This window comes from Mesoplodon bidens, assembly GCF_964165515.1.
Source record: "Mesoplodon bidens genome assembly, chromosome: 7".
Classification (NCBI taxonomy): domain Eukaryota; kingdom Metazoa; phylum Chordata; class Mammalia; order Artiodactyla; family Ziphiidae; genus Mesoplodon; species Mesoplodon bidens.
Window position 1 is genome coordinate 89,947,190 of NC_138164.1, and position 269,686 is coordinate 90,216,875.

Sequence of the window (269,686 nt, forward strand, 5' to 3'; positions counted from 1 at the left end):
GCTTTCTGAACCATCAGCCAGAATTGAAGGCGCTATACAGAACTCTTTTCCTTGACGATTTCCATTTTGTGACTGCAAGGAAGAAGAAAAAACTCTAAACAATAAATCAGCAATGCTGAAGTGGATTCTGGGCTGCAAAGCTGAGAAGACTTGGACAAATTCTTTTTTTTTTATTTATTTATTTGGTTGCACCGGGTCTTAGTTGCAGCAGGCAGCCTCCTTAGTTGCAGCTCGCCAGGTCCTTACTTGCGGCCTGCGAACTCTTGGTTGCGGCATGCACGTGGGATCTAGTTCCCTGACTGGGGATCGAATCCCGGCCCCCTGCATTGGGAGTATGAAGTCTTAACCACTGTGCCACCAGGGAGATCCCCAAATTCTTAAATCACTCCCTGATCCTCAATTTCTTTTTCTGTAAAATGTAACCAACACTCCCTCCCCACCCCTGCCACCCAGGTTCTCGCAAATTCATCCATCCCCATTTGTTGAATACTTACTAAGCACCTTTTATGTGTCAGGAGGGTGCTGGGTGAAGAGGAAGATGCAGCCCCTGAAAGATGCCTCTTGAAGCTCATATGCCAAGGAGAGAACTGCCAGTGACAGTGTGTTATGATACGCTCTAGGACAGCAATAGAAACAGTTCTTTGAAAGTACCCAGGAGGTACCTGTGGGCCAGAAAGAGCTGGAAGGAAGGGATGACTAAATGTATTCTGAAGAATGAGTCAGAGGGGAGGGGTAGAATGGAGGATATTATCACCACAAGGGAGAAGAGAGAACATGACCTCTTAGGATTACTGACAGCATTTTTTTCTTTTTTTTCTTTTTTTTTTTTTTGCGGTACGCGGGCCTCTCACCGTTGTGGCCTCTCCTGTTGCGGAGCACAGGCTCCGGACGTGCAGGCTCAGCAGCCATGGCTCAGGGGCCCAGCCGCTCCGCGGCATGTGGGATCTTCCCGGACCGGGGCACAAACCCACATCCCCTGCATCGGCAGGCGGACTCTCAACCACTGCGCCACCAGGGAAGCCCTACTGACAGCATTTTTGCTTGGCCATATCCTGAGCCTCAAGGTGGGAGAGGCAAGAGCCCTGGGGAGGAGGGTGAACTAAGCAAGACCAACATACCAAGGGCCTCCTGGCACTACTGAAGAGTTTGGACTTTTCCCTTGAAGGCAATGGGGGAGCCCACTGCAGGGTTTCTGCTGGGGGACGTGGCCTGATTCAATATGTTTCAGGAAGGCCATCCTCACTGCCAGCAGCAGCCAGGTAGAGAAGGAGTCAGAGGGGAGACTGGAGACAGGGAGGCCGTTCATCAGGGAGAGACGGCAGTGGCTGAAGTGGGATAGAGGGAGTGGGGATGAGGGAGAAGAGGAGGATGCGACAGGCGTGGAGCTGATGGGCAACTTGACCGACGGGGGAGAAAAGGCAAGGAAGGTGTCAAGGACACCTTTTGTCCAGGTTCCTACTTGGACAAAAGGGCAGGTGCTCGTTCTATGAACCGAGAGAGAGAGCACACTTGAAGGTGATCCTGGCACCAGGCAAGGTACACAGTAGATGCTCAGTAAGTGTTGACTCAAAGCAGAAACTTTCCTCTCCTAGCTTCATTCTCCCCTCTCTTCCGTCACCCCTCCCACCCCCCATGCACACACACTCTGCTCCCACCCACTCTACCTCACCCTGCGCATCACTGCCTGGTAAATCTTCTTAAAACACCAATTTGTCTGTCAGATGTAAATGGCTCATTTAAATGGCTCAGGATTTCCCCAGGCACCATTCAAACCATCTCCCCTTGCTCAGCTTCCTTAATCCAACTCCCCACGCCAAGCCAGCCCTGCTTCAATCCGGCTGTCCAGAGAGCCGCCCCCGTGATGTGCTGGCCTCCAGGGCTTTATTCATGCCACGCTCCCCTCCGGGAGCATTCACCTTTCCTTCGCTCTGCCACTGCGAATTCAAATCAGAGAGTCACAGTGGAGACCAGGAAAAAAGAAAGCACTTCTCTCTGTACCCCTGTTCTGTTCATTCAAGACAGGCTTAATTCTTTGACATCCAGGCAACACATAAGAGTCCGCGGCTGAGGAAGTTTCGAGAGAAGAGGAACAAGAGGTAAGGTTATCTAGATTATAGATAAACCAGCTAATAAAATAGGTCTTATCACATCCTTCTAGCACATTCCAGACTCTCAGAGTCCTTTTGATTTTGAAATGCATTTTGAAAGCATGAGTGGATTATGATTGTCAGGAAAAAAAGCAATTTTCTTTCAAGGCCTTAAGCTATAAAACCTGCTATTCCTGTTCTCTCTCCAAATGAGCCCACTTTAGTATGTCCCACTGGGAAATGAAGGCAATTGCTTGATGCCTAGGAATTACCAAAGATTTACTTGAAAACGCTACCTCACACTCGGTAGGAAGTAAGTCTAAATGAAAAGGAAAACAATTAGACCAAATGTGCCAACTTCAACAGTGTTGATTCGTTGGCCGGTTGATTTTGAAAGCCCATTTTTATTTCTGGAATCAAAAGTTGCAAAAACAAACAAACAACAAAACCTCCAGTCTTGACAGTCCCTGGATGAGAAGCCCCTGGGGCAAGCACAGACAAGGTTACTTCGAAGGCCACCCACCTTTGGGTTTGAGCCCTTCCCAGGACTCTGGGAAGGGTGTCCTACTGGACACACTGGGCCGTCAAATTGTAATCCCTCAGGCCAAGGAAGCTACAGAGACACCTGGAACAACAGAGACACTCCTGTCCAGCAGGCTTCCCCATTGGAACATGACAGGCTTCCTGCCCCAAGCCAGCTTCGCTCCCTTTCCAGACCCTAGGGCAGCGTTTCTCAAACAGTGGCCCTAGAACCACCTGCACCTGCATCAGATCACCTGGACTCTTTAAACATGCAGGTGCAGGCTCCCTATTCTGCACTTCCTGAGACCACATCCTTGGAGGTAGGTTCATTCATCAACACCACCAGTATAGCCAGATTAGCAAGACTTCTCTTTCCTCCCAACCCATTAGAATTTTCCTTCCATTGTTCTCCTTATCCAGCTAAAGGTCCCTGGTCTATTGTTTTATTCTAAACTTCCTTGCAATTCCACTCTGTTCCCCCCACTAAATTCACTCCCCACCCACCTGAATAACTTTGTCATATCTCTTCCAACTACTAGTTCACTTCCAACTACAATTTCCTGATTACCAATCCCATCATCTTGTAGCATTTGACCTTGCTCCTAATCTCTGAAGATTTAGAGGCTGCCCAATGAGAATCCCCTCCTCCTCTAGGTTCCAACCCCCCTCCGCCCACCCACACACATCTGTCTCCACTGGACCCATCCCTCGCCTTGACCCGGATCCCGGATCCCACCTCACCCTCCTTCTCAGAACTTTGCACTATCAATATACCTCCTCCCTCCTGTGTGTTCAGTCATGTCCTTTCAACTCAATCCTTCCCTCTGGCTCTTTTTTTTTTTTTTTTCCCATGTAGATATCACTGGAGTAACAAATTAGAATGGGGATTCTCTCCAATGTCCTAGGAGGAGAAGCATACATCAATAGGACATATTCTAGACTCAGCTACCACAACTTAGTGTTAACCTGATTGTTATCTATAAATACTTACTAGAATGAAGAATATGTTTCAGAACAGTTTTTAAACCTTTTGATTGTAGAAAATTTCAAATATATTCAAAAATAGAGAAACTGGTATAATGAACCCCTCTTACCCATCACCCAGTCTCAACAATTATTACCATTTTACCAATGTATTTTTTAAAGAAAATCTCATATACCATAATATGCATCTCTAACCAATATAGACTTTTTTGGGGGGGTGGGGGTTGCATTGGTTCTTCGTTGCTGTGCATGGGCTTTCTCTAGTTGCTGACAGCGGGGGCTACTCTTCATTGCGGTGCGCGGGCTTCTCATTGCCGTGGCTTCTCTTGTTGCGGAGCACCAGCTCCAGGCGTGCGGGCTTCAGTAGTTGTGGTGCACGGGCTTAGTTGCTCCGCGGCATGTGGGATCTTCCCGGACCAGGGCTTGAACCCGTGTCCCCTGCATTAGCAGGTGGATTCTTAACCACTGTGCCACCAGGAAAGTCCCCAGACACATTTTCAAAGAGCATAATCCCCATGCCATTATTGTAGCTAAATAATTCGTAGAGATTCCTTAACATCATCCAATACCCAGTCCATATTCCATTTCCCCAGTTGTCTCAAGGAGGTCTTTTTATAGTTGTGTTGTTCAAATCAGGATTTAAACAAGATCCTAATATTGTATCACACTGTTATGTCTCTTAAGTTGTTTTTATCCTATAAAAGTCTCCTTGCCATTTTTTTTAAAGTCATTTATTTCTTGGGCCATTTGTTACAAAGACTATCCCAGATTCTTGATTTGGCTGATCACATTGTTACAGGGCTGACAACCTGTGTCTCTATCCCCTGCATTTCTGGTAAACTGGTAATTACATCGGGGCTTGATTAGATTTGGGTTCAGTCTTCTTTTTTAGTAAGAGTACTTGATAGGCAGTACTTTATATATATGTATGTTTCAGGTGTACAACATTATAATTTGACATCTATACACATGAAGTGTGACATGTATACACTGCAAAGTGATCACCACCGCAAGTCTATCTGCCATCTATCACCATACAATTGGCCCCCCTCACCCATTTCACCCCCCCTCAACCCCCTTCCCCTCTGGTATCCACCAATCTGTTCTCTGTGGCTGAGTTTGTTTTTGTTTTTATTTTGTTTATTCATTTTTTTTTAGCTTACACACCTGAGTGAAAACATACAGTATTTGTCTTTGTCTGATTTATTTCACTTAGCATAATGCCTTTGAGGTCTATCCATGCTGATATACATATATCCCATCTTCTTTATCCATTCATCCATCAATGGACACTAGATTGTTTCCGTATCTTGGCTATTGTAAATAATGCTGCAATGAATGTAAGGGTGTATATATCTTTTTGAATTCGTGTTTTTCACATTCTTTGGATAAATACCCAGAAGCAGAATAGCTGAATCATGTGGTAGTTATATTTTTAATTTTCTGAAGAATCCCCATACTGTTTTCCATAGTGACTGCACCAATTTATAGTCCCACCAACAGTGTACGAAGGTTCCCTTTTGTCCACATCCTCTCCAATATTTTTGATTTCTTGCCTTTTCGGTAATAGCCATTCCAGGTGGTATCTCATGGTTTTGATTTGCATTTCCCTAATAATTATAATGCTGAATTTCTTTTCATGTGTTGGTTGGTCATCTATATGTCTTCTTTGGAAAATGTATATTCAAATCCTCTGCCCATTTTATAATTGGGTTGTTTGGGTTTTTGTTATTGAGTTGCATGAGTTCTTAATATATTTTGGATGTTAACCCCTTATCAAATATATGATTTGCAAATATCTCCTCCAATTAAGTAGCTTCTCTTTTCATTTTGATGATGGTTTCCTTCTCTGTACAGAAGCTTTTTAGTTTGACGTAGTCCCATTTGTTTACTTTTGCTTCTGTTTCCCTTGACTTTGGAGTCAGATTCACAAAAACATCACTAAGACCAATGTCAATGAGGTCACCACCTATGTTTTCTTCTAGGAATTTTATGGTTTCAGGTCTTACATTCAAATTTTTAATCTATTTAGGGTTAATTTTTCTATATGGTATAAGATAGTGGTCTAGTTTACTCTTTTCCACGTGGCTGTCCAGTTTTCCCAACACCATTTATTGAAGAGACTATCCTTTCTCCATTGTATGTTTTTCCTTTGTTGTAAATTAACAGTTCATATATAGGCGGGTTTATTTCTGGCCTCTCAATTCTCTTCCATTGATATATTTGCCAGGTTTTGTGCTAGTAGCATACTGTTTGTTTGTTTGTTTTTTAAGAACGTGTTGTTTTTTAAATTTATTTTTTATTGAAGTATAATTGATTTACAATTTGTGTTAGTTTCTGGTGTATAGCAAAATGATTCAGTTATACATATATATATTCTTTTTCATATTCTTTTCCATTATGGCTTATAACAGGATATTGAGCATAGTTCCCTGTGCTATACAGTAGGACCTTGTTGTTTATCCATTCTTTATGTAATAGTTTGCATCTGCTAATACCGACCTCCCAGTGCATCCCTCCCCCACCCAGCCCTCCCCTATGGCAACCACAAGTCTGTTCTCTATGTCTGTGAGTCTGTTTCTGTTTCGTAGATAAATTCATTTGTGTCATATTTTAGATTCCACATGTAAGTGCCATCATATGGTACTTGTTTTTCTCTTTCTGACTTACTTCACTTAGTCTGATAATCTCCAAGTCCAACCATGTTGCTGCAAATGACACTATTTCATTCTTTTTTATGTCTGAGTAGTATTTCATTGTATATATGTACCACACCTTCTTTATCCATTCATCTGTCATTGGACATTTAGGTTGTTTCCATGTCTTGGCTATTGTAAATAGTGCTGCTATGAACATGGGGGTGTGTGTATCTTTTTGAATTTTTTTAATGACTTATTTTAAACATTTTATCAAGAAGGAATTTTGTGTGTGTGTGTGTGGTATGCGGGCCTCTCACTGTTGTGGCCTCTCCCGTTGCAGAGCACAGGCTCCGGACACGCAGGCTCAGCAGCCATGGCTCACGGGCCCAGCCGCTCCGCGGCATGTGGGATCCTCCCGGACCGGGGCACGAACCCGTGTCCCCTGCATCGGCAGACGGACTCTCAACCACTGCGCCACCAGGGAAGCCCCAAAGTTATCCAATTTAGCTTGTCTAATCTGAAGTCGAAATGGACCGCTGCCCACAACTGGGGCCTCTTCCAGAATTCTCCAGCTTCCTGGAGGATAACTCACTTGGCACTTAGTGGAATTGCCCTAGTTTTCCCAGTTGTGACCGTCCTAAAGGAGCTGTTAACCAGTCAGTCCCAGACATATGAGCAAGTCAGAATGGGCTCAGCCAACCACAGCTGACTGCAGGGGCAGAAGCGAGCCCAGCAGAGAACAGCCAAGCTGGCCCAGATCAGCTGAACCCCTGCAAACGTTTATTTTTGTATGCCACTGACATTTTGTGGTTTTCTCACTACATAGCATTATTTTGTCAATGGATATCCGATACGCTGCAGTTTAAACACTCAACAATTGAAGAATGGTGCAATGCCATGCAGCCTTTAAGAACTCTGTGTAGATATACAGTCATCCCTCAGTATCGGTAGGGGGATTGGTTCCCAAACCCGCCTGGAGATATCAAAACCCGATAATGCTCAAGTTTTTTATATAATATAGAGTAGTATTTGCATATAACCTACACATGCCCTCCTGTGTACTTTAAATCATCTCTAGGTTACTTATAATAACTATACAATGTAAATGCTATGTAAATAGTTGCTGGCACATGGCAAATTCAAGTTTTGCTTTTTGGAATTTTCTGAAAAAAATGTTTTGAAGTATTTTTCAGTCCCCAGTTGGTTGAATCCGTAGACACAGATACGAAGGGCTGACTGTAAACTGACCTGAAATGTTCACAATAAACTGATAAATTGCAGAAGGGAGAGAAGATTGAAAAAAATGTGTATAATATGACTCCATTTTCATAAAACATACATTTCTACATTGGCATATGGAAGTGTCAGGTCTAATATACAACAAGATGCTGACATGGTTATCTCTGGGTGATAGGACTTGGAGTAATTTTCATTTTATGTCACTACTATAATTGTTCAAAAGGGAGAAAAACTCTTTGCCATAGAGTACATTTTGTTTGATTATCCTTTGGCTTATCAGTAACCACCTGAATGTTTTTCAAGTACCCTTTGCAGAGAAGGGCACTGGTGGTTATTCCTGCAGCATCCTATGCAGGCAACATGGAAACATCACATCTTCCAAGACTCACTAAGGACTGCAGGTAGCTGAACACACCTGTCGAATCCTACCAGCAAACCTGAAAAGAAAAGCTCTATGGGTGGAGGTGGCTTCACACCAGACCAGTCTTCCCAGCCCACCATTAGAGCCAGGGAAGCCTTAGAGGTCCCTCCTAGTTGGGGAAACTGGGAGCAGAGTAGGGCACCTCCAGAACCTTCCTGCCTACAGGGTTTAGTTACATGCCGTGGGCAAAGAAAAGAGATCTTTTTCTAAGTTCCTTCTAACAGGGTGTCAAATTTCATATATTCAGAATAAGAAATCCAATGCCCCAGGGCAGGCCAAGGATATCTAATGTTCTAATCCTTCCAAAGGCTAAAAGGACTTTCTTTGTTTCTTTATTTTTCTTCCTTCCTTCCTTCCTTCCTTCCTCCCTCCCCTGCCCCCTCTCCTTTCCCTCCCAATCACTCACAGAGTCCCCTCTCTCTCTCTCCTTCCTTCTTTCTTTCTTTGTTTCCTTCCTTATCTAACATTTGGCAGGTAGGCCTTCATTTTAAATAATTCCTAGTTTATAGCAAATCTATGCCTGTACTTTCCTGGTCAATCCTCAATTTGCAGTAAACACCAAATCCTTTTTTTTTTCTGCCACTACTGCTGCTGTTGCTAAAATCCTCCAGATAAAGCTGGTGAAAATGATACACCAGGCTGATGGACTGTACAGCAATCGTATATGATCTGATCCCAGCTGGCTGTGCTTAAGACACAGGATTTCCTTTCCTCATTCCTACTTATGTCCTCATCCTTTTCCCTAATGTGAGTTCCATCTTAACCTTTTCCATCCTTTTCATTCCTCAGCACCTCACACTCCATGGAGACCCTGACTCCTAACATGTGACGTCCAACAACTGCCCTTCCTCCTCCTCCAAATGTCTCCGCCCTCCTGGTTTCCTGTTATCACACCCTCACCCCCACCCCACCCAGCAACAGCAGCTCCCTTCAAAGCTCTTGGTCTCAGCCCACCCTAGGACTCCCCTAGGACAGAGGTTCTGTAAATGAGGGTCCAGGGGATCATGTGGAGTCCACGAGGCACTCCACGTGATCCGTGAATCTTTTGAAATTAATGAGGAATTTGGTCTTTTTGTCAGTTTCTAGGTGAGAGTCTCTAGATTTCCTCTAATTTCCAAAGGGCCCTGCCAATCTAAGACTTTTCTTCATCAGTTACCTGCTCTTTCCTGTATTTTTAGGCTCTCTGTTTTTCGACTGGTACCCTCTTCATCTACACACAACCTAGGTGTACCATGAAATATAATTACCAGATGTATTAGTCTGCTCTGGCTGCCATGGCAGACTACCACAAGCTGGGTGCCTTCAATAACAGAAATTAATTTTCTCATGGTTCTGGATACAGGAAGGTCCAGGATCAGAGGGCCAGGATAGTTGGTTTTTGGTGAGAACTCTCTTCTTGGCTTGCAGATCGCCACTTTCTCACTATATCCTAGTATGGCCTTTCCAGGGCGGGTGCATGCAGGAGTGGGGGTGGAGGAGGTCTCTTCTTATTATGATGCCACCAATCCTATTGAATTAGGGCCCCACCGTTAAAACCTTACTTAATCTTAATGACCTCCTAAAGACCCTATCCTATTACCCTATTCCAATATAGTCACACTGGAAGTCAGGACTTCAGCATATGAATTTCAGGGATGTTGAGGAGGTGGCACACAGTTCAGTCCATAGCACCAGGATAAAATAATTTGATTTAAGATGTCAAAGTTGTGATCTTTGTTACAGTGGCAAGAGTTTCCTAACTCATCTTCCTGCCTTTTAAAATACCCTTCGCGCTGAAGCCAATCATACCTTTCAAAATCACGATGTTAGGAGAAACTTCTTCACTCTGATGTGTTCTGCTATGTGGAGAAGCAGCCACTAGGTAGCACTCCGGGCCTCTCACTATCTACTGACGCCCAAGGAGCCCCACATCAGTGGTCCAGTACCTTCCTCTCCCCTGCTTCTTGGGAATGAGCTGCCCACATAGAGCATCCTTTTTTCTCTGATCCTGTGTGCCCAGAGTCTTACAGGAACTCCCCAGTATTTTAGCATTTCCTTTTGGAGGTTTCCATCTCTCTGCCATTATTACCCACTCTTCTTGCATGTTGTCTACTTTTTCAACTAGAGCCTTTAACATATTAGTCATAGTTATTTTAAATGCCCTGCATCATATCTAAACCCTGTTCTCATCCTTGCTTTGCCTCTTCAGACTGTGTTTTTTCTTCCCTTTTGTCATGTCTTGTAATTTTTTCGTTGAAAGGCAGACATGACCTATTAGGTAATAATAACTAAGGTAAATAAACATTTAGTGAACTTTTATGTAAATCTGGCCAGCAGTTGAGTTGTGTTTCATGCTTGCTGTAACTGTAGGTGCCAAGGGCCTCAAATTTCTCTAGGGTCCTTGTTTTTATCTCCTGTGTTGTCTTTGGGTTCCCCTAAGAACTCCTTCTTAAATAGAGTCTGAGTCTTACAGTTCTTTCAGCTACAATCCACTTATTATACAGGAGCCCTGTTAATATGGTGGTAAAGAGTGGGGGAAGGGAAGTGTTGTATAAACTTATGATTAAATTTCAGTCTTCCTGTGGGTTTGCATCCTTTTACAAATGTTTCTTTGCCACCCCTTCTCCCTTAGTTGTTACAAGAAAGCTAGAGGAGGCTGGAGACAGGAAACTGCTCTTCTCCCAGGTGAGATAAGGCTCTGAAAAGTCTTTTCCACTAGAGAGTAGTCCTGTGTAATGGAGAACATTCTGGGCATATTTCAAAATGGTTACTTTCCTTGTTTACCTGCCAGAGACATAGGTGATTTTTTTCTTGGCACTTACCATGAGAACCTGGTGGGGTTCTTGGAGGTAAAACCATGAAACGTCTGACCCCCTGCTCTCAAGACTACAGCCCCCAGGGGCGTCCCCGTCTCCCTTTAGTCCACACACAGCCTCAGCAATTCATCAAGGTTTGGGTTCCAGCAGCTTCCCCCCCAGGTCAGCTGACCTTGACCCTTGTTTCTCTGCACTTACTTCTCTCTCCGGATTTCATGGTGGTGGTTCGCCCTGCAACTTCAGTTTTCTGGCGGGTCCAAGAAAAGTCCCTGCTTTTCAGCTGTTTTCTTGTTGTGCGGTCAGGAGTGACAACCTCTAAGCTCTCTTCTTGTTGGAGCTGAAACTGGGAGTCCCAAGGCAGGCTAGTTTGTTTTTGTTTTTGTTTTTTGTGGTACACGGGCCTCTCACTGTTGTGGCCTCTCCCGTTGCAGAGCACAGGCTCTGGACGTGCAGGCCCAGCGGCCATGGCTCACGGGCTCAGCCGCTCCATGGCATGTGGGATCTTCCCCGGCCGGGGCACGAATCCGCGTCCCCTGCATCGGCAGGCGGACTCTCAACCACTGCGCCACCAGGGAAGCCCCAGAAGATGTTCTATCTTGGCAAATTTTGTGCACTTGAGAATAATGTGTATTCTGCTGTCATTGTGTAGAATTTTCTAAAAAGTCAATCAGCTCAAGCATAGTTAGTGCTATTCAAGTCTACTATTTGCTGATTTTCTGCCTACTTGTTCCATCAGTTATTAAGGGACCATTTTTAAAAATCTCTGACTCTAATGGTGTATTTGTCTATTTTTCTTTGTAATGCTTTTTATGCTTCATTTATTTTGCAGCTCTGCCATTAGGTGTATCAACATTTAGGACTGTGGTGCTCTCTTGATTAATTGACCCTTATGTGATTATGAAATGATTTTCTTTTTCTTGGCAATATTCTTTGTTCTGAAATGTACTTTGTCTGATACAAATATAGTCATTCCAACTTTCCTTTGATTAATGTCGGCATGTTATTTTTTCCCATCCTTTTACTATTAAGCTCATTTGTGTCTTTATATTTAAGATACATTTTCTGTAGGCAGCATATAGCTGTGTATTGCTTTTTTACACAATCTGACAATCTCTGCCTTTTAAACTGGGGTGTTTATATGACTACCTTTAATGTGATCATTAACATGGTTAAGTTTGAGTCTTATCATCTTGCTCTTTGTTTTCTATTTGTCTCATCTGTTGTGGGTTCCCCTGTTTCTCTTTTGTCTGCCTGCTTTGGGATTAATTGAGTACTTTTTATGATTCCATTCTGTGGCCATTGTTGGCTCATTAACTCTAACTCTTTGATTTGATATTTTTGTGTTGCTTTAGGGTTTAGGGTTTAAAGCACACTTTTTCACACTACTAATGAAAGTTAAAGAGTTGATTGCTAAAGACTCACAGGACCCAAAATAACAATGTTTACAAACCTACAGGGAAAGGATACAATATACAACATTAAAGTAAAGACATGTATCAAAACTAAGGCTATCTCACAGTCCTGGGTCTGGAAAAGTCAGAAGGAATCTCCTGTTGTACCCCTTTCCGTAAAAGCCATAGCCAAATGCACTTAATCTTTTGGGTCAGGAGCCACTGTTGTGTATACAGAACACCTCAGAACTAATGAGCCCCAAAGGGCACGCTGCCTGGTCCTATAAGCATATTCTTGCTACATAACAGCAGAGTCCTCCAGGAATCTCAAAAAACAGTGCTGACAACTGGTAAAAATCCGCCCCTCCCACCACCACCCCCGCCCAGATTCCTCAGACCCTTGGTTTCAAGACAACACAATGAATGGATATGTTTCATGGTTTCATTAGGAGTCAGTGCTATGCAGAAACTTTAGCAAAACGACTCAGCCTAACCTTACCACACAATCTTTAATATATCACAGTTTGTCATCAAGTGATATTACACCCTTCATATATAATATAAGAACCTTAAAACAGCAGTCTTCCATTTCTGTCCCCATGGCCTTCATACTATTGTTAGTATGCATTTTACTTATGCATATGTTATAAACCCCACAATACATTGTCATTCATTTTGTTTGAGCAGTCAATTATATTTTTTAAGGTTTTAAATAGTAAGAAAATATTATATAAGAAAGGTATCTTGGGACTTCCCTGGTGGCACAGTGGTTAAGAATCTGCCTGCCAACGTAGGGGACATGGGTTCAAGCCCTTGTCCAGGAAAATCCCACATGCCGCAGAGCAACTAAGCCCGAGGGACACAACTACTGAAGCCCACACACCTAGAGCCTGTGCTCCGCAACAAGAGAAGCCACTGCAATGAGAAGCCTGCGCTACTTGCCACAACTAGAGAAACTCCCCCACCCAGCAGCAAAGACCCAACGCAGCCAAAAATAAATAAATTAATTAAAAAAAAAGAAAGAAAGAAGAAAGAAAAGTATCATATATTCATCCTTTCAGTTACCATTTCTGGTGACTTTCATTTTTACATTAGAACCAAATTCTATCTGGTAATGTTTTCCTTCTGCCTTTTTTGTTTCTCTAGTCCTCCTTTACAGCTTTCTTTTGTATTAAGTGAATGTTTTCTAGTGTAACATTTTCATTCCTTTAATGATTTTTTAATGATTTTTTTCCACTATTCATTTTTTAGTTTCTTCCTTAGTCCTTGCCCTAGGGCTTACATTATACATTTTAATTCATCAGGATCTACTTTAGATATACTAACTAAAGATATAAAGGTATACTATGTTATGGCTGAGTAGAGGCTCTACCTTATGAGTAGGGGTGCATGGAAGAAGAGACCCAACCTTTCAGCTGCAGTTGCCTAGATTTAGCTTCCATAATGTATAGTTAGGAGAGATGAGAAATGCTGATGGCCTGTTTCTCCTGAAAAATACCATACCCCTCTACTGGGAGCTGTGGGAGAGCCTGTGTTCTTGGCTGTGCCTACCTGGAGTGGAGTTTCTGCCATACTGAGCTGGAAGAGGAGCGAGAGGGAGTGGTTCATGGTTCAAATGCTACAGACTCTCCCTGTTTTTACCTTGATCCTTATCACATGTTTTTAAGTTTAAGTTTAAAAGTTTAAGATGACTTTTTTTCTCTGGCTGCTTTTAAGATTTTCTCTTCATCACTGGTTTTAAACAACTTGATTATGATGTGCCTCAATGGAGTTTTCTTCATGCTTCTTGTGCTTGGGGTTTGTTGAGCTTCTTGGATTTGCAGGTTATAGTTTTCATCAAGTTTGAAAACTTTTGGCCATTATTTCTTCCAATTTTTTTTTCTGTTTCCCCTTCACAGACTCAAATTACTCATATCATAGGCCACTTAAAGTTGTCCCAAATATCACTGATTCTCTTTTTATTTTTTAAAATTTATTTATTTATTTTTGGCTGAGTTGGGTCTTCGTTGCTGCGCGCCGGCTTTCTCTAGTTGTGGCGAGCGGAGGTTACTCTTTGTTGCGGTGTGTGGGCTTCTCATTGTGGTGGCTTCTCTTGTTGCAGAGCACAGGCTCTAGGCACGCAGGCTTCAGTACTTGTGGCACGTGGGCTTCAGTAGTTGTGGCACGCGGGTTCTAGACCGCAGTCTCAGTAGTTGTGGCGCACAGGCTTAGTTGCTCCGCGGCATGTGGGATCTTCCCAGAGGGCTCGAACCTATGTCCCCTACATTGGCAGGCAGATTCTTAACCACTGCACCACCAGGGAAGTCCCCTTCTTTTTATTTCTTAAATTCATTTTTCTCTGTATATTTCCTTTAGGATAGTTTCTATTGCTGTGCTTCAAGTTCATTAATATTTTCTAATGCCATTGTGATATTGTGATTTATTTTGTGAAATATATATTTGGCCTTTGTCTCCTTCTTGACACAGAGCTAAGTGATAAGAATGATAAAGGTGTCCTTTGTTATTCATAACAAGCCCCTTTCAACTACCTATGAGTTTATGTTAATAAAGTGACCTTTGGAAAGCACCTAAGGATGAGGGCTGATTGCCAGGGCAACTAACCATGCGATTATAGGATTGGAACTTTCAGCCTATCCTCCAACTTCTAGCCTCCAAGGAGGAGAGAGGGGCTGGAGCTTGAATTAATCACTCATGGCCAATGATTTAATCAAGCATACCTATGTAGTGAAGCCTCCATAAGTCCCAAAAGGACAGGGTTTGGTGAGCTGCTGGGTTGGTAAAGACATGGAGGTCCTGGGAGAATGGCAAGCCCAGGAAAAGCATGGAAACTCCAAGTCCCTTCCCACATACCTTGCTCTATGCATCTCTTCCATCTGGCTGTCCCTGAGCTACATCCTTTTATAATCCAGTAAATAAAATGTTCTCCTTGAGTTCTATGAACTGCTCTAGCAAATTAATTGGACCAAGGAGGGGGTTCAACCTATAGATGGTCAGTCAGAAGCACAGGTAACAACCTGGACTTGTAATTGTCATCTGAAGTTGGGGGTGAGACAGTCTTGTGGGACCGAACCCTTAATCTGTGGGATCTGACACTATCTCCAGGTAGATATGTCAGAATTGAGTTAAATTGTAGGACTCAGGTGGTGCTGCAGAATTGCTTGGTGGTGTGGGGAAAACCCCAGACACATTTGGTGGTCAGAAGTGTCAAAAGTGAAATACGGTAGTGGTATTCAGAGAATATTGTATGTGATGTAAATGAAAACAATAGTTTTTCTTTATGTCCATGCAGTGTATTTTTCATCTCAGGTAACATTTTTTAATCTCTGGACTTTCAATTTGTTTTTTTGTGTGTCTTCCTTGTCTCCTCTGAACCTTTTAGATATACTGAATACAATTATAACGGTTTCAATCTTCTTCTCTGTTCATTCTAACATCTTGATGCCAAAATCTTGGATCTCTGTGCACCGATGTCGAACTGAAATACGGAGACAGAGTTTTGGAGGAAGAGAAAGGATAGCTTTATTCTTTGCCAGGCAAAGAGGGAACACAGTAGGTTAGCACCTCAAGAACTGTGACCACCCCCTCCCTGGGGAATAGGAAGAGGTCTTATAGTTGGGGCTCATGGTCAGGAGTATGTGATAAGGATCAAGGCAGTAACAGTCTTGCATTCTTCTTCCTTCTGCAAAGTTTCAACACAACACTGGGTCTGGTCATCTCCAAGGGTGGGGTTGCTGACAAGATTAAGGTGTGTGCAGCTTCTCAGGTGGTTGATGAGCTTCTCTGGTCCCTTTAATCTTGCCTCAGGTGGTTTTGTGGCTGCTCCTCCCTTGATTAGCAACTGTTCCAATCTTCCCTTTGGAACTCAGGAGAGGTCATGGAGGCTGGAGTCTTGCCTCCAAGAAATGGGGAGCAAAAAGGCCTCCATGCCTGGGAGCCCCACAGGGCCCCACTTGGTTTCAATCTGTGTCAGTTCTGGGCCAGTTTTTATTGACTGATTATTCTCTTCATTATGAGTCATGCTTTCATGTCTTGCTGTATCTGATTGGATGCTAGTAATTGTGAGTTTTACCTTGTTGGGTGCTGGATAGTTTTTGCATTCCCGTAAGTTTTTCTTGAACTTTTTTCCTGGGATGAAGTTCAGTTACTTGGAAATGGTTTGATTTTTTTCAAGTCTTGCTTTTGTTCTCATTAGACATTTTCTGGAGTAGTGCTCAGCTTAGGACTAATTATTCCCCATCACTGAGGCAAGACCCTACTGAGTACACACTTTACCCAGTGCCCCATGAACTAAATTTCCAGTCTGGCTGCTGGGAACAGGCATTGTTCCTGGTACTCATTGTTCCTTCTAAACCCCCTTTCAGATGGTTCATTCCTCAGGCTCATGGATGCACTGATCAGCACTCTACTGAATACTCAAGGGGACCCTCTGCTGATCTTTGGGGTTCTCTCTTTGTGCAGCTATGTGTTCTCTGGTTCTCTCTCCTAAGAAATGTGGCTGATTTGGTCTCTGGACCCTCACCTTTCTCTTTTCAACTCAGGGAATCTGCCAGGCTTCATCTTAGTTTCCCCTCTCTGAACCATACCCTGGAAAATACGTGAAGGCAAGTAAACTGGGGTAATTGTAGAACTCACCTTACTTATTTCCAATGTCCTTCATTGCTGGTGTCCAGCGCATTGAAAGTTGTTGTTTCATATATTTTGTCTGTTTTTTTTTGTTTGTTTGTTTATTTGTTTCAAATGGAAAGGTAAATCCAGCCCCTTCCTTCACCCACCTTGACCAGAAGCAGAGATTGGTAGTTATTATTATTCTACTATTTATTCAAAATATCTGTTGGGTACCTACTTGCATGAGGCACTGCACTTGGTGCTGGGTATACAGTGATGAATCAACAATAACAGTCTCTGGCCTCAAGGCTAATCTGTCTTATGGGGATCAACTTGTGTGGAAAGGCAATAAATGTGCTGGTCCCTGGACTTATGCGCATACACACGAATCATATGTGGTCCTTCCTTTCAATGAATTCAGAATTAAGGGAGACGGAGACAGATTTGTTAATCCAAAGCAAACTGTGAAAGGTGTTATGTGTGAGATACAAAGCTCTGGGCATATTTAGGGAGAAGTAATAAGTTCTGACTGGAGATGTAAGGGAAAACCTCATGGGGAAGGTGACATCTGAGTTGAGCCTTGAAGACTGTGTGCAATTTTGAATGGAGGAGTAGAAAAAGGTAGAATGCTCAAGGTGCTTTTAAACCTGAAAGCAGTTAACCATGATTGCTCCTAGCAGACACAGTCAATGGCTTGCTCTTCCTTGCCAACAGAACACTAATCACGTGCTTCAGAGGAAGCTACATATCTTCCAGCTCCAGGAAGTGAATCTTGATTTGCCTAAATCAGCACTGGAAATTCCATTCCCCTTCCCTGTCACTGGATCAGGCATAGCCCTGTGACACAATTCTGGCCAGTGAGATGTGAAGGAATGTCTGCTGGGAGAATTTTCTTCTTAATAAAGAGAGGAAACACTCCTTTTTTTCCCCCTGCTTCTGAGAGAAAAAACACAAAACAGAAAATCTGGTTTCTTGATGATGACATCAACCCACTTGGAAGAAAAAAAAAAAAAAAAGCACCACTTGAATTAACCACTCTGAAATGGATCAAACACGAGACTTCTTGTTCCATGAGACGACAAAGTTTTCTTATTGTTTTAGTAACTTCTGGTTGGACTTTGTTATCTTTGATGATGTTACTTGCAGCCAGAAATAATAGATCAGCATACCCCAACCGATCAGCCCATCTTCTTGAAATTTGCTTTTCCTTTCCACTGGTACAAACTGCTGCTAAATGTCACTCCTCTTGCCTCTGGTTCCTTTGCCTCATCAATAATAAAGATTAAAAAAAAAGAATAAAGATTAAAAATGACAATATACTTAGCGATACATGCCCATAGGAAGAAATAAAAGGCAATTTTTAAAATGAAAGAAAGCAATTACACAATGAAATACCTTGACTATTTAATATCATCACTTATTCCTGATCCTTTGGTTGAGAGGACTTGTTTAACTCTCATAGGACAGTAGAGGAATGAAAATATAAAAGAATAGAATGTAGGCAAGCCCAGGGGAAATGATATAAACTTCCACATTCACAGCAGTGCTGGAATTCTCTGGTAATTCCCATGGGAGCCAAGACTACCTCTGGAACAATCTAACTGTTGGAAATCACTAGTGTCTGGCAGGAAACCAACTAGGACAGGGTCAAAGGATGTGCCATTCTCATTCCTGAGAGTCTGTATCAATCCCGGGGGCCCAGGCCTGCCGCTAGCAACATTGCAAATAAGCAAAGACTGGCTCCAAACTCCACCCACTTTCTCATTCCCTTCCTTATCCTCCTCCTCTTTTTCTAGCTTTGATCTTCTTGGCTCTGTGCCTCCTCTCACTCCTCCCCCTCACCCCCCACTCGACAAATCACATCCTGCTTGCCAGATGAGCACAGAAGGTACTAAGCCACCTGCCTCGGGGCCCTTGCGTTTCAATCCGGAGCTCTTACACACCCAAAGAAATGCTTCGTATTGCTTGAAATCCAAGCCTCTGGACAGGCAGTGGGGACAAGCCGCTCAAGCATAGCACTTCCTGTCTCATGCAAAGGCAGTGCAGGTGGGGTGAGGCACCAAGGAATACATCCAGGTCTCGCTGCCAACCAGTGGGGATGCACAGGATCACAAGGACTTTACCTCAAACTCTAATGCTCTCTGCCCATTCACACAGAATTTATCCTCCTCTCATATATTCAAACCCCTGCTGTCTGGCTTATCCCTTTCACCTTCTGTCTCAGTTTAGATGTCCCTTCCTCCAGGAAGCCTTCCCAGATCGATCCCCTCTGACATAACCCATGACACTGAATGCCTACCTCCCCAACAACTTGTCATGCTGATTTGCCATCTGTGGCTACTCAGTAAACCAGTGCCCAGCGTAGCCCTGACATTTAGCAGGTGCTCAGTATATTGAATGAATGAATGAGTGAGTCAATGAATGAATTAATATTTGTTCACATATACTATAATTCTCCAAAAAACATGACTGTCATGTTCCCCAGTGTACCCTCAACACCCAGTCCAGTGCTTAGGCCATGGAAGGCACACAATCATTATTCACTAATTGACTGAAAGAAGTCTTCAAAAGACAGGTACTTGGACCTATACTGCTGTTGATAATGTCCTGTTATCCTTTTTTTTTTTTACTTTTTATTTTGAGTTAATTATAGATTCACATGGGTTGTAAGAAATAATAGAGGTTTCCCCCTAACTGGAACACAATATCTAGCCAAACTGTAGTACAATATCTTTTTGTTTTTCTTTTCTTTCTTTTTTTATTATTAGTTTCTGCTTTATAACTGTCCTGTTATCCTTATTGCAGGAGCAAGAAGCACAGCCCAGTGACCTTTTCTAGAGGATCAGGGATGGGGGACGGAGCAAGATGAAGGAAAAGCTCTGGGAGTTCAGCTGCCCAGGGCTATAGGGGAGGGCTCCTCTTCAACCATAATTTTAGATTACTAGAGGTTCATAACCTGGGGCACACAGTGGGGCTTCAGAAGATCCGTGCACCCTCTGACACTTTAATCAAACATCCAAGCCTGTAGCTGTATGTACATTTTTCTGTAAGAGGGTCCATGGCTTTCAGTGAGCCTCAAAAGGCTGTAACACACAAAGAATCATTGCTCTACCTGAACTGTCCAATATGACAGCCAGTAGCCACATGTGGCTATTTAAGTTTAAATCTAAGTTAAATTTTCAATGCCTCAGTTACACTAGCTACCTGTCAAGTGTGCTCACTAGCCCCTCCCTATTGGACAGCCCAGATATAGAACGTTTTCATCACTGCATAACGTTCTACAGAGCTTTTCTATAGCGGTAGCATTACTCCGGATTCAACGTACAGACAAGATTTGTTTAAGACATGTAGTCCTTTTGTACAGTGAGTTGCCATCCTTTAGCAATGAAAGCAGACATCCGAGATCCTGACTTCTTTTGAGACCATCTGCCAGCTTGGGGCCAGCACTCCTGGCAGCCGGAGTGCACAGGGCTGCTCTGTTTAGATGGTCCCTCGTCATGTTGACGTCATCTGCTTGGCCCTCCACATTTGAGTTTGCGACCCTTGTTTCTAGGAGACCTCGCCCACCTGGGTCTCATTCCAGTCTCTTTGCGTTTCTAATCACACTCCAAGCTTGGGTAAGTGGGGTTGAATTTGTCTTAAGAGCACTTCTTGGGGCGGTGTCTGGGGCTGAGATTCGGGCTCCCAGCTGGAAGTTGGGGAGAGCCAGTGCCTCCCTCCGTTCAGTTCTCTGGAACCGAAAGGGGAAAGGGAATTTTACCCCGAACATCTGTTGCTTGACAAAGAACTTCCCGGTCTTCTTACCAGCCCGCCAGTCCCCGGCCAAGTCCGCCTGGGCCCGCCCCTCGCGACGAGATCGCGGGGAGGGGCCGAGTCGAAACCCGAGCCCTGCGCCCACCACCCGGGCGGGCGACGTGGCTCCGCGGCCCCGGCTTCCCCCCGCAGCCCGGCGGCCAATGGGCGCGTGAGCAGGGCCGCCCGGCGCTCCCCTGCCCGCCGCCTGGGGCGCGCCCCTCCGCTCTGGCACGGGGGAGGCGCTGGCCGAGGGGCTGGCCCGTCCCCTCCCTCTTCGCGCTGGCCCCAGCCCCGCCGCCGCCGCCGCCGCCGCCGCCGCCGAGCACGCATTCCCGAGCCGCCGCCGCTCTCGTCGCTCGCTCGGTCCCTCCCCGCGGGCCGCTCTCCGCTCCCGACGATGGCGCGCGGCGGCCGCGGTCGCCACCTGGGGCTGGCCCTGGGGCTGCTGCTAGCGCTGGTGCTGGCGCCCCCGGCGCTGCGGGCCAAGCCCACGGTGCGCAAGGAGCGCGTGGTGCGGCCCGACTCGGAGCTGGGCGAGCGGCCGCCCGAGGACAACCAGAGCTTCCAGTACGACCACGAGGCCTTCCTGGGCAAGGAGGACTCCAAGACCTTCGACCAGCTCACCTCGGAGGAGAGCAAGGAGAGGCTGGGGTGAGGCCGTGCTCGGGGGCTCCGCAGGTGCCCGCGGGGCCACTCGCGCGGGAGCCGCGCGGACCGCCCTCCGCAAAGCGAAAGAGAAATCGGGCGCCGGGACCCAAGGGCGGGGGCCCGGCGGGCCCGGCGGCTGGGCTGGGGCAAAGTTGCCCGCGGGCGCCGGGACCCTGCGTGCTGATCGCCGCCGGGGCCGGGGTGGCTTCCCGCGGGGAGGCGAGAACGTGGCAGCGGTCGCGGGAGCCAGGACGGCCAGGGCCCGCCCCCTCCCCTGGGTTGCATCAGAAGGGAGGGGGGAGAGCGTACAAAAGAAAAATTTGTCCACGGTGGCCTTTTAGTGACATGAGTTCTTCCCCACCCTCCCGGTTTCTCTCTTCCCCCCGCATTCCAAGAGAGGAGGGCATGAGACACTGCTAAGGTCTCAAGGATTATCATTAAAGGGTAAAAGATGAGGGGGCAGCCGAAGGAGAGGGTTGATTCCTGACCTATGTCCCTGGGCCGGGACTGGGGTGTTCTTACCTTCTGCTTAATCGCCCCAATATCGGAAGTAAGGGGTATAAAAATCCTGTTGTTAAGAAGGGAGGGGCATTTGGGGATGGGGGGGTGGAAATGGAAACTGGTCCCCTCCTTTCTGTTTCCAGCAGTTTCTGATGGCAGCAGAGGCACCCAGTCTTTTGGCAGCTGAGGGCAAAAAGCTGGAGGGTGGTGTGGTGACAGGTTGTGAATTTCACTGTTGAAGGCAGTTGAGTCAGGAACCAAACCTGGGAAACATAACTTGGGTACATCTCAGTGCACCCTCTCCGCAGCCCCTGGGGAGACACTTGAGCTTTGTGCAAAGGTATCTGGGAGCCCTTCCACAGAGGAATCAGCAGTCAGCCTTATCCCAGATGGAGTAGGGATGGTCCCAAGAGCCCTGCCTACTGGGCACCAGGCCTCCAGGAATCTGGTTCCTGGGGGTGGAGGGTCTTTCTGGCCTGCCACACAAAAAAAGAACACAGCCATCCTTGTGCTGATGGGGGCTACCAAAGGCCAATGTGGTTGGTCAGAATATGAGGCTAAATTATACCTATTGTGTAGGTGCACCATCTGCCTGCTCTGATAAAAACATCTTTGAACTTCAAAGTCATCTCCCAACAGTCACCTTTTATTTTGCAGAGAAGTACTTTCTCTTCTAGTTTGGGCTTTAACAAAGGGAGCCATTGATGAGTTCAGTCTGTTGTATTGCCTTGAGGCACTTGGAAGCTGATTTATTCTGGGGCCCTGGGTGGCAGCCGTTTGTCACCAGGGAGAAGGAGGAGAGGTTTGAGGGATTGGAGTAGGGAACTCCACTTTTCAGTTGTAAGGCTTCCAGTTTAATGCCTTCCTCATGATGAGTAAGAGAGCAAGTGGTGATGAGCAAGTGGTAATGGAGTTGGTCTGCATTTGACCCTTGTATGAACACCTTAGCTGCATTCGTTTATTTTTTTAAATTTAATTTCATTTTTTATACAGCAGGTTCTTATAAGTTATATATTTTATACATAATAGTGTATATATGTCAATCTGCATTCATTTATTCATGCAACAAACATTTGAATGGCTACTGTATTCCAGGTACCGTGTTAGATACCTGACAACTACAAAAATAAAACCTTACGTTCTAGGCCGTAAAGTACTTATAATCATATGCAGAGGAGAGAGATTCAAGCAGATGCTATGCATAATTGCTGTGATGGTGGCATGTAAAAGCCACAATGACCGCATCGAGGAGAAGGAGCTCCCTAAGGCTTCGGGTTGGAGAAAGTAACTTGGGGGTTTGGGAAGTCACCTGACCAGAGCTTGTGGCACGACTCAAAGGTTACCAGACGCATGAGCAGGGGAAGGCATACTGAAGAGAGAACAGCCTGCTTATACAGGTTTTGAAATCTGTTCTTGTGGATTCGGGGTGTTGGGACAGTAAAGGGACAGGGCGGGAAGGACCTCTGTGAGGTGGAGATCAGACGTCATTCTGTACATGGTAGAAATGTCATCATCCCCAAAGTTTATTAGGAAAGTTGGACTGGCAGTAGGGCAGAGAACATAACTGAGGCACAGATGGCAAGACCAGGGGCACAGGGTGGCCGGGAGCGCCTAAATCAGGCACAGCGGGAGAGGGTAAACCCAGAGCTATGTTGGAGGTGGAACTGGCAGCGCTTGCTTTTGGCTCAACGTCGGGGTGGGGGAGAGGAGGGGGCAACAAAGGGTGGCATCCGTTCTCTGGCCTTGAGCCACTGGATGGGTAGTGGACACACCGCTCACCTGTAAGGTAAATCTGGGCTAAATGCAGAGGAGGCCGGAGCGTTGGAAATGATGGGTGCGGTATGGGACTGGCAGAGCATGAGAAGCCATTTCTCTGTCCACAGCTCCTGGTGCAACAGTCCCCTCCAAGTCCGGACTGCAGAGGCAGGAGCATGACTGGATCCAGGCAGCTTTGTCACCACCATCTGCCCATAGATTCTGAAAACGTGACAGCTCTAAGGCCCCTGAAGACAAAAAAAAAAAAGTGGGGACCCAGAGGCTTCATGCAGTCACCAATGTGCTGCACAGTCTGAGAAAAAAATGTAAATTACTTGCCAACATTTAACATCAAAGCGATTTTACATACAGCCCCCGATTTCCGGCTTCTCTTGACACCCGTGGCCCATTTTTCCATGAGGCAGTCATTGTCTAGAGCAGAGCTGGGCAGCCTTGTTGGCAGCTGTTAGGGGATCCCCGGGCTCCCTGGACGCTTTGCTTACTTCCATTACCTGTTACCTGTTTGTTGAGTTCTCCATCCACCTGTGGTGGGGACCGTCATCCTTAGTGAGGAAAGGCACACATTCTCTCCTCTATTCCTCACAACATTCCTTGTAAAGTAGGTGTTCCATTCACAGATGGGGAAACTGAGACTCAGAGAGTCAAGTCAGTTGCCCAAGATCACACAGGACTACGGTCCAGGTGTTCTAATTATAGCGTTTGGTCTATTTACATCATAGCCTCCTTTCCCTAGAGCTCATGTTTGATATTTTTAAAGAGAGAGGTTAAGATTATATATGCTTCCAACAGATATTTATTGAGCTCCCACTACGTGTCAGGCTGAGCTATGTCCTGGATATTTCTTTGGCATAGATTAGATGCTGTCCTTTCCAGAAAAACAGGTTGTATACTGTCTGACGTCGTTTGGTCTTTGCTGGTTTGAGGTTCTCCTTCTCAGTTGGCTTTGGATAACCGATGGGCATGTCACCACTGTGTCCCCAGGACTGGAGCAGTGTCTGGCGCACAGTAGGTAGGCTGAACACTGCACTGTGTGGAAAGAATTCTGCTGTGTCTAGCTGTGATTTCCTGGAAGGAAGATACTTGAGGTTTAGTCTTTCGGTCTTGAGACCTGTTAAAATTGAAAATGAAGGGACAAGTCAAAGCTGTTAGTAAAGTTTACACCTTCCTGAGAAAGGAGCTTGGGCTACCCAGGTTCGGGTAGGAGATGGAGATTTAAGTGCTAATGAATTCATTTCCATTTCTAATTGATCAAAGAGTAACTGCCGATTTGAACTTCTGTTTACAGTAAGAAGGATAAAATTCCAGCCCAAAGCAAAGAAACAAATCCCTAATTAGCCTGTATGACATCACCCCAGGTAAATGGACTACTAGGGTAAAACCTTCTTCAACATTGGAAGTAGCTCGCAGGTGTCTTGGAAGTTTCCTTCAGGGATGGCATCCCTAGCTTGGGGCCCTTTGGCCTACAGATGGACACTGGTGAGTTCCCAGCCTGAAGTTTGCTCTGGACAGGGGTTTGGGGTGCCTTAGTGGAGTCCAGTGGGGAATTGCTGGAACCTGGGCCAGCTGTGGAGCAGGAGATGCCAGTGGGCATAGGGGTCTTCAACCTAAGAGCAAGGGGCTGAGGCTCCTGCAGCTGCTTAGCTGGTCAAGTTTCTTGAATAGGTTCTAAAATGTCAAGGCTCTTTCATCCGTGACTTTTTTTTTTTTTTTTTTTTTTTTGGCTGTGTTGGGTCTTTGTTGCTGTGTGCGGGCTTTCCCTAGTTGTGGTGAGCAGGGGCTACTGTTCGTTGCAGTGCACAGGCTTCTCATTGCAGTGGCTTCTCTTGTCGCAGAGCACGGGCTCTAGGCGCGAGGGCTTAGTAGTTGTGGCTCGCAGGCTCTAGAGCGCAGGCTTAGTAGTTGTGACACATGGGCTTAGTTGCTCTGTGGCATGTGGGATCTTCCCGGACCAGGGCTCGAACCCGTGTCCCCTGCATTGGCAGGCAGATTCTTAACCACTGCACCACCAGGGAAGCCCCTCATCCCTGACATTTTCTGCTTTGTCCAAGATCTGGTCTCCTCCTGCTTTAAGTTTCAAGTCTTCGAATCCAAAGTGGTGAGCTAAAAAAAAAAAAAAAAAAAAAAAAAAAAACCCACTTATTTTTTGGTTGGTTTAGTTAGAATCTTCCATCTTTTTCATTGGGCTTAGAGCCAGAGGACATGGATTCTTACCCCAGTGGTACCAAATACTCCCTCATTACTCTAAAATGAGGGAGTTAGACTATATCAGGGAAGACTGCTAGGTTTCATCTTACAAATCAACTCACTCAGTTTCTGCAGAGAAGGTTTTCTGTTGAAAAGGATTCTGAGGCCACATCAAGGTTCTTTATCCAGACAGAAGGGCCTGATCCACTAGTAATGTCTGCCATGGGCATTGGGTGGTTGTGGGGAAGGCATATCATCCTTGGAAAAGATAAACTTCAAGACCCTTTCCAGCACCGTCAGATCATTGATTTTATTTTAGCATTTATGCATCTTAGATTCTGCAGGTGTTTGATCTCTTTCTGGAACAGGATCACACAAGCCTTGATAATAGCCTTTGTGGGTTTTTTTTTTTTTAACTACAGGAAGATTGTCGATCGAATTGACAGTGATGGGGATGGCTTCGTCACCACCGAGGAGCTGAAAACCTGGATCAAACGGGTGCAGAAAAGGTACATCTACGATAATGTCGCCAAAGTCTGGAAGGATTATGATCGGGACAAAGACGATAAAATTTCCTGGGAAGAATACAAACAAGCCACCTACGGTTACTACCTAGGTAAGAGGTGCTGCAAGAGCGATCACACAGCTGGGGCCTGTGTACCAAGCTTCTTGCGGGAAACTGTACTGTCTCACCATATCTACCCCCTCTGGGGAGACGTCTCAACCTCCTAAGTAAAAACTGCTGTGTAACATCCTGCTCTGCTTACTAAGAATACACCAAGTTGCTTACTGTGAGTGAACTTGTAGGTGGAAGGGGGCAAGGGTCTAATAAAAAATAAACTGCTGCCTAACCTGAGCTTACAATCTCAGAGGTGCACCCAGAGAACAAAGCAGAGAGGAAGCATGTTTTGTGTTACAGTTTCAGAATGCTGCCGAGTTTCAGGTAGCAAGGACCGAGTAAGCTGGAACAGTCCAGGAAGGCTTCCTGGTGGAGGGTGGCTTGGGAACTGGGCCTTAAAGAATGGATTTGTACCTGGAGAGGTAGAGACGGGTGGGGAAGGTGGGTCAGCTGGAGGGGCAAAAGTGCAGCAATGCATTCAGCAGTGGGCAGGGTTTGGACATAAGTCATGCTTGTTTTGGGGGAATGATGGAGGGGGGGGTGTGCCCAGCACTGGGTGCAGACCCGCTGGGTGCCTGGCGGAGCCAAGAGGGGACAGGCCTGAGGAGAACCAAAGACACATACACTCCCAGCCAGATTAAGAGAGGTCTTGAAAAGAGTCGAAGGAACATTTAGAATAGATGTCCTGGGTACTAGGGAGCCTCTGTATGTTCTGGGTCAAAGAATATGATGAAAGTAGGGGTCTGCAGAGAGAAGTATGGCCTTAATATGGTCTCAAGCCTATGCTTTTCACCGCTTGCCGTAATGCCCCTAACAAGTCTTTAGGTCATGGACTGTAGGGTGGTATGGAGGGACAGACACTAGAGGCATTCTGAAAGAAAATGTTTCAGAGAACTCGATAGGTCAGGACCTTTTGTCTTCTTTTGTACCATTTGGCGTGAAGGAGGAGTGATCTGGAAGAAAATGCCTTAGGAGCCCGGTTTTCATGTTTCTGTGTACATCCTGCAGGAAACCCCACAGAGTTTCATGATACTTCAGATCATCACACCTTTAAAAAAATGCTGCCACGTGATGAGAGAAGGTTCAAGGCTGCAGACCTCAATGGTGACCAGACAGCCACCCGGGAGGAGTTCACCGCCTTTCTGCACCCTGAGGAGTTTGAGCATATGAAGGAAATTGTGGTTTTGGTAAGATATAGAAAGAGCCTGCGCTGGCAAAAGACCAGGACAAAAGCTGCATGGAAACCTTGTCCCTTCTTGCAAAGTGAGAACGTTCTTCAGCCTGAAGGGAATGGGACAAGGACCCTGAAGTGGAATACACCGGAATACCTGTGTACCCAGGAGATGAGTCAGGGCAGGGTAGCTGCCGTTGCAAGTAGCCCCCAATCCCAGCCATTTAACACAATCGAAGGTTATATCCGGTCCTGGGCAGATGGTCCCAGTCAGGTAGATCTCCTGGGCAGTCCTTCTCCAGTGTTGTCAGGCTCCCAGTCTACTTCCATCTTGTCCTCCACCATCCTGTGGCTTTGAGGTCATCCTGGCCACTACCAGCTGGTAGATAGAAGAAGAGAAGGACTGAGGAGGAGGCATGGCCTGCCTTTACTGTTCCGAGGGCTCCTGCTACATATAACAAGGCAGGGGAATGCGGTCTAGATGTGTGCCCAGAAAGAACAAATGCATTTAGTGAGCAACTAGCTAGCCTCTGTCCTATCTGTCAGCTCTGAGGGAACAACAAAAAGACTCAGAAATGGAATGCATTGTACTGTTAAATCATATGGAAACTTAAAGTCGGACCATGCTTGGAAAGGATGCTCCCCTTGGAGTGTATTTGCTTTCCAGTGTCTTTCTGGGTCCCACCTGTCTTCATTTTCCACGACAGTAAAATAAATGCCATCACCTGTTTTCAGGGCAGATATCCCAAGGCAGTTCCAATTGTTTTGATGCTGGGGGACAACCAGCTCTGGACTATTTTAGTTACAGAGTCATGGATGGGTTCACTCTTGCCTCATGCTTCATCCTTATGACCACAGTGACCCCAAAGACTGGGCAGTGGCTTTAAGAATCATTCCTTTTTACCACCCAACATCTACTTAATGATAGCTAATCTGCCAGAAGACAATGAAGATGGGGGAGTGGATTAGGGGCTTCTGGATTGGCTCTGTTCTCAGGTTGGCCATTTTCTTCAGGATGCCTTTGAGTTTCTGTGACTCATTTAATTACTCACCTTAGCAAAAAACCTAGTTAAGAAGTCAAATGTATTGATAGTAAATACACAACATAATACATTCGAAAGTCAGATATACTTTTATTTTCTAATTGCCCACAGTTCCATATTTTTCTGACACCAACTCGGTGTTCATGGTCCCGTTAGCACTGGAATCTGTCTTTGTGATCATTTTAGTCCAGCGGTTCTCAGGCTGGGTTCCTCACAGTACACAGAGATGATCTGGCCGGAGGGTGGAGACGGTTGACCTGGCAGGGCTTCCTGATATAATTAGAGTGCCTCTGGGCTTGTAGGTACATTTTGAGTTGCAGAGAGGGTGCTGCTTTTAAAATCCCCCCCTTTGCTTCCTAGGAGACTCTGGAGGACATCGACAAGAATGGGGATGGCTTTGTAGATCAGGATGAGTATATTGGTAAGTGCTGGCCTGGAGTCTTGCTCCAGTGTCCTAACTGGGCAGCGTCCTCCACCCACACGTCTGGTTACTTTCCTCAGATGACTTTTCAGCAGCAGCTGCAAGTCTGTAGGTGTCACTCCTGTGACTTCCCAGTGAGAGGGGCTTGTCACACCAGCCCCTAGCGGTGCAGATTCAGGGAGGCATTCCTAGTGGAAAAGAGCCCAAAAGGCTGGCCGCACCCCAGGGCTGGCCAGCAGTTGATCCCACGGCTCTGAGAGGTGCCCTTCATCACACCGTGTAGTTCTACCTTTGCGAAATGGGACTGCGAGATCCCAGAGATGTACAGTGAAGCCAGAGCGGACAGTCTCAGGGGACAGACTTTACAACAGACTATTAGCCAGCGGGGCCTAGAAACTGGGCGGACGGAGCTGTGGTCAACAGAACTGTTTACATGCCCGAGTTCTCTGCAGAAAGGCATTCCTTCTTAGGTAAATCCTTTTACAAAGTGCACGATTGCCCCATAATATAGCCCTCTTACGCCTCTGGTTTTTGGTCTTTCATTGGGAGTACTGTTCCTAGTTTTTTGTTCTGAAGGGCTCCACTTAAGCAGCATCAAGAAGTGTGTTTGGGGCTTCCCTGGTGGCGCGGTGGTTGAGAGTCCGCCTGCCGATGCAGGGGACACGGGTTCGTGCCCCGGTCCGGGAGGATCCCACATGCCGCGGAGCGGCTGGGCCCGTGAGCCGTGGCCGCTGGGCCTGCGCGTCCGGAGCCTGTGCTCCACAACAGGAGAGGCCACAACGGTGAGAGGCCCGCATACTGCAAAAAAAAAAAAAAAAAAAAAACAACAACAACAACAAGAAGTGTGTTTGCAGGTAACTGAGCCCTGGCTGAATGAGGCTCCAATTAGTGCCCCGGATCACGCCGCCCAGGGGCCCTCCCAGCATGAAGGACTAGAGGAGGCGGCAGGGATATTTCCGTTTGATCCTCAGTGGCTGCCACTTCAGTGCTTTGGCGTGTGGCCCCAGCTGCAGGCCACCTTCTCGTGATAGCTCTTCTTTTCCCAAGTCTCAGTAAAGTAAAAGCTGGAAAATCATTTGAAGGATGGGATGGACATAATCTTTGTGCAGATATTTAACAGAGGCAGTTAATTACCTTTCAACATAGAAGAAGAGCCCATGTTGCCATCGGTCTCTGGTGTGTGGTTGTACTACTTTGCCCCCCCCATACAGAAGAATAAGTGCCTTCTGTAATGCAGAGCAACGTTTCTTCTAATCATTTGGAATTATATTTGGTCTGAAGAACCAAACGCTGTCCCCCTCTGTCTGTGGTAACAGACGGGCAGCTCTCGCCACAGTAATTAAAGCCATCTCGGTGGCACTACCTTTCTTTGTAGAATAACCAAGGCTGACAGCCCCGTCATCGATGCAAGCAGCAGAGCCTGCCTCAGGCCTGGTACACGTGCGTGTGCGGGAAGGTTCAGAGCCCCGGACACCTTGACAGTGGTGGCAGAATTAGACTGACAGGGTAGGCTGACTGATTAAACGATGTAGCACTTTTGATTAAAACTAGGTGCTCTCCCCACCCTCCTCCTGATCTGCATTGAAAGGGTGCAAAGTCGGGGGCAAACTCTTTGAGTGGCTTTGTCTAAAAGAAACATTCCATTCTTTACACTGGCAGAGAGGGAGGTCGGCTCATTTTTCTTGCAAACTGAATTCTAGGGGCTTCCCTGGTGGCGCAGTGGTTGAGAGTCCGCCTGCCGATGCAGGGGACATGGGTTCGTGCCCCGGTCCGGGAGGATCCCACATGCCGCGGAGCGGCTGGGCCCGTGAGCCATGGCCGCTGAGCCTGCGCCTCCGGAGCCCGTGCTCCGCAACGGGAGAGGCCACAACAGTGAGAGGCCCGTGTACTGCAAAAAGAAAAAAAAAAAAAAAAAACTGAATTCTGAGTGACTAGCAGTCAGAGAGACCGGACGTCCAGACTTGTCTAGCAAGTGACTTCAATTTATGGAGGAGCCTTCTTGGCAGGTGATGTAGCGTAGTGGGAAGAACACTGGAATTAACAGTCCTGGCTTCTCCGCTTACTAGCTGTGAGACCCGTTGGGAGTCGTGTAATCACTCAGTATAAGCCTCAGTTTCCTCATCTGTAAAACAGAAAGACACAGCACCCATGTTTCCAGGATGGTGTGGGTCTACTTGTAGCTGAACGCAGGGTCTTGCCTCTCTTTTTCCTTCATTCACTACCTACTGTCTCTACCACCTGACATTTCCAACCTGTTTCCATCAAAAGAGAAATTGCCCTCGGGGTATTTCTCTTTTCCAAGAAGGTCTAGTGGCTCAGCAAACAATGGATAAACATTGCCTTCTTTTTCCTTTCCCTGCCATTTTCTAAAATGAGGATATTTATCTACCTTATAAAATTGCTATACGGATGAAATGAAATATATATGAAAGCCCCCTGGAAATGATATAAACAACAATTGTAGTAAACACAGTGGTTAAGACTATGGGTTGGAAGCAGAGTGCCCATGTTCCTGTGTAGCCTACTACATTCTCATACTAGCTGTGGGTCCTTGGGTTAAGGCTGTGCCTCGGTGTTTTCATCTATAAAGTGGGAATAACGACACCTAACTTCATAGGATTGTAATGAAAAATCAAATTTAAAAAAGTATGTGCTTTACATAGCATCTGGACCATAGAAAGGGCTGATATTGGTCATTGTTATTAGTTTTCACCTGTATAGTTCCAGGCTGGGTTGTAGAGGGCTTTCACATTTGACCTTCATAATAACCTTCTGAGTAATAAGTTATTGTCCCCACTTTACAGATGAGGCACTGAACTAAGTCAAAAGCCAGGATTCATCTTCTGGCTCCCAAGCACAGTTCTTTCTCGCCCACTAAGCGGCCTTCATAGTGGATAAATCATTGCATTATTTACCCAAGAGACTGCCCCCAGGTATCTGGTTAGGTCTCTTGATTGCTAGAGGTCAGGTTTTCTTGGACTTACCTTCCCACTTGTCTTTATAACCAAGAACAGCCTTTCCTTCCAGCTGATATGTTTTCCCACGAGGAGAATGGCCCTGAGCCAGACTGGGTGCTGTCAGAACGGGAGCAGTTTAATGAATTCCGAGATCTGAACAAGGACGGGAAGCTGGACAAAGATGAGATTCGCCACTGGATCCTCCCGCAAGACTATGACCACGCACAGGCTGAGGCCAGGCACCTGGTGTACGAGTCGGACAAAAACAAGGTATTTCACCATCCTCTGGAATCATTCCTTGAAGGGAGACAGTTTACGTAAGATTGGTTCTGTTTGCTTCTTTGATGTTTGCCTTGCCCATGTGGCCGTGTCCTTATTGACTTCTCTCATTCCTGCCCTACATCAGAGACCTGTGAACTTGAGCCAACACCGTGATAACCCACGGTGAGCTCATTAGGCCCAGATGTTCCTGTTCCTGGAAAGTCTGCTGTGGGTCACACTTACGTTCACTGCCATCTCCTAGGATCGCAGAACCGGTCACTTTGTTGGCTGTGGGCAGGCATGGATTTAAGGGGTGTGCCCTGTGTTGCCCTAGGACGAGCTTGTTCATCCATTCATTCAGTCAGCAGACACTCATCAGACATCTGCAGCATGTGAGGCAGGAGGAAGACCATCACATTAAAAGTCTCGGCATCCTCAGGCCAGCTCACCGTGCTGGCTCCGAGCCAATATCTCTTGGTCAGTATCCAAAGAAATAAAGAAATAAGATGTAGAAAGAAGTCCTGCCTCTTCCCATTTTGATCACAGCTGCAAATTCTCGGGAGACAGTCAAGTTTTGCAGTCAAGCCATAAAAGGGAAGTAGAATTCTTCGGGGCCTGTCTTGGGAATGCCAGCATTGTGTGTAGACATAACAAGACTCTGGCTTCTCAATTCCTTGAGGACTTTTCTGATATATTTTAGCACAGCTTTTGTAGCAGGAGGCTGTTCCAATTTGGGGTTTTGCAGGGCAGTGATGGTAGATGAAGGAGGTACCTCGTAGCTTACTATGAAATGTAATATTTTAAATGTTGCAGATCAATGAAATAACATGAGCTTCATGCTGTGATGACTCAGAGTGACCAGAGTTTCTGTGACAGAGCTCTTTTCTCTCTCCTACAGGATGAAAAGCTCACTAAAGAGGAGATCTTGGACAACTGGAACATGTTTGTTGGAAGTCAGGCTACTAATTATGGGGAAGATCTCACCAAAAACCATGATGAGCTTTGATGCACATTCACCATAATATGACAGACTGTCATAGGCTTTCTTTTATTGTCCTGGATAATTGCTACAATTATCTCATTTACAGCAGTTGTGTCCCCCAAAAAAGCAAGTTTATCACCTCAGATTGGGGTTAAAATTATTTTTTACTCAATATTTGCTGGAAAATAGTCATCACTGATCTTTGAGTAAGGTTTCTGTCCAAACACATTAAAATCTTGGTAAATTGCAGTGCTTTATGGGGATACATTGCTAAAACATGACTTTTTAGCTTTTTCCATGAAATTTGAACTGAAGGGGAATAAAATTTGAAAAAGCCCTATTATTCAGAAGTTGGGTGAGCGGGGAGAGGGCAGTATATGGAGTGACTGCTATGTATTTTAACTGCAGAGTTGTTACATTTGCCACTGTTAAATAATTGGTGAGGGAAAATTCTCATTAAGCTTCGGTGGTATCTCATCCTACACAGGCTTCTTTCAGAACAAGGCTGATATTTCAGATTCTTCTTCTTGACTTTGTACTCTGAGCTGTTACTGTAAATGGCATATAAATTTCTGTGCATTCTTCTATATGGACCTGCTAATGTGCACGACAGATCCACCCATCTTTGTGTTTTGTTTTTTGTCTGTTTTTTACAATAAGAAGCAGTTAAGAAAGGTTATGTGAAAAAGAAAGGAATATTAAAGGTAGGGAGAAAAGATGAATGTCAGGCATTTGAAGAACTATAGGAAAATGGTAAACACTTTATCATACTTGAGAAATTTTTCTTGACATGTAAATGAAGCAGTTCTGATCTTTGAAAAAGTGAATAGAAACCCAATCCATTTCCTTGCTGATCTCTGATAGGAATAGGGAGTAGGGTCCTAGGAAAGCCTGCTTAGTGGAGCTCTGGAACCCATCTCATCCAGTCCTGATGAATCCACAACCCTCGAACCTGCCCCGGGACCACTTACACCATGTAATTGACAAAGCAGTGTTCCAAGCCACTGGCTGAACTGGAAGAAATAACTTTTACAGGTTGAACTTCCACCTTTTAAGGAGAAAGTGAATGAAATAAAGGATCCCTCTGAAGATTTTCTACTGTGTCCTGTGGTGTTTGACTTCATATGTACCATTTGTGACATTATTCACTGTTGATATAGAATTTAACAGTGGGATGAGATGACATGAGTAAGATTATAAAAGTTCTGCATTTTAAAAATCCAACTATTAGAATGTTCAGAACATATTCATATTTACTTATTTAATACATATATACTTCTCCATGCTAATTAGAGAACCTGCAGGTCATTTTAATGGTAAGACCTTTCAGAGACAGGTTTCAGTTGGAGGAGAATCTGGACTTCTTATCAAGGCCTAGGAGGCCCTATAACAACTGGTCCCTTCCCAACTCATCAGCCCCACTCCCTTTCACCTCCCATAGCAGCCCTACTGACTTTCTGGTCCTCAAACACACCAAGTTCATTTCCAGGTTGGGCCCTTTGCACTTGCTATCCTTCTGATTTGGAACCCCCATCTCACACATACTGGGGTAACTCAAAACATACTTCCTCAGCAGGACCTTCCCGACTCCATTATTTGTAGCAGTCCCATTTGAGTCCCTGTCTTATTTCCCTGTTTTATTTTCTCCTTGGTATGTACCTATTGCCATTTATATTTGTTTCCTAGGGCTGCCATACAAATGACCACAAAAGAGGGTGGCTTTCAACAGCAGGAACTCACAGTGCAGGCTGGAGTCTGAAATCAAGGTGTTGGCAGGACTGGGCTCCTGAATGCTCTAGGGGAGAATCCTTCCTTCCTTGCTTCTTCCTGCTTCTGCTGGCTCCAGGCGTTCCTTGGCTGTGGCGCATTACTCCACTCTGCCTCCATCTTACGGCCTTTTCTTCCTCTCTCTGTGTCTGTCCTCTGTGTGTCTCTTATAAGGACACTTGTCATTGGCTTTAGGGCCCACCTGGATAATCAAGGGTGATCTAATCCTAGATCCTAAATTACATCTGCAAAAAGCCATTTTTCCAAGTAAGCTCACATTCACAGGTTCCAGGAGTTAGGAGGTAGACATATCTTTTGCGGGGGGTGCCCCATTCAACCAAACGTACCATTTGACATTATCGTGTTTGTATGTTGTCCACCTTCCCCGAGCTAGAACATAAGCTCTATGACAACAGTAGCCTGATTTGTCTAATTTACTGCTACTTCCCAGGACCTAGAACTGTAGAGCCTAACCTACAGTAACTACTCTGTAATTATTTGCTGAATGAATGAGAGGTTGTAGCTTTAATCAAAGAGAATACTCCTGGGGGGATACTACAAAAAAGTTTTACAAAATAGCTAATATTTGCTGAATGAAAAGTAATTTGCCCAAGATTACAGAGTGATTATATGGCAGGACCAGAACTCGAATCCAGGTGTTCCTTGCTCCAAAATCTCTGCAGTTCAACACTAAATTTTACTGCTCCAAATCTCTGAATCTATGTTCCCTTTATTTCTTTGCTCACCCACAGTATATGTGGTCAGGAAATGAGAATAACTCCTCTTAACCTAGAAATAGGCTGACACATTTTTTTCAAGCAATGAGAACCTGTCTTTTAAAAAATGAGAAAATAATATAGTGTAACCCAATTATAAGCATAACACTTTTAAAAGGTGCTAACGTTATTTTTCCCCCAAAAGGGAATACTGGTTGGTTTATTAAGTTATACATAGTAAGACATTAAATATATTTTGAGCACTAAGTTTTTCCTTTCAAGTCAGTGCACATAAGAAGAGAACCCTCAAAGAGACTAGTGCTTCTGGGGCTGAATTTAACACTATTTAAGGAAAGAAAACCTTAGCTAGGGGACATAGCTGTTAACATGGTGATTTGTAAAGCCTTAGATTTCTAATAGGGTCTGACTGTTTCAAGGAAAACGTATTTTGTTTCTAGGTAACATTTCAAGTCTGATTATGAACAAATGCTACAAAATTGATCTGTAATGGGAAATACTGTTATGTCACAAAGCATTATTTGTATGCTTAATGTGACTGAAAGCATTAATTGCTAGGAGCCACAATCTGTCCAAGCAAAACATGAACACATATTTTGTACCTCTTGTCTCTTACTGTAGAATTTTGAACGAATTCGAGTGTAACGAAGATGTAGTTAGAAAATCTGCACACCTGAAGGTTTTCTTTACCCGCTTGGATTACTACTGTACTTGTTCCTCGTTAGCAAACGCAGGAGTCATATCTGCTCAGAAGTGCCCAGCAAACAACAGCTACATGCCTACTTGTTAGCAGCTCAGCAAAAACATCGTGTGGCGTAAAGTGGTGAACCGCTGACTGGATTTTTAAAAAGTCTAGATTTATTTTGCCACCTTTGTAGTAAAATCTAGCTTCCTCCAAGTACATGCAACTAAAGATTTGGCTCTCTCAGTAATTTTTTTTATTATTATTCTTTCTGTATTCTTTTTTAAAAGATTTTTTTGATGTAGACGATTTTTAAAGTCTTTATTGAATCTGTTACAATATTGCTTCTGTTTTATGTTTTGGTTTTTGGGCCCCGAGGCATGTGGGATCTTAGCTCCAGGACCAGGGATCAAACCCGCCCCTCCCACATTGGAAGGCAAAGTCTCAACCGCTGGACGGTCAGGGAAGTCCCTCTTTCTGTATTCTTAAAACAAGTTCATAGTGCTAGAACTTCCCACTAAAAACCAATGAGTGCCATAACACCCACCACTTTGGCTCACATTCAAGTTTTAAAATTTTGAACAGTGGAAAGATTGTGTCATCAGCACTTTAACTCATGAGATTTACATGAACTTGGAGCTATTTCCAAGAATCCATCTGCACTCTCAATTCTGGTCAGTTCCAGGGTCTGGGTCTGGGGAAACACTCAAACTGGATTTGAGGTAGTTATAAAGATGAGGTAAGTAATGCACATGCAAGAACTGCAAGGACTGAGTTTTCCCTGATGACCTTCCTCAGGTGGTCAAATGCCAGAGGTCAGATAGATCAATGCCTGCAAACACCAGGCTGCTGGTTAGTGGTCTTGCCAAGATTTAGAATTCTTGTGGGAAGTGTTTTAAAACCTGAAAACTGATCTATTACTGGGTGAAACTGAATGGATTAAATGACAAAGGAATAGCTTTTATTTTTTTATAAATTTATTTATTTATTTTTGGCTGTGTTGGGTCTTCGTTGCTACGTGTGGGCTTTTCTCTAGTTGCGGAGAACGGGGGTTACTCTTCGTTGTGGTGCGCAGTCTTCTCATTGTGGTGGCTTCTCTGTTGAGGAGCACAGGCTCTAGGCACACGGGCTCTAGGTGCACGGGCTTCAGTAGTTGTGGCTCGCGGGCTCTAGAGCGCAGGCTCAGTAGTTGTGGTGCACGGTCTTAGTTGCTCCGTGGCATGTGGGATCTTCCTGGACCAGGGCTCAAACCCGTGTCCCCTGCATTGGCAGGCGGATTCTTAACCACTGCACGACCAGAGAAGCCCAGGAATAGCTTTTAATGTTGTTTTTGTCACGGTCAGGGTATTCCAAAGCTAGTTATATGTGGTAGGGATTTGGAATGTAATTCAAAAGCAGATCAAAGACTCTCTGCACATTCAAAAACATTCAGAGACCCAGCTGGGAAAGGTTATATTTTATGAGGAGGAAACTGAGGCCCAGAGAAATTAAGCCTGTGCTTTTCCCTTTCTCAGGACTGAGGCAGAGGTTGGACTAGAACACCTTCGCCAACTCCAGATGTTCCCTTTAAAGCTTTAATGTTCTCATCTGAAAAATGGTGACAATAACTCTTACCTTGTAGAAGAGAAATAGGATGAATTAAGGTAACGAACATAAAGCATTTTGTGTGGTCAGTGCTCAGGAAATGGTAACCATTTTTATTATTACACCAAAATAAGGTCCTTACGTATTTCAGCATCAAAGATTTTGTTTATTTGTGGTTAATTTTAGATTTCCACGTGTGGCATTAGTGACTGATGGAGGTTGTGGATTTATCAGAAAATTCTCAAAGGTGTTTGCTGTTTTAAATATATGAAAGAAAGTTTTTGTTTTTTTTTTAAAGTTCACAACTTAAAAATGAAAGAGTTCACATGGTTATTAAGTATAAGAAGCTGAGGACATTTAATGACTCACATCAGATTAGCGGTCCTAAACTACAGCAAGTATGTGGCCGTGCTGCTAAGATACTTGAGACGAAGAAAGATGCCCGTAGAGAGCACGCCCAGGTGACTTGAGAGTCAGACCCACTCACTAGCTGAACGACTTTAGGCCAATTACTTCCACTCTGCAAGCCTCCTTTCCCTCTTCTGTAAAAGGAGGCAAGAGCAGCACCAGCCCGGCTGGGTGGTTGTGGGGGGCTCAGTGAGGCCCTGAGTGTGAAGCGCTTTGCCCAGGCCTGACGCAAGGAGATGCTTGATCGGTGGAGCTAGGTGACTCTCATAAAGGGTAAAAAATACCCTCTCCTAAGGGTGAAAAAACATGCTAAGGAATAAAAAGGAACCGTCTGGAGAATGAAATATTGCCATTTGTGGCAACATGGATGGACCTAGAGAATATTATACTTAGCGAAGTAAGGCAGACAGAGAAAGACAAATATTATTTGGTATCACTTAATAGTGGAATCTAAAAAATAATACAAATGAATCTGTATACAAAACAGAAACAGACTCACAGACATAGAAGACAAACTTTTGGTTACCAAAGGGGAAAGGGAGGGGGTAGGGATAAATTAGGAGTATAGGATTAACAGATACAAACTACTCTACGTAAAATAGATAAGCAACAAGGATTTACTGTGTAGCACCAGGAATTATATTCAGTATCTTGTACTAACCTAAATGGAAAATAATCTGAAAAAATATGTATATGTATAACTGAATCACTTTGCTGTACACCTAAAACTAACACAACATTGTAAATCAACTATACTTAAATTTTTAAAAAAAGAAATTGTTTAGAGGATATCTACACTTTATTTTTCTGGCAGGCGCGATTCCCATCCAAACCTTCACACTGGAGCCGGGCTCATCAGCCACAGGAGGCCCCGCCGGAAGTCTTCAGGAAGGCCCACCAGCTTGCTGATGGCTGGATTCACAAAGACATGGACTGAAGACCCAGTGGTACAGGCCAAAGCGGCAAACTGCGCCAGCTTGAGGTGGCCAAAGAAAAAGCCATCACTGAGGTGCCGGAGATTGACGGAAGGTGGCTCCTTGGTGGGCTTGTGAGGAAACAGAGCAAGGCGGTAATGCATGCTGGAATGACCAACTTTCTCCATGACCAACACAGCCACTGGAATCTGAGGAAAGCCGACCGGTGAGTGGAAGGTGCACTGATTGGTCACTATGAACCCCACCATGGGGGACATCAGCAAGCCCGTTTTCAGGCCGCAATACCTGGAAAGTTACATCACAATGCTTATTCTGTATATAACATTGTATATATTGTATACATTTAATATACTAACAGTTGTTATACATTGTATAACATTGTGTAACATTTGTTATACAATTGTATATACATTGTGTGTGTGTGTGTATATATATATATATATATATATATATATATATTTATTTTTTTTTTTTTTTTGCGGTACGTGGGCCTCTCACTGTTTTGGCCTCTCCCGTTGCAGAGCACAGGCTCCGGACGCACAGGCTCAGCAGCCATGGCTCACGGGCCCAGCGGCTCTGCGGCACATGGGATCTTCCCGGACTGGGGCACGAACCTGTGTCCCCTGCATCAGCAGGCGGACTCTCAACCACTGCGCCACCAGGGAAGCCCAACATTGTATAACATTTAATATACTAACAGTTCACAGATATGGTAAGTTCTCATTAAACATTGGCTATTATTATTATTGCATCCATCTTGTCCTTGCTTCTCATGGTAAAAAATCACGTACTTTTGTGTAAATGAAAGAGAATTATTGTGTCTCTTATATCTGCTACTAGATTGTAATCTCTTTAAGGACAAGGACTTTGTCTTGTTTCTGAAGTTTGTTGATGAGAAATAAGGCTGTGCTTGAGATAAATGTGGAGGTTGAGCAGAATCGGAAATAAAAGCATCAGGCTGAGTTACAGTTTCTTCCCTCCTCTCCAAAGAGGCCTCCTTGTGATTTAAAATTTTTAATCACATTGTCTTATTGTCTTCTTTTTTTTTTTGAGAAAATTAAGACTGAATGTGAGAATTCACTGTAAGGAAACAATTGTGGGTTGTATTAAGTTCGACTACAAAGCTGCTCACTGAATCATGGTTCACAGAAACAAGCTAAAAGTCTCCATCCAGGGAGGGCACCATGGGTGCCTGTGGCTGGCTACCTGAGCATCCACTGATGTCACCCATCATGACATTAGATACATTCATTTACTGACATGGAAATCTGTCCAGTGAAAAAGATCACATTACGGAACAGTATGTACCATTCGATCTCGTTTGTTATTATGAGAATATACAGGTTTATGTCCTTATTGCTTAGAAAAAACTTTGAAAGGATAGCCTCCCAAATGGTTTCAGTAGTTATCTAGCAGTAGAATTTGGATAATTTTTTTCTTCTTTTTGCCTCTATGAATTTTCCAGAATGAACATGATTTGCCTTTGAAATTAAAAAACCAAAGTGTTATTTTTTTTAAATGTCTGAATATGAATTTCATTAAAGCACTGGAGAGAGAAGCAGACTGGAGAAGCAAGGCTCCTTCTTCTGCCCGTTGGGATCCTGCCTCTGGCTGCCCTCCCTGAGAAGCCTCCCTCCTGAGCAAGTGAGAAGGAAAAAGGAACAGGAAAAGAAATCGCTGCTCTTCAGTATGACTCCGAGATCCAGTGAGAACCAAATTCTCCCATCTTCATTTCCCATCGTTCTTTGCAGCAATTGCTTTCCTAGTGCTCTGCCAGCTTTTCCTCATTCTCTTAAGGCACTGACAGGAAAGACATAGTGCCTCTTCCCACCGGGAGTACAGTACGTCCTGAGCTCCCTGTAACTCTGAGCCAGGCCACGAGACCTTTAAATAATTAAAATGCAGGAGGACTCTTAAACAATGCCATCGATGAGCACCTGGTCACCAGGGCTGTGCTGGGTCCTTTACATTTTGTATTCAGTCTTCAAAGCCATCCTGCAAGGTAGGTCTCATTTCCCCCATTTTACAAGAAAGAAAGTAAAGCAGGGAGGCTGAATAAATTTTCCAAAGGCATGCATGCAGTAAGTGGTGGTCTAGGCCCAAACCTCAGGCTGTCTACAGACAAAGTTCACATTTTCTCCTTCATTCTGGCTTACTAGTAGGTAAAGCCAATATCTACATTTTAGTCCAGTGAAGGAACTGCATTTTCTTTAATTGTTCCTGTGACTTTAAGAATTACATTTTCTTGGAGTTCCCTGGAGGCGCAGTGGTTAAGAATCCACCTGCCAATGCAGGGGACACGGGTTCGAGCCCTGGCCCGGGAAGATCCCACATGCCGCGGAGCAACTAAGCCGGTGTGCCACAACTACTGAGCCTGCCCTCTAGAGACCGGAGCCACAATTACTGAAGCCCGTGCGCCTAGAGACCGTGTGCCTAGAGCCTGTGCTCCGCAACAAGAGAAGCCACCATAATGAGAAGCCTGCACACCGCAACGAAGATTAGTCCCCGCTCGCCACAACCAGAGAAAGCCTGTGCACAGCAACAAAGACCCAATGCAGCCAATAAATAAATAAATATTTTTTAAAAAGCAAAGGTTAAAGTCAAAGAAACAGATCCAGGGTGGAGTCTGATTTAGCTCTTCCCTGTGACAATCCAAGAGACAACACAAATCCCAGATGGCTGGAATGCAGACTGCCGGGGGAGGCTGGGGAGGAAGCAGGAGCCAGACTGGGGAGGGTCTTGGTAAGGAATTTGGGTTTTATCCTGGGGCCCTGGGAAGCCACTGCAGGCAGGGGAGAGGCAAGATCAAATTTATTTAGTAAAACTGTTGCAGGAAAGGGGACCCCTTCCAGGCCCCAAGAGTGGTCTCTTGCCTAACACTTGGAAATGAACTGTCTGGGGAGACACACATGCTGACAAAGCAAGAGACTTTATTGGAAAGGGGGCCCCCAAGGTGGAGAGCAGGAGTACAAGGGAACCCAGGAGAACTGCTCTGCCACGTGGCCTGCAGTCTCAGGTTCTGTGGTGATGGGGTTAGTTTCCAGGTTGTCTCTGGCGAAGCACTCGGACTCAGGGTGCTTCCTGGTGGCGTGCACATCACTCAGCCAAGATGGATTCCAGCGAGCAGGATTCTGGGAGGTTGGCAGGACATATGGACTGGACTCTCCTCTCTCCTTTTGACCTTTCCCAAATTCTTCCATTTGGTGGTAGTTGTTGACCTCCTGTTGTAAGATAACTCATGCAAGTGGTTACTATAGTGCCTGGCCAGGACAGGCAGTTTCAGTCAGTGGTTCCCCTAACGAAACTGTGGCTTCGGGGCTTTCCTGGTGGCGCAGTGGTTGCAAGTCCGCCTGCCGATGTAGGGGACACGGGTTCATGCCCCGGTCCGGGAGGATCCCACATGCCGCGGAGCGGCTAGGCCCGTGAGCCATGGCCACTGAGCCTGCGCATCCGGAGCCTGTGCTCCGCAACGGGAGAGGCCACAACAGTGAGAGGCCCGCGTACCGAAAAAAAAAAACAAAAACAAAAAACTGTGGCTTCGAACTGAACAATGGGTTAGATGGAAACAATAATGTGTGCAGGAAAATAATTAGGTAACTACATAGTTCTGGCAAAAATGATGCTGTCTGGGACTAGAATGGTGACAGCAGAGATGGAGAAAACTAGATGGAATCAAGAGAGATTTTTCATAAGCTGTGATGATGAAGCAGAATGAAGGAGACAAAAGAGCCCGGGGCCACTCCCAGTTTAGATGACTTAATGATGAGATCATTTGTGGAAAGAGGAAACAGGGAGAAGAGGCTTGGGGTGAAGGTGAGGAAAGTGATGAGTGCTGCTTTGAACAGGTTGAGCTGAGGTGCCTGTGAGACCCTAAGAAGAGGTGCACAGCAGGGATAATAACACCCCTAGCTAAGATTTATTTAGCCCTGTACTACACGCGAGGCCTTCTGTTAAGTACACAAACTGGATTATCTATCAAGAGACATCTGGATCTATGGGGCTAACGTTAAGAAAGAGGTTCGGGCTAGACACAGGAGTTGAGCTCAGATCTGACGTCAGGGTCTAGGCAGGGAGGGCGAAGAGCTGAAGCCACTGGTGTAACACACTCGGGGTGGCAGGCCCAGGGTGAGCTGGAAAGCAAATGCCCAGTCTCACCCCGCACAAATTCAGACTTTTAAAAAAATATTGGCATGAAAAAGAAAGCTCAAGCCCCAAATGGTGTCATTTGCCCCCTCAGACAGCAAACCAAGGCTTAATTGCAGTTTCAATCCCTCCTAGAAATGCGACCTTTGAAACAGTCAATCTGAAACAGTCACTCTATGGGAACAAGGTTATCTGCCTGATAAAGACCCCTGCCATTCCCCTCCCCCCCAAAGAAGACAGTCTGGCCTGAAACAGTCCTTTCTTTTCTCCTGCTAATACCTTCCTGACCCACCCTCCTTTCACCTATAAAAACCTTTCACTTTGTACAACTCCTCAGAGCACCCTTCTCTTTAACTAGATGGGATGAATAAAGCCAATTCGATCTTCAAATTCACTCAGTTGAATTTTGTTTGTTTAACACTGGGCGGACTAAGTAAAACTCATGGGTGGCCTGCCTGGATTTGTCTTTCTGGTCCCCGGTTTGTCACCCCTCGTAATTAAACCGGGGGACAGGGAGGGATGGCCTAAAGGGATGTGGGAACAAATGTATATGTATGACTGATTCACTTTGTTATAAAGCAGAAACTAATAAAAAAATAAAATAAAAAATAAATAAAAAGAAGAGGGTGAAATCAAGCCCAGAGTTTCAGCCTAACATGCAAAAAGCTGGCTTTGAATAAGCTCCCAGCTGATATTTCTCAGGATGCAACAAGCGACTGATAAAGTGTCTGATTCTAATGCTGCCTAATAATTGAGGTGAATGCCTATCTTCTATGCTTTCTTCCACCTGGTTTAGTAAACTTTAGCATAAAGGGACGTTTGAGCTGGAAGACCCCTTGGGGCTCACTTCGTACAGGGGCTCTCCAACACTGGTGTGCGGATCAGAATCTCCTGGGGAACCTGCAAAATGTCCAGACCCCCAGGATCCTCCCAGACCTTCTGAATCAGTGTACAAGGAGGGCCCCAGGCACCCTGATTTTAACAAGGTCCCAGGTGATTCTGATGCACACACCTAGCATGGGAGTTGTTCCTCTAGGTCTACCCGCTCAGATAAGGAAACAGCCCAGAGAGATGAAGTAAGTTGCTCACCTGCATGCGGCTAGAGAGGGGCAGGCTCTGTCCACACTCTGCCGGTCACTCCAGCCCTTTCCATTAACCTCCCCATCCCCAAACTCAGGCCCAGGCCAGGCTTGGAGATCAGTGGGTCTCTGGGGCATTCACAACTCAGAATCAGATCTGCAGTGTTCATGATCTCACCCTGATTTTGCACCCAACTCCAACAACTGGGTTTGGTCTTATCTTACTCCCACTCCCCAAGCTCCTTCCTTGGGTCTGTTACTATGTTCTGCCTTGACCCCAGGGCTGAGGCCCTGCCTTGGTGCCTCCCTACCCCTGGCTGCCTCTGGAGCAGGAGGCGTGCACACAAGAGGGACACAGTGCCTCTGGGTCAGTGTGAAGAGACAGTCCTGTTGCATCCTGAGGTCTGGAGAGACGTGCCTGTCAGATGGTAGGAGGCCAGGGGGCATATGGCACAAATACACCTTTCAGAGGGGTGAGGTTATTTTTGTCACTTGCTATAAATAGCATACGATGGGCCATGGCTTGTGGTCAGTTACATGGCATGCCAAGGCAGGATTCTGGCAGGAAATCCATCCCCACACTACCTGAAACTAAGAATAAGCACAAGCTGGGTAGCATGACCCCATGACTGTGCTGAGTCCCCAAGGAGCATCACATGAGCAGCTGAAGGGAAATTCAGGCCTTGAGAGTCTGCACAGGAGGCCCCTGCCTGGGTGGTGTTAGGAGGTTATGTGGTTACAAGGAGAAATACATAAACATTTAGAAATACAGACCTGGGGAGAAAATGCCTTAAATGTGAGCACATATAAAGTTAAAAGATTAAGATGATGAAACTAACACTTAGGAATATACTCTGTGTATCTTTATATAAACAATTTATCTTCAGTCAAGCCTCTTTGGATATTGCCTTTACAGAATGATTTTGGTCTACAGGGGCTAATTGAAATTAATTGTATGCAAGTCCCCATGTCAGCCATTTCTGTTGACCTTGGCCTGCAGTATAAAATACTGGTTAAGAGCTAAAGTCATTAGACCTGGGTTTGAATCATGGCCCTGATGCTGTTGGACTTCAGTGAGTCACTCAACATCCTAGAGCCTCAGTTTTTCTCATCTCTAAAATGAAGACAGTAGCACAGACATGATAGGATTTTTGTGACAATTAAATAAGGCAATGCATATCTCATATGTCTTGGCTGATTAGGGCAACTTAAAGATTTTTGTTGTTATTTTTGTTTTTTAAGCTTTTTGAACAGTTTTGGTCTCTAGCGGTAGAAACTTACATTTGTCTTTGGGCCAAACATTTCCTTTATTTGGGGAAGACCCCTTGTGTCAAAACCCTGGTAGCCAACCGGGGTGTGGATATGGTGATCTCACAGGGGGACTACTGACAAGGCCACTCTGTTGTTCCTTCAAGTGGTTTCGAGAACATGTCCACTGGGACATGAGAATCAGGTGAGTAGAGCAAGAGGGAAAGGACAGGATGGATGAGGCGTGGCAACGGTTACAGTTTAGGAACTTCCAGGAAGAGCTGAGAGATGCTTTGAAGGGGAGAGAGGACGGGTGCAGCAGTTGAGCCAGAGTAAGTTTGAGCCAATGTAATTTGCATAGTAAATTATTACAGAATTTAATGATTGCCGCATTGTCACAACAGACAGGAATTTACTCAAGAGGTACAATGGAAGTTGTTTGGTCCCTTTGTGGCAATGATGCAATCATACCAATCTGTGGAGCTAATCCTTCTCAACAGAAAATGGTAAATCAACCTAGACCTCACCTTAAGTTTTACTGACTTAACCAATCACTGGGTTTGGTGCCGGTGATACGGCAGTGATGGATTCTCTTCCTTGGCAGAGCTTACACTTAATCAAAGAGAGACCATGAGGAATACATCAATACACACTGAGGGGAAGTGCTCTGCAGGAGATGGACATGGTTGTGTGAGATGCTATAACAAAGGAGCCTGACCCAGATGGAGGCAGGTGGGAGGATAGAGCTTCTGAGGAACTGAAGGGAGGCCAGTGAGGCCCCGTGGCTGGACCACAGAACAGGAGGGGAGAATGGTAGTGGATGAGACAGGATAGAAAGACTGGACCCATTCCTGTACAAATTGGATTTTAGCCTAACAGAATGGGAAGCTGCTGTGGAGGTTTAAAGAGCAGAGAGAGTCATGATCATGTTTGCATTAGCCCTGTAGGGAATGGACTGGTGAAGGCAAGAGTGGATGTAGAGAAAGGAAACTACTGAGTTAGGAAACTACTGAGAACTGGATTTGGTGGCAGTAGTGGGATGAAAGCTCGTGGCTCCAGAGGTGTTTAAGGAGGGGCTCAAAGGACTGATACCTGGGCCTTTCCTGGCTGACTCGCTTCCACCTCTTAACAGAGGTCAGTGTTTGACAGTAACAGTACCTATAGCAAAAACAGGGGCCTCCACCATCCTTCTAGTCTTTGAGGCTATGATGAAATGGGTTCCTCACTGTAACACCACACTCTCCAGGTTGATTTCTACCTCAGTTACCTATTGTAAGTACCATTTGCATCTCCCCCACCTAAATGTAAGCAGCTCAAGAAAAGGCACTGTTGCTTTATCCATTTTTATTTCTTGACATCCAGCATAGAGCCTGGCCCAGAGCAGAACCAAGAGTTGTTTGAAGAACTAAACATGATACTAGGAAAGGGATGACTATTTTTGTAAAGAATTATAGCAGTTCAGTGCAGAAATGGCTCTTGGAAATCATCCAAGTCAGTATCTCCCTATCCAGATTCCAAGCCAGTCAGCCAGTAAAGGCACAGGTATCAGTCCTTTGAGCCCCTCCTTAAACATCTCTCTGGAGCCATGAGCTTTCATCCCACTACTGCCACCAAACCCAGTTCTCAGTAGTTTCCTAAAGGGTACCTCTGCATCCTCAGTTACCTATCACTTGGCATGGCTATACCTGTGGTCTTGTCTGACTTTCTCTCTGAGTATAACCTTAGGTCTAGGTTTTTCACGTAGTTAAGGAAGATTATTCCAAACCCAAGGGAAATGACTACATAGACAAATGAATTTATTTGCAAACTTTTAAGCTGTTTTGCTCCTGAAAGGGATCGGAGGTAGTTAAGATAAAAATAGGAAAAAATATTTTCTGACCACTTCACATTTTGAACAACCATGACCCAAAGAATACTGAATTTTTCCTTTGGTTAGTTTCATGTTGCTTTTAAGCACATTTTGGCTTTATTTTATAGGACAAATGATATCATAAGTAATAAGAAAGATTTCTAAGAACTAAAGTTGAGTAAGATACGAGATTGAATAAATAAACAAGGCTTTACCACATGCTATGTTTACTTGCCACTTGGCAATATTTTTTAAAAAAATGAAATCTATATATAAACTCGGTTGCCGATCTCCAAACATAAGAAGCTAATATAATGAGCTGGTAATAGGTCACATTAGGAAAATGCCCAGACCCAGCTGCCTGCAGATCATCGCTACTGCAATTTTCAAAGTGCCCGCATTGGGTCTCTAAACTCAGCAAAACTAATGAAAATCATCTGCTGTCAGAGTGGAACAATTTCTTCATAACACTGTTCTCCCAGGAAGTTCATTCTGGTAAATCAATGTCAAGATGACAAGAAAGTCCAATATATCTCAAGAGGCACAATATATAATAAGCAAAAATCTTTAAATTCGTGCTCAGAGACTGAATATTAAAGGGTCTGATGAAGAACTCAAGACCCAGAAATGAAGGATGTGAAACAAATTCATTAAAACATTTTGAATAAAAATAAGAAGACCATGACATGATGCTCAATTCACAGGAAAACACCATCTTAAAGGGTAAATGTGGTAGATGATGATCTGATGTTTTTGGACATCCAGAAGTAGAGTCAACCATGAGTGACGGCCCTGAGAGAGTGGGTTAGAGGGACACATTAATGATATGACAACTGCTGTGCTTTTTGTCTTTGTTGTAGTTGCTCTCTGAGTGAGAGAGTTCAAAGAAAGCGTCTTTGAAAAGTGACTATTAGATCTTTCAGGCCCTCCCCTGAAATTCCTCGCCAGGAATGTGGCCATCGTTCCTGAGCCTGCTGAGAGAAAGGGAGAACGGAAGTTAAGGAAGGTGCTTATTCATTCCATGAGGTCCTTAAAATCCAACATCTTCCAATTAGTTATGGAAAAGTCCAGGAGCCTGTGAGGAGCAGCAGTTAAAAACCTATTTTAAATTGACCAGGGAGCAGAAAACACTTAAAACACGTGGAGAACAGTTTAGAATACCAAATACACCAGCAACAACTCTCTGAGAGCTTTCCACCTAGAGAAAGCCAAGTTGGAGAAGACAGAGGATGGAAGATAAGGAGTTTTTTCTTTTTCTTTAATTCACCACAGTGTGATTTTGGAAGCTGAAAGGACTTGGAGCTTCTGCCGCAGAAAGAGGCTACTAAAGCATGCAGGTACCCAGCTCAGAGGGTTCCCAATCAGTCCACACACTTGGGTGGCTTTAAGTCTTTTTTGTCACTTGTTTCTTCACGATTTTTAAATAATTTTTATTACATAATTAATGCATGCACATTGTAGAAAAAATAGAAAATATAGATAAACAAAAATAAAAAAATTTTAATTTCCCTTTATTCCGTAACTCAGAGATAACCAAAATTAACATTTTGGTATACATCTTTTCAAACTGTTTTTCAGAAAAGGAGATTTTTGTTTTGTTCTGAATAAAACAGATCATACTGCAATTTGCTTGCTTCAATCAATTATATATTATGAATTTGTTTCTATGTCAATAAATATATTTTTAATGACTGTCAAATATACCCTTGTATGGATATAACAACATTTATTGAATCAACCCCAAGGCAATTTAAAAACTTTTTTGTTTAGAAACACTTTCAAACTTACAGAAAAGTTTGCAAGAACAGTACATAGGACTCCTCATGTCTTTTATACAGAGTCATCCATTCTTAACATTTTGCCACATGTGCTTTACCATTAATGTTTATTACTTCTGAACTAGTTGAGAGTAGGTTGTACATATCATGCCACTTTTCCCTAAACATTTCAGTGTGTGTTTCCTAAAAACAAGGATAGTCTCGTCCATAACCACAGTACAGTTATCAAATTCAGGAAATTTAACAATGGTCTTAGCAATCTACAGTTTATATTCCAACTTTACCAGTTGTTCTAATAAGGTGCTTTACTTAATAAAAAGAAGAAACTTCTTTTTCCTGGTGCAGGATCTAATTCAGGATCATGTATTACACTTAGTTGTCATAGCTTTTCAGTCACCTTTTAATCTGGAACAGTCCGTCAGTCTGTCTTTATCTTTTATGACATTGATATTTTTCTGATGAATACAGGTCAGTTATTGTATATCAAGACCCTTAATTTGGGTCTGTCTGATGACTCCTCATGGTTGGATTGATGTTGTTTTATGCTGAATGAATTATGCAGAATGCTGCATAAATGCTTTTCAGGCATCACATCCAGAGGCACAAGATGTCCATTTGTCCTTATTGGTGATGTTAATTTTGGTCACTTCATTAAAGTATTTATTGCCTAATTTTTCTATTATATAGTTTACCCCTTTGTCTACTTTTTAAATTGTGGTAAAATACACACAGCACAAAATTTACCATTTTAGCCATTTTTAAAAGTGTATAGTTCAGTAAGTACAGTAAGTACATTCATATTCTTGTGCATCTGCCCTATAGTGTTTATTTTTCCTTTTAACAAGTAATTTGTGGAGAGACACTAAGATGATCTTAGTCCTTAATAACCTTTCCTCCCACCTCCTACTTCTCGATCTAGGACTTGCGGATGATTCATGCTAAGACAAAAGATTAAGGCCTTACATCAACTCCTGCCCTTTCCCCCTTGCCCGCCCCTCATTCCAGAGAAAAAGGTACAAAGTGTTCATAGTCACTGGCTCTGGATCTGGATAGGGAAATGCTGACCTGGATAATTTCCAAGAGCCATTTCTGCATTGAACTGCTATAATTCTTTACAAAAATAGTCATCCCTTTCGTAATATCATGTTTAGTTCTTCAAACAACTCTCTTTTTTTTTTTTTTTTTTTTTTTTTTTTCTTTTTGCGGTATGTGGGCCTCTCACTGCTGTGGCCTCTCCCGTTGCGGAGCACAGGCTCTGGACGCGCAGGCCCAGCGGCCATGGCTCACGGGCCCAGCCGCTCCGCGGCATGTGGGATCCTCCCAGACCGGGGCACGAACCCGCGTCCCCTGCATCGGCAGGCGGACTCTCAACCACTGCGCCACCAGGGAGGCCCTTCAAACAACTCTTGGTTCTGCTCTGGGACAGGCTCTATGTTGGATGTCAAGAAATAAAAATGGATAAAGCAACAGTGCCTTTTCTTGAACTGCTTACACTTAGATGAGGGAGACGCAAATGGTACTTACAATGCAATGTGGCAAAGCAACGTGACACTCTGGGCATGGAGGTGGCCCAGAGTGCGATGGAAATGCAGGGAAGGAGCAAATCTCACAGCCAGAGTCAAGAGTCATGGAGGTGAACAATGGCAAGGATGTGTGTGTACATGTGCATGTGCGTGTGTGTGTGTGTGTGCGTGCGTGCGCAGGTGGACTAGAGGGGAGCCAGGGCCAGAGCATGAGGGCCTGACCTAAAGCTTGGACTTGATCCTGCAGATGAGACAGTGTCCGCAGGAGATAACATGACTGACAAGGTTTGATGGATCAGACGGGAGGCAGCAGAGAGGCTGGGTCTGAGGGCAGCAAGCCTGGAGGCAGCCGATCAGTTGGTAGGATCACTGCAATGAGCCTGATGAGAAAGGAAGAGTCTGGCCTGACCAGGACAGTGGGAGTCGGAGTTGTGAGGAGACAACAGATTTGAGAAATACCTAAGAGGTGCCTGAGTGTGATGATGATGATGAAGGAGGGATTCAGGTTGACTTCCAAGTTTTCAACTTTCCAGAGAAGGAAAAATTATGAACGATATTACTTATCTCAAGTTGATCTCTTTAACAACCCTGTCAGAGAGATAGGGCCAATCACTATTATTCCCATTGTACAGATTAGTAAACTGAGATTTAGAAAGTCAAAGTGACACAACTATGCAATGACACAGCAGAGATACCAAGTTCATCCTAGCGCATGTACTAATGGATGATATAAAATTATTCATAATGCTGGAAGTGGAGAACCATATGCAAAAAATGAACTTGGATTCATACCTCATATCCATATCATATCCATATCCATACATCATATACAAAAATTAACTAAAAACTAATTATAAATCAAAACGTAAGAGCTAAAACTTAAAAACCATAACAGAAGAAAACATAGGAGAAAATCTTACTGGTTTGCAGTTTAGCAGATTTTCTTAAATAGGACACAAAAAGTACAAGCTATCAAGAAAAAAAGTCAATAAACTGTACTTCACCAAAATTAATAACTTTTGCACTTGAAAACCCACTATTACAAAAATGAAAAGGCAAGCAACAGACTGGGAGAAAATATTAGACAAACCTATCCAAAAAAGGACTTGGATCTAGAATATATAAAGTACACTTACGAGTCAATAATAAGAAGACACAAAACAAAATTTTAAATGTGCAAAATATCTGAATAGATACTTCACCAAAGAAGACATATAAGTGGCATAAGAATAAGAAAAGATGTGCAATATCATTAGTCATTAGGGAAATGATAATTAAGACCACAGTAAGATACCCATTGCACACCACCTTGAATGGCTAAAATGAAAAAGATGGACTATATCAAGTGTTGACAGTAATATGGAGGATGGATTGGAGTTCTCATACACTGCTGATGGGAATGGAAAACGTTATAGCTGCTTGGAAAAATACTTTGCCAGTTTCCTGATGAAAAGGCAAAAATAAACCTACCATATGACACAGCCACTCCATTCTTAGGTAATTACCCAAGAGGAATAAAAGCATGTCTACACAAAGGCCCATACATGAATATTCACAGCAGTTTTATTTGCAGTAGCTGGAAACAGCCCAAATGTTGGTCCACAAGTCCACAAAGTGTGGTACATTCATACTACAGAATACTACTCATCAATAAAAAGAAATGAATACACAACAACATGGATGAAACTCAAAGTAATTATGCTGAGTGAAAGAAGTTAGACCAAAACAAAAGTACATACTGTATGATTCCACTTACATACATTTCCAGAAAATGCAAACTAATCTAGTGAAAGAAAGTAGATAAATGGTTACCTAGGGATGGGGGGTGGAGAGGATTGGGAGGAGGGATTGCAAAGGGAGCGCCAGGGAACTTTGGGTGATGTTCCTTTTCTTGATTGAAGTGATGATTTCACAAGTGTGCAAATATGCCAAAACTCATCAAATTGTGCGCTTTAAATATGTGCAGCTTATTTTATGTCAGTTATACCTCAGTAAAGCTGCTTGAAAAAAATCATATAATGGAGAGAAATATGCCAATATCTTAGCAATAGCAAATATACTAATATCTAAATAAAATCAGTCTCTGATTATGGGATGGTGGGCTTATTAACAATGATCATTTTCTTCTTATCCTTTTCAGAATTTTCCAAATTGTCCAAAATGAGCAGGTTATACTACTTAAATCAAAAAAAGCTACTTTGGGGACTTCCCTGGTGGCACAGTGGTTAAAAATCCACCTGCCGGGCTTCCCTGGTGGCGCAGTGGTTGAGAGTCTGCCTGCCAATGCAGGGGACATGGGTTCGAGCCCTGGTCTGAGAAGATCCCACATGCCGTGGAGCAACTAGGCCCATGAGCCACAACTACTGAGCCTGCACTCTGGAGCCTGTGAGCCACAACTACTGAGCCTGCACGTCTGGAGCCTGTGCTCCACAACAAGAGAGGCCGCGATAGTGAGAGGCCCGTGCACCACAATGAAGAGTGGTCCCCGGTTGCCGCAACTAGAGAAAGCCCTCGCACAGAAACGAAGACCCAACACAGCCAAAAATAAAAATAAATAAATAAATAATTAAAAAAAAAAAAAAGAATCCACCTGCAGGGGACACAGGTTCAATCCCTGGACCAGGAAGATCCCACATGCCACAGAGCAACTAAGCCCGTGTGCCACAACTACTGAAGCCCGCGTGCCTAGAGCCCATGCTCCGCAACAAGAGAAGCCACCGCAATGAGGAGGCCGCACACCGCAATGGAGAGTAGAACCGGCTCGTTGCAACTAAACAAAGCCCACACGCAGCAACGAAGACCCAACACAGCCAAAAAAATTTTCTAAAACAAGGCTCTACTTTTGCAGAAAAAGAAAAAGTTAGAGGTACAGAGAAATTTGGAGAAAACAGCCTGTACTTATGAAGTTTAAGACTATTGGGTAAAATAAAATCAAAGACATGACACTTTTCAAGTGACAAAAGATCCTCTATTCTTTCAGAAGATATGGTAGGCCAGAGGGGACCATGAGAAGGTTTATATGTAGCACAAGAATAAAAATATCTAAGTCTAAAGCCACCTATGGAAAAGGTACCATATTAACAGAATGGATCATTTAGCTGGACTGTCCAGCTCAAATGTCTTTCAAATACATCAGTAGGAGGCAGACGCAGGGAACCAGGAAAGGAAGAGAGAATGCCAGACAGCAAGGAAAGGTGAATTTTTACATGATGTCATGACCCATCATTTCTTGAGTTCACTCAGGAGTATAAGGATTAAGGAACAATCCAACATAATTAGCAAGTAACCTGAATTGTATATCCTTAAAAAGAATACATACTGCAAAGGACAAGTTAGGCCATGGAAAATGCTATTCCACATCTGACCAAATACAGTCAAGAATCATTAATCTGGGTTTCCACTCTTGGAAATGCTTGCGAAATCTGTCTGTACTGGGCTAAGGATTCACTCTGAATTTTTATTAATAGTGAAAATAATAACTTTACAAGCTTTCAAGGAACATATCTAACCTACTTAGATGATAAATAATTTTGTAAAGCCCTCAGTGCATTAATTATTTGAATATCAAGGACTGAGGCTTATCAAGTAATTTTTTATGTTCATTTATTCAACAGAAGTCACTGTCAGCAACTATGCTAGGTCTTAGGTTATAAAGAAACAAAAACAACCCATGCACTCTTAGAGCTCTTAATCTAGGGACTAAGAAATCTGTAAACAGTTGCAATACAAAGTGTCCATGGCTTGGGAGAGTGAAAAAGTTAGAGAAGCTTACAGAGAGGAGGTAACACTTGAGGAGGGTTTTGAAGGCTATGTAGGAGTTCTCTGCTTAGGAAAAGAGGGACTTCCTTGGCAGAGGATAGCATGAGACAGAGAGGCATGAGACAGCTGGACTGTTTGGTAAATGGTGAGAGCTTCAGTGAGGATTATGAATAGGATTCACCTGGAGGGGAGAGGCCCTGAGGATGGAGGCCCTTTACCCCATCTAGAGGAAATGAGGAGGTGTGTTGGTTACAACTCTTTCATTTTAACAGAAATGAATTTGTTAGAGAGAGAGCACGCAAGCATTGTTCCTCTATCTTTAGAGCCCTCTAGGACTTCCTGCAGTCAGGCCTAGAAAGGGGCTGGACTTGGGGAACTGGAAAGTTAGAGTAGTCTCCTCTACCTTTTGTCTTTTTTCTTTCTCTTTTTTGGTCATAAGTGACAAAAATAACCCAAGTAATTCAAGCCAAAAAGGGAATTTATTTACTCTGTAAAGTGAGAAGTCTAGGCACATGCTACAACATAGATGAATCTTTTTTTTTAAGCTTTTATCCCCTTCACCCATTTCTCCTACCCCCCACTTCCTGCCTCTGGCAACTGCCAATCTGTTCACTGTATCTAGGAGTTTGGGCTTTTTGTTGTTGTTTGTTTGCATTCCACATATAGGAGAAATAGTATGGTATTTGTATTTCTCTGTCTGACTCATTTAACTTAGCATAATGCCCTCGAGGTCCATCCATGTTGCGAAAATGGCAAGATTTCCTTCATTTTTTTTTTTTTTTTTTTTTTTGTGGTATGCGGGCCTCTCACTGTTGTGGCCTCTCCCATTGCGGAGCACAGGCACTGGACGCGCAGGCTAAGTGGCCATGGCTCACGGGCCTAGCCGCTCCGCGGCCTGTGGGATCTTCCCAGACCGGGGCACAAACCAGTGTCCCCTGCATCGGCAGGCGGACTCTCAACCACTGCACCACCAGGGAAGCCCTTCCTTCATTTTTTCTGGCTGAATTATATATATATATCACAGCTTCTTTATCTATTCATCCATTGATGGATACTTAGGTTGCTTCCATATCTTGGCTACCGTAAATAGTGCTGCAATGAACATGGGGGTGCACATATCTTTTCGAGTTAGTGTTTTTGTTTTCAGATAAATACCTGGAAGTGGAATTGCTGGGTCATGTGGTAGTTCTATTTTTAATTTTTTGAGGAACCTCCACACTGTTTTCCACAGTGGCTGAACCAATTTACCTTCCCACCAACAATGCACAAGGGTTCCCTTTTCTCCACATCCTCACCAACACTTGTTATTTCTTATCTTTTTGATAATGACTGTTCTAAAAGGCGTGAGGTGATATCTCATTGTAGTTTTGATTTGCATTACCCTGATAATAATGTTGAACACCTTTTCATGTACCTGTTGGCCATCTGTATATCTTCTTTGGAAAAATGTCTATTCAGATCTTCTGTCCATTTTATAATCAGATTGTTTGTGGGGTTTTTTTTCTATTGAGTTGTATGAGTTCTTTATATATCTTGGATATTAACCCCTTATGAGATATATGATTTGCAAATACTTTCTCCCATTCAGTAGGTTGATTTTTTATTTTGCTCATGGTTTCCTTTGCTGTGCAGAAGCTTTTCACTTTGATGTAGTCCCACTTGTTTATTTTTGCTTTTGTTGCTTTTACTTTTGATGGCAGGTTTTAAAAAATCATCACAAAGACCTATGTCAAGGAGCTTACCACTTACGCTTTTTTTTTTTTTTTTAAGTTTTGGCTGTGTTGGGTCTTCATTGCTGCACGAGGGCTTTCTCTAGTTGTGGTGAGTGGGGGCTACTCTTCGTTGTGGTGCGTGGGCATCTCATTGAGGTGGCTTCTCTTGTTGGGGAGCATGGGCTCTAGGTGCGCAGGCTTCTGTGGTTGTGGCACACAGGCTCTAGAGTGCAGGCTCAGTAGTTGTGGCACACGGGCTTAGTTGCTCCACGGCATGTGGTATCTTCCCCAACCAGGGCTCGAACCCGTGTCCCCCGCATCGGCAGGTGGATTCTTAACCACTGTGCCACCAGGGAAGTCCCACCACTTATGTTTTCTTTTAGAAGCTTTATGCTTTCAAGTCTTATATTCAAGTCTTTATTTTGAGTTGATTTTTTTGTTTGGTGTAAGATAACTGTCCAGCTTCATCCTTTCAAATGTGGCTGTCCAATTTTCCTTACATATTTATTGAAGAGACTGTCCTTTCCCCATTGTATATTCTTGGCTCCTCGGGCATAAATTAACTGACCACATATGCATGGGTTTATTTCTGGGCTCTGTTCTGTTCCATTGATCTATGTGTCTGTTTTTATGCCAGAATCATACTGTTTTGATTACTGTAGCTTTATAATAGGGTTTGAAATAAAAAAGCATGATGCCTCTAGCATTGTTCTTCTTTCTCAAGACTGCTTTGGCTATTCAGAGTCTTCTGTGGTTCCATACAAACTTTAGTATTGTTGTAATATTTTGGTGAAAAATGCCATTGGAATTTTGTTAGGGATTGCACTGAATCTGTAGATTGCTTTTCTATTTCTATTTCTTCATGATTCAGTCTTGGTAGGTTGTATGTTTCTCAAAATTTATCCATTTCTTCTAGGTTTTCTAATTTGTTGATGTATAACTGTTCGTTGTCATCTCCTACATAGTAGTCCTTTGTACTTCTGTGGTATCAGTTGTAATAGCTCCTCTTTCATTTCTGATTTTATTTGAGTCCTCTTTTTTTAATAGTAAGTCTAGCTAAAGGTTTATTAATTTTGTTTATTCAAAGTACTAGTTCTTACTGGTTTGAAGACATTTTGCTATGTCAAATAAGCTACTCACAAATGAAAAATATTGTATGATTCCATTTACATGAGGTACATAGAGTTGTCAAATTTATAGAGACAGAAAGTAGAATGGTGGTTTCCAGGGGCTGGGGGAAAGAAAAATGGGGAGTTATTGCTTAATAGCTTCAGTTTGGGAAGATAAAATGTTCTGGAGAGGGGCTTCCCTGGTGGCGCAGTGGTTGGGAGTCCACCTGCCGATGCAGGGATGCGGGTGCGTGCCCCGGTCCGGGAGGATCCCACATGCCACGGAGCGGCTGGGCCCGTGAGCCATGGCCGCTGAGCCTGTGCGTCCGGAGCCTGTGCTCCGCAGTAGGAGAGGCCACAGCAGTGAGAGGACTGCGTACCGCAAAAAAAAAAAAAAAAAAAAAGTTCTGGAGATGTATGGTGGTGATGGCTGCACAACAATGTAAATACACTTAATGCCACAGGACTGTATACTTAAAAGTGGTTTAAATGGTAAATTTTATGTTATGTATATTTTTTTAATACATTTATTTATTTATGGCTGCGTTGGGTTTTCGTTGTGTTGAGGCTTTCTCTAGTTGCGGCGAGCAGGGGCTACTCTTCATTGCAGTGCACGGGCTTCTCATTGCGGTGGCTTCTCTTGTTGCAGAGCATGGGCTCTAGGCACGTGGGCTTCAGAAGTTGTGGCACACAGGCTCAGTAGTTGTGGCTCATGGGCTCTAGAGCGCAGGCTCAGTAGTTGTGGCGCACGGGCTTGGTTTCTCCGCGGCATGTGGGGTCTTCCCGGACCAGGGATCAAACCCGTGTCTCCTGCACTGGCAGGTGGATTCTTTTTTTTTTTTTTTTTCTTTTTAATATTTTTAATTAGTTTCTGCTTTATAACAAAGTGAATCAGTCATACATATACATCTGTTCCCACATCCCTTCCCTCATGCATCTCCCTCCCTCCCACCCTCCCCATCCCACCCCTCCAGGCGGTCACAGAGCACCGAGCTGATCTCCCTGTGCTCTGTGGCTGCTTCCCACTATCTATCTACCTTACGTTTGGTAGTGTATATATGTCCATGCCTCTCTTTCGCTTTGTCACAGCTTACCCTTCCCCCTCCCCATATCCTCAAGTCCATTCTCAAGTAGGTCTGTGTCTTTATTCCCGTTTTGCCCCTAGGTCCTTCATGACTTTTTTTTTTTTTAAATTCCGTATATATGTGTTAGCATACGGTATTTGTCTTTCTCTTTCTGACTTACTTCACTCTGTATGACAGACTCTAGGTCTATCCACCTCATTACAAATAGCTCAGTTTCGTTTCTTTTTATGGCTGAGTAATATTCCATTGTATATATGTGCCACATCTTCTTTATCCATTCATCCGATGATGGACACTTAGGTTGTTTCCAGCTCCGGGCTATTGTGAATAGAGCTGCAATGAACATTTTGGTACATGTCTCTTTTTGAATTATGGTTTTCTCAGGGTATATGCCTAGTAGTGGGATTGCTGGGTCATATGGTAGTTCTATTTTTAGTTTTTTAAGGAACCTCCATACTGTTCTCCATAGTGGCTGTACCAATTCACATTCCCACCAGCAGTGCAAGAGTGTTCCCTTTTTTCCACACCCTCTCCAGCATTTATTGTTTCTAGATTTCTTGATGATGGCCATTCTGACTGGTGTGAGATGATATCTCATTGTAGTTTTGATTTGCATTTCTCTAATGATTAATGATGTTGAGCATTCTTTCATGTGTTTGTTGGCAGTCTGTATATCTTCTTTGGAGAAATGCCTATTTAAGTCTTCTGCCCATTTTTGGATTGGGTTGTTTGGTTTTTTGCTATTGAGCTGCATGAGCTGTTTATAAATTTTGGAGATTAATCCTTTGTCAGTTGCTTCATTTGCAAATATTTTCTCCCATTCTGAGGGTTGTCTTTTGGTCTTGTTTATGGTTTCCTTTGCTGTGCAAAAGCTTTGAAGTTTCATTAGGTCCCATTTGTTTATCTTTGTTTTTATTTCCATTTCTCTAGGAGGTGGGTCCAAAAGGATCTTGCTGTGATTTATGTCATAGAGTGTTCTACCTATGTTTTCCTCTAAGAGTTTGATAGTTTCTGGCCTTACATTTAAGTCTTTAATCCATTTTGAGCTTATTTTTGTGTATGGTGTTAGGGAATGATCTAATCTCAAACTTTTACATGTCCCTGTCCAGTTTTCCCAGCACCACTTATTGAAGAGGCTGTCCTTTCTCCACTGTACATTCCTGCCTCCTTTATCAAAGATAAGTTGGCCATATGTGCGTGGGTTTATCTCTGGGCTTTCTATCCTGATCCACTGATCTATCTTTCTGTTTTTATGCCAGTACCACACTGTCTTGATTACTGTAGCTTTGTAGTATAGTCTGAAGTCAGGGAGCCTGATTCCTCCAGCTCCGTTTTTCGTTCTCAAGATTGCTTTGGCTATTCGGGGTCTTTTGTTTTTCCAAACAAATTTTGAAATTTTTTGTTCTAGTTCTGTGAAAAATGCCAGTGGTAGTTTGATAGGGATTGCATTGAATCTGTAGATTGCTTTGGGTAGTAGAGTCATTTTCACAATATTGATTCTTCCAATCCAGGAGCATGGTATATCTCTCCATCTATTTGTATCATCATTAATTTCTTTCATCAGTGTCTTATAATTTTCTGCATACAGGTCTTTTGTCTCCTTAGGTAGGTTTATTCCTAGATATTTTATTCTTTTTGTTGCAATGGTAAATGGGAGTGTTTTCTTGATTTCATTTTCAGATTTTTCATCATTAGTGTACAGGAATGCCAGAGATTTCTGTACATTAATTTTGTATCCTGCTACTTTACCAAATTCATTGATTAGTTCTGGTAGTTTTTTGGTAGCATCTTTAGGATTCTCTATGTATAGTATCATGTCATCTGCAAACAGTGACAGCTTTACTTCTTCTTTTCCAATTTGGATTCCTTTTATTTCCTTTTCTTCTCTGATTGCTGTGGCTAAAACTTCCAAAACTAGGTTGAATAAGAGTGGTGAGAGTGGGCATCCTTGTCTTGTTCCTGATCTTAGTGGGAATGGTTTCAGTTTTTCACCATTGAGGACAATGTTGGCTGTGGGTTTGTCATATATGGCCTTTATGATGTTGAGGAAAGTTCCCTCTATGCCTACTTTCTGCAGGGTTTTTATCATAAATGGGTGTTGAATTTTGTCGAAAGCTTTCTCTGCATCTATTGAGATGATCATATGGTTTTTCTCCTTCAACTTGTTAATATGGTGTATCACATTGATTGATTTGCGTATATTGAAGAATCCTTGCATTCCTGGAATAAACCCCACTTGATCATGGTGTATGATTGTTTTAATGTGCTGTTGGATTCTGTTTGCTAGTATTTTGTTGAGGATTTTTGCATCTACGTTCATCAGTGATATTGGCCTGTAGTTTTCTTTCTTTGTGACATCCTTGCCTGGTTTTGGTATCAAGGTGATGGTGGCCTCGTAGAATGAGTTTGGGAGTGTTCCTTCCTCTGATATTGTTTGGAAGAGTTTGAGAAGGATGGGTGTTAGCTCTTCTCTAAATGTTTGATAGAATTCGCCTGTGAAGCCATCTGGTCCTGGGCTTTTGTTTGATGGAAGATTTTTAATCACAGTTTCAATTTCAGTGCTTGTGATTGGTCTATTCATATTTTCTATTTCTTCCTGAGTCAGTCTTGGCAGGTTGTGCATTTCTAAGAATTTGTCCATCTCTTCCAGGTTGTCCATTTTATGGGCATAGAGTTGCTTGTAGTAATCTCTCATGATCTTTTGTATTTCTGCAGTGTCAGTTGTTACTTCTCCTTTTTCATTTCTAATTCTATTGATTTGAGTCTTCTCCCTTCTTTTCTTGATGAGTCTGGCTAATGGTTTATCAATTTTGTTTATCTTCTCAAAGAACCAGCTTTTAGTTTTATTGATCTTTGCTATCGTTTCCTTCATTTCTTTTTCATTTATTTCTGATCTGATTTTTATGATTTCTTTCCTTCTGCTAACTTTGGGGTGTTTTTGTTCTTCTTTCTCTAATTGCTTTAGGTGCAAGGTTAGGTTGTTTATTCGAGATGTTTCCTGTTTCTTAAGGTGGGATTGTATTGCTATAAACTTCCCTCTTAGAACTGCTTTTGCTGCATCCCATAGGTTTTGGGTCGTCGTGTCTCCATTGTCATTTGTTTCTAGGTATTTTTTAATTTCCTCTTTGATTTCTTCAGTGATCACTTCGTTATTAAGTAGTGTATTGTTTAGCCTCCATGTGTTTGTATTTTTTACAGCTCTTTTCCTGTAATTGATATCTAGTCTCATAGCATTGTGGTCAGAAAAGACACTTGATACAATTTCAATTTTCTTAAATTTACCAAGGCTTGATTTGTGACCCAAGATATGATCTATCCTGGAGAATGTTCCATGAGCACTTGAGAAAAACGTGTATTCTGTTGTTTTTGGATGGAATGTCCTATAAATATCAATTAAGTCCATCTTGTTTAATGTATCATTTAAAGCTTGTGTTTCCTTATTTATTTTCATTTTGGAAGATCTGTCCATTGGTGAAAGTGGGGTGTTAAAGTCCCCTACTATGATTGTGTTACAGTCGATTTCTCCTTTTATGGCTGTTAGTATTTGCCTTATGTATTGAGGTGCTCCTATGTTGGGTGCATAAATATTTACAATTGTTATATCTTCTTCTTGGATTGATCCCTTGATCATTATGTAGTGTCCTTCTTTGTCTCTTCTAGTAGTCTTTATTTTAAAGTCTATTTTGTCTGATATGAGAATTGCTACTCCAGCTTTCTTTTGGTTTCCATTTGCATGGAATATCTTTTTCCATCCCCTTACTTTCAGTCTGTATGTGTCTCTAGGTCTGAAGTGGGTCTCTTGTAGACAGCATATATATGGGTCTTGTTTTTGTATCCATTCAGCCACTCTGTGTCTTTTGGTGGGAGCATTTAGTCCATTTACATTTAAGGTAATTATCGATATGTATGTTCCTATTCCCATTTTCTTAATTGTTTTGGGTTCGTTATTGTAGGTCTTTTACTTCTGTTGTGTTTCTTGCCTAGAGAAGTTCCTTTAGCATTTGTTGTAAAGCTGGTTTGGTGGTGCTGAACTCTCTCAGCTTTTGCTTGTCTGTAAACGTTTTAATTTCTCCATCAAATCTGAATGAGATCCTTGCTGGGTAGAGTAATCTTGGTTGCAGGTTTTTATCCTTCATTTATGTCCTGCCACTCCCTTCTGGCTTGTAGAGTTTCTGCTGATAGATCAGCTGTTATCCTGATGGGGATTCCCTTGTGTGTTATTTGTTGTTTTTGCCTTGCTGCTTTTAATATGATTTCTTTGTGTTTAATTTTTGACAGTTTGATTAATATGTGTCTTGGCGTATTTCTCCTTGGATTTATTCTGTATGGGACTCTCTGTGCTTCCTGGACTTGATTAACTATTTCCTTTCCCATATTAGGGAAGTTTTCAACTATAATCTCTTGAAATATTTTCTCAGTCCCTTTCTTTTTCTCTTCTTCTTCTGGAACCCCTATAATTCGAATGTTGGTGCGTTTAATGTTGTCCCAGAGGTCTCTGAGACTGTCCTCTGTTCTTTTCATTCTTTTTTCTTTATTTTGCTCTGCAGCAGTTATTTCCACTATTTTATCTTCCACCTCACTTATCCGTTCTTCTGCCTCAGTTATTCTGCTATTGATCCCATCTAGAGTATTTTTTATTTCATGTATTGTGTTTTTAATCGATGCTTGATTCATCTTTAGTTCTTCTAGGTCCTTGTTAACTGTTTCTTGCATTTTGTCTATTCTATTTCCAAGATTTTGGATCTGGGAAATAGAATCTTGGATCATCTTTACCATCATTATTCTGAATTCTTTTTCAGGTAGACTGCCTATTACGTCTTCATTTGTTAGGTCTGGTGGGTTTTTATCTTGTTCCTTCTCCTGCTGTGTGTTTTTCTGTCTTCTCATTTTGCTTATGTTACTGTGTTTGGGGTCTCCTTTTTGTAGGCTGCAGGTTCGTAGTTCCCGTTGTTTTTGGTGTCTGTCCCCAGTGGCTAAGGTTGGTTTAGTGGGTTGTGTAGGCTTCCTGGTGGAAGGTACTAGTGCCTGTGTTCTGGTGAATGAGGCTGGATCTTGTCTTTCTGGTGGGCAGGTCCACGTCTGGTGGTGTGTTTTGGGGTGTCTGCGGACTTTTTATGATTTTAGGCCACCTCTCTGCTAATGGGTGGCGTTGTGTTCCTGTCTTGCTAGTTGTTTGGCATAGGGTGTCCAGCACTGTAGCTTGCTGGTCGTTGAGTGAAGCTGGGTGCTGGTGTTGAGATGGAGATCTCTGGAAGATTTTTGCCGTTTGATATTATGTGGAGCTGGGAGGTCTCTTGTGGACCAGTGTCCTGAAGTTGTCTCTCCCACCTCAGAGGCACAGCACTGACTCCTGGCTCCTCAATTTGGGATGATGTGTTGTCTATTCATGTATTCCACAGATGCAGGGTACATCAAGTTGATTGTGGAGCTTTAATCCGCTGCTTCTGAGGCTGCTGGGAGAGGTTTCCCTTTCTCTTCTTTGTTCTCACAGCTCCTGGGTCTCAGCTTTGGATTTGGCCCCGCCTCTGCGTGTAGGTCGCCGGAGGGCGTCTGTTCTTCGCTCAGACAGGACAGGGTTAAAGGAGCAGCCTCTTCGGGGACTATGGCTCACTCAGGCCGGGCGGGAGGGAGGGGCACGGAGTGTGGGGCGAGCCTGCAGCGGCAGAGTTCGGCGTGACGTTGCACCAGACCGAGGCGCGCCGTGCGTTCTCCCAGGGAAGCCGCCCCTGGATCCCGGGACCCCGGCAGTGGCGGGCTGCACAGGCTCCCGGAAGGGCGGTGTGGACAGTGACCTGCGCTCGCACACAGGCTTCTTGGCGGCGGCAGCAGCAGCCCCAGCGTCCCACGCCCGTCACTGGGCTCCGCGCTTTCAGTCGTGACTCGCGCCCGTCTGTGGAGCCCCTTTAAGCAGCGCTCTTAATCCCCTCTCCTCGCGCACCAGGAAACCAAGAGGGAAGAAAAAGTCTCTTACCTCTTCGGCAGCTCCAGGGTTTTCCCGGACTCCCTGCCGGCTAGCTGTGGCACATTAGCCCCCTTCAGGCTGAGTTCTCGCCGCCAGCCCCAGTCCTTTCCCTGCGCTCTGACCGAAGCCCGAGCCTCAGCTTCCAGCGCCGCCCGCCCTGGCGGGCGAGCAGACAAGCCTCTCGGGCGGGTGAGTGCCGCTTGGCACCGATCCTCTGTGCGGGAATCTCTCCGCTTTGCCCTAACCAGGTATGTGGGGAGTTTCTTGCCTTTTGGAAGGTCTGGGGTCTTCTGCCAGCATTCAGTAGGTGTTCTGTAGGAGTTGTTCCACGTGTAGCTGTATTTCTGGTGTATCCGTGGGGAGAAAGGTGATCTCCGCGTCTTACTCTTCCGCCATCTTACCCGGAAGTCCGGCAGGTGGATTCTTAACCACTGCACCACAAGGGAAGTCCCTGTTATGTATATGTTAACAATTTCTTAGAAAGTGGGAAACCTAGGAGTAAATACAACTTCAGGAACTGCTAGATTCATGTATCAAGGGACATCATCGAAATTCTGTCATTCTCTATTTTGCTCCACTTTCTTCTGTGTCGTCTTCATTTTCAAGAAAGTTTAGTGGAGGTAAAGATGGTCACTCTTATCTTAAATTATCTATAGAGCTAAGGACCAGAGTCAAAAGAGAGCCTCTTGCCTGACAGTTCCAGCTGAACTTCAGGGGATGACTGATTGGCCTGGTGTTGTGTCATAGAACCATTCCCGAACCAATCACTGTAGCCAGGGAGTAGAGTACTCTTGACTGGCCAAGCCTGGGTCATGTGTCCAACCTTGAATCAATCACTATAGCCAGGGAGTAGAGGACTATGATTGGCCAAGCCTGGGTCATGTGTCCAACCTTGAATCAATCACTATAGACAGGGAGTAGAGGACTATGATTGGCCAAGCCTGGGTCATGTGTCCAAACTTGAACCAATCACTGTAGCCAGGGAGTAGAGTACTCTGATTGGCCAAGCCTGGGTCATGTGTCCAAACTTGAATCAATCACTGTAGCCTGGGAAGCAGAGTCCTCTGGCAAAAGCCAGCTCCTCTTGAACCACATGGACTGAGAATGAAAGAAAGGTGATTTCCCAAGCAGATACTGGGTAGTCAAAACATGTCCATCACAACTTCTTCCTTCCTTCTCTGCAGAGCACTTTTCTGTCTTTTCAATCAGTATGGCAAGAGAAATATTGCCACCCTCAGCTCAAGTTACACCTTCCTTATTCAAGAACTTTTAGCTCCAATGCAAAATCCCTGGGAGCATCTGACTAATGCAATTTGTCAAATTAACTGTTTCGGTGGGAATGGAAATAGTCTTAGGGATAATATGGCTGCTACAGGCCCATTTCCGTGAGTATATAGGGGTAAATTACAAGGATCAATAGGTACAAGACAGATACCTCAAAATGTGTCTTTCACAACAAATAACAGACAATTTTTACAGGAATCTGATGTGAACAGATTGTATGAAAACAGTTCTGGCAGCTAAATGTAGGATGGGTTGGAGCAGGAGAATTTGACTGCAGGAGGACTAATCATAGGGCTATTGCAAAAAGATGACTTTGAAATTTCTAGCTTGGGAGAATGAAAATATGGTGATGTCATCCACCATGAATGAGACTATAAAAGGAATGTCTGGTTTGGGGTGGGCCGAGAAGAATAAGGTGATGAGTTTAGCTTCGGAAGTGTTTCCTTCAAGATGCCTGTGGAACACCCAGGTGGAGCAGCTCAGTAGACAATGGGAGATAGAGTTCTGGAGCCGAAGAACGAGGGTGTATGTAGTTGGGGATAGAAATTTGGGAATTACTAGCATAACGCTGGGTGCCAAAGTCATGAAAGATATGAGATTGCACGTGGAGACCACTGAGTATAAGGAGAGAAGGCAGCAGAGGAGAAAACCTGCATTTAAGGGACTGTGGCAAACGCCCTCAGTGCCCTGACCATATGTGCTCAGCACTTACTGTTTCCAAATGTGCCAGGGGCATCCCACGGAAACTCTCCTCCTGGGGGCTTTCTCCCAGGTTGAGGCTGGTGCAGGCTGTAAATGCATCTTTTGCCAGAGTAGCTGCATTGGACTGGAGTGGATTAAAGTAACAGCTGCCTGAAGACCCCTCCCACTTCTCTCCTTTGCTTCTCAGGCTGTGGGACTGCGTCTGACACTTGCTCCTTAGGGAGAATTCTCTTTCAAGGGGCCTGCTCTCTTCCTTTGCTACTAAAACAAAGTAATAAATATTCAAAACTCAACATGCTTAATTAGTTTACTACATTTCACTATTATGTATGCCCTTGAGGCTATTTACGTCTACGGTCTCTGTATAGCGAGGATGCTATATAATGGGATGCTGCACATCTCTTCCCAGCTCTGTCTTCAGTAAAGTTAAGTTAGTCGAACTTATTGGCCATGGTGGGAGTATTTACACCACAGAAATCAGCAAACACTACAAATTTATTGTTTTGATTTCTTCATTAATTTATCGTTTTATTGATTGTCAAGACAGGGAAGGTAGGCCAGCAAACATTTTCTGTGAAGGGCTGGGTGGTAGATCTTTTAGGCTTTGTGGGCCTCTTGGTCCCTGTTACAACCACTCAACTCCACTCTTGCATCATGGAAGTAGCCATGGACAATACCTAAATGAAGGTGCATGGCAGTGTTCCTATAAACTTGATTTACAAAAATAGGTAGCAAGCCAGATTTAGCCCAAGGGCCATGATCTGTTGATCCCTGGGCTAGACTAAAGACTTGAGACCATGTTAATAATACAGATTAAATTTTAAAGTACATCATGTCTGTAGTGTGAGTCATGCAAAACTTGAGGAAATATTCTTCCAGTATTCAAAAACTCTTATTTCTTTTAGCTCACCACATACTTCTTACTCGTTAACATGAACAAAAATATCAACCAACATTCATGTCAGAACTATACTTGTCAATGCAACTAAAGGTTAGCTAAGAATAGAAGAATCTAGTCAAAGATGAATGAAAGCATTCTGTGAGAACCAACTGGCTCTATGGAATTTATAATAAAGAGGATTGTATATTTTACTACAATTTGTATTTGTGTGCCAAGAATCTTTTTTATCAGTAAAATGTATGACGAACTTATGTATGTACATATATGGTGGTTGTTAAAAACATTTACCAGCACATGACTCAAAAGGCATCCAGTCCTGATGCAAAACAGTAGATGTAAATAGATCCAGGAGGAGGGAGCGGTTCCCAAATGTCACAAACCAACTATATCTGAACCTCCTCTCAGGCCTGCCTGGGAACCCTAGCACATCTCCACTTTATAGATGAGAAAACTCAGGTTTGTCCAGAGTCACATCACTAGTGATTGACACAGCACTGACATCCAGACATAAGTCCATTTGACTCCACGGCCCATCCCTGGAGACTGCTTCATTAGACACCATGTATTTGGTTCAGAAGAACATGGAAGTTGTAAGTGAGCCCCGTTTAGAAGTGGCCTAGTGGAGGCGTGGAGAAATTCCAGATGAGTCAATACCCAGGTGAAGGCCAGGCAGGCTTATGGAAAAGGGAGGGGTGGCTCTGATGGGGCCACAGGCATAGGTGCAGATTTTAAACGTGGCAGACAGCAAACATTTGGACACAGAGATGGGGATGAATGACTTCCTATGTCAGGGCTGCAACAGTAAGCACATTTCCTCTCATCAATGGTGGTTTGTACTGATGAAGAAATTGTGAGTGCAAGCATCTATAATCCCATTAAATCGTTTTGTGATAGGAAATGGAGCATGCTTTCTAAGTGGTATGCAGTCAGAGATTAATGGGCGGTGCTGGGCCATGGCTGGGAGTAGGGCACGTGGGCTGTAAGGTGCACTGCACTTGTGCTGATGCAGCAGCTTGGGAAGTAAGGAAGTAAGACAGTGAAAGTGGGCCTCCGAGTTCTGCCTACTTTCTGACAGAGCACGAGCAAGAGAAAACAGAACAGCACCGCGACAGCATCTTTTGGGGCAGCACCTCCCATGGCCAAACGGCTCTGGCTGGGAGAGGTCTTCACTGGGACTTTAACCATGCTGCACCCAAGCACCTGACTAGGGGACACTGAGTCCCTGTTTCCCTCAAGGTTCTTCCAGCGACAAGTGATAAAAAGTCCACTCAAAGGCTTAAACAGAAAAGGAGAATGTATTGGCTCGTGTAACTGGGAGGTTTAAGAGTGGCCTCAGGACACTAAGGACTGGAGCAACGTTCTCGGAAATTAGTTCTGTCGGGCTTCCTCTCTGACTGTGCTTCTCTTTGCTCCTGTAGACACTTCCTCCTGCAGCAGGTAGAAGGCATGACTGAGACAACTCAAGGTTACATCATCCCAGCTTAACACTCACCCAGAAGGGAGAGAGCTCCAGCCTGCCAACATCTCGCTGGTCTACCTTCAGCCGTGTGCCCATCTCTGGTCCATCAGTGAGGCCAGGCAAAGGAGTATTATGTCTGCACAGGCCTGGTGTGATGCTGAATTGGTGGCCTCACCAGAACCACACGGAAGAAAGGGGCATTGCCCACCAAGTAAAGGAATGCTGTCACTTAAAGGAGGAAAGGGATTCTGGACAAATAAAAGCTGAAGTCCCTTGATTTGCAGAACTCTACAGGGGATTCTCAGACCCAGAGCAACTGCTAATATCAAGGCTGCAATTATTAAGACGCAAGGGACTCAGTGTCTTGACAAGGCAGGGAGGGAGGGATGGATAACAATCACTGGATGGCCACTGTGTGAGGGACTGTACTTGCTGGCACACTCGCTGCCTCATCTAATTTTTGTTATTACGTCATCCTCATTTTACAGATGAAGAAACAGGATCAGAAGGTTAAGTAATTGCCCAAAGTAATACAACTAATAAGCATCAGTGCTGGTAGATGGAGGCATGGGTCTTCATCCTCTGGCAGTGAGGAAAGTGCTGATTTCTGACCCCCTCTCTTACCAGGTCTCAGTGTCAAAGCCCTACAAATATATGTTATGGCCCTTCAGCCAGATTTTCTTTGGGCTATTTCCAAAGCTCAAGATGTAGCAAGATCTTGGGAGGGTGGGATGTGCTATATCAATGTCCCTGAACAGACATAGAAAGAAGTAAAAAAAAAAAAAAAAAAAAAAAAATGGGGCAAGACGGTGTTGTTTTCACTGCACAGGTGGTCACTGGATCCCCAACAAAATTAACCAGCACTCAGCCTGGCTGTGGAGCTTCCCTGTTCTTATACCTTGTGAAACAAATAGCATGGGTGTTGCAGAGTCAGCAGGGGGATGGAGTCAGTCCCAACTTGTCCCTAATTCCTGCTTCTGACACTTGTTGGCTATATGAACTCTCACAAATAGCAACACCCATCAGCCTTTGTTTCTCATCTGGAAAATGTGAAGGATCACACCTGTTTTAAAGATGCACCAAAAAGATATTATTATCCCCATTCTTCTTATTCTGCCCACCACTTCTGGCCCTTTTCACCACAGTGGAAAAAGGACATATTCTTCACACAAGGGCAGAACACTCATTAGCTGATAAGAAACCACTGATATGCTACAGAGAATTTCAACTAAGAAGGGTAGAGACTGTTGCCAAGTCAGTGGTGGGTGCTTGAGGTAAAAGGCCCTGGTGAATGGAGTTGGAACAGCTATTTGGGCCCAAGCACAAAACAGATGAGCAGAGGATGCTATTCAAGAGAAGAGAGAGCTGTGAGGTAAACAGATGCTATAAGAAAGAAAGAAGCAGGATGAGAACAGTAACGTGGCTCCTGAATGACAGAACAGAGAAGAGCCTACCCCTGGTTCTTTCTTCCTTAGATTCAGTGATCCCAGTCTCTATTTCATCTGGGCCAGCCTGAGGAAGTGTCTACGCCTTATATCAAAACAATCAAAACAGAACATTGAGAGGAGAAAAAGGACCACTGTGAGCATTCCATTTCTGACACCCAATAAGCGTTAGAACAGTTCTTTTCCTGGACTTGATTGAGGGAGATTAAACTCTTTCAAATTAGCCCCATGTTCCTATAGCCAGATCTATATTTGGATCATCTTCCCTCCTATTCCAGAAACCATGGCCAAACCAACTCTGCAAGATATACTGCACAATTAGTGTGCACCTCTTAGCCTTGGCTAATTACCTCTTTTATCAATTAAAAATATTTTCTCATTAAGCCAAGAAGTTGAGAGGGAGAGAGGGTCTCCTCTCTATTTTGAAAGCCTCTGGAAAATCCAGCAAGATAATGTCACTGATTTGGTTAACTTCAGGTGCACATCAGGCCATTCAACCTAGGTGAATTTAATGACTCAGGACAGGTCGGGCGATGAATGTCCCTGTAAATCATTTATAATTGCAAGCATAAAAATTAAAAATCAGTCTGAAGAGCAAGATAACGTAATGCTAATGACGGAGGGCAGTAATCTGAAGATAGAGGTTCCCCGCTTTAATCAAGCCCATTCGGATGACAGAGCGCTAAGCCTCTAGGGGATTGTTCTGGAAACAAAAGGCTGAGAACCTACTTCAGTCTTTCATGACTCACCATGATAAAAGAAATTAACTGAATTTTCATATTATAATTATAAAATTTAATAGGGAATTTTTTCCCCTTCATACTTTTTATTTTTCTCCTAGTCAAGATAAACCAACATACAGCCTGTTCTCCTCACAAGGATGGCTTTAAAAGGCCACATCATGTTGAAAGTCCAGTTTATAAATTATGTCCAGGATGAGGAATCACCAGTGCTGTAACAGAGACGGTTTCTAGAGGCTTTAGGAAGTTAGAAAAATCTTTACCTGGTTTTCAATGTTTATACAATACTGTAGCCCTCCAAGTCAGTCAGAATCAAAAATGGGGTGAGCAATAAAACATCAAATTCCTCCCTTGGGCTGTTTTCAAACTACAAACCAAACACTCTCCTTTGCTTGCCTTTTCTATCCAGTGGGTACCTAATCATATTTCCAAGTCTAATTCAGGTGGAACTTCATCCAGGACTTATCACACTGTATTGTAATGTACAGTAGTAGGATCACTGCATTCTCTCCTCCAAAACTGTAAGTTCTTTGATGGGAGACCATTTGGGAACCATGACTGACTGACCCTCCAAACACCTGGCACTTTTTAGGCATCGATAAATATTTGTCAGCTGACTGAGTTTTACCTTATCTCTAGGCTAACTTAGGATAAAAATGAGAGAAAAGTCAAGAAAGCACCAAATCTTTTGCAATGAAGAATAAAAAATACAAAGAGAGATGGGGGGGGGAAGGTGTTTGTTTTTTAATAGATAAGTTTCATTAAATACACACACACACACACATTCTTGCTCTTGATAATAAGAAAAAAACATGAGGTATTTTCTCTGGAGTTTCTAAATCGTTCCAAGAGCCCTTGATAAAACGACAGTCTTTTCCTGAGCAGCTGGGGTGCTATTGCTCCACATAATTTCCTCTCTGAATGAACTGTAGATAGTCATATTGTGAAGTGAATGAGTAAGGATTTTTTTTTAGTTGCAAGCAAAAGAAAACAACTTCAATCAGTTTAAGGGAAAAGACAATATGTCAGGGTGTATTTTGTTATTAGGACCTAGAAGTATTTCACCAAAGCCAAGGGCAGGAACGTGGCTGGGCATCGGGAAGAATGGAACCGGGAGCTGGGAAGTTACCTCATCCATAGGGGTTCCAACTCTCTCTCCCGTCAATCATATTCCCTGGGTCTCTCTCACCCTCTACATCAACTTAATGTGTGTCACGATCACCGGGAGGACCTGTTAAAATGCACATTGCTGGGCTCCTCTCCAGAGATGTCACATCAGTCGGTCTGAAGAGGGGCCTGAGAATTTGCATTTTTCATCAGTTCCCAAGTGATGCTGCTACTGCTGGTCTGGGCACCAACTTTGAGAAATATTGCTCTACATCAGTTAGTGCACAGAGCAGGAAGATGGCCACCAGAGCTGACACATTTGCAGGTCACAGCTCTAGCCACCAGGAGAGACTCACCCTTATTCCTACTGCCCACTTCCTGGGAGATAGGACTGCCTAGCCCAGTTGGAGTACTGTGTCTGCCCTGAGCCGTCAGCTATGGCCAGACACATGGCTGACTATGGGCATATCACAGTTCCCAGGGAAGGGGAGCTGGCAGAAAACCCAGTGTGGCTGCTATGAGGCATGAGGAGGTCTTTCATTTTTACTGGACTAGTTGAAGCCTCCATCACAGCAAAAGTTCAGGACTCAGGAAACCCACCCTCAAGTGAAACACAATTTAGAGTGATTCCCATCTCTGCAAACAACAGCCTCTATCAAATGTATAGGGGCAAGGAGGAATTGGACTTCCATCAGGCTGTGTGAGACACTCCAGCAGAGGGTGGGAGAGGGTCTAGAGCAGTGGCTCTCCACTGGGGAAGACTTTGCCACCCAAGGACTCTTGGCAATTCCTGGAGACAGTTTTGGTTTTCACAACTTGGATGGGGGCGATGAGATGCTTCCAGCAGCTAATGGGTAGAGGCCAGAGATGCTGCTAAACAGCCTACAAGGCACAGGACAGCCCTCACAACAAAGAATTATCTGGCCTGAAATGTCAGTGTGCTGAGGTTGAGAAATCCTGGTCTAGAGCCTACAAGATCCTAAAAAAATTATAGTCTTCTCATCCACAGCAGGGGCAACAGTGCTCTGCATAGTTGAATCTCAGTCCCACCTGCTGAGCTGGGGTCCTACACTGCTGCTTGCTGGCTGAGTGAGCTCGGGTAAGCCACAACACCTCTAAGCCTCTGTTTCCTCATACCTGTGATGGGATAATAGGGATGATGGAAGGAATTCAATGAATTAATAGCTGTTAATAACTTGGCCCAGTGTCTGGCACATAGTGAGTACTCAATATAGGTCATTATGTACCAATATTATTATTGTTTATTTTGAATGAAAATGTGGAGGAATTACTCCATGCCTCTGTGATTTGGGGTAGATAGCTCAACTAATTCAGGAAATTTTACAGTGGTAGAAAAAAATCTAGAAGGTAGTGATGTCAGCAAGATGGTGACACAGGTCATTCCCAGCTTCAGTCCTCCTCCCAAGAAGACCAACTAGCAACTATCCATTGACAAGACATCATTGTGAAAATCCCAGAACTTGGACATGAGGTTGAAGCACCCCCCACCCCCGGACCACAGAGATCTCATTAAAAGGTGTAGCACCACAGTGAGAGGGCTTCTGTGAGCCTACAGTTTCTGCAGTAGGAAAATGAGAACCCAAGGTAAACATCCAGCTCCCCCCAGCATTGAGATATGCTTCCCAAGAAGCCCATACAGGTCTCACCTCACAGGGGTCACTGGGGGAGTCTGCAGGGCTTGACCAATGGGGATCAGATAGAGATGGAGAAGGAGGGTGGAGCCTACAACAACCAGTGCTCAGATCTTGGCAGACTGCTTTGCAGCTTGCAGTGGTGCCTGAGCAGAGATTCCAGACAGTGGCTCTGCCCATCTGCCGAGCCAAACCAGTGGCCGAATCTGACTAGGGAGCTCAGTTAGCAGTTCTGCCTGATTTGGGACCCCTGCCAACCAGCCATACTGACTGTGGAGTCCATTCTGTAGCCCTTCCCAGCAGGGAAGCAATTCTTAGCCTGCCCAAACTGCTGAGTATAGCCTCCAGTCCTGCTCAGTCAGGAAGCCTGGCCAGAGAATCTGGGCAGCTACAGAGCAATCCTACAACCCCACTTGGCAGAGACTCAAGCCAGCAGCCCTGCCCAAATGTTAAGCATAGCCTCAGCCCTGCATAACCAGGGGGCCTAAACCATGACCCTGGACAGCCTTGGAGCCCAGTCTACAGCCCTGGTCCACAGCAGAGCCTTGCCTACAGTTTTGCCCAATTGCTGAACATAGACTGCAGTCACATTCAAGCAGGAAGCCCTGCCAGTGACCCCCACCCAACTGAAGAGCAGTTTCTTGCCCCACTGAACCACAGGATACAGCTGGTGACCCCACCTGACTAGAGAACATGGCCAGCAACCTTGCCCAACAGCGCAACACAGCCACTAGCCTAGCTGATTGTGAAGTCCAGCCTGCAGCTCCATCCAACTTTGGGGCATAGCCTGCAGCCTCACTGGATCACAGAACATAGCCTGAGGATGCGTTCAATCATGAAGCCCTGCCTGTGGCCCCACCCGAACACAAAATCCAGCCAGCAGCACCATCCAGTTAGGGAGTACATCCTGAGACCCCATCTGAGCAGGAGAGATTTCAGAGCTCAGCCCATAACCCTGTCAAATCTCAGAGTCCAACCAGCGGTACCACCCTGGCAGGGAACACAGCCTGCAACCTTGACCAACCAGAGGTGATTACGGAGCCTAACTAGTGTTCCTACCTGACTGTGGAGCACAGCTAACAGCCTCACCCAATCAGGGAGACCACCTAATGTGGACATGAATGTGGAGCCCAGCCAGCAGGATCACCTAACTGTGGAGCCCAGCCAGTGACACCTCCCTGACTTTAGAGCACAGGCAGTGGCCTCACCCAACTAGAGACCCAGGTAGCAAATCCTGCTTGCTCATATATGCTACCAGCTGACCTGTCTAGTACACCAAGCTGAGCTGACTGGTAAAGGTCTTTCCCTGACAAAGAGAAATTTTAAAGACTGGAAGAGGAGATCCCTTACTAAATGCACAGATACCAACACAAAAAATCAAAGATCACAAAGAATCAGGTAAATATAACAGCACTAAAGGAAACTGACAAAGCTCCAATAACTGACTCTAAAAAAATTGAGATCTATGAACAGGCTGACAAAGAATTCAGAACAATCTCTTAAAGAAGTTCAGTGGACTACAAGAACATACAAACAAATAAACAAAATTAGGAAAACAATTCATGAACCAAATGAGAAGTTCAGCAAAGAAATAGACATCATAAGAAAAGAAAAAATAACCCCAAGCAAACAGAAAATCTAGAGCTGAAGAAAACAGGAACTAAACAATTTGATAGAGACCTTAAGCATCAAACTTGACCAAGCAGAAGAAAGAATAAGTAAACTAGAAGGTAGGTCATTTGAAATTATCCAGTCAGAGGAGCAAAAAGAATGAAAAAGAATGAAGAAAACCTATGGGACTTAGGGGACAATCATCAAGAGAAACAATATGGGAATGCCAGAAGAAGAGAAAGAGAAAAAGAGACAGGTCTATTTAAAGCAATAATGGCTAAAAACTTCCTAAACTTGGCAAGATAAAGGGACACCCAGATTCATGAGGCCTAAAGCACACCAAATAGGTTGAACTCAAAAAGGGTTACACTGAGACACATTATAATTAAATTGTCAAAAGTCAAAAACAAAGAGAGAATTTTGAAAACAGCAAATAAAAAGCAATTAGTCACATATAAGGGAGTCCCACCACAATGTGCCCCAATAATACTATCAACAGACTTCTCAACAGAAACTGTGCAGGCCAGGGGAAAAAGGTATGACATATTCAAAATACTAAAAAAAAGAATATTGTCAACCAAGAGTCCTATACCTGGTTAAGCTATCCCTAAGAAATGAAGGAGAGATAAAGACTTTCCCAGATGAATAAAAGCTGAGGGATTTCATCACCACTAGACCAGCCTTATAAGAAATGCTAAAAGACATTCTTTAAGCTGAAATAAAAAGATGCTAATTAACATCATAATACGTATCAATGTGTAAAACTCATTGGTAACAGTAAATATATAGTCAAAGTCATGGAGCAACTAAGCCCGTGCGCCACAACTACTGAAGCCCCCGTGCCGCCACTACTGAAGCCCACATGCCTAGAGCCCGTGCTCCACAACAAGAGAAGCCACCGCAGTGAGAGGCCAGTGCACCTCAACAAAGAGTAGCCCTTGCTCGCAGCAACTAGAGAAAAGCCCATGCACAGCAACAAAGACCCAACGCAGCCAAAAATAAATAAATAAATAAATTTATTTATTTAAAAAGAAAAAAGGAGGCTAAGCTTTTCTGGAAAAGAATAAACAGGGGTGGGGGAAGCCTCTCATCTTTTGAAAAGGGGACCCTAGACCTTGTGAGTGCCATCATTCTGCATTCTCTCTCCATCTCCTAGCAATGTGCTCTTACCTTGGCACTTTTCATACTGAATTAGGGAAAGTGAATATTAATCTGAACTGATACTAATCACCCATGACAGAAAATTCCCACTCTGATCAAACTTTCATAACATATTAGGAGTAAAAAGCCCTCTCCTGCTTCTCACAGGTCAATCTCCATGCTGCCTATAAGTGTATGGCAATAACAAGCAGGTGTCCATCTGCAAAAGGCTCCTTAACATAGGGCAGTGACAACGTGAAAACTGAGACTGCACTCGAAATGTTAAATGGCCGAGTGACAAGGCCAGGCTCCATGAAGTGGACAGTAGTATACACTGTTTGCTTGATTCGCCATAATGCCAGCACAAAGCTCTGCCCACGAAGATGTCACATCCAGGAAAGCATTAAATCTTGGAACTTAGGAGTTGAAAAAAGCTTAGGTGTCTACTAATCCAATTCTCTCACTTTTGAGCTATCCGTTCAGGGAAGGGAATGGATGAGTTTATCTAACCACAAGATATCTTTGGTAGGAACTGGACATTAGCTAGAGCAGAGGAATAATCCGAAAGTCCTTCCCTCCCAATGCAATTTACGATAGTTCTTTAAAATTTGGGGCCAGAATCTAGCTGGATTTTGAAGTGTTTTATTTCATTTTGATCCAATCTGATAGTCCCATTTAATCGGTTAGTTACATTTCTGAATTGTTTCTGCCTTATTTCTGAGTTGTTTCTGTTGGCTAATCCATTCTTCTCAGCTTATTTCCTCACTTTTTCTGATTTCTTTTAGATTGACAAAGTTTATATATATATATATATATATATATATAATTCCTCTTGTTTATTTTGTTGGTTTAAAAGCTATAGATTGTATTTCTATTCTTCTAATGGTTATTCTTTAATATTTTAACCTACCCACTTAACTGTATATTGTACAATAAAGTCTCAAATTACTCAGTATTTCTATCTTCCTCCCAAATGTGACACAGATACTAGCATGCAAAAATGACCTTAAGGCCCCGAAGCCTAAAATATTTACTATCTGGCCCTTTCAGAAAAAGTTTGCAGACCCCTGCTCTAGAATAATAGTTTTGTGGGGTAGAAAAATTTATGTTGACAGTTGTTGCTCCTCAACACTTTGAATATATTACTTCAGTGTCTGCTGGCCTTAACTACTGCTAATAAGAAATTGTACTTTATGTATTACAGTTTTACTTTAATGTGTCTAGCTATGGTTTTTTCTTTATATTTACCGCTTTGAATTTGGCACGCACTTTGAACTTAAGAAAGTCAGATCTTTGGGATATATGTATACATAGAGCTGATTCACTTTGTGGTACAGCAGAAACTAACACAACACACTGTAAAGCATTTATACTCCAATAAAGATGTGAAAAAATAAAAAGTTAGGTCTTTCTTCAATTTCTTGTCAGATACTGTTTCTCTTCCATTTTCAATGCTGTAGTCCTTGATCTATCCCCCATGTCTCTTGCCTTTTTAAAAATTTTGTTTTGTTTTATTAAAATATCCTTCTTGTTAGTACCATATTCTGCTTCCTCAGTGCTATCTTTCAATTACTAATTCTTTATTCAACTGTGTATAATCCAGAGTTTATCTTATACTTTTTTCAGTTCAGTGAAAAAGCCAAGTATACTTTTTATTTCCAAGATTTCTAATTAGTTCTTGTTTCATTTATTGGTTTGTTTTGCCTCTCATTGCTTGTTCAACTTCCCTTGTCTGGGAGCTTTGCAATTACCTCTATGCAGGTTACCCCCAGTCAGAACTTTTAATGGCATTTCAGGGCACCTGTTTCCATGTATTATTGGGGAAATGGAGATCCAGTCATGAAAAAGTGGGCAACTTGGTTAAATTCCTACTCTGGAGGGTCTGTGTTCTCCAACTTCCATCATTCTTATAGCCCCATGCTTCTCAACCAGGGATTACTTTTTCCCCTAGGAGACATTTGGGAATGTCTGGAGACATATTTGGCTGTCACAATTGGAAGGAGGTGGTTGCTATTACTGACATCTAGTGGGTAAAGGATGTTGCTAAACATCCTACAATGCACAGAACAACCCCGCTGCAAAGAATTATCTGGCCCAAAGTGTTAATAGTCCCGAGGGTGAGAAATTCTGCCACAGCTCCCAGGCAGTGGTCGGTACTTGCCAGCCCCTTTCACAAGGGAGCCACGTACCAGCCCCCAGCTTTAAGCAGCAGGGAGTGTGGCCCAGTGAGTGCTGGTAATTTTTTTTACCCTCAGTAGTGGACTTCTACTCATCCTTGTTGACTTCCAGACCCAGAGTCAACAGGCCCCAGGATTCAGCCCCATTCATTTTGCATTTCTTGTCCATAGAATTAAGCTCATATCTGAGCCAGGCCTTTTATACCTTCCTGGTTTTCTACTTTAATATTTCATATCTCATTACTACACATTTGAAGCAGAGACACTGGCCCAAAGCATGAAGTCACTGAGCTATCTTAACCCAGCCCAACTTTCTAGTGGAGCAGGTCTACATGAATCAACCATTTCTTGCTCCTTTTTTAAAATTTCTTTTTTCTATAAAAATGTCAGATACCTTGCAATATGTTCTGATACAACCTGCAGTATAATGAGATAATACTTCCTAGAGAGAACCTTCTCAGTTACTTTTCATCAGCTAAAATAGGCCTTTAAAAAGATCACCGTAACTTGATGAATGCCTGCACCTTTCACAGGAGCTTCTCCTACATTTACAGGACACGGGGCGTTCTGGTTTGAGATTTCCCTTTTTTTTTTAATTTTTAAAAAATATTTATGTATGTATTTATTTATTTATTTATTTGGTTGCACCAGGTCTTAGTTGCGGCAGGCAGACTCCTTAGTTGTGGTTTGTGGGCTCCTTAGTTAACAGCATGCATGTGGGATCTAGCTCCCTGTCACATCAAACCCGGGCCCCTGTGTTGGGAGCACAGAGTCTTAACCACTGCGCCACCAGGGAAGTCCCTGGTTTGAGATTTCTGAGAGTTACATTTCTTTTTTTTTTAATTCATTGTTTATTAAGAAATTATGAGATAAATGCAGAGTTTAAAATTAACATATGTGATATGAATTATCAAGTAGATATCTATGAGTTCACATATGAACCTCTTATATGAAGATCAGTAAGATCTCAGTCAACATGTATGATTATCAAACAGATCATAAGTTCTTTACATAATGGTAAAAATGATAAAGACCCTACTGATAAATTTATAGAACTATCACTAGGGAAAAAAATATATATATATATACACACGTGTACTTTTAGTACAAAAATTTTAGAACACAATAAAGAGGAAAGAATCAGCTGAGAGTTACATTTCAACAAACAGAAGTTCCTTCCCCTGTGACTTATATTCCTGCTTCCCTGTGGCTTGGTGACCCAGTGAGATCTACAATATACAGCAAGAGGACAGCTACAAAACACCCAAGGCATGAGTCTCAGTCTCAAATGAGATTATAGGGATGGAATATGGAAAGGATTGACCCCTTTATCATTATATAATGACCTTCTTGGTCTCTTTCCACAACATACCCTAAAGTTTTCTGATGTTGGATGGAGCACAGCTGTTGTCATCAGAACAAGAACAAGAACATCTTGTTCTTCCAAACCTACTGGGTCTGAGCAATTTAGATGTAAGACCAGGACTCAATTACACATAGCATCCCACACAGTTCCATCTAATTCAGATGCCAAGCATCCGCTACAGTGTCTCGCCTCTATGGAATGCCCAGCCCAGGCACAGACGGGTCTCCTAGAGATCTACAGCGTCTCCTCCCACAGCCCTATTCATCCTGGGTCTGTTTCTCACCCACCCAAGACACATTCGAGTGAATGAAGAATGGACACCTGCCCCAACTAACTTTTTTTCTGAGGAAATTGGATTTGGGTCACAGAGACATGATCATTTACCTGTGGGGAGCATAGCTATAAGGTCACATTGAATTGGGAGCTGAAAACACCATTTAGGGTTTGCCAAGATAAGGCTATATGCAAGCAGGGCCATCATGTACACAGGCACCCAAGTGAGAGGCAAGTGAGCACTGAAACCCAGTTTGCCATGTTGTGTGCCCTGGAAGGGCACAGTTGTCACGCAGGCTAGCAGTTGTCCTGTGTGTAAATAGATGAGCGCGTAGAGAAGGTGGTCAGCAAAGACAAGAATGGAGGAATAGGCCACAGTGATGAGAGACATCAGCCCCAGGGAGGAAGAAAGCGACAGATGGAGAGAGAAGTTGCCTGGGTCCTGAAAGCTATCAAACACTTTGTTCCAGTCCCTGTAACACTCAGCTCTGTTCCCTGCCCTAGGCTTGTAGGAGATACCCTAGTGTCCTTCTAATAAATTCCCTTCATTGGCTTTGTTGAGTGGCTTTCTGTTTCTTGTAATTAAAAATATCCTGTTGTGATTAAGCTTCAGGAGGGCAGGGGCTGGATCTTGTTCACTATTGTATGCTCAGAGTCTAGCACAGTGTCAGCACATAAGAGTTGCTCAGTGAAGATTTGCCAAATGAATGCTTGGATGAGAAAGTTGTGACATGCATGGTTTGAGAAAGTGGCAGCCTTTGAGACTCCTCATCAAGCCCACCTGGAACAATAGAAAGATGAGGGTTTCTTCAGTGAAGTTAAATCAGTAATGTTTTTCACCAGAAGTCACTGTCAAAATTTCAATAGTCCAAAGAAAACAGTGTGAATCCTGATATTCAAAGGGCTATGATGCTCCCTGGGCAAAAAGAAAATTTATCCCTGTGGTGAAGTAAAACCCAGGATTTTAAAAAATGACCCTGAAAATGTTTTCCTAAATAAATAAATAAATATTAAAAATTTTAAATTCTTTCTGTAATCATAGATATTAAAACTTGGATGGTCTGCAAAAGATCAGTCCATCCAGCACTGTTTGAAGCAATAGCTCAGAGAGGTTCAATAACTAGCATGAGGTCACACAGCAAGGGTAGGGGAAGGGAGACTGGACTCCATGTCTTTGGCCTCTTAAGGCAGTGTTTCTACTATAACCAGCTGCCCTTGGCAAAGGAGGTTCTTATCCTTTCTCATTTCTCTGCTACTACAATTAAAAAGACACCTTTTACGATACCCATTGAAACGGTTCCCGTTTACTACTCTCGGTCTTTTAGCCCTGGTCAAATGTTTGGACTAATGAGTGCATTTATGCATTTATAAATTGAGCACACATTTAAGAAACAACAACCCGTCAAATACGTCAGCTTCATTGCAGCTCCATTAAAACAAAAAGTTTTTTTTTTTTTTTTTTTTTTTTTGCGGTATGCGGGCCTCTCACTGTTGTGGCCTCTCCCGTTGCGGAGCACAGGCTCCGGATGCGCAGGCTCAGCGGCCATGGCTCACGGGCCCAGCCGCTCCGCGGCATATGGGATCCTCCCGGACCGGGGCACGAACCCGTATCCCCTGCATCGGCAGGCGGACTCTCAACCACTGCGCCACCAGGGAGGCCCAAAACAAAAAGTTTTAAATGACCAGGTTACCGAAAAAAAAAAAAAAGTGCAATTTTCAACTGTATTATTGCCTGCGAAACATTACAAGTGCAAAATGTAATTACCTTAATGCTATTTTTGATATCATATCAGTAAATTATGCCGAGTCCCCACTGTGACACTTCTATCAGGGTAAGCATTATCCTGTTGTGAGTGTCAATCCCCAGGGAAAATGAAGTCGCTCAAACGGTTTCGATGCTCCAGCAATTAGCCACCTCGAGGCTGCCAGGAAGGGCTGATCTCCGAGACACTTATGGAATGTTTAACCTATAAACATCTAGGACATTTACCTCCTGTTTGATTTTTCCCCAATTAAGCCCCAGAGAATCCTCTTTATGCAAAGCAAAGCATCATTTTATGTAATAAGAACTTTTCTCCCTCTATCTTCCTTCTTAATCATCAGCAAATCCCCTTTGCTATTAAAATACACACCACGAAAACTGGAAAAAAGAGGTAATAAGTATATATTGTACTGAAGACTAGTACCCTAATGTCATGAGAAGAAAAACACACACAATGTCATGTGTTGGAGGATTAGCAATCTTCATGTCGAGGAAACAAAAATAATAACTTCCAGCAACCTTTGGAAGCCAGTGATTTGTTTTCTGAAGTTCAGAAGCTTTATTAGGAGATTAGAAAGGATGCAAAATACAGACACACAGACACACACATACACACTTAAGCTTTGCAAAACAGCTCCATTTACTTTGGGTGTGAAAACACAGTGTGCTAAAGTCAGGTCCAGCTTATAGGTTAAAAACTGTTCGGGCGGGCTTCCCTGGTGGCGCAGTGGTTGAGAGTCTGCCTGCCGATGCAGGGGACACGGGTTCGTGCCTCGGTCCAGGAAGATGCCACATGCCGCGGAGCGGCTGGGCCCGTGAGCCATGGCCGCTGAGCCTGCGTGTCCGGAGCCTGTGCTCCGCAATGGGAGAGGCCACAACAGTGAGAGGCCCGCGTACCGCAAAAACAACACCAACAGCAAAAACTGTTCGGGCAAAAATGCCTTTCTGTGTATTTAAGGTATCGATATCATGCACAATTTCAAACAGTTTCTCTACCAAAATGAGGACTCTGCTCTCAGTGCTCTTGGTGAGCTCTGTTAAAAATTAACTTTGATATAAATGCAGTAGTAAGTTGTTAATATAATCCAGCTTTGTGATTGAATTTTGTAAAAATTAAAGTTCTGAGGCTGGAGATTGTTCATAAAGAACTATTTTCTCCATAGTATAAAACCAGTCTTTTGGAAAAGGAGCAGGCTTTTCCAGCTTAGCTGAAAAGATGAAAAAATTAAGGTTGGTTACTAGATCTTCAGCATCTCTGCATTTTCAGTGTCTATTTTAGGTAGATCATCCCTTAGGCTGCCATTCCATCTGGAAAATGTAATTAATAAATCATCAGCTCTCAGCTCTGCACACTGCCTTATAAAGTGCACCAAAAAAAAAAAAAGAGAGAAAGACTAAGATCTATTTATTATGTATCAGCCCCTAGTGCTGCCTTGCACTTTCTATCCCTGGTTCTCTAGGAAAACAAGGTGCTAGGTTTTATCTGGAGAAACTCGGCTCTCTCCTTTGAGCACAAAGAATTGTCCCTGCTCTTTCCAACCACTGGATCCCCAAGCCCAGGCTTATCACTCATCTCAACCTCGTAGCTTGAATGAGGGAGGGAGAGGCTGAAGAACAGTACTCCTCAAGGGGGCTCCAGGGCCTGATCAAAGCCCTCCTGTGACCAAAGGCACATTCTTTCCCAAAGGGGAAAAGAGCATCCTCAAATCAGAATCAGACTTGAATAGGTTCAGACCCAGGCTCTATGTTGCCCTGTGAACTTGGGAAAAGTGACTTACCCTTTCTGAACCTCCGTCCCACTTCAGAGTAAGCACTTAGCTATTAGCTATGACGATGATGAAAACAAACTTATTAGTTAGCATAGCAGCAAGAGCCTCTCACCCCCAGGAAACACCTCCTAGTGGGTTCTGATTCTTCAGGAAAGATCAGCCCAGGACGCTTGGTAGAAGTTGCTCAGCAATACAAGCCAGTATTTTTATTTGCATTTCTTTCAGAGGAAACTGATGCTCAGAGATGTAAATGGCCAGACCAAGGTTAAGATGGTAGCTCAGCTCCCTGGTTTAAAGTCCTGGCCGAGACCCCAGGGTCCCAACCTCATGAAGGATTCGTTCTTCCCAGCTAATCTCAATGTCTCTCTTGCATCCTGAGGCCAGAAGAACCATTTTAATGCTACATTAAACCGAAAAGTCTCACCTTTTCTTCCCAGCCCTTTTAGCTTCAAATTTACAATATTTACTCAACTCTCCATGCAACCCTGATTAATGTCTGAATTTGACCAGGGCGGTTGTGCGTATATATATTTTTTTACATACAATTCCAGTCCTCCACAGCTAACTGGAGTGTCATCTTACTTGGCTTCTGGGTTTCTGTACCTCCTTGATTCAGAGTGCCAGGTATTTGGGATTAAATCCAGCCTGAAATGTTATTTGCTCTGTTTAGCGCTTTTATGATGATTCTCTTATTATCTGCATGTGCTTCAGTGCTAATTGTACATTACAATGGTTGTAAGCAGGCAGCCTGTGAGCAAAACAGGAGAGGGGGTTTTGGAGCGAGCTACTGTTCCATGGAATCCAGACAAGGGAAGGGCCAAAGGGAGAGATGCCAAAGGAACAGAGAAAAGCGAGCAACCTAGTTTGCAGCTCTCAGAAACCACGGCCTTGTGCTGCCCTGAGGGCCAATTTAACTGTTTCAGGGCATTTAGCAAGGGTTCCACCAAGAAAATGCAAAAAAGAGAAAAATGAATGTTATTTTTAAAATCCCATGTGGTTGTTCAAAATAAACCCGAATCTTCAGACTCCAGAATTCATGTATGATTATATTCAAAAAATGTTTGTAAAGGGAAATATACCATATAAGTTGTTAAAATAGCCCAAAGAGTTGGATGATGGTTGACACACTAATTTAAGCATGAGGTTTAAAATGGTCAAATAATAAATTCCCAGCCCTGGGTTTGAATAGAAATTTTAAAAATCATCCTTCTGATATTTATTAGATCTCACAGGAGCAATTTTGCTCCACCCTTTACGAAAACATTTCCAGTACTTTAGAAATCACAATGAGTCCTGAAATCACGATCTCTAGTGAAATACACTATTATGTTACACATAGTTTGCAAATTATTTTAAAAGACAACATATGACACTGAAATGCATCTATAGAAGTATGATAAATTGAACACAGAAACCAAATTATGTGGTAATTCTTGGCACTTCTATTAGCTTAAAAATGATTTTAGCACTGACATTTTGCTCAGTGTAATGAAACACAAATTATTATTAGAAAACATCTTTGGTGTTCATTCTCGAATTCATCTTTTGCAATCCCTAGTTTTCTGACAACTGCTCAGCGACTGGAGATGAGGGACAATCAACCATTACCAGCTTTAAACTTAACTTCCCCATCAGTCTCTAGGATTTCAGCTCCTTGCGCGTTTCATGCTGATCTGGAGAAGGGGTGAATTGACATGGGGTTATTGAAGCCTGAGCTTCAGGGCCCTTCACTCACCGGGGCCTCTCTCAAGACCATGGACCTAATTTTGTGCTCTTTTTTCTTATAAATAAGTTCTCTCAAATGCATAAATTTCAAGCCCCATAAAAATTGCCCCTGGGTAGAATGGATGAACCTTCTTTAAGCATCTGAGCCACGCCAGGAATCACAAAATGCCAACCCTTCCTAATCCCTTCACAACTGGGGCTTGGCTGCCTTGACATTATCATACCACAGACAGGCACCACGTGGAGAGCAACTGGTACCACGAGTAACAGGGTCGGTGTGCGCCGCTCCTTGTACGATACAGACAGATACTATAGTGAAAGATGGTTTGATCTGATTTTTCTTTTGTTAAAATAAGCATGTTATCAACACTTTGTTAGCCTTTGTTTTTGCTATGCAATGAAAATTTGCAGATACCTCTGAAATGAACCTTGGTATTCCAAAGCAATGATTCTGACCAGTTTTGAGGAAGCATAGGTCTTTTAAAATTTTCAAACTTGCCAAATGGTAGATAGTTTGGCTTCTGCCTAAACATTTGAAATTTTCCTAAAAATTCCATTTCTAATTTTACTCTGATTTAAAATTTTAATTTATGTACAGCTCAATCCCAAATGTTCTGCAAACTCCATAAAAATATCTTAAATTTCTGCCTCTTTTTCACTTTTTCTCAACTCAGTAATCCAAAGTTTGCAGATTTCACAAATTATTTCTCTAAAGACTGTCTGGAGTCTTTTTTTAATCATTGTATAACTACATTTCATCTTAGAGTTTCTTATGAATACAGCATTAAGAAATTGGGTAAAAAGATCTAATTTTATTGATCACCTGACTTTTCCCAGGTATTAGTATAAAGCTAATATGAACCTCAGAAAAATTCTATGAGGTAAGTACCATTATCCTTATTTAATAGCTGTGGAAACAGGCTCAGAGAGGCAAAGTAACCAGCTTAAGTTCAGTCATGTAACTAATTAATAACTGAGTAAATGTGGAGTCTGATCAATTCCATCACACTAGACAACTAAATATTTGAATCTACCCATGACCATTCTCACTTAGAGTATACATGAAAAGAATCACTAAGAAAAGCCCAGAATTCATTCCCAACTGTAGTTCTCAAAAATTAATACATGTAGTTTGATAACTCCAAAACAAAGAAAGTGAGGTTTAGGGGAGATGGAAACAACATCAGGGAGAAAGATGAGGGAAAAATGACTCTCGGGCTTCCCTGGTGGCGCAGTGGTTGAGAGTCCGCCTGCCGATGCAGGGGATGCGGGTTCGTGCCCCGGTCCGGGAAGATCCCACATGCCGCGGAGGGGCTGGGCCCGTGAGCCATGGCCGCTGAGCCTGCGCGTCCGGAGCCTGTGCTCCGCAACCCACAACAGTGAGAGGCCCGCGTACCACCAAAAAAAAAAAAAAAGACTCTCTACAGAGTAAACATTTTCCAGTTCTAGCCACATGCTATCAGTGGTGACAAGCAGAAACTGTGAAGAGTTGTAGATAGAAGATAATGCAATAATTTTTTTAAAAAAGAGTGCTGAAGTTCTTGGGCTGCAGGTAAAAACTGATCAAGGTTACCAATTCCTGCATCCTGGAAAGTATGCTTGATGCTTCACATCTAAGAAAGAAACAGGCACTAATAGCAACCAAGACCAGAAAGTAGGGGAAATTCTTTTTAGAGGTGCTAGGCTTAGCACCAGACCATATACTCCAAGGAGAAGAGAGGAGAGTGTCAGGGTGGATCAAGACAATATCAGTTCAGAAGTAAGTTGAGGCTGTAAGTCAAAGATCAGGAAACAAGGTCACTTATTCCAGAAAGTGATGTCGTTGAGATGTCTCCAATGGGATTCAGTGGAAATGGAAGAGTGTCCACCCCGTTTTAAAGCTAGAAACTGACAGGTTGAATGGAGACGGACAAAGGCTAAAACACCAAATCAAGGAAGTGGACCTCCAAAATGAATTTGGGGCACAGGGTTGATTTCGGGTCTTTTGGCATGGATAAAACATGACAGCAGTGCTTGATTTGACCTTGAGAATCAATGCCAATTCCTTATTAAACTGTCAATCTTCCTTAGTGTCACCCTTTAAGATCTTGACTCAGTGAATGCGCCAGTGAACCTGAAAGCTGCGAGTTTCAACAGCTCTCCTTCAAGAGTAAACACCAGGCTCTCACCCAGAATTTCCAGAGTTTCTGGCATCATTCAGTGCCACCATCATACTGATTTTCCTAACAAGCTACACTGAATTGTTTACTTCATGAATCATTTTCAGAAAACTCCTAATCTTGGGAACTACTTTAAAAATAAATAGCTGGTACTGATTTCCCTAGAGCTCCCCAAACAACTAAAGCCTATCTCTCCCCAGCCCTGCACTGTGGAAAATGGTGAGAATGGCCATGCTGGCAATCTGAAAAGTTATAAGACCTTGATAAACATCAATGATATTGTCCAAACCATTTTTCTCTAAAGGATAACTCCTGTGTCATCAGTCCACTTGAGCTCCTTTGGGGTTATGGAGAAGCTAGGGAAGGGATTCAACTCTGATCCCTCTTTGGGGAGTCTGATATGGGGAACTCCTTGGCTTCACAGCTCCCAGGATCATGCAGTGACTTGGGTCACTCATTTGTCTACACCAAGCTTTAAAAGGTAGGCAGATGCAGATGACCCAAAAGTGAAGCACCTGCCTGTGTTCAATGGCCATTTCAATCTCGACCAGGTTGTCGATCTCCACGCAGAGGGGCAGCAAGTCTCAGGCTTCTCCTTCTCCTAGGGACGTCTCACTCAGCTCTGCTGCTATGACTAGGGCTCAGCTAGCCCAGACCAGCGGACCCCACTCAACAAAGGCCAGACAGCTTTGCTTAAGGACGTTCACAGAGGGACACACACAGGTAATCTGGATTGTGAAGCTGAGCTCTCTCTCATCGCACACTTGGTCCCTGAAGACCCCGTCCCCATCTGTGTCCTCCCACCTCTGTGCCGCAGAAGCCACATTCTCTATTCCCACTCCATGAGTGCCCTCAGGCATATCTAGAACCCTCTTTGTCTAGATCCAAAGAGGTGAGGTCAGGGACAGACAGGACTCCCTGCTCCAGCTTCCAAAGCCCCATCCCGGTCTGCGGCTCCCCTCTCTCCTGGACTTTCACTCTACGATGGTCATCTTCTTCACAGGGGGGGAGTTAGCCTTCAGCCTCTCAGCATGGGCCTTACTCAGGACCCCACCAGGTCAGGATACAACATACACACAAAGGTCACAGACACAGTGGAACACAGACTGTGGGTATTTGCTGACAAGGCTCTCAATGGCAGGTTTCAGTCGTGAGTCATCCACTTAAAAACAGCATGGAGGATGCTCCCTGGGTCAGACACTGACACACAAAGCAAATGGAATGTCGTTTCTCCTCAAGAGAGGCACTAATAGAAATATACCATGAGTCATGTAGGTAAGGTTAAATTTTCCACATTAGTAGCCACATGAATACAAGTACAAAGAAACTACAGGTGGAATTAAAGTGAATAGTATATTTTACATAACTCAATATATCAAAATATTATAATTTCAACATGTAATTAATATCAACAATTATGAATACTTTACTTTTTTTTTTGTTTTGTACTACCTCTTCAAAATCCCACATGTTCTTGACACTTACAGCACATCTCAATTCAGACTGGCCACATCCCTTGACAGCCACTGGTGGCTACTGGCCCCTGTACTAGACAGTGTAGCTCCAGAGGCTGACATTTCAGTGGCGCTGGAAGACGTTCCCATTCTAAGCACCTCTCCCTGTAAAGTGATGTCCAGACTCAGAATCTGTCCCCTCCCTTAGTGCTCTATGCCAGGCAATGGAACAGATGCAAGAGTGGATCACAGCCTGTGCTCGGCACGGTTAGCACCCAGACTGCCCGACCTCCGACAGCATGCCTTTCTTGGGATTACTCCTATAGCTACTTTTTACAAGGTGTAAAAAGAGCCTGTTGATAGGTAGGTAGCTGAGCTACGCCACCCAAAGGCTTTCACAACTGCTGTCTTTGACTAAATTCCATTCCACTATTGATCTCTGACCAGTAGATTCTAAGGTATGACACTCTGGATATTAGTAAAGTTATCAGTTAGGAACTCTTCAGCAGCACGTGACAATAACCAACTCAAATTAACTCAGGTAAACAACAGGCGAAGGGCATGAGTGCTTTATCAGCCCACCTAACTAGAAAGCCCAAAGGAGATAAGCTTCAGGCAAGGCTTCATCAGTTTCACCAAGGACCTGACTTCACATTCTCTCCATTCTGTATTCTTCCACGTGGACATAAGCTTCAAGCTTCATACGGTGGTCTCTAGCAGCTCCAGGAACCCACCTTGACGTCTCAGAGTGGCTTCAACAGCAGATCACCGCACATCCGGTGGAAGAGAAAGAGCCTCCTCCCTAGCTCCCACAAATCCTAGGATCATCCTCTGCCATTGGCCAGAACTAGGCCACATGTCCATTTCTGAACCAATCACTTGTGCAAGTGATTGCTGGCTTCCCTAACTGGCTTAGACCAATCAGGGCCCGTCCCAGGAGCTGGAGGAGGGTTTATTCCACCCAAACTGTATGGCAGAGAATGCAGAATGGTACAGTCCTCAAAGGAAAAAATCAAAGTCCCTCAGTGTGAGAAGCTGGGGGTAAATATGGAGAGGCCCCAACAAACGTCCACCATAATCAACATGATGTGTCCAAGGTTGTTACTTTATCTTGCCTGATGTGTGGGGATTCACCTGGGGAATTGCTGAATTCTCTGGTAGCTTCAACCATGCCACACAAAATTAATTTCAGCCCTTCCAGAGAACTGTCATAACCAGTGGACTCCTTTGGCTGGAGAAAAATCTCCCCAGCACAACGCTTTTAAGAAAACAAGCCCCTCGTCCTGGATGGGATTTCCCCCAGACTGCTCTATTGAAATCCTGAACACAATCCAGGGATATTAAGATATAGATGCTTCATAAGAGTTAAAAAGTACAAAAAAGATTTTATGGACAAAGCTCAAGTGTTATCAGCTACTACCCCAAGATGACACAAATAAAGCCTGGTCAAGCATGAGATTGGCACATCTTTCAACATCTAGTAAAAAAATTTAAGGAAGCTTGTGATGTCAAATTTCTGTGAAGAGCTCTTCAAATTTTTCTCTTAAACTCATAGTTTGCTGTGCCACCTCCTTCTGGTGACAAGAGGGCACTGTGCATGTAAGGGGTGGGGTTGGGGGGTGGGGAGAATCTACAGGGATAAGGAAGCAAGGGATGCACTTTGAAAGAGAATAATTCTTGACACTAGAGCATCCCTCGGTATACTGCTGCTCCAGAGGTCTTTAAAGTATCACATTCATTTGAAAGATGGAACGCTCCTCCTACATTTATAATCTATAGCAATTACTGTAATTAATAATCAGTGACATCCATATGGGCAGGAACTGTGTCTGTTCTGTTCACCACCGGGTACCCAAGTCCTGGAACACGGTAGGCACTCAGTAAATATTTGATGCAGTGAAATCAGACTGAATTTATTTTGTAGAACCAGCCTATTTTAACACACAGATTCAGTCTGAAGACTATTCCATGTGTTCTAATGTAATTCCTCTAGGTGGTTGGACTGAGGTGGAGGGGGTAGTGGTGGTGGTGGCCGTGACGGAGGAGCTGAGAACAGAGTGCTTAAATAGGACCTAAAAGCAATCATTCCAACAAGTCAACCCTCAGTTGCCCAGTGCTGGGGATCCAGAGACGGAGAGAACACAAGTCCACAGATGTTCAGGGCAAGAGGGGACACCGAAGTAGTGACAGCGCAATGTGATAATATGTAACAGAGGGAAGTGAAAAGTGATGGGGCACAAAGATGAAAGGACAATTAATTTTCCCTAGAAAGATCAAGGAGGATTACAGGAAAGAATTTTGGATTGTAACTGGCCCTACCAGAAGCTTCCACGAAGACAATACTTAAAGTCTCCAGAGACCCAGAGGAACGGTGAGTAGCAGGTGGGAAGATCAGAGGTGCCCTGTAATCCCTGGAGCCTTTAAAAGTGGCCAATTTGTCTTCACAGATGGATGAGTCCTCCCACTTCTGCCCCAGGAACCTTTGTGTTATGTCCCCATCACAGGCCAATGGGTTCCCAGTCTGCCAGAACAAAGCCCCAGCCAGCAGATGACACGGTGTCCTGAGGAGGTCAGCAGGGAGGGACGGACAGTCCCTGCTTTGAAAGGAGGCTGTGGGTTGTTTTTGCCCTGCTATTTTGTTTCTGGTGAAATTTAATAAACAGTGGTTCAGAAGAAGGGACCACATCCTCTCCGCTAGATAGATCTGTTTTTGCCACATGGTTTTCAGTGTTCCTAATGAACTGTTATTAACAAGCTGTCAATTAAGTGCACAGATTAGGAGAGATGACACGGAGAGGTTTGTACAACAAAGCATACTCCCTGGCTGCAAACTACAGACCCTTCCAGAGAGCTCGAGGGCCTCTTATTTGGACCTTCCAAGGATACCTTTGACCCAGATGGGGAAAATATTGCAATTAGGTCTTGGTTTGGGGTGGGGGAGGGTGTTTTAAGATATGAACGAAAAGTGAAATAAAATTTTTTCTCATTCTAAGCGTTGAAAATCCTCTTGGCTTATGGCAAATCGAACAGTTAATTCTCTGCTGCAGCTCGTAAACCTGTTTTACTTCAATGGGTGCTGACAGAAGACTTTATTCTGGGTGGCTTTTATTGTCATTTCTTTTCCAGCTAATTGGTTCTGTAGGCTTTCTGCTGTTTATCAGGCCCCTCTTCCGAGGGAAAAACTCCACACAAAGGAAGAAAAGTACACAAATGAAGAGCAAACTTTATATGTAATTATCTCTGTTCTCTGCCTGCTGCTTCTTCCCCAGAGTCTCCTAAGAAAGAATATATCCTGGGCTTCCCTGGCGGCGCAGTGGTTGAGAGTCCGCCTGCCGATGCAGGGGACACGGGTTCGTGCCCCGGTCCGGGAAGATCCCACATGCCGCGGAGCGGCTGGGCCGGTGAGCCATAGCCGCTGAGCCTGCACGTCCGGAGCCTGTGCTCCGCAACGGGAGAGGCCACAATAGTGAGAGGCCCGCGTACCGAAAAAAAAAAAAGAAAAGAAAGAGTACATCCTGTTGGAGGAGTGCTGATTCTGGCCCGTTTTATTGCCAGAGATGGGAATTAAGGGAGCGGCTGAGAGCAGCGTCAGGGGTGCTGAGAAAAGAGAGGAGGAAGCTTAGCTCACTGCGGGAGGGGGCTGTGTGAAGTGACACCGAGGGACGTGAACGGTTTTCTGCAGACCCTAAAGAGAAAGGAAACAAAAATCACAAGTGCTCCCTCGGTGAGGGCTGTTGGAAGGGTTCCTCACACAGAAATGGGACAACAAAAAGACCAGGTACTGGTTTAACTGTACAGAAGAGCCGGACACACTGGGGGAAAGGGCGGCATCTTAATACGGTGAACGAAATGGCCCCGTTTCCAGGTTTGTCAAAGGGTCGGTAGGAGTGAATTCTGGAAGGGAGGCCACCAGGAGGGGCAGTCTCTGAACACAGGGAGCCGTTAGGAAACAACTGTTTCCATTCACACCCCCAGAGTCAATCGTTTCCCCCAGAAAGACATGGGAAGCTCTGCTGGCTGGGCCCTGCGGTTTGCAGAGCTGATTCCCGACTGGCTCAGCCTTCTGGGACTCAGTTTCCCCACCTGCCGAAGGACTGGAATGATGATGAAGGGAGATGCCCAGAGGCAGGACAGAGGTGGGTCTGGGAGGAGAGCTGGCCAGCAGTCAGGCCCCTGAGGCTCCCGGTTCCTCCTTTCCTTCCCAGGGCACCGGTGCCTCCTGCTGTCCTGACTGTTATATCTCAGGTTTCTCCCTCCCTCTGGTTCAACACCACCTCCCTCCCCTTCAAGACTTCTCTTAGAGTCACCCATGACCCTCTTCAAGCCCGATCTTAGGCCCTTGCCCTACCCTGCTGTAAGGTGGGAGCCCTAAGTTTGGAATCTGAAAACCCAGGCTGGAGTCCTAGCTCTGCCGTTCACTGGGTGACCATAAATGCATTTCTTGACCTCTCTGAACTTTGCTTCCTTTTCTGAAAACAGATCACAGAGGAAAAAGAGTCTGTTATGAGGCTCTTTTTTTTTCATTTGAATAACGGAAAACTTTATAAACGAGAAGGCAATAAACTAGGAAATTTGAAAATCTCCCTCTCTCTCTTTTTTTCTCTTTTAGCAGCAGCAGCCTCTTCTCCAAATGACATCCTAATGTAAAACAGAGGAAAGGCACACGGTTCTGGTAGAACAGGGACAGAGCCTCCATCTCCTTGGCCACATCCTCCAGGTTTTATTCCCTGCTTCATAGTGTGAAAACCACTGCCCTCAAGTCATAGCCACTAAATTACTAATCAAAAGTCTTTTGAAAATAAAATTCCATGCTGTTACCAATAACCTGAATGGAAGATGGCCAAACAATGCCTTCGAATGCTTATTCACCTTGACAGGTATCAGTCCAAGATGGGGCTGACTCCCACCTATTTAAGTATAAACTTATGACAATAACCTGGTGTCGTTTAAGCTTCCTCATGGTGACCCCTGTTCCATTCACCACCACATCAGTGTATGACCCTGCTCCCTCTATGTCTTATACTCATGGCTGTTTATCCTTTAAAGGAGGTAACTTCTGTCCATTTTGTGACTCACTTGTGCACACACACGCACACACACACAAACTCTTAATAACTAGATAAAAGTTTAAGTTTCTTAAAACCAGTCTAAGAAAAATAAGCTACAGATTCATTAATAAGAGCCCTTTGGAACCCTGCAATGATCCCTACCATCAGCCACGTTTCCACAAGTGACCACTAGTAATTGTCCGTGGCTGATTAGTGTCCCTGTAGTCAAGAAAGGAGTTTGCTGGACAGAGGAGGGGCTGGCAGGTTTATTAGCAGAGCTCCTCCGATCAGCTTTGCCTAGGCCCGGTTTTAATTCAAAGTATTCCTGCAGGATTCACCATTACCTTCCCCTTTTTGCACTCTGCCTATTTCATTAAGCAGTTCTCCCAGATCTAAATGCTAACTGTCGTGGCAGGCTGCAAAGCCACATTCCCTACCTGCAGCCCCAGAGAAGCCCAGAGGGAAAGTCAGCAGGCACAATTATAGCTTTCACGTGTCTTTCTGGAGAGAAGGCTTAAGTGTTATTTTATATATTTTCTCTGCACCATGTCAGTGATTTTCTCCAGAAGCACAAGCCTCGGGCTTTTCCCCCCGACAATGAAAATTTCATGGAAAAGTTATCCAGACTAAGGAAGGCAACATTTTTTTCCCCCTCAGAGGCATGTGGTCTGCTTTCTGCCTCATGCTGCTACTATAAACACAGAGTCACAAATAAATCCAAGAAAGCAGAAGAGGGGTGTAAAATATGAACAGAGAAGGGAAAAAAAGAGGGGAATCAGAGAAACTGAGACAGCTCAGCCTTTAGAAGAAAAAGGAAACATAAATTGCTTTCCTTACAAATGAGAGAATCAGGCCTACAAGGGGCCTTTCCTACTTCCATTCCTAATCCAAGCCACCAAGCCAAGGGCATTCATGGCTTTCTTGTGCCCTCTAGTGGGCAGAGGTGGTCAGTGTTTTTCCTTGAGTGACAGCCACAGTCTCCTGCACTTGTCGGCCTTCTTATTACATCATGAATTTTGATAAGCCCATTAGCCAGCCAGGCAGCCAGGAGGAGGATGTCTTTCTCACTTGATGACTACACAATGAGGAGTAATATATTTTAATTTAAACACCATAAACCTATTGAGTGCTTAATTAACTTTAACCGTCTTTAGGGGAATGAAGCCAATTTGAGGGGGTCAAAAGGAGTTGTTTCAATATCAAACAGTTTTACATAGTCAATCCATTCATTCGGCCTACAGCTACTGATTAACACACAAAATTAACATGTTAGTAAAAATTCATATTCAGGCCTCTGGGGAAATTAAGATGCGCATGCACAGGGCATGATTAGCACAGCTATTGTTTTCTCCCAACAATATAATTTAATGGGTTTTTAGAATTACAGAAAGAGAGACTCGGTGCTGGTTTGAATTGATTATTTACCACAAAGCTTTGAAATATAGAAAAGATAGAAAACATCTCAAGCCAAAAGGGCCAGGGAACAGAGGCATTCAGGCTCAGAGTGAGTGTATCTTACTAAGGGGCTTGGCCAGGACGAGCTGATCCAGAGGCAGGCTGGGTGCCACAACCAGACAGGAGCTGGGGCCAACAGGAGTGGAGAGAGGTCTTTCGGCTGCGTGGAAAAGCACAGTAGGAGCTACATTCCCAGGAAGAAGGAAACTATTTCATTTAAGATTTAATCATATTACACACCCAGACTATTTTCCAGAAGTATCTGAGGCATTTACATTATTCAAACACATATAAAAAGAATAAATAAAAAGCATATAATTGGGCTTCCCTGGTGGCACAGTGGTTGAGAGTCCGCCTGCCTATGCAGGGGACACGGGTTCATGCCCTGGTCCGGGAAGATCCCACATGCCACAGAGCGGCTGGGCCCGTGAGCCGTGGCTGCTGAGCCTGTGCATCCGGAGCCTGTGCTCCGCAGCGGGAGAGGCCACAACAGTGAGAGGCCCGCGTACCGCAAAAAAAAAAAAAAAAGAATAAATAAAAAGCATACAATTTTGTTAAAAAAAAGATAAGGAGTCCATGAGAAAGAGAGCAGGGAGTAATAGAAAAGGTAGTTATCCATTTGCAAAGCAAATTTAGTTCTGAGCTTCCTGGCAGCCAAGGGAAAAGTGCTAAGTGCACTGGGATATATAGTTATCATTATCTGATGCCCTTTAAGTAACATATAAGTTTGTCTGGAGAGACATGTTTCCCTCTCCATGCTGTATTTGAGAGAAATTGTGTGGTTAGTTACAGAAAGCTCACTGTATAAGAAGATCATCAATGTGTTTAATTACAGCTTAGCAAAAGATATGGAGATGTTCTTCAGAAAGTGCTCCTTGTGTTATCACTCCATAAAGGTGAGCACAAAGCTTTAAACTGAAACTGGCAAACTCATTTCTGTAGGGAACTAAAATAATACAGTCTAGGTATATGCTTTCTGATGATCTTTCTTGAGTTCCTGTGATAACAGTAGATGTAGGACCCAGACAAGCAGGAAGGAAAAAGCACTTTTTCTCACACAGAATTTACAGGGTTTTATAAGAACCTCATAACTGACCCGGTAGCCTTCAGTCTCCTCCCCTCTCCAAACCGTCTCTACATGGCCAAGAACTGAAGCTTCCTATAACATTTAATTTAAGATACCCATCTTGGCTCAAACTCAGTGCTCCTTCCTCCCCACACAGGTCTGTTTTCAGCCTCATATCTCAACACTGCCCCACACAAATCCTCCAGCCAATGCCCAACCAGGCCTCCGGGCCCTGTACACACCGTCCCCCCATCCCGCCCTGGGCTGCCTTTCCACTTCTTCAAATCCTTCTTTCTCCACCAAACCTTTCCCCACTCTCCTCAAAGGCTAATTTTCTGCACAATAAATACTCAAGGCCCTTCACTGTCTGACCCCAACCCTGCTTCTGCCATTACCTTCTGCGTGTCCCAAGCTCCAGGCTACGGAACTCCTGCTTTTCCCCAAACTTACCACCCATGTTCAAATCTCTGCCCCTTTGCCCATACCATCCTCCTGCCTCGCTGTCTCTCCTCTTTCAACCTGGCACACTCCTCCTTCAAGACCCAGCTCATCTGATACTTTTTTTTTGTTTTGTTTTGCGGTACGCGGGCCTCTCACTGTTGTGACCTCTCCTGTTGCGGAGCACAGGCTCTGGACGCGCAGGCTCAGCGGCCATGGCTCACGGGTCCAGCCGCTCCGCGGCATGTGGGATCTTCCCGGACTGGGACATGAACCTGTGTCCCCTGCATCGGCAGGCGGACTCCCAACCACTGCGCCACCAGGGAAGCCCCTGATACCTCTTCTGTGAAACTGTTCTGACCCTTCAGGAACAGTTAGTCTTTTCTGCCCTCTGCCCCCAAAGTGCCTGCCCTCACCTACTGTAGAACCCAGCACAGCTGACTGAGAATATCTAGGTCCGCTTGCATCTTTCCTGCCACACTGGGGGCTCCCTGACGACAAGGGGCGTGTTTTTAGTGCCCTTTCTTTCCTCTCCTTCCCTTCACTTCCCCTCCCTCCCTCCCTCCCTTCCTCCCTTCTTTCCTGTGTCCAATGATGCCTGGAACTTAATAGGGCTCAGAATATGCTAGTCGAACTAAATCACTCCATGATCCTCACTCACACCTCCTGGGTGACAGGGTCTCATGGATTTGCTTCTCTGTGTCCCTCATGCTGGTCCTCATGTTGGGGGAAAGTGGTCACAGTCTCTGCTTGCTGTGGTAGGAAGACCTTTCATTGTCTGTCTGTCTGTCTGTCTGCCTGCCTTCTTCTCTCCCTTCTCTCATAGGTTTTTATTCACCAAGGAAGCCTGGCAAAGAGGACGGGTATAAGAAACCAGATAGAGAAAAAGATAATGGTTGAGAGGACCCGAAGAACACAGTCTTCTTCCTCAGAGATAACTTGGACCCAGATGGCTTTGTTTCCTGGAGTTGGGAGAGGCCCAAGGTCAAAAGATACTAAAGCCCAGTCCTTCAGCAAAGTGAGCAGACCAGCAGCCAGGTCACTTTAACAGGCTGGGGTCAGAATGATGGAGACAGGACTGGGACTCCTGAGCAGGAGAGCTGGGGTCTGGGGGCTTAGCATGTGTCAGGATCACTGGGGCAGCCAGCAGGGCAGGAGAAACCTCACGGTGGGCTCACAGGCTGGAATAGGTTGGCAGGTGGTTCCCGTCAAAGAGGAGAGGGCGTCTTGATGTCCCAGTGACCTTGGCTTGCTTCCCTCCTCCTAACTCTTTTCTCCGTTAACCACTTGGTGTCCACTCTGTTTCTCCACAGGTATCAGAAGATGCAAACAGTGTCAACCAAATATGTTCATAGGGAAGTTTTTCTACTATTGGCTGAGGGCAGTGGAGCGAAAGCTGCTCAGAGGCACACACCAAATCCTCTGGCTTGTCTCTCTGTTGGGCTTCTTTTGCTGGGCACGTTGCTTCCCTGAACCATCCGACAGAGGAGGCCAATCCTATCCTGTCATGTGCTTTGGGGTTCACACTCTGATCCCCCCTCACTCCCCCCTCCCCATACTGCACTATTTCGTTACAGAATAAATGTATGCATACTTCATCGCCATTGGATGCAATGAGTGGTTTGGGGCTATAGCAGTTACAAAGCTACCTGAGGTTCAGCTCTTCGTCTGAAGCACAAAGGCAGGATGGCTCCCTGGGTATCTGAACTGACCACCCCAAAGGGCACCCTCCACATCGCTGGGGAGGAACTTTCTGGGGGAGGTTTCACACACTAACCTAAAGTCTTAAAAATGTGTGTGCATCCTTAGGACCCTCAATTTATTTAGGAATTTATGCCAAATAAATAATTGTGGATGTGTTCAGAGATTTAACTGTATGGGCATTCACTACAGTATTATTTAGGGAAAGCTGGAAAGATGCTCAATGACAGATAGATTCCTTAATGAAACTATGGTGTCCAGTCAATGGAATACCAGCAGTCTAAAGTAGATTAATATTTATCTTAACATTTATCGGCAGAGAAAAACATGTTCATCCTACCTTATTAAATCAAAAGGCACAGGGCTTCCCTGGTGGCACAGTGGTTAAGAATCTGCCTGCCAATGCAGGGGACACAGGTTCAAGCCCTGGTCTGGGAAGATCCCACATGCCACAGAGCAACTAAGCCCGTGCGCCACAACTATTGAGCCTGCGCTCTAGAGCCCACGTGCCACAACTACTGGAGCCCGTGTGCCTAGAGCCCGTGCTCTGCAACAAGAGAAGCCACCGCAATGAGAAGCCCATGCACCTCAACATGCTTGCCACAACTAGAGAAAGCCCGCGCACAGCAACGAAAACCCAACACAGCCAAAAATAAATAAATAAAATAAATAAATTTAAAAAAGATAAAAGGTACAGAATAAATCAGTTTCTACAGTGTAATCCCATTTTATTTAAAAATATATGTATATATATGTGAATGTACAGAGGAAGTTCTGGAAGGATAGTTACGATGTTCTCAGTAGTTATCACTATGTCATGGAGTCCTGGTATTTTTTCATTGTAATCTTTCTGCGAATCTGCAATTTTTAATTTTCTAACAATAAAATTGTGTTGCTTTTGTAAAAGAAAAAAAAGTTATTTTAAATTATTTTTTAGAAACCTAAACATGCAGCTATGAGCTATTCCTACTCTTATTGAAATATGATCCCCAGATTTTAGGAAACTGTTATCTTGCTTGGCTAAGACTCTGCCACCCAGCACCCATTCCCTCCTTCTTTGGTAGTGAAACCTCAGTGTTCTGCTGGGTGAAAATCATTCAGCTAAATGACTAAATTTTCCAGCCTCCCATGCAGATGGTGTGACCCTGAGCCTAAGTGCTGCCTGAGGAGATATTTGCAGAAGTGTTATATGGGGCTTCCAGGAAAACTCTTCAAGAAAGCTGACTCCACTGGAAGTTTTGTCCATCTGTCCTTCCCCCTTCCTTCCTTCTTGTTGCCCTGATGGTTGCAGCTCCAACAGCTTTCCTAAATCATGGGTGACTTTGGGTTGGAGGCCTTGTGATAGAATGGTGGAGCAGAAAGGTAGAAGGCGCCTGGGTCCCTGTCATCCCCACCAGGTCCACGCATCTCTGGACTTCTTCTATGTAAAAAATTACATTCTTGTTTATGTCCCCATTATTTGGATTTTCTGCTATATGCAGTCATCCCTACTCCTCCCTGTTACAGTGGGGTCAACAGTTACTTAGAGGAAAAATAAAGGCAGTCGAAGGACTTGAATTTTAAATTGGGGTGGCAAAGGAAGCCAGCAAATATTTCAGAGCTGGGCTTTTATGTGCTATTATTTAAAATCATAAATGCTGACATTTATGCAACTGAGGGAGAAAATGCCATTATTTCAAGCATTAACAGCACAGAGCTATGGCAAGTTATTTCACTTAGAAGATGTTTAACACAGGTACCATAATTGTCAGTTAATGGGTCAAGGAACCAAGAGAGACCTGCCTTTGTGTGTTAGGGCCTCCTCTCTGCAGACCACAAATATTTCATTTTATGATTAGGAAATGTAATTATGTCTAATGCAAATTACAAGCCAGAAAACCACCACAAAGTCATATTGCTTTTGTGGCGCTTCAGTCCTTCCATTATATTACAAACGCCACAGCCCCCCAAAGGCAAAGCTGAACTCCCAAGACCCTGTGGAGAATGCATAATCGTGCCCATCACAGAACATTGGGCAAAGCTTCCAAGGCGACATTTTTTTTTTTTTTTTAATTTTGGCTGCGTTGGGTCTTCGTTGCTGCATGCAGGCTTTCTCTAGTTGCGGTGAGCGGGGGCTACTCTTCGTTGCGGTGCGCAGGCTTCTCATTGCAGTGGCTTCTCTCGTTGCACAGCATGGGCTCTAGGCGTGTGGGCTTCAGTAATTGTGGTGCCAGGGCTCAGTAGCTGTGGCTCGCGGGCTCTAGAGTGCAGGCTCAGTAGTGGTGGCACACGGGCTTAGTTGCTCTGCGGCACATGGGATCTTCTTCCAGGACCAGGGCTCGAACCCGTGTCCCCTGCATTGGCAGGCGGATTCTTAACCACTGTGCCACCAGGGAAGTCCCAGGACGACTTTTTAACCACAGCCTTCCCCAAACTGAAGCTTTCAGGTACCTCCCTCTTGCCTGACTTGTTCCTTGTCTTTTAAGATTCTTGTCCGGTGTCCCCTCCTCCAGGCAAAGCTCCCTGGTGTTCCCATAATACCTACCGCTCACCGCTCATAACAGCTGCCATCTATTGGTCCTTATTAGGCTCCAGGTGCTGTGCTAATTGGTGCTCTACGTGGACTATCTCATTTAACCCTCATAACAGCCCTGTGAGGTAGGTGCATGCACATTTTATAAATGAGGATATGAGGCTTAGAGAAGCTAAGAACCCACTCGAGGCCTTGCAGTTATGATCCCAAGATTACAAAGTAATGATTCAACAAACTCATCTGGCCCTAGAGGCCAAGTCATACCTTCTTGTAAACCAGAGGCAGCCTCTTATTACACTGTGTACTTCCCATTCCTGCGGGGCTCAGCGTCCAGGAGGCACTCAACAAACGTCAGCAGAATAACTGACTGCTACAGCGTCAGTTTATTCCTATCCAACCACACAGACGTGGGTTAAAAGTCACCAGATGAAATTGAGAATTAGTCTCTGTGCCTGGAAGAAGCAGCCCCAGAGCTGGGGTTCAACGGGAGTCTGTTTATGGGCAGTGTGACCCACCGTTGAGGATGGAAGCTCATTTCATGACGAGCCCTCGTACTGCCGAGGGATGCGTGGTTGGGAAGAGTCCACACTTCTTCCTCACGATTCTTCACGGAAAGAAGACAGAACCAACGGCGGCTTAAAAACACATGAGGAGGGACCTCCCTGATGGCACAGTGGTTAAGAATCCGCCTGCCAATGCAGGGGACACGGGTTTGAGCCCTGGTCCGGGAAGATCCCACGTGCCGCGGAGCAACTAAGGCCGTGCGCCACAACTACTGAGCCTGCGAGCCACAACTACTGAAGCCTGCGCACCTAGAGCCCGTGCTCCACAACAAGAGAAGCCACCTCAATGAGAAGCCCGTGCACCTCACGAAGAGTAGATCCCACTCGCCGCAACTGGAGAAAGCCCCTGCACAGCAACAAAGACCCAATGCAGTCAAAAATAAAAAATAAATTAATTAAAAAAAAAACACACGAGGGACAGCACCCTGGGGGGCAGCCCCAGCCCTCTGCTCGGATTCCAGAAGACAATGGCGCCAAACTCAGAACAGGATTTAGAGGGTATCCTTGAAGGGGCTCCAGAGCCTCCCGGCGGAGATTCGGCTGAGGCCGGGGCCAGAAGGGGCTCCGCCAGCAAGGCTTTCCCCTGGTCCCACAGCGAGGATGCTCCTGGTCTCCCCATAATACTGAGCACTGACTAAACTCCTGTTTAGGGCCAAAGCTGCCACCTATTGAGTCCCCATGACACACCAAGCACGTGTTCCTGCCCTGGGAGGCTGCGCAGAATTGGGCAGGAGAAGACCTCTGTTTCTCCTCAGGAGACTCTGAGAAACCACGAAGTGAAGTATCAGGAGAAGAGGAGAGATCATGTCTGTTGCCACCCCTCCTGGGAGCCCTCAGAGAGAGCTTCTCCACGGGGCCTTCAGATGCCTCTCTCCTTCTCTCTCTCCGCCACCTTGGTGAGCCCCTCCCTGCTTGTGGCTGTAGTGCCCTCCGGGGGGAGCGAGCCTGGGCCCTGCGAGGCGGGCACAGGAAACGGGCGGCACGACGGGGACCTGCCAAGGGGAAGCACCGCTTCCAGCGGCAGCAGCATCTGGCCGCCTGGCAACTCCACGGCCGGGTCTGGAGTTGTGCCTGAGATTTTGGACATCTCCCCCCACCACCCCCACTTAATTTTTTTCCTAAAAGCATCCTCTGGAAAGCCACTCCTTGCAGCCCTGCGAGGGGCCGGATGGGGACGGTCCTGAACGGCTGTCCTCGGTTTACTACGGAGGCTACCTCTGACTCCTTAGCCAACCATAGGCTAAAATCTAGCGTTCTTGAAACTGCAAGTTTGACTTGTGAAGTGAAAATGAAATCCCTTTTCTTCTGGCGGTCTAACAAGGCCGCTTTGGTTAAGGTTGTATGCTTATGGGCAGCTATTCAGCTCTGCAGTGGACACAGGGCTGGGTCATCACTGGTCTTATCAGTGACCACTGTGAGACCTCAGCACCCTGAAGAGGAACGGGGCAGGCTGGGGACACAGAGACCCAACACCTCCCAGGTATTTCTCCTTCCTGTGCATCCACAGTCACCAATCTCCGAAAATTCCATGTCTCCAATGGCTATTTTAGAGCCTCTTCTCTATACACAGCACCAGAAACGCCAGCCTCCAACACCTTTTGCCTGGGCTTGTCCTAAAGGCTCCCGTCCCTCCTCCCTCTCATCTCTCCTCCACACGGCAGACCTAAAGCACAGCGTGATCAAGTCTCCCCCACTGCCAACCCCTCAACACCACCATCTGGCCCAGATGCACTTTTCTATCCTCCTCCTCATCTGTAGAGAGGTACTGTACTCCTGCTTTCTACCCTAAGGACACGTGCTCACCTGCTTGTGGTGTCGCCCCTCAAGTCTGTTCCCACCCTCTGGTTTGCTGTGCTCATTCTTCAAAACCCAGTTCACATCACCCGCTCGGGGATGGAGACCGCCAAACTACACACTGCCCACTCCCGGCTGAATGAACTACTCCCTCCTTTGCGCTCTGTTAACTGCTTCATACCTTTTTTGCCTCCCCCGTGGGACTCTCAGCTCTTTGAGTCTAGAGCCTGGTGTGAATTCATCTGTGCATCTCCAGCACCGATACTGCACCTCTCCCATGTAGGGACCAACCGCTTTGAGGAATGCATGACAGTAAAGGGAAGAGCAGACTTTGTGCACAGACACCAACCTAGGAGCCAGGCTCTGGCGAAAGAGGAAAACTCGCCTGAGATACCCAGAAAGACCCTCACACTCCTCAGCACGTGCCCCCTGCCAGAGACAGGTCTTTGTGGGATTACCCAGCCCTCATCGGTGAGCTTGAACTTTGGAGCCTTCCCACTTTCCCTGGTCAGATGACCCACATTCCCAAGTCACACCTCTCCCCTATCTGAACTGGCTTCTTCAAACATTTTCTTCACCAGACTGCTCACACGACCCCTGTCCCCAGTTGCTTCCTGGCTGTGCGTTTGGTGCTGGTAGAATTGACCTTGGTCTGCACCCTGCCTCTGATTAACTCAGCTTCCGGGAGAAAAGGCCTGGGCATCTTCCTCTACCAGGTATTCTTCAAAGGACAAGATGAACGTCTCATTGTAGGTTGTATGGCATCCGACTGTTACTGTGAAGTGCTCCTGGGTTAGGGGACAGGAGAATAGGATCTGGCCCTCTCGGGTGTCCTCTCTCACTACAAACTCATCTTGATGAAACTAAACTCGTTATCTTCAGTTCCTCCATCCCCAATGCCTCTGACAGCTGATCAGCAACTGAGTTATGTTGGTCTCCCTTCCACAGGCACACATATTCATCTCCCCTTCCCAGGTCCACTTCCACTGCCCTAAGGAGGACCTCGTCATCCTGCACCTGGACCACTGAAGTGACCTCCTATGAGCTGATCTCCCAGCATCCAGTCCCTTTCTCCCAGTCCACCCTTCACATCGGAGATGGTTATCTTCCTAAAATACAAGGAGATGATGTCACTCTCCTGCTCAAAATCCTTCAATGGCTCCACACTGCCTACAGAAGAAAGCCTTCACCTGCCATTTAAGATTCTCTCATGATTTAGTCCTGACTTGCTGCCTCACCTCTGAGCACCGGCCTACAAGGAGCTTGACCTCCTTCCCAGCAGAATTATCGCTGTTCCTCTCAATCCCGATAAAATATCCCCTCCTCTCTGGGCAAAATCAATCCCTCCATTCCCAGCATTTGCACAACACACAGTTTCTTAGCTGAGCACTCCTTCATTCTGCCTGTTATTTTATTTTGTTGCTTACATTGCAGACCAGCCCTGCTAGACTGCAAGCTCTCAGGGGCAAGAATCTCACCTCATCCACCTCTGTGATCCTCCACAGTTGCTTTGAGTACAACAGAGGCTCAGTGCATTTCCATTAACTGCAAATGAAACAAATGAATCAAAGAAGTTACCAGTTGTGTTTAAGTAGCTTCCTACCTGTGGTCAGGATCATGGTATGAAGCAGCTCTGGAAGAGAAAATGGCTCTCAAGGAGCTCATAGTATATTTCAGATAACGTAGGTGAATTTCCAGTCACTAAAAGCCACAAAGTAATGTAAAGAAAAACAATGTTCTTCAAGCATGCATGCAAAATGAAGCAGAGATTGCACACAACTTATAAAGCCTGTAGAGGTATTTTCATGCCATGATGAAATCACATCTAAGATTTGAAATACTGTTGACTTTGTTTGGGGAAACAAAGACTCTGAAAAGTCTTAATATTGTTGCATGTAACTGTTAGATTATGTCATCATGATCAATTCAAACAGGGGACTTTTCTGGCACATTATAGACTAGTGATTAAGAGCCAGACCACCTGAATACAAATTCCAGCTCCACTGCTTACTAGCTGCTGTTGGGCAACGACTTAACCCCTCTGTGCCTCATTTTTTTCCTCCTGTAAATGGAGGGCATAATAAATACTTACTTCATTGGATCTTTGAGAGAACTAATTGAGTTAACACATATAAAGTTCTTAGAACATAGTAAACCCTATGTCAACATTGACTATTATTTTTAAATATACCAAATTTCCAGAGAGGGACAAAGAGATTGTCCAGCTAACAAGCATTTGTGTAATACCTGGCATTGAGGTACTATTCTTTCCTTCCCATTTTTTTTAGGAACTAACTTCTAATGAGAAGGTTTTGTTGATTTTTTTAAGTCATTGCCATCCATTAAGGGTTTAGTCTTTTCATGGAGTGTGTATATAAATTAATCATGTATTCAAAAGGAACACAGTATAGTTGCTAAGAGCTTAGCCTCTATAGCCAGGCCTCCTGGACTATTCGTAGGTGTCTCCACTCTGTGACTTAACCTTCTGCCTGATGCCTCCCTCAGCAGGTGCTGGTCACCACCTGTGACCTCTCTAATCTGCTGCTTCCTTCTCTGCCTTTACACACAATCTTGTCTCCCCTGCAAGACTCCAACCATATTGTGGGCCTAGCACCTTCTAATACAGTGCCTTGCTCACAGCACAATAAAACCCAACAAATGTTTGCTGGTTGACTAGTTTTCTGATAATGCGAAGTACCGTAGGGCTAGAGAAGTAGTTCTCACCCCTCAGCCCCGGGGGCTATTTTGCCCACAGGGGACATTTGGCAATGTCTAGAGACATTTCTGCTTGTCACAACTGGAAGGGTGCATTACTGGCATCTAGAGGGTATAGGCCAAGGATGTGCTAAATGTCCTACAACGTACAAAACAACCACCTCTCCACAATAAAGAATTATCATGCCTAAGATGTCAACAGAGCTGATGTTGAGAGACTCTGGGTTAGAGTCATAAGAAAAATAAAAAGAAACAAGATTTGGGAAATACACTTACAACAGTAACACATTGTTAGAAATGGAAGGTTCAGCTAGATTCTATTTCTCTGAGTACTGCTCATAGTTTTAGAAAAATTACAGTGAACCCCTGTGGTCCCAAACCACATGATAATGCTAATTTGGAGATATGGTAATCAACAATTGGCAGCAAACTCACCCCAGCCTTTCCATTCACCTCTCAATAAGCTATAATGTGACCCTACATTTTATGGGGTGGAATTCTGGGCCCCAGTGATGGCATTATGGTAGGGTTAGATTGTAGCTCCATGGTGTTAGCAGAGGTTATGAGCAGGCTAATGCCATTGCGGCCAGTCGAGTGATTTTTTATCCAACCTGTGGGGCTTCACTGGGATTGGTCCTATTTACCTTCTTTCTTAACCTGAATGGCATTTCTCCTTTCATGTCGGGTTAAGCACATGGGCTTTGGAGATGGGCAGAGCCACACTGCACTCTCTGTTCTTCCAGTGGTCTGTGCACCCCAGAAGGGTAGGGATGGGGCTGTGTCACGACCACTGCATATTCAACCCCTGACAAGTGATGGCACCCAGGACACATCTGTGGAAGGACTGATTGCACTCACTCGCTCTCACCTCATTCAGACTCACTTTGTTCATCTTTAAAATGGAGAAAATAGCACCTAGGGCAGCAGTTGTTGCAAGACTGCAATGAAGTGAGATCAGGTATCAACAACAGTTCAAGCTGTTTCAGTGAAGGCTGCTATCCCTCCACCTAAAGACTAGTAACCACCTGCTGGCTCTTTCAGAATCCTGAAAGGTATCACGATTTCCTCCCTGAATCCTCTGTTCTTCAAAGAAGCACTGTCAAGCCAGAGGAAGCTCTAAAGCACTGGGGTGGGTTTATTTTTCCGAAACTAATTAAAAATCAAAAGTTCTGCCATGATTTCTAAGCCAAATTTATTCTCACATATGGGCTTCCCACTTTAAATTTTAATTTGATTATGCACATTTCAGACTAGCAACCAGAATGGATGAGGGCCAGGGTCCTGTCTTTTTATATTTTCTCAGCATTACCTACCTACAGCAGGTGCCTAATAAATAGTAAATGAACAAAGGAAAGGACCGTATCCTCAGGTTTCAGCTACCAGATTCCCTAAGGATGAAGACTAGTTATACAAACATCAAAGCTTATCTATTTGTACTCTGGTTCACAATTGAACATAAAGCTATCAAGATGAAAGAGTTTAATTGTAGCGTCAACGCTTCAGATAAAACGTTGCAGACCCCATGGCTGCTGAGAGAATTTCCATAAGGCAGCGTCTGTCAGTACACAGGCCGGGGAGGCAGCATGGCAGAGCAGAGCAGGGGAAAGGGCGGGCTCCAGACCTAACTGGGTTCAATTCTTGGTTCCACCCGTTTCTAATGGTGCAACTTCAAGTCTCAATTTTCCCATCTGTAGAAGGGCAATAGTACACCTGCTGCTTTGGGCTGAATTGTGCCCCCCTCCCAAATTCATAGGTTGACATCCTAACTCCCAGTACCTCAGAATGTAACCTTATTTAGAGATAGGCTCTTTACAGAGGTAATCCAGTTTAAATGAGGTCATCAGGGTGGGACCTACTCCAATACGACTGGTGTCCTTACAAAAAGGGGAACTGTGGAGACAGACAGGCACGAGGGGAACTTTGGAGACAGGAACACAGGAAAAATGCCAGGTGAAGATGAAGCAACAGATCGGGGTGATGCTTCTACAGGCGAAGGAACACCAAAGATTGCCAGCAAACTACCAGAAACTAGGGGAGAGGCGTGGACAGATTCTCCCTCACAGCCCTCAGAAGGAGCCAAGCCTGCAGACACCTTGATGTCAGACTTCTGGCCTCCAGAACTGAGACCATAAATTTCTGTTGTTTACGCCACTGTTTGTAGTATCTTGTTATGGCAGCAAACTAACACATCTGCCTTGTAGGCTTATCATGAAGAGTCAAGATAAAGTTATAAAAAACACATTCCACAGCTAGGTGACAAAGCTGGTAGTTGTTGTTATTACTACTTAGAATATCACAAGTTGAGGGACTTCCCTGGTGGTCCAGTGGCTAAGACTCCGTGCTCCCAATGCAGGGGGCCTGGGTTCAATCCCTGGTCAGGGAACTAGATCCCACATGCCGCAACTAAAAGATCCTGCATGCAGCAACTAATAGATCCCGCACGTGGTAACAAAGATCCCACATGCTACAACTAAGACCTGGCGCAGCCAAATAAATAAATATTTTTTAAAAAAAGAATATCACAAGTTGAAATAACATAGATATCAGACACACCTGTATGCTGAACACGGGAAATATCCTATTGTCTGAATATAAGTCAACTCCCTAAATGCGAAATTTCCCATTTGTTTCCAATGAGAAAACCAGGGAAAAAACTTTTAGGAATATAGACAAAATAGCCAAACGCCTACTTATAATACGTAGTGTAACTGAGTGACACATACACGTGCAAAATCGCATATATAAAAAATCATAGATTGATTTATAAATAATGCTTTTCCCATTTCCATATTTCATGAAATAATTTTATTCTAACATCACTCTTCATCACCTAGAATTTTTTTGAGTCTGTTTTCAAAAGAACTTCATCTTTGTTTCCATCTAAGTTACTTGAGATGCTGCACTTTTGAGTCTATGTATGATGCTAACACAAAAATTTTATCCTACACCACAGTACTATTTTCCCATACCATTGTAAGTGTTGTGGGTTTTTTAATTTATTTGTACTTATATGTCTATTCATTACCTTCACAGCATGATCGCATTGCTTTCTAAAGTGATTGCTAAAAGGTGCATTTATGACAAATTCTAACTGTTGCCATTGTGAAATCATACCCAAAAGAGTAATTCCTAAATCAGTGTTGGGAACCTCTCTAAGCACTGAAAACTAAGGTTGATTTAGGTCAATTCAGGCTACTGCGATTTTTCAAAGTAAAACAATTGAAAGAGAATCCCATTACATGAGATAACTTGAAAGACTTGAACATAAGTAACTTCTTTTCTGAGGGGCAATTCCAGGGGAAAAACCCAACACTTTAGTTCAGACTATAAGCAGCTTATGCACAGCTGACTTTATCAATCCCAAAGCTTTTTCTTATGTCCCACTGATTCTCACCCTTCAGGGCCAAGTTCAAATGTCCCTTCCTCTATGAAGCCCCTCCCCCATGTAGTTGGAATGACTCTCATCGCTTAGCTCCCACCACTGTCCACCTCCCAGAGTTTCCTTTAGCGTGGAACCTGGGTGCTTGTGTTAGTCACCCTCAGGCAGCACCTTGCTTTGCAAACCATATGTTCCTTTTTCTTTAATGAAGGACAGAAAATAACTTTAGTCTTTTCCTCTGGCTATAAAGTTATTACATATTTATTATAAAAATTTCAAATTTCATAGAGATGTTTCAAGAATAAAGTCCATTCTAAAACTCCCCACTTGGGCTTCCCTCGTGGCTCAGTGGTTAAGAATCCACCTGTCAATGCAGGGGACATGGGTTTGTAGCCCTGGTCCAGAAAGATCCCATATGCCATGGAGCAACTAAGCCTGTGCGCCACAACTACTGAGCCTGCGCTCTAGAGCTTGCGAGTCACAACTGCTGAGCCCAAGTGCTGCAACTACTGAAGCCCGTGTGCCTAGAGCCCATGCTCCACAACAAGAGAAGCCACCGCAATGAGAAGCCCACGCACCGCAACGAAGAGTAGCCCCCGCTCACTGCAACTAGAGAAAGCCTGCGCACAGCAGCGAAGACCCAACACAGCCAAAAATAAAAATAAATTAAATAAATAAATAAATAAATAAACTCCCCCACTGTTCAATTTTTTGTGTATGTACTTCCAGAATTTTTGCTATGTACACCCAGCACATACATACTCTTACATGTGCATACACATACATATACACTGAGACACATTTTAAAACAGATGAGGAATCATGTTATAACAGGTTGTTTTGTAACTTGCTCTTATCACTTAATAAATTATGCACTCTTCCTATGTAAAGAAATACAAATTTATATTATAATTGTTAATGGCAGCATAGTATTAGAATATCAAAATTGACTTAGTCTTTCCCCTACTGATGGACTTTGTTTCACATTCTTTTATAATCACAAAAAATGCTACAATGGAAAGCCTTGAAAGTACAGCTTAGAAAAATGATCATTTTCTTAGGATAAATTCTGAAAAGTAGTATGCTAGTTCAAAAGGGTATACTTAATGTCAGTTTTAGCTACTCCCAGCAACAGTGCAAAAGAATGCCTGTTTCCCCGAGTCCTCAACAAATTAGAACTACTATTGTTTTTAATCCTAGCCAAAATGAAAGAACATAAAAAGCAACATTTCATTTTTTAATCCCCATTTTTATTACTCGTGTGTTTGAGCATCTTTTAATTAATTCAATTATACAGTTGTTTATTGCACAATACAGTTATTTATATTGTATTAAATATATTTAAATCCAGTACAATTGTTTATTGTACAGTGTAATTATCCATTGTATTCATTATAGTGTATCATTATTAGGTTCTTAATAAATATTTGCAGAATAACAATAGCTAATACTGGTTATGTGCAAGGCCTGTTCCAAGCACACCTCCACATGGTCCCACCTCCTCTGGGCCATCTAGGTGCCTTTACTGTTGATTAGGTGAAGGCTGTCATTTCGTTTGAACAGGGGTCTGTATTAGTAAGTTTGAAATATGATTACTTTTTGAAAGAATGGTTATATTTGTTAAACATTTTACATAATTTTCCTCATTTTATTCTCCCAACAACCTTGCAAGGCTGGCACCATTACTATTATAATTTTCACTTTGCAGATGAAGGAATTGATGCATGGGGGCCTTAGGTGACTTGCACAAGGACACAGGTCTAAGACACACAGTCACAATTTGAACCCAGGTTTTCTGATTCCAAATCCTCCATCCTTAACCAGTACACCAGACTGCTAGTGACAGAAGTCCCTGTTAGGGACACAACATCCCCCAACAGAAATAGTAGCTGGCTCACAGGCCCCTCAGGGCCTCATCTCTTAAGTCAGAAGGGACATTTAAGCCTTTAAACTAAAAACAGTACGAGTTAGAGACGTATCGGGGCACTGGAAACCCCCATGCCTCCACCCAGCTCTTCGACCCCTCCATCAGACGCAGAAGAATCCCTGAACTACAGACAGTCCAGGGCTGGACAGGGTCACAGAGGGGAGTGGATTCCCTCCATACAGAGGCAGGAGAGGTCGGGCAGCACCACCATCTGCACCGGACAGGCCCATTCCATTTAGAAACATAAGCTAAGAAGCTTTGTTAGCCAAGCAAAGAGAGCAGGAGAGAGCAAAGTCAGGAAGAATAAGAGTGAAGGAGAGGGCTTCCCTGGTGGCGCGGTGGTTGAGAGTCCGCCTGCTGATGCAGGGGGCACGGGTTCGTGCCCCGGTCTGGGAGGATCCCGCATGCCGCGGAGCGGCTGGGCCCGTGAGCCATGGCTGCTGAGCCTGCGCGTCCGGAGCCTGTGCTCCGCAATGGGAGAGGCCACAACAGTGAGAGGCCTGCGTACCGCAAAAAAAAAAAAAAAAAAAAAAGAGTGAAGGAGAGAGGGAAATAAATAAGGCGACATTTTCCGAGTGCTTACTAAACAGCAGGTACTGTGCTATGTGTTTTTGGTAAGTCGTATTACATAGTCCTCCCAACTATCATGTGAGGTAGGAATTAACATATCCAATTTGCAGATGATGCCTGTGCAAGATCACACAGCAGCAGAGCAAGGATTCAAAGCCAGGTTTCTGATTCAAGACTAGGAAGGATCCCCTTGGGCTCTACAGATGTGCCTGGGTGGGGTGAAGAGCAGACTTGTGGGACAAGGTTTGGGCTTCTGACATCACATCAACAGGCACTCCACTTTGATTTGCTTTGTAAAGAAAGGGCAGCTCCAGACAAGGGTTTATTGGAATGAAAGGGTTCCATTGCTAAAAAACCACAGTACCATGCCACATCTGGTTCACACCTCCCTTTAACCATCAATCAATCCCACTACACAGGCACATACTAATCACTTACTGTGTGCAAGGCTTCCTGTGCTGGCAGTGGCGTTATGAAAACAAACCAGACATCAAGACACTGCCCTATCTCTCACTTTCTACATTCCAGTAGAGAAGTACTGCACCTGACAGCAACAGCACAATGCAAGTATGGTAAATGCGAGTGCAGAAGCAGGCAAATGAAACCAACTGCATGAAATAAGGGGAGGTTTTGCTGAAGATGTATGTTAGAGAGGGTCATAGGATTTATCTTTAACCAGGAGGACAGAAGGAAGCAAAGGCAGGAGAGTGTAGGGTGAGGTATGTTTGGGGGATGAAAAGTCATCCTTATGTCATGGGCACCGTAAAGAACACTTGGACACACAGGGGGCATTTCAGGGATGAGGAACCCCCAGACCAGCGGTCAAAGCTCTAGTAGCCTTTGCTCCCCTTGTTATGCTGAGGAAGATGAGTGAAAGCTAGAGCGAGGTTTGTACCTGACAACCTTGCTGAGTCTGAAATTCCTTCTCAGGAGCCAGGTGTGAACAACATCTTCCCTCCAGAAGATGAGGCCAGAAGAGCCTTAAAATGAGCAGAGATTGTTTGTTTGTTTGTTTGTTTGTTTTCAATATAAAATGTAAAATGTGCATTCCTTTTGACCTGGAAAATTCTCCTTCTGAAGAAGAGATCTGATTACAGAAAATATTGTAATAACATAAATGTCCAATAGTAGTGTGCCTGGTACATATATTAAGACACCTTCCTATAATCGCACACTATACAGCTATTAAAATTAACGTTGGGGAAGAATACCTACTAACATTGAAAGATGTCCATGATATTTGTTAAGTAAAAGAAATTAAATTATGAAATAGTGCTAGAATATTATTCAATTCTTACCCAAAAAAATAATGTATGGAGAAAAACACCAACGTGTTCATAGAGGTTGTATGATTAGTGATGACTATGGACTTACTGGTGATTTCGGCTTATCTATATTTTCTAAAGTTTCTACAATAAACATTTATTATTTTTGAAATAAGAAAAAAACCCAAGAAGTCCATTTTAAATGTTCTTTCTACCCAGTATAAAGACCTAGAAAAAGTATGTGGCTGGCTGTGATTCCTGGCTCTTATTTCTGTGACCTGGCTTGTTCCTAGGCACAGAATTCGAGGTTGGATATCAGAAAGTAGAGACTGAATCCTCACACGGCCCCTGTCCACTGGAGCATATGCTTCTCAACCTCTCCATTCCATCACTGCTATTTCATTTAATGGGAAAGAGGTATTTGAGTCAATTCATACCTAGTGTGTATAGGCTATTATTTAATAGTAAGAGCTGTCATTTATTATGCATTATTTCCATGCAAGGCTCTGTGCTAAACACCTTCAATTTACCTCATTTAACCCTTCAACAACTGTGAAAGTTAGGTATCATTATTTCCATTTTACAGTCGAGGAAACAGAGGCCCAAAGATATGTCACTAGCCTAATCCCTAATGACCAGTAAGTGACAGAGCCAGGTTTCAAACTCTGGTCTGACTCCAAAACCTTCTTCAGTCTTTACAATTATATGATTCTGTCCTTGTAAGGAACCCATTTATTAATCTTTATAGAGAATGCATATGTGTTGAAAGAGGTCTTCCAAATGTCCTGGGACTGGAATGAAAACCTCCATCCAGGAAATTGCCAAATGTGAGGTAATAGGTGGCAGCTGTGACAATAAATTATATTAAAAAAGGTATTAAATGTACTATTCAAAACTCATCACCTCCTCATTAATTTACTACACTTTCCTACCAACTATGGTCTTACACATGTGGTGGAAATACTATAAAATGGTACGCTGCTGCGTATCTCTTCCCACTTCTGCATTCCATGACATCTTGTTGGTAGCTTGAAATTGGTTACGGTGGGAGTATTTACACCATGGAAATTAGCAAATGCTATGAATCAAGGCTTGATTTTTTGTTTTGTTTACTGTCTAGACTTAAGAAGGTGATGAGGGCTTCCATGGTGGCGCAGTGGTTGAGAGTCCGCCTGCTGATGCAGGGGACACGGGTTCGTGCCCCAGTCTGGGAGGATCCCACATGCAGCAGAGCGGCTGGGCCCGTGAGCCATGGCCGCTGAGCCTGCGCATCCGGAGCCTGTGCTCCACAATGGGAGAGGCCACAACAGTGAGAGGCCTACGTACCGCAGAAAAAAAAAAAGAAAGGAAAAAAAAAAAAAGGTGATGAAGAAAATGTTAATAATATAAATTAAACTGTGCTATCTTTGCCTGTCATACTGTGAGTAGTACAAAAGAGATGAAAAAATATTCTTCCAGTATCTAATATCTGCCTCACTACAGAAGTATCTCATGTCATTGACAACTGAATAAAGTACTGATATACGTCTTTGTTGGGTCATTCATATTGGAACTGTACTCATTCATCAATGATGTGAGCAACTTCTTTGCTGAATCAGATTGTAATCAGACATTTATTTGCAGTCTAGCTTTGTCAAACTATGCTTGGATTACTACTATAGGTTGGTTACAGATACAGGAGTTCAGCAAAAATCAACAAAAGCATTCTGTGATAATCAGCTGACTCTATGAGATTTACAATAAAATGTGTTATACTATTATTTGTAAGTTGTGGGCTATATATCTTTATGTCAATATAACTTTTATGTTAAACATTTAAAGCATACCCTTGGACAGAACCACGGACAACCTACATAGCTCCTCCAGCAACAAATTCTCATAGCTGTACAAAGTCTTCGGGGATCCCAAGGAATCCCTAGGGGAGTGACATTTCAGACCTGACCCCTTCTCAAAAACACGTGTCCCAACTCCCAACTTCTTAAGGTCACTTGATCTCTAGGCCCATTTCTCAAAGAGCTAACCACAGATCTCTTAATAGAATTAGAAAGTCTCCCCTGGACCATGAGCTGGAAACAAAATAAACTGGGTTGGAACCTTGGAAAAACTCAATCACAGCCTCTTAGTTACATGTGAATATTTCATTGTCACACTTACCAGGTGACACAGTTACTGATTTACATGTCAATCTCCCCTGCTAGACCATGACCTCCATGAAAACAGGGGTGTCTCTCATTCATCCCATGCTCAGCTAGAGTTCAGTCAATGTTCTTGAGCTCATGCATGAAGGCCTAAAGAGAGGGAGGAAGTATCTCCTTTACAAATCTGGTGTTGGCAGAATTAACATCTGTCTCACTGTGTTATTTAGGTATTTCCTGCATGGTTCAAGAGCAATGTTTTGATTGTGATGCTACATCCAAATAGATGCAGTAAGTCATCCAAATTCAATTCAGAAGTCATCCAAATTTTTCAAAATATACTACACATATACTCGTTGTTCCTACTATATAGGATACATGACCATCACAATTAATGAACAATATCCTTGGAGTTCATACAAACAAATAAGCTGCCTTTGCAAATATAACCCCCAAATTTCCAAACATATGGACTAAAGACGCTTTACAAGTACAATGTAGACTTGCCTCTTCAAGTTTTGTATTTGTAGAGTAGGGGCAAGAACAACCCATGGTTGTGTGACTCTGTGTGATGGGAGCAGGTCCCACATGGACAATTTTATCCAGGGGGTATCACGACTACCTGTTTCAGAGTATGTAGGAATCCATGCCCAGGGCACTTTGGGGACAGGAGACTGAGATGCAGAGAGGTGACTGCTATTCTCCAGAACACAACTGATCCTGAGAGCAATAGCAGGCAATGCCCACACAGGGACTGCTGCAAAACCAGCCATGGCTTAGACAGTTTTCTAAGTTGTGCATAGAATTAAAAAAAAAGAAGGATACCAAGCCATACACTTAAGGTAATTAAGTCATTACTTAATTCAATCAATGAAATAACAGACATCGAAACAGGACCGGAATTCTCCTTTGAGATCCAGATGGATATTGGTACTGGCCCACCAACCTGAATTCCAGGCTTTCCACAGCTTTTAATTTCTCCTTTCAATGACTGGAAACCAAATACAGAATTTTATCCTCCTTAATTATCTGTCACTAGAAGTTGGGAATTATGTGACATAAGAAGCTAATTAAAAACACATTATTACTGCAAGGGTTGCCTTGCAACTCACCTGGCATCTAGGGGTTAATCTCACACATTTAATACCCCACCTTAAACAGGAATTATAGGAGCCAGGAAGCAGCTTTCATGATAACCTTCCTAAGATGGTGCTACTTCTTCAGAGCACGACAGTCTAAAAAAAAGGCCATGCAAATGGAGATAAATGGTACGCAGGCCACCGAGGTAATTAAAAATGTATTTTCCATTTCCTAGTAATTGAATTGTGTACAAGCTGCAAGTTAATGAGGTCATCTACCCTCGAGCACTGACAGGGAAGCAGGAATAATTATCTTCCCATTTTTTCTGATGTAGCAATTAATTTTAACCATTCGCCTACACCCCACCTCCACTCCCCTCAATCCAGTCCGTCAAAGTCATGGCTAAACCGAATTGACAAGCAATTGATACGGTGGCAGCACCGAGCTGCCGAGGCGGGCAAGGTAATCAAGGGGCTGCAGCTGTTGAGGGCTAAGCGCTTCCAGGTGAATGTCGCCTGAGATTTCGCATTCTGCCACTCGGAGGACACGGGACACACAGTGGTGGCTGACAGAACATCTGGTGCCAGGTGGGCTGGGAAGAGGCACTGCTGACTTGGGAAGGCAACAGAAGGATGGACAAGGATTGATGGATGGACAAGACTTGGAAACAAAATGTCACTTGCAAAAACCGTTACCCAAAACCGGGAGAGAAATGCTCAGCCACTCGTCACACTTGCCTTGCGCTTACAGCATCATCAAACTTCTTGGAGCTTTTTGGCTGGTTGACTTTGGAGTGGGGTCCTAAGGGCCGATGCTTCTAGAACTCACGGGCATAAAAATTTCTTATTTAGCTCAACAAAAGTTCACTTCTCTTTTCAGTCATCCTCCTAAGGCCAGAACATTGCGAGGTTGAGGGGGAGGGCATTTATTCCAGTTCTGCTGCTATCTGGCTGACTCAGCCCAAAATGCATCATGTTATGATAGGTACTGTCTGGAGTCTGTCCATCTGTGACTCTAGTTCGCCCAACGTTTAGATCAAGTCCTGGCCACCCCACTCGACCCCCACTTCTCTAATTGGTGAAATTAGAGCAAAATCTAAATACTTAAGAGAAAGAGAGAGAAAGAAATCAGGTCTTAAGAACAAGGTCCTACTATATAGCACAGGGAACAATATTCAATATCCTGTGATAAACCATAATGGAAAAGAATATGAAAAAGAATGTATATATATTTATAATTGAATCACTTTGCTGTACAGCAGAAGTTAACACAACATTGTAAATCAACTATACTTCAGTCAAAAAAAAAAATCAGGTCTTCATTCACTTACCCTATTCAGACTTATTAAGCACCTAGATAGCTCTTAATACTAAGTAGAGTGGGTTACGTCTGTTGCCCTGATATAATTATTAATAGCATCTGCTTTCACTTTGAAAGTATCCCATAATGGATGATAACTTATACGGCCACCTGATCATAGGGTGCCACGGAGTGAAAGGTAGATATAGTGAGATTAGCAAGTTTCCCCAAAATTATAAGCTCCCCTCGCCACTCCTTGAGAGCTGGTGGCCATGACTTACTCTTCTTTCCTTCCGTGTGTCCCCACGGTACCCAGCACCATCAGGGAACACAGCGGCCTCTCACTAAATGCACATCAATCACTTTGTGAATCCCACGTGAGATGCAAGTCAGTACAGGGAACCTACACCAGGCAATATCATTTTCTATTAGCCTCCTGTGCTGAAAAAAGCAGACCTGAGATAAGGCTAGTTTCTCCATTCCCAAATCAAGGTAGGCTTTATGAAGAATGACAAACCAGGAAGAATACATGGTTGGAAATTTTTAGGTTTTCCCAGACTTTTGCAAAAAGGGAATTTCCTTTTGAAAATATGGACTTATAGTTTTGAATTAGAAAGACTAGCCCAGAGCAAAATGAAATTTCTCAAAAGCTACTCATTAGGACAACAGATATGAACTGAATGTCTTCAAGTTGAGAAGGGCAAGGTATGTCGCCTTTTTTCTTTGTTCTTGAGGCTTATGTTGCATCTTCATTCTCATGATGTCTATGTCATTTCCCTCAGGGGACCACAGAAGGAAGAGCACCTTGGATCCGGCCTTACTCTGATCAACGCAGGTATGACCCAGGTGGGCTCAGAGATGCATGGTGGGACAAAAGAAGAAAGAGTCTCCCTCAAAAGCTACGAGGCATGGCAATCCTACTCCTACCCATGTCCTGAAACAAATGCAGAAGGAGAGTGCAAGGGGAAGCTCTCCCAAGCCACTTTGCAAAGGTGAATGGCTTGTTACAGGTCTGCTGCTCCTGCAGTTAAATGCACATCTGCAAACCTAGAACACAGGGAAGTCACCATGGAAAGATGCACTCTAGCCCACAGTTGCTGCGACTTCTCATATAGGTTTAACTCTCACTGTCCCTGCCTACCCCCAAATAAATCTCTCTCTTAAGAGGATAAGGAAGCTAGCATTGGTTTAGCTCCTACCATGTGCGAGGCAGGTTACATGTGTTTATTCACTTGATTTTCATAGCTATCCTATGCCCTATTAAGGCATCAATTTACAGATAAGGAAACTAAGGCTTGGAGAAGTTAAGGGATTTGCCCAAAGACACACAAGAAAGATCTAAGCCAAAGGTTTAAGACCCCGAGCCCTTTTCCTTTTCATCACTCAGCTGGACCAGGTGGGTAAGGTTTTCATCTTTTTCTCATTGCAGGTGGCTCTTCTTTAGTGCTACACTGTTACCAGACCTGGTTTTCTGGACATGTGAGGTGACATCCCCACTGATGCCTGAGTGTCCATTCTTGGTGATGTTTGTGTTGAGCATTGCCCTCTTCCCCTTCTACAGTTGAGCCCCACATGGGAGGGGACACATCTGTCTCTAATGCCTTGGTATGACAGAGTTTACTGGGTCACTTTTCTCCTGAATTATGCAGCTGTCAGGATAAAAGTTCTATGAGAAGAGAAGAAACCCAGAAGTAGGGAGAAGGACATACACGACAAGGCTGAGGTTGAATACTGTATCGGTCAGAGTTTTCCAGAGAAACAGAACCAACAGGATACAGATATAGATGTAGATAGATAGATAGATAGATAGAAATTTAAGATATTGGCTCAATCAACAATCAATTGTAGAGGCTTGGTGAGTCCAAAATCTGGTTGGAGACTCAGGAAAGAGCTGCAGTTCAAATCCAAAGGAAGTCAGGCTGTAGATTCAGGAAGAGCTGATGTCATAGTTCAAGTTTGAAGGCCATCTGCAGCAGAATCCCCTCTTGCTCAGGGGAGGTCAGTCTTTTTTTTTTCTTTTTTCTTTTTTTTTTTTTTGCGGTACGCGGGCCTCTCACTGCTGTGGCCTCTCTCATTGCAGAGCACAGGCTCCGGATGCGCAGGCTCAGCAGCCATGGCTCACGGGCCCAGCCTCTCCACGGCATGTGGGATCTTCCCGGACCGGGGCATGAACCCGGGTCCCCTGCATCGGCAGGCAGACTCTCAACCACTGCGCCACCAGGGAAGCCCAGAAGTCAGTCTTTTGATCTATTCAAACTTTCAGCTGATTGGATGATACCCACCCACATTATGGAGGGCAATCTGCTTTACTCAAAGTCCACCAATTTAAATGTAAATCTCATCCAAAACACACTCACACCCTCACAGAAACATTCAGAATAATGTTTGACCAGATATCTGGGCACTGTGGCCCAGCCATGATGACACATAAAATTAACAATCATTAGCAAGTAAGGAGGACTGACAAAGCTGGTGTCTTCTCAGAGCATCTCCTGAGCCAAGACCTGGAGGAAGTAAGACTGCTGTGCAGCTTTTATCCTTCACATCACGTTTTTGGTTTCCCCAGAATCCCCGCCCCTATGAAATTGAGGAAATAAAGCATTAAGGATGTTTATTGCAAAAGATACATAATTGATTAAGGGTGATGGAAAAAGGTATTAAAGATGGGAGACAGTGGCCCATGTGTCTACATTGGCAAGAATGATCCTCTGGAGCGGGTGAGAGGGGTAATTCAGGAGGGACAGGCAATGGCCAAAGGAACCAAGACCTGTAGACTAGGAGCCACTGGTAGCATCACAGAACCTCAGAGCCTGAAGAGACTTCTGAGTTCCCCACACGTCTACCCGTCAGAACATCAAGGTGAAATGACAGGCAAGGCTACTGAGCTAGTTACTGGCCAAGACTGGGACCCAGATCTTATCAATGACTTACTGTTTGTTGAGCACTTACTATGTGCCAGGAATTTATTTCACAGAGCAAGAAACTGGGGCTCAGAGAGATGAGTTGTCCAAAATTACACAACTACTAAGGGTTAGAGCTGGGCTTCAAGCCTGACAGTGTGTGATTCAGAAACTCAAACACTTATTCTCCACACTAAAACAGCCTCCCAGGCCAGGGTCCCCACGCCTTGCAGGGCTGAGTCACTGAGTCTCTGGAATGGCTCACCTGGAGCTACTCACATCCTTCTCAGGGAGAAGAGGAATGTCCTGACCTCTTGGAGGGAGGTTCAGACAACAGGTAGTGGTGTATCCGTGACACACAGACACACAGCCTCTCAAGGTGGCAGACGAGACGAAGATCAGATCCTTGGGAGAGTCTATAAGAACACCACACGCAGGCACGCACACGTGCACATGGAAGTGCTCACCAGCAGACAGCAGGGTTTCACGTGGCTCTGTGAGGAGGAGGGGCCGCCAGCAGGATGCTCCACCATCACCTGCTAATGACAAGCTGTTCCATCCCCAGCAGAGCCCTGGAACCAGTCTGCGTGCAGACACAAAAAAGCACGACTTCATTTTAGCAGCCAAATTGCCATCCAAAGAAAAGATTCCCTGGGACAACAGATTCTCTGAGGAGAAGGCAAAAGGGTGGACAGGTGGTTTCCCATCGAAAAGCATCACCCATAACTTCCTCTCCAGACTCCAGGCTGCCTGGTCGGGCCCAGAGAGCAAGAGAAATGCTGGCTCAAGACACAGAGATCTTTTGAAATGGAAATGTATCTTTGGAGTTATTTTGGCATTTTGCTTTGATAGATAAAGGAAATTTCTTAGAAAAAAGTAAATGATGATGACAGCTACTACTTACCAAGCTTAATAATGGTAGCTGTAATTTATTGAGCACTTAGCATATGCCAGGAACTATGCTTTACATGCTTTCTCTAATTTGCTCTTCACAACAAGTGTATGAAGAGTATTCTAGTCATATCTCCATCTTATAGAGGAGAAAATGGCGTCTCCAAAAGGTTAATTCACTGCTCAAAGGACACCCAGTTAGCAAGTGCAATTGCTGGGGTTTAAATCCAAATCTACCTGATTCCAGAGCCTGTGCCCAATCAACGTATACGAGTGTGGGAGTGCATGAGTGTATGTGTATCTGTGTTGTGTGTGTGTGTGTGTGTGTGCGTGTGAGATGATCTAACATAAAATGCAAAGCACCCTGGACAACTGAACATCCAAGAAGCAAGAAGGACTTCAGGACAGAGTGAAGTCAAACCTTATCCTCTCTCCACTAACAGGTCCACACATTTGGGGGTATGCAGGTGGAGCCCACAGCTCCTCTATGCTCATAGGGCAGAGCTGGACAGACCCCCTGCCCTTTTCCACTTTGCCAGACTTTCTCAGCTTTCTAGGCATTAGTAAGACATGGGTTCCCTGGTGCCCTCCCCAATATCCACCCACTGCCTTCTGCATCCCTTCCAGTATCTTTAATCACACTTAGAATAAAATCCAAAGTATTTCCCTTGGCCAACAAAGCCTTGCATGATCTGGCTGGCTCTCCCCTCAACACTGCTGAGCTCCCTGTCAGACACCCAACCTGGACTGATGGTAAGAGAGGAATAAACCTCTCTCTTGTTTCAGCCCAGCATTTGGCGGGGTGTGTGTGGGGGGTGTCTCCTGTTATAGCAGCCCAGCCAATATTAACTCATAGTCGTGGTCTCTGACCTTGACATTTAAACTTCCTTCACTCTCCTCAAATCTCTGACCTGCCCTGTCCACTCAACCCCACACTCTCAGCAGATGACTTGATCTTCTATTTCAGAAAGAAAGGAAGCCAGCACACGAGCGAGCACTCTCTCAGCTTTCACTACCTAACCACTTTAGGTGACATCTGCACCCAGCCTGTGACTCCATGGCAATGTCCCTCCTCCTGTCCCGGCCAGGACTTTTATCAGGGTTTTAAGTCCCATCCCCTCCTGTTCCTCAGGGAACTCTCATTTTGTCTTCCCTCCCCTTTTTTATAGTTCAACCTCCCCCTCTGAACTGTGTCCACAGCAGTAAACATGTTCATGATTTTCTCATCTTAATAATACAAAAAAAACCACTAAGCCTTCTCTTGACCACACATCACCCCTAACTCTCAAACGCTTAACCACTTCACAGTAACTTTTTTTTTTTTTTTTGCGGTACGCCAGCCTCTCACTGCTGTGGCCTCTCCCGTTGTGGAGCACAGGCTCCGGAGGCGCAGGCTCAGCGGCCATGGCTCAAGGGCCCAGCCGCTCCGCGGCATGTGGGATCTTCCTGGACTGGGGCACGAACCCGTGTCCCCTGCGTCGGCAGGCGGACTCTCAACCACTGCGCCACCAGGGAAGCCCCACAGTAACATTTTTAAAAAGAGTTGTTTGTGCTTTCTGCCTCTATCTCTTCAGTTGGCATTTCCTCTGCAAACCGCACCCCCTGCCACCCCAAAGGAGTTAATGTCCCAACACTGCACTAAGAGTCCTAATCAACGTCTCCAATGATCTTACGTCGAGAAATCCAGTCTTCATCCTTCTTGGCTTCGCAGCAGTGTTCACCCTGTTCTCATTCCCTCCTTGAAACTGTCTTTGTGACACCACTCCCTCCTGATTTTGTTCCCATCTCTCCAACAATCCCTATCTCATCTAATTCTCAGAGTGAACCTATGATGTAGGACTATTCCTATCCCTATTCTAGAGATAAAGAAATGGAAACCTAGAGATGGTAAATAAATTTCCCAGAGTGGCACAGCTAATTGGCCAATCTAGGATAGGAACCCAGACCCCTGACACCAGAATCAGTGTTCTGAACCTCCATGGGACATTATTTTCTAGACTCAAAGAGCTTGAAGCCTGCTGATTATGAAAATACTGGATTATTTCTTTCCCTACAAAGTGAAGGTTAGCATGTAAGTAAGCGGCAAACTCTTTAGCAGGGGCGTTTTGCCCATTCACAGGCTGAGCTTGTTCACAGTCAACATGGTCAGAACTCAGAGGAACATGTGACCACATTGGAGGGTCACTTCAACACAGGACAGTGGGCCCCATCCTCTGAAAACCCAAGTGGCAGAGTGGAAAGAGACTTGAATTCTGGTTTACGTTTTACAGTTAATTATCTGTGACCCTGGACACCACTTAACCTCTCTGGGCCTCAATTACCTCAAAGGGAATGATAATATCTGCCTTCTCACCCTACAGGGTTTTCATGAGGCTCAACTGATATCATAAAGTGAAGCATCTTTGACACATGGAACACACCACTCAAATGCAAAGAGAAGCAACAGGAAAGGTAAACTTAGGGAATCTTCAGTTAACGCTAAAGTGATTAATTCCTGCTCCCACGTTGATGGAGACACCTTGATGGAGGCACCTGGAGGGAAGAGAGGATCCCAAATTCTGATCCTCAGAGCAAATTGGCTTAGGTCAGGTGGTGACATCAGCCACTCCTTCTCTGACCAGCCGCTCCCTTTCCCCAAACCCAGGTACTTCTCCATCCCCTTGAGGAGTCAGCTAGGAAGAGCTGGGAAAGGGGCCCCTCTCACACAGAAATGGGATTTTATTGGAGAAGCTCTAAAACCAGTGAGAGGAGGAGAGGACTGTGTGACTGGGAAGGGGAGAGGTTTGGAGCCATTCAGAGTGCACCAGCAGGCAGCTGGCACTATTTGCAGAGCACAGCAGCGATGACGTTAATAATAACAAAAGCTAACACTTTTCTTTCGCTATGTATGCACTAGGGATTCTTCTAAGTGCTTTGCATAGGAGTCCCCTAAGGTTAATGCCATTATTACCCTCTTTTCAGGTGAGGAAGGGGAGGCTAAGGCCTTTTTACAAAATGCCACAGTTCCACCCCAGCCTCCCGCTCCAGAACTTGCACTTGTAAATCATCACCCGACACAGGAACAAGAATAAGGATCTTCCCATTGCCCAGGGTTTCTCATCCTTACAGGACTCCTTCCTCACAATTACAAAACTTCCAAAGCACGTTAGAAATGCAGCAAACCTTCGCCACTTTTAATCCATTGGGCTTCCTTTGCCAGGAACAGCAGGACTAAGAAAAAGAGCTACAGAAGCAGGAGATGACCAGTGTATTTCTTTTAGTAATTTTCCTTTGCCATGGGAGCCGTTCTTCCCAAGGTGGCTCCTTAACTATTTTATTCTTGTATCTCTTATCCTTCTAAGCAATTAAGGAGCATGGTCACAGGCACGGGGGGAGGAAGTGTGACCAAGGGTCTATACCACCTGACTGGCCAGCAGGCTGTGAACCCTTCCATCAGCCTCAATGCCCAGCTGAGGGCTTGGCACGTGTATTACACTGATGTCAACCAGGCTTTTACATTAAGCCACTGAGTGGACATTTCTTTTGAAATAAACCCTATGGGCTAATGGTGGAATGAAATTCAATTCCTAATGGAAAGTGAGGGAGAAGCAAGTATGTTTTCTGACTGTGAATTATTTTAATTCACATTTAATTCACATCATATTTAATTGAATTATTTTAATAATTAAATAAAACACTCCAAGACAAATACCTTCCCCGAATCCGTTTACTGAAAAAGTTCAAGAAAAATTTTTTACTTCCAAAGCTCATGAGCAAATAGAACGAACCATTCCTACCCTGCCAAGTTCATGTGCAGAGTTCCTCCCTGCTGTGGCTGCAGACTGGTGAGGTTGTAGGTGAGGCTGGTAGTCACCTGTTTACCTTCTTCTAACTCTGCTTTGTAATCTTTTATCACACAGTCATAAAGTTTAACAAGTGTGTGTTTAATTCCAAAGTTTTGGGGGGATTTTGGAAGATCTGCAGGGAGAGAGGGAGACCCTGCAGCATTAGCTACAACCACCTCCAAAATCTTCAAAAATAAGAAAATTGTTTTGGTAAGCCAAGCTAAAGAGGCAGTTCTTCAAGTCTTCTAGAGTAACACAAACCCACCCTGTGCCTTGAATCAAAGTTGTTTTTCCCCACTGGGCACCTCAGCAAACCAGGGAGTCAGTGCTTCTTACCTCTTGCTGTTGGGCTGAAGACGAAAGAGGCAGACATTTCCACTGCAGTAGTAGGGACTGAATTGAGTTCTCTTGCGAAATATAGCTGGAGAGGACCCAGAAGTTACTAGCTGCTTCACAGCACTTGTGGAATGTGCCATGGGATAACCTAGGCCTTTACTGCCCCTAGGCAGACACCACGGTCCTCATCATGGCTGTAGTTACTGCTCTGTGGTACCATACATTTCTATAGTCCCCATGTAGTTTACAGTGAACTTCGTATATTAGCAGAGGTGACACAGGGGCGCGTTTCCTAGTGCTCCTTTCTCCTGACCAGTTCAGCCAGGCCACGCTCCAGTCCCCCCAGCAGGTAAAGCAGTGAGGTCTTCTCAGCATACTCACACTTAACCTTGCCCTGGAAAAACAGCCTGGATGCTGAAGTTCAATGCTCCTACTTTGAAATATCTACTCTGCAGCTCAGGCTTGCCTGACCCCCACCCTTGCACTCGAGTCTCGTTTTCATAAAATGCAAGCAATAGGTAGATTACCTCATAGGGTGGTTGTGAGGATTTAAGTATATTATATATGTATGTTAATCAGGATTTTTCATTGCAACCCATAGAAATGAAGTCTGGTGGATTCAGGAAGAAAAGCGATTTATTAAAAGGATTTTGGAGAGCCCACAGAGCTCCAGAAGGACTGGAGAATGGATCTAAAGCTTATGTTGCCAGGAACAACACCTGAAATCACATCCCAGAACGAGTCCCCAAAGAAAACTCTGCCACGGCCACTATCCCCAGACACACTCTGGACGCTGACACAGGGTCACTGTCATGGCTGCCATCTCAAGCGTGATGTAGCTGTCATTGGTCCCCCATCTTGGCCAGAATGGATTCTGCAGTCTCTACATCAACACATCGGTAGATGCTGCTCCACAGCCTGAGGCAGGTGCATTGACAAAGCCTGGGTCCTATGCCAGCATCTTAGGTGCACAGGAGGCTGAGAGAATAAGTACCTGGCATTCTCAGCTTCTAAACGTGTGTGTTGGGAGAGAGGAGTTTTCTGCAGTTATAGGAAATGTGTTCAGTTGCTAACAGCCAAAAAGAATGACTAATATTCACTAACAAATGAAATAAACCAGTACCTGATCTGTTCCCTGTCACCCTTATACCCTATCTTATCCAAGTCTGGGTTGAGCACAGTATCAGAATGCTGTGTTGTAAAGACATTCACAGCCACCCCACGTGACCCCAAAACCCCACAAAACTTCCCACCTGTAACACCCGCCTGTCTCCACATCCCAGTCTCTTTATTCTTGTCTCCAAGAAGCCAATGCCTATCTGATAAACAAATCTGTGCTAAGTGCTGATGACTGAAAATGGGTTAGTTAGTGCTTGATTCTTTCCGGAATCTTCCTATTTTCCCTAGGAGATTCCAGGGGCCATAAAGGTTCAGCCTGAAGGGATTTAAAGCAGCTGTGAAATTTACCTTGGAGAGGTTCTGGTCAGCAAGGAGGTCTTCTGACTGAGGCAACTACTCTTCAGTAAGTGACCTGGAATAAATCAGTATCACCAACTCCCCGTGAGCAGACCCACATGCTTATGTTTTGTTTTGTTTTTTGTGGTACGCAGGCCTCTCACTGTTGTGGCCTCTCCCATTGCGGAGCACAGGCTCCGGACGCGCAGGCTCAGCGGCCATGGCTCACGGGCCCAGCCGCTCCGCGGCATGTGGGATCCTCCCGGACCGGGGCACGAACCCGTGTCCCCTGCATCAGCAGGCGGACTCTCAACCACTGCGCCACCAGGGAAGCCCCACATGCTTATGTTTGATGTCACCCGATCTTCCCCCAAAACCTCATATGATCTTCAGGGTAAGTATAATTTTCTTCATTTGGTAAATGAGATACCCAGAAAGGTTAAATGAATTTCCCAAGGCACTAAATCTGTTAAACAGCAAAGCTGAGACTGGACCCAGAGTTCCTGACTCCTATCAGGTGCTTTTCACTTTCTATAACTCCTGGCTGTCCTTCTCCAGGTCTTGAACAACCCCAGGGCTGTGAGTGAATAAGGGACCAAAGAAACCCAAAAGGCAGTCCTCTGGGAGGCAGGAGAGGATGGCAGGGCAGAGGAAAGAACCCCAGGATGATCCCCTTCCTAGCGCACATCCCATGTGCTTTGATTTGACTCTGAGTGTTTTCAAATGGGTTCTGATTCCAAAATATTTACCTTCACCAGGAAGACTAAGTACAATAGCTTCCCTTTTGTCTAAAAAAATTGCAAAAATTAGGGGACGTACAACAACCACAGATGGAATCCAGGAGCTGGGGTGGGGTGGGGAAAGGGACACCAAATCTGCAAACCAGTGTGAGCCTTTTCAGCTGCAGTGATGGGGAAAGGGCGCCATCTCTGAGCTTCATGATTAAAGCAACTGCAAATTAGTTTCCGCAAAGGTCTTTCCCCTTAAACTGAAAAGCACCGTGTAATGGAATTTCATAGACACTGCTTTGCAAATGACTTCATACCTCACTCTATTCAGAGCTGAGAGGTGGCCGCATGCTGTGAATCATAAGAGACTGAGGCTCTGGTGGGGCTGCCGAACCTTCCTCCGACTGACTTCGACATCTAGACACAGACTACTCTCCCCACCCCTTAACCTGAAAAGGGAATTAGTGAACTGAGGGCACTGGAGTCACCGTTACGTGATTAGTAGTCTATCCCTCCCCCTAACCAGGCTATTTACCTGCAAACTGTGCTTTCTACCACCGTCAGGCTCCTAGGGGTTGCTAGCTGGCTGTGGATTGCCCAGGTACACACATTTTAAGTAAAAGGCTTTGGAAGTCTATGGGGTTTCTGAGCTCTAATGAGATTTCCAGTAGAAATGACTAAGTCAGGCTGACAAGGCTATACCGAATGCCACACCATTTTCACCAACCACCTTAGCTTTCTTGGGGGTACCCCTTGAGCTTAATGTAGGAATCATATTTCCTAATTGTCAGCAGCTCTACAGTGAATCAAACAGGTTGCATTTCAGTGTCAAGCCTGATTGACTAATATTTCCAGACAGCCCAAATCTCTAATTCATTCGCGCAAGAAAAAGGTTTTAGCACCTACTACGTGCCAGGCACTATGCCAGGCCCTGGGATACAACTATGAGTCACGGCTCTCGTGGTGATTACAAATGACAGAGACAGGACACTTTCAAATAGTTGTTCCAACGAATGTAAAACTGCAACACTGACAATGTGATACTGTGGGCGGTCCTAAGAGAGAGCCCAGGAGAGGGGAATTAGACCTGGTCAGGGCATCCAGAAGACATCCCTGAGAAAGTGACCTTTCAGCTGAGAACTAAAAGGTCAGAAAAAGCCAAGAGAAGAGAGAAGGGAAACCCTCAAGGCAGAGGGCACAGCACAGGCAAAGCCCAATAAGGTCAGGGGCTTGATGAGAACTGGGAAAAAAAGGCTAGTTTACATTAAGCTTGGTGAGCAAGGGGAACAAGGCACCAAAGGAGCCTGAAAAAGGGGAGACCCTGCAGGGCTTTTCAGGACATGCGGAGGAGTTTTGTCTTTATTTGAAATGCAAATTGGATGCCATGGAAAAGTTGTAATGGGGATGAGGGACATTAGAAAACGTCTCTCTGGCTGCAGCATGGTGGCCATATTAGAAGGGATGGAGGGGTGGAGTTTCCCATCAAGGAAAGGAGGTGCTCAGAGTCTCACCTATCCTGGCAGTGAGCTGAGTCCCCCACAATCACAAGGGCAATGGCACAGCCAACTCAGGAATTCAGGACCACAGTGTGCAACCCCAAAACTCTTGCCACTACACAATCGCCTAGTAGCACAATTTTAAGGTGTGATGTGGTCACATTCCTTCACCTCTCTGTGAATGTGAAACTATCCATTGACACAGACAACAACACTGACAATAACCAGTGCTAAGGTACCAAGTCCAATGATGGGTTATTGGCACACACATGGTGGTCTCTTCCCAACTATATGTATATATCCTCTGCCTAAGAGAGAAGTTCAAGTGTATGCTCTTTAAAACAGTAATAATTTAAAAACTTAACCTTCACTCACTGTCTATTTAGTGATTCTCAACCAGGGCAATTTTGTCCCCCTCCCCTGAGGACATGTGGCAACGTGTAGAGGCATTTTTGGTCATCACTCTGGGAGGATGTCCAACTGGCATCTAACTGTCTAGCCAGAGATGCAGCTAGACATCCTACAATGCACAGGACGGTCCTCCAGAGCAAAGAATTACCCAGCCCCCAAATGTCAATAATCCCACTATTGAGAAATCTGATCTACAGGGGCTCGAAGCCACGAGATGGGTTCTTGAGTAACTGCATGAACAGAACATCACACACACACACACACACACACACACACACACTGACCTCCATCTGACAGTGACGTAAACAAGAAATAAACTTTCGTTGTGCTAAGTCACTGAGATTTGGAGGCAATTCATTACAGCAGCTAGCGTTATTTACTTTAACAAGTGCAACTGGTAGAGGTTAGTCCTTCTAGGAGGACAAGTGTACCCTAGCAACAGAGCCGTATCACTTGGCAGGTGCTGGGAAGGTTTCTGGAATAAAGTGAAGGGCCGTGGACACTGGTCCTATCTTGTAAGTCATGAGGCCTCACAGTGCCATGGGGGTTAATAAGTCAAGAGCACAGTGGATCCTTCATAGCTCCCTCAATCCTAATGACCAGAGGCAGTGCCTTTGCAGAGAAACTTTTAGCAACTCAGTGGAGGAATGCAGCAGGAACCCTCACCACAAGAACACCCGGTAACCTCTCTCATTTTCCTCTTTTCCTCGCCCTTTTTTGGTGAGACCGGGACTAGCTACCATAGTCAACAAGGTCCGTTTAGTGTATGATCTGGTCTTGCTGTGACTAACAAGATGATTGGTTGTATATATCCTCTTTATGGTTGTTCGTTATATCACCCTAACATAAAGTAATTTAACTTCGGTGGGATAATTAGGGTACTTCTAATCTAACTGATAGTCTGAATGAAATGAGATTTTCAGAGGGAGATTTGTGTATCAGGAGACTGGTGACCTCTGGCCCCAATTTTCACACAATGTATTTATCTGACAGCCCGACTTCCCAGGCGTACTGAATCCGTACATTTCCAAGCCTGTGTGTTATAGAACACACCCACAAATGAGATTACTTTATTTATAATGAGATTTCCATGGGCTCAAGGAGGTAGATCATAATATTTTAACTGAGGCCTTCAGACTGACGGAGAAACTGTATGTCAACAGAGCCCCCTGAGGTGCCTGCCTGACTGGGACAGCCCAGGGCCACCCCAGCAGGGCAAACCTCGTGCTGGGAGGGCCACAGCAAGGCGGTCTTCACCTGCCCCTTGGAGAAGATGCAGAAAGATTCTGCTCAGTAAGCCTGAGATAGGGGACCAAGGAAGGATATCTGGAAAGCGGAAGCAATAGAGGCCGGCAGGGTCAGGCCAGCATCCTGAGCAAGCAGGCAGCTGACAGACCTACCGCCTGCTCCCCAGTCCCCCAGACACACCCCCGGGGGCCGACCCACTCACTGTCCTCCACGCTGGCTCCAAACCTTACCACTAGAGTCACGCTTTTACACCTGTCATCAGAGGCAGGATGCCAGCTCTTAGGAAAATATGCCCATTTTTCATTCCCATTTTTCATTCATTGAGTACCCACAGATAGCAAGCACTAGTCAGACTCACAACAGATGAAGTCTCTCTTTCCAGGCTATTTACATCCTTCTGGTTGTGTTGCTCAAGCCTCCTTAGTAAATTCCTTTAAATTCCCTTTAGAATTTAATTTGAGAGAAAAAAGTTTGTTTTTCTGGAAGAAATAATATGTTTTCTTTTATCAGATAATGAGAACTATGCAGCTCATCTGGTTCCCCTTGTTTTCTTGGGTGCCAGGAAGCTCAGAGGTTAATGATATACTCAATCGTAGAAGCAGGTTGATGTTTTGTGTCTTTTTCTTTCTTATTTTCTATTTTTCTTATTTTTCTATTTCTAGTGAAAAAGATCTATTTAATGCTTTTTATTTGTTAAGGTATTTCGGTATTTCAATACTCCTTTGGAAAGGAGTACTTTATTAAATATATTTATTAAAACATTAAAAAATAAACAAAGACAGAAGCATTGACTTAAAAAAGCCCACTGTTAAAAATCCTTTAGTATTTACTAAGTACCTATCGGTAGCAAACACTGGCTGAGCATGTAGCATGGGCCCTTTTCTAAGCACTTTGTACCTCACAGCAGCCTTTGCGGTAAGTAGTATTATCCCCACTCCAGAGAGGAAAGAATGAAGAACAGAGGCCTAAGTAGGTTGCCTGAGATTATGCAATCAGTAAGGAGTAGAACCAGGATCAAAACCTGGGCAGTCTGGTACCAACAGCTGCCCTCTTAACCATTGCTTCTCAGCATATACAACTTACTGCACTGGGCAAAGGAAAATGTACAGTATACGTACTGGACGCCTCTACCAGGCTGCCTCATCGCCTCTGGTGCCCCATTTTGTATTCCAGCCATCGCTACAGCGACCGGCCATGCTGGTGCTCAGGGGTGACCTGGCAGCACCTTGCCTGGACAGCGCGCAGAGTCTCTCGCTTTCTGCCCTAAGGTTGCAGAAATCTGCTCAGTGGTTCTGACACATGCACACACTTGGAAGAGGGAGGGACCTAACACCCCATGGGGCAAACCTTGACCAGTGAGGGACGGAGCCAGTGGATAAATGCTCCTATTTCTGTCCTGTGGGCAGAGAATTCTGAGGCCCATTCTACACAGCTCCTCGGGATCCCAGTGGAATATAGCTGCTGTTGCCCACCCTGCTGATCAGCTCAGTAACGCTGGGTTGGCCTTCCTTCTAGTTCACTCCTCCTAGGTCCCACTCTTCCTCCTTGGGATCCATTTCTAATAAAACAAACTACCTGTAAGCAAGAGCTTATCTCAGCTCTGCTTTGTGGGGAAACCAAGGCTAAAACATTACAGTTCATAGCTTGAGGAGTTCAGATTAGGGTGACAGGTCATTACAACAGGAAAAACTCAGTAACGATGCATTAACAAACAACCCATGATGAAGCAGCCACAAGAGTGACTTGAACTGTAAAAGTACAAGAGCACGGAGAAGTGAAATAAGCAGGGAACTACAATAAAGTTTTCTTGGAGCGCAGACACACATTCATTTACATGTCGTCTATGGCTGCTTTCCTACCACAACAGCAGAGCCTCGTAGTCGCTACAGAGACCCACGGCCCACCAAGCCAAAAATATTTCATATCTGGCCGTTTACTGAAAAGTGTGCGGACCTCTGATACAGAAAAGCCAGGATCCTATGGGGATACAGAGAATGGGCACACATCCTATTTCTGAGGGTAGCTGGGAGGGTTGGACTGTTGAAGAACAGGAGCAGGGGCATTCCAGGTAGAGGCAACAGCTGAACAAAGGCACAGCGTCAGCACGCTGCTGGCGAGGGACCACGGGTGGTTTACCACCGCAGGAGAGAAAGGGACCATGAGAGGAGTGCTGGGACATGAGGCTCAGGCAGAGATTTAAGGTCTCTGCTGCTCGGTTATTTCTCTCATTTTAGGATATTTCCTTCAATAGCCAAATATACTGTAACAAAGAGTAACTCCAGAGCTGGCTGTGTGCCTTCCACTGAACGGAGTTTATGGGGAGTTCGGGACAATTCCGTTCTTTTGATGAACAGCGGGAGCCTGTCTCACAAAGCAGCCCTCTTTGCACCTGGGCATCCCTGACATTAAAGGCCCACTGCCCTGCCCTCCTCGGGGGGAATGCCTCAGGATGCGTCAGCTCAGCCCTCCTGCCCCTCTCACTGCTAAACCACACAGAGCTGACATGTCACCATGACGGTCAGCCCCAGCTGAGCGCTCTGACCTGTCTCCCTGCAGGCCTGCCTTTTGGTTTCCTGGAACGAGGATGCAGTAAGAGGCGGCAGGAAAAGTCATGGGGGACTGAGACCTGTCCCACGGCTCCGAGAGGTAGTGCTTCTTTGTGCCACTGGGAAAGGAAAAACCCTGGATCAGGATGGTCTGAGGATGCGTTATTTTGTTCAGTTCTTTCAGGAATATGTACTGAGGAAGGACAAAATACATGCCAGGCAGGGCAGCTTTTCAGGATTCAAAAGAATGATGAAGGCCCTCTCCTGCCCTCAAGGGGCTCACAGTCTAACTGGGGAGGTGGACGTGCTATTCCACAGCAGGGAGAGGCTGCCAGCTCCCCTCTGATGGGCGTGTAGCCCTGAGAGGTAAAGCGTGGAGGATATTAGAAGCTCAGTAAACATCCTAAAAGAATCTGCTTTAATGATTATTTTGGAATGAACTACAGTTACCACACCAACTGCTGACATGAAAGTACATGCATAAAGTACTGAAGAATACTCCAAAGTGGTTTATTCCCCCTCAAGAGATTTTCCTGACAATACTTATCTATACCGGTTGGGTGAACCATTTTTGAATAAGCAGTGCAAAGGTGAATTTCAGTCCCAAAAGGACAGACTTAAAGATAATTTGGAAAACAAACTGGTAATGCCAAGCCGCTGGCATTTAGATACCCATTTCCGTTGTTTCAGATTTGGCTTAGAGGGAAATGTTGAAAACCAACGTTGATTTTTTTCAGAAAGAAAAAAGAGTTAACATTCACTACGTATGGACATTTTGTCAGGCACTGCTATGGCTTCATACGTTTTATCTCATTTAATCTCCCCAGGAATCCTCGAGGTCGATTTTAGTATTATTACTGTCTCCACGTTACAGATGAGGCAACTAAGTCTTAAACAGACTAAATAACTTGTCCCCCAGCCATCATTGGAGGAGGCAGATGTCACCTGACAGTTTATCCACAGGGGCCAGACCCTTAACTACCACACCAACTGTCTCCCCTTACTGACTAGTCCCCAGTTCCTGCCTGGGACATCTTTTTTTCAGCAGTTTGGCCCAGAACAGATCTCAGGATAAGTTCCTTCTTTGTGATAAGCAGGGCCCACGATCTCTGACAGCTGTTCCCCGCTCTTCATCATCATCTGAAACAATCAGTAAGCATTAGAGAGTACTTTTCCCTTTACAAAGGTGATAATTAGATAACAAGCTGAGATTAAAGTAATTACAGTTAGACAGCTGGCAAGGCAGCACAGTCATGTTGAAATATTGTTGGTACTTCAGCATCTGGTTCTAATAACAGCATAGGCTAAAGGATTTTACATTCATTACAGAACATAATTTAATATAAACATATTTAATTACAATTGATGAGCGATAAACTGTTCAAGAATGACTTAACCCCTTCCGCGTGTCAAAGTGATGGGAACTTCGGGCAGTCCGTGGCCTCTTCTGCTGTCTTTCTCTCCCTCCCCTGCCACGCCCTCCATTACTCCCTGGTTCCCTCTCCCGGAGAAACCCCCCCCAAAGAGGGAATCTTTTAGACAAGGATGTTGCTCATTGATGATCCCATGGTGTTTGGTACCTGTACAGTGCCACCTATCCTTAGAAAGCCAAGTGGAAGGAGGCAAGTGTGCAAGCCAGGCTGGGATGCATTGCTTCCACCTGACCAGCTGCCTTCCTCACATTGGCTCACACTGGTGAAATGAGGCTGCCTCTCCCTGGCTGGTTTTCCCAGTGTCCTCACACCTCTATGTGGTGCTGGCTTGCCTTTTGACAGTCAGTGAGCCACCTATTAAACAATCCTCAGATCTCTTAGAAAACGTATAAAGGTAAACTCATTTTCTGTCATGATCCGGAAGTCCCTGACCACAATAGTTAGGGTATTTTCACAGTTTTGGAGTCAATGTGTAATACCTGGAGGCCTCTACATGAAACAGGACACTATTCTGGCAGAAATTCTTCCTTACATGCTGCCAACCCCCATCCCTACCCCCACAATTGGCAGAAGCAGACCTTGGATGAAACGGTTTACAACAAACTGAGACCACACAGACACAACCTCCACTGGATAAAGGACTCAATCATTATCTGCACATTGTCTTTCTAGAAGCCCCATTTACAAATGGAAGACTTCAAAAGTCACAAAAGCCATGTTGTGGACGGCATGCATGTCTGTGTTCTCCCCAGATCATATATTGAAACCCTACCCTTTGATGGAATGGTATTAGGAGGTAGAGCCTTTGGGAGGTAATCAGATTTAGAAGAGGTCATGAGGGTGGCTCAATCTCTCTTCCCTTGGTCATGTGAGGATACAGCAAGAAGGCGGCTGTCTGCAAACCAAGAAGAGGGCCCTCCCCAGAACTCAACCATGCTGGTACCCTGATCTGGGCTTCCCAGCTTCCAGAATGGTGAGAAGTAAATTTCTATTGTTTAAACCACCAGTTTACAGTGGTTTACAGTTTACAGTTTAAATTTCTATTATAGCAGCCCAAACTGACCAAGACACACCACTAGGTCTCAACTGCAATACAATTGAGAGTCAATCCAAAGAAATTACAAGGCTGATCCTTCCTTAGAAAAGAGTAAGTAGCCCTGGAGCGAATTGGGAAAATTCACTGTCAAGTTTCCCTATGACAAATGATGTGAAATTACAAATAGCCTCAAATACTGTTTTTACCTCCTGCTGTGGATTTCAAAGTATAAAGCACACATTCTCCTAAAAGCTATCATGAGTGCTGAAAAAGATGGTTTATTATTCATAAGTAAGCAAGTACAAGCTACTTCTAGAGGAATCACTGACAGGTGCATAAAAAGTAAAATTAGTGTGACAATTCAGGGCCACATAGCATCCAAGAGAACGAGGTACTCTTCAAGTGAAGGCATATCCTTTCGAAGAAAAAAAGAATTAAATTTCCCTCACATAGTAAATATGCAATGCGAGTGAGAACCATAAGGTACTTCTTTTAGGTGAAGTGCTCCTGCAGAAACGAGGAAGGGACAGGAAGGGAAAGTAGCCAATAAAGCATTTGCTATTCAAACAGTTACCACTGTCATCAACATTAAAAGCCTGTGTGTGTCAAAGGACACTAGCAAGAAAATGAAAAAACCTACAGAATGGGAGAAAGTATTTGTCTTCCTCTCCCTTTCCCTTCATCCTACCCAGTGACGTGAGGATCTTTTCTTGCACCTTTGCTTGTATGAACTCTTCTGCCAGCTTTCAGTAGGTATTCTGTGAGAATTGTTCCACATGTAGATGTATTTTTGATTTATTTGTGGGAGGGAGTGAGCTCCACATCCCTCTACTCCACCATCTTGATCTCCAGGGGAAAGTATTTGTAAATCATATTATATGAAAAGGGTCTAGTATCCAGAATATATAAAGAACTCTTACAACCTAACAATAAAAATACAAATAACCCAGTTGAAAAATGGAGAAAGGATTTGAATAGGTATGTTTCCAAAGAAGATGTACCAAAGACCAATAAGCATGTGAAAAGATGCTCAACATCATTAGTCATCAGGCAAATGCAAATGAAACTCAAAATGAGATACCACTTCATACACACCAGGATGACTATAAGCAAAAAAGGTAAATAATTACAAGTGTTAGCAAGGATGTGGAGAAACTGAAATCCTCATACATGGTTGGTGGGAATATAAATGGCACAATCACTGTGGAAGACAGCTTGATGGTTACTCAGAAAGTTAAATATAAAGTTACCATGTGACTCAAGCAATTCCATTCTAGGTACATACCCAAAAGAACTGAGAACATGTCCACACAAAAACTTGTATACAAATATTCATAGCAGCATTACTCATAATAGCCAAAAAGTGGGAACAACCCAAATGTCCATCAAATGACAAATGAATAAACAAAATATGGCTTATCCATACAACAGAATAGTATTTGGCCATAAAAAAAAACAAGCTTGATGCAAGCTGCAACGTGGACCAACCCTGAAAACATCATGCTGACTGAAAGAAGCCAGACACAAAAGATTATATATACTATGATTCCATTTATACGAAATGTCCAGAATTGACACATCTATAGCGATAGAAAGGTTGCCAGAGGATGGGAGGAGAGGGGAACTGAATGACTATGAACATGTAGGGGGCTTCTTTTGAGGGGTGATAGAAATGTTCTGGAATTAAGTAGTGGTGATGGCTACACAACGTTGTGAATATACTAAAAACCACCGAATTGTACACTTCAAATGGTTAAAATAGTAGGTTTTGTGTTATGTAAATTTTATCTCAATTTTTTAAAGCTTCCACTCTGGGAACTGGAGCCTAATCCCACTAGGGAAGGCTGGGAGCCTGTATACAGTGTGCAGCTCAGAGTTATCTCATCCAAGAGATAAGGAAGCTGGGGTATTCATACACTAACTCCCATCAGTCAGTGACTGAAGGTTGCTTTTGGGGAACACTGATTCCTTGCACTTCTGGCCTGCCGGCCAAAGGGGCTCTGGTGGCCAGAGAAAGTCCTTAGGCAAAGAAATGCTAGTGCTGACAGTGGACGGTCAGACCAGTGTGCCCTGAAAGTTACAGGCAAGGAGGTTTGGGCAGTGGACCAACAATCTGCTACTCTCTCATCAAGTTGTTTTAGGATTAAACAAGAAAGGCTGTGTAAAGGCTTTACAGTGCCAAACAAAGAGAGAGCTCTCAATAAATGCAAGTTATTTTTACAAAAGATGCAACAGGTTAAATAATTTATCCAAACTGCACAGTTAATGCAAGGTGGAGCTGGGATTTACGCAGATCTCTCTATGCAGCTCAATCTTTCATACAGACAATTATATTAACCAAACATGCAGTAACCAATCTTGCAAACACACCTCCAATGGCAATTGTGTCATCATGGCATTCAGAGGCTATAATAAACATCTTTGCTCTCTCTCCTCCCCCTTATGTGCCCTTGGTGGGGGAAGCAGCTGCTTTTCTCACAAAAAGGCCTTGAGGGCTGAAGTTACTGTCTGCTCAAACTCCAGGGTTTGAATATTACGTAGCTTGTTGTGTAGTTGTTTAATTGAGACTCAAAGCTTGCACAATTGCTGACAATTTAGTGCAAAGGACCAAGATAGACAAACACCTGCAACTGCAGGAACAGCAGGACACTATCCTCACTAACCTGTCGGTCCTGCTGTTCTCCAGAATAATCTGACTTTCGGCTGGCTCAACAAAGGAGGTATACTAGCAGAAACACTAGAGGAATCCCCTGCATTAACTCCCACCAGAGAGCATGCCAGAGGGGTGACATGAGGATGGGGGCTGCAAAACCCACACTTACCTCATCAGGTACTGGTTGATAATCGTGTCTAAGTAGCTGTAGTACACAGCATTGTTCCCATGGCCGTACTGGTCATTGTCCTGCCACCTCGTCTGGATGAGCAAGAAGTACCCATAGGCCTCGTGGTGCTGGCTGCAATCCTCAACTCTCTGATTCTCTGATGATGTAGCCAAGGAACGGACATTCCTAGGAAGCAGCCTCAAAACCCAAAAGGTCGTAGTTGGTAATTGCTGCCTTGGAGAGTACCTTCAAGAAAAAAAGCAATAGAGGATAAGAACGGTCTCCGGAAATCTTGATTTTAGTTTTACAAAAGCAATTGCATTACATTTTGGCCATTGGTTTCAAAAGGAAATTAGAGGGGACTTCCCTCGTGGCGCAGTGGTTAGGAATCTGCCCGCCAATGCATGGGACACGGGTTCCAGCCCTGGTCTGGGAAGATCCCACATGCCACAGAGCAACTAAGCATATGCACCACAACTACTGAGCCCACGAGCCACAACTACTGAAGCCCACACGCCTAGAGCCCATGCTCCACAACAAGAGAAGCCACCGCAATGAGAAGCCTGCACACTGCAACAAAGAGCAGCCGCCGCTCGCCACAACTAGAGAAGAGCCCGTGCACAGCAACAAAGACCCAACACAGCCAAAAATAAATTAATTAAATTTAAAAAAAAGAAGGAAATTCAATTTTTTTTTTTTTTTTGGCTAGGAAATAAATCTTCCCTGATAATCCAGGTCCTTGCCACAAACCTATTTATTTATTTATTTATTTTGGCTGCGTTGGGTCTTTGTTGCTGCGCACGGGCTTTCTCTAGCTGCGGCGAGCGGGGGCTACTCTTCCTTGTGGTGCGCAGGCTTCTCATTGCGGTGGCTCCTCTTGTTGCGGAGCACAGGCTCTAGGCATGTGAGCTTCAGCAGTTGTGGCACGTGGGCTCAGTAGCTGTGGCTCGCGGGCTCTAGAGAGCAGACTCAGTGGTTGTGACGCACAGGCTTAGTTGCTCCGCGGCATGTGGGATCTTCCCGGACCGGGGCACGAACCCGTGTCCCCGGCATCGGCAGGCGGACCCTCAACCACTGCGCCACCAGGGAAGCCCAGGACTCCTTATTTTAAAAGGCTTTGGCACACACTGACAGAAGCAAGTGAAGCCTTTGCTTGGATTTGACTAGTAGGAATTTAAAGTACATTTGTATGGGGGTGCTCTATTCCACAAAGTATTTCAAGGAGGGTACTGTTTCTGACAAAATCTGTAACATCACCAAGGGCATAAAGATAGAGTTTGGGCAACCAGTATAAAGTAAAATGTTTACCAGAAAATATTATCAATTGTGCCTATCAACTATAAGGGTTTTTTCTTTTAAGTGCATTAGTTTTCTTTCAGAACAAAAGTAATGTCCTATGGGAAATGTTTAGATTATGCACCAAGGGGAAAAAAACCCCAACAACCCAACAATACCAACAATGTTAATAAGCTATTAACACTTCTGTGTGCATTATTCCAGTCTTATATTTATATATCTATGTACACATTCTTAAATAGGACCGTACTGCTCATATTGTTTTGTAATCTCCTGTGCTTAACAATATTCTCTAATGTTAAATAGAGAGAGTGTCTAAATATGCTTAAATATTCTCTTATATCACTTGCAGTGCTGGATTCTGTTATATTCCATTATATCGAAGCACCAAAATTTCTCAAATATTCTTTTGCTGCATATTGAGAATTTTGATTCCAAGTTTGTTAAATGGCATTGGAATCTTTGTAAATAAACCTTCGCACACATCCACGATCATTTTCTTAGGATAAATACTTAGAAGCAGAATTGCTGGGTCAAAGGGTAAGTGAGTTGTTAAGGATTTTGATATAAATTAATGCCCTCCAGAAAGGTGGTACCAATTCATACCCTCCACAGCAGTGTACGAGCAGGCCAATTTCCTTGTCAATTTTAAAATGCTTTGTCAATTTGACTGTGTTCTCTCATTTCCATACAAATTTAATGAAATGTGCTAAGTGGAAAGATGACTGGAATGGAATACCAGCTATGATGGAATAACCTGTATCAGAATAACCTCTCTGTCTGAGAACAACTACAGGAGCTAGATGAAACATAAAAGAAGAGCTGTTTGAACATTTGAGGGAAAAAAATCACAGCAGCAGGACTCTACAGTCTGTACCCCCAGGGACAGGGTAACACACTGGCCTCTGCTGTTTCTCATCAGGGCACTTGCCAATTCACCACATGGGGAATAAAGGCTGAAGAGGTAACAGCAACCTAGAGCTTGCAGTGGTCTTGCTGTGTTGGAAGAGTTGACAAAAACTGAAAGGCCAACATCCTAGAGAAAGTGAGCTCAGAGAAGTGAGCCTAATAGGGTAAGTTCCCCTCAAGGACTTTACTGACTCACAAGCTGCACATGCTCAGAGAAAACAAAGAAACCAGCAGAAGCAACTGTACACGACTAAAATCTCAGGAGGAAACAGGAGTCTCATTGCACTGAGAACCCAAAAATGAGCTTTCAGAGCTGCCAAGGAGGAGGGCAAAGACCCCAGACTTTCAGTTTCAAAATACCAGGCCAACCAGGAAAGAGGAACAGAGGAATTTTTTTTAATAAAATAAAATAAAAATAGTCCCACAGACTCACACAGATTTAAAAATAACTATGAATAACATACATCACAGATAAAAGGCCCAACACATAAAGAACTCTAAAACTGAAGGGAGAAAAAGATCAAAAACCCAATAGAAAAATAAGCAAAAGTCACAGACAGACAATTCACAAATAAAGATTTTAAATGACCTTTAAACATATGAAAAGATGGACAACTTCAGTTATAATGGAAATTATAACTGCAAATTATAACTATGCTGAGATACCATTTCTCAATGATTATATTTGGTAAAAATTACAAAGCTTGATAGCACATTCTCTTGACATAGCCATGAGGAAAGAGAGCTTTATACATTGATGGTGGGAATGTCGCCCCACCTTTATGGGAGGAGAATTTGACCATATCTAACAAAACCACAAGTGAGTTTACCTTTTGAATTGCATCTAAGCATTTACCTTGAAGATACACCTTCAAGAATGTAAAAACAAACAAAACAAAACAAAACAAAAACATACGAACAAAGTACATCACTATTTGTGATTGAAAAATACTGGGAAAAAACACACATAGGAGATTGGTTGAATGAGCTATGGTATATTTACACAATGGTATATTATGCAACTGTAAATAAAAACTATAGAAGTGTGATATGGAGTGATTTCCAGGATATATTTGCTGTCAATCAATAAAAGCAAAGTGCAAAAGGGTATATATAGTATGATACGTTTGTGTAAGAAAGAAGAGGAAATAAGATAATATAAATGTATTTATTTGTATTTAAAAAAAAGAAACTCAGGAAGGATGAGCCAGAAACTAATAAGGGTGCATTAAGGTGCATGGGGTGAGAAAGGGGAAGTGACACTCCTCTCAATATAGATTTTTGTGTAATTTTGAGTTTTGGAAGCATGTTAATGCTTTACATACATAAAATAATGATGATGATGAAGACGATGAAGTTAAATTAACAGTGATGGACAGGAAAGAAACCAAAAATGGAATATAAACAAAAACAAATAAGCCTATAATTCAAATGAATAACACTGAAGGGAAAAATAATTACTTTTGAATACAGAGTTTTCATTATATACCCTCAGTTTGAAAACAAAAATCTTTTAACAAGTATTGAACACTGGTTAGTTGGTATGATTTTTTATAGTGGTAGGGTTAGCAATTCTGAAACACTTTCTGTGAATCTAAGCCTGGGCAAGTGAGTAAATATACTGAGGATAATGTGAACCAAGTTTGTCACTTGGAAAAAGGACTTACAAATATGGAAAAGAAAAAGACTAAAATGAACCTTCTGGTGTTAGATTAGATCTGGGAGCATCAATATGAACTCCTCGATTAGATGCAGAGATAGAGATTTCCTAGCCCAGCTGAGCCTAGACATAACGGCACTCCAGTAGAAAATCAGCACACTTAGCGCCCAGATCTTAGTTTGTAAATACCTATCTCCACAAAAAGGAACCAGGGCTCCTTAAAGAAAACAACTGATTCTAATGATGGGACAAATAAAGTAAAAGATGATCCTGGAATATCTTACTGTGCCAGAAAGTAAAGAAATGTTCAAAGAATTATGGGCATGTTAAAAGTTCATGGGAGGGGATTCCCTGGTGGCGCAGTAGTTAAGAATCCGCCTGCCAATGCAGGGCACATGGGTTTGAGCCCTGGTCCGGGAAGATCCCACATGCCCCGGAGCAACTAAGCACGCGAGCCACAACTACTGAAGCCCGCGCGCCTAGAGCCTGTGCTCCACAACAAGAGAAGGTACCGCAGTGAGAAGCCCGCTCACCGCAACAAAGAGTAGCCCCCGCTCACCGCAGCTAGAGAAAGCCCGCACGCAGCAACAAAGACCCAACGCAGCCAAAAATTAATTAATTAATTAAAAAAATTTTTTTAAGTTCATGGAGCCTGCTTGAATGAGTTCCCAATGGCCAAATCTGAAACATTTGAGCATCAAACTTCAAAATGAGATCAATGCATTATAACCTTTTGAATTAAATAAGAATTAAGTCTACCAAATTAATAAAAGGGGTGAAGGAAAGTTATCCCTTACATATAAGTATGCTCAGTAATAAATGTAGAAAGGATAATGGAGTTAGAAAATCATCATTTCGCAAATATCTTAGTAATAATTGATTCAAATATCATAGTAATAATTGATTCAGTCAACAATCATTGACAGATGCTAAGATATACTGGGTACAAGTTTATACTGGGTGAGGAGCAGATTATTTGCACTGTCTCAAAGTATTTCCCCACAAATTATTTACTCACTACAAATTAATAATGGTACATTTATGTTGGCTCATACTGGTAACATAGCTCCTTATCCAAGTTATCAAAGTTAATATCACTAATAATGAAGCAAATGAACATCAAATGCCTCCTGATATGATGGACTGTGAAGGACACTGTATCACTTTTGTGTTATTTCTGCCAACAATGCAATATCTGAATCTAATCATGATGAAACACCAGAGAAACCAAAATTAAAGAACATTCTACAAATAATTGTTCTGTACTCTTCAAAATTATCAAGATCAGGGCTTCCCTGGTGGCGCAGTGGTTGAGAGTATGCCTGCCAATGCAGGGGATACGGGTTCGTGCCCCGGTCCGGGAAGATCCCACATGCCACGGAGCGGCTAGGCCCGTGAGCCATGGCCGATGGGCCTGCGCGTCCAGAGCCTGTGCTCCGCAACGGGAGAGGCCACAACAGTGAGAGGCCCGCATACTGCAAAAAAAAAAAAAAAATCAAGATCATGAAAGACAGATAAAGAAGAATTGTTTCAATTAAAGGAGACCAAACAAACATGACAACTAAATGCAATGTATGATCCTAGATTACACACTAGACTGGGAAAAAGGTGTTGCTAGAAGGGACATTATTGGAATAATTGATAAAATTGTAATTTAGACTGTAGATCAGGTAACAGTATTGTATCAATATTAAACTTTCTAATTTTGAAGTTGTACTTTAGTTGTGTAAGAGAAATTCCTTGTTCTTAGTAGATACAAACTGAAGAATTTAGGAATAAAGAAGGATGACATCTGCAACATCTTGCCAAATGGTTCAGAAAGAAATAATGTGTATGTGTTGGGTGGGTGGGGGGATAATATATGTGCATGGAGGGGAAGATGATAAAGTAAATGAGGACAAAAATATAAAAAATTGGTGAATCTAGTTAGAAGATATACAGTAATGCTTTCTGCTATTCCTACAAGTTTTCTGTAAATTCGAAGTTATAAAAAAATCAAAAGTTACCCTGAAAAGCTATCACTAATATGTTCAAAAAACAGATTAAAAAATTTGATAATTTTACCAGAGCATTGGAATCTATGAAATACAATCATTATATTATGAATTCAATAGATCAGTTACACAATAGACTACTTACAGAAGGGAGAACTAATTAACTGGAAGAAAAATCAGTCTAAATATTTAGATTGAAGCACAAACAGATAGAAGGCTTTAAAATACAAAACAAACATAAGCAACAGACAGGACACTACTTTTTTTAAAAGTAGGAAAGAGAGAGATAATGGGTAATAAGCAATATTTAAAGAAATATTGGCAGAAATTTTCCCCAAACTGAAAGAAATGAAGCCACAGATTCAAGAATCATTATGAACACAAGCTGCATAAATTAAAGAAAACCAAACATAACAAAACTGCTGAAAACAAAGACAAAGACAATCTTAAATACAGGAAAAAAAAAAAGACACTTTACCTTCAAAGCAACAACAATATGACTTATTCAATGGAAACAATAAAAAAGACAAAGGAGTGGCACCTTTAAAATTCTTAAAGTAAATGATTGCAGAGCTAGAATTCTACACCCAGAGAAAACATCCTTCAAAAATGAAAGCAAAATAAATAGTCATTTTAACAAAAACTGAAAGAATTTATCCCAAACAGACCTACACTAGGAAATGCTGAAGGGCACTCTTCAGATAGGAGGAAAATGACCCTCAATGAAAGCATATTAATGCAGAAGAGAATAAAGAGCAATGGAAAGAGTAGATAGATGGGTAAATTTAAATTAATAATGACTGCTTAAAACAATATTAATAATATCTTGTGGCATTTAAAATACATAGAGAATTAAACTATCCCAGAACAGTAGCAAAAGAGATAGGAGGGTAAATTCAGTTATAGTGTTATAAGACCTTTTCTTTTTTTAGTAGGTGATAACAATCCTAATTTAAGGTTGAATATAAGTCAAGGAAGCATGATAGGATAATCAGAAAAATATTAGAAAAAGAATATTTAATTAACAAAGGGAAAACTAAACAATAAAGATACTTTTCAAATCCAAAAGAAGATAATATGTCAGGTGAAAGGACCAAAAAATAGATGAAACAAACAAAAAACAAACAGTATAGTGGATTTGAATAAAACAGCAATAATTACATGAATTATAAAAAACTACTCCAAATAATAGGCATAGACTGTCAGAATGGATTTTTTTAAAACCCAACCACATGTTATTTATAATAGACACCTTAAATATAAGGACACAGAAAAGTTGGTAGTAAAATGATGGAAAACATACAAACATAAACAAGAAAAAAGGCTGGTGTAGATATACTAATGACAGACAAAACAGATTTTAAGGCAAGAAGTATTACTACGTATAAAAGAGAAACTTTCAGTAAAGATAAAAATGTCAATTCAACAAAGATTTCATAACACAGACTCAAATATAGTAAAAACTAACAAAACTAAAGGAGTAATAAACCAATTCCCAATTGCAATGAACAGCTCTAACACACCTCTCTCAACAGCTCAAAGAAGAAGCAGAAAATAATCTATAGAAAATTAGAACAACATGATTAAAAACTTAACACAGGACCCACTTGATTGTAGAATACACATTATTGGGTTTTTTAAAATAAATTTATTTATTTTATTTATTTTTGGCTGTGTTGGGTCTTCGTTGCTGCACATGGGCTTTCTCTAGTTGAGGTGACCAGGGCCTACCCTTTGTTGTGGTGCATGGGCCTCTCATTGCGGCGGCTTCTCCTGTTGTGGAGCACAGGCTCCAGGCACACGGCCTTCAGCAGTTGTGACTCACAGGCTCTAGAGCGCAGGCTCAGCAGTCATGGCGCATGGGCTTAGTTGTTCCACGGCACGTGGGATCTTCCCGGACCAGGGCTCAAGCCCGTGTCCTCTGCATTGGCAGGCGGATTCTCAACCACTACACCACCAGGGAAGCCCAAATACACATTATTTTTAGGTACATATAGAAGTTACCAAAATAAAGCATATACTGGGTCATAAAACAAATCTCAAGAAATTTTAAAGAATTAAAATCAGAGTCTATTCTCTGACCACAGTGGAATTAATCTAAAACTCAATAACAATAACTACAACAAAAACACAATTTTAAAACTCCCCAAAAGCCTGAAAATCAATTAATAAAGTTAAATAAGAAATCACAATGGAAAATAAGAAAACATTTTCAATAGAACAGTAATAAAAATATGACATATAAAAACTTGTGGGATATACCTAACTTGAAGTTAGAGAAAATACAATAGTTAAATGAAAATCTAAGGATGAAAATGAATGATCTAAGGATCCATCTCAACAAGCTTGAAAAAGAGCAGCAAATTAAACTAAAAGAAAGGATCTGAGAGCAATAATGAAGATAAGGACAAAAATCAATAAAATAGACAAAAATAAATAATAGAGGAGAAGTCAGTAAATTTTTTCTATAAAGGGACAAATGGTAAATATTTTAAATTTTGTGGGCCATAAGATATGTCACAACTACTCAACTCTGCCACTGTAATGCAAAAACAGGCATAGACAATACATAAATGAATGGAAATAGCTGTGTTACAATAAAACTATATTTACAAAAACAGGTAATGGGTTAGATTTGACCCATGAGCCATACTTTGTCAATCCCTACAGTAGAAAATACAATAAAGCCAATAGTTTTTTCTTTGAGAAAATAAAACAAAATAAAATTCATAAAAACCCCAGTAAGACTGTAGAAAGAAAAGAGGGGACAAATTATCAACATAAGAAAGGAAAAAGGGACATCACTACAGATAACAGAGGTATTAAAACGATAAGATGTTATAAATAACTTTAGACCAATAAATTTGATAATTTAGATGAAATGGACAAATTCATATTTAAAAATGCTAACTTACCAAAACTGACAAAAGAAGAAACAGAAAATTCAAATAGTCCTATATCCATTAAAATGTGAATCTGTAATTAAAGCCTGTCCACAAAGAAAACTTCAGGATCAAATGGCTTCATCAGTAAATTCTTTAAACATTTCATGAACTATCACCAATCTTATACAAATTATTCCAAAGAACAAATAAAGTGAAGTCATTTCTTTTTTTCTTTTTTTTTTTTTCAGTACACGGGCCTCTCACTGTTGTGGCCTTTCCCGTTGCGGAGCACAGGCTCCGGACGCCCAGGCTTAGCAGCCATGGCTCACGGGCCCAGCCGCTCTGCAGCATGTGGGATCTTCCCGGACGGGGGCACGAACCCATGTCCCCTGCATCGGCAGGCAGACTCTCAACCACTGTGCCACCAGAGAAGCCCTGCAGTCATTTCTGAACACATTTTATGAGGCCTGTACAGCCTTGATACTAAAACTTATCAATAAAGAAAAAGTATTACAAGAAAGGAAGAGTATAAAGCCAATCTCTCTTATAAACATAGATGCAATAATTTGGCAAAATCAAATTAAATATTGGCAGATCAAAGCCAGTGATATATAAAAAAAATAGGCCTCAACCAACTTAATTTATAACACTAATACTAAGCTGGTTTAAAACTTGAAAGTCCATCAATATAATTTACCCCCATTAACTAAATAAATAAGGAAAGTTATATAGTCATTTAATATATAAAAAAAAGCATTTGATAAAATTCAATGCCCATTTGTGGTGTTTAAAAATCCTAACAAAGTAAGAATAAAAGGAACTGCCTTAACTAATAAAGAATATCTTTTTTTTTAATCTGCATTAAATATATTAATGGTAAAATAGTGAAAGCTTTTCCACTGAAATTGGGAATGAAATCAGGATGTCTGCAATCACTTCTATTAAACACTGTACTGTGGCCCAAGGAAAATAAACTTGTTTTTAATTTTAAGAAAAAAATCACCATTGTTCACAAATGCTATGAGTATATGCCTAAAATATTCAAAATAATCTACAAATAAATTATTAAGGATTAAAAAGTGAATTTAGCAAAGTCCCTTAAAAATCATACTTAAAAATCAATTGTATTCATAGATACTAACACTAAACAATTGGAAAATGAAATTTTAAAACAATATCATTTACTTTAGTAAAACATAAGCTACCTAAGAATATCTAGCATCAAAAACACCAGATACCTAGGAACAAAACTAGTCAAAAATGTGCAAGACCTGTACACTGAAAACTACAAAACACTGCTAAGAGAAATTAAGAATGACATAAATGGAGGGATATACCGTATCCGTGTACTGGAAGACTAAGTACTGGGAGGATATCAGTTCTTCCCAATTGATCTAAGTTCAAGGCAATAAAAACCCCAGCTGGCTTTTCTATGAAATCTAATAAATTGATCATACATTTTACATGTAACTGTAAAAGACTTAGAATAGTCAAAACAAACATGAAAAAGAATAAAGTTGAAGAATTTACATTACCAAATATTAAGATATATTATAAAGTATAGGGTAATTAAAACAGTGGTATTGGCACAGGATAGACAAATATATTGATGAAACAGGGTCTAGGAAACAGGCCACTCATATAAGACCATGCAATTTATGAAAAATGTGCCACTGGAATGCAATGGGGGAAAGGATAATATTTTTAATAATTTATATTTTTTAATGAAACTTTATCCCACCTCAAAACATGCACACAATTCAATTCTACATGAATTATAGAACTAAATGTAAAAGGAAAAACAATAAAGTTTCTAGAAAGTAATACAGACTATATTTTTAGCATTGGGGTAAGCAAAATAATCCCTTATACGGGATACAAAAATCTCTTATTATAAAAGATTAATAGGGCTTCCCTGGTGGCGCAGTGGTTGAGAGTCCCCTGCTGATGCAGGGGACACGGGTTCGTGCCCCGGTCCGGGAAGATCCCACATGCTGCGGAGCGGCTGGGCCCGTGAGCCATGGCCGCTGAGCCTGCACGTCCGGTGCCTGTGCTCCGCAACGGGAGAGGCCACAACAGTGGGAGGCCTGCGTACCGCAGAAAAAAAAAAAAAAAAGAGAGACGTTTCTTAACTTATACATCTTTACTTGAAACTTTCCCAAGGAATCAACCTTCATCGTCTGCACCTCTTGGTAACACACAGGCTAAAATTCATCCACTTGAGCAAATACAAAAATCTCAAAATAGAAGAGTGCTCTGCATGGTACTGAGTACCAGCTGGCACTTTGACTGACCACTAAGAGAAAGCAGGGGGAAGTCATTTCTTAAAACAACTTTAAAGAACTATGTCATTAAGCAGCAAAGCACACTGGCATAATCCAAAGGAAATCAATTTTGACAACTGCTTCACAAATATTCAGACTTTACAAATAATATTAAGGGCATTCTAAATCCTTTGGGAATGTGTCTTGACTCCACAGAGGAAGTTGCCACAAATGGACACTTTCCTGAAGTGTAAATGTGTGGGAGAGGAGGAGCCTGCCGTGCAAAGAAATTCTCAGGAAGCTGTGAAGATATTAGCTATTTTACTCAATTTATTCCAAGCTGAAACATAATAGTACATTATAAATCTGTTTTGATTGTACTTAATCTAATGAAAAAATGTTCATCTTTTTGATAAGTGCTCATTAGTCATTTTTTTCTGACATAAACAGACAAGAAAGATGTTCTTCTGCTGCATTTAAAACACAACTCAACTAATTACAGTGCAATGACTCAAAGAACAAAATCAATGTGCTGAAGTTTCTCACTTGAACTGTCTTTATAGTTGAATTAAAAATCTAACCAAAAAAATTTTAAAGGGCCCTAGCAGTGTGTTTTATATTTAGGTTGAATAACGTTTAAGTAAACAAAGGCTAAATTTTAGCACATTATATACATTTTAATATTTTCTGTCAATTGCTCTCTAAGAATAGTTGCTGAATTTACCAACAAAGGGGTATGTGTTGGGGGCGGGGTGCTCTCTGTTTTGGAAGTGTTGATAAATTTGCATAAGCAATTCATTCTGTTTCATTCATCCCGGTCCCTTGGAGACCAAAAGCCAACGTGTAGATAATACCTGGTCAGGGTTGGAGCCAGTCAAGGGCCAGGGAATAGCATGAAGCTAAGTGATCATATAAGAATCAAGCCTATTTACAGCTCAGGCTTATGCCCAGGACTTTTAGAAATATCAGATGTTTTGGGCTTTTTGGAATCACAGAGTATTAATCTGCTGAAATATTATCTTGAATGAGTCTAACAGAATTAATGCCGTTTCCTAAAATGCTTAATTTATGCTCCAGGAAGTATTTTAACTAATCTTGACACTTTGGGTATCTTATAGCTGGCTATGACTCAAATAATCATTTAATTGATTTTTTATAATTGATTTTTTATTATAAAATATATTAACCTGAAACTAGAAACTTTAGAAATTATTTTAGCTCTATGACATATTAATTATGCATATTGTATGCAAATTCCCAGGCAAAACATCACAAAGAGCAGTAAGTAAAATGAATTACTTAAATATGTTACTTCTTCCTACCCTCTCTATGAAGTCAGTATTTAAACGAATATATGCAACTTTTTAAAGACTCATTTGAATGAACAAACAAAGCAAGAGAACAGTCTAGCACTGAACTCATTCAGTGGATGGTTGTCAGAGCCACCTTCCTGAATGATTTTGCTGGCATTTTATAGTCTTTAGACATTGGGTACTAAGAAAAAACACACATCTTGTGTCCAGCAGGAAGTCAAATTGCTCTAATCTTTGTTAAGAAAATGGCTATCCCTCATTAACAAAGCTGTGAACACAGTATAACCATCTTGAAGCAAAAATGCATAGCTTGGAGGTCAAGAATTCAGGGTGGAAAAACCAGGATTCAAGTCCCAACTCCACCACTTGCTCTTCAAGGGAACCTGGACAAGATTCTTCACTTCTCTAAGATTCATAAATGAGTAGATTTTGGGGGAAAGAACACCCACATTGCTGTTATGAACATTACATTCAATAAGATGACAGGTGGAAAGCACTTAGCACAGGACCAGACATAACATCAGAATTCAAAATTTAGCTGAGATTAATGAACCACCAATAGGACTTGAGTCTCAGGGACCTTTCTAGGAGTGAGGAGCCACCTTTCTTCCCTTTCATCCTGTGTCATTTTCAATACTCCAGCATTGTCTGGAATGAAAAGGCAGACCATTTCCCTATATCACACTAACTGGTTGATTTCAGGCATCAAACCTACAACCTTGACCTTGTTATTATCATCCCAGCAGAACCAGCTCTCTTTATTAGACCTCACTTCAAGGTGTCAGCATGTAAGAGAAACGCAGTACATGGTGCATTTGGTCATTATGGGTCACCACACCTTTTCTGTAATTCTACTTTTGGATTTATACTTCCATTCATACTATTTGGCACAAAGGGAATGTTTACCAACTTATTAAGTAATGGAATGGGCCATATTCACTTTACTCTGACTTTATCTAAAGCAAATAAAACCATCAGTGTTTCTCAACCCTGTACATGCTTATCAAGGCTGACTCGAGTACCTCATTCCTCCCCATTAATATAAAAAGTTAATAGTCAACTGTTATTGAATGCTTACTAAATTCCAAGAACTTTATGAAACTCTTTCATGGACTATCTCATTTAATTCTCAAACAATCCTAGACAGTAGGTACTGACATCCTTACATTAGGAAAGTGAGACTCAGAGAGGTTAAGCAACTTATTGAAGGCCATGCAGCTAGTAAGTGACGGAACCAGGATTCAAATTCAAGTTGGTATGACTCCAAAGTTCACGATCTTTATCACAAAACTGTAACACCAGAAAGAAGTCACAGAGATTATCAGCAAACACATCCAGGGGCATTCACATCAGTAAAAACTAATTGCAGTGAGGTCAGAATTCGACACCAATTAAGTGTTATTCTTTTCACTTTGGGGTCATCTGGACACTGCTTAGCAAGTTCATTCTGTCATTTATTTCTGTATGTATTTACTGAACAACCACTATGTGCTGGGCACTGTGCCAGGTGAAAAATGAAAACAACATATTTCCTAACCTGGATTTTCAGTTACTTCTCCCAGGCCTCATCCAAAAGTGCAGGGACATCCACTAGGAGTCCTTTCCTCAACTGCCATGCTTTGGACAAAAACAGTGGACTTGAAAATAGAGGAAGTAAGATTTTCTATACGTTATACAAGTTAATCAAGTTCTCTTTTCCAGTTCTTCAGGTACTGTTGCTGTCTGCAATTCCCCAGCATTAAACAAAATATATGAGGGGCTTCACAATCTTCCTCAACTCACCAGGCTCTTCTTCCATTGTTCTCCACCATGTGCCCTAAGTTCCAACCATGCTGAGCTGCTCATATTTTCCGAACACATGGGGCTCCTTCTCACCCTCCATACTTTTACATATGCTGTTGCTTCTGCACAGCATGCCTATTCCTCTTAATATTTCAATTCACCATGTACAAGCCAGCTCAAACATCACCTTCTTTATGACATCCTTCCTGATCATTCCCCACAGTCTGTCTACAACCTTGAATAATCAGACAGAGTTTGATGGTCACCTCTTTCATTCTTTCAACAAACTACTCCTGCAGTTGAAACAGATTTATGAACAAACAGACCAATATCCCTGCCCTTGGGAAGCTGACATTCTTGTGGTGGGAGAGAAAATAAATATAAGAAATAGGCAAATTATATGGAATGTTATAAGCTGATAAGTGGCATGGAAAGAGATGGGTAGGGTAAGGAGAGTGGGACTGAGGGTTGCAGGGAGGACTGCACACAGGAGGAGTTGCAATTAAAAGCAGTGGTCAAAGTAGAGCCAATTAAGGAAGTGAGAAAGACATGCAGAAGGTGAGGGCCTCTGAACATTTTGCACTACTTCTCCCCACATACATTTCGCATCTCTCATTTGCATTTCAGTCTTCCTCATTAAGCTGGGAGTTCTCCAGGGGCAGGGACTAAGTGAATTATCTTTTTCCTCCCCAGTGTACAGTTCAGCACCTGGCAGGAATTGCTCAATTTATTGTTTGTTCAATGAACAAATGAAAGAAATAAACTCTTCACAGGCTCCACAGTCAGAGAATTGGTCACTTCTCCTACCCCTACATTTTTTAAATGGTGCTTTACTTTGTTTGCTTTCAGCATCCCCAGTAATCTTCCTGCCTTCTTCACCAGTAATCTCCAAAGTATGGGATGTGCACCAAGGGGTTTCCAGGATCATCCAATGATGAGAGGCCTGGAGAAGCAGGAAGGAAACACTAGAACTTCTATTCATGCGATTTTTTAATATCAAAACTAAGAGAAAATAAGCACTACTGAAATATAATATATGGGTTGATGCTGATAGCCTCACTCACAGTGGGCCCTGAAATGCCCAAAGGGAAGGAAAGCTTCACTCAAGAATGACATCCCCACTTGGACAGGGCCCATTGCTGTCATTGTTTTTGTTTTTCTTTACATTATACCCCCATCCTAGCAAGCCCTCAACAAATATTTGATGAATAAATGAATGAATATTACAAATAGTGAAAGTTCTGGAGAACTGAACCAAAACTTGTCTTTGCACCTCAGTGACCCCTGGTAAGGGCCAGGAAGAACACAGATGTCAGAGACAAAAAGGGCTACACCCGTTATTCAAGTCAAGACTTTCCTGTTACCTCAGTCACCTCAGACGAGGAGCAGCAGCCCTGGTCTATTAAGGGCTTATAGGAGAGGGGAAAAAGGATTTCTTCCTTGTGCTGTTGACTTGTCGAAAGGAAGCTTTTTCATCAGGCTTTTCCTTACCTCCCAACATTCCCTTCTTTATAAACTAGATTCTGATACCTGAGAGATTCTCATGTTGAGTAGGACTCATGCAGCCTCTGTCTTGATGGAAAATAAGTGGTGTGCCACTTAATAAGGATACCAAAGTAAACCTTTTTTTTTTCTTTGCGGTACGCGGGCCTCTCACTGTTGTGGCCTCTCCCATTGCGGAGCACAGGCTCCGGACGCGCAGGCTCAGCGGCCATGGCTCACGGGCCCAGCCGCTCCGCGGCATGTGGGATCTTCCCAGACCTGGGCACGAACCCGTGTCCCCTGCATCGGCAGGCAGACTCTCAACCACTGCGCCACCAGGGAAGCCCCAAAGTAAACCTTTGACTTTCGTATCCTGGACATGGCCAGGCAGGGCTGGTAATTAGAAATGGTTAGCCAACGCAGCCTTGTGGTACAGGCCCAACAAGCTCTCCCTCAAACCTTCCCTGGGAACAACAAAGCAAGGGTGTACCAAGGGTACTCAGTGACAACTGGGCTACTGGGTTCTGATCAAACTGTGTAGACTTTCTTCCTCCTTCTCCCCTCCTCCCGGGGTTGGAGACCTAGTACATGAAGATGACAGAGGAAGGCAATCATTTCAGCACAATGATAGTATAGGAGACACCCAATGAGTTGTTTCTCGTACTTTGCAAATAACTCCCCACCCAGAAAAGACACTATGAAAATCCCCTTGAACCCCATCATTCAGTGCCCTGGTGCCATCTGGTCAAGAACACAAGGGAATCAACCAGCATAGAAAGAGGTAAAACTCTGAGGATTGGGAACAAATGAATAAAAACTGAAGAGGGCACCAGGGAGACAGAGAAAAGGTAGGAGATGAAGAGAGGAAAGACTTACTTAGCTTCCCAGAACCACTCTCCATCTATAAAATGGGAATAATTATTGTAAAGTCCTGAAACTAGGTATAAGTTGACACCTGCACAAATATAGGGAGGAGAATCTCTGATAAGAACCAGGGATTTGAGTTGACTACAAGGTCAGTATGACAGTGTGATGCATGCAAAAGTTAAAAAAAAACAAATACAGTTTCCAGCTGCATGAATAGAAGTAAAACTGTTTGCAATAAATAAGGCAAAAACATCTCTCTTCTCTCTGCATGGCTTTGAGGTACAGCATTCAGTCTCAAGAGGAACTCTCTTAAGTTCCAGGGTAAAATGAACAGCACAGCAAAGGCCTAGAAATCACAGTACCTGGGATGATCATGGTGAGACCAGCAGGGATGGCTCCCACAGTAAGTGCACAAAAACCCAACCCTGCTGACCACCTTGCTCTTGCCTCACCACCTTTTATGCGAATCTAGCCATTGTTAACCTCTTCCTGATTATGAAACCACCCTCGGACAACAAAGGATTTCACTCAACAGGTCAATCTGATCTAATATTTTTTGTGTATGTATGTGTGCCTGTTTAAATATATAAGCATTTGTTTATATCCTGCCTCATTATATAAAAGGGATTCAAGGTGGTTTACAGTGATATATACATAAAATGCAAAATAGCATACAGTGGAGTATACATAAGAAAGATAAATACTCTCTTATTCTACCTCTTCTCCTCCCCCATGCCCATTTTACCTTGGGTTCCCAAGTCACAACTGCCATCCAGTTTGACCCAACATCTACTCCCCATAAGCCTGCTTCAGCAACAGCAGCCTGAGTCAGATTTGTGTATTCAGCGTCATCTTCTCTAGCACACTCCTTCAATCCCTACTTAACACAGTTGGTTAGGAAAGTGACAAGACGAGGCCACCGCCCACAAAGATTTCACAGTCCAGCAGCCCACCTTCTTCCCAATGGATAGGAAGTTTAAGAAACTGGCCATGTTGTTTAGATAGTGCAAATTTAGGGAGACTGGATTGCTGTTTCCAAAATTTGAAGGGCTCCAACAGGGTTTACCTTTCCTTTCAGTTTTTAACTATGCTATTTTATGTGCACTTTTATTTGAAGAGACCTTAACTTCCTTTTGGATCTAAGTAAGTTATAAATTAGAAATGAGTAAATATAGGGCAGCAATATAGCAGAGCAGTTAAGTGCAGAGGTTTTAGAGTCAGCTATTTTGGTTTCAAATCCAGGCAGCCCTGGCTATTAGCTGTGATTTTTAGATTAGATTCATTTAGATAACTAAGATTAGACTTTGGACAAGTATTTAACATCCCTTAGCATCAATTTCCTCATCTTTAAGATGAGACTATCAATACATTGTGAAGATTAAATGGCATGATGTATTGGGTTGGCCAAAAAGTTTGTTCAGGCTTTTCCAAACGAACTTTTTGGCCAACACAATATGTGAAGCACTTCGAGCAGGAGCTGGCACATAGTAAATGGTCAAGCACTGGTAGATAGTTATCATTAAATGTAAGCGTATTTGAAGACATATTATGCAGAAAGGGAAATCTTGATACCAGTGAGCTGAATTGTGACTTTATTATCATCAGCTCTAGAAACAAATTCTGGGTTTTCTCAAATTGATATTTTTACTTATTAGTATATGGAATAAGTTTCTAACTACCAAAACATTTAAAAAACTACAACAACATAGGGGTAAACTCTCTGTTGTTACAAGTGGACAAGCAGCAAGATCCCCTCCATCATGACTGTCATCGGAAGGGAGTTGGGTTCCATGTCTTATAAATTTCTTTCCTACTGTAAGACCCTGAACTTGAATTAAATCTACTGTAGAGTGAGAACAAAAGAATCATGCTAGCTTGACCTCAGAAGACGAGATTAGAAAAACTGGAGAATGGAGCCTGAGTTTCCACATAGCTGGAACTCCTGGCTCAGGGTCTCTTCCCTCTGCTGTCATTGAGCTGCCCTGGAGCCCAAAGGGAGGGTGGCCTCACTGAGGCTGCCGGCTCTGGAGGGGCCTCACTAGCCAAAGACACAACCGTCCTGGGGACCGTGGGCCAGTTCCCTGAAACTTGGACCTTGAAGGCCACCTTTATTCACACAAAGAAGATTTTTCCATTTGGAGGTCAACATGCCAGAGGAGATTGGATCAAGATGGTGGAGTAGAAGGAAGTGTGTTCACTCCCTCTTGCGAGAGCACCAGAATCACAACTAACTGCAGAATAACCATCTACAGGAAGACACTGGAGCTCACCAAAAAAGATATCCCACATCCAAAGACAAAGGAGAAGCCGCAATGAGACGGTAGGAGGGGTGCAATCACAATAAAATCAAATCCCATAACCACTGGGTGGGTGACTCACAAACTGGAGAACAATTATGCCACAGAGTCCACCCACTGGAGTGAAGGTTCTGAGCCCCACATCAGGCTTCCCAACCTGGCGGCCCGGCAACAGGAGGAGGAATTCCTAGAGAATCAGACTTTGAAGGCTAGCGGGATTTGATTGCAGGACTTTGACAGGACTGGGGGAAACAGAGACTCCACTCTTGGAAGGCACACACAAAGCAGTGTGTGTGCATCAGGACCCAAGGGGAAGGAGCAGTGACCCCATAGGAGACTGAATCAGACCTACCTGCTAGTGTTGGAAGGTCTCCTGCAGAGGCTGGGGGCAGCTGTGGCTCACCACGGGGGAAAGGACACTGGAAGCAGAAGTTCTGGGAAGTACTCCTTGGCATGAGCCCTCCTGGAGTCCGCCATTAGCCCCACCAAGGAGCCTGTGGGCTCTGGTGCTGGGTCCCCTCAGGCCAAACAACCAACAGGAAGGGAACTCAGCCCCACCCATCAGCAGACAAGCAGATTAAGGTTTTGCTGAGCTCTGCCTGCCAAAGCAACACCCAGCTCTACCCATCACCAGTCCCTCCCATCAGGAAGCCTGCACAAGCCTCTTAGATGGCCTCATCCACCAAAGGGCAGACAGCAGAAGTAAGAACTACAATCCTGCAGCCTGTGGAACGAAACCACATTCACAGAAAGACAGACAAAATGAAAAGGCAGAGGACTATGTACCAGATGAAGGGACAAGATAAAACCCCAGAAAAACAACTAAATGAAGTGGAGACAGGCAACCTCCTGGAAAAAGAATTCAGAATAATGATAGTGAAGATGATCCAGGACCTCAGAAAAAAATGGAGGCAAAGATCGAGAAGATGCAAGAAATGTTTAACAAAGACCGGGCAGAATTAAAGAATGAACACCTAGAAGAATTAAAGAACAAACAAACAGAGATGAACAGTACAATGACTGAAATGAAAAATAAACTAGAAGGAATCAATAGCAGAATAACTGAGGCAGAGAACAGACCAGTGACCTGGAAGACAGAATGGTGGAATTCACTGTCACGGAACAGAATAAAGAAAAGAGAATGAAAAGAAATGAAGACAGCCTAAGAGACCTCTGGGACAATATTAAATGCACCAACATTCGCATTATAGGGGTCCCAGAAGGAGAAGAGAGAGAGTAAGGACCCCAGAAAAGATTTGAAGAGATTATACTCGAAAACTTCCCTATCATGGGAAAGGAAATAGCCACCCAAGTCCAGGAAGCCACAGAGAGTCCCAGGGAGGATAAACCCAAGGAGGAATATGCCGAGACACACAGTAATTGAACTGACAAAAATTAAAAACAAAGAAAAATTATTAAAAGCAACAAGAGAAAAATGACAAATAACATACAAGGGAACTCCCTTAAGGTTAACAGCTGATTTCTCAGCAGAAACTCTACAAGCCAGAAGGGACTGGCACGATATATTTAAAGTGATGAAAGGGGAGAACCTACAACCAAGATTACTCTATCCAGCAAGGATCTCACTCAGATTCAATGGAGAAATCAAAAGCTTTACAGACAAGCAAAAGCTAAGAGAATTCAGCACCACCAAACCAGCTCTACAACAAATGCTAAAGGAACTTCTCTGAGTGAGAAACAAGAGAAGAAAAGGACCTACAAAAACAAACCCAAAACAATTAAGAAAACAGTAATAGGAACATACATATCTATAATTACCTTAAGTGTGAATGGATTAAGTGCTCCAACCAAAAGATACAGCCTTGCTGAATGGATACAAAAACAAGAACTGTATATATACTGTCTACAAGAGACCCACTTCAGACCTAGGGACATATACAGGCTAAAAGTGAGGGGATGGAAAAAAGATATTCCATGCAAATGGAAATCAAAAGAAAGCTGGAGTAGCAATACTCATACCAGATAAAATAGACTTTAAAATAAAGAACATTACAAGAGACAAGGAAGGACACTACATAATGATCAAGGGAGCAATCCAAGAAGAAGATATAACAATTATAAATATATATGCACCCAACATAGGAGCACCTCAATACATAAGGCAAATGCTAACAGCTATAAAAGAGGAAATTGACAGTAACACAAAAATTGTGGGGGACTTTAACACCTCACTTACTCCAATGGACAGATCATCCAGACAGATAATTAATAAGGAAACACAAGCTTTAAATGACATAATAGACCAGGTAGATTTAACTGATATTTATTGGACATTCCATCCAAAAAGAGCTGATTATGCTTTCTTCTCAAGTGCACATGGAACATTCTCCAGGAGAGATCACATCTTGGGTCACAAATGAACCCTTGGTAAATTTAACAAAATTGAAATCATATCAAGCATCTTTTCTGACCACAATACTATGAGATTAGAAATCAATTACAGGGGAAAAAAACGTAAAAAACACAAACACATGGAGGCTAAACAGTATGTTACTAGATAACCAAGACATCACTGAAGAAATCAAAAAAGAAATCAAAAAATACTTAGAGACAAATGACAATGAAAACACGATGATCCAAAACCTATAGGGTGCAGCAAAAGCAGTTTTAAGAGGGAAGTTTATAGCAATACAATCCTACCTCAAGAAACAAGAAAAATCTCAAATAAACAATCTAAACTTACACCTAAAGTAACTAGAGAAAACAGAACAAACAAAACCCAAAGTTAGTAGAAGGAAAGAAATGATAAAGATCAGAGCAGAAATAAATGAAATAGAAACAAAGAAAACAACAGCAAAGATCAATAAAACTAAAAGCTCGTTCTTTGAGAAGATAAACAAAATTGAGAAATCTTTATCCAGACTCATCATGAAAAAGAGGGAGAGGACTCAAATCAATAAAATTAGAAATGAAAAAGGAGATGTTACAACGGATACCGCAGAAATACAAAGCATCATAAGAGACTACTACAAGCAACTCTATGCCATTAAAATGGACAACCTGGAAGAAATGGACAAATTCTTAGAAAGGTATAACCTTCCAAGACTGAACCAGGAAGAAATAGAAAATATGAACAGACCAATCACAAGTAATGAAACTGAAACTGTGATTAAAAATCTTCCAACAAACAAAAGTCCAGGACCAGATGGCTTCACAGGTGAATTCTATCAAACATTTAGAGAAGAGCTAACACCCATCCTTCTCAAACTCTTCCAAAAAATTGCAGAGGAAGGAACACTTCCAAACACATTCTATGAGGCCACCATCACCCTGATACCAAACCAGACAAAGATACTACAAAAAAAGCAAGATCTTTTTTTTGACCCACCTCCTAGAGTAATGGAAATAAAAACAAAAGTAAACAAATGGGACCTAAGGAAACTTAAAAGCTTTTGCACAGCAAAGCAAACTATAAACAAGACAAAAAGACAACCCTTAGAATGGGAGAAAATATTTGCAAACGAATCAACAAAGGATTAATCTCCAAAATGTATAAATAGCTCATGGAGCTCAATATTAAAAAAACAAACAATCCAATCAAAAAATGGGCAGAAGAACTAAATAGACATTTCTCCCAAGAAGACATACAGATGGCCAAGAGGCACATGAAAAGCTACTCAACATCACTAATTATTAGAGAAATGCAAATCAAAACTACAATGAGGGGCTTCCCTGGTGGCACAGTGGTTGAGAGTCCGCCTGCCAATGCAGGGGACGCGGGTTCGTGCCCCGGTCCGGGAGGATCCCATATTCCACAGAGCGGCTGGGTCCGTGAGCCATGGCCGCTGAGCCTGCGCGTCCGGAGCCTGTGCTCTGCAACAGGAGAGGCCACAACAGTGAGAGGTCCGCGTACCACACACACACAAAAAAAACTACAATGAGTATCACCTCATACTGGCTAGAATGGGCATCATCAGAAAATCTACAAACAACAAATGCTGGAGAGGGTGTGGAGAAAAGGGAACCCTCTTGCACTGTTTGTGGGAATGTAAATTGATACAGCCACTATGCAGAACAGTATGGAGGTTCCTTAAAAAACTAAAAATAGAATTACCATATGACCCAGCAATCCCACTACTGGGCATATGCCTAGAGAAAACCATAATTCAAAAAGACACATGCACTCCAATGTTCACTGCAGCACTATTTACAATAGCCAGGTCATGGAAGCAACCTAAATGCCCACCAACAGACGAATGGATAAAGAAGATGTGGTATATATATACAATGGAATATTATTCAGCCATAAAAAGGAATGAAATTGGGTCTTTTGTAGAGACATGGATGGACCTAGAGACTGTCATACAGAGTGAAGTAAATCAGAAAGAGCAAAACAAATATCATGTATTAACACATATATGTGGAATCCAGAAAAATGGTACAGGTGAACTGGTTTGCAAGGCTGAAATAGAGACACAGATGTAGAGAACACATGTATGAACACCAAGGGGGGAAAGCGGGGAGGGGGGAGGTGATGGTGGTGGGATGAATTGGGAGATTGGGATTGACATATACACACTAACATGTATAAAACATAACTAATAAGAACCTGATGTATAAAAAATAAATAAATCAGGAGAAAAAAAAGAAAAAGAAAAATTGAAGGCAGTTTTCTGAAGCACTGCAAAGATAAGGGATTCCTGGACCTGGGAAGACTCATCTGGCCAGAGGCCAGAACAAAAAGTGCTGAATTAGTTTCGTTGGTTCCTGGAAACCAAATGCAAATCTAACCAATAATCAGTCAATATTTATCATATCCAGGATTATGAAAAGCTCCAGACATGGTCCCAGAAACAGAATATGAGGTCATTAAGGATGACAGTGACCATGAACCTGCCTTTTAATTTCAGGATCTGGGCTGTGTCCTCTGAGGCACAGGTCAACGGTGGTGCTTTCCGTTGTAAGCTGCCAGGCCTAGGTCTCACTCAAATTTGCTCAGAGATACCATTCTTCAGTTCCTCTCCTAGACAGTGAAGCACATGCTTTGAAGAGCCACAGCATTTAATTCTGGAGACAGTTACTGTAAGGCTGGTGATGATATTCCCCAAATATGGTTCCCTTGCGAAATATTGATCAGAAGATTGAAGGTAAGGAGTAACAGAAGAGCCTCTGGCCTGAATATTTTTAAAGTTTGCACCTGAGTGCCTGGAGGAAAAATACATCAAATCAAAGAAATTTAAAAATCTGAAAAATACTTGTCCTTATCAGATAATTTTAAAATAAATTGCTATTTTTAAAGCTACTTTCCAGTTCCTTACAGATGAATGTTAACTTTGTTCCCAGTCAAAAGCTTTTTTATGCATTTGGTCCCAAATTGTCATGCTGCCTACAATATTTGCAATAAAGCAATTAGAAGCCATAGAGTAAACGAAATGTGTTCAGTAGGATGGCAGGCTCAGGAAGCAGATCAGAAATATTCACACACTGTCTGTCAGGGTGTTTTCTGGCTTTTTGTCTGTTTTATTCATTTATACTAATGTGTGGACAAGGGGGTTGAAAACAGTTTGCTAAGAATGAACCCCTGAGTTTTATATGTAATTTCTAAGCTTATCCTTGGGAAAGAAGCCACAATCTGTTTTCAGACAAGAGTAAAACACTTGCAATTCCGCTTGAAAAACAACGTCCAATCTTCCCTTAAATTGAGATGCCAGAGCAACTAGATTGCGATTTAAATCAGAGAACAAAATTAGCCCAGGTACACTAGGGTGGAAGGAGAGGCAGAACAGACACTGGTAGATAGCCTATGAATTCAAAATGTAGAGCCTTCCTCCTGGCCCCAGCCGATACTGACTTCCAACAAATTATAGAAATATATTGGCAGTTCACCTACGATTCACTGGTAAACAAACATATTTCACCAGCTACTTCGTGACCGTCTTTTGAGCTGAGCCTTTTTAAATTCCATAAAGGACTGGGCTGTAACAATAACTGTTGGAGTGCACAATAACCCTTGGCAGGGCTCTAATGAAAAACAAAAATCTCCACCTAATTCCAACAATTTGCCATAGTAACGGAAGCCTTCATATTATTAATATTAGCATGGCCTGAGGAAGAGTTAGAACCTCAGTGAGGGGCAGGGACTGACAACAGCAGCTAAAATATTGCATCTCCTGGTTAAACCCAATGAGATTCGAGTTCCAAGTTGGGTTCAAAAAGCACAAATTCGGACCGGTATCAATATCAAGGATGGACTTAGCCAAACAGCTTCATGTGCAGCAGAAATGAACTGATCATCCTGGTTGGACAGGGGCTGGGCCAGCTGAGACTTCTTTGTGCTATGGGTGGGTAAGTGGATCCGTTTGTTGGTTCTTCTTTTTTTTTTTTTTTTTAACATCTTTATTGGAGTATAATTGCTTTACAATGGTGTTTTAGTTTCTGCTTTATAACAAAGTGAATCAGTTATACATATACTTAAGTTCCCATATCTCTTCCCTCTTGCATCTCCCTCCCTCCCACCTTCCCTATCCCACCCCTCTAGGTGGTCACAAAGCACCGAGCTGATCTCCCTGTGCTATGCGGCTGCTTCCCACTAGCTATCTATTTTACGTTTGGTAGTGTATATATGTCCATGCCACTCTCTCACTTAGTCACAGCTTACCCTTCCACTCCGCCCCCATATCCTCAAGTCCATTCTCTAGTAGGTCTGTGTCTTTATTCCCATCTTACCCCTAGGTTCTACATGACTTTTTTTTTCTTAGATTCCACATATATGTGTTAGCATACGGTATTTGTTTTTCTCTTTCTGACTTACTTCACTCTGTATGACAGACTCTAGGTCCATCCACCTCACTACAAATATCTCAATTTCGTTTCTTTTTATGGCTGAGTAATATTCCATTGTATATATGTGCCACATCTTCTTTATCCATTCATCAGACGATGGACACTTAGGTTGCTTCCATGTCCTGGCTATTGTAAATAGAGCTGCAATGAACATTGTGGTACATGACTCTTTTTGAATTATGGTTTTCTCAGGGTATATGCCTAGTAGTGGGATTGCTGGGTGGTATGGTAGTCCTATTTTTAGTTTTTTAAGGAACCTCCATACTGTTCTCCATAGTGGCTGTATCAATTTACATTCCCACCAACAGTGCAAGAGGGTTCCCTTTTCTCCACACCCTCTCTAGCATTTATTGTTTCTAGATTTTTTGATGATGGCCATTCTGACCAGTGTGAGATGATATCTCATTGTAATTTTGATTTGCATTTCTCTAATGATTAATGATGTTAAGCATTCTTTCATGTGTTTGTTGGCAATCTGTGTATCTTCTTTGGAGAAATGTCTATTTAGGTCTTCTGCCCATTTTTGGATTGGGTTGTTTGGTTTTTTGTTATTGAGCTGCATGAGCTGCTTGTAAGTCTTGGAGATTAATCCTTTGTCAGTTGCTTCATTTGCAAGTATTTTCTCCCATTCTGAGGGTTGTCTCTTGGTCTTGTTTATGGTTTCCTTTGTTGTGCAAAAGTTTTTAAGTTTCATTAGGTCCCATGTGTTTATTTTTGTTTTTATTTCCATTTCTCTAGGAGGTGGGTCAAAAAGGATTTTGCTGTGATTTATGTCATAGAGTGTTCTGCCTATGTTTTCCTCTAAGAGTTTGATAGTGTCTGGCCTTACATTTAGGTCTTTAATCCATTTTGAGTTTATTTTTGTGTATGGTGTTAGGGAGTGTTCTAATTTCATACTTTTACATGTAGCTGTCCAGTTTTCCCAGCACCACTTATTTAAGAGGCTGTCTTTTCTCCACTGTATATTCTTGCCTCCTTTATCAAAGATAAGGTGACCATATGTGCGTGGGTTTATCTCTGGGCTTTCTATCCTCTTCCATTGATCTATATTTCTGTTTTTGTGCCAGTACCGTACTATCTTGATTACTGTAGCTTTGTAGTACAGTCTGAAGTCAGGGAGCCTGATTCTTCTTACAAACTGGATTAAGGGTTTCACCTCCACATTCCCATAAAAGTAAGCACACCTGGGGATAATCATAATCCCAGATTCACCCACTCTTCTTTTGAGTTCTGTAACCAGCTGAGATCCCTGCTGGCAGAGAATTGAGGGTTTAGTGGGGAGGGAGGGAACACGTTCTGATTGGAGGAGTTTCTATTCCACAGAGGTGCCTTTATCTCTGCAAATATGTCCCACTGGCAGGTTTGCTGGAACCAGATCTATCTCTCCAAGGCAAGGGCATTTCAGGACTCAGCCTAAGGTGGCATCTATTTACTCCAAAAGTTTGCCATCAATAGATCCCACAATCTGCCTAGCAGGGCCTGTGTGGTTCTCCCACCCCCACCCCAACCCCTTCCCTGGTGAAAGGCACTAATCCCAGGTGAGGGGAAATAGCCAGAGTCGAGAGAGAGAGCTTTCACAAAATAATTTTTGCAAAGGTTCAGGTAGTGATAAGGAATGGGGCAGGGTGGGGGGGATGACTGGCATTAATCTAACATCCTAGCATTAAATTCAGTCCAAGTAGGCTTTTGTCAAAAATCATACCAAGTGCTGGGAAATGATAATCAACTGAAAGCAAAGTGGTCCTTCCTTACAGAACGGTTTCAAATTCACCATCTCTGTAATGGGAGAGGAGGATCTGGAGATAGGGAAGTGGGTTTCTGAAAGACACTGCAGTTCACAAATGTGCTGATCTAACACTATCAATGACATCTCATCCCAGATGGCAAGTGAAGGAGACACTGGGATTTAAGGCACCCAGGCACTTGCCAACAGAATATGAAGACATTAGGGGGAAAAAAAAACAACCAAGAATCCTTAAATTGCATTGTTTAAAAGGCATAGAGGTCTAAAATTAATCTAAGGAACAAGTTCAAGAATAATAAGCATCTAAACCTCAGAATAATGTGAACTTCCAAATGCAGAGAATGGGGATGCTGACTGAATTCAAATCTGTTCAGAGACTTTATTCCAGGGCACGAGGCTGAGCTGCTGTCATGTACACAAGTGGGGTGTAAAGTCAATGGGATTACATTTTCCTAATTATTTTCTGCTGGAGCTTTACAGCACACACACAAAATGAGATCAGCCGGGACCTGCCTCTCTAACAAATCACTCCGATTTAAACATTGCTCACATAAACAAAGGGGGTGGGGTGGGGGAGAGAGGCACAAGGCTGGGAAAAGACAGAAAAGGGCTTCTTCAATCACAGTTGCAAGGAACAAAAACCTGGAGGGGGAAAAGAGTTGTTGGACCGCCACCAAATCTCTCCCACTGGAGACAAGAGCCCATCTGCTGAGCTCGGCAACTTCGCTTTAACTACCATTCAGCTCGCGTCTCTGCAGAGATCTGTCTGCAGAACTGGCAGATGGACCCCTGCTTCCCTGAGTCGCTGTGTTATTTGTTTAATAAATTTAATTAATATCCATACTGCATTGGATTTCTCCCAGAAAGGAGGCCGAAGTGCTCCCTTTCCCAATAGCTACATGATGAGTGATTTTCCGGAAAAGAGCAGATAACGGTGCCCCGGGGCACACTGAAAAATTTAAAGTACTGTGTGCGTACGTTTCTTTACATGTATTAATTTTTTGCTATGCACTAATATAGTTTTGATGGGTATTTTAACTTCATGAAAGTACGCAGTTGTAAAAAAAGGCAGATTATCACTTTTTTCAGATCAGTTATATTTGTTGGAATGTTTTTTAAAGAATCCAATTCAACCACATATTTAACATTTTATCTATTTCCCCCCCAGACGGTGGGTCATGAATGCTAAGGAGGTTCCCTTTGGCAAACAGCTAGCTCCACGACCGTTGTTAACAAACTGAAAAATCTCCCTGGTCATGTTGAACTTGTATGATTTCCTAAGCTGAAAAATGTAGCCATTGCAAAATGGAGAATAGAAAAGGTCTTAACAAAATCAAGGCAGTAGCGTGCTCCCTCCTCACTAACTGCAGTGCCAAGCTTCTTGGTGACAGAGTCCCTGCAATCAACAAGTATGAATTAAAAGTGTTTTACTTGCCTTGTTATTCAATGTCATCCTGTCTTTCTTGGCACTATATTTCATCTTAATCTAGATTTCCCAGAGTATATTCCAAGAAAGAATAGATGCTTGAGGATGAAAAAGTCTAGGAAACATTATGTCAAAGAAGGTTAGACAGGCTTCTTCACTGCAGGACTTCTCAGAGCCTTTAATGTGCTAATAGGTATTGTGAATATTCCTGTAGAGGAGGGTGGGGTTCAATATAAAAGGCAGCATTTCCCAAACCCAGGCCTGTTTGATTCATCACTATATCCCAGGGCTTAATATAGGGCTTGGCAAATAGTAGGTACTCATTAGTATTTGCTGAATGAATGAATCAAAGGAACAAATGAATGAACAAAGAAGTAACTCGCCCAGTGGTTTTGCTTAGGGATAACCCTTGGGCACCTGAACCTGACCACTGATAAGATTTTATTAAAGAACAAATGAACAAAACCACCTGCATCCTAAGGAAGAATTGAAGGAACTTAAATCAAATATTGAATTTGCAGGGTCTCACTTTCAAGGTGTTATTTTCTTATATTAGGTTTATTCTGCATTTAAACCTTCCTCCACTGTTCAATATCCTAAACAATCCACCTTTCTTTTACATATCAAGAAAACCTGATCTTGTAGAATTCTGTGAACTTCTCAGCTCCTTGGCAGTACCCTAATTTACTTGTGTTTGATATGCATAATCTCTTCCTAGGAACTGAATAATGAATTCAGTTCAATCGCAGGCATTGAGCTGGTGATAAAGATAAAAAATTACTCCTTTCAACAGAATTATTTTAAATGAAAAAGCTAGCAAAGGCAGAATTATTTTGAGAGTTTACTGATAATCTCAATGTTAAACTTGTCAAATTGAAATTAAAGTTTTATTTAATAGGAAAAAATAGCAATTATTTTAAGGTAGGTTACCCCTTCTGCATTTTGTCTAAAACAATCCCCTATTGCTCATTTTCCTTCCATAATTTTCCTACAACATTCCATCCTGTTGATACAGCACTGAATTCACTCATCTTTCTCCTATAATTTCAGACAACTACAGCCCTTCCTGCTAATTAGATATACTCATAGAGAATGCAAAGAACTGGCACTGGATCCTACATGTCCAGAATAACTAGATGATAGAAATCTCTCCTCTAATTCTGCTGGCTACTAATTTCTAAACTTAAAGAAAAAACCTTCTGTTACCTAGTGATTTCAAGCTGCTGACTGCAGTTTTATGCTGAAAGATCTCAGAAGGCTTCGCTAACATTAAAACCTTTAGAAGTAAAAGGAGAAATGAAGCCTTAAATAAGCATGCATTTTTAAAATTTCCTGCATCGAAATATTTCTTGAATTGGGTGAATAAATAATCAATAGATAGAATTCAGAAAATATTATGGGCTAGATTTTAGGAAGTAGGGGGGAAAAGAAGGCGCAGGAAACTTGATATTAATTGGATGCCTACTTACATGCCAGCCACAGGGTACAGTACTTGTAATAAAAATAATCAATGAGAAAAAATAAATAAATAAAATAATCAATGAGAGCTAACATTTAGTTATGTGACAGATACTGTCATAAATCTTTATATGGAAATCTATTCCTGCCAATAGCTACTATTATTTTGATTTTAAGGTGAGGAAACTGGGGCTCAGAGATGCTAAGCAATGTGCCACAGGTCATACGACTAGTAAGTGGAGTGGGGGAGCCCAGATTTGAACCTGGCCAATCTGACTCCAAGGCTTATGCTCCCAACCACTATGTGTTCCCACCTCTTGCATGTATTACCTCATCTCAGAGGCTATATACAACAATATCGGATGCTCTTGGCCTCTCCAGAATGGAAAAAGACATGATGAAAATATTTTGCATTAATACTCCAAATATATGGTAATGTAAGAAATTTGTTATAACTTGATGTTTGATGTTTATGAAGACAATCCCTGAACTAAAATTTATTAACTTCATCAAAAGCCGAGGTCCCTTTGCACTGACCTAGCTGTCTTTTCCTCTACCAGATTTTCTAGCCTATATTTCAATGTGATTTTCTCTTGCAGGTATCATTTTCAATAGTCTACCTAATGTGATGTGCTGTAATTGCTTATATCCCCCGCCAACCCCCTCCTCATTTTAGGAGCAGCAATTAATACAGGCACCTCTATTCAACAATAAACTCAGACGAAAAACAAATAAGTACCTCTCTACAGTTGTCTGCCTTCTCCCCAAAAGACCTCATTTTCCTTTAAGGCAACATGATATCTTTTGTTTTGTGTGTGTGTGTGTATTGCTGGTTTTTTAAATAAATTTATTTATTTTTGGCTGTGTTAGATCTTTGTTGCTTCACGCAGGCTTTCTCTAGTTGTGGTGAGCGGGGGCTACTCTTCGCTGCAGTGCACAGGCTTCTCACTGTGGTGGCTTCTCTTGTTGTGGAGCACGGGCTCTATGCGTGTCAGCTTCAGTGGTTGTGGCATGTGGGCTCAGTAGTTGTGGCTCGTGGGCACTAGAGCTCAGGCTCAGTAGTTGTGACACACAGGCTTAGTTGCTCCGTGGCATGTGGGATCTTCCCAGACCTGGGCTCGAACCCATGTCCCCTGCATTGGCAGGCAGATTCTTAACCACTGCACCACCAGGGAATTTTTTTTTTAATTGGAGTATAGGTGATTTACAATGTTGTATTAGTTTCAGGTGTACAGCAAAATGAATCAGTTATACATATATGATATATCCACTCTTTTTTCAGATTCTTTTCCCATGTAGGCCATTACAGAGTAATGAGTAGAGTTCTCTGTGCTATACAGCAGGTTCCTATTAGTTATCTATTTTATATATAGTAGTGTGTATATGTTAATCCCCAAAAATTTAACAAATATTTTGGTTGGTAGACAAAATAAATACTAATAAGCACACATCGGGCACCGTCTGAGTGCCCTCTCTCTGCTACTACATGCCAGATTGGATACATTCTGTTATCCTTACTTCACATAGATACTGTATTAGTTATTCATTGTAGTATAACAAATGACCTCCAAACTTTGCAGCTTAAAACAATAAACATTTATCATCTCACCGTTTCTGTGGGTAAGGAATTTGGGCACAGCTTAGCTGGGTGTCTCTGGCTCAAGGTCTCTCCAGAAATTGCAGCCGAACTGTCAGGGGGGGCTGCAACCTCACCTGAAGGCTCTAGCCAAGTGGGGAAGGATGTACTTTCAAGCTCATTCACATGGTTGTCAGCAGGATCTATTTCCCCAAGAGGAGTTAGATTGAAGGCATCAGTTCCTTTTTGGCTGTTAGCCAAAGCCCACCCTCAGTTCCTTGCCACATGGCTCCTCTCTGTAGGGCAGCTCCCACTGTAGCAGTTGGCTTCCCTCAGAGAGAGAGAGAAAGAGAGGGAGAGAGAGAGAGGCCAAGATAGAAACCATGGTATTTATGTCACTTAATCTCCGAAGTGACATCACACCACTTCTGCTATATTCTATTTGTTATAAGTGAATGTAGGTCCAGCCTACATTCAATGATAAGGGATTACATAGGGTTTGAAAACCAGGAGTCAGGAACCATTGGGGGCCATCTTAAAGGTTGCCTACCTACTTCCAATGTTGCATTTTTGTGCCCCTAAAGGGACAAAGACACACACACACACACACACACACACACACACGAAAATCTATAAAATAATTCTTATTTCCCAATATTTCTGTTTCAAAACGAAATGAACACATTTAGGAAAAGTCATTCGACAAGTATTTAGAGTGGCTAACAGGACCAGACACCGTTATAGAACGTTTTCTAAAAGAAATAACTAAAATGGTGTTGTAAAACTTCACCAGGACCACTTCTTTGCCCCCAGGCAGAGACACAGGAGAATAAAGGTTACGACACCCATTGTTCTTTTCTAATTAAAACCACCTCAGCATTTACTGTTATAGACTATTTTAAGAATGTCTTCTGAAGCTAGAGCAGTGACAAGCAAATCCACTTGCCCACAGATATAAAACACATTCTCAGGGCTTCCCTGGTGGCGCAGTGGTTGGGAGTCCTCCTGCCGATGCAAGGGACACGGGTTCGTGCCCCGGTCCGGGAGGATCCCACATGCCGCGGAGCGGCTGGGCCCGTGAGCCATGGCCTCTGAGCCCGCGCGTCCGGAGCCTGTGCTCCACAACGGGAGAGGCTGCAACAGTGAGAGGCCTGCGTACCGCAAAAAAAAAAAAAAAAACCACATTCTCTAACACCAGCTTTAATAATGATAGCAGTGCTATTTTGATCCCCATATGCCTTCCTCTTCTGTCTTATAGCTCAATTGACCAGAACTGAGCTATAACGAAGAGGGGTATTATTTACTGATTCCCTTCAAAATTCAATATATTGATACATTAAGCAGGGACCATCCACAGTAAATAGTACAAACTAGACACCTTGTCCCTGATGCTAAGAAAACACTTAAGCGTCTCCAGAATTTTAAGTGCCTCAAGGGAGAATAAAATGAGAAGGGTGAAAGGAACACATTTTTTTTAAGGTGTGTATTTATTTATCTATTTATTTTTGGCCGCGCCCCCTGCAGTGGAAGTGCAGAGTCTTAGCCACTGGACTGCCAGGAATTCCCAGGAACACATTCTTAACTGAAAGAGCGTTTACCAAAAAGAAACTGAGAAATAACCTATATGGGAAAATAATCTGAAAAAGAATGGATATATGTATCTGTATAACTGAATCACCTTGCTGTACACCTGAAACTAACACAACATTGTAAATCAAATACACTCCAATATAAAATAATTTTTTTTAAAAAAAGAAACTGAGAAAATACAGAATTACCTGAATTTACCTTGAGTTGGCAAGACCCCCCTCACCCCCCCACTGCCACCAATCAAAACGGGGACTCACGAGATGGCTTAGGTTCAACTACAGAGAAATAATATTCCATTTTGCACACCTAAGTTTTTGAAAAAGACCTATTACACAAGCAAATAAATACTTTACAACCCGTAATAAGTGCCAAAAAGGAAAGAGGGGAAAATGATAGAGGGAGAGTGATAGAGAATTGCTTTGTGGAGAAAGATCCCTCTAGAGAGGTGATATTTAAGCTGAGACAGGATGGAGGAGAGAAGTTTTCCAGGCATGTAAAAAGTAGGACAAGGAGTTTTCCAGCTTGAGAGTGAAACCGAGCAAGATCCTGTGGGGCTCCCGGGCATGGAAGCCTCCCTGTCCCCCGTTTCTTGTAGGCAAGACTCCAGCCTCCATGACCTTCCCTGAGTTCCAAAGGGCAGACTCCAACAGTTGCTAATCAAGGGAGAAGCAGCCAAGAGACCACCTGAGGCAAGATTAAAGGGACCAGAGAAGTTCATCAAGATTAGGAGACCGGGGCTCCCCTGGTGGCGCAGTGGTTGAGAGTCTGCCTGCCGATGCAGGGGATATGGGTTCATGCCCCGGTCCGGGAAGATCCCACATGCCGCGGAGCGGCTGGGCCCGTGAGCCATGGCCGCTGAGCCTGCGCGTCCGGGGCCTGTGCTCCGCAACGGGAGAGGCCACAACAGTGAGAGGCCCATGTACCGCAAAAAAAAAAAAAAAAAAAAAATTAGGAGACCGACCACCTGAGACAAGAGTAAAGGCATGCAGACCCTGCACACACCCTCATCTTATCAGCAACCCCACTCTTAAACAGTTGCTATAAAACTCCTCATCAAATCCTCCCAGGTTGGGACACATAGTTTTTCAGGGCAATAGTTTTTCAGGGCAGGAGCCCATTGTGTCCCCCTTTGTCTGGCAAAGCAATAAAGCTATCCTTTTCTACTTCACCCAAAACTCTGTCTTGGAGATTTGATTTGGCACCGTTGTACAGAGGCCGAGCTTATGGCATCAAGAGGATGGCATGTTTCCTGATAAGAGGAAGAGGCTGGCATGCTGCAGGAATCAAAAGAAGGCCATCTCTGGATGAGGCAGAGAATGGAATACAATGAGATCACACCAGCTACTCTGAGGGAGATGGATAGGGCACGACTGGCAGTGGAGAAATCAGTTATGAGGCTGCTGCTGGAATTTAGGTAAGAGATGATGGTGGCTCAATCTGGAGCATTGTTAGTGGAAACAGAAGTTAGAGGCAAGAAATATTTAGGAAGTAAAAATAAGCAGTGAGACTGGATAGGAGGGTGAGAAAGAGGTGGAGAGAGAAAATGAGAAAGCGAGAGAGAGGAAGAAAGATGACTTCTATGTGGACAATTTCCATGTGTCTGGATTAATAACACGGTGAGCGGTATGCTTCAACGTGACCACCTCTTGGCTTTGAGAAAACAGCTTCCCATGTGCCTCAGGAAAAATTTTGAAGAACCCAACCCTCACTTCTTTTTCTCCTGTCAGACACAGGCGAAATCTTCCATTCATTGGGAAATCAGACAGGAAACAAAATAAAATGCCTCCAGAAAGAGGGCTGAGAAGTTAAGAGTATGTGCAGAATCCAGAAAGGGTCTTCATTGACCATATATTCCAACCATTTTATTTTAACAGATGAGGAAAGCTTGACTCAGAGAAGTGAAGAAGCAGGACAAGTGAACAGCCAGCTAAAGGCAGACGAAGGCTAGAATCCAGTTCTTCGGATTGGACCAAATACAAATGGAGCAATATGACAAATGAGTACAATGATTACATGTACTTAGTAGCCATGTATCCATAATTTCCTTTCCTCCCTCCTCCAACCCTTGGTGAAAGAGGTATGGCATTTGAATGCAAATTGCAGGGGGTGTGGGCAGGTAATATTTTGCATCGATTTTTGAAGAGAGCCTGCTAAACATACTCTGTGGGACACTAAACTGTAGAGGTCTAAACGTTATTGAAGAAAAGGAAGGAAAGATGGAAGGGAGGGAGGGAAGGACAAAAGGACAGAGGGAGGAGAGAGAAAGAGAGAGAGAGAGAGAGAAAGCTGAAATTTTTAACCTCAAATTACGTTGTTGACAATGAACAAATTTGGACCCTATACGAACCTTAATGTGATGCCTCCTTTGCTTTACTAGGTTATAAATGATATGAAATTTGTGTGAAAACTTTTACTATTTCAATTCCTAAGTCTAAGAATCTAATTTTATAATCTTTTCTATATTTTTCTAGTCTTCCAATTCTAGTAATTTTCTAATATCAAGAAAGAAATGGATTATGAATTCAGAAATAGGTAACCAAAGAAAAGAGAGATGATAAATGCAAGCTATTATGATTTTAGCTCTAGTATTCCCTTCCCAAATGATATTTCAACCCTAGAGGCTTCTCAACCCACTCCCCAATCCACTGACATTTACTTTTAAGTCTCCTTTACAAACCCATTCCGATACAAATTTAGAGAAAAATCTATGTAAAAGATTTCAAATTGTTATTCATCTCACAGTAACATGTTTGACTAAATTCAAGTTCTCAGGAAAAGACAACACTGAGTGAAGTCTTTCATGCAAACTTACATCTCCAAGCTTTCCAAAAAAAAAATGCTTATGTCAACAGATACAATTTTACATGAGAAACAAATAGCTTTCATGCACATTTACACCCACCAACAGAGAAAACAATCTAGCCTAGAGCAACCTACTTTTCCTAAAATTATGGGTACCCTATGCAAGTTGAAAATGTCTGTTTGAGAGCTTTAAAGCCAGAATTAATTTTGTTTGTTTTAAGATAGCCACCAAGCATCTTTCCTCTTAACAGAAAAGTTAGTTCTTTGGATTTGGGCACATTGCAAATTTGAAGTTTGGATAGACCAATTGCTTCTCTTACTATATTTCATGCTCTCACACTCAAAATGGCTGGCTCAATTTCGATAACATTTTCCTCCAAACACCCCTCATTGTAAAAGCACAGTGTGACTGCTCAGAAAGTTATGAGTCATGGAAAAGAGGAGGCTATAAAGCCTTTCTCCTCTAAACTAAATAAAAGAATTTACTGCCAACCACAGGAGAGGAAAGTCAAATCAGTCTTCCTGCAAGCCAATGAATCAGTTCTATATCCTCCCACAAGATTCTTCTCAAATAATTTGCAAAAGAATTAGCACAGCCTTCACCAAAGGAGGTGAAAAAACATCCCACTGTGTTTCTGTAATTCACTGATGAATTTATGAGAGTTGATAATTTTCTTGCCAATTCAGTTTTGTATGTAAGTGATACCTTGCAGTTTAAATAATAAACCTTAATCAAGTAATGAAATAAGGCAACCCCTGGCATTTTACTATGTCATAAACAAATTCAACCCCACCACATCCCCAGACTATCTCAGGACCAATGTATAAAGACTCAGTCCACAGCCAAGGGATTCGTGGGCCTTTAATCCCGTCAGACTGGGGAGAAAAGAGGAAGAGAGACAATGAAAGGTCCAAGCCTACTCTTTCCCTCATGCCTTTCTCCAGTGTTTTCTGCCAAGAAAGCAAAGCAGTTTTTAAAACATTTTCATGATAGTAATCTATTCACAGGGACCCAAAAGAAAGTAAGAATCCATGATTCTTCTTAATATAGAGAAATAAATACTACCACTAGCTACTGCTAGGTGAGTGCCTCTTCCACAGAGGTAAGCATTTATTTATTTATTTGTTTGTTTGTTTGTTTTTGCTAAGTTCATTTTTTAAATATAAATTTATTTATTTTTGGCTGCGTTGGGTCTTCGTTGCTGCCCACAGGCTTCCTCTAGTTGCGGCGAGCAGGGGCTACTTCTCATTGCGGTGGCTTTTCTTGTGGAGCAGGGGCTCTAGGCGCATGGGCTTCAGTGGTTGTGGCACATGGGCTCAGCAGTTGTGGCTCGCGGGCTCTAGAGCACAGGCTCAGTAGTTGTGCATGGGCTTAGGTGCTCCGCAGCATGTGGGATCTTCCCGGACCAGGGCTCGAACCCGTGTCCCCTGCATTGGCAGGCGGATTCTTAACCACTGCGCCACCAGGGAAGTCCAGCATTTATTATTTACCTAGTTTTCCACTCAAGGGCTATCCCCACCCCCAAACCTACCTCCATCCCAATCTCCATCCCAACCTCCATCCCATCCCCATCCGCATCCATCCGCATCACCCAGTCCACTGCCAGGACAGAAGACAGCACGCACTGATCTGACTTGTAACGTGGCTCCAGGAAAGTAGTGCGTCAGGTGACCAATCACGGGCCGCCCTCTAGCGGTGCCTCAACAGTTCCTCTGAAGACCACAACTTGGGGTAAGTGGTAAAGGCATGTGGCTCAGGCAAGTGCCAACTGACAACACGTTAAATTCACCTGTGGGCTTTCCCATCAGTTCCACCTGTCACACACGTGGATGGGGGGTGGCGCATGTTTCACCTGAAAGACGGTGCCTGACATTGACAAATCAAATTCCAGGAATCTCAGGCCCAGTTGGTGTCCACACCAAGAAGCACCCAATTTTTTAGGAACATCCTCAGATCACAGCAAAATATTAGGGGTGAATGAGTTGGTGGAAAAGAAGGGCCTAGACTTTCCCCTGCTTGGGCCCACTCCATCCTTCAAAGCTCTAAAGAGGATTTTATTATCCATTTTGTATTAATATTTATTTACACACCCAACACTGCAACACATGTTGTCTTCAAAAAAATCCTTAGGCAAATGGTAATTTTCCATAATATCACAAGGTTATGCAGATGTCACTGGTAACTGTGGCACCCTAGGATTTTGCACATATATATTCCTTTTATAAGTATTACATTCAATTTTGAAAAGCTTACCTATCTGAGGTCCAGATCTGGATTCCTCCCTCCAACTAGAAAAAGTAATAGAACTAGTAAATTTGTGTGTGTGTACGTGTGCATGCATGTGTGTGTATATGTGTAGGAGAAGGCTGTTAAATGTTAGGAATGGAAAATGAAAATTCTGGGAAAGACTAGTGGTTCAATCAACATAGCCCCCCAGGCCTAGGTTAAGAAATATCTTAGGTCTGAATGGTGCTTTATAAGCACATCTTTATAGTTTATAAGCATATCTGTTTCTTCACAAGAAGCCTCATTTTGCCTGAAACTACCAAGATGTGCCATGGTTTAGTACAAGTTGTAAACAGAATCCTATACCCAAGTACCATGTTTCTTCAGGCAGTTTGTACTGTGAGTAGATCTTTATCCCCCGACATTCACAAATGTGGGAGAGAGCTGGGAGAAATCTTATGACCCTAAAGAGTCTTAAAGTCTCTAAGTCAAAGTAAACAGGCCAAATATGCTAATCATCAGACAAATGTAGAAGGCTGAGACCTCCACTCAGAGCTTTATGAAGATATTCTAAAGTTCACTTTATTGCACGTAGGATTTTCAAGATATGAATTTCACTAAAGCACAAACGGAATAGAATCGTGCTGGTATAATCCTCACATATTTCTGCCAGCTGGGATCCTGGATGTTGAGATGTGACCGCCTCTCCATGGGCCTGAAACCACCAATCTGTTTCACCTGGGTCGCTGCACAGCCATCAGATGGGAGACACTATGTGGTCACTACCCTAACAAAAAGATCCAAAGCACCAACGTCTAGGGAAAAGGCTACAGCTCCCATTTCCAATCTCCCGAGCCACCCCAGTCCCTCTGCGATGGAGTATCAATAGAGAGACTAAATGAATTGTTTACTTAATTGTGCTGTGCAAGCTGAATAATTGCACGCTTTCCAGAAAGGCTTTGTAACCAGTGAGATGGCACTGGATCTGCCAAAACCTTTACCTTGAAGCCAACATCCTTTCTTTCTACAGGCTCTCTCCTATCACAAATAATGGCAATCCTGATATTATTTCCAGAGAAGGCAAAACCATGGCAGGAACCTCAAAAATCACGTCTTTCAAAATGGAAAGATTTCCATTAAGCTGCTGCTGAGAACTGCTATCTCCATATATGCCAATGTGAAACCTTTAGTCACAAACCCTGATTTAGTGCATTACACCCTGAAACAGCCAACAAATGGCAACATTAATCTACCTTTAGGGTGAGCAAAATTGGTCCATTAAATATAATGACCACATTTGAAAGAGGATACAAGAAATGTGATGATGTAAAGCCTTCAAAGACATGGTTCAAAACTGAGAAGTCTGATCTCAATTTTGGAGATCCATTGGAGACCCTGATCTCCAGCCAGCCATCCCTCTTCCCAGAGGCAACCACTGTTTCTTGTTTCCTTCCAGACCAGAGATCTAAATATTTTTTATACTCTATTTTATAATAATTTTCCTTCAATATGTTCTTGCCTATTAACTACCTTGTTCTTATCTCTGGCAACAGTTTTTCATTAATAATAATCAGGGTCTTTTCTCCTTGATAGGTCTATGTTTATATAGTTTGAGATTCTCCAATTGGCTGTTTCTTCTCAGATGCCATAATCCCCCATGATACAGTTTAATCAACATGTCTCACTAACAGGATTAGGACTTTAGAAAAACAGTATGCATCAGGATCTGACAAGAATGCAAAGATGCTATTTTTCTGCAAATATCCTTCAAAAAACCAAGAGATTTAACACAAGTAGAAAATACAATGTGGAGCAGCCACCAAACCAAAGTTCTAAGCAGGTTTAACTTTCGACAGGACAGTGTTATCCTGATTCAAGCACCAGCTGGCTTGGATGTTGAAACGTCAACCGCTTCTGATTTTTCAGGTTTGGATTGGTCCAGAGAGATACAGTTCTGCTTTTCAAAAGTTTGCTTTATACCACTTTGCTTTTACAAAAGACCTACATTCGTACATGTTTGCACTAATCCAAAGAAATCTGAAAAGGATTTTCGCTTTTATGAAAAAGAGAAAACAGCGTTCAGCATTTGTTCTGCAGGCAGCTGTTACAGAGGCAGCTCGAACCCTAAGCAGGGAGAGTGGCACCTCCAAGCTCCTTCCCCAGGAAATACACTGGGCGTCTCAGCATCAAGCTGACACAGCTTTGAACTGTGCCTGTGCTTTATCTCAGCTTATTTTGTGCATCCATTAGCAACATGTATCCTAAGTTAATTACTCCTTCACGTTCAGCCATTTCGGCTCAGGAAGGGTTTCATAGGAACGCTCTACTTTCTGATAGCGGGGGGTGGGGAAACCTGTATCGGCCTGAGTGTTTAGAAGTGGGAAAGAGATGATGGATGCTGGGAGGGAAGCTAAGCAGGGTGCCACCCACAGTCGGAGGGGCCTTCCAAAGAGTCCTTGGTATGAGAATACCCAAAAGGAAGGTAACATGCACATTTCAAACACTCTAGGTCAATGTTTTTCCTTCCCAAATTCAACTGAGGTTACGGATAGTTAGGGAGGGGAAAAAAAAAAAAAAACAGACCTAGGTTCTAGTTCTGGTTTTGTCATGAATTCAATGTACCCTTGGCCTAATCACCTTCAATTCACTCTCCCCGTTTATAAAATGAGGACCTTGGCCATGATGAGCTCTGAAGCCCTTTTCACCTTTAACCTTCTCAATCCACGATGTCAGTTCTCTCCATGTATTTTTTTTTTTTTTTTTTTGCTGTACGCGGGCCTCTCACTGCTGTGGCCTCTCCCGTTGCGGAGCACAGGCTCCGGACACACAGGCTCCGCGGCCATGGCTCGCGGGCCCAGCCTCTGCGCGGCACGTGGGATCTTCCGGGATAGGGGCACGAACCCGTGTCCCCTGCATCGGCAGGCGGACTCCCAACCACTGCGCCACCAGGGAAGCCCTCTCTCCGTGTATTGACTTATAGGCCGGTTATAGGGACATAATTCTTTTTTTATTTCCCACAAATGTATGTGCCATGAAACAACAAATGTCGCATCAATATTGTAAAATCCTCACCAGGGAAAGGGAGTGACAGTAGTGGAGAGCTGTCCCTTTGAAGATGTCCATCATCCGGTCCCCCTCCTTGGCAGCACCTAGGTTTCTTTAGGGGGAAGTATTTGTGCACAGCTGGGGGCAGGTAAGTCCAAGTGTCTATCGCCTCCCCCAGTACAAAAGCTTAAGAGGAAACTGGAAGTTCCTTCTGCCAGATTCTCCTCTCATAAATCGATACATCCATAGGATGGACACGTGACCCATCAAATTTTCTCCCTCAGCACTCTGAACCTGTAGAACAACGCAAGAACAAGAGAAACAGCTGGAGTGCATTCACTCCAGAACTGATACCCAGGCAAGACTGTTGAGTAATTCCTGCTACAAGGCTTTCTATTGTTTCATTCTGCAGTTTTCCCTTCAGTTCTACAAACGACCCGGTATCATCCCCATAAATTATTTTTTCTATTTAAGTTAGTGGTTTGCTGCCTAACAATCCACTCCAAAACTTAATGGCTTAAAACATTAACAGTTTATTTACTCACAATTCTACAGGCTGGCAATTTGGGTAGGGCTCAGCTGGGATGGCGTATCTGTGCTCCATGTGGTACCAGCTGGATTCATTTAAACATCTGCAGTCAGTGGGTAGATCTGCTGGGGGCTGACTGACCCTGGATTGCCTCCATCACTCACTTATTCGGAAACTGGCTGGAGTTATCGATTGGAACACCTCAGTTCTCCATGTGGCATCTCACCTTCCAGTAGGCTAAACTGGAGAAATGTTCAGAGAGAACAAAAGCAGAAGCTGCAGCTTCCCTTACATCACATTCTATTGGTCAGATACTTTCTTTTTCTTAGTTTTTATTGGAGTATAGTTGCTTTGCAATGTTGTATTAGTTTCTACCGTACAGCAAAGTGAATCAGCTCTACATATACATATAGCCCCTCTTTTTTTGGATTTCCTTCCCATTTAGGTCACCACAGAGCACTGAGTAGGGTTCCCTGAGCTATGCAGTAGGTTCTCATTAGTTACCTATTTTATACATAGTATCGATAGTGTATATATGTCAATCCCAACCTCCCAATTCATGCCATCTGTGCTCCCCCATCAGATAGTTTAAAACCAGCCCAGATTTAAGGGGTGGGAGAAGAGACTTCATCTGTTAATGGGAGGAGTGACAAAGAAACCTTCCCAAGTAAAGGGGCTACAGGCAGACATGATCCACTGAGAACCATTACTGTATGAATCTACCATTTTAGAGTTAGTTTCTGTGGTTTGCAACCTAAGAATGACAACTAATCCACCAATCAGTGGAATGTGACATGGAACACATTAGATTTGGGAGACTTCAACCTTTAGGATATTTTCCCTGATTCTACATCACATATTAATGAGATTATTTGGAAAGAATGTGGTGTCATGGTAGTGGGGCTATAAGAAGAATGAATTTAAAGTGAAATTTTCATGGTTCAAGTCCAGCCAGTTATTTAGCTGTGTAATTTTGAACCTACATAATCTCTGTGACTTCACTGACATATATGAATGAATAAATGAATGAAATGGGGGTGATAAGATTTGCCTGAGTTGCAAATATTGTTGGGGATATGAAACAGTGAAACTCTGAACCACAGGCAATCCTCACTTTGCACTGTAGTACAGGACCATAAAATGATCATGCAAGTTGAGACTGTGCAAAACTGTCTTAATGGGAAACATTACAATTGTTTCGTGACCTTTAAAAATTTTTGACAAAGCATTAAAAACTCTCTCACTATTGGTTATAAATGTATAAGGAAATGAGAAAAAGAATAAAACTAATGTTTGCTTAGTACACTATTATTTAAAGTATTATACTAAAACACTAAAAATAAAGTGTCTTATTTATTTGTACAAAAATTATCAAGATTAGCTTGGGTGGTGCTTGCCTTCTTGTCATCATATAACTGACAAGCGAGCACCTTTTCTATGCCTTGGCAAATCGTCACACTGCTTTTTAAGTTGGAAGCATCTGTTTCTTTTTTTTTAATTTTATTTATTTTTTATACAGCAGGTTCTTATTAGTTATCTATTTTATACATATTAGTGTATATATGTCAATCCCAATCTCCCAATTCATCACCCCCCCGCCCCCGGCTTTCCCCCCTTGGTGTCTATACGTTTGTTCTCCATATCTGTGTCTCTATTTCAGCCTTGGAAGCATCTGCTTCTAACATTTTATCCCTTGTATTTTTAATGTCATGAAATATTTCCAAGAGTTCCTTTTATGTGGATTTTTTGCTGGTGTCACTTCCTCTAGGACATTTTTATCCTTTCATACAACCACCTTCCTCATTTATGTCAATAAATTTGCCTTCACTAAGTTCCTTCGGATGCATGTCTTTCAAAAGCCAGTAGTATCAACATTCCCACAATCCGCTATTTCTTCTACTCTCCATTTATGTTTGATTCTAACTTCACTTTCAGCATTATTACTTTTGTTTCTTTGTTGCACTTTCATTTTTGTTGGATAATTCTCTTCTAATTTTCCATATTTGTAAAATGTCACATGAGTTTATCACTGGGAAGCCAGGAAGCAATACAAGTATACACTTTGCTGTCCGTTTGTGAACTCAGTAACAGATGCATAGTACCAATCACTGAAAGAAGTGACAAGATTGGTCACTGATCATGATGTGCATCTGTCACCTATGTAGTGACTTGTGGACTAAAGAGCTAGCAGCAAAGTTTGTACTTTATGCAACTTCTCAGTGAATACACTGGTAGCTAAAATTTGAACTGTGTTGTTGGCAGACTGGTGTTATTTAAATTGCAGTGACTGAAATTTGTGCGTATCAGAACTATGCAGAGTGAGAACTTATTAAAGATTATGTTGAGTTTAATTATTGTCACAGTTGTTATTAAAGATAGAAAGATAGACCTCGGGGGCTTCCCTGGTGGCGCAGTGGTTAAGAATCCGCCTGCCAGTGCAGGGGACACGGGTTCAAGCCCTGATCCAGGAAGATCCCACATGCCGGGGAGCAACTAAGCCCATGCCCCACAACTACTGAGCCTCTGCTCTAGAGCCTGCAAGCCACAACGATTGAGCCCGTGTGCCACAACTACTGAAGCCTGCTCACCTAGAGCCCGTGCTCCGCAACAAGAGAAGCCACCGCAATGAGAAGCCAGTGCACCGCAACAAAGAGTAGCCCCTGCTCGCCACAACTAGAGGAAGCCCGCGTGCAGCAACGAAGACCCAACGCAGCCAAAAAATAAACAAATAGGGGCTTCCCTGGTGGCGCAGTGGTTGAGAGTCCGCCTGCCGATGCAGGGGACACGGGTTCGTGCCCCTATCCCGGAAGATCCCACATGCCGCGGAGCGGCTGGGCCCGCGAGCCATGGCCGCGGAGCCTGTGTGTCCGGAGCCTGTGCTCCGCAGCGGGAGAGGCCACAGCAGTGAGAGGCCCGTGTACAGCAAAAAAAAATAAATAAATTTAAAAAATAAATAAATAAATAAAAAATAAACAAATAAATTTATAAAAATAAATTAATTAATTAAAAAAAAGAAAGACAGATATCATTCTTACTGTATTAAAGAAGGAGTTCAATTTAACTCAAATACTATTAGGCTCCAACCATTTTCATCTTTGCCACTGCAAGGTCAGCAGATTAGTACTAAATGCAAGCAAACAAGAGGGGAGGAGGGAGGACTGAAGAAACAACTGTGTTTTAACCTTTCCACATAGGCCTAAAGGAAAATAGAGTACACCAAACCCAAAGGTCATACAAAAGTGAGGAAAGATATTGTCCAAATTAAGTAGCTCTTTTTATTATTCTTTACTTCCAAGGCCAGAAGGAAAATGTTTCCATACAGCTTTCCAGGAATGTGGCTGGCAGTCTCCCAATATCCACTTTCTTTTCTTTCTTAGTAACAGCACGCCAATTTTTGGCTGGTTATGCTGCTACCCAGAATATTTCCCAGCTTCCCTTGCAGCTAGTTGTGTCCACATGATTTCATACTGCCCAGTGAAATGTAAGTGAAAAGATTGAGGGGATTGGGGGGAACTCCTTAAAAGGAGCTTGTTCTATTAGGAGAAGCAACCTTTTGTCCTTCCTACCGTCTAGAATGAGGGCAAGATATTAGAAAGTCATGTTAGACTATGAGGCAATGTTGACAATGGAAGCCAGGCGTTGGGATGGTGGAACATAAATACCGACGGAGCCTGAGTCCTACGTGGTGTTATGCAAACATCATACCCAGCTCTGGGCTGCCTCTCTCCACACGACTTTATGTGTATTTAAGCCACTCTTTCTTACCCACATCTGAATACATTTCCTAACTGATAAAACGAATACTCTCATCTAGTCAATGGGCTATGTCAGTGACCCATCAACAGTGAGTGACTTTTACACAACAAAGGTCCCAAATGAGTCAGAAACACATAGGCAAAACAGTACCCTCCACATGGTGTTGGATATTTAGGGGAACAAAAGCTTACAGTTGTTTTGTAAAGTCCTAAAACAGATTCAAATAATCAAAACTCAAACACAGACCTGGCTTAAGAACTGTTTGGACCAAAAAAAGGGGGGGAGGGATGAGAGGGAGGGAAAGTACTAGCTCATAGCAAGCTTGTTATGAATCAGAAAGTGTGGATGGGAACTAGAAGCCCCAAAATATAATTCGGTATAAGGCTGCCCTCATATGCGTGTCTAGAGGAAAACAAAGGAGGTCCTAGCTCAGGGCTGGTCTCACATTAAAAGGGACATTTAACAAACAAAGTAAATTAAGGTGACAGCAACCAAGGTGTCTGGATTCCCCACTTTGTGAAGGATGGGAGAAGGAACTGGAGTTATGCACCCGGGGGCAAAGAAGACAGAGAAGAGATATGATTGGTGTTTCAAATACGTGAAGTGCTATCTTGTAGAAGAGGACTTTGCTTTTATCTGCATGGTTTCAAGCATTAGAACCAATGAGTGAAATAAAAATAAAACATATTTCAACTTAATAAAAGAAAAAACCTTCTGAGAATTAGAACTTTCGAAAACTGGAATGCACTACTTTGTAAGGTAGTGCGTTATTTGACATGGTAGTGGATTTTTTAAAAGTAGCGACGATAATGGAATTCAGGACTTCTTCTGAAACTCAGGATAGGAAATAAAACACTGTTGTATCTTGAAATCCTTGAAAAAATGAATTGATTTTGATTCTAAGGTGACTATCAATGAAGAATAAAGAGGAAGGGAGCTCTGCATTGGATGGGAAACTGGACCAGGCACCCCTTCTATTCTTACTGTGCTATTAATACTGTTATTAATAATTAGTATTTTCCTGTTACATGTGAAGTAGTTAATGTGCAATGCAGGTGTTGAACAAATGTTTCCTGAGGAAAATGATAATGATTGTAGTGGTCGGAACTCTTCCACCTGTAAGTGGATGAAACAAGCTCAGAATAGTCTAGGGGTAAAATAAGAAATTCAATGGCAGGGGTAAATCTCATTTCAGGCTCAAACAATAGGGTCAGAATCTTTCTCCATCTCTTGGATCAATTTTCTCTGAGCTGGCTTCAATCTCAGGCAGACTCTTACCATGTAGAAGCCCAGACCACCTCTGTCAGCTTCATACTTCATTCCCTATAGAAATTTCAATGGGGCTTACCTGGTGGCGCAGTGATTAAGAATCCGCCTGCCAATGCAGGGAACACGGGTTCGATCCCTGGTCTGGGAGGATCCCACATGCCGTGGAGCAACTAAACCCACGTGCCACAACTACTGAGCCCGCGTGCCTAGAGCCCGTGCTCCACAACAAGAGAAGCCACTGCAGTGAGAAGCCCGCGCACCACAACGAAGAGTAGCCCCTGCTCACCACAACTAGAGAAAGCCGCTCGCAGCAACGAAGACCCACTGCAGCCAAAAATAATAAACAAATAAAATTTAATTAAAAAAAAAAGAAATTTCAATGGACAGAGAACTCCTTTTACTCAGAAGTCTTACAGCTGACTTGGACTAACCTGGCTTCAAACACAGCCCATTGTTTACCCAATTACTGTGGGCTTTGGCCAGTCTTGGGTCACATGAACTGAGAATAGGGCAGGGATGGTTTCCACAAGGAAAAGAAGCTTCTGATGTAAGGATGCTGTGAAGTTAAAAATAATAAATGGGGCTTCCCTGGTGGCGCAGTGGTTGAGTCCGCCTGCCGATGCAGGGGACACGGGTTCGTGCCCCGGTCCGGGAAGATCCCACATGCCGCGGAGCGGCTAGACCCGTGAGCCATGGCCGCTGAGCCTGCGCGTCTGGAGCCTGTGCTCCGCAACGGGAGAGGCCACAACAGTGAGAGGCCCGCGTAGCGCAAAAAAAATAAATAATAATAATAATAATAATAATAAACGTCCACTACAATGACAACAATGAATGTGGTAGATTTTTTTAATGGCAACTTCAGTGGAATTCGGGGCCTATTCTGAATCTCAAAATAGGAAATAGAAACACTGTTTTATCTAAAAATCCATGAGAATACGAAGTGAATTTGATTCTATGCCTTAATCTAAAATCCTAATACTCAGGCAAATAATAATTTTAACATGTCTGTCTTTTCACGAATTCCCTCTTTTTTTCTCAAGATGCCTCTGTTCACAGACAGCCTCATCAGACAAAGTAATAGCAAACGAAGAGAAAAGCATAAAATGTTTATTGAAGTGGATGAAGTCATGGCATGTAAAGAAAAATTATTCATTAATAGCTGAAAAAAATCTTTCTCTATATTTAATATTTAGGTGACATATTTCTATTTCAAGTGAAGTAGACATTATAGTCATGAACAGCAAACAGAAACACAAACTCCATGTATTTGCAAAATAAACTCATTTTCTTTTCATATCAATGCAAAAAATGACCCAATGCCATATGTTCCATTTGCCATGATTCTAAGACAGCAAAGCTATACAATTTCTAGATCATTAACTTGTCTTCCTATTTTTCCATGTCTTATGGTTCTGCTAGGTAAGTGTTCGTTCATTCACTTTGATAATGCTACCTTTTATAGGTTTGGGATTTCATTTGCTCAATTACTCCATGCAAAACTGCAGCAGCCAGTGAGTGCGTGTGTGGGAAAGAAAAGGACCCACCCCACAGTTTCTCTAAAAGAACAAGAACTCAAGACTACACTTCCAATGGTTTCAAACAAAAGGGGTTTTGTCTTTTGCTAGTCTCAAGTTTGAAAAAGGCATCTATACCCCCTCATTTTATATCACTGGAGCCAGGCTGAATGCCACAGTATTCAGGATAGCACAATGGTACAACATAGGAGCATGTCAGCTCTGTAAGTAGTGGGTGGCAAGATGGAGAACAGGAAAGTGTCCCTATAGTCACATGGGAATCATGGAAGGGTCAGTGGAAGGGAAGAGGAGCAATCATGGGTCCACAGGTTATCTGCATAAACTCAGAGAAGTAGAATTCTGCAAATAAATCCCAAAATTAGACCTGAAAAATATAATTCAGCGTCATTGCAATGATACAAGAGAGAGATATCCTGAGGTTAAAGCAGCCGTGTATCATCCCTGAGTTTTCCATTTTTATTACATTGCTTAGCTATCCACAGAGTTTTCTTTGGGCCAGCTTAATCCATTCAAAATGGCTGCATGAGACTGAGACCATTATGAAAAAACTGTGCTCAGCTTCTGAGACAAGCTGTAGAATTCACAATAAATAGCCCAGTCTATGTGACTTAGAATATAAAGTCATCAGTAGATGCTTACCCAAGAAAGCAAACAGGAACTAGTATACAAGCTGCATACGAAACATGTTAAGAGGATGACGGAGCAAAGCAGTAACAAGAGGTTTAAGAGAATGCAGCAACTCATGACAGGTGCATGCTTACACAATTAAATTTATTACTTCTTTTTTTTTTTTTTTTTTTTTTTTTTTTTGCGGTAGGCGGGCCTCTCACTGTTGTGGCCTCTCCCCCTGCAGAGCACAGGCTCCGGACGCGCAGGCTCAGCAGCCATGGCTCACGGGCCCAGCCGCTCTGCGGCATGTGGGATCCTCCCAGACCGGGGCACGAACCCGTGTCCCCTGCATCGGCAGGCGGACTCTCAACCACTGCGCCACCAGGGAAGCCCATTACTTCTTTTTTGAAGATAAACTCAGGAGTTTCTAAAATGAACAGACATAATAATAACTACAAAAACGCCATCGTGATTTATTGAGCATGAATAAATCATTTAAAAAATCCAGCATTGGGGGACCTCATTGAATTCTTTCTATAGGTCGGCACTAATAGCATCTCCATTTTATAGAAGAAAGTGGATCTCTGAGAATTTTGTGCAATTTCTTTAAAATCACACAACTAGCGAAGGCAGAGCCAGGATTTTTTTTTTTTTTTTTTTTTTAGCTGTACGCGGGCCTCTCCCTGTTGTGGCCTCTCCCGTTGCGGAGCACAGGCTCCAGACGCGCAGGCTCAGCGGCCATGGCTCACGGGCCCAGCCGCTCCGCGGTATGTGGGATCTTCCCGGACCGGGGCACAAACCCGTGTCCCCTGCATCGGCAGGCAGACTCTCAACCACTGCGCCACCAGGGAAGCCCAAGAGCCAGGATTTTAACTCTGCCAGTCTGATTCCCAATTCTGGGCTTCTAACCACCAGTGCTTTTTTCTTAAGCACTTCGCAAGAACTCACTCATTCAAGTCTCATAACAATCCCAATAAAGTAGAAATTATTATTTCTATTTTTCTAATGAGAAAATCAAGATGATAAATCATTTGTTCTAGGTCGCACGGCTGGCCAGTGGCAGAGCCAAGACTGGAACTCATGTCTGTCTGACACTAGAGCCCACTTTCATAGATAACATGTCACAGGCTGCTACTTGCCCATCAAAATCTATTCTCCTCTTCTTCCTGGGTATAGGTCTGCTTAGCCAAAAACTACACTTCTACATTTCCTTTGCAGTTATGTATGACCATTTGACTAAGTTCTTACCAAAGGAACATGAGTGGAAGTGACATGTGCAACTTCTGAGTCAAAAGGAACTCCATGGTCACAGACCTCCTCTTTTCTCTTTCTCATGAACTGGACCTCAGAATAGCAGGGGCAAAGCTTCAATCATACAGACAAGGACTATATCCTAAGGGATGACAAAGTTCAAAAGTTGGAGGAGGGACTTCCCTGGCAGTCCAGTGGTTAAGACTTCGCCTTCCAATGCAGGGGGTGCAGGTTGGATCCCTGGTCAGGGAGCTAAGATCCCACATGCGTCGAGGCCAAAAAGCCAAAACATAAAACAGAAGCAGTGGGCTTCCCTGGTGGTGCAGTGGTTGGGAGTCCGCCTGCCAATACAGGGGACATGGGTTCGTGCCCCGGTCCGGGAGGATCCCGCATGTCACGGAGCGGCTGGGCCCGTGGGCCGTGGCCGCTGGGCCTGCGCGTCCCGAGCCTGTGCTCCGCAACGGGAGAGACCACAACAGTGAGAGGCCCGCGTACTGCAGAAAACAAAAAACAAACAAACAAAAAAAACATGCATGGGAATGTGACATGGATATGACGTGCCATCTTTAGGCTAGAGAAAGAGGTGAAAGAGAGGCGGTAGGTTTTAACTTTCATTGTTCTATTTTCTTTCTTTAAAAAAGAGAGGCAAAGGAAATTTGAAGTAAATATAGCACAATATGGAATCTGAATTGTGGGTACCTGGGTTTCTAGACAATTATTTGCTTTTCTAATTGTTTTAGATATTCAATAATTAAAAATTTTATGCCACGTGAACTTATAAATAAGAAAAGGTATTATAAAATTAGTGTTTCTAGGTATATTTCAAGAAACTGAATATTCAGACCTTTAATAGATACTCCATACCTTCACTGATTCCACTAAATGGATGACTGCGTGCGGGGATGGGCAGACGGAGGCATGGACAGATGGATGGATGGATAGATGAATACGTGGCTGGACAGACTGACATTCAAATATATAAATATACAGAGACAGAAGAAATAAAGTAGCTTAGTGAAGTGAAAAGTTGTAATAAAGTTGTATAAAATGAAGTGCTCAGGCTTCGGAACTGAAATCCCAGCTCTGCCAACCCTTAGACTGCTGCCTTGGACACGGTCACCATGTGAACTGCACAACACCAAAGGGCACCATCTACATAGACGACAAGGTGAATGGCGCCCCCTGGAGTTGTGCGACGCCCCAGCCCTGATGGATAAATGCCGTTACCTCTCTGAGTCCTCATTTCTTTATCTGTAAAATAAGTCCAATCATACTTGCCTCACAGGGCCTTTAGGAAGACTAATGAGACAATGTATGTGAAGTGCTTAGCACAGAATGCAGCACATGGTAAGGAGTGAGAACATGGTAACCATTATATTATCCAGGTGGTACTAGGAGAATGGACACTAAGTCTAGTGTTCAAGAATAGGTTAATGTGCAACAGCAGCCCTAGGAGCTGTCTCCTTAGGATTTAAAAAAGTCATCCACTTTCAGTAGGAAAGTAACTAACGGCATACCTAGTCAGTTCAGGATCTTGGTGACTGTAAGTTTTCCAGCAGGCACTGGAGTGTGTTAAAGCAGCAGCCTTCCAATCCACAGTTCTGGGGTTCACTGGAGCACCTCAAGTTCAAGCGAGTAGGGTTAGGGTGGGCTGTTGAGGGCCCAGATCCTCCCCCTGCCGTCATCAGAGCAAATGGGGCTTTCTGTGCCCTTAGATGCAGGCATCTCTTGGCTGATGTGAGCAATGTAAGACTGAACAAACACAAATCCGATTCTATGTAACACTTTGCACAAAGCATCTATAAAATGTTCACGGTGCATAAACATACACAGCAAGCTCAGCCATGACGTGTACGGTTGACGTGTACGGTGCACAGAGAGAAGGGGGCGGGGAGTGGGCAGGAGGGAGCAGCAACATGGGGCAGCTGGAAGCCATCTCTTCCCTGTTTACACTGGCATCATGCAGAAACCAGTTTCACAAGTTAAAATAAGCTGGCTTGCGTGCACACACACACACACACACACACACCAGACTTAACATAAGGTCTCCCTGAAGGGCACCTCTTTCGGTTCTATGTCTACATAACAAACCACTCCAGAATTTGGTAGCTGAAAACAACAAGGACTGACCAGCTCTCCTGACTGTGCACTTTGCTGGGTGATTCCTCTGCTTTACTGGAGGGTTTGCATATCCTACTGAAATCAGCTGGCGGGCACCTGAGCTGGAGGGTCCAAGATGCCTCCCGGCACTCAGGGCCGGGTGCTGGCTGGGGGGGCCTCAGGTCTCCACGTCTCCTCCGTGTCTCCTCCCAGCCTCTGGTGACTAGAGCAGTTTCTTCACCCGGTGGTCTTGGCAGTCTCAGGGCAAGGACCCAAGAGGAGGAGTGGGAGCTGCAAGGCATCTAGAAGCTGGGGCTGGGCTTGCAGTGTCACTTCCACACATTCTGTTGGTCAAAGCAACAGACACAAGGGGAAGAGAAGCAGATTCCACCCCTTGATGCTCTGGAGAAGCAGCAAAGTCCTCTTGCAGAGGGGTCTGCAGGGACTGTGGGAGGCATCTTAAGAAACCATCTGCTACAGGGCCCTCGGAAGTCAGGCATGGACTGGGTGGGGCTTCTGCCTATGATTTGTAAAATCCACTCCATTAGAGCAAAAAGGCCAGAAAATACTATGAAAATAGGAGTGAGGAGCATTTTTTTTTTCTCCTGAAGAAAAGTCTTCCTGGCAGGAGCAGCAGGGTTCCCGAGGAAGGCGAGATTTCTCCTGCGCTGAGCAGACGGTGGAAGTCATATCGATGTGGCCAGGGAAGACGGTGAACAAGTGACTGGGGGAGGGGAGACTGGTCCTCACTGGAGCAGGTACCTAAGACCTGTCCTCCTAGGACAATGACCATGGAGTGTGATGCTCGTGTGTTGAGAGGCCAGGCTGTCAGGTGAGAGAGAGGTGGGGCAAGGTGAGGGGAGCCCGCTGGCAGGGGAGGGAATGGCACTGAGGGAAGCAAATGCAGAGAGAGGCAGAGCTGCTCAGGGCCAGGGACACCCCTCACCAGAGGGACAAAAGGCTGAAAGTGACCCTCCGGAACTCTTCCTTTCCTCTTTTGGAAAGAGAGCAGGAAAAAATAAGAAAGAGGCTTTGTCAAAATAGCAAAGCCTTATTAATACAATAATTGGACACTAAGTAAATGAGAAGAGAGTTCATAATGCCCTGACAACTCAGAAGAAAAGGACGAAGGAGAAGAGAGCAGAATAAGACTGAGATTCAGACAATAACCAAGCCATTCCCCCCCCCAACCAAGAAACAATCCAGCTCCCTCTGTGGGGACAGGTGGACACGTAGAGTCACACTTGTATACGTGGGTTTATAATTGGTTTCATTTTATTCCACAGTAAAGTGGGTTAATGGTACATCCATATTGTGACAACATTCTCTAGCAAATGTCCTAATTAGGAACCCTAACTAGCTTTCCATTATTTCAAAACTGTCCAAATCTGGGTAGACCCCAAAGACCATCTGGAACCTGGACTTCTGCCCAGGGAAGCAAGGGATTGTCCTTCATTAGACCTCTCCATGCCCCACCTCTCTGAGAGAGAGACAGCGTGATGGTAAACACACTGGAAAACAGCATTCCCTGCTCAAACATTTGGTTTTATGATTTTATCTTCCTTGTAAGTGACCATGTTCATGAAACTTCAAAGGAAATTTTTCTGGTGCTTTGGCTATTTAAAATTAACTGGGACATGCATTTGTTTAAGTATGCATTGATGTCTGCGTACATATGCAAAACACTCATCCAAGAAACAGCCGAAAGTACTGCTATCCTTTATTTTATCTTTAAACTATTTGAGTTTGAAGGGGAAGCTTTTTAAAAACCAAGAATAACTTCAAAATCCAGAGGGAGGAATTGCCCATAAAGTAAAACCATTCCCATTGATTTATCATTGTATTTCTGCAACCATTGCTTGCTTCGTAGCTTGTCACTGTAGTGGGTGTGTGTAGGGGGCGGGTAGTCATATGGATCTCACATCGCATATAAAAGCTGATTTTAAAAGTCAATCATAAAGCTCCCCCAAGCGGATATTTTTTGAACTACATCAAGAAATGAGCCACTGTATATAGGATTGTGATCAACTCTGAGGCCCCATATAGGCTTTTGATGAGCAGCAGTGACCTGGCTTATCCATTATTTTGTACATAATTTAATAATATCTGCATCTTGGGGAAAGAATTCTGTAAATGTTAAAGAGCATCTGCAAAAACACTCCCCCCTGGCTTCCTGGGAACTTAACTCAGCCTAGAAGCTGCCTGTGGCTACTCTTGATCTTACCTGGACTCAAAGGATCCAGGGATACAGTGATTTACAGCTACTCAGGGGTGGAAAATCTCCCTGTGGCCCCTCTGGAAAAGCTCCCTGTCCATTCAGTTGTGTTCCTTATTCCACTAGCTGGGCTGATTATATGAATTCCTTGGCACCCCTGTTAAACCTGTCACTTAGATTCCAGAACAAATTAAGTTTGTTGAAGGCTCTGCTCTTTCTCTCTATTAAAATATTCATATCTACTCTAACAACCTGATAAAAACTGGCTAAAAGCCTTGCGGTATCCCCTACAGGGAGTGCCATTTTTAATGAACCCGCAAGCATCATAAATAAAAAATAACTGGTCTTAATAAAGAATTGATAGAGCAGCTCTGGACCCAGATGGGTGTCAATGGGGAAGCTACTCACAGCCTTGGGAGACCCAGCGCAGCAAATGAGTCTCCCAGTTAGATAGGGAAGGCCCCCATCCACCAGCAAACTCCACACAAGGGCAGCATCAATGAATAACCTTCCATAAAATGGTTCAATCTAATGGGTCTCAGTGGGGGTGGATGGTAGAAGGGTGACATGAAGGTCCTTCCAGGGGTGTATAAGAAAGTGGGGCGGGGGGCTTCCCTGGTGGCGCAGTGGTTGAGAGTCCGCCTGACGATGCAGGGGACACGGGTTCGTGCCCCGGTCCGGGAAGATCCCACATGCCGCGGAGCGGCTGGGCCCGTGAGCCACGGCCCCTGGGCCTGTGCGTCCGGAGCCTGTGCTCCTCAATGGGAGAGGCCACAACAGTGAGAGGCCCACGTACCACAAAAAAAAAAAAAAAAAGAAAGAAAGTTGGGGGAGGAGGACAGGGCATGGGTGGTGATAAGAGTAGTAGCTAACATTTCTTGAGCATTTACCACGTACCAAGCATTATCTTCCCAGCCAACCTACCAAATGGGCAGTGGTATCCCCTCCTCACAAATGAAGGCTGACAGAATTTATATAAGCAGCCCAAGACCTGAATTCCAACCTAGGTCTGACCCTAAAGCCAAGTCCCTGCACTAAAGGCTTGATAAAAGCTTCAGAAACACTGCTTAAAACTCTTAATTCACTCCAGTTATTTTTTGGCAGAAGATGGGACATGAGGTCAGGAATCACAGCCTCCACACACCCCTGGGGCCCAGGACCCTGGCTGGAATCCTGGCCCCCTTCCTACCAGGCCAGAAGGCTGCTCACTCTGACCCCATGCCAAGGCCCCACAAGGTAGCACGGGACCCAGAATCCTAAGCTCCAGAAAATAAACTAAATATATACTCTCACCGCCTCTGGAATCAAGGCAGAACTGCCTCTGTCATTTGGGGATTGTGTTACACTAAACAAGTTCTCTCATCTGTCTGAGCCTGCAAACTCATCCATCAAACAGGGATGACAGCCTTAACTGTTCACACGCAGCCTTGTTCCAAAAGGATTTAAGGCAGCGAATAACACCAACTTCACTGAGAGGTGGTCAGAATAAAACATGATTTTACTACCTATTTATGACAACAGCACTTGTTTTCAGAGACTCTCCATAAAGAGCCCAGCACGGAGCCTGGCTCACAGTGGGCTGGCAGTAAATATGTCCCTGCCTCTTGCCCTGGACCACTCACGATCCTCCCGGCCCTCCAGCAGTGCCTTCCCAAGGGCTCCCCCCACCCAGCATCACCACCCCACTCGCATAAGCCTCCCACTGCATTGCTGTGCCTGCTCCTCCCCAGCTCTTCATCCGTTCGTGACCTTGGGATGGCGGGGAGGAAGGTCAAGAAAAAGGAGCTGAAACCACCCTGGCTTCCCGGATCTCGCTCCTCAAGTGCGTTCACAGGACAAGTGCTTAATTGGACAAAGGCTATTGTTGTAGTGATGTCCCCTGCAGGAGAGGCTGACCTCACTTAATTCTAAACCTCTTTCCCACATAATAAGGGCAGGAGGACAGGGGGAGGCCGCACCTGAGGTAGCCCAGAGGGTGACATCCACACAGAGTGGGGCACTGGCACAGGCAGTCCAGATTAGCAAATTCTTTCTTCTTCAATCGTACTGTTGTGTTTAGTTACAAGTTTCAGACGAGTACCATTTTCGAGAATGCCAGCACTCCAGACTCCACAGCCAGACCACGTTGTGGAACCTCAGTTTTCTCATCCATAATACTGGGATAGTGATAAATCATACCTCGTAAGGTGGTTGTGAGGCCTGAGTGAAGTAATCCATGTGAAAGCGGGGCACACAGTAAGTGCTCCATAATATTTAGTTTTTATCGGAGCTAAAATAATCTTGTGCTAGCCTCAGAATCTGGCTGCCAGTTAGAATGCCACCGTTGATAAGGAAGAAAACATTCGAAGATACAAATCACAGGTTTACAACGAACTTTTGACAATTTGAGTTGTTATGAAAACAAAGAAGTTACCATTCAACTTTTAAACAGTTAGCTATATTAGAAAAAGACTGCCTGTTCAAAATCAGTGCAGAAATGTGGGATTGATTACCAAAGATGGTGTTGCAACAAGCAGTATCCTTTTCTTCATCCAATGAGTCTAGCGTGATCAATTTTTTTTTTTTAATGTATGCCTCTCATAGCATCATGTCAAAAACGTTTCTTAGGTTCAGGGTATGAGAGAACCTAGCCACCCTCAACCCTCACCCCAAGGCCATCTTTAAAGTCTAAGTGGCATCAGGGATCTTCATTCAGTGACAGCAAACAGCTACATGACTGAAAGTTAAAAACATTTTTCAATGGACTGTTGGGGTCAGAGAGAAGAGCATTCCTTCCACCCACTACCCCGGTCAGAACCTATGCAGGGGTAAAGCCAGGAGGCCCAACCCTGGTCTTGTCTTAGGTGGGAAGGAGAAAGGCCAGGATTCTTCTTGCTCAAAAATAGCCCCCTCACAATCCCACCAACTGGTTTCACTGAGTCTACAGAGTTCTCCTTTTAAAAGCAAATATTACATAGTAAAGGATTCTAAAGAGATGCTCCACAGTTTGAAACTGGTTTTCTCTAGGTAGTAGGATTGCAGGCGATTTGGGGTTTCTACATTTTTGTCTACCTGTATTTTCTAGTCTTTTTACAGTGAAAAATTAAAAGTTAATTTTTATTTTGAAAAGGCCTTTCCTGGAAGGATTAAATAAATTACATTTGTCAGGAATTACCTTAAAAATGGCAGAAAGCAAATCACAATGAGATATCACTCCACACTTATTAGGATGACTATCTTTTTTTTTTTTTTTTTAACGAAAAATAATGAGTGTTGACAAGGACATGGAGAAACTGGAACCCTTCTGCACTGCTGGTGGGAATGTAAAATGGTGGAAAGCAGCCTGGCAGTTCCTCAAAAAGTTTGACTAGGTCCAAAGCATCTAGCACTCCCCTTGGCATCTCTGTGACTGGGATGAGTGCCTGGCTCCTATCTCTTCACCTTTTGCTGCTATTGGCAGCTGCTGGCTCAGGGGCATCCCACCTCTGGTCCCTGGGTTCCACGGCCCTAGACAAGGGCTCTCCAGGACCCATTCCTGCACCACCCACGGCCGGGAGGGCCAAGGCTCCGCGCTGGATATTTAAGTTTAGGGGCCAGCCTCCTGGGCGCATAGATAAATAAATAACTGTCTCAGCAAAAAAAAAAAAAAAGTTTGACTTAAGGTACCATATCACCCACAACTCCCCATCTAGGTATATATTTAAGAGAAATGAAAACATATGGCCACACAAAATGTGTACACAAGTGTTCACGCAGCATTATTCAGAACAGCCCAAGAGTAGAAATAACCCAAATGTCCATCAATGGACAAACATAAATAAGATGTGGAATATCTATATAATGGAATGTTATTTGACCATAAAAAAACAATGAAGGGGCTTCCCTGGTGGCACAGTGGTTGAGAGTCCGCCTGCCGATGCAGGGGACACGGGTTCGTGCCCCGGTCCGGGAAGATCCCACATGCCGCAGAGCGGCTGGGCCCGTGAGCCATGGCCGCTGAGCCTCCGCATCCGGAGCCTGTGCTCCGCAACGGGAGAGGCCACAACAGTGAGAGGCCCGCGTACCGTGAAAAAAAAAAAAAAAAACAATGAAGTACTGTTACACACTACTACATGTGTAAACCTTGGCAACATTATGCTAAGTGAAAGAAGCAGTCACCAAAAAACACATGTTACATGATTCCATTTATCTGAGATGTCTAGAATAGGCAGATCTATAGAGACAGAAAGTAGATCAGTGGTTGCCTAGTGCTGGGGAATGGGGAGATGGGGCAATGGCAGCATAAGGGTACAGGTTTCTCTGTGGGGTGATGAAAATGTCCTCAGATTGACTGTGGAGATGACTGTACTTATTTGTGAACATACTAAAAACCTCTGAATTATTCACTTTAAATGGTAAATCATATGGCATGTCAATTATATCTCAATAAAGCTGTTCCCCCCACAAAGGGAAGAAAGCAATCTGAGTAGGGTGGGACTGCTGACTTGTTTGAGGAGGGAGCGACTTTGGGTCGGGAGCACATGGTAGGAGATCGGAAGTCCCTGGAGAGGAAGAGCACGGCGAAGAGACTGCAGGGCACCAAAGACAGGGTGTGATATGCAGCCAAAGGATCAACCTGGACAGACTGGAAAAGTCAACCCTGGTCCTTGGCACAGGCCTGGGCTGCTTCTCCTACACACGTCCAAGCATTTTACAATTAATGAATCAACATTACTCCCCATGGCTCACCTTAGGCACCAGGAAACTACTGGAAAGAGAAAGGCAGAGCCAGGAATCAGAAACTGATTCCACCAAAATCACACAACTCAGGCTAACTCAGCAGTGATTTCCCAAAGCTGGCTGTCCCTCAGAATCGCCCAGAGGGTTTGTTGGACTCTCTGCTTGTTTTGAAATGTCGACTGTTGGGCTCCACAACCCAGATATTCTGATTCCACAGGTCTGGGAGACAGCCAGGAATCCTCTACCCTTTAGATGTTTCCTCCATGTTTCTGACCATAAACCAGGCATAGGAACTTCTGAAGTGAATGACAGCCCCTCTTAAAATATTTTTTAAAGGAAAGAAGAATAAACACATTTTTAATTTAAAGAAAAGCTTTAGCTTTCAGACAAAGAGAATATATAGAAACTGCTCAATGATATGTTTTTGTGATCCCTGGTAAAGCTGCAAAACTAACTTTTAGAAGAATAAAAATATTCATGTCTCCACAACTTACCAATTCTCAGTTTTACCCAGGTATCACAATCAATTCTAAACTGTTCCTAAACCACTGCTTAAATATCATAGAATTTAAAAGCTGAAGAGCCTTGGATACTCCTTCAGCAATCTCGTGGTAGACAAGACGCAACGTCAACCTCAGAGATGAAGTGTCGTGCTCAGCCAGGGAGCCGACCCAGATCAGAACCAGGTGGGTGTGCTCAGAGTCCAGGCCTTGCTCCGCTACATCCTAGGACATTCTGCAAGAACAGCTTACACTGGGTCTGCAGTTGCAGTAACCTTAATCTCTGCGGATACAAAGAAATGGCATTTAAGCTATACCTCAAACTATAGAATGTTAGGCCCATTCTAACAAGAAGGAATCTACAGGTTGCAAGACCAAAATCTACAAAGAACAGGTGACCCAGTTCCATAAACCATAACCAACCAACAACAAATGATACCGGAGGATAAGGGCTTGAATGGAAGTCTTCTGAGAGAGATGACTTATTAACCCTCCCAGGCCCCAACCTCCCACGCCTTGTGAATTATGCCGCAGGTGGCGTTGGCATTGAGGGGGCACCACTGCAGCTGCTGCTGCCCCTGAAAATATGTGGCCACCCTCACTCTCCAGGCTTGTACTCACCTGTCACCTTTCCAAGGCCACCTGGCAACCTCAAGGAGATTTTCCCTGAACTCAAATGGAATGGAATATTGGGTTTGTGATTTTTTAGGTCTGTCCCATGCACATGATCAGTAACAAGCCCTGCCAGTTTCCCCCTGGCTGTGTCCTCAGCAACTCCTCTGCCTGCCTAACTGGCCCTGAAACTAGGAAACCAGATGTGTCCCAGTGATTGCTCACATCAGGACACAGGTGGCTGGTGGTGGGGTTTGTTTGTTTTTTTTGGTGGTGGGTTTTTTTTTTTTTTTTTGCGGTACGCGGGCCTCTCACTGTTGTGGCCTCTCCCGTTGCGGAGCACAGGCTCCGGACGCGCAGGCTCAGCGGCCATGGCTCACGGGCCCAGCCGCTCCGCGGCGTGTGGGATCTTCCAGGACCGGGGCACGAACCCGTGTCCCCTGCATCGGCAGGCGGACTCTCAACCACTGCGCCACCAGGGAAGCCCCAACTGGTGGTGTTTTGATTCATAGGAATGAGGACAGTTCACTTACAGGAAGTGGGTGGAGTTTATATGGAAATGTCACTAAAAGACATCATTGGTGTAAGAGTGACACTGGCGCAATGGAAGCAAAGGTTCCCATCAAATAACTGAAGTCTCTGGGTGACAATTCTCCTCTATCTGCCCTGGGAACTCGGTCACATTAGTTAAGGGCTCTGATTCCCGTTTACTCCTCTGTAAAATGGAAGGGACAGTTAAGATGTCTTACCTCCCAGTTTCAGTTGAGTTCACATTTGTAAAAAAAAAAAAAAGAACTTTGCTAAACTCTGTAGTCTACGCATGTAAATTGTTATTGTTACTACATTGTGTTGGGTTAGGAGAAGGGTGATAGCTATCCAAAAAAAAAAAAATCCACCAGATAATAACAAGAGCTACTATTCATTGAACACTTACCAAGACCTTTGCCAAGTTCTTTCAATGTACTCCTCCCTAAAATCCTATAAGGAAGGTATATTATCATTCCCTCTTCAGAGGGGAAAGGAAACAAAGAAACATTCGACCACTTGCCCAAAGCCCCACTGCAAGGAAGCAGCAGAGCTTGATTTTGAACTTAGGCGTCCATCAAGTTACCAGACAAGCAGTCATCCTTTCTTTTTTAACTCTTCTAATGATGGATAGCAGATGCAAAGCTTAAAATGCATAGCAGTGGCACAACTCTTTTTTATGATTTTGGGCTTAAGGTCGGAGGGGCGCTCCTTTTTACTGCAGTTTTAAATAGCTGTGTGAATCATGGCACGGGGCTGTGTTCCCAGGTTCTCTTACCCTCTCTCCATAACGTAGCTACTCTTTCTGAAAAGCCCTGCCCACTTCTGGCTGCCTGGCTCAGCAGTTCTCTCATGCGCTCCAATGTTGCACTTTCATCAAATTGGCAAGGGCTTATCCAGATCTGCTTGATGGGAAGGAACCGGCTGCTTGTGTCTAAAATCATCAGAAGGAACAAGCCGCTTGTCACTAGAGCAATACCTTACATGGTCTGGGCAAATTCGCTACAAGGTGAAGAATTTTGCAAGAGGAAACACGCCCATGTTTTTTAATCCACAGAAATATCTCCAAGCAGAGAAGCTCAAAGAAGAGTCAGCTTTCACCAAAAAAAAAAAAAAAAAAAAAGTTTTTTAAGTGATTTGTGAATCGGCATCTGAGGCCACAATGGAAACAGAGGCATTACTCTTCCCTGCTGCCCCCAGCCAGGGGGACAAGGGTGTTTATCATTTGAGGCTCAAAGGGGCCTTCCAATCACCGGAGCCAGAAAGATTCCCTCACAGGAAAGGCCCTCACAGGCACTGAGCTGTTGGAGGTGAGCTAGACACCCATCCTTTAAACAAGGGCAAGCACATCCCAAAGCCTCCATCTTCCCCACGGTTCTCCTGATCACAAAGATTTCTCAGCCACTGCTTCCGCATGGGACAGGGGCCTGCTGGAAGTCCCAACCCTCAGCAAGGCCTCTGAGGCCCCTTCGTGAGGCTCCTTCACGAGCCAGCCCCTCACGCGTCTTCTCCCTCCCCACCGCCTGTACTGCAGCCTGACGAAACCGTTGTCTATATCCTGACTCCCACTCTAAGCCACAGTGCCTGGCACACAGGGACACAATGCAACCATCATTTGCTGTATTGGTGAATACTTGCATCTCCCTTAAATGAGCCCTGTTCTTTTTTTTATCTCCAGGTCTTGGTTCAAGCTAACTTCTCTGATTGAACTGTCTTTCCTATTCCTCTAACTCCCTCTCTGTTTAAAAGAATCAGCTTTAGAGTTCTCCTCACTTGGGAAATCATCTTTGACCCTCTCTCTGAGCTGGGTGAGGGACACCAATAACCACGAAGATCCTGGGTGTGATGGAGAAGAAATGGGACCTGGTTTTGCTTTAATGAGCACATCTGAATTTACATTCCAAATGAGTGGTGTCCCCTTTAAAGAAGTCATTAGTCCATTTTAAGAGATCAGTTGGGTTTACGGTGTTAGTAACCCTCTTAGAAGGCTAAGAAATACATTAAACTTCCCAGAACATCACACCACTAAGGGTGGCATCACTCTTCTTGTCTCCCAGAATTCTGAGTGAACCAAACAGGCAGGGCTGGAAGTTAACTTGGAGATCATCTCAACTCCCGCCCAGTTTACAGATGTGGAAGCTGAGGTCAGGTTGAGGTCATCCCAGAGCTCAAGTAGGAAGTTGTTGGCAGCATTCAGACAAGACGTCAGCTCATCTTTAAGCCAATCACACATTCAAGACCTTAATCTTTTCATCCCACACTCAGGATAAAAATCCAATAAATTTCCCCCAGTACCTGCTTTGAATCACATTCACAAGTTTTTGGGGGTTTTACGTATTTGTTTTTTGCTTCACAAGTTACAGAATAATACTACAATGCTGAAAATTTAAAGCAAAGGTGGAAAGTTGTAAGAGCTCCAGACGGACTCATAATATAAGACATATTATTTCAAGACACAGGGTCAGCCCCAGTGAACAAAAGCAAATCCCAAGGTTCCAAAGCAACCAGTCTTTAGTCCAATGTTCCTTAAACATCAGTGCTTCGCATATGCTTACCTCAATTTTTGTCATATTTGAATACCACCTTTACTATTATTTATTTACGTATTTACTTTAACTCACTTTTCAAAACATAAATATCCAGTTTAACCTCAGCCTAAGCAAAATAAATAATAAATAATCCAAGAAATCACAGGTTTGGTATGCTTTTATGTCTTCCTAGCACATTTAAGATGAATACATAACTATTAAGACAAAAAATATTTATGTGGCCCTTAAAATCACCCTGTGTACTTCCGGTAGTACACATGTAACATTATAGGAAATTGTGCTTTTACTCTAGAGCACAGCTGATTCCATCCAAAGCGAAACTATTCTCCATAGTTTCTATTCAGTCTTCTGTATGCACCTATTTTATCTGAAATGCCAATCAGTGGCAGCACGTGCAGATCCCACACTCAAGCTTATCTCTGCACTAATAGCTTTTCTTATCAACCTCTGGATCACTATGCCTTCCACACATTTGATCTGTCACTTTGTTTGAAATAATCCTTTACCCTAACGTTTTTCACTGACTATTAATATATTACGAACAAACAGCAAAAATAATTACCCTTTCACCTAGGAAAACACTGGTGACTACGACTTAATGGTCTACCAGTGACATACGGCTTTTACCCAGCATAATGGATGCAAATGTGTAACAGGATATGGGTAAGTTATTTTCACACAAGCTGTCACTTGTCACACAAATTACATGGGCTTCTATTAGCTGTTTAATTCACAGATTTAAAAACAAAAACAACCAACTCCATTCACAATACCTGCATCAACCCTGGATCTCCTGGGGAAGGCAGAACCAACCCACAAAGCCACTGAAGAATAAAGGCTGTGGGAAGAACATTTTCTGTATGTACGAAATTCTGCTGTGTGTGGATGGCAGTGTTAGTCAGAGTGGTCCAAGGATTCCGAAGTCTTCAGAGGAGAAGAGGGAGGCCTGAGATTATGAGAGAAGCCCAAACCTGGATGCCAGGTCAGAGCAAGGGACTCAGTGGTTGATGAGTCAGCCAAGCCTGAGCCAGTTAGGCTGGCGGGGCGCCGCTGACGCCATACAAAGGCGATGCTAAAAGGTCGGCTGCTTTACATCATCAATCTAGACTGGACAGAGCCCTCAGAGAGGGGCCTTTCATGCACATTCCTGAGGAGCGATGTCCGGGGACCGAAGGCCGAGGAGCCTGTGTTGCTGGGGGCCCTGGGGCCTGAGGCTGCAGCTGTGGGGCCAGCTTTAGCCCTGGGCTCTGCAACCATTTTAGGAAACCGGCAGATGCCTTTGCACCCTGATCTGGTTTTATTCATAGCCCTTACATCTTAGAGTTGGTATATTTGACATTTTCCCTCCTTATAGTAATAATAATAATAATAGCTAATATTGATCCAGTACTTAGCATGTACCCGGCACTGTTCTAAGCAACTGCAGGTATGAACACATGTAGCATCACTGAAAGTTGGACCTGGAAGGAGCCTCAGCTATTGTGGTAGCAGGCACCCTGGACCTACATCAGGAGACGAGTACCTTGCCGCCTATCAGCTGTGAGATCTTGAGTGAGTCCTGCCTCTCCCTGGGACTCAGTTTTCTCAACTGGTAAGTGGTGAGAGAATGAGAGGATGAACAGGCTTCTATCTGAATGCCAACCCTGAGCCCATGGAGCTGTCCGGGGCACAATGTTGGAGTGGGATTCCGTTCCCCAATCCATTAGCAATGGCTGCCACCATGGGCATGGGAGCAGGGAGTAGGTGTGTCACCTGTTCGCCATCTATAAGGTCCCTTCCTGCTCAAATTACTTGAATTTATGGTTTCAGCCGAACTGCCTCACTAAGCATAGTCTCTTTATAAATTAAAAAAGAGCAACAGAGTAAGAATTAGCTTTGGAACCTTGGGTACCTCATTTCTATCATAGAGTATGTAGCCTTTGACAAGTAGTTGAATCTCCTTAAGTCTCAGTTTATTCAGCTACAAAGTAAGGATAAAAATATTTAACCTGCACAGTAGTCTTAAGGATTAAATAAATGTGTAAAGCAAGTAGCACGGTGCCTGGCACAGTGCTAATGTTCAATTAAGTAGAAGCTATTATTGGTATTTTCATCACCATCATCATTATTAGTCTATCAACCCCAAACTGGATTTACAAAATTTACTGAGCCATGGTTTGTAACTTAAAGAACACATGCTTACAATGAAAACTGACTATCATTCTTGGAGAATAAACTTGAGCCCCTTCCCAAGGAAATATAATTTAGATTTTTTATTATAGAATATTACAAAATATACAAAAATAGAGGATATTATAATGAACTTCCATGGACCCATCACTGGGCTTCAAGAATTATCAATTCATGGCTACTCCTGTTTCATTTATTTCCCCAAACACTCACCCCTCTTCCAGACAACCTGGATCTTCTTTTAAAGCAGATCCCAGGTTTCATATCATTTCATCTGTAAATATTTCAGTATCTATCTCTAAATAACAGAAAAAGATTCATTCTTTGTAATTTAAAAAATATTTGTTTTTAATTAAATGAAATGGCAGCGAGGCATAATTAGGAAATTATTTTCTCACATCTCTAATAACACACCATAAAAGTCGCTACAAGTGTATGTATTTTAAAAAGTAATAATAAGGGGATGGCTCAGGAGGCCACGTGGGGACTGTGGTATGCATGATTTATTATAGCTACACAAAGTGAGTTATTTCATTCTTTCAGATATTTATGACACCGCTAAAACGCTGCATACATCAACATCAGAATTAATCATGAATAATATTTAATTAGTGCTTGACAAGGATCAATTTGGCAACTCTTTTTGTTCTTTCTCCTTCCCCCAAATAGAAAAATAGTCATAAACTAAAGTGTTTTATTTTTTCCATCTGCTTCTGGTAAAGCGCATCCCTGAATTGCTAACTTAGTTGAGATCTCCTGAACTTTCATATACCCAGGTAATTAGACTCAGATGCTGTCCGGACTGGGATTATAAATCAAGTCTGTGTATGTAAGCAGAAAACAGACCGCTCACACCAAGAGAGGGTGTTCTGGCAGGTCCGTTTCTCACAGACCTGCCCGCAGAGCAGACGTCTCAGCAGAGCAGAAAGAAGCTTTCATATAGGTCCCGTGTCATTGAACCCCTTCTCTCACTGCTTCAGCCCCCAGAAAGCACTGATTATCAGCTGAATTCTTTATTTACAAAAGACAAACAGTCCTTTTAATTCTGCCCAGAGCTGCGCTAGTAGGTACGAGCCAGGAGACTAAGGCACGCCGGAGGTATGCGGCGATGGCATCTTTCCAGCCAGACTGTTAATGCCCAAAGCGCTTGGTGCCCAAAAAACTTGTGTACCACTTCCCAGTCAGGGAGTTTCGTCCTACAGCAGAATGATTAGAATTTTCAATCCATCATTTTGTACCAAGATACGCATTCACTGAATTTTAACAGAACAGCAATATTTGTTTCAGTTAAGTTAGTATTTTAAACTGTGGAGCCAAAGGCTCCTGGGTTTTTGAAGATGTCAGGAAGGAAGTGTTAAATAGTTGTTTTTCACTTAGAGGGGGGTGTCATTCTAAGGGGTTGCCTTTTCTTTATCTCTGACTTACATCAAGTAAAATGAAGTTGAAATGCCTATTGGAGACAGTACATATGACCTTAGGAGACTTGGGGATTTGGAGATCAGCTAACATTTGTTAAATTTTATGTGCCAAGCCTGGTACATCCTGCATCTCACAGAAGCCTCACAACACCCCTGGGGTTGAGGGATATGGTCATTAACTTACGGATGAGAACACAAAGGTTCAGGTGGCTATAGGAGGTGTCCAGAGTCACTGAGCTAACATGGATGAGGCAGGAGTCCAGATTCAGGCCTTTCTGATCCCCCAGTCCAGGTGCATCCCACACAAGCTGATCCTATAATGGATCTTTCATCTTCAAATATAATAACTAATATTTATTGAGCATTATGTACTAGGAGCTTTATATGCACCTCGTTTAATCCTCACCCAATGTTGTCCTTATTCCCATTTTACAGATTAAAAAAATAAGGCTTAGAAAGGATAAGTGCCATGCCCAGGGTCACAGAGAAAGTTCATCTGACTGAAGGGCCCTTCCTCTTAACACTCTGCTACACCTCTCTGAAAGGCAAATTGGGCCACAATCTTCCCTGGTGGCACAGTGGTTGAGAGTCCGCCTGCCAATGCAGGGGACACGGGTTCGTGTCCTGGCCTGGGAAGATCCCACATGCCGCGGAGCGGCTGGGCCCGTGAGCCATGGCCACTGAGCCTGCACGTCCGGAGCCTGTGCTCTGCAACGGGAGAGGCCACAATAGTGAGAGGCCCATGGACCGCAAAACAAACAAACAAACAAACAAAAAAATTGGGCCACAATTGTAATACAATAATGTAAATACGCTATATTTCAATTTTTAAAACATTGGGCCACATTCATGATTTTATGAGAGGTACAATACTCTGAAGTCCTTAGTTCCCATAGATTTGTAAATATTGCTCACTGCCTGAGCAGGCGCACAATGATTTCACACTGTGTAAGGGCACAAATAATAAGAATTCTAAGTCCTCCAACAGAGAACATTCAACACACACACACACAGCTCATAAGGACACCAGCAAAAACGGGTACAACTGAATGATTTTTTCACAAGGGGGAGGAATAGTAAGAAAGGAACTGGCCAGAGTTTATTGTAAAAAACTAAGCTCTTAGAAGATATGATTGAAATAAAAATTCTATCTGCTTTTATCCTCCCTACACCAAATGCTGAATTTCCCTCCTCCGTGACTGGGGAGATGAGGTCAGTGGATCTTGTTTCTGCTCCACTGACTTCTCCACATGCAATCTGATAACTTCTGGAAACAAACCAATGATTACAAGATCATTAAAGTATGTTATTTTAATTAAAGGAGGGTCCTACATGGAGGGGGGAGGGGCAGTAAGCCTGTAAGCAGCCACCCAAGTATCAGGTGAGAATCCACTCAACATGGTTGGGCTCACCAATCCCCTCTTCTGGTTCTGCCTCCACATCACAGCCTGATTGGGCCCAATTCTGCTTTGAACCCACATCAAACTGGGTCAGCCCACCTAGATCCTCACATGTGACATTTTCCAGATACACCTTGAGCAGAGAAAAGTTAGTGCATTAAAGCAGTCATCACTGCAAGTGCTAAAAGAGAGGCTTGAAATTTAATAGGGCTTTGAAAAAGAAAAGAATGAAAGTCTAGACTGCCAAAAAATAAATTGGCATTGTTGTAAAATTGTGTTGCACAGCGAGAATACAAATATTATTCATGTTAAGGAAAGGGTTGACCTACGATGTGATTTATAGGCACTTCAAATGCAGTACAGGAAGTAAACGGAAAAATTAGGGTGTGGGGTCACCGAGTAGACAAGAGTCAACTTAAGGGTAAAGTTAAAAACTTTAGGAAGGGAGCACACAGTTCAGCTTGCCGTATAAATTAAGATCTGTCCTCACTTTGAAAAAAATGGAAAAAAATTAAATATTAAGGTACACATGTTACTAAAGGGATTTTCTTCTCTACACACAAGCAAAATAGAAAATTTGTTATAGGGTGAGAAATGCCAAAGGGATATTTCATAAAGAATACAGAGAGGAGGTTGATGCAGTCCAAGAATCAACTGGGTTATCAGTCAGTAATGTAAACGAACCACAGTTACAAGGTAACAGGCTGTAGAGGCACCTACTGAGCAAGAACAAGGAATCCAAACTGAGTTTCGTTTTTAGGGATGTGTCGTTTCATTTTTTATTAAAATAGTCTAAATTGGTTTGGACAGTTCCCAAACTAGTCAAGGGCCAGGAAAGAGTGACTGAAGCAGAAAGAGGTGTTCAACAAAGTGAAGCTCCAGGCACTCCGCTCTCTGGCCATTCTATTTAAAATACCATTAGCATGTTAGCAATAAATGTTGCCTTTCTTCTTTTCTTTTTCCCCAGAGAATATGACTGTTTCCCAAAGACCCACTAGAGGGCAGAGCTTTGAGATGTTCTGAAATTAATAATTGCTCAACCAGCCCAGCTTCCTGGCTACTGCCAGGGGTAATCACAAGAATGGCTGAGACCGCAATCCTGGAAAGCTTGTGACTGTCTCCCCTGGGCCAAAGTCCACATAAAACAAAACAGTCCCAATCAAACAAAACAAAACAGGGCAAGACCCTTGAAGGGCCCTGTACCCTCCTGGTAAAAGGAAACCAGGGCTGTGGCTGTGTGGGGCTCAGTTACTGCCTAATGCAGGGCCGCCCAGGAGGGGGCACTCCATGCCGAAGGGGTCAAGACACAGCCAAGGCTCAGACATCCAGTGTGCACCAGCATCCTTCTCTGCCTGGAAAACAAAGGCGGGTGGGCAGGGGCTTCCCCACCGAGCACTCCACTCACATTCCTGAGACTACTTTTCACTGCAGTCCTTCCCCCCTTGAGCAAGGCCTTGATGTTCATTTTACTGTCATTTTATCTGCATATAAAAATATTGGGTGAGGGGCTTCCCTGGTGGCGCAGTGGTTGAGAGTCCGCCTGCCGATGCAGGGGACACAGGTTCGTGCCCCGGTCCAGGAACATCCCACATGCCACGGAGCAGCTGGGCCCGTGAACCATGGCCGCTGGGCCTGCGCGTCCGGAGCCTGTGCTGGGCAACAGGAGAGGCCACAACAGTGAGAGGCCCGCATACCGCAAAAAAAAAAAAAAAAAAAAAAAAAAAATTGGGTGAGAAAAGCCAGGATATCAGGAAAATACACTCCGGGCCTAACGCAGCTCTTACTTTCAGTCCTCATTGAAAACTCTCCCTGGCCTCTGTTGTGCTGTTAGCCTGGAGCGGCCAAAGTTGGAGACAGTATCCTCAGGGCCGCTGTGATACAGAGAAAACAGTGCCTGGGAGAAATCTGAGCTCTGAAGCACTCCTAGGCTGCCACGGATGGCTCCTACAAAACCCCACAAAACCCAGAGGTCACTCTGGCCTCTAAGAGGCATTCTCATGTTGGAAGACAAGGAAGTATGTTCCTGGGGCCCCGAGTCCCTTCACTGCTCGGGGACCTGAACACACACAGGGGTTAGAACTAATTCCCAGCCATCATCACCCACCCCTGCAGTAAGGGTCCTCATTAACCCATGTCCTCCTAGCGTGTCTATCAGAGAGAAATCTGATCTCAGCTAAGAGTGTGGGAAGGGGCAATGGGAATTTTCTCTTTCTTTCAAACTTTGAGTTAGAGTCCCACACCAGGTGTAATTAAAATTCTCATACAGGCAGCCTCTGCCGAACTGCTCTAAGCCTCAGTTTCCTAACCTGTTAAAAAGTAAGAATAAGATTAACTGTGTCATGGGATCACCAAGAGGCCAGAATGTGGTAATGAGGTATAATCCGTGCAAAGCCAGGAGTGCCGGTTACTTTTTGGTCAGCCTCTATTTGCAGACCTCCGTCTGCCCACCACCTCATGGGATGGTCTGCTTTTCCACCAGAAACTGTGAGGTGAAGGAGAGTGACCTTAATCTAAGCAAATCTATTTCTGCGCATCACCTGGAAATGACTCCAAATTCACCTTGTGATCTCATAAATAGATGCCTGGTTTCTTCATCTGTAAAATAATACATAATTCTCTCTTAGTTTCCTTAGGGATCCCAGGACAATCCATGGTTCAGAACTATTTCTAGGATTGCATCTGTGGCTTCAGTAGCCATGCCCCATACATAGCTGGTTCATCTTAAGCTTGTGGACACTTAAGAGCCCCGTATCTTTTTCACATGGGCTACCCGTAAAGCAGGCCTCCATCGCCTCCAACTGAACATGTGCCCTTAATACAGAATTGCATATTTTTATTCTTGCAGGTTTCAGTGTATGTTTCAGCCTGTTAAGATCATTCTGAATCTCCAGTGGGATTCCCCCCCAGCTTTAAGTCATCTCTAGCTTGCAGGGGGAGGCGGCATGTCCAGGGCAAACTATATGCATTTAACATACAATTTTTTTCATGGTCAAATCACAGAACAGGAGAGGGATTTTTTTTTTTTTTTTTTTTGGCGGTATGCGGGCCTCTCACTGTTGTGGCCTCTCCCGTTGCGGAGCACAGGCTCCGGACGCGCAGGCCCAGCGGCGATGGCTCACAGGCCCAGCTGCTCCGCAGCAAGTGGGATCTTCCCGGACCGGGGCACGAACCCGTGTCCCCTGCATCGGCAGGCAGACTCCCAACCACTGCGCCACCAGGGAAGCCCAGGAGAGGGATTTTAATATCTAAAGCTAGGTACCAAGGGATAAGGGGTAGAGGGCATTGATGGGCGATGGGGGTCTCTACCTGTAGGGTGCACTGTCAAAGTGAATGAGACAATGTGGGTGAAATATTAGCATAGGGGCTAGCACGTATGGTAACTATTGTTATTACTGTTTTTATTAATATTAATGTGTAGTTTGGTCAATTTAGGGCCTCTTTTGCTCCTGTTGTTCAGCTTTGACCACGTGTTCACACCCAAACCCAAACATGGTGTGGTGCAGTGGGACAAGCACAGGTTCAGAAGCTTCATGACCTTGGGCAAGTTACTTAATGTCTCTCAACCTTAGTTTCCTCATGTAGAACACCTCTAGAACTGGTGTGAAAGGTAAAGATACGATTATGTGTTTGCATACGTGCCTAGTACAATGGGCACTTGCTATGTAATAGTTATTACCATTATAAAAGCAGGTACTTGGGCAACTTGTTAATTGTCTCAGTAGAGGAAAGATACTTCAGAGAAAATAGACTCGTGTGTAAGGCTACACTAGGGTTCTGTGGATTTCAACAAGTAATTCAGGCAGGCTCTTCTTTCTAGCCACTATCCCCCATACCCCACCCCCAAGACGCACACACACACACGCACACGCACACGCAGAAAACTCTAAGAGCTTTCCATCAGACTGGAATAAAACTTGAAATCCATCCAGTGCTGGGTCTGATGCTACCTGGATGAACCTGGGCAAATCAGTGAAACTATCGAAAATCTACTTCAGTAAAGAAGTTGTAAAGATCCAGTTAGAAAATACATGAAATACATGTAGAAAATGACTTAAAAATTCAAAAGTATAATTATAATGAACCCTCCTCCACTGTACACATAAAAGCAGCCCCCCATGAAAGGACGTCATATAGGGTGCTTTGTTAAGTGACCCAGCCTGGTGAGGGAACTGAAAGAAACTTTTTAAAAAAACTAATATGTGTCACCATAGTTTAAATGAAATCTACATTTAATGACTAACGACCAAATCATGTCAGAGCTCAAAATTACACACCAGTTTCCTCTTTGCTGCTTCCAACAGGCTTTAGCACCAAACCTGGTCTAACCGTGACTGTTTTAGGTGTTGTCATTGTTAATTGCTTTTGTTTTAAGCCTAGTTCTCCAGGGGGCTCGGCTAAGAGGGAGTAAGCCGCGGCAGCTCCGTGTGTGACGCTCGTCCGTCACAGGCTCGGTTCTGGAGGCCGAGTGCACGCCCCAGGGAGAGGACAACAGCAGGCTGGGTCACCCCACGGCAGGGAAGGTGGAGGAGTATATGACCCAGGTTGCTAGAACTGGATAAACAAACCATCAGCACTCAGATCCGATGGCTAAATCAGAGCAAAGAGGGTCTTCAGAAAGAGCCCAGGGTGATGCTAGGTTTATTTAAAATTTCCTCCCAGAGCTATTCTTATAATAACCCAGGCAGTGGTTTCTGTAAAAGTCAGATTAGATCATCCTGCCCTGCCTTTTAGAAGTTTCCACAGCAGATGGAGGGACACAGCTTTAGAGGAAACCCCAACTCACATCCGTCCGCATTCATTATTGGCCCTGTTCTCAAAACGCTATACGTTATCTTGAGCCTGTTTGTTTTTATCTGTCAGAGTGGTTTATTGTTAGGGAAATGTGGTGTCAGCTGTCTCTTCCCCACCATCAAAGCCGCTTCATTAAAGTTAATAGTGTTTGACTTGCAGAGATCTCTTACCGAGGTAACCCAAGAAAGCTCCTGCTGGCTGTTATTTTTCCGGCAGTAAAGGCACCAAATGGATGCAATAACTGCATTAATCTTTGAGGAAGAAGACGAAGAAAACCATACAGCACGACTCTATCTAATAGCTGCTGAATAAATGCACCTTGAATTCACGAGGCTAACTCTACCCTTCAGTTTGGGACAGGGTGTCAAACTATATGACCTGTGTCTTGACTTTGCCACTCAAGGCTCTGGGGCCTGTAGCTTGTCACTTCCCCAGTCTGAGCTTCGGTTTCTTTATCTCAGAAATGAGGGGGATGGATTTGAAGGAAGGCTTTTTTCTTCTAACCGGGGAATTCTTTGGACAAAAGTAATCTGACAATGAAAACTGATGTATAAAGCAGATACAAGCAAAAGTTTTCTAGCTACAGGTGAGGAGAGAGACCAGAAGACCTACCTTCTCGGCATCTTTACCCTCCTCCATACCCACCCCCCACCTAAACCCATCCTCCCCCCTCCCCCAGGGGGTCCTGAGCAACCTCTGTGGGCTGCCACCACCCCTCAGGACTTCCTGGAACATCATTTGAAACCTACTGGCCTAGGAAGAATTATCTTTAAGGTCTTTTCTGCTCAGACTCTGGATTCTGTGATGAAGTAACTGAAGTAAAACCACATGAGGACAGTTTCTAATTAGGGTAATAACTTTATGGAAGTCTCTGCTCAGTGCCAGACAAACATGAAAGTTTGGGTTTTGTTTTGTTTTCTGTCTTTTAATCACAGCTGTCAAATCTCCCTTCCCATTTGGAGTAGTGGATCTCAAGCAAGTTCCATTACCTCTGGGTTCCTGTCACTGAGTGCTAGTTAGTTCCGTTGGAAATCTCAAACTAACTCGATTGAAATCTCATCACCTCCCTCTCCAGTAGGGCAGGCTGGGGCTGGACGTGTGATTCTTCAGAATGCTCCCTCACCCAGTGGGCCGCCCTCACAGGTGGGAAAACCAGCAAGAGAGTCAAACGCTACAACAGTGCACGCCTGACCAAGATAAGCTCAGGCATCCTCGCCCCCTCAGCATCCTGCCATCCCGCTCCAGCCCTCTCCTCTTCTCCAGACGGCCAGGGGACAGATCTGCAAGCCCAAGCAGTAGGGAAACCTAAAGCCAATTTTCCCTTCTTGCAAGCAAGAAGGAATTTCCACCCTTTAATCTGTTGAAGGAATTACTCCTTAGCCTCTGTTTCTCCCTCGCTGAAAGAGGAGAAAATCATCAACACTGCTCTTCCAAAAGGCTGTGACCAAAAAGCCTCTCTCCCTCTCTCCCTTCCTCCATAACCTCCATAAAAGGTCTTCAGGATGGGAGAGGAGACTGGGTCAATGAGTGGAGGTAGAGGACCAAGTAGGCTGCCCCAAAGTAGGGGGTAAAGGGGAGGCAGGGGATGGAGAAGGGAAAGGGAGGGGCCACAACTGTCACTGGCTTTCTTTAAAATGTTGCATTTTCCACCAGGGCTCTAGTTGCCAAATCCAGTACTGCAGGAAAAAAAAAAAAAACCCACCAAACATCCTGTACACATGTAATACTAGGACGTCTACCAGACTATGTTTGTGTTTATACATGTGGCTCAGACTTGGATGGGTACCAGCACGTGCACCTGTGTAAAACTCTAAAGAATTCCAAATCACACATTTCGTTTTATTTTTTTGACCCGAGTCTCTGACAGAGAAAAATAAAACTAGAGCGAAAGGAACCATTCATTCATGCTTCCATGCATTCAGCACTGTCTATGGAATCTTTCCTTAACACCAGGCACTTGAGCGAGGCAATGACAAATAAAGCATGTTCTCTGTCTGGCCGTGGTTATTCAAAACCACAGAAATAATTCCATTTGTATAACACTTTAGCATTACTTTTCAAGAAGGTTTTATACACAATAGTTCATTAGGATCCTCACAACCATAAGATGGTTACGGTAGATATAACCATTATTTTACAACCAAAAAAAACAGACACATGGGAAGGTTAAATGACTTGTCTAGTCCCACAGATAGTTAAGTGCATGGCAGGGATTAAAATTTAAGGCATCTGACTTCTGGTCCCAGGCTCTTTCTGTTTGATCAAACTGTAACCAAATGTATCCTGTGATTTCCTTACAGCTGCCATTACAATGACTGTAGACTCCCGACTTTCAAGGATCTTTTCTATTTCAAATGTTCTGTTCCCTTGTCTTCCAATCTTCCAAATTTTGCTTGTCAGACCACTTGAACTAGTTCTGAAAATATAGTCATTTGTACCAGCTTTAGGTTTGAAAAATATAGCTTTTGTAGTTCAAATGGACTGAAGTTAGATTTAGCCTTTATAATATTAAGACAAGGCAAGAGTCACAGTTTTTCAATCAAACCACCCTTTGGTGTAGAAAATTATTTTGCTACACACATTATTTAAACTGTTCTGAAACCTACTCTGACGTTCTTTTTATTAATCTTTTTCCTGTTTCAAATCCTTCCATCAGGCATTTCTGTCAGGCTTCTGAAGGGTCCCATATGCACACTTCCAGTGCAGAAATTGTGTTCTTTTTTGGTTCATTGGAATCCTTCAGAATGTCTGGCACTGAAACATACTGGCTATAATTAAAAGGCTATGATTTCTGTGAATTCCCATTAAGCTAGTGAAAAAAATCTGCATTTGAAAAATACAGTTAACACATTAAGATACAGTTGTACTGAAAAATGGTTCATCTTTTAAAAACTACTTAAGCAGATGAAACTAAGCTGCCTGTAATAAAAATATGCTCATTTTTAGTAAAATCCTTCACTTCTAAATAGAGGGGTTAGCTTAGTATATATGTGGCCAATTAGCCATAAAAACTCAACTAGACATGAACCGTGCAATCCACCAGTTCGCCCGCTGACGTTAAAACACAGATCCTATTAACAGGAATGTAATTTAAATGGTTAAAAAGTGATAAAAGGGCTTCCCTGGTGGCGCAGTGGTTGAGAGTCCGCCTGCCGATGCAGGGGACACAGGTTCGTGCCCCGGTCCGGGAAGATCCCACATGCCGCGGAGCAGCTGGGCCCATGAGCCATGGCCACTGAGCCTGCGCGTCTGGAGCCTGTGCTCCACGACGGGAGAGGCCACAACGGTGAGAGGCCCGCATACTACACACACACAAAAAAAAGTGATAAAGTACTTAACTATAATCTGATAGGGTTTCGAATATGATACTGCTGTATACCAATGACAGATCAGTTTTGAATTATGACTCCAGCAAAGTTTGAAATAGCTCAAGCATGATAATTAGGGATCCACAAATTCAAGAACTGCATTATATTATGTTATATATTATATTCAGTCACACCTCTTTGCCCATGAACAGAAGCATATTCTCTAACATTCAGATAAAAAGGCCACGTGAATCTTTCAAAATTATAGGTCCTGGATGCCCTAGAAACCCCTGACTTAGTTTCCCTATTCAACTTACTTATCTTTAAAATGTGATATAACTCAAGATAGTTGCTCAAGAAACAATATGTAAGAGGGCCCATGAAGTGCAGAAATGTTCACTGGTTCCTGGGGAAATGCACAAAGAGCGGTCAAAATAATCACTTCTCTCCACATCAGGGACCCTCATACTCCATAGGGACATGCCTACACGGGCACAGGAGAGCCAGTGATAAGGAAGACCTGGGAGGAAGATGTCTGATCCACTTATTATTAGCTTCATAAGAGATAAATGTGAGCTGATGTGTCTTACTCTTTATTATAAAATAACACCCTTTACATTTATGGGATAGGCTTGAGCCCATCAAGAAGAGCCTGATGGCTTGCCAACGAATTGGTGACCTCACTCTGAGAATCACTGCTCTAGTGATTCTCTGCTTATAATATTAAAGGTAGGATTTCTTTTATAAGCGTTCATAAGTGTAAGTAAAGTGAATTATTTTGGAAGACACACTAAATTCCAATCATCTCAATTAATTGTCTCAGCTTTTTTTTTAAATTTATACATTTTTTTTATTAGTTTCTGCTTTATAACAAAGTGAATCAGTCATACATATACATCTGTTCCCACATCCCTTCCCTCATGCATCTCCCTCCCTCCCACCCTCCCCATCCCACCCCTCCAGGCGGTCACAAAGCACCGAGCTGATCTCCCTGTGCTCTGCGGCTGCTTCCCACTATCTATCTACCTTACGTTTGGTAGTGTACATATGTCCATGCCTCTCTTTCGCTTTGTCACAGCTTACCCTTCCCCCTCCCCACATCCTCAAGTCCATTCTCAAGTAGGTCTGTGTCTTTATTCCCGTTTTACCCCTAGGTTCTTCATGACATTTTTTTTTTAATTCCGTATATATGTGTTAGCATACGGTATTTTTTTTTTTTTTTTTTTTTTTTTTTTTGCTGTACGCGGGCCTCTCACTGCTGTGGCCTCTCCCGTTGCGGAGCACAGGCTCCGGACACACAGGCTCCGCGGCCATGGCTCGCGGGCCCAGCCGCTGCGCGGCATGTGGGATCTTCCGGGATAGGGGCACGAACCCGTGTCCCCTGCATCGGCAGGCGGACTCTCAACCACTGCGCCACCAGGGAAGCCCAGCATACGGTATTTGTCTTTCTCTTTCTGACTTACTTCACTCTGTATGACAGACTCTAGGTCTATCCACCTCATTACAAATAGCTCAGTTTCGTTTCTTTTTATGGCTGAGTAATATTCCATTGTATATATGTGCCACATCTTCTTTATCCATTCATCCGATGATGGACACTTAGGTTGTTTCCAGCTCCGGGCTATTGTGAATAGAGCTGCAATGAACATTTTGGTACATGTCTCTTTTGGAATTATGGTTTTCTCAGGGTATATGCCTAGTAGTGGGATTGCTGGGTCATATGGTAGTTCTATTTTTAGTTTTTTAAGGAACCTCCATACCGTTCTCCATAGTGGCTGTACCAATTCACATTCCCACCAGCAGTGCAAGAGTGTTCCCTTTTTTCCACACCCTCTCCAGCATTTATTGTTTCTAGATTTCTTGATGATGGCCATTCTGACTGGTGTGAGATGATATCTCATTGTAGTTTCGATTTGCATTTCTCTAATGATTAATGATGTTGAGCATTCTTTCATGTGTTTGTTGGCAGTCTGTATATCTTCTTTGGAGAAATGCCTATTTAAGTCTTCTGCCCATTTTTGGATTGGGTTGTTTGTTTTTTTGCTATTGAGCTGCATGAGCTGTTTATAAATTTTGGAGATTAATCCTTTGTCAGTTGCTTCATTTGCAAATATTTTCTCCCATTCTGAGGGTTGTCTTTTGGTCTTGTTTATGGTTTCCTTTGCTGTGCAAAAGCTTTGAAGTTTCATTAGGTCCCATTTGTTTGTCTGTGTTTTTATTTCCATTTCTCTAGGAGGTGGGTCCAAAAGGATCTTGCTGTGATTTATGTCATAGAGTGTTCTACCTATGTTTTCCTCTAAGAGTTTGATAGTTTCTGGCTGTCTCAGCTTTTTAAGTGGCCACAAAATAGTGTGCTGCAGCCCCCTTGATTGTGCAATTCCAGGAAGCTGCCATCCTTAGAATCAGCTCCTCGGGTCTAATCCAAATCCCATTTGCTTAGGATCAGCACATTCCCTCTGGTTTTATATTCATTGGAAAAAGAGACATCTTGTGACATCACTCTCCAAATACTATGCCACCATCGCAAATTTAGAGAATGGCTAGGAATCATGTGCCCTACCAGAGGACCTGGGCCCTGCCAAAATGACCAGATCATGTGGTCAGCTAATGTGGTCTAGCTGGTGTCCTTAAGAGAACCAGTTTCTTGGAGGAGAGGGAGGAAATCAGCATGTGAACACTGGCAAATCATTCTATTTAGTTCGTGTAGAATAAACCCACTGGGTATGAAGACCTCCATTCAAAGTTCACGAAATGTTACTGTAGTGTTTTACATTAACAATAAAAACATAAAACTCAAGAAAGAGATCCTGTCATTGCTGGCTTTCTAACCAAGCTCAGATCCATTCCCTCCTCTCCATTTTCTGCTGCACCACTTGAGGGGCATTATATCTTGCCTGGACCATTGCAGTAGCCTCTTAACTGGCCCCTCTGCCCTGAGCCTCTCATTTTTCACACTGCTTAAAAGTTAATCTTCCCAAGTCCAGCTCTGATAAAATTACTCCCCTGATCAAAAAATTTGAATCATTGCTTCCCATTGCCTGTCAACAGAATTAAGATCACATCCCTTAGGCTGGGATTCAAGGCACTTGCCTCTTTCTAATGTCGTTTCCCACATCACTCCAAGCAATCTGCAAGGCCCACCACTCCTCTCTGTACAAACTCCCAGCGTCTGCTCTTGCAGTTCCCCCACCTGGAGTACTGTCCCCTGCCCTCATTCCATCTCTTCTTCACCCCTCTAAGACAAGATTCTACCCATGTTTAAAGGCCCAGAGGAGGGAAATTCTATCTTTTCTATAAAAAAGTGCAAAGAGCAGTTCCTGGTTCATAAGCACTCAATACTCCTTATCTGTTATCATTGTTGTTGTTGCCATGAAGTCTTTAATCTTCAAAGATGAACTAACCCCTTCCTCGTATGGGTAGCTCTCTTCAGATATGCCTAATTACATGTTATTCCCTTTCATAGTTATTTAACTATATATTTCATCTCCTCTTACAGACTGTAAGCTCCTTAAAAAGATCTTATTTCATTCACTTTTGAAGCCTCCATGTCAGACTGCGAGGCCTTACACACAAATTTGAAGAAAAATGTTAAATATCGCCCTAAGCCACAAGGGGGCATGGTTGAGCTACTCTAATAGTGGAATCATCCTACAGTCAGTAATAAGGCCTTTAGAATTGAAAGGCTTTTCTCCCTTGAAAGCATATTTGTAAATCTGTTTAAAGTAAATATATACACATCATGTGTGATTACAACTCTACTCATGTTAACATGGAAAGATAGCCGCAATATAGTGAATTTTAAAAAGGAATAAGCAAAATAGAATTTATATGGTCCAATTTTTATAAATATCTATTCTTAAACATACACAGGAAAAATCAAAGTCTGGAAGAATATCCACCAAAATGTTAGCAGCTGTTATCTCTAGTAGGGGAGAGGGAAAAAGAGGGTGGTAACATGGAGGTTTTTATTTTCTATTTTGTACCTTTCTGGATTTTTAAAATAATCAATACATAATAATTTTATAATAGAAAAATAAAGCTACTTAATTCAGAAAAATCTCAAAGCAGAATGTTTATTTCTCTTGTCATCTCATCTCCAGTCCCATATTTCATGTATTTAAAAGTAAATACACAACTTTGAGAATTTTCTGATAGACTGAAGCAAAGATTTTCAAAATCTCTTGGTACACTGTGCCGGTGGTGTCTCAGTAATTTTTTATGGCACCCCTGGGATGAAAGAAATACCTACCAGTTCCACTTGTTAAGTAGTTAAGTCCAAACAACTTACTATTTATGTCCTAGTAATTTAGTAGCCATTTAAAAGAATAATACAGATAAACTGGAAAAAAATTTTAATTTCATTCTTAAATGATCACAGTTACTTATTCATGTACTGTGTTCACCTATGGGGCACTGTACAACTTCTTGAACTTTGGAATCAGATGGGACGCTGCTCCCCTCATTTCCTTCTCCACACTGATTCCATCCCCATACTCGATTTTATCACAGCAGCCACCAAAAACCCAACTCCGCAAAGATGTGACATTAAAGGAATGTAGCATGATCTAATGGTGAAACTACGAACACTTCGAGCTAGTGGTTCTTGAGCATCCCACAGATGTTGAGTATAGCTCTGTTTTCCTTAAAAATTTAAACTATCTCACAGCACCCTGTGAGTTTACTGCAGCACCTCCAGGCACCGCAGGGCACAATTTGGGAATCGGTAGATTCACATGATAAAGCTGGTTGTTCTCTGTGAGGCTGGCAAAGGGGGAAGAAACCTCATTAAATTTCCTTGAAATTATTCCAACCTAATAGCTCAGTCAAAATTATTTTGTTTTCTCCGAACAAAAGCCTTCTGGGAAGGAGAAAAGGATGGTGTGGGAAGCTGAGCTGACCGCTGGACTCATAGCTTCCACGTCCCCCCATTCCACCAAAGTCCTCTTCTAATCCGTTCTCTCCAACTCAAAACTAAGTACCAACAGCAGCCTCCAAAGCAGCATGTCCCCGGGAAACTCCCAAATTCTTCTCCATGGTGTCTGAGCCTGGATCTCCAAACATCCTACTGACTTTTCCACCTTTCTACCCAACTGTTTTGAGGCCATGCAAAGAGGTAGGAAAGCACAGCAGGCCCTACCACTGAACTGCTACCAGTGAGCTAGCCCTGGTCCCTTCCCAAATCAGGAGGGATTTTCTCCTGCCAGGAATCACGAGTTAGCTCCTGGGACCAAGCCCTCCAATCAAGTCCAGAACTGCTATCCAAATCCACTTGAAATAGGGATTAAGAAGCATTTTTTTTCCTCTAAAGTTTAATGAATCCAATTTCACATCTTGATTTAATGAGATGATTTGTGATTTTCTATTATCAACTCAAATATAATTAAAACAAACCCCAAAGTCATCACCAACTTGTGCGGAAGGAAGCTCCATGCAGGGACCACTTAAAAAACTTAATCAAGATCACAGGTAGGTGGAAACAACCCAAATGTCCACAGATATCAACAAATGTGGCATATACATACGATGGAGTACTATTCAGTCTAAAAAGGGAGGAAATTCTGACTCATGCTACAACATGGATTGCTAAGTGAAATAAGCTAAACACAAAAGGACAAATACTGTATGATTCCACTTATATGATGTCCCTTGAGGTCAAATTCATAGAAAATAGAATGGTGGTTGCCAGGGGCTGGAGGTTGGGAATGGGAAATGAGTGGGTATGGAGTTTCACTTGGGAAGATGAAAAAGTTCTGGAGATGTATAATGGTGATGGTTTGTACAACAATGTGAATGTACTTAATGCCACTGAATTATACATTTTAAAATAGTTAAGTTTGTGTTTAAAGTCGTTTTTTAAAAATCATGGAGATGACTTTGTGGTAAGGGGAGCCTTTGATTTAACTGGAATCATGTCCCTAAATGTCACTTGGAGAGCTTGCAGCAAACCTAGAGATGAGTCCATTTGGCTGATTTCGTGTTAAATACATACATGAGGTTTCAAAACCCAAGGACCCTGTTCTAAAGGAAATGATGTCTAAACAAGAACAGTAGCAGCACACCAATAATAGAAACAGGGCTTCCATGTCTTCTAGCCCCTCAGAAGGAAGAGTAAAGTATTCCTAAGAAAATTCAAAATCTCCCCCGAATTTCCCAACCCTTCAGGAAAGAGTGTGAAATTCTCACTCATCTTCCACTCAAAGTTGATACTGCACTTTCCCTTTGCTATAAATCCAAGACATGATGAAGTGGTACCTAGAACAGCAGCCTGAAGAGAGGGGCAAATACTACCTGACCTGGGTCCCAGAACCCAGCGTCCTGGGTGTGAGGTGTCCTATGAGGTGTGTCCTGGCTGTACTGTGGTACTGATGTTGTTAAAGGTCCAAAGTACTCGGCTTGCTCTTTCCTCGCAGGCCTGGTCTGCTGATACATTTCCAAACAGCGTTCTGAAAATGTCTGGGGAGGAGGAAAGGGGCTTTCTGTGGTCAGCTGGGGAAATGGTGTATGACGCTTTCTCCAAAGGCTCAGAGAAGTCCTGCAGGATAGAGATTTCAACTCCAGCTTTCTCACATCCTCATGCACTATTTTAAAATATCCCTAGCTCCTCCTCTTGACTTCTCTGTTTTGTCAATGGCATCCATCTCAAATCTTTAGAGTCTTTTTTTAATTTCTCCTTTTGTCAACACATTCCATCAGTCATCAAACTATAAATTCAGCTCCAGCCATACCTCTTCCGTCAAAACTTTTTTCTTCTATGTCCCCTGCCATCATGCTAGTTGAAGTCCTTATGATTGTCCCTCTTGACTATCCCTAAAACCTCCTCACTGGTCTCCACATCTTGTTTTCTTCCCTCTTAACAACCACCATCAGAAGAATGTTTCTAGGCTGAAGTGCTGAGCATGTCACAACTACGCTTAGGAACCTTCAGTGGCTCCCCACTGCCAACTGGATAAGGAAAGGCAGACCCCTCAGTCTGGCAAGTGAGGTTCTTCGTGGTTCTCACTCCAACCTGCCCTCCTGGCCTCATCTCCCACCTAAAGTTCTAGTCAACTGAACTATTTACAGGTCTCAAGATTTCCTAACCCCACACCCCACACCCCGCATTTGCTCTCCTCAATGCACCTTCTCATTTTCCCCTTGTCTTTATCCAACTTTGAAGTCCAGCTCAAATACTGGAATTGCTGTGAAATCATTGATCTTTTCTTTGCATTCTCCCAAACACTTCAATTGTTGGAATCTCAAAATTCATAATACAATCAGTTTTGATTAGCATCATGTCTCAAAACAATCCATAGTATATTAACATGTTACACATTGAAGGACTACAAACAACTTTGAATATCAAACTATCCTATTCATCTCTGTATTCTCCTTAAGTGCCTAACACGATGCTTTATACAAAAAAAATTTAATAAATGTCTGTTGAGTGACATTTAGCTGTTTCATACTATCAAATTTTTAAACCTCAATTACATTCTTTTTTTTAAGATTTTTTTGATGTGGACCATTTTTAAAGTCTTTATTGAATTTGTTACAATATTGCCTCTGTTTTATGTTTTGGTTTTTTGGCTGCGAGGCATGGGGGATCTTAGCTCCATGACCAGGGATCGAACCCACACCCCCTGCATTGGAAGGCCAAATCTTAACCACTGGACCACCAGGGAAGTCCCCTCAATTATATTCTTAAACCAGCAATAGTCAATTTTCTTTTTCTTGCATCCTGGACCTTTCTTCTGTTGAAACCTTAGATGGAATCCCAATACATATTTTATAGAGAGATTTCATATGTGTTTTAGATAAAAAGTAAATAAAACACATATAAGTGGCATCCCATTTTATATGCATTTATTTTAAATTAAAATATATAGCATTTTAGCATTTCTCATTATTAAGTGAACTACTGAGAATAGTAGGCAGGTTTGATGAATATAAAATTTCAAGTAGAGGGTTAGAAGTGGCAATTTGCAATCAGCCATTTCTGGATCAAGTTTATTTCTATATTTTGTCTTGGTTTCACAGAGTTGAGAATATACTGATTCACACAGATAAGCCATAATGTGCAATTTTATGTCAGTGGACCATTGGTAGGGTAATGAATTTCATTATTTCTAAAGCGTAGATACAACCTGCTATCTCAGCAACACATAAGAAAGCCATACAGAATTTCGTTATTTCTAAAGCATAGATACAACCTGCTATATCAGCAACACATAAGAAAGCCATACAGAACAGTCAAGAACACAGACTGATTTCAATCTGGGATCTCTTATTTACCTGTGCATAACTTAAGCAAGTTATTTAGACTAAGTTCCCACATCTGTAAACTGGAAATAATAATAATTCCTCCCTCATAAGCTTGTGCAAGAAGAAGACAGGTCACATAAATAGGAGACATCAGAGTGTGCAGTCTTAATGTTTTATCATATATGGAGCAGTTACTAAAACATTTATAAGATGTAAAGTATAAAGAATAGCAATATCACAAAACCCACCCAGTTTAAGAAAGAGAAAACGACGGTTACTTTTGAAATCCCCAGCGTGCCCCTTTCTGACTCCATTCCCGTTTCTCCCCCATGAGGTAACTGCTACCTTTCCCATATTGTATTTTTAAAAATGTGTTAGCACCTACTCTATTAGTATGTGTCAGGCTCTGAGTATACTACTTTCTAGTATTTACTCCATCTAACCCTCATAAGCACCCCATGAAGTGGATAACATTCTTCGCATCTTACAGTGAGGGGTGTGGGCCATGGGGATGCTGAGGGACAGTTTGCTGGCGGAGCCACCAGAATCTGAACCCAGGCAGTGGACCTCGAGAGTCCCTGTCCACCGACACAGCCAGGCCTGAAACACAGTTCGATACTTGAATGAACATTTATTAAACACACACCATGTGCCAAACACCATGCTGGGCACTGCAGAGTTTAAGGAAAAGCTTCTTCCTTGCTGGCAACTGTCAGTTTCCAGAACCTCGGGGTTCCTCCCCCTGCTGCGGTCTCTAACTCCGCCCCCAGGACGTGCAGGGCAGACTGTAAGGCCCCGGGAGCCCAGAGTGGCCTTGAGGAAAGGCAAGCGGACCCAGACACTCTACCTCGGTGTTGCCCAGGGTGGTTCTCAACCACAGTCAATCCCCGAGGAACCACGGGAAATTCCAAACTTTTCTGCCCCCACTCCCAGCATCTTCGTCATCCAGGCTTCCTCTGAGAAGTGAACCACGTAGGAATCCAGAGCCTTTGCCAGCAAGAGGCCAGTCGCGGCTCCGTGAATGACCCAGCCCACAAGGAAAGACCTCGACTTTAGTGCATGTCACTCCCCTAATTATTCCCTGTGCTGGGAGTCCAACAATAACAGCGCATCTTTCATAAGCAGCTCCCACCATGAACTTTGGAACCTTATGCATGCAGCCAAGCACTAGGAAGTGCTAAAGGGTCAGGGGGTTTGTGTGGCCAGCAGTCCCAGCCTCTGGGGGAGAATCCCACTCGCTCTCTAGTCCAAGATCTGGACCCAAAAAAACTGCCTGAGCTGCCTCCAGGGCCTATTTCCTGGGGTTGGTGGGTCACCATGCGTGGGTCCTTAGAAGGGCCAGTGGGTCACACAGCAGCTGCACCCAAGCTACCCAGGGGGAAAAGGGGGTGGGGGGGCAGGAGACGTTTCCTTGAGGGTCACAATCACTTAGCAAATGCTCCCAAGGCTACACTGTAAACTGCAATTTTTTTTTTTTTTTTTAGTATTTACTAAGTACGAGTCCTGGTAGACCCCGGGAGTTGGCCGGTGTATGGTTCTAGGACATTAACAGCAAATAAAACAGCCAGGTCCCTAAATGACTGCAGTGGAGCTAGGCAATAATCAAATTAATAATTTCAGATCGTGGTAAGTGCCTTGAAGAAATAAAATATCTTTGGTGCATGACGGTGGGCAGGGAAATGGATATTGGAGCAGAGATCTGAGTAAGGTCGAGCAAGCGAAGCAAAGGCAAGAGATAATCATTCTAAGCAGAGGGGACATCAGTACAACCATGAGTTCTCTGGTTTAACGCTGATTAGGGGTTTAAGAAATGTTTGCTGAAAAATTAATGTTCTCAAAATTCTAGTACAAGGTACAGTTGAGTTCTTAAGAGTGCAAAGGTCAAAGTGCTATACTGGAAAATTTGTTCTTGGCTTTAACTGAAGAGCAAAGAAAATGTGTGTGAATATATATGTCTCACAAGGGTCTTTTAAAAAAGCCTTTCATGTCCTTTATCCTTTAAACTTTTATAACATAGGTTGAAAGCATGATATGATCTGTAACTTCCAGCTCACGTACTGAGAGATCTTTTGCTCAGAACTAAAGAAGACTTCCATTCTATTAGGAGGTAATTCACCTCCCTTGTTCCAGAATTTGAAATAAGAATGCCGTGTACCTCTAAATGCAACTATGTAAACATCTGTGTGCACATGGACTAGGCGGTGGGGAATATGGGACAGGGGCAAGGTTGTTTTCAATATTCCTTTTTTGTTACCAAAACTGGGTAGAAAAGAATACATTGTGCACAACTGTGCAAGCTCCTTGTCCTCTGATGTTAATAGATGTGTTTTTAACTGCTGTTTATATCCCATTTCTAACATCACTACCATCCACATCCTCTCCAAGCCAAAGAAAGTTGAAAAGTGCACGAGGTCTTTACAGCCTTGTACAGTGAGTGCGCCTGCTCAAGTACAATCCGTGTGCGCCCTTCTTTCTCTCTCTAGACAGAATTTCTTGGGGATTCTTCAGGTCCCCCGCCGTATTTCTCCCTAGGCTCTTATTAAAACCAGGTGCGCGGGAGGCGGGCCTTTTTGGACAGAAAAGCCTTCTCTAGGCCCAAAGCTCCCCCTTCCGGTCTGTTTCCTAGAGGGGATTCATGAGTTGAGCAAAGAGAAAGCAGGCAGCTGGTCCTGGCTGGCAAGCGGGGGTGAACTTGTCGAGACGGGCACGCGGCCTGGCTGGCCAAGGGCAATGTGTACAAGGGCAGAAAGTGAGGTTGGGCTGGGGGTAAACAGCCGGTGCCCAGGGACATTTCCGCCCAGTCCCACGCAGGAGCGTTGTCCGCGCGCAATGAAAGGCCCCCAGGTCCACCGCGCTCTGTAGGGCGGGGAGGAGCGGAGGGAAGGTGCACAGCCGCCGCGTATCTGAATTTGAAACCCGGGCGGGCTCGGGTCAGACGGCGGCCTGCGCCCGGGGCGCGCGGAGGAGCCGCCGGAGACCCCGACTCCCTCCCGGGGCTCGCCCGCGGCCCCGCGCCGGCTTCCAGAACGTCCACGGGATTCGCAGTGCTTACCCTCGCTGTTTTCCAGGGACCGGGGAAGGCCCGGCGGGGACCGGTCGTGAGTGATGCGGTGGCCCGGGCCGCGGAGCGCTCAGAGCGACCTCCCAGAACGCCGCAGCCCGGCGCCCGAGAGCCTGAGCTTCCGGGGACGCGGGGCTGCCCGACGCGAGGTCCCCGTGGGCTTCTCTGCCCGCGACCGTTGACCCGAGAGCCTAGGAGCCGAGCAAGGCTTCAGCCGGTGGCCGGAAGGGGCAACAGTTGGGGATGGGGAAGACAGTTGGGCCGCAAAGGCGGCGCCCCCTTTTCGAGCTCGCAGTAAAATTCGTGCGAGCGCTTGAGAGCCTCACCCCGCAGCCTGAACGCCAAATCCGGCCCAGCGTCTGTGAGGGCGTTGGCTACTTATTAGGGTCAAAGATTGGAGTGCTGGCGCTTTGATCACACTCTAGAGTAGGAGACAGGCCTCAGATGAAAGAGGAGCATGTTAGGGCGTAAAAAGTTAAGGTGCAGAGAGGAACAAAAAGACCCCCAAAAATGTGCTTCCGAATTTTGAGTAGCCATTTCCTATTCCTTGGACCAAACATCAAGCCGACCTGTTTTCTCATTTTCTCTAATTGCTATTTAAAATTTTGAAGTCCTTTGCCAGGGTCTGTATAGCCTTTCAGCCTGACAGCCTTGTTTTCTGAGGGGGTTGTATGAATTTTAAGTGAGCCCAGGAAAGAGACAGCCAGCCAGACAAGAAGGTTAGAAAGCCCTTCCATCGCAAACGTTTGCCTCACACAACTGGGCTCCGTAAAAACCACACCAAAGTGGGTCACTCCAGCACATCTTCTGGGCTTGGTGCCCTGTTTGATGGGAAAAAGTGTTCTCAGCCTTAACCCCAAGATCCTGTAACAACTAACAAGGAAACTCCAGAGAAGTTTCCAGATTCAAGCAACCCTAGTGATTTCTGGCAAAATACTGCTGATGCCAGTTTCTCAAATTTTGGTCCACGAACCACCTACAGCAGATTACTGGGGGAATCCTTGTTGTAGGTTCAGGATTTAGGGCCTACACTATAGATGACGAGTTAGATTACCTGCGATGAGCCCAGAAATCTGCATTTTTAACAAGCTTGCCTTGTGAATTGTCTGCTTACTATAATTTGAGAATTACTAGACTTGGCCCTTTGTTTGACGTTGCTGAAATGGTGCTTGTTTTTTTATCTGGAGCCCTCTCTCAAAATTCTTAACAGTATTAAACATTCTTTTTTTCTGTTTTTTTTTCCAAGTGTAGACTATGAAGTTTGACTTCCAAACAAACTGTGCCTTATTTCATGAACTTTTTTAAACGAAGTTATGCCAAAAGCATTACTTCCCGCTGTATAGAGCTCTGAGCACATCCTGAGGATAAGTAGGTGGGCTATACTTTGTGCCGTCTGCTAAGGCACAGAGGGCTGTTTGGGCTGTTTGTCTTTTTTTTTTAATTTATTTTTAGCTGCGTTGGGTCCTCACTGTTGCACACTGTCTTTGTTTTAGTTGCGGCGAGTGGGGGCTACTCATCGTTGCGGTGCACAGGCTTCTCATTGCAGTGGCTTCTCTTGTTGTGGAGCACGGGCTCTAGGCACGCAGGCTTCAGTAGTTGTGGCTCATGGGCTCAGTAGTTGTGGCTCGTGGGCTCAGTAGTTGTGGCACTTGGGCTCAGTAGTTATGGCTCGCGGGCTCTAGAGCACAGGCTCAGTAGTTGTGGCGCACGGGCTTAGTTGCTCCACGGCATGTGGGATCTTCCTGGACCAGGGCTTGAACCCGTGTCCCCTGCACTGGCAGGCAGATTCTTAACCACTGTGCCACCAGGGAAGCCCCCGTTTGTCATTCTGAGCCACACATATTCCTGCCATGCTACAGGAGGCTGAATGTTTTATGCCCCCTACCCACTCCCCCCGCACTGCTTGCCAGATTCATTTGTTGAGACCTAATCCCCAGTGTGGTGGTATTTGGAGGTAGGACCTTTGGGAGATGATAGGTCATGAAAACAGAGGCCAGTGGGATTGGTGTCTTTGTAAAAGAGGCCCCAGAAAGCTTCTGCACCCATCCCACTATGTGAGGACGCAGCTAGTAGATGGTGCCTATGAGCCAGGAAGTGGGCTCTCACAAGACACCGAATCTGCCTGTGCCTTAATCTTGGACTTCCCAGCCCCCAGAACTGTGAGAAATAAATGTCTGTTGTTTATAAGCCACCCAGTCTATGGAGTTCTATTATAGCAGCCCAAAGGGACTAAGACACCTGCCAGTTTTTCTTCTACTGCTTCATTCAGGCCTCAAACTGCACAGCTTTTCTTGGGTAAAATAGAAGCAGAGTCTATGATCAAGATGGTTTCCAAACTGAACTGCACAACAAAAGCATCTATGGAGCTTTTTAAACTACTGACCCACACAGAATCTCAGCAGTCCCAAACATATTTGTTTGCAGAACCTATTTCACAAAGCATCTCATGGGACTAATGAGCTGTCAAAAGTATTGACAGTGCTGACAGAAGTAGCACTGCATTGAATTTGAGGAAATAATTAAAGGCATAAACAGAATATTTGCAACAAAAGTGTTCAACACACAGTTGCTTATAGTATAAAGAATTTGGAAATAACCCAAATTTATCCAGCAGTAGAAAGTGGGTTAAATAAATGATGGTACATTTATATGAAGGAATACAAGGCAACTATTAACATAGTTTACAGAATATTTATCGACTTGGAAAGATGTTCTTGATGAGTAAAGTGAAAAGTGCAACATGAACAATTGCTCTCTTCTTGTTTAAAAAAAAAAAAAAAAAAAGTCTAGTGGTAACTGACAGAAGACCCAAGAAAGCAGACTCCTAAGCTGATGATAATAAGCACTGAAAAGAATCCTAATTTGCACTGCAGAACTGGAAAACCGCAGAACACAGAGCTGTAGTTGGAAGGCTACTGAAGAAGCAATTCAATGTCCTCTCCAAGTCATTACAACTGGGTGACTGTCCTCCACCCCAGCAAAACACTGGAGGCTTATTTCCCGGAGAGGCTACGTGCATTAAAAACAAGAGGATTAAATGAAAATTTAAATACTGCCCAAGCCCTCTTCTCCAGCAGGCTGGAAGCCTGACATACGTCTCCCAGAGAGGAGATTGCAGAATTCTTCTCTGGTGAATCTGGCCTGCCAAAGAGAAAAGAGAAAAGATACTGACATGACAGGCTCTTGATCAGATCCAAGCCCATAGCTGACAAACCCCATCCACACACGCACAACTTCCAATTCGCTTTTTTTTTTTTTTTTTTTTGCCCCACTTGGCAGATAACAAGAATTACTTGTTGTTAGAAGAAAGATTCTAATGTTAAAGAGATGATAAGAGCAGACAGCAAAAACCAAGGCTATTAATGGAAAAGAAAACCCGTTTTTTTTGTTCATGAAAATTCTCAGAGAGATAAAAGAGTATATATGCACCCATGAAACAAGAACAAGCTGTTAAAAAAAAAAAAAAAAGGAAATGAGAACAAGGCAGAGCTCTTGGACATTAACTATACGGAAAAAAAATGACTAGGGATAAACGATATAGGTGAAAATAAAGGACAGGCCAGATCAACTAAATGATAGGAGTTCCAGAAAGAGAGGACAGAAAAAAATAGAGGGGAGGCTGTCATTAAATAAATAAGTTAATTAATCAATAGGATTTCCCCAAATTGAAGGACAGGAGTCTCCTGATTGAAAGGACCTCTTGAGTGTCCAGAATGGGTGAAAATAAACCTACATGAAGGAACATCCTTATCAAATTTCAGAATATTTGTACAAATAGATTTTAGCCACTTCTAAAGATAAAGAAATGAGTGACCTAGAAAGCATCAAGAATCAAAAACAGCTTCAGACTTCTCAACAGCAGCACTAGAAGTTGCAAGGCAATAGTAGCTAATAGTTCAGGTAGAATCTGGCTATATTATACTGTATTAAGTGCTTTACACTTCATCCTCACAACAACCCTATGAAATAGGTGCTATTATTACCTTCATTTTACAGGTGAGAAATCTGAGATACAAAGGAGCTGACAAACTTGCCCAAATGACAGAGGTAATAAATGCTAGGATTTGAATCAGGCAGACTGGCTCCAGAGCCCATGATCCTAATTGGTATATCATACTGAAGCAGTGCCTTCAAAATTAAAAGGGAAAAGTTTATGCAACTCAGAATTATATATCTGGCCAAGTTATCATTAAGTGATAAAGTAGATAACTTTTGGATATGCATATTCTCAAAAATTATACCTCTCATAACTCTTAAGGACAATTATTGTACAATTTCACTTATATAAGGTGCCTAGAATAGTCTAATACATAGAAACAAAAAGTAGAACATTGGTTACCAGGGGCTGTGGGGAGGTAGGAATGAGGAGTTGTTGTTTAATGTGTACAGAGTTTCAGTCTGGGATGATGACATGGAGATGGATAGTGGTATGGTTGCACAATAATGTAAGTATAGTTAATGCCACTAAAAATGGTTGAAATGGTAAATTTTATGTTATGTTTACCAAAAGGAGGAAAAAGCTCCTATAGGAAAAAGTACGCCACCCAAATGAGGGAGTGAAGCAAGAAAGAGGAAAGTTAGGATTCAGGAAGCAAGAAATCCGACTCAAGAGTAAGGCAAAAGGAATCCCCCGGATAATGAAGAAGGGAGATCCTGGGATAGCGGCTGTGCATTAGGCTCAGAAAACAACCACTTCAGAAGGTGCAGGGAGTGAAGTTTCCAAAAAGATGAAATTGATAGAAGACATGATATTTTTCTGAACTTACTGAGAAGATATACAGCTAATTGGGAGAGAATTTGAAGCTAAATTAATAATTACATAAAAACTTAAGCAGGGACTTCCCTGGAGGCACAGTGGTTAAGAATCCACCTGCCAATATAGGGGACACGTGTTTGAGCCCTGGTCCGGGGAGATCCCACATGCCGCGGAGCAACTAAGCCTGTGCACCACAACTGCTGAGCCAGTGCACCACAACTACTGAAGCCCGTGAGCCTAGAGCCTGTGCTCCACAACAAAAGAAGCCACTGAAATGAGAAGCCCGCTCACCACAACGAGGAATAGCCCCCCTTGTCACAACGAGAGAAAGCTCGCACACAGCAACGAAGACCCAACGCAGCCAAAAAAAAAAAAAAATGAATTAATTAATTTTCTTTTTAATTTTAAACTTTTTTAAATTAAAAATGTTAAAAAAAAAAAAAAAGGGCTTCCCTGGTGGCGCAGTGGTTGGGAGTCCGCCTGCCGATGCAGGGCACACGGGTTCGTGCCCCGGTCCGGGAAGATCCCATGTGCCGCGGAGCGGCTGGGCCCGTGAGCCATGGCCGCTGAGCCTGCGCGTCCGGAGCCTGCGTGTCCAGAGGCTGTGCTCCACGACAGGAGAGGCCACAACAGTGAGAGGCCTGCATACCCAAAAAAAAAAAAAAAAAAAAGTTAAAAAAATGTTTTAATTTAAAATTTTTTTTAAATCTTTAATTAAAAATTTTTTAATTTAAAATTTTTTTTTAATTTTAAAACAACTTAAGCAAACAAACAAAAAATAAGATAATTATTAATCCCAGGAAAACTTAGTGTTGTGATACAAAGGAAAAGTAATCTTCATACTTTTTGGTACTACATGACTCAGTAGTGAATTGCATGTTATCTAGTCGTGATAATGTGAACACTAAATATCTATCTAACCAAAGGTTTATGCTAGATCTGCATCAAGAAGATGAGGGTGTGAGTGTTGCGTACCAGGGTGGGCAGGTGAGGATGGAAACTGAATTCTTATATGCCTTAATGGAAATCAACAGATAATGCCTAAAAAAGAAAACTCAAGAAGTGACTTAGATATATGTGTTAAATACCATAATAAACAACCATAAGATTTAAAAGCAGTTGCCTCCAAAATAAAGCAGAAAATTGAGGAGATGGAGTGGTTTGGAAACTGCTGTTTTTTTGTGGTAAATCTTGGAGAACTGTTTGACTCTTTAAACCATGTGAATATATAAGTTTGGTAAAAATCGAAACTAATTTTCAAAAAAGAAGAACAACACAACTCTAAATCTTCTCCAGAAAGTCCAGAAAAGCCTGTTTCTACCTCTTTGTTTTCTCAAATCAAACTTACTTTTTTCCAAGCAGTAGTTTTCTGCACAATTCTTCTGTGATTTTCTGCCATTGTACACACATTTTCATAAAATAGGCTTTTGTGAGCTAGCCTGGGAATTTAACCATTGCTTATATTACTTCTCTGGAGACATGTATTTCAAGTTCTAACCAAACAACTTCCAAAAATCCTTTCAGAACTTCTCCTGTTTATTAATTGGGGACTGTATTATCCATTCCCATAAGACTTTACATACAATACAGCTAAAAAGACATTTGAAAAATCACAGAATATTACGATTGCATTTGACACTGTGCCAGCTGGTACAATCAGTGAGTGATGTGGCTACTGGAAAGAAGAAGGGTAGGAGGAGAGTCATCAGGGGAGACTGTGTCAAAGAGCCTCAGTTCAAGCTGAACGTGCAAAGATGGATTGTAGATTGTTTAAATGGTGGCATCAATCAGGACTTTCTATGAAAGTGACAGACACTTAACCCAAACTAGCTAAGCCAGAAATGGAATTTTTTGGCTCACCTAACTAGGACATCCCAAGGGGTCTGGCATCTGGCAAAGATGGATCCTGGGTCCAAAAGAGTTGCTAAGCTCTCTTCATCTCCATTACTCTCCTCTACAGCTCCAGTCTTACTTTCCAGCTTTGCAGCATGGGGTGCTGATGAGGTGGATGGGTAACTCTATTGGCTGTACATCAAAATCCCAGGGGAAGACCCTGATTGGTCCTCCATGGGTTCAGGTGAATGGATACTATGATTGGCCAGGCCTGAGTCAGCTGCCAGAAAGGGAAGATGAGGAGTAACCTGCTGGGCTGCCAAAAATAATACCTATTACATCCCAGTATAATTGTACATACCAAATATGCTCTGGTGGAGATTTATTAGAGCCTGGGCCAATTGGCAGTGTAAGTAAAAATGCCTCATAAATGCTAAAGCACCATGAAATGTTGGTTGTGAGTCAGTACTAAATGTAAGTCTACATTGGCCCTACCCAGCCAAACTGCAATTACTCCTGGATCCTCAGCTCTCTGAATGTTTTAAGTTTGTCTTTCCTCCTAGCAGATTCATTTGTCACAGTTTCCCTGGGTATTGGCCTCTTTCTTCTAACAGAATCTGCTTCCAACTGCAGTGAAAAATTTGTTCATGTCATTTTTCAAAGGAAGTTAGGAGGAAAAAAAATGTCCACAGTTGGAATAGTTCGAAACTGAAAACATAATGGATGTATGTGCGTGTAATCAGATTGTTCTCAGCATCTTTCACTCTACCGTTTCTCTAATCTATTGAGTCACTTTCTTGGCCTCGTTGAGCCAGTCCTCAAATAAGCCAAAAATATTTTGCTGATACTAGCTGCAATTTACTGAGTGATAGGATATTTGTAATGTACTTTGAGACTGAGCTTATAGCCCTGAAGATTAGGCAATTAATTAGTAGAGAAATGTTTTCACCATCTCGAAAAAGCAAACTTCAGATTAATTAACAGGCTATACTGGAATTTCCAATTTTTATAGGCCTACTTTAGATGTCTGATTTTTAACTAGGTGTGAGGTGTTCCTTGACTGCTGACAATGTAAAGTAGACTGATGCCTAAATGGGTTTCCGATAAACCTCTCATTGATGTCAACACTTGAATACCTAATGCTACACTGAACTTTGCATTTGAAGATAGTATGGATGAATGCTAACTACTTGTGAGTCTGAGTTTTGCTGAAAAGACCTTAAGCCAGATTTTACAGATTCTCTGTAATGGATACTAGTAAAATCTTAGGGCAGGCCTTCATTTCATTTGCACAAAAATACCAAAACAAGACATTACTAGATGATTACCCAAGGCCATTCTCCATCCATTTTTTCCTTGCCAGTCTCTTCCCATGACAGAGACTGAATATGGCAGGTATTCACTTTCCCAGCCTCCTGTGCAGCTAGTGATGGCCATATGATCCAGGTCAGGCCAGTTGGAATGAAGAGAGAGATGGCTGGGATATTTGGGGGAGAGATTTTTCTTACCTCAGTGAAAGACAAGAGGCATGGGTAGAGAGCCTTTTTATTTGCATCCTTCCTGCTTCTTCCTGTTTGGGTCACATTTGAGAAGGTAATGCCAGGAGCTCTAGCAGCCACTTGTGACCATTGCTGAAACACTGAGCATGAAACTGAGAAAAAGCCCAAGTCACTGGGAATATCACTGAGCCACTACACCCACTGAAATGGCCTGCTTCCGCATTTCATGCAAAGTGAGATTAATCATCTCCTACGTTTCAGCCATTGGGCATTCTATCACTTTCAGCCAAAAGCATGCTTTATCTTTAAATGATTCAAGGATACGAATCATTTACCCAGTGCTCATTCTGTTGATATGCTCTCCCCTTCTTGACTGTACCCAGATTTTATTTGGGTATCCAACCTCTCTCTATATCCCATGTAGCCAGTGGAAGCAGATTCTTCCCTTGTTTATGGCGTGATCCTTGGTTGGCTTAAGTCAGTCAATAAATTCCACTCCCCTGGAACTGAATGGAGGATTCCATTCCAGGGTTAGCTACAACTTAAGTTGTCCAACCAGAGTGAATCTTTGGATTCTTGCTTGGAATGCTGGAAAAGAAGTGCTCTCTTACCTTCTCAACTACTCACATATGAAGCCAAGAATGCTGTTTTGCCACCATGAAGTAAATTAGCCTTTGGAAGAAGTACATGCCTCAGAACAGAAAGACAGAAAGAAACTAAGCCTATGCTAACATTACCGAGGTGTTGGATCACTGTAGTTTTGGACTTGCCATTACATGAGGGCAAAAATCTCCTTTATTGGGCTTCCCTGGTGGCGCAGTGGTTGAGAGTCCGCCTGCCGATGCAGAGGACACGGGTTTGTGCCCCGGTCCGGGAAGATCCCACATGCCGTGGAGTGGCTGGGCCCGTGGGCCATGGCCACTGGGCCTGCGCGTCCGGAGCCTGTGCTCCGCAACGGGAGAGGCCACAACAGTGAGAGGCCCGCGTACTGCAAAAAAAAAAGAAAATCTCCTTTATTAAAGTCAGTTTGAGTTGGATTCTCTGTTCTTTGCAACTTCAGAATGCATTCTGATTTGATATACTTCCTATCTAGACGGTTAGGCGACAGGCAAAGAGGAAAACCAAATGGCAATCTTCTAAGAGGCAAAAGCGAAAACGCCTCTCCACAAATGAACCATATTGGGTAGGTGCGTGGTCATCCATCATCCTTTTCTTCCCTCATCAAAGATAGAGAAAAAAACGATGTATTGAACCGCCACATGTAATGTGCTCTGCCGCTTAGCTCTGTTGGGCTTTGAGCAAGTTACTTAAACTGCTTGTGCCTTGGTTTCTATATATGTAAAACGGAGACCATGCTAGTATCTGCCTTGTAGGGAGGCTCTGAGATTAAATGAGATAATACATGTAACGTGCCTCTCATGGGGTCTGTTCATAGTAAACACTCAGTAGATGCTAATTATTATGATTATCAGGATCCTCAGTCAACTGGGGATTGTGCTAGAGAGGACCAGTGTCTCCTGCCAAATCTTCCAAATGATCTCTGTACAAGACACTCTCCTGTTGCTGAAGAGCTCACACCTCTTTTTTTGGTCAAAAGAGAACAAAATAATATTCCTGCAGATTTCCAGCTGCACAACTCCTTAGCTCATGCACAGACTCTCTTACTCAAACCTCGGTCCTGCCTTTCAGAAGGGCCTGGAGCACTGATTCTCACCCTCCATGAAAGGAGGTGAAGAACACCCCCATCCTCTTGCCCCAGGAATCCAGAACTAGCCCTGTTCATGGCAGCACACCAGCACACCAGCCCAGCATGAGGAGAAAGCCCACCCTGGGTCGGGGGGCGGGGGGATGTTTGTACTTGGCAATTGCCCACCTCACCCTGCAGTCCCCTGGGACAGACCAGGATGGATTAGTAAACCCAGAGGGAAAGGGAGAAACCCAGAGACTGAGAAGCAACCTTTGTAAACAGGGTTCATGGAACGGCTGCATTGGTGATTTCATCCCTGACCAAGGATGCCATAAAAAAGAGAAATATTCAGTGATCACCATTTCATGTCACTGTAAAAGACTTAGAATCGGGGCCCAGAAAGCTCAGGTTCCAGCAACATTCTGCTTTGACAGGACCTTAAAATGCTTTCTGGAGTCAAGTCAGGGAGAAAAATTCTTAAGGTAACTGAGTGCAGCACATAACTAAGTATGAAGAATTCACTCTAATTGCCAAAAAGGAATATGGCCAAGGCTCCTAAGGCAAGGGGGAAAAAAGTGAAAAAGAAAGCAGAAACATTATGATAAGAAGAAAAGGGATGTTCATTTTCAAACAGGAGATAAGATATGGATTAAAGTTCATCCTCAGAATAATGTAGCAAGAAACTTTATAGCCATACTGACTCCAACCGGAAAGGTCCCTGTTTCTCGGATCTCTTTGAATTATAGGGAAAACTAATTGGATCTTCATGTTTACCATGGAGGAAACCAAGTGTTACTCAGGATGTAAATCCTGGAGGTACTTTAAAAAAACAACACTGACCTTTACAAGCCTCTAAACTTATAGATCTGTAAGGAGAAAAGAAAAATTGATTTCCTGACCTTTGCCTGGTTTCTTGTCTTTTTTTTTTTTTTTTTTTTTTCTCTCTACACAGGGGCCTCCAATCCCCTAACTCTCCTCCTGGTGTTAATTTTCTGACTGTGCCCTCTGTCCCTGGTCAGAGCCAGGGGAAGGGGATGGGCCCATTCTCCATCTAGACTCTACAGAGGCCGGTCCAGGTTGAGGGATGACTCTACCACTCAAGGACACTGGGTGAAGCCTGCTACCTCTCAGCATCCTCCACTGTGTCTAGAAGGTGGCTCACCTCTTCAGCAGTCCCACGACAATGAGACTAGCCATCATGTTTGAGCACCTACTGTGTACTGGGCATAGTGGTATGACATTTTTAGACATTGTCTTTTTGTTTTTTGTTTTTTTAATTTGAGCTTTTATTCTTTTTAAGACAATCTATTTATTTATTTATTTTGCTCTTTGGCCATGCCACGCAGCTTGTGGGATCTTAGTTCCCCAACCAGGGATAGAACTCACATCCCCTGCGTTGGAAGCTCAGAGTCTTAACCACTGGACCCACAGGAAAGTCCGACATTGTCTTAATTAATTAATGCTCACAACAACCCTATGAGTTTGGGCCTCTAGCTGGCTACACGTCTCTCTCCCATTTCACAGATCAGTAAAACCCCTGTTCCCTCACCGTTTCCTCTCTCCTCCTCTCTTTAGCCCACCTTCCCTGTGAGCCAAGAGGTGAGATCAATGAAGGCCAGACCATTTGAACTCCCAGAGTCCTCCGGGTTGGCGGGGCAGTTGTTGTAGAGCTGAGGAAACTGAGGCCTAGAGATGGAGGCCCGCCAGGTTCCCGAGAGGCAGGGTGAGAAGCCCCCAGACCAGCATCGTTCACTGCCCCACACAGCATTTTTTCATTCACTGAAGTCTGGTCTGGGAGGCCACAGTGACTCACCATTCTTCCGTGTGAAGTAATTCCTTTGCGGTATCTGGCATCTTTAGTGTCTGAGTCTACAGTGAGAAGAGAGGGGAACTTTCAGGTCATTTCAGGATTAGAGGGAAAAGTGGGTAGCGAGAGGGGGAAGAGGAACAAATGGGCACACCAGGGAGAAGCCAGACCATGGGAATGTTGGAATCCTGGGGCGGGCGATGGATGAGGCTAAGTGATTTGTCAACATGAATTTATCCCTAATCCTCACGCAAAGATGACCCTTCTCATAATAGGCAAGGAGCTAGGCAGTGTGATCTGAGATATGCCTGCCTCAGGGGCCTGTATAGGGGCCCAAATCATGACTCTTTGCCACTCAAATGGTTTACAGCAATGTCTCCTGCTTTTAAGTCATTTGCTTACCATGATGAAGATTTTTGTCGTATTTGTGAACCATCTGCAATATTATTTGCTTAAGAGTTTAGCAATTTTGGGGACTTTCCTGGTGGTCCAGTGGTAAAGAATCTGCCTTAACAATGCAGGGGACGCGAGTTCAATCCCTAGTCAGGGAACTAAGATCCCACATGCCATGGGGCAACTAAGCCCGCACGCCACAACTACTGAGCTCACGTGCCTCACCTAGAGAGCCTGCGTGCCACAAACTACAGAGCCCACGTGCCCTGGAGCCTGTGCGCCACAACTAGAGAGAAGCCCTCACACTATAACAAAAGATCCTGCATGCCTCAACAAAGATCCCCCGTGCCAGCAACTAAGACCCAAAGCAGCCAAAAATAAACAATAAAAATAAATAATTTTTAATTTATTAATAGTAAATTTATTATTAATAAATAATAAATAAATCTTTTTTTTAAAGAGTTTAGCAATTTTTAAAAACATATATAGATACATTTTAGGAGAAATGTTGTATCAGTACTGTAAGGAGAAAGTGAGTGTCATTTGCCATAAATAGTGGCATAGTAATAACTACAATGAAAACAAAACAAGGTTATTAGACTCTTTCTGGCTAGTAGCCTGTCAGAGACTCTGAGCCTGAGCTTTGTTCTTTCTTTGTTATAGAGGTTACCAAGTGTTAGGTGTTAAACACAGGGCCAAATGGAAATTATCTCCTTGACCTGAACCAGAAGGATTGACAGGAAGTGAAATGCGGTTGAACATCACCTAAATCATCTTGAGAACCGCCAGTGGTCTTGATCTTAGACACTAGGGAATTCTGTGGGCTCCTTTCATGTTTCTCCAAAAAGCAGCAACAGTTTTACATAAGAAGGAACAATTCATCAAAGACCTATTATCCAGCTGTGAGTTGGGGTGATTCACTTCTCTGGGCCTCAGTTTTCCTCATCTGCAAAATGGGAGGGTTAGAGCAGATAATGTCTTTCAGTCTTTTCCAGCTCTAGATCCTACTGCCTCTATAACCTCAGGAAACAAATATCGGATCTGGGACACAGGACAGCTTGGGTGTAATGGGCAACCACAAGGTCATTTGAAAGGTGGTAGAGAACAGGCTAGCGGCCCTGAACACTGGAGAAAGGGAGGTGTTTAGAAGTACCACAGATAAAAGTCACCCTCTTCCCAGCCTTACCCAGGGCCACCAAAATAACATATGCATCCCAAGAATGCTCAAATGGTGAACGTGTTAAACTCTGATCTTTTCATATTCAGTACTTGGATTTCAGAGCTAAATTGCCTAATTTGTAGTGAGAAAATTACACTTCATTTTCCTTTAAAAAAAAAAAAGTATTCTCTTATATGGAGCATCCTGAGTAGGCTGGTTTCTGTTTGACTAAGAGGTGGTTTCGAGCAGTGGTTAGGAACTTGGCCTGAATTCCATCACTCACTAAGGGTATGACTTGGACAAGTAAGTCCCCATCTTAAAAGGGGGGTTAATAATGATACCTAGTTGTGGTTCCACTTGTGGTGATTACCATTATTCAACTGTGCTGGTTGGATGAAGAAATATGTGTAAAGTGTTTGGCATGGTATCTAGCAAACAGTACATGTATAAACAAAAATAGTAGCTGTTAGTATTTCCTGCCTATCTCAACTCGGCCCTTCTACTTGCTATCCCAATACAGCCTCTCTCCCACTCTCTCCTCCCGCCCCCCCACCCGACCCCCGCCTCCACCCCACTCTAGTCCTTCCTTCCTGTCTTGGTGATCACCTTTCTCATGCTCCGGCTGGTACCTCTCTATATGTCTGTCTCCACGTCCTTTGCCAGACACAGTCAGCACTCAATAAATCTGCTGAATTGTGTAGAGGCCCCTTTGAAAATAGTGGAAGCAGCCTCTAGCTGAAAACAGGAAGGATTTTACAGGGACGTTTTTACACTGCCTTCAGACTGGCTGCCGAAAAACCTAGGCCGAAAGCGTGTTATGTACGAGGGATATTTGTGGGCATATGCCATCTTTATAGGACTTAGTTGAAACAATTCCTTGTTTGCTCAATTAAGATGAGGAAAAGAACGTAATCTCCCACTTCTGTTTCATTTCACCCCAGGATAAGGAAGAAAAGAGACTGCAAGTTTCCTAACTGTCCTGGTTTTCTTCTTGGGTTCATCTCAGTGTGTTTACAAAATATACACTGTGGATTCCTTAGTAACACACACATGATTAGCCCCTTCTGATATCTGAAAGATATATGAATTGCTGAGCTGCTGATGAGAAAGATCCACGAATAGTTTTTTTAATTGGTTTAGTAAGATTATTTCCAGTCAACAATTCCCTAGTTTAGTGACAGAGGATAGATCTGTTTTCCATAAAAAGTGAAATGCCAGACTTTTGAATCACTCCAAATAAAAAACATTCCCTTAAAGAGTCACTTGCTATCATTTGTTTTATAGCAAAAAATAAAAGTCAAGATAGAAACTATTGTCACAGAATGGCATGCTGAAGAGGCACTAGCAGTGATAAGAACACAAACAGTTCTCAGTCCTTCACTAAATTCCCAACTACTGCTGCAGGATATGCTGTGCTTCGTTGGAAACAAATAAACATAAGCCAACTTGCCCTCATTTGTTTCCATCAGCTCAATAAGGACTAGTGTCTCCTACTTGTACAGCACTTTAGAATAGAAAATGCTTTCCTGTCTAATTTTTATTTGGTCTTCAGAACATCCCTGGGAGGCAAATAGGGTGGGTAAGAGAGGTAACATCAGAAACAATCCACATGTCCACCAACTGACGAATGGATAAGTGAAATGTGGTATATCCATACAATGGAATATTATGGGACAATAAAAAGGAATGAAATACTGATACTGCTACACCCTAGATGAACCTTGACAACGTTAGACTAACTGAAAGAAGTCAGTCACAATGGACCATATATTATATGATACCATTTATACAAAATGTCCAGAATAGGCAAATCTATAGAGACAGAAAGTAGATTGGTGATTGCCTAAGGCTGAAAGAGCACGGTGGGGTTGGCATAGGAAGTAGCCAAAGGGTAAGGGGTTTCTTTTGGGGGGTAGTAAAAGTGTTCTAAAATTGATTGTGATGACCGTTGCACAACTCTGTGACTATACAAAAAGCCAGTGGATTTTAAATGTCAGGTAGGCAAATTATGTGGTTTCTTGTATCACAATAGAGCTGTTTTAGAAAGAGTGAGAGATGACACTGTGGAGTCTGCTTTTGGCATTAATGTGGCTTCCATCTCAGGTTTGCCACTTAGGTACTACGTGACCTTAGCCACTTATTTCAACCTTCTGAATCCAGCTGATCTGTCTCAGAAGTAGTAATGCCTCGCTTGCAGGGTGGTGTGGGGAACCCAGGCAAGGCCCACAGAGTGCCTGAAACAGTGCTGCATGTGCAGTCTGCTCGATACACGGCGGCCGTAACCAGGACCATTCTGACGGTGAGCTAGCTGAGGCTCAGAGTATAAAAAGCCTTGGCAATGGATACGAAATGGGCACAACTGGCCTCCTGACACATGGCACTGACCTGCCTTCTTCATGGTTGAGTCAGAACAGAAAATCAGAAAGAACGTCAGATTTGGAAACAAAAGGACTAGGCACTTACTCCCTACTGCCTGCTAGCTCTGTGCTGGCAACGAGAGCTCAGTAGAGGGTTAGGTAGATGTGGTCCCTGTCCTAATGGAGTTTACAGAGTAGCAACTAGGAGAACCAGACTTGCTTCACAATCCTGGGCAAGTTATTTAACTTTTCTAAGGTTCAGTAACTGCCAAGTGTCAGATGAGAGTAATAGTCATGCATCATCTATAAGATTGGTATGACCATTTAATCAGATTATCTATAAAAAGTACTAAATACAGGGCCTGACACACGATAAACACTAAAGAAATAACTGTCATTACTATTTTATTATTATCATATGCAGTAGCATTGTATCCGTACTAGAGGACAATCTGTTCAACTTCCGTCAGCGTATTTCTTTATTTATGAACTGGAGATATTAATGGTTATCTCTAGCTTTTTATGCAAGCCAGATAAGAAAATCTGAGTAAAAAGCATTTTTTTAAACTTTTTATTTTATATTGGAGTATAGTTGGTTGACAATGTTGTGGTAGTTTCAGGTGTACAGCAAAGTGATTCAGTTATACATTTTCCCATTTAGGTTGTTGCATAATATTGAGCAGGGTTCCCTGTGTAAAAAGCATTTTTGATACGGGATTATTATTTTCATTCCATGAAAGTAGCACTACTCAGAACCTTGAGTGAACCAAGGTATTGCTTTGTTTTGCCTCAGACAGCAAGCCCTTCTAAATTACAACCCTGGGAAATCAAGATGATAGTAAATTATTCAGGCCATCCCCTGGCCTGGGGGACTTAGGGTTAGGGTTCAGGTAGTAAGTCCTAGAGTAAGTGGACGTGTAGCCAGGCTGCAGATTGATGAGTGCTGAGAGGAGCCGGTTATTTGATCCCCAGGAAATGTTTCTGTGCTGGGGTCACTGTTGCCAGCTTTTGAATCAATAAGGCAGCACCTTTCAGACCAGAAAGTTCAGTTCTATTTATCAAGTCAAGAGAAGTGAGAGGAGCAACAAGCATGATGAAAGCCGGGCTCTAGCTAAGCCTACAGTCGGCTCCAGTGTGAGAGGGAGGGACCCAGGCAGAGCAGCTGCAGCTTTCCAGGGGCTTCCCAGGATTTCCGGGGTCTTCCTTCGAGAGCTCCACCACTTTCTCACCTCTCCAGACACTGATCGGCACATCCTGACTCATTCCATAACCCTTTACTGAACACGTAGCAAGGGCCAGGCACTGTTCTAGGCACAGGGAATCTTCATTCATGTATTTGTTCAACAAAGAAATATTGAGCACTTACTGTGTGCCAGACACTCTGATAAATGGAACAATGGCTGAGACACGGCCCCTCCCAGAGCTTCCAGTGTAGGAGGGAAGAGAAGTAAGTCAGCAATTACAGAGCAAAAACAGCATAAGGGAGGACAGCCCAGGGTGCTATCAAAGCACAGAGGAGGGACACCCAACCCAGTTTGGAGGCTGCCTCCCCCGTCTGAAGGCCTGAGTTGGCCTTCAGGCCTCCAGGAAGTCTCTGTGCCCAACGGCCAGAGCAGGCACACATTGTCAACAGACACAAGAAAGAAACAACCACCCAAATACGGGTTCTCTCAGTGACCCTCTGTTCATAACTTGAAATCAAAACACCCCCTTTCACCCCCTTCCTACTCCCTCTCCAATATGTTGACTTGGCCTTTGAAGTCACTAAAAACTCCCCAAAGGGAGGAGACCCCTAGAGGCGAGCTGGCCCCGTGTCAAGGAAATGAATCAAACTCACACTTTTATGTTATGGCATCACATCCCTCGGGTACTTTTCCCAATTCGTGTGTTATCTGGCCTCCATGGTTCTCCCGGGGTTCCCATCTAAAGTACTCCCTTGAGCGGTTTCCCATCAACCGTTACTGAGATTTTCGTGCAAGGAGGCACTTGTCACATGCCGGGTCTGGGGCAGAGGGGAAGGATGCTCAGCAGAGCAAGGGACTTGGCTGCCTGGGTGGGGCGATGGGCAGAGGATGCTGGCTTTCCTTACTGGACTGAAAAAGGGCAAAAGAGGAAAGGCACAAGATGAGCTAGATTAAAAGATTTTCCTTGGGAGACAGATATGTATTCATCTCTATTCTTTTTTTTTTTTTTTTTTTTTGCAGTACACGGGCCTCTCACTGTTGTGGCCTCTCCCGTTGCGGAGCACAGGCTCCGGACGCGCAGGCTCAGCAGCCATGGCCCACGGGCCCAGCCGCTCGGTGGCATGTGGGATCCTCCCGGACCGGGGCGTGAACCCGTGTCCCCTGCATCGGCAGGTGGACTCTCAACCATTGCGCCACCAGGGAAGCCCCATCTCTCTATTCTTGACTGTGAATGGAGTGGCTTAAAACAGTGCTTCTCAAACTTAAGGTGCATGTGAATCATCTGGGGTGGGGTCTCGCTAAACTGCAGCTTCTGATGCAGCACCTCTGGGGTGAGGCTTGAGGTCTGCATTTCTCAAAGGCTCCCCGACAATACTATGTTAATTACCTATGGCTGCATAACAAATTACCCCGAAACTGAGCTGTATGAAACAACAAGTACTTGTTATCCCACACAATTTCTGAGGGTCAGGAGTCTGGGAGCAGCTTAGCTGGATGACTGTGGCTTGGGCTTTCATATGAAGTGAAGAGCCAGCTTGTGAAATGGCAGCAGGCTGCAGTCTCTGAAGGGACTGGATCCTCCGCTTCCAGGCTCAGGCACGTCAGTCCCTGATGGCGGGAGCCTTCAGATCCTCACCACGTGGCCTCTCCATAGGGCAGCTCGTGGCATGGCTTCCCTGAGGACGGAAGCCACAGTCTCTTTACACATAATCCCAGAAGTGACATACCATCACTCCTGCATATTCTATTCATCAGAAGTGAGTCATTGGGGCTTCCCTGGTGGCGCAGTGGTTGAGAGTCCGCCTGCCGATGCAGGGGACACGGTTCGTGCCCCTGTCTGCGAAGATCCCACATGCCGCGGAGCGGCTGGGCCCGTGAGCCATGGCCGCTGAGCCCACGCGTCCGGAGCCTGTGCTCTGCAACGGGAGAGGCCACGGCGGTGAGAGGCCCGCGTACCGCAAAAAAAAAAAAAAAAAAAAAGAAGTGAGCCATTAACTCCAGCGCACACTGAAGGTGAGAGAAATTAAGCTCCAGCCCTTGACAGGCAGAGACTCAAGACTCTGTGGACATATTTTAAAAGCCATCGCAAATACCATTGCTGCTGGTCCTCGGCCCATACCTGGAGAGACAGGGTTTAGAACAGCCTCCGTAGTCATAGAGCTGAGGTTGGAAAGTACCTCATCTGGTAAATGGGCAGAACCGTGGCACCTCTCACGTAGGGTTGTTGCCTTATGAGATAAGTGCACAGAAAGTGCTCGGCACAGTGCCTGGCATGTAGAAGCGCTCGGTTAATGGTAACCAACGTTATTATTGTCCATAATGTTATCGTTTGAGAAGCTGACCTGCTTCCCAGTGTCAGGCCCAGGCGGCTCCGGGCTTGACCCTCTTTGCTCCTTGGTCCCAGTCCCACGCAGCGCAGGTGAGCTAACGCAGGAGGCGTGGACTGCACTGGGCCGGAAGTCCAGAGAACCCTCCCTTCTCAGCCTCCCACACAGGGCTGGGGGTTGTGGGCGGAGGGAGGGGAGCAACGCCTAGACAACATGAAACCAGTGTTTGGGGTGCAGCACAGATAGCCTTGAGGTGGTGATGGCAGATCTTAAGGGTCGTCTTAGAAGAAGACCCACTGCATCAGAATCTCTGGAGATGGAGTCAGCTAAGCTACATTTATAACACACTCTCTGGGGTGCACACTAGCCTTTGAAAAGCACTGCCGACAGATGTGAGAGATTTATTTACTCACCTGCCTCCCCCCTCACCTCCCAAAGAACAGGAAGGCTTGACTTTGAGTTCCTGAGAACAATAATGAGCTGTCCTCTGGGGGCCCCGTCCGAGGCCAGAGCTGGACTGGCCCTGGGGTTGACCCGGTGCAGAACTTCTGTCCTGGTGACTAATGATCCAGCGCGGCCCAGCCTGGCTGCGGTTTGTCTACAGGCCCCATGACAGGCCCATCCACCCAGATAACTGCAATCTTGCCTTGTGGGATCAAATACTGGCTTGGGATTTATGGGTCCAAGAAACGACATGGCTGTGCTAGCGAGGGGGTGGTGGAGGGCGGGCGGCAGCCACTTCTCCCCCAGGAGCCTTGGCTCCTTACCTGGCTTTGGGTTGCCTGGCAGGCCCAGAGGACAGGCTGCTGGCTGTTTTGGGTCTGAACAGGGTCAGGGTGCCGGTGAAAAGCAAAGCAGCTGCTTCGCGTCTCCACTCAGCCCCTTCCACTTGTGTCGGAGGGAGAAATCATTGCATGGTACACGCTGGTGCATTGTGTCATCTTAGAACGAAGACAAGGTTAAAAATAAAAAAGCAGCGTTCTCCCATTCTATAGCCAGGGAATGGAAAAGACGTTTGTCCTTCACACCCCCTCAAAGCTGGAGTTGATGGCTTGCTGAGGGCTGAGCTGCTGCAGGCCTGAGTTGTGACTAGCAAACGGGCATCTTTCTCTTCATTATTCCTTTGGGAACGTGGGCCTGTGTCTTGACAATTAGGAAGGGTGAACGACTCCAACCTCGCTTTCCAGGCGTTCAGTTCTCATTGATTGTAGCAGGGCAGCATTCATTCACTGATTTATTCATTCATTCAACTGACTTTGATTAAGTTCTGTTTGCCAGGCACTTTCCTAGGCAACTGAGGAAACAGAAACTACCAAGACAGATCACATTCTGGGGAGGTGCCAGTGGAGACAAATAATACACAAGGAAGCATAAATTAACGAGATAATTTTCAGCTGTGATGAAGCAGGGGTGGAGAGTTGCTAGGAGAATTTTTAACAAGCATTAACCTGTGCTACGTTTGGAGAAAACAAAGAAGAAAGTGATTTGCAACCTAGACTTCAAGTTCTTTCACCATTTCTTTTCTGAAATGGTTACCTGACTTAAGGACCATCTTTCACTCGCCTTTCACTTTCCATTTTGTTTGGATGGAACATCTCGCAGCCTCCCAGCACAGGGACCCCATTAATAGCACAGTTGTTACTACACAGATTTGTCCAGGTCAGATTTTATTGCTTTTGGCCCAAGGCTGCTGCAAAATTTACAGAGCAAAGAGAGGTACAATGTGGTCTACTGAGCAAGTTACTGAGTTAGAGTGAGTTTCTGTGCTTAAAGATACTTAGCATTTAAAAGCAATTTCATAAAAGTCATCATTAGACTAATATATCACCATGGCAATTCAACAATGATGTCTAAAAGTTTTAACTGTGATTTTAGAGCAGCCAGTACCAAAAAAGCCTTGAGGGCCTCCCTGGTGGCGCAGTGGTTGAGAGTCCGCCTGCCGATGCAGGGGATACGGGTTCGTGCCCCGGTCTGGGAGGATCCCATATGCCGCGGAGCGGCTGGGCCCGTGAGCCATGGCCGCTGGGCCTGCGCATCCGGAGCCTGTGCTCCGCAACGGGAGAGGCCACAACAGTGAGAGGCCCGCATACCGCAAAAAGAAAAAAAAAAAAAAAAAGCCTTGAATATGGGGTTGGGGTGTTTTTGTTCATACGATTTGGGGGTGATTGAACCCTCTGAGACGTGTAAGGTGCCGTGAACCGCGGAAAATGCATGTGCATTCACATAAAATTTCAGGGTGCATGAACTCCTAAAGTCCATTCGTGGATTCCCCTGGGCATCCACGGGCCCCTGTTTCCTGCTCTAAAATTTACACTTATGGAAAGATATCCAAGATATTTTTTAATGAAAAAATAAATAAATTGCAGACAGTATATACAGCACGATTCTGTTTTTCTCTTAAATGTTATATATATATGAACATTCCATACCTGAGGCGAGTGGGATCAAGGGAAAGGATTACTTTTACCGTTTATTCTATACACTGCATTTTGAATTATTTCAGATAGCAAACATTACTTTTGTAATAGTAATTTTCTTGAAAACTTCGCCTCCAAAAATCAGACAGTGCATGCCCATGACTGAATCAGACAGTGCACACTTACCATTTCTGGGCAACTGATCTTGACTGAGGACCAATACTTACTGGAGACTGTGGTGTGGACCAGAATAGAAGGGACTGAATACGAGGTCATGTGGAAGGTCTCTCTCAGGGCAATTTAGATATAAGGTTGCTGGATTTAAAAGAGTTCAGTTGGAAAGCCATGGAATAACTTGGAAGTACATTTCTGAATGCATTTGTTTAAACTGAGGAAAGAGTAAATTAAGCATGCAGAATGGTCTCCTCAGGTGATTTTAGGTTATATTGCAGAGGTCTACAACACAAAGCATTTTGATCAAAGATCTCTGTTCTTAGAGACTGATGCCAGTAATAGCCCACGATGAGGCCTCATCAGAAAGAAGCAGAGCTGGGCTTCCCTGTGGCGCAGTGGTTGAGAGTCCGCCTGCCGATGCAGGGGACACGGGTTCGTGCCCCGGTCCGGGAGGATCCCACATGCCGCGGAGCGGCTGGGCCCGTGAGCCATGGCCGCTGAGCCTGCGCGTCCGGAGCGTGTGCTCCGCGACGGGAGAGGCCACAACAGTGAGAGGCCCGCGTACCGAAAAAAAAAAAAAAAAAAAAAAGAAAGCAGCAGAGCTGACACAGGCAAGGGAGCGATGAACCCAGCTTCCACAGCTCCAAACCTGGGCACAATTCGCAGGGAAGGCTTACATCTAGGGGGTATTTGACGATGCAGAGAAATTGGGTGTCTCATGTTTTAAATCATGACCTCCCTCCCATCTGACCCAGAGCTGCTCCCTGCTAAGGTGGTGAGTCGAACAGATAAAAGTATTAAGGGGACTTTGGTGGTCCAGTGGTTAAGGCTCCGTGCTTCCAATGCAAGGGGTGAGGGTCGATCCCTGGTCGGGGAGATAAGATCCCACATGCTGCGGCCAAACAAACAAAAAAGTACTAAAAAAGGCACTTTGCATTCAGGAACATTTATTGCTCTGAGCGTGGATTTTTACAAAACTATTCAGCTTAGCATATCACACGGTATATAAAAGGGAGCTCAGCCGTGCAAAGAAGAGAGATCGGGCCCTCCTCTGAATTAAGTCCCGGTCTGCCTTTGCTGCTTTCCTCCCACCGCGAAACCACGAGCTGCTGAGAGCAGGCGTGGGTCAGCTTCTGCTCCGTTTCCCCTGGCCTTGGGGAATGGAGGCCAGTTACATTTACTGGAGCCACTCCATCTGCTGTGCACATGCCCAGGCCTCTTGAGCTTAAGCTGGACAGGGTTAATCACCACGCTTCAGAATGGCTCTTCCAGGGGAGGCAGGAGAATGAGGTGATTAAGTTAGCTGTTATCAATGTGATTTTAGTGATACAGCAGAGCTGCTGCAAGACAGGGCCTAGGTCTTGCAAAGGTCTACCTGGCATCTCGGGCGAGGGTGACACTTCTGTCCCACGTCCAGAAAGTGAAAGCATTTATGGAGTTAAGATCATTCTGACCCCTCCTGTCTTCCGTCCCCTGTCCCTCCTTGAGACTAAGGCCATCAGAGGGTATTGGGATGGCCCATGGTATCAATAGCCTATTATCCTATAGCTCATTCATTACTGCCAACATCTTCCATCCCTAGAGTGCTTTCCAGCCTACACAGTACAGCACCATGAATTAGTTATCTAATTTGAACCTCACAATATATCAGTGAGCACCAGATGAGTGTCCCCACTTGACAAATCAGGAAACTGAGGCTTGGAGAGACTAAGGAATTTTCACCAAGTGCGTTCATCTCATTAGTGGAAGAGAAGGCGCTTGAAACCAAGTTTTCTGACCCCAAGTCCAATGTTCTTTCCCCTCCACTAGGTGAAATTAGGCAAGTCACCACAAACAAAGCACAGTCCAGCACTGAACCAGAAAGCAAGCATCCCTGGGCATGATCTGTGTTTTTCCTGGATACAGCAAAGGAAGCAATCCTTTGCCCCCCCCCCCGCAAACAAAGATAATAATAGCTGGCTACATAGTTCTTACTCTGTATCAGATGCTTCATGAATATTACCTCTCCTGATCCTCAAAACTACCCTAAATAGAAAGTACCAATACTCACTTTATTAATGAAGAGACTGAGGCTCAGAGACATCAGATGACTTGTCCATAGTCACAGACTAAAAGTGGCGGCGTCAGGACTTCATCCAAGCTATGGGACTCTTAACCACACACTTGCCTCCCACTCCCAGTGCGCTTGTTCCTCAGTTCACTTGTCAGGCCACCCACCCCAGGCCTGACGCCCTCAGGACCTTTGCTTGGCAGCAGTTTACTTGATTGAATCGAGCAGAATGCTTCCACCTCATCTGTTAACACCCCTTCAGCAGTGGCGCGTTAGGGCCCTTAAACCAGCAACACAAAATCCTCTCTGCAAAATTGATCTTTCAGATCAGTCCATGAGGACACAGAGACAGATTCCTCAAACAGAGTCTCACTCGGCAGCATAATTAATAAATGTCCTGAAAAGGGTCAGGGGAAAAGATTTGCTGCCGTTTTGCTGGGCATCTGGGGAGTGAAACACAAGCAATCCAAATACATTTTTTATTTCCACTCATTGCCTTTGTCAAGAACCTCCATATTCCATAACGCCAGATGAATTAGGGTTTTTTTTTTTTAATAGTTCCATGTTTAAGTGAAATAAGACACCTCCTCCCACCTCCGCCTGATAAAAAGAAAAACCACATACAAAGAAAGAGGAAAGGCAACAACCTAAGCCTCTGCTGTGGACAAATGCCAAGGAAGAAAACTTCCTTTTGTCCAATACACTGTGCTTCAGAAAAGAAACTGTTTTTCTGAAGAAAATCAATGCAAAGTTGATACAATTTTGGTGGAGAGAAGTAAACTTGCAATGGATTGCCCCCACAAAAATGTGCTGATAATGAAGGCGGGATTTAAGATTTTGGAGAGGGTTTATGCCAAAAAGAGAAAGCAATCCCTTTGCCTGTGACCTGGAAGTCTCAGCCCTTCGAGCCCCGGAGTTCAGCTTCGGGTTTTGGTGTTCTCCTTGAAGACTCCGGATGATAGCTGGTGTCTCTGCGGATACAATTTGAATGAATTCCCAGGATAATGACCCGGCCTCCAGTGATTTACTAACCTCACCGCTGCACAGCCACCCCATCAGGGCCCGTTAATCCTTTAATGGTCCCTGCAGTGTGTCCAGGGCTGCGCCGAAAATTCCACAGCCCTCCCTGGAGCACTGAGGGGAACTGAATGCCCTCTCCCCTCCCCTCCACATCTCCCCAGCCTCACCCCTTATCTTATCAGGTAGCTAATTCCCACAAATTATTGTGATTCAGGCAGAAAAATGAAACTGCTCTCAAATCATAAATTTGTCACTTTCCGGACAGCTGCTAAGTCAAGAAAATCTTGACCAAGTGGCGCTTAGTCATTGTTCTGGACAATTAAGACCCATCAGTGCATTTGGTAATCTCTCTCTCAAAGCAATGTTTATTGATGGGTCGGAAGAAAACCGTTTATATAGAGATTTAACATGGTATCCACTCTTAAGTGGAGTGTAATCCTTCATCACGGGTAATGGGACTCCAGTATGTTGTCCCAGGTGAAAGGTCTCTGTGGCCCACAGCACCCCATCACTGTGGCCATCCTCGGGCCCAGTACTTGCCTTGAGATGAGCAATACCCAGGCTTCCTAGATCTAGTCCTGCTCAGTGTTGAGAGAAACTATCAGGACTCTCACAGAGAAAGCCCAGGGGGTCCCACGAGAACTGAGCCTCAGAGAGGACACCGAGGAACTTTTCTTTTAGGCTGTATATACAAATCTGCCTGTCTCTCACCACCTCCACCACCACCAGCCTGTCCAAGCCACCTCTCTCAGGTTGTGGCAGGAGCCTCCTTACAGATCTTCATCTTTACCCCACTTCGGTCTGTGCCCCATACAGAAGCCTGAGGGATCTCTTAAATTTTTTTTTATTGAGTTAAAATTCACATAAAATGAAATTAAACATTTAAAAGCGCACAATGCAGTGGCTTTTAATGCATTTACCATGTTGTGCAACCATCACCTCTATCTAGTTCTAAAACATTTCATCATCCCCAAAGGAAACCCATACCTAGTAGGCAGGCACTCCCCATTCTCTCCTTCCCCCACCCCTGGCAGCTGTTAATCTGCTTTCTTTTTCTATATAGTTGCCCATGCTGGACATTTCGTTTAAATGGAATCATACAATATGGGACCTTTTTGGCCTGACTTCTTTCACTTAGCATGCTTTCATGTCTCACTCATGTTATACCATGTGTTCTTTTTTATAGTTGACTAATATTATATTTTCTGGATAGACCACATTTTGTTTATCCATTGATTAGTTGATGGACATTTGGTTGTTTCCACCCTTTGATTACTGTGAACAGTGCTGCTGTGAACATTCTCCTACAAGTTTTTGTTTGAACACCTGTTTCCTATATTTTTGGTATATTCCTTGGATTGGAATTGCTGGGTCACGATCGTTTTAATTTTTAAGTCAGATCATGTTACTCTTCTGCTCAAAACTCTCCAATGGCTTCCCGGCCAGAATGAAAACAAAAATCTTTACAATTCCCTGCAAGCTCCCTCCATGATCTGGCTCCTGCAACTTCTCATCCATTACTTGCCCACTTGGCCCCAACAGACTGGTCTCCTTACCGGTCCTCAAGTACATGATGATGTCCCATCCCAGGCCTCTGCACTTGGCTGTTTTGCCTGGAACACTCTCTTCCCTCACTTCCCTCGGATCTCTTTCCAAATAACGACCCTATTTAAAATGGAACACCTATCCCCTTTACCCTGACTTGCTGTTCTTCACCTGACCTAGTAAATATTCATTTGGGTTAGTTGTTAATGTTTTTTCTATTTCCCCCAATAGAATGTAAGCGCCATAAAAGCAGAATTTTTTGTTTTGTTCATTGACATTCCCAGTGTCTGGAACAGAGCCTGCACAGGCTAAAAACAACTAGGCTGACTCACCAGCAGAGTGCTTTTCATATCAAGCTATTGTCTCTCTTTATCTCCAGTTACAGCACGCGACATTAATTCAATCTTTATGCATATATCAGATTTTTTTAAAGGTTCAACCAAAGTAAATTAGGCAGCGCATGCAAACAGAAGTATTCTACATATATTAGCTCAAATAATCTTGACAAGAAGCCCATGTGTTAGCCTAGTTCATAGGCTTCTTATAAAGATGTTAAGTGACTTGCTCAGGGTTACACAGCTAGCAAGAGAAAGAGCAACGATTTACACCCAGCAGAGTGTTTGTTCTTAAGCACTATACTATATAATCTTGCTATTTGAATGCACTGAACTAATGAATGAGCACACAAAAAATATTAGGCTTAGAGATCCAAATTTTCATTTCAAAAATCAAAAAAATAGGCTTAAATCACTTGCTGTGGTATGGGATATTGAAATATATTTTCTTTGACAGCTAAGAAAGAGTTTTACATTGTGGCAGGAGAGTTACTGAAGCCATAACAGAGTTGACTTTTGCAGATATGTGAAAGCAATAAGCACAGACATCAAGCCATGGAGTGGTTCGTTCATTTGATGGATGCGTGTGGTGGGTTTGAATTTCAACCCACACATGCAAGAGCATAAGAAATATAACTTTATTTTCTTAGAATGGAACTCAATTCCTATACGTCAAACTCCCACATCACTGAGGTCTAATCTTGGTCAACGTTAAAAGTTCTAGCCTATGTTTCAGGGGACTCACGGCCAAAGCATGGAAGGTGGTCTTTCTGCTGTTCCAGGAATCTGTGTGTGTAGGTACCCACTGAGATGCTTCTCCTGTCTGCCTGGCCCCTCCAGGCCGGGAGGGCACTGGATCTTCAGCTGGGCTGCCTAGGGTGCTCCTCCACCCTGACTACCTAAGACACATCACTCAGCCATCCCCTCCTGGGGGCTTGCCTTCTCCCTTCTCAAGCCGCATTTTCTTTTTCCACCTCCTCCTACCTCAAGGAATGTTTTTCTGGTCTTCAAGAGAAATCCCTCCTTCTTTTAAATCTTGGTAATTTCTTCTTAGAGTCATTCTCTTCATGACTTTTTGGCAAATACAAATATAAAAATACATAAAAATTCAAAAGCAGGACCAGCTGGCCATTTCTTCTTGTCATACCTATTTCCTGAGGAAAAGAACCCAGGGACTAGCTGCTACAGTAGGAAGAGGGCAAGCAGAAGGCTAGGAGAAAAATAAAGAGGATAATATTCCCAAAATAGCATCCTGCCACACGTTATTGAGTACATACCATGAGCCAGTCACTGTTCTAGGTGCTAGTGATATAGAGGGAACAAAATCTGCACAGAGGATGTGTTTGTTTTCTATTGCTGTTACAGGAAATTACCACAAACTTAGTGGCTCAAAACAACATAAATATTTTTATATTATACTTCTGAAGATCAGCAGTCCAAAATGGTCCTCACTAGGCTAAAATCAAGGCATCATCAGGGCTGCATTCCTTCTGGGAGCTCTAGGGGAAAATCTGTTTCTGTGCCATTTGCAGCTTCTAGAGGTTGCCCCTTGGCTCATGGCCCTACATCGCTCTGAGCTTTGCTACCTTTATCGTATCTCCTTTTCTGATTCAGACTCTCCCATCTCCTTTCCTATTTATATGTAAGGTCCACCTGAAAAATCCAAGATAATCTCCCCATTTAAAAATCCTTAACTTAATCACATCAGCAAAATGCCTTTTGCCTTGTAAGGAAACATATTCATAGGTTCTAGGGATTGAGACATCTTCGGGGAGCCATTATTCTGCGTACCATAGGAGGTTTAAAGTCTAGCGTGGCATGGTAAGTGCAATAATAGGAGAAATGTGGGATTGTGTGAGGGGTCACAGGCGTAGCAGGCTTGGGAATCAGGAAATGCTTCTCTGTTTAGGCTGAGACCTGGAGGATGAATAAGAGGGGTTTGGGAGAAATGGGAAGAGGAAGCTATAGAGGGAGGGATTCAAACAAAGTTTAGAACAAAAGCTCAAAGATGAGAGAGAATAAAGTAGATTACTGGAGGTATGAGTTTTGGGGCAAGGTAAGGTTCAGGTGTTCAAAGCCCTGGTAACCCCCTGGGAAGTTTAGGCTTTATCCTAAGGGAACCAGGTGATGAGGTGAGACGACTTGCATCTTACACAAGTCCCTCTTGGCTGCTGAGCCAGTAGAGATTACAGGGAGCAAGACTGATGAGGGAGAGAACAGTTATGAGGTTGTTATGATAATCCAGAGACAGATGATGGGGTTGGGGGCTGGGGACAAGTGGAAGCAGTGGAGACAGGTTTAGATTTAGATTTAGGGCATCATGATTGATTGGATGTCGGATGGGGGCATAAAGAAGGAGGAGTCCAGGATGACTCCCGGGTTTCTGGTTGGAGCCACTTTGGAGCCACTGAGGAGTAGAAGGAGGAGGGTTGGGGAGGAAGATGATGGGTTCCATTGTGAACATGTTGATTTGCTGATACCTGTGGGAGATCCAAGTGGAGATGCCTCAGAAGCAGCTGTGTCATTGGATTGTGGGGATTAAAAAATCTACGGAAAGCACTTAGCCCAGTGCCTGGCACATAGTTAAGTGCTTAATAAATATGAAGTGTTGTTAGTATTTTTTAGTTTTATATTCCAGTCTGGGCTATGCTTCAATAAACCATGCTCTGGGAGCCATCAGAGGGCGGGGTGGTGGGGACAAAAAGAAGGCAAATAAATGAGAGGAGAGCAAGGAAAAGGGTTATTCCATAGCTGTATCCATGTCCGTGCTCTTTTTCCGAATCCCTTGGATTAACAGATAAAGGATGGCAGTTTGCCTGCTGAAGTGGGGTTATCAATTAGCATTAACCAAATACAGAGAAAGCAAAACTACCCTGAGTGCACTTTCGGGAATTTGCCAATACCCCCTGGAGGAGGCAGGAGGGAAATTTGGGTCCATTGCTAGGATTAACTCCAGGCTTGTTTGTTTTTGATGGGGAGCTGGGTGGGCGTCAGAGGCGGGGTGGCCCTTTCTCGGCAGTATCATCAGCAGCGACAAAAGCAATGAGGAGTTGATTCTTTTCTTCACTCATTTCAATCTCATGTTGTCATCAAAGAGAGTTCTCCGTCTACACATCTGGGCACACAAGGACTTGTAAGAAGACTGGGGCAAATTCTCCTAGGGTTTTAATATTAATCTTTTCCCCTCAGAGAGAGGAATTAATTAGTACTTGCCCCTCAGAGAGAGGAATTAATTTTCCTGGGCAAAAGTACCATTTGGTACAAGGGAAAGTTTTGATTTATGAGGCACCAGAGGCAATTTATTTCCTTTAAATATTATCATTATGAACATAGCTACTTCATAAGAGAAAAATGGAATTCAAGGGACATTTACCTCTAAATAGTTACAGCATTTCAAATTCCTGTCCTCTCTTCATTGTCAATAGGATCACTTTGAAAGTTGTGAGCACAAGGTCAGACAATACAATGAGAAATATCCAGGATCCAGCTGGGTGTTGTTTCAGTATCTTTTATTTGTTGCTGGACTCCAACACTGGAAAAATATTAAAAGAATGCAGGATTCTACCAAGTGTAGAGGTCTTTAAAACTAGACCAGAGACATTTAAATATCTTAAGAATCAAAGAAATGCAAAATCCAGTCAAGTGAAGTAACAGATTGGGAGGTATACAGACTTCTGAAAGTAGAGACAAGGGTTAGGCATTGTGTGACCTGAATTCAGGGGAGCCTGAGATACAGGACCAAAAATAAAGCTCACTGGGTCCCATCAGTCTCATGGAAAGTTCTGTAGTCAGCATCCAGGCTCAAACATACCAAAGGTAACCCCAAAAGTGTTTGGGATAATGAAACTGTTTCCTTGGAGGGTAAAAGCTTCCTTAATTCAAAAACTAGGGGGACTTTGAATACTTAAGTATAGACATGGCAAGAGAATCAAACAAAAAATACCATTATTTTTGTGTTAAGACATCTGTATGTATTTGGTGTTTAAAGTGTAATGCTTAAGAGAATCTGTTCTATCAAATTTGTATTTCAGATACAGGCACAAATAAAATCCATTCTAGTGAATTTTCTTATATTTTCAGCTGCTGGACTCACTTTCTCTCACTAATCTTTCTTGGGTGCTTTCCTGAGATCAACGAGCTATATAATTATGTAATCTACAAATAAGCGATATTTTGGATATATTTTCCTGTGCATCTTCCTCGATGAAGTATCTGTTCAAAACTTTTCTATTTTTGTATTTTCTATTATGCCATTATCTCTTGTCTCTATATATCCTTGAATAGTCATTGCCAGTGTTGCCAATTCCTGTTAACTAGCAGTGGTAACAAGGGATATCCTTTTCTGCTTCCATTATGAAAGAGAATTTCTTGGGTTCTTCTACTTTGGCTTTTGCATTTAATTTTTTAAAAATATTATGGAAATTGGGCTTCCCTGGTGGCGCAGTGGTTGAGAGTCCGCCTGCCGATGCAGGGGACACGGGTTTGTGCCCCGGTCCGGGAGGATCCCATGTGCCGTGGAGCGGCTGGGCCCGTGAGCCATGGCCGCTGAGCCTGCGTGTCCGGAGCCTGTGCTCTGCAACGGGAGAGGCCACGGCAGTGAGAGGCCCGCATACCGAAAAAAAAAAAAAAAAAAAAAAATATATATATATATATATATATATAAATGGAAATTTTCAGCATGTACAACGGTAGAGAGAGAAGTACACTAAACCGCCATGTACTCAACAACCAGCCTCAACAATCTTTACCACATCTCCATTCTTATTTTATCTACTGACCCTACTCCAAACATTCTTTTCCCTTCCTCCTCCTCAAAGATGATGAGGCAAACTGGAGTATTTTTTTAACTGAGGTAAAATCAATGAAATGTATTGATTTTAATTGTACAATTTGATGACTTTTGATAAATGTATACACCCACATAATCAAAACCTCAATAAAGATATAGAACATTTCTATCACCCTAGAAATTCCCTTATGCCCTCTTCCCCACTCTCCATAGGCAACCACAGTTCTGGTTTCTATCTATGAGTAATTTTGCCTTTTCTTGAACTTCATATAAAAGGAATCATGCAGTACATTCTCTTTTATTTCTGGCTTCTTTCATTCAAAATTTTTTGAGATTCATCCATTTTGCTGCATTGATCATTCATTCATTCTTTTTTTATTACCAAATAGCATTCCACTGTATGAATGTACCACAATTTATTTATTTATCCCTTCTCCTATTGACGAATCAACAGGAATCAAGAGGACAGATTCCATTTACTGAAAGTTACCAGGCATTGTGATAAAGACCCTCCATGGTCTCTTTCATTTAATCTCTCAAACAACTCTTTGAAGTCTTGTTCCAGTTGATCAATTTATTGCCTCTCAGCTCCAAATTCACCCTTCAGTACCTGCTTTGCAATGATAGACAGGATTCTTGATGTACTTCTTCTTCACACTAAGCACAGTGTTAAGCTTTGTCAGTAGAGGGCAATGGAGAGACATTACAGGAGGAAGAAGTTTTCCTGGTTTTGATGTGCTGTCTTGCCTTTGTTTGTTGCTACTTCTCTGTGCATCTGCCCATGCACGTGTGGAGACATCTAGTGGTGTTCTAGCCCACCCAGGGTGCCTAGTTCCTCAGCAACCTTGAGCCCTGTCCGGAGCCCAGTGACCACCTTGCTCTGGCCTTCCTGATGCAAACACTCCAAGTGTTCCCCAGGCTCCCTAATCCCCTGTACATCTGCCCACCAGCCTCTGCTGGCCTGTGCCCTGGACAACTGTTTACCATGGCCTCCCAACATCAACACCATGAATTCCAGCCCAAGTGTCACCTTCCAGGAAGTAGACTCCCAACACCCTACTTCTCTTTGCCCACCCACCTTGGCTCACCTGTACGTGTGCTGTTTCCTACTGCCTGGCCACTGGAACAGCTCCGGGCCAAACAAGCCAGCAGACCAGGTGGGCTCCACCCATACCTTCTCCAATGGAGTGTGAACCTCAGCCACAGGAAGGCCATGTTTGTCCTTCCTTGGGTAGTTGCCCTCAGCCCTGGGGTCCCCTTTAGGATTCTCTTTATAACTTTGTAAGTAAGCACCTATCTGAGTTTAATACTTCTTTAGATTAAACCACCCCTGTTCAAATCACTATGTGCTTTCTGTCTCCTGATTGGACCCAGACTGATACAGGCCAGTTCTATTATTATTTCCTTTTGGAAGATAAGAGAATGAGATTGAGAGAAGCTGCATGATTGCTCAGGATCACATGAGGAGTATGGCGGCAGAGCTGGATACAAACTCGGGACTGTGGGCTCTAGAGCCTCGGGTTTTCACCACTCTGTTCCACGAACTAGGAGTCAGTGTAAAGATACCACATGGGACAGGGCGATGGGCTCACCTCCCCTCACCCCCTCCTTTCCCATGCTTATACGTCCTGGGTGTTTCAGGTTAAAACAAGGGCAAAAAATGCAAAAATGAGACCAGCTCCTAGAGGAAGATTTTCAAGAGTCAAGAATGTCAATAGTCATCTCGAGCTAATGGCCAACATAAACACACAAGAATAGAAAAGGGAAAAAAAACCTACTTAAAAATCACTTTTACACACTTTACATATGGTCAATATTCTTCTCCAAACACATTTGTTTTGAGGCTATTTGATTTTTGCCAATTTCCCCAGCTTTGTCTTATCTGCTACAATGCCTCATTTTGCTAAAGAGAGCTGAAACCTCAGTTTCGGGTCTCGTCTGTATTTGTATTTGGCTCAAGGCAGCCAGATTTCTGGATGATGTATGTCCCATAAGCTCTCAGGGACTCTGGTCCCCACTGGGGTTGTGCTCAGAGGCAACGTGTAACAGCTTCCATATTCCTGGAAATGAAGCCCCAGCCTTCTTTTACAGTTTCTCCCTTGGGGAACACAGCAATGTGAGCCCTAATTAGCCTCAAAATAACAAACCCCAGTACTAATGATCTTCCTTGAGGGTTGTTCTGGTCTTCCAGCTTCGGTAGGGAAAAAAAAAAAAAAAAAAAAAAAGCCCTGCGCAAGGATTAACCATTTCCTGCTGATTAGATGCAGGGCACTCTGGACTATGAGTTAGGGTACCTGGATTTGAGTCCTGCCTCTGCCACTCATTAGGTGGCCCTTTGTTTTTCTGCAAACAAGAAGATTGGATTCTAAGCTCCCTTCCAGTTCTATGGTCCTTTGACTCAGAATCCTTTCAAGCCTATTTCATCACAGCAATTGAGATCATAGCGGCTTCCATCATTGAGGGCTCTCAATGTGCCAGGCAAATTGCTAAGTACCTTAAATGCACTATCTCTTATGATACTCACTGCAAACCTATTATTATACACGTTACAGATTCAGAGAGATTAGAGCATAGTGATAATACAGCCACAGCTGTGAGTTCTCTCCACAGATGGGTCACCGACTGTTCCCCTAACCTAACGAATGGGGTCCAGCAGAAGAAATGTAGGTAGATCGGTCACTGATTTTTTTTTTTTTTTTAAGTTAGCATCAGCCTCAATTCACTAAATGAAGATAAGGCAGGGGTGCGAGTAGTCAGGGCAATAGGGGAGGGAAAAAGACATTAACTAGCAAAGCCAGGTACTTTGTACACATAGTTCAGTTTAATCTTTACAGCAACCCTATGAAATGAGCTCGTTATTCTACTTCCACGACACAGATGAAGAAAATGAGGTTCAGAGGAGTCAAATAACTCGTATACATTTGCCACCACTGGTCAGCAGCAAAGCCACGGTCTGAACGTGTTTTGTTTGACTCCTTCTCTCACACTGCACTGGGACAACTGTTTGTGGCCACAGATTTCAGGGCCTGAGCAACTATACACACAGTTATCAAGGCCAAGCCTATGGCAACTGACAATGAAATAACTGGTCAGTTCAGTGAAAGGAAGAAAAATATATTTCTTTAAAAAGTCAGTCCTTTCTCTTTTTTCTTTTTGCCGTACGCGGGCTTCTCACTGTTGTGGCCTCTCCCGTTGCGGAGCACAGGCTCCGGACGCGCAGGCTCAGCGGCCATGGCTCACGGGCCCAGCCGCTCCGCGGCATGTGGGATCTTCCCGGACTGGGGCACGAACCTGTGTCCCCTGCATCGGCAGGCGGACTCTCAACCACTGCGCCACCAGGGAAGCCCAAAAGTCAGTCCTTTCTTGACTTTGGCTGCGCTGGGATCTCCAGGGTCTGAGGCCCAGCCCCTGCCCTGCAGGATCTCTTTCTGGACAAGTGCTGTCCCACCCACGAGAGAGGAAATCAAAGGCATGGAACTGATCACAGGGGGGACTGATCCTAGGTTCTAAAGTGACAGAGGCTTTAGAATAGGCACATGGGAGGAAGTACAAGAACATAGGCAGGGACATAGGCCTCGCAAACCAAGCCATCTTCAAAACAGAAAGAATCAGATTGTTGTTCTATTTCTCTTTGACCTCACCCTTTAGGAGAAGCTGTTGAAGAAGAGCCACACAGCCGGGCCTCCCTGGGAGAAGGGAATAACTGACTCTGAGTACAGAGAGACACGTTGCCCAGACTCTACTGGGATGTAACTACACACCTACTGCCCAGAGTAGCCTACAGCAGTGTGTATAAACTGGCTCTCTAAAAAACAAACTAACAAGAGCCGTCCTGCTTTGCAGCACTTGCCAATTTCCACGGTATAAACACTCCCAATTCAAGCTACTAATGTTTTGACAACCGGCTTGCAAAAGTCCTACATATGTAACAGCTGGCTCTCACAAAGCAATGGAAGCCAGGTCCATGCACCACTGGGTAGCCAGCTCTGAGGATATACCGTCTTGAGAAAGCAGGAGTGTTTTTGGACATGGCCTACTGCCTTCCTTCCCCACTATGGTTCCAGGTGTACCAAGATATCCCCGGTCCTTTTAATTCTTACAGTTCCTTCTGCCTGGGGTGTTCTTCCGCTTCTTTTCCTTCTAAGAAAGGAAGGAATGCATCCTTCATGTCCAGGCTGAAAAATATCGTCTGGTAAGCCTTCCCTAGCCTCTTTAGGCAAAGCTCATTCTCGATCCTTTGCCCACACCTGTATTATCTGCTTACATTTCTGCTTCTCCTACTAGATTGTGAGGTCCCTTGGGGAGAGGGCCATGCTTGCTTCATCTCTGAACTAGGAGCCAGACACATAGGAGGCTCACAATATATGACTGATAAATAAATGAAGTTATAAACTTATCTCTGATTTTAAGTTAGGCAGTGAATGACATCACTCCTTAACCTAGTTTAAATGTCCCTGTCTCTGGAAGGTCCATAAAAGCAGTTCTACTGGTAGTGGTTGGACAACAGTGGCGAGCAGGGTATGTCTTTTCTCTAGCTGTGGGTAGGAAGTGCTCACTGCAGGGTAAGAGCTCCTTCTGGCCAATCTCAGCTCCGAAGGGATGTTCTGGGAAGACCCAAGCCACTACAGTTGGCCTTAAACTTTTTGGCAATCACAAAAAGGCGGCGGATGAGGTAGATGTGAAGGCAAAAACTTGATCCTTCTCTTAAGCTCCCCCCAAACCTAGGAGCCTTCCACAAGGATGGGATGTGTCCTCTAAGATGTCCCCTCAGGACTGACACAAGAACCCCAGAGTCAGAAGGAAGAGCTAGACTGACCCTCTCCAACTGGGAATTTCCAACCTGCAAGAGAGAAGTGGAGGGAGGGAATGAGAAGGGAGAGAGTGAGAGGGGAAGGATAAAGAATAAGAATGACCGTAGAGAGTAGTAACATTCCCCATATACACAGGTGATAAAAGCTGATAACAGCAATGACAAAATTAAGAAAATAAAAACACTGCTCTGAAGATTTTAGACCAGCTAACACAGAACTAAATAGGCAATAACTCGGGCTGATAAAAAGCAACAGGGCATCAACCACATAAACACCCGGCCACTTCAATGCTTCTGTCTGTATGATGATGACACTGGTTTGTTGACACCACACCGTCCCCATGACCCCAGGCACCAGCAGTGGTGCCTGACTCACGGAGGGGGGAAGTTGTGCGGGGCTGATGCTGACGAGGAGCTTTTTGGGAAGGACAAGTTATCCTTGACTGGATGCAGATGGCCCAGTGAAAAATGAAATCTGCCAGCAGAGGCTGCCTTTATCAGCTGGAGGCGTTCAGCAGGGACGAGACTTCCCCATCCCTGGCCTGCCTGAACGAGCCTCCGGTTTCAGCACCATATCACAGACTGTCCTAATGAATTCTTCTGACGGGCTGGAGCCTGCACGTATCTGCTTCTAGGAGTGCATCCTGGCAGGCTGGGGCGTGGTACGGAACTCGCCTGGTGTTTGCATTCCGCCTCATGGAGTTGGCAAGGAATGCTTGCCACGGGGAAAGAGGTGTCAGATTCACCAGGACTGAATGCCCTTCCTAAACCGGCCGTCCTGCCACTATCCTGGGCTCCCCTCACTGACTTCCAGTGGGCAGGGGGGTGCCCAGGAAAGGTCAAGAGGCTGCCCAGGGCATGCCAAGCCAGACACCCAATGGGTGCCCACAGTATCAAAGACAAAGTTATAAGAACAAGCTGCTGTTTATTAACTGACTTCCCATTATGTGCCGAGCCCCACACCAGGCACTTTGCCACGTTCATCCTGTACAACTGTCCCGTGAGGTCAGTGTTACATTCCCACCTTAGAGATGAGCAAACTGAGGTTTCAGTCCAGCTGTCCAGAGTCATGGGGCTGGTTAAGTGGCAGATCTGGGGCATGAAACTGAGTTTCATCTATCCACACAGCCCGTAATCCTAAAAGGACTAGTGTGGAGGAAAATAGGCAAAATGAAATAAATACCTGGAGACTCTGCAATAGCTAGTCAGATAAACCTTTACTTTTTTTTTTTTTTTTTTTCTCTTTTTGTGGCACGCGGGCCTCTCACTGTTGTGGCCTCTCCCGCTGCAGAGCACAGGCTCCGGACGCGCAGGCTCAGCAGTGGCCATGGCTCACGGGCCCAGCCGCTCCGCGGCATGTGGGATCTTCCCGGACCGGGGCACGAACCCATGTCCCCTGCATCGGCAGGGGGACTCCAAACCACTGCGCCACCAGGGAAGCCCAAACCTTTCCTTTTTCATCCAGGTTTAGTAGCAACGTGATGACCGTAGTAAAATATTGATAAAATATGCATCTATCATTGGGGTTTGAAAAAACCCACACACTATAAATTCGTCTCAGAACCCAGAACCAGGAGTTTTTCATTGCCGCTGCTTTTGGTTATTTGAGCCATTGTTCTTCTCGTTCAGTATACCAAGGAGTGCGGAGCCAGCAAGGTGTTTCTGAAGACCCGAACTGGGCCCCAGACTGAGACCCACAGCTCTCCCGGTTCCTCGATACTATACCTCTCGCTGACACACTCCGTGTTTCGTACCTGAGCCAAGGCCTCTGAATACTTTCTTCCTCTCCTCTCACTTGGGAAGTTGAAACCAGCAGCAGGCATTTTGATGGGTTCACAGAGGACCTTTATACGAAAGATGCCTCACGACACCTGGGCATGGGCCTGACCTCTGATGAGGGTGGGTCCCAGCTATCCCTGCCTGATAGCCACCAGCTGGCCAGGGTGACTGACAGGTGGCGAGGTGACCTTGTGTCCCAGTCCCTTCAGTCTCCTGGAGGATCACAGAGACAACTGTGGGACAAGTGGAGTTGGGCAGTTGCTGACTACCTGCCCCTCCTGGCTTTGCCCAGCACGGCCCATGTCTCCTCTCTGCAGTGCAGCGGGCCACGGCTTGCTGGTGGGGTGGCCCAGGGCCAGTGCGGGCGAGAACCCAGGGACAGGCTCTGCCTCAGCCCTCCTTGAATGGCTCTGCCCTGCTCGATGCACAGCTGGAGACCTGGCTACCCTGCCTGAGCATGTGGACTAAGCCCCTGTGGCATCCCCTTCCGTGGAGGTGAACAGTGTTGTTAATCTGAGAAAAAAGCTGAGGTTCAAGTGTTTCAGGTCTCATGGTCTGAGCCTGTATCCCATTGCTGGGAGGCTCTTGCCTCCTGGAGGGCATGCCCACCCCGAGGCCTCTTTCAACAATCCTCATGCTTTGCTTTGGGCCTTTCTAGACCGCTCCTGTTCGAGGTGAAGGGAGGGACTCACCAGGGGCGGGACCAGCAAGCTGAACCACTGTATCTTGCCACTAGCAGTTGGAATTTCCTAGACACTTACAGGTGGCGGGAGGGTCTCCTAAGATTCACAGCTCCTCAGCTGCTTCTCCCAGGGCCCAGGAGTCTCTGTCTAAAAACAGTGGCAGCTTGTCTCCATGTGACGGCATCAGGAATCTTCCTCAGAAGGTGCTTTGTGTTGCCCACCCAGCGAACTCAAAGGCATCTTCATCAGGAGTCTACGAGAAAGGATGAACTCTGGTGCCAGGAGCAGGGCAGGTGCGGCCTCCCTGGACTTATTCCCCCATGAGACCTTTGTAAGCCCTTACCCAGGATCACTGTGCCCCTTCTCCCCTGCCAGGGGAGAAGGTCTGCTGCAGTGGGGACTGGAAGGAAGGCTGTGCCCACGGTGAGTGATAAAGGCCACTGAGATGGATCATTGTATTTTTAGACCTCAGAAAAATTAGGACGAGAGACATCTGTGACAGGCTCCCTGGCCTTCTTCCTTTGGATGGTTAAGGGCCCAGAGACATCTTAGAAAAATGGAGGCTGCCCGCGGAGACAAGGGGATGATCCTATCCATGGGACCCGTCAGGAGCTTCCCTCACCTCCACCGTCACTAGACACCAGTCGCTTCCTCCTGCACCCGCTCCCTCTGACGTAGAGCTCCTGGGGAAAGCAGGATGCCGCTTTTAAAAAGTATTCGTTGACCTTGAACTTTTAAATGTGTTTCTCAATTTTCCCTTTTGATCACTGTCTGGCTAACGTTATGCTAGGTCATTTAAGTTCCGGTATTTAATACATAATATTGAATGAAAACATACTTTACGAACAGGCTCTGCAACTGGAAACGGGAGGAGGGAACATTTTGCCAATCATGCCTATTCTTCCTCTGGACACCTGGCAAACATTCCTAGTATCCGAACAAGCCGGTGGGCAAGGCGTCACTGTTGCCTTCTCTCGGCATTCCTGTTCCTCCTCCAGGCCAACATGCCCTGAGACGAGGGGGATAAATACCGTAAAATGAACGGGTTGAGAGTGTGGGCTCTGAGTCAGAGTTGAGTTTGAATCTCTGCCATACGCGAGCTGTGAGACCCTGTGTGAGCTACTGCGTAGGGTCTCAGTTTCTTTATCTGTAAACTGGGAACATTCTCAATAAGAGAATGCACGTACAAGGGCACTGGTCTGTACATAAAGGTCTGATAAATGGCCCCATAATTATCATTTGCATATTAGCCCTTGAGCATCTCCCACGTGGGAAGGCCCTGGCTGCGTGTTAACAGAGCTGGGGTGGGTTCACATGGGGCGTCGGGCCCTGTCAGACAGAAGCCCCCTCTTCCTGTCAGACCTCCCTGATATCCGCACTCCACCCCTCATCTGTCTCATCTTTCTTCGCAGAGTTGTCCCCCTCTTTCTACCCCTCCTTTCTTTCTCCTGGAGTCCAACTGCCTCCCCAGTGGCCCTCAGAATCCCTGCCGTGTCAGGCAATCCTTCTCGCCCAGTGTCAACGTCAATGCTCCCAGGATGCCGAGAAGGGGAGATGGCACCTGTTTCAGCCAACCCACCTTCTACACTAATCTTAGCCCCTCCTCCTGGGCCATCTCTCAATCCTCCCGGCTCCATAAAAATATCTTGTTAACTCCTAAACTCACATTTGCTAATTTGGTCTGTCTTAGCTGCTTATACCTGAGATCTGAGACTTCCACTCATAGCTAGCTGATGTTCACAGCGTGCTTAAAGGCACTGACTTTCCTGCATCTGCATCCTCAGGAGTTTGTCCTCATCCCCTCACGAGTCTCCGAAACAAAACTTTATTCAGGAGGTCCTGACTGCGTACGGCTGTCTGCTGGCCGCTCTGGTGGGTCTCCGGCCCTCTGAGAGATGCCCCTCCCTCAGCCCTCTGAGAGATGCCCCTCCCTCAGCCCTCTGAGAGAGGCCCCTCCCTATGCTGCCTGGCTCGCTCTTTCCTTCTCAAGCCTGCTTGAAAAATGGAGAAAAGCCCAGAGCCCTCCACTGAAGCAGCTACTTTCTCAGTGTAAGAAATCAGACCATGTGGTCATCAACATTGTATCATTTACATTTATGTATTAAGTTTTGTGCAGATTTCAATCATTTGAAATACAATAAAATAGTCACTAGAAGCAAAGACCTGAATAAAAAGGGCCAAGACCTCCATATTTTCTTGGGGATTTGTTTCCCTTACTGTAGTTCTTATACATTCACCTGTGAGAAGTTCTTATGAGCCACTCTGCCTGCTGCAAGCCTTTGAAGAAAAATGCCCCTAGTTGGGAACGACTGTTGTTTACACACACACACACACACACACACACACACACACACACACACACTCACACACTACACCTGTTCCTGACACACCTGTTAGTCCAAAATCAGTGATGCAAACACCCTGCAGGAAGGACAGGGCTCTGGAAGACATTGCCTTTTTCCTTTTCCCTTTGGTACCCAAAGAGCTAAGCAAGTGGCTCCTCGTAGGGACAAGACGTGGGGAATTCCTGCCTGACTCACAGGGAATAAATCCGCTCCAAAGCCACGAGGTTTCAGTTTGTGGGTACTGGAAAACACGCCTCAGGGAGGGAGAGGCCTGCTGTGGAGGTGTGACCTGAGTGAGGTGCGAGGATTAGATATGCAGGTGGGACCGTGTACCACCTTCTCCTTACCTGGGGGAGGGGGTCTCCCTTGCTTGGGGAAAGTCACTGACAGAGGACGGTCAGGCTGTTTTGGAAACAAAGCTCCTCATGGATGGACTCTCCTGCATACAGCTCTTCTGACTGCATTCAGCATCAATGTCCTGTCCCACAGCCCCGGGGCTCATCGCAGTGGGCCCCGGGCCATCTTCACGGCCGCTCTCTACAGGCTAAAAAGGTTCAGGACAGTCTCAGGAGTGTTAGGTGCAAAACTCATCAGTCACTTTATAGCAAGTATTTCTCGAGTCCAGCCGTTAGGTCTTTGTAGAGTGTCGTCCACAGACCAGCAGGGTGGGCATCGCCTGGGAGCTTGTTAGGAATGCAGTCTCAGGCCCCACCCAGAACTTCCGAATAGGAGTCTGTACTTCAACAAATTCCTCAGGGAATGTCTATCGATATTAAAGGTTGAGAAGTCCTCAAGGAAGTAAAACAGGAAGGGAGACGATCCACTCCTCTAGAAGCTCCCACATGGTTAGGAAGATATGACTTGTAGATATGAAACCATGGAGCAGAGTGCATGTCTATATCATCGAGCACGTTTTGGAAGAAAACCTGGATACAGAACACCTAGACCAAGTCCTGCCTCAGCCACTACTTTCACTACTTTCACTCAGCTTCCTCATCTGTACAGTGGGAATAATACTTATCCTGTCTACCTTATAGATGGATGGTCCTAGGTGGGAAAGCATGATACCCATAAAAAATACTATTGAATGTTAAGTACTCTAAGTGCTACAGAGCTGCTGGGATGAGAGGGTCTGGGAAGATCCACTGGGGGGCTGAAGGTGGCCTTTTAAAGATATTGGACCATACACTTTACTAAAGCAAGATGGAAAAATGTACATTTTGACCTTTGCACCTCATATAGACTCTAGCCTGAGCTACAGAGAGCTCCCTCTGACCAGCTTTCATCCTGACAATCTGCTCGTGGTCAATTCCACGGGTCTCAAAACACACACTCAATGCCACTGGGTGTGTTACAAAAGGCACAAAGCAAATAGATGTGGTCTCTGTGGGGAGGCTGACAAGAGCCCTATTGCTGCAAACCTTAACCCTGGTTTGTAGTATATGGAAACGGATTTGTTTGTCATTTTGCATGAAGATGTCTGGACACCGCAAGAGGATGCAGGGCGTGAGGGGGGGAGGTAAAGGAAATTAGCATGAGTTCTCAGGTAATCATTTTCCTAGATGATGCCTATTAAGCCTTTG

At 43.7% G+C, this 269,686-nt stretch overlaps 1 protein-coding gene and 1 long non-coding RNA gene across 4 annotated transcripts; one reads left to right on the forward strand and one right to left on the reverse strand.

Moving 5' to 3' along the window:
* Nucleotides 1-20,777: 20,777 nt before the first annotated feature.
* On the forward strand, nucleotides 20,778-34,144 carry RCN1 (reticulocalbin 1). Its single transcript, XM_081238963.1, has 6 exons — nucleotides 20,778-21,129; nucleotides 26,010-26,203; nucleotides 27,215-27,393; nucleotides 28,781-28,841; nucleotides 31,869-32,068; nucleotides 32,958-34,144. The coding sequence occupies exons 1-6, from the start codon at nucleotides 20,876-20,878 to the stop codon at nucleotides 33,063-33,065; spliced, it is 996 nt and encodes a 331-aa protein (XP_081095089.1). The 5' UTR covers nucleotides 20,778-20,875; the 3' UTR covers nucleotides 33,066-34,144.
* LOC308619795 lies at nucleotides 21,754-227,478 on the reverse strand. 3 transcript variants are annotated; one of them, XR_014016231.1, is made up of 4 exons: nucleotides 227,146-227,478; nucleotides 139,198-139,443; nucleotides 39,050-39,261; nucleotides 21,754-25,503 (listed from the first exon to the last, which is right to left on the reverse strand). It is a non-coding gene; the product is annotated as an uncharacterized lncRNA (long non-coding RNA). The 3 variants fall into 3 exon arrangements; XR_014016230.1 differs by lacking the exon at nucleotides 39,050-39,261; XR_014016232.1 differs by lacking the exons at nucleotides 21,754-25,503; nucleotides 39,050-39,261 and adding an exon at nucleotides 39,860-40,632.
* Between the last annotated feature and the right edge of the window lie 42,208 nt (nucleotides 227,479-269,686).

Coding starts and splice junctions, on each gene's coding strand:
- RCN1 (XM_081238963.1), top strand. CDS start 20,876: ATGGCGCGCGGCGGCCGCGGTCGCCACCTGGGGCTGGCCCTGGGGCTG. Junction 26,204..27,214: donor CACCTACGGTTACTACCTAG/GTAAGAGGTGCT, acceptor TACATCCTGCAG/GAAACCCCACAGAGTTTCAT. Junction 32,069..32,957: donor ACGAGTCGGACAAAAACAAG/GTATTTCACCAT, acceptor TCTCTCCTACAG/GATGAAAAGCTCACTAAAGA.